This window comes from Hylobates moloch, unplaced genomic scaffold (genome assembly GCF_009828535.3).
Source record: "Hylobates moloch isolate HMO894 unplaced genomic scaffold, HMol_V3 SCAFFOLD_1, whole genome shotgun sequence".
Taxonomy (NCBI): domain Eukaryota; kingdom Metazoa; phylum Chordata; class Mammalia; order Primates; family Hylobatidae; genus Hylobates; species Hylobates moloch.
In genome coordinates this window covers 26446850-26735207 of record NW_026652276.1, presented here as the reverse complement: position 1 = coordinate 26735207, position 288358 = coordinate 26446850, and the positions used below count along the sequence as shown (strand labels likewise).

Genomic DNA, 288358 nt, shown 5'->3' with positions numbered 1-288358 from the left:
AGTAGAAAAGTATTTATTGCAGCACTATTATGTTAGGTCAAGACAGCAAAAACCTGCAAACAACAAAATAAAATGGGATATATACATTGTATATATTTATGTAATACAGTGAACAATCTACTGCAAACATCAACATGGCTGAATCTCAAAAATGGAATGATGGGCAAAAGGAATAACCCCAGAAGTATGCCTACTGTATGATTCCATTTATATATAATTCAAAAATAAGAAAAGTAAATGTGCTATTTAGAGCACGTACCTAAGTAACAAAACTATAAAGAAAACCATGAAAGTTATTAACACAATCTACTGTAGAGGTGACCTGTAGTGGGGGATGGAGCAGGAGGAGAGACAGTCAAGGCAGAACACTAGGGTCTTCTAGGGAACTTATCAAGTTCTATTTCCTAACTTGAGTGGTGAGTACACATGTGTTCATTTTATTATGACACTTTACTTTGTACATACATGCTGTGTACAACTACACATGCATGATACATGTCACAATTAAAATTTAGAGTAAAATGTTACTTCCTGCTATTTTATTTAACTGCATCTCAACAGAAGTCTAATATTATTAGAAAATTTACTACTATGGTCAATGCATAGAAGGCTTAAATGAATATATAATTTGTTTAAAAATATTTCAAAATTTAACACAGTTGGAGAAAATCAGTCATCCTAAAGCTAGCAAACCACTTTGTGACCTGTAGCAACTCAAACAGTGGTTCAAAGAACTCTGTAAGGAGAGGATAGAAGGTTTACCTCAAAATCTAATTAAAGTCAAGTCATCGGTATCCCGGCTCAGCATCACACTAAACACACTAATTTTTTTTCTCTAGAAACATACTCAGAAACTTAAAAACATTAATTGGATGAGTAATTTTACAACTGGGGAAAAACAGAGAATAACCTCAATACAGAATTATCAATATAAATGATAGCATCCAGAATACATCACACTCTGCAGTCACTAAAATTAACCGGGTAATGGGTGCTACATGAAAAGATGCCCCTGATATTATGTCAAAGTGAGTAAGTTTCAGAAAAGTTTAATGTTTTAGGCCAGGCACGGTGGCTCATGCCTGTAATCCCAGCACTTTGGGAGGCCGAGATGGGCAGATCACCTGAAGTCAGGAGTTCGAGATCAGTCTGACCAACATGGCGAAACCCCATCTCTACTAAAAATACAAAAAAAAAAAAAAAAAAAAAAAGTAGTTGGGTGTGGTGGTGCACGGCTGTGATCCCAGCTACTTGGGAGGCTGAGGCAGGATACTCCCTTAAACTTGGGGGACAGAGGATGCAGTGAGCCGAGATTGTGTCACTTCACTCCAGCCTTGGCAACAGAGCGAGACTACTCTCAGAAAAACAAACAAACAAACAAACAAACAAAAAAGTTTAATGTTTTAATACTACTTCAGGCTGGGCACAGTAGCTCACGCCTGTAATCTGAGCACTCTGGGAGGCTGAGGTGGGTGGATCACCTGAGGTCAGTAGCCTAAGACCAGCCTGACCAACATGGTGAAACCTTGTCTCTACTAAAAATACAAAAAAAAAAAAAAAAAATTAGCTGGGCGTGGTGGCGCATGCCTGTGATCCCAGCTACTCGGGCTGCTGGAGCAGGAGAATCGCTTGAACATGGGAGGCGGAGGTTGCAGCCTGGGAGACACAGTGAGACTCCATCTAACAAATAAATAAATAAAAAAATACTACTTCAGGGTTTTCTTAATATTATATATTGGGAGATACACGGGCAAATATGTGAAAAAAAGTCTAAACTATTAATACTGGTTGAAATTGAGACTTTTGTTTTCTACTTTATACATTTCTGAATTGTCTGAATATTATTTTGTAATGAGTCGTATTATTTTGTAATATATATTATATACAAATTATATTACATACAAATTATATATTTAAGATATATATATATCTTAACCATTAGATAAGGATGATATGGAATAATCAATTTCCTGCTATGAAATAAACAGAAAATGAAATGGTGGTAGAAGACTTCAGTTTAATAATAATTAGGACACTAAAATTGCAGCTATCTATCTTCTTTCTGAATATGAAAGACCTTGTTCTAGTCTGTGAAGAAATAGTTGTTTATTTTGCCATGCTTGTAAAACACTGACCCAAATATTTTTCAGAAATAGCCACAGCCACACTATTTACCATATTAGCATTCCTTATTGGTGGATAATGCATTATCCCTCCCTCTCTCCCACGCACAGAGCAAATGCTCTTTTTACATTATTGAGTTGACATTTGAATAAACTCTCATTTGACTGGTTTGCCCACAAGTGCCTCTAGGTGAGTATACAGCCCTGAGGATATAAAGTTTAAAAGTTTTATCTGCCCCCATTTTTACTTTCAATTTAGTACATGTCTGCTGTAACTTATTTGAATATAAAATACAGCAAAGTGAAGTTATTAAGACCTTTTCTTTTCCTTCTTTCTATAGTTAGCTCTAAGAATAAAAAGTTACTAATTGCCTCAATTCTATGAATATGATGCAATAAAGTTGCAGCACAAGAAAAAAATAAAGTTTCTTTAAGTAAATTTTCTGGTGGCTGACCCAATAAACCAAATATCTCACAAATTTACAGACCCATGCTTTCTACATCATCACACCCCTCATCCACCCCCTTACAACCAAGAACAGGAAGTTCAAACAGTTTCAAAGCCTGATGACTGATTTCTAAATCTAAAAAGGTTACATTAAAATGATTCCCCACCCCCCCCCTACCCCGGAAAAAAAAAAAGCCAGCCAGATGCAGTGGCTCATGCCTGTAATCCCAGCACTTTGGGAGGCTGAGGCAGGAGGATCACCTGAGGTCAGGAGTTCAAGACCAGGCTGGCCAACATGGTGAAACCCCGTCTCTGCTAAAAATCCAAAAATTTGCCAGGCATGGTGGCAGCCACCTGTAATCCCAGCTATTCAGGAGGCTGAGGAAGGGAGAATTGCTTGAACCCGGGAGGCAGAGGTTGCAGTGAGCTGAGATCGCGCCACTGCACTCCAGCCTGGGCAACAGAGCACGACTCTGTCTTAAATAAAGAAAAAAAAATATTTAAAAAACCATCGTTAAAAAAGTACATTCTCTAACTTTAGGGAAGATAAGAAAGAAAATAGGGGCATGAACTGTAGTTGACATGAAAAGCACTATTGGAGATATCTACTTCTCTAAAAGCAGTATTTTTCCTTGTTGAATTCCCTATTATCCCAATAGTGTCTGTTCTCCAGTTTGGGTACATAAACAGAGCTCAGGACATATCTGAATAATTTATCCCACCTACTGAAATCCGCTTCTTGTACTACTGGTATCTCTACCACAGCTTTGCCTCATGGGCAAGAAAGATTACATGCCAGCCGGGCGCGGTGGCTCACGCTTGTAATCCCAGCACTTTGGGAGGCCGAGGCGGGTGGATCACGAGGTCAGGAGATCAAGACCACGGTGAAACCCCGTCTCTACTAAAAATACAAAAAAATTAGCCGGGCGTGGTGGCGGGCGCCTGTAGTCCCAGCTACTCGGAGAGGCTGAGGCAGGAGAATGGCGTGAACCCGGGAGGCGGAGCTTGCAGTGAGCCGAGATCGCGCCACTGCACTCCAGTCTGGGCGGCAGAGCGAGACTCCGTCTCAAAAAAAAAAAAAAAAAGAAAGATTACATGCCACTCTCCCAGTGTCACTGTGCCAAGCCAACTCTACCTAAAATTCTCCTGCATTCTATTCACACCATGCAATCCAGTAAGTTATTTGTTGTAGATTAGGCATATCATTAGGGAAGGTAACAATTTAGTACACATAATGTTCATGGAGCTATTAGCTCACACCCTGTGGCTTTGGGACTGGGACACAATCTCAAGGAGGATAACGAAATTGAAACAGAGTATTGATGATTTATCAACACTGTAGGTAAGATAGTAACATACAGGCATCACTCTTTCATAGTCCCCTGTTCTCTAATAGCAGTTGTAGCATAGATAAAACCCAGATCTTTGTAACAGCAGCTGAAAAATGGTAATAGACACATTAAAAGCTGTGTAGATAAGATCAGCAAAGTCTCTTACTCAATCCCACATGCTAGACTAGACAAGTAGTGAAAAGACAATGTACTCTGAGAATATTAAGCAATATTTATTTCCATCTACAAGTCCAGTAATAAGATACATTTCTGATTCTAATGATGTCATGATTGAGCTGTATTTCAAACTGTCACAAGGCTACAGCAAGGAGATCTCACATTTTTCCAGTTTCCTATTCCCTGTTTATTTTGTCCACTGCATTTATTTTTATCTGCATTTTTCTGATAATAAAAAGAGCAGGAGGGCTGGCTTGATTGACAGGCATCCTCGGTGCAGGATCTCCTCCTGACTGTTAAATATGCACCTCACTGCTTACAACACAGTGTTTCCAAGCTCTCCAGAACACAGCAGTCAGAAAGCCAGAAGACAACTTTCATCATTAGTAAACTTGCTGGAAGCTTTGGCAGAATGTTACAGTTAAAGAGCCATTAATGTTGAACTTAACTTTTTGACTGGAAAAGTTTGAAATGTAACATAGTTTACTACACAGCTTATTTGTACTCATACTTGGCAGAAAGTAACAAGAATACAATATAAAATGGATACATATTCAATATCTATAAGTTTGTTTAAACTATGCATAAATTAAGTGCTTTGAAACTTATTACTAATGAAAATAAAGCGTAAAAAGCTTTTTTGTTGTTTTGCTACAAATCTGCATTACTATCACGCATTAAAATTCCTTTTTAATTAAATGAGTTCATTGAATTGTCTAGCAGAATGAACTTTACTGTTGTATTGAGTTGAAAGTCTGAGTTTAAAATATATCCACTGGAAACAATGATCAATAGTTCAAAACAGGCTGTGATGCCTGTAATCCTGGCACTTTGAGAGGCCAAGGTGGGCGGATCACTTGAGGCCAAGAGTTCAAGACCAGCCTGGCCAACATAGTGAAATCCTCTCTCTACTAAAAATACAAAAATTAGCTGGGTGTGGTGGTGCATGCCTTCAATCTCAGCTACTCGGGACACTGAGGCAGGAGAATCGCTTGAACCTGGGAGGCAGAGGTGGCAGTGAGCCAAGATCTCGCCACTGCATTCCAGCCTGGGTGACAGAGTGAGATGCCATTTCAAAAATACTGGTTCAGTATTTCTCTCAATCAATTATAAGCATCAGTTAAAATTTTTAAAAAAAATATATATGTGTGTATGTGTACATGTGTTTTATGTATACAGATATATACTTTTTCACACTTCTTTTCTTAAATAAGCAACTTTCATCACATTTTCTTAAGTGCTTTTGAAGTTAGGTGTAAGCTTTCAAGACTTTAAGACACTGCTTAGGCCAGGCACAGTGGCTCGTGCCTGTAATCCCAGCACTTTGGGAGGCAGAGGCAGGCAGATCACCTGCAGTCAGGAGTTCAAGACCAGCCTAGCTAAAATGGTGAAACCCCATCTCTACTAATAATTCAAAAATTAGCCGGGTGTGGTGGTGCATGCCTGTAATCCGAGCTACTCAGGAGGCTGAGGCAGGAGAATTGCTAGAACCTGGGAGGCAGAGGTTGCAGTGAGTCAAGATTGCGCCACTGCACTCCAGCCTGGATGACAGAGCAAGACTCTGTCTTAAAAAAAAAAAAAGATACTGACTTAATTCAGTAATTTACTAAATTTACCCCACTCATGCATTTGTAACTTACTGAATGCCAATGATGTGCTGTAGAAAATCATACAGGTCATTTTCCTAGATTTGGATTTCCCAAATGTGAATTTTCCAAAGCTTATTTCTATTACTTGCAACAAGCATATCTGCTTAAGGACTCAGATGAGTCTTATTTCCTCTTTCTATATATGTATTTTAAAGTTTTGACTTGCTCAGAGCTCTTTAAGTTCTTTGGTTGACACCATTCATTAAGCTTTCATTGGTCTTTCTTTTCTCGATACAGTAAAATTAATTTCATGTTTAAGAATTTTACTTTGATATTGGCCCTCATAGTCTTTTGGTATGAAAGTGTCCTTTCTCTATAAAATGACAGTGAGAATGGATAGTGGTGATTGTTTCCTCACATTTTTCTTGTATGTAAATTACCCAAACATTTTTGTCAGTGGTGAAATTTTACCACTCAGGTCAGTCCAGAGTCTGGGAAACATAGCTCTGTAGCTTTTCTCGTTCTCTGATGTTCTTTTATTGTTTTGTAGACAATTTCCGTGATTGTGTGATTTTGTCAGAGCCTGACAGTCACATATCCTGGATGGCCATACTCAATTCCACATCCCCTACAATGTCTAGCAACCAGCACCACACTTACAACTATCTCTGTGTATGTTACTTGAATGTAGTTAAGTTCTCATGTAAGATTACTGTGATGAGTTTTGACAGAAAAAGTCGTCTTGGCAATTTTAGCAAAATGTCCTGTGAAGGAAAGGTCACGAAAGGTACCTTTCCTGGTTCCTCTGTTAACCACTGAGATTAGACTTCAGATTATATTGACGGCCATAGACAAATGCTGTTGCTAATATTCAGAATCTCCAAAATCATTTTACCTAATCTGTATGTGATACATTTTGTGAATAATAAAGATTAGTAGATGATGTAGAGCTGAGTTTCAGAATCTTTTATATGAAAAAAATTTAATTTGCAGAAAAGTTGTAATTGCTAAAATTTTACAATGCTAACCTAAAAAAGTCACTAATTCCTAACATTTTACCACATTTGTTTTGTCTCTGTATGTGTTTGTATATTATATGTATATATACATATGACTTTTGGCCAGGTGCAGTGGCTCGCGCCTGTAATCCTAGCACTTTGGGAGGCTGAGGCAGGTGGATCACCAGAGGTCAGGAGTTCGAGACCAGCCTGGCCAACATGGTGAAACCCCGTCTCTACCAAAAATACAAAAATTAGCCAGGCATATTGGCGCATGCATGTAATCTCGGTTACTCAAGAGGCTGAGGCAAGAGAATTGCTTGAACCTAGGAGACAGAGGTTGCAGTGAACCAAGATTGCGCCACTGCACTCCAGCCTAGGCAACAGAGAGTCCGTCTCAAAAAAAAAAAAAAAAAAGTGTATATCCATATTACTTTAGCTAAATCATTTAAAAGTAAGTTGCAACTTTATGACTCTTTACCCCTAAGTACTTCGACATGTATCTCCTAAGGACAGGTGTTCTCTTACAGAACCAGAGTGGAAATACCAAATTTAGGGAATTTTAACATTATAACAAGACTATTATCTAATACCCAATCCACATTCAAATTTCATCAATTTTCCCAAGAGTATGTTTTATAGCATTTTCCCCCTTTTGGATTCAGAATCCAATTCGATATAGGGCATTGCATTTAATCACGTGTCTGTTTAGTAGGCTTTAATTGGAAGGAGTTCCTCAGCCTTCCTTTTCCTTTCACGACATGGATTTTTTTTTTTTTTTTAAGAGTACAGGATTTGGGTTTGTCTGGTTGTTTACTCATGACTTAATTCAGATTACACATTGTTGGCAGAAATTCTACATAAATTACGCTGGATCCTATCAGTTAATCACATTAGGAGGCACAGGGTGTCCGTTGATCCTATTACTGAATGTGCTAACTGGAATCACTTCGTTACAGTGCTGCCTGCCAGTTCCTGGTACTGTTTCATTCACATTTTGGAATCTGTACGTAGAATTTCAGAATAAGCCTCCTCCGTTCCTAAACAGAGATTAGTCTGCTTGATCAAATCTGCTAATTTCCAGAACATACCCTTCAATCCACTTCAGTCTGCTATAGTACCCCCATCACTACCCCACAATTGCTCTGTCCAACATCAGCACTGATTGTCCCATTGCTCTTTATTTTTTAGTCCTCTTTTGCTAGTCCTCAGCAGCATTCAATACGTTGACCATTCCTTTCTTCTAGAAAGACCTCTTCCCTTGATAGCCTCCTGCTTTTCTGCTACTTACTCTCTTCAGGTTCTGCTCCCTTTACTTGGTTATTACGTGTGAAAATTTCTGAGGACTCATTATAAAGTCTGCATTTCTGTAGCCTTCTTATTCTATAATCTCTATACAAATGCATCCATGCGTATGGCTTTCATTACCATCTATATACATTAATAGTTCACCCTCATATTTACATCTGTAACCCCAAACCCCTCCCCTGAGCTCAAATCCCAAGTAGCAATCATCTCTTCACAGCTCTACTCAAAAATGACAAAGTGACCTCAAACTGGAAATACCTAAACAAAATTCCAATCTCCTCCACAAAACCTGCCCCTTCTCCCACTCTTCCTTGTATCCGTGAAGGACATATTCAGTGAAAATCCATGAATTATTCTTGACATTGCTTTGTTCATCACCCTTCCCACAAATGCAATCCTGTAACAAATTCTATTGATTTAACCAGGAAAATCTATCTACTTCTCCCTAAACCCACAGTCATCTCCTTAGTTCCTTAGTCCAAGCCAGCATTATTTCTTTTCCAGATGAATGCAATAGCTGCCTAACTATCTCCTATCTCCCTGCATTCACTCTTGCTCCCTGCACCCCATTCTCCAAATTGTGGCTGGACTTGGGGACTTTTTTTTATCTTTTCAATCTCTCCCTCTCTCTACACACACACACACACACACACACACACACACACACACACACACACCCATACATTCACTGTACTTAAAACTTCTGTTGTCCTTCAACTGATTTTAAAACGAAGACCCACATCCTTATCTTAGCATGATTTACAAAGACTTGCATAAAGTGGCACCCACCTACCTTCTGCAACCTCACTGTAAGCCCCTCTAACCAGCATTCTTTTTCCATCAGCCAAATAAATCTGCTTGCATTTTCAGAAAGATGTCATTTTTATTCCTTACTCAGAGAATGAACACAGGCTCTTTCCTTAGCCTAACTGATTCCCACTCATAACTCAGAACTTAGTTTAAATGTCAGCTCCTCTAGCAAGCCTCACTAGACTATATCACTACTCTCACTGAACAATACGTGTTCACTGCATCATGCATCTTTTCTTCCTCACTTAAAATTAATTGCACCTTGTTTATGTGAATATTTGAGTATCTAATATTTTCATTAGACCCTAAGTTCCATGAAGGCAGAGACCTTCTACCCCCAGGACTTTACTTATTGTCTGTTATGTAGCAGGTATTCAATAATAAACTAATGTGTGTGGGGTTTTTTGTTGTTGTTGTCATTTCTTTTGGAGACAGCGTCTTGTTCTGTTGCCCAGGCTGGAGTGCAGTGGCATAATCTTAGCTCACTGCAGCCTCAAACTCCTGGAGTCAAGTGATCCAACTAAGGCTCTTGAGTAGCTGAGATTATAGGTGTTCACCACCATGCCTGGCTAATTTTTATTTATTTTTTTGTAGAGATGGGGTCTTGCTATATTATCCAGGCTGGTCTCAAACTCCTGGCATCAAGTGATCCTTTCACTTTGGCCTAATAAATATATACATTTTATTGAATTTGTTTTCTCATCACATGCATGTATAGTGTTTACTCTGCGCCAGGTACCATTCTAAGTATTTTTTAAATACTAAGTTATATAGTCCATATTCTATTAGCCCTTTACAAGCACTGGCTTCTATCTGCCTATCTTGGACTTCATGTTAATCAACACTACTTTAAGTTTGTGATAGTAGTACACACTCTAATTGGACAGGGTATTTTTCTGACCCTTTATAAAGGTGAACTTTTAGAAGATTTTCTTGTGAACTCTACATACCATCCTAAATTACCTAATACCCAAATTTTAAGTGTGGAGAGAGATGCTAGAACTCTGCAATGTTAATGACAAAGCATTTGCTTCAATATGATCCCATTTGTGAAATGTTTCTCTTTAAATAATATTAACAATGCTGGAAGAAGTATGCCTTAAATTATCTCACAAATTCATTAGATGAATAATTTAGTTATAGAGTAAATAAAAAAATCTTCCATAGTTTTTTTTTTTTTTTTTTTTTTTGAGACGGCGTCTCGCTCTGTTGCCCAGGCTGGAGTGCAGTAGCGTGATCTCGGCTCACCGCAAGCTCTGCTTCCCGGGTTCACACCATTCTCCTGCTTAGCCTCCTGAGTAGCTGGGATTAAAGGCACCTGCCACCACACCTGGCTAATTTTTTGTATCTTTAGTAGAGACGGGCTTTCACTGTGTTAGCCAGGAAGGACTCGATCTCCTGACCTCATGATCCACCCGCCTTGGCCTCCCAAAGTGCTGGGGGTTACAGGCGTGAGCCACCACACCGGCCCTGTAGTTCTTATGAACCCAGAGATTCAAGTGGTAAATCCTACAGCAGTATTGAGTTCAACAAAACATGGTTCAGGACAGGCGCAGTGGCTCACACCTGTAATCCCAACACTTTGGAAAGTCCTGAGGCAGGAAGAACACATGAGGCCGGGAGTTCCAGACCAGTATGAGAAAGATAGTGTGTCCAGAATTGGTGGGTTCTTGGTCTCACTGACTTCAAGAATGAAGCTGCGGACCCTCGCAGTGAGTGTTACAGCTCTTAAGGTGGCACGTCTGGAGTTTGTTCCTTCTGATGTTCGGATGTGTTCGGAGTTTCTTCCTTCTAGTGGGTTCGTGGTTTCGCTGGCTCAAGAGTGAAGCTGCAGACCTTCGCGGTGAGTGTTACAGCTCATAAATGCAGTGTGGACCCAAAGAGTGAGCAGCAGCAGGATTTATTGCAAAGAGCAAAAGAACAAAGCTTCCACAGTGTGGAATGGGACCTGAGCGGGTTGCCACTGCTGGCGTGGGCAGCCTGCTTTTATTCTCTTATCTGGCCCCACCCACATCCTACTGATTGGTCCATTTTACAGAGAGCTGAGTGGTCTGTTTTGACAGGGTGCTGATTGGTGCGTTTACAATCCCTGAGCTAGACACAAAGGTTCTCCGCGTCCCCACTAGATTAGCTAGATACAGAGTGTAACACAAAGGTTCTGCAAGTCCCCACCAGAGTAGCTAGATACAGAGTGTCAATTGGTGCATTCACAAACCCTGAGCTAGACACAGGGTGCTGACTGGTCTGTTTACAAACCTTGAGCTAGATACAGAGTGCCGATTAGTGTATTTACAATCCCTTCGCTAGACATAATGGTTCTCCAAGTCCCCACCAGAGTCAGGAGCCCAGCTGGCTTCACCCAGTGGATCCCGCATCGGGGCAGCAGGTGGAGCTGCCTGCCAGTCCTGCGCCACGTGCCCACACTCCTCGGCCCTTGGGTAGTTGATGGGACTGGGCACCCTGGAACAGGGGGTGGTGCTTGTCAGGGAGACTCAGGCCGCACAGGAGCCCACGGAGGGGGAGAAGCTCAGGCATGGTGGGCTGCAGGTCCCAAGCCCTGCCCTGCGGGGAGACAGCTAAGGCCCTGCGAGAAATCGAGCTCAGCGCTGGTGGGCTGGCACTGCTGGGGGACCCAGCACACCCTCCGCAGCTGCTGGCCCAGGTGCTAAGCCACTCATTGCCTGGGGCCGGCAGGGCCGGCCCGCTGCTCCAAGTATGGGGCCCACCAAGCCCATGCCCACCCGGAACTCCTGCTGGCCCGTAAGCATCCCACATAGCCCCGGTTGCCACTCACACCTTTCCCTCCACACCTCCCTGCAAGGTGAGGGAGCCGGCTCCGGCCTTGGCCAGCCCAGAAAGGGCTCCCACAGTGCAGCCACAGGCTGAAGGGCTCCTCAAGTGCCACCAAAGTGGGAGCCCAGGCAGAGGAGGCGCTGAGAGTGAGCAAGGGCTGTGAGGGCTGCCAGCACGCTGTCACCTCTCAATAGCAAGACCCTATCTCTACAAAAAAAAATAAAAATTAAAAATAATAAAAATAATTAAATTTGGGAGGCAGGAGGATCGCTGGAGTCCAGGAGAGCTATGATCCTGCTTCTGCACTACAGCATGGACGAAAGAGCAGAACAAGATCCTGTCTCTAACAAGCAAAAGAACAACAAAAAGATGAAAGCCACAGTTCCTCCACCAAAAGAAATTTGGGAAATATTCTAAAATCATTAACTTGAGTTTCTTTAAGAAGACTAAAATTAATCCACTATATTCCCAACCCTTTCAAAAAAAAAAAAAACAAAAAAACTCAAGACTCAGACAACTTCATGAAGACTTTTATCCTCCAAACACAATGACATACTTATCCTTTCCTACTCTCAACTCTCTATGTCATGCCCTCTGGATTTCTGGGATATGTACCATGTTGGATGCTACAGTTTGTCTCAACTCTTGTCATTTCACTATTTTCTCAAAAGAATCACAATTATTTTGGGTGGAAGGAGGCAAGATTAGAACACTCACATGTTAATATGTTTTTATACTTATTCTGGTACATCTCAAACTTTAGCATGCAAAAGAATCACCTGGGAAACCTGTTAACACAAAATCCTGAGTTTCACCAAGCAGTGGTTATGACTAGGTAGGTGTGGAATCAGGCTTGTGAATTTGCATTTCTTTTTTTTTTTTTTTTTTTTGAGACAAAGTCTCATTCTGTCACCCAAGCTGGTGTGCAGTGGCACGATCTCGGCTCAATGCAACCTCCATCTCCCAGGTTCAAGTGATTCTCTTGCCTCAGCCTCCCAAGTAGCTGGGACTACAGGTGTGTGCCACCGTGCCCAGCTAATTTTTGTATTTTTAGTAGAGACAGGGTTTCACTGTGTTGGCCAGGCTGATCTTGAACTCCTGACCTCGTGATCTTCCCACCTCACCCTCCCAAAGTGCTGGGATTACAGGCATGAGCCACCGTACCCAGCCAAACTTGCATTTCTTTTATGGTTTGTGTTTTCTGTCCTTCTGAAAAATCTTTGCCTAACCCAATGAATATTAGAATTATTTATCTTATATTTATTTTTCCCTGTTTTCTTCTACAAATTTTATAGTTTAGCTCTTACTTTTAGGTCTATTTCAAGTTTGTTTTTGGTATGATATCAAGTAAGAGTTGAGGTTCATTTTTTTCCATACATTTATCAAATTGTTTTACCACCATTGAAGTGCTCTAGAATCTCTGTTGAAAATCAGTTGGACCACATATATCCAATGATTTCTGAATTCCTCTATCTGTTCCAAACTGGGTTGAGATTAGCTTTACAATAAGGCTTGAAATCAGGTACTATAAGACCTCCAGTTTCAAAATTGTTTTGACTATTCTGAGCTCCTTACATTTTCATATAGTTTTTTAGAATAAATTTTATCAATTTCTTTTTAAAATACCCTGCCAGGATTTTTATTGGTATTGCATTAAATCAACATGGAGAGAATTGCCATCTTAATAATATTGAGACTTCCAAATTATTATGGCAAATATTTTCTTTGTTTAAATTTTTTAAAATTTCTTTAGCAAAGTTTCATAGCTTTAGTATAGAGTTTTACATATCAGTTGTCTATAATTATAGGGCTATTTACATTTTCTGTTTCTTCTTATGTTCGTTTTGGAAATTTCTATCTTTTTAAGGTATTTGCCTATTTTAAAGAACATTTGACTTATTAAAAGCTCCAATTTCTATTAAGTACATTCTGTTTTATTTGCTGTAATATACAGAGAAAACCTCAGTATATATATATCTCAGGAAACAGAGTGAACAGCAAATTCCTAAATATCCCAAATAGACATTTTAAGTCACAATTTGTTCAAGTTTTAGAGTGGAAGTCATATTCAACTGTCAGTAATAACCAGGAGTGACTTTTTATATCTATTCTTATCCAGCTTTTTAAAAATATTTAAATAAGATTGTATTATTCTCCTCAGAAGGTGTTGTCTCAGGATGAACGTAAAACGACAGGCCAAAACTGGAACTATTTTTATATATTTGAGTAAATGTGCCATTTTTACCTATTCCAGAAGACTGGAGCAGCAAATTGATTTTTTTTTAAAAAATACCAAATTACAACAGACTGACACACATAAAACTAAGGAACTTGAGGAATTAAGTCAATGGTAAATGAGTGATTAGTGGCTAAATACGAGTTTGCATTGACTCATTTATCATATTCAGGGCAAGATATCTTCTGCATCCTTATTAGTTAATATTTTACATGAGTCTGATTCTACCACTATTTTAGCAATTTCCTGAGAAAACATTAGTGGATTTCTATTATCATAGCATAAAGGTATCAGGTTTGTGTTTGGACCAAGTAGTTTGATTGCTAACACTTTTAAAAACAATGTCTGGCTCCATGCAAACCTGAAATTTTAAGGAAACTTTAAAAAACATAAATCAAGGGTGGGGCATGGTGGCTCACGCCTCTGTAAGCCCAGCACTTTAGAAGGCCAAGGCCGGTGGATCACTTGAGGCCAGCAGTTCAAGACCAGCCTGGCCAATATGGTGAAACCCTGTCTCTACTAAAAATACAAAAATTAGCCAGGCGAGGTGGCTCACGTCTGTAATCCCAGCTACTCAGGAAACCGAGGCAGGAGAATTGCTTGAACCCTGGAGGCAGAGATTGCAGTGAGCCCAGATTGCACCACTGAACTCCAGCCTTCCAGCCTGGGTGACAGAGCAAGACTCTGCCTTAAAAAAAAAAAAAAAAAAATCAGTGACCATTAGTAAGTATAGGGACTTGGGTCTAGTTGTCATGTAACAGACTCCTCTCATATCGCTCTATCTTCCTCCTTCTCCAGACTCTTTCTGACTCTACATCTAAAAGAAGAACTAAAGAAAACAATGCATTGTGGTGTGGAAGCCATAATTTCACTGCAGGAAGTACAGAGCAATTATTGAGAGACAGAATATTGGCCTTCTAAATTTTTTTTTTTTTCTAGGTGGAGTTTCGCTTTTTGCCCAGGCCGGAGTGCAGTGGCGTGATCTCGGCTCACTGCAACCTCTGCCTCCCGGGTTCAAGCGATTCACCTGCCTCAGCCTCCCAAGTACCTGGGAATACAGGCTCCCGCCACCATGCCTGGCTACTTTTTTGTGTTTTTAGTAGAGACGGGGTTTCATCATGTTGGCCAGGCTGGTCTCGAACTCCTGACCTCAGGTGATTCACCCGCCTCAGCCTTCCCAAAGTGCTGGGATTATAGGCCTGAGCCACTGCCCAGCAGGCCTTCTAGATTTTTTACAAAGATAAGAAACTCCTATAGAGAAAATAAGTTGGTAATTAGGCAGTATGTCAGGTCCTGAGCATCATGACAAGCCACAAGCTGTTGTGTAATGACTGAAAAAAAGTTTCAGAGGTCTATCCACTTTACTATGGTCAATCAGGAACCTGAGGCAATTCAATTAAATGGCAATAGCCAATGAATAATAAAAAGTAGGTATCGGTTGCTGAACGAGCAGACTTCTAAATTATCTCTGAAGGAATAAAGTGTATGTGACCAACCATACTAAGAAACTACAAAGGATAAAACACTACAGATACAAGTTAAGTTGAATGACCAGAAAGCATTTTGTGCATATCTTTCTCAGGGCACTGATCACTTTGTTTCAGACACTTGTTTACAGGTTGGTTTCCCAAGGTGGCAATAAACTTCTTGAAGTCAGGAAACTTATTCTTTGCTTCTCTAGCAATTAGTTCAAGGTCTGGGGCTTTAACAGGTACACAATGAATGATTTAAAATTAGGTGAATAACCAAAGATGATACACAAATAGCCAACAAGCATATGAAAAGATGTTCAACATCACTAATTATTAGGAAAATGCAAATCAAAACTACAATGAGGTATTACCTCATACCCATTAGGATGGTTACTATCAAAAAAAAAAAAAAAACTAGAAAGTGTTGATGATGATGTGGAAAAATTAGAAATCTTGTACAAATGTAAAATGTTACAGCTGCTATGGAAAACAGTATAGCAGGTCCCCCTAAATTAAAAATAGAATTACCATATGATCCAGCAATTTCACTTCTAGGTATATATACAAAAGAATTGAAAGTAAGGCTTTGAAAAGATATTTGTACACCCATATGTATAGCAGCACTATTCGCAATAGCCAAGAGGTGAAAACAACTCACGTGTCCATCAACAGATGAATGGCTAAGCAAAATACAGTATATACATACAATGGAATATTATTTAGCCATAAAATAGAAGGCTGTTCTGACACGTTACTACATGGATGAGCCTTAAGAACATTATGCAAAATGAAATGTCAGTCACAAAAGGCCAAATACTGTATGATTCTACCTATCTAAGGAATCTAGAGTAGTCAGATTCATAGAAACAGAAAGGAGAATGGTGGTTTCCAGAGATTGGTTGATGAGAAAATGGGTAGTTATTTTTCAATGCATACAGAATTTCAGTTTTATAAGATGAAAAAGGTCAGGAGACTGTACAACAATGTGAACATGCTTAACATTACTGAACTATACACTTATAAATGGTTAAGATGGTAAATTTTACGTTATATACTTTTTGCAATAAATGTTTTAAATAAATGAATAAATGGTTACATGAATGCAGGGCTACATAAATGAATTAATAATGAGAAACATAAGGAAAATAGAAAACCTGGCAATTTCTGGCCAGGTGCGGTGGCTCACGCCTGTAATCCCGGCACTTTGGGAGGCCGAGGCAGGTGGATCACAAGGTCAGGAGATCGAGACCATCCTGGTTAACATGGTGAAACCTCATCTCTACTAAAAATACAAAAATTAGCCTGGCATGGTGGTGGGTGATGTAGTCCCAGCTACTCAGAAGGCTGAGGCAGGAGAATGGCGTGAACCTGGGAGGCGGAGCTTGCAGTGAGCCAAGACTGCATCTCTGCACTCCAGCCTGGGTGACAGAGCAAGACTCTGTCTCAATAAAAAGAAAAAAAGAAAAGAAAAAAAGACAGAAAACCTAGCAATTTCTAATGTATCATGTTTTATCAGTTTAAAAAGGGTAAGTGTAGAGTGCTATTCCATGAAACATTTGCAGAGATGGGTATTTTGAAATTGCATAGATGCCACATGCCCTTGGCATTTGTTATACTTATCAGAAGTATCATATCTGGGACTCTGCAGTTTTAAGGGCTGTGGAAAAAACATTCAAAGGTAAGGAGAGAGAAGATACCAGAAAATATGTAAAGAATTAATTATTTCAAATAAGAGGAGGCCAAGTCCACTAAATAACAGACTTCACATTCAGGAAGGATTATTACAGTAGACAAATTCTAATTTCACAAGTGAGATGAGTTTACATTGCAATAAGACAGATTTTGGAGGAAGCACAAAAGACACCAGTGAAGTTTTAGATTTTCTCTTAAAATTGAAGAATAGAATTCAAAAAGTCTGCATGTTAAGAGAAATATAACTTTGCAGTAATAAAAAAAATTATCCAAAACGTGGAAGTAAGGCAAAGGATACTGTATATCCTGGCAATGTAATATGGAGCACTGTGTAACAGACCCACTCAAGAATTATTTAAATCTCTAGGAGAATGTAACTTTGTTTTACTGTTTTACAATGGACAATGCCTAGAATCATGTGAAATGACAGCATTCGATTCACAGATAATACAAACGGTAATAGATTTATTGCTATGTAGCACATTAACCAGTTTTATATCTAACTGTGCAATCTTATTTTGGCAGTCTGTCTTTTATTATCCATAAATATTCAGACTCTAAAATTCTCCTTTTAATCAAATTGACCATTCTAATAGTTTCATCATTAATTAAATAATTACTTAACATACACTCACCACGGTTCTAGATGAGTCATGTTTAACTTTTTGGAAATTACACTTTTATATAACACTACTGCCTTATGAGTCTACTAAGATAGCACCTTGGTGATTCAGGTAGTAAATTAATATAAACAAAGGAAACTTATTTATCTATGCATAATTAAAAGAAAAAAATGAGGATACCAAAACAAAGTCAGAGAGGAGCTCCCACTAGTCAAATCTAACACAATTTGAGCATCAATTTAAATAATGAAAGTAATAGCATACGACTCAAATAATTAAAATAAGAATCTTGCTAAGTAAATGAGTGAATGAATAAATGGAGAAGAGAAAGCTCTTCCTCACATTATAATGTAGAAGGAATAAAGGATACAGAGAGTCACCTTTTAAACAATCATTGTAGTAACAGTTGATTCAGGCGAGTCATCAATGGATGTTAAAACTAGTGGATGAAGAATCTTTCATGAGAAACAGGATATTTACATAGTCTCAGAGGATCTCCCCATATATCAGTTATAAACCACAATGTTATATAAATTACAAAGGGACATTCTGATACGATGCACTGAGGACAAAACTTCTGTGGTATTCTCCCCAAAATGCATAACCTATATCTACACACAAGGAAATTTCAAACTAATCCAAACTGAGGGATAACCTGCAAAATCACTAGCCAGTATTCTTCAAAACCATTAATGTCATTTAGACAGGGAAAGGTGAAGATGCTGTTCCACACTGAAGGAGAATAAAGAGCTACAGCAACTAAACATAACATGTGTTCCTGGATCAGATCCTCCACAGGGAGAAAACTCTATAAAGACCATTATTGATACAATTAGTGAAACTGCAACATTTGAAAATATTTGTGGATAATATTGTTAAATTTCTTGATTTTGGTCATTGTGCTGTGATTATGTAAGACAAAGTGCTTATTTCTAGAAAATGCACACTAAGGTATTAAAAGGCAAAAGAGCATGTTGTCTGTGACCTACTCTCGAATGGCTCAGGAAAAAAATGTATACCTCTATGAAAATATCCATATAAATACACTTATGTGTATGAATACACAGAGAGGAAACAAAGAAAAAGAAAAAAGAAAAAAGGAAAGGAAGAAAAAAGAAAGAAAGGAAGGAAGGAAGGGGCATACATTAGGAAATAAAGTGAATGTTGCAAATGTTAAAGAGTGAATCTAGGTAAAAAGTATGGAGTTCGTTGTACTATTCTCAAAAATTTTCAGTAAAATTGAAGTTATTTCAAAACAAAAATTCAAAAAAAACAAAGTTGGATATTAGTGACTAAGACATCTAAAGAAATTGAAAGTAAATAAGAATTTCTCATGATGTATAATAAAAAGAAAAAATATTTTTTAAATCTAGTGATAAATGTTCAGTAATATTGAGCATTTATATTCATAGGTATAAAAGGAGGTTTAAACATTCAAATGATTACTATTTCATTTGTGTCCTGAAAGCACAAGCATGTGATGGTTGACAAGCAAACTTTTGTAAGAAATTTAACTTCTGGAAAAATCAATAGCAAAAAGATCACCTCAATGATACTTTTGAGTATCAATTATTTTCACAGAGAATTACCACTAAAAACTGATGTCAATTCAGTAAGTTTTAGGGAAATAAATGAGCTTTTCAGGTATTACATTTCCTTTAAAATATTACATACTTATTAATATATGAAAATTCTGAGGCAATTATAGTCTCAGATGGCTGAGAAAAAAAACAAACTCTCATTTTAAAGAAAACAAGCATGGATCCTTTCAAAGTAAATGAAGAATATTAAAGAATAGGAGTTCATTGTTTGTTTTTGTCTTACAAGCAGGTTAGAGGAAATGCTTATTTGAATATGCTCTGTACACATTGGCAGGTCTGACAAGAATCCTAAATTATAAAGGGAATTTGTTAATGAATTCACCACAGCCTGAATTATCTTTTGTAAGGTCTTCAAGAACTGAGAAGTTGCTAGGAGACTGAAAGAAAACAAAAGTAATTGTATCTTTCAAAGAGGTGATTGAGGTAATTAACATCAAATAAATCATAAAAATAGCTTTCAAAACAGCAAAAACAATGGAAGAAAACTGTGTACAAATGAAAAATAGGTAACATGTCTCTACCAAGGAAAGTTCAGACGTCATCAAATGATTATATTTTCAGCTCCCCCACTGAACTGTGAGCTCCTTGGGAACAAAGGGATGTTGTACTCAACTTTGAATAAAACACCATAGATATTAAACAAATATACGGGAGTGAAGAAGAAAAGGATAAAAGAGAATGGATTAGTGGGGGAAATGGAATATATTAACTGAACATTAATGCACTACTTTTTTTGTTGCTGTTTTTTGAGACTGAGTCTCGCTATATTGCCCAGGCTGGAGTGCAGTGCTGCAATCTCTGCCTCCCAGGTTCAAGCGATTCTCCTGCCTCAGCCTCCCCAGTAGCTGGGATTACAGGAGCGCACCACCACACCTGGCTAATTTTTGTATTTTTAGGAGAGACAGGGTTTCACCATGTTGGCCAGGGTGGTCTTGAACTCCTGACCACAAGTGATCTGACCACCTCAGCCTCCCAAAGTGCTGGGATTACAGGTGTGAGCCACTGTGCCCGGCCTAATGCACTACATTTTGACTTATATGAAACAATAAATTCGATGCCCATTGAATTTCTACAAATTTTACTTAAACTGAAAATATAAAGCATAATGTTGACCAACAATAACTAGCATTTGATATTGAATAAAGTCACTGTTATTCAATGTTAATTAACAACCAGAAAAAAAAAAGAAAAAAATTGTTATTGTTTTATTGTTCTGTTTCAAACAGAAACTTGAAACTCCTAGAAAATATAATTTGCAGAAATCCAATGGTTTAAAGCTAATGACAGAATGGGTGGTTTACCCTCTCTGTCAATACAAGACATATATATTTTTATTCAATATATGAATTGACCTGTAATCAAAAACTATAAACAAGCTGTAGCTAATAATCTCAGTGATCTTTCGATGAATGAGTGATGTAAACAGATGCCTTCAGTACAAAAAATTCAAGTTACAAAATTAATATTCAAAACTGACTTCCTGAAACAAGTAAGTTGTCTATGAAAAGGAAGGTGAGGATGCAAATAATTTGCCTTTACCTATCCTGAGTGCTTAAGGAAATACATCAAGTCTAAAAGGATAAATTACAACATTCTGAATTTAAGAGCTTACTTCTGGAATCATCTTCAAATATTTATAAAATCTCCACACTACAAGATGTACTATATTCTGAGCCCCTCTCTGGTAGGGATTTATCTAAGATGCTGATAGCATATTTTACACTTGCTATATGAATAACTGGAAAAAAAATTTTGTCTTTCAAGTTATCTGTAGAACACCAGGTACACTCTGGGGAAAAAAAATAATATAGCATAAAGTGATCCTTAAATCCCAAGGATAAATAATGAAGATGTCAGGACTATGCCACATGCTGCTAGTAAAATATCCTACAAATATATTAATGGCCCGAGTGAAGAGAATCAAAATAATCAGACCAACTTATTTCACAGTCCATGTGAGATTATTTTGGATATATGGACATAAATTAACTATTATGAAAACTGACCAAAACACTTCTGTTGCCCCGCTTTCATACCAGAACATTTTTAAAAATTCATCTGTTTTTAACATGTTTTAGTTGCTACTTAAAAAGAATTTTAATAGGAGCTCTCCTTCCAACTAGAGAAGACCCCCAAAATATCCTTGCAATTGAAAATGGACAATCTATGATAACTCTTCCTTACTCTATATTCCTTCGCCTTCAATGTCTTAAGTGTATGGTTTCAGTAATCAGAAACTCTGACCAGTGAATAGAGGAGGCAGAGACGAAATAACGAGAATAGGAAATCAGAGAGAAGAAGTGAGCATTTGTATAATTTTATTTAACCCATCACAATAAAAGATCTCTCCCTAGCTCTGAAATATCATTCCCTCATTGACAGATGACTGGCCCAGTTTGAAATTTAGGTGTGGTTTGAAATTACTGAAGAATTCAGCAATGGCCTTTTAGAAGGCTTGAAACTTTGCTCTTTAAACCTGAACTGACAAAGTAATGACTTTCAATCTATGGACAGTCAATCCTTGTAAAAGGAGAGAGAGACTAATTGAAATCAAAAGAAAAATTTTGCTGAGTGACCAAAAAACAATTCTCCTTGTCAGTTCACTAATCAAACATGAAGGTACTCTCTCTAACCTAGGATGTTGTATCTTTTAGCACAGGAATTTTCTCCTAGTTTGAAAAATACAGCATTTGTTTTTAAGGCATAATCACTATTTACATTAATTCTAAGATGGAAATTGGCTGCCTAATTATTATATTGATGTTTTCTTCGTCTAATTGGGTAGGTCAAGGCACTAATTTGATTCACAGCTGCAGTATGTTTTTATAGACTTTGGTGAACTTTAATTGCTTATAAATATTGGATAAGACCATGAGCCTTCACTAGAATCCTGTTTATCTCCATATGCTTTCAAACTTGACTATATGTTGTCCATTTCCTAAGAATCTTTCATTCGAAATGGCCCCGAGGGTAAGAAAGCAAAGAATAACACATGTGGTTCACATAGCTAAAGTCCATTAAGAATTTTGCTGTTGACAGACCTAATGAGTTACAGTCAGGAAAAAATATCGTCAGTTATTCCTTCCTTAATAACAAAATTGAAATACAAAGACAGCACAGCTCAATACCCTGTAGTCTTACTGTGAATGTTCCATTTTAATAATGCACATTATTCCATACCCTGCCCTACAGTAAATGCAAATGGAAACGTAGACAGGGCAGCAGCTTGGAGCGGTAAAGACTGACGCGGATGAAAATCTCCTGAGCCGGGCGCAGTGGCTCACGCTTGTAATCCCAGCACTTTGGGAGGCCGAGGCGGGCGGATCATGAGGTCAGGAGATCGAGACCACTCGGGTGTGGTGGCGGGCGCCTGTAGTCCCAGCTACTCGGAGAGGCTGAGGCAGGAGAATGGCGTGAACCCGGGAGGTGGAGCTTGCAGTGAGCGGAGATCGCGCCACTGCACTCCAGCCTGGGTGCCTGGGTGACAGAGCGAGACTCCGTCTCAAAAAAAAAAAAAAAAAAAAAAAAGAAAGAAAAAGAAAATCTCCTGAACGATGTGGTCAAAGACCTAACCAGTCTCAGGCAGAAGCTGGTCACAGCCCTGTAGCCAGGCAAAACCTCCCAAGGTTGTCCTATCAATGGGGGTTTGTCACTGTCCTCTCAACTTCTCCAGTGCCATCCCCAGGTGGATAATGTCAGCCCTTAATGGGCTAGTTGAAACAGTGAAGGGTAATTGGAGGTAGGAAGGAGAACCACATTTCTGCTGCTGAGTTACAGCACGGGTTTCTGGAAGCCACTTACCACACCCCACCCCTAACAGGCACTCAGATGGCCCCAAAGACAGCCATGGTTGTCCTGAAAGTGTGATTCATCCCACTTCTTGTACTTCATCCCACCAAAGCCATCCTGGACTCTTTGATGACTAGGTCAGGTCAATGAGATTACAATTCCTTCTTGTTGCTTGGGCCACTACTCTAACTCAGAGTCCTGACAGTCAAGAGCATAGATTCTTCGCTCACAAAGATGTAAGTTCAAACCCCACCTCTGCCTCTTAACACTGGTAATTGCATACAAAATACAATTTCTATTAAACCAAGGCACACATATTCGTGTAAAAATTTTAACATGAGCTATTTTGATACACATTTCATAACTAAATATTGACAGTTGAACGACTTGATATGAAGAGATTTTTGCCTTGGTTCAAATAATTTCTCCTTTTTGGTGCTTGGCACATTAGACATTATACTTCAATTTTTTAAATATGATTCTGGTTGCTGTGTGGGAATGAGCAGGAGTGGATGCAGAAAGTCAGTTAGGAGACCACTGTAACCACCCAGAAAAGAGATGACAGTGACTTGAGGGAGGCTTATAGATGGAGATGGATAGAACAGTGTTACCCATGGTTTAGAAACTATTTTCAAAGTGGAGTTGTGTTGATGGCATAGAAGTGAGAGTGAGGAAAAGTCAGTTAGCCACAAGAGCCCCTGTAAGGCAGGAGTAGGAGCTGAGGCCCACAGAGCAGTGGACAGCAGCCATGGGGGATTGTTAAGAGCTGGTAAACCCCCAAAAGGCAGGCAGCAGCATAGACCTGCCAGGAGAATGGAAGAACTCAGGACTTCCTAGAAAGATTGAGGGAGGAGAGGGTTGATGGTGGATGAGTAGGGCCTAGAGTTTTTATAGCAGGTGGAGTGAGGGCTCAACTCATTTTAACTAGACCCAATGGTGAGCTGGAGCTGCCTCATGTTGGCTCACAAGAGGAGATGGATAAATGTTCAGAAATTTTGCGAGTCCCATTGGCAGCTTGAAGTCACCCAGGGTTGAGAATATTTACACCACAGAAATTGGCAAACGCTACAAATCTGAGTTTTCCCTCCTCACCATCCCCCACCAGTGCTGGCTGTTAAACATTTACCAGTACACTACTGACAAGGCTGGAAGGCCTAAGAGCTCCAGAAGATATTTGAGTTACACAATTAATTCACCTGTTCTCTCTTCTGGTGAGGCAAAGAACGCTGCACACACTTCAAAATCTAGAAGTCTTTGGAAAATTATTTGAAACGCAAGCTCTATTTGTCCTACCAAACTTCCTAATTTCTATTTTTCTGAAGCTAATATTAAAATAATCATATTTTTCAGCACATATTGCATAGAAAATAAAACATCATAACTAGACTATAAAAGAATATGCTCAGCACCCAAGGAATCAAGAGTTGCCTTTAATATCTTGTTCTGATAAAAATTTTATAACATTTATGTGACCTAATCCTATTCTGATTGAATTACTAACAATAGTCTATCTTAATAATACAAAAAAAATTAAATGCTTTATTATAATTTCATCAAATCTTGTACTTTTATAAGAAATTTAAAAATGATCTATGACCTTGTGGAAAAGCAAAAACAACAAAGCATATTAAATCTAGAATTATAGCTCCCAGAGATAATCAATGTTTACAATGATAGAGCTGGGGTCTACAAACTACTATGTACCCCAGGGGCTGAATTCAGCTATGCCTATACTGTGGGCTATTATTTTTGCACTACGACTGAGTAGTTGTAATAGGAACCATATAAAGCCTAAAATATTTACTATCTGGCTCTTCACAGAAAAAGCTTGTGGACCTCCAGTTATTCCTCAATTTATAGATATAATTTATACTAAAAATGGGGTGACATCATACATACTGCTTATCAACCTGCTTTCCTCTCCCACTTAGCTATGCAGTGGCTATCCTTCCATGTCATTAAATGTTGCGTTGCATCATTTTTCAGTTGTGCAGCATTTCTTTTTTTTTTTTTTTTTGAGACAGAGTTTCACTCTTGTTGCCCAGGCTGGAGTACAATGGTGCGATCTCAGGTCACTGCAACCTCTGCCTCCCAGGTTCAAGCCATTTTGCTGCCTCAGCCTCCCCAGCAGCTGGGATTACAGGCGCCTGCCACTGTGCCTGGCTAATTTTTTGTATTTATAGTAGAGACAGGGTTTCGCCATGTTGGCCAGGCTGGTCTTGAACTCCTGACCTCAAGTGATTCACCCACCTCGGCCTCCTGAAGTGCTGGAATTACAGGCATGAGCCACTGTGCCTGGACCATTTTCTTGATATAACAACATTTATTTAGGTTGTTTCCAATTTTTTTAGGTAACAAATATACTTCAGTCTAACTCTTTTCTAATTTTTTTTTAGGGTAAATTTCTAGTTGTAGAATTGTTGGATCAAAGTTGGACATACAAAAGTTAAGATTTTGGTAAGTTTTGCAAAGCTGCCCTACAAAGAGGATTTTCCTATATATATTACAACTGTCTTCCTATGAATTTTAAATGTAAAAGGATTGTATTTTCTGGGTGAAAATTCCCCAAGTTTCTTCCAAAATGTCAAGAATATTTTTAAATGTCTTTATAAAGTACCCTGTGTGAGAAAAAGTCAGAAAAAATTGTCAGTCTTCACATAGCTATGGTATGCTTCAAATTTTAGTCCCAAATGCACATTATGAAAGTATATGCTTTGCGGAAATCTGTAATACTTACTATGCCAAAAAAGTAGTTTCAGCAAATAATTTCTCTAAGCTTCAGTTTTTGCACCTATAAAATGGGATCATACAAGCTCTTCCAATCTGAGAGACTATTGAAATAATCGAATGACACATGCATAAGAAGGAAGTATCAAATTTGGTAAAGTGCAGAAGGTCTGGTGGTTTACATCATTTCAACATTTCTCTTTACTGCATTTTATTGTTAGATAGTAAAATTTAATTGATACTAAGATTTTTTTTAAATAAAGCAAATCTGTGATTGATGTGGGGGAGGAAGTAGGAATGAGATAAATGTCCCCACCTGTTTTCTTTAAGAGGAAAATTTCCACAGTGCAAGGCCACTTTATCATGCTTCTGGGTGGAAGTTGCCTGAGGGTTGCAGAGTCTAGGCATGGAGCTTCACAGGCAGCTGCTGGCTCTTCTATCCATTCTCCTTTCTTTCTTCCTGAACACTAGACCCTCTTGGTTGTCCTGCTGCCTCCCTGCTGATCCTTTCCTGTCTCCTTCACTGGCTGCCCCTCTTCACCTTGTCCTCTTAACATTAAGTGCTTGGGAATAAGTATTCTCATGACGTCCAGTCGCATACCTAGAACACTGATGACTCCTACACCTCATCCAGCCCAGTCTTCTCTCCTGAGCCCCAAACTCTCAAATCTCACTGCCTAATCAATTTCTTCACTTGGATGTCTAATAGTATCTTAAAGTTCATAGATTAACCCATACTCGCCAGGTACGGTGGCTCACACCTGTAATCCCAGCACTTTAGGAGGCCAACGCGGACGGATTGCCTGAGGTCGGGAGTTCAAGACCAGCCTGGCCAGGATGGTGAAACCCCATCTCTACTAAAAATACAAAAATTAGCCGGGCATGGTGGCAGGTACCTGTAATCCCAGCTACTTGGGAAGATGAGGCAGGAAAATCTCTTGATTGAGGAAGCGGATGTTGCAGTGAGCAGAGATTGCACCATTGCACTCCAGCCTGGGCAACAGAGCAAGACTCCATCTCAAAAAAAAAAAAAAAAATCCAAACTCCTGGTCTGCGCCCCACTGCCCCCAGCCGCTCTACTCACAGCCTTCTTCTCAGTTTCTGGCAACTCCATCGTTCCAGTTGCTCAGGCCCAAAGCCTGGAAGCCATACTTACCTCTTCTCTTTCTCTCACACCACATGTTCACTCCATCAGGCAATTGAGTTGGCTCCACCTGGCAAGCGTATCTAGAAGCAGCCTGCTTCCCACCTCTCCAGCACCCTGGTCTGAGTGCCATCCCTCTTCCTCTGGATTGCTTTAATTATCAACTGCTTATCTTCCTTGATGCTTACCTCTCCCCCTACTCACATACACAGTCTATTCTCTGCAAGGCAACCTGAGTGATCCTGATAAAATATTTGCTCTAATAGTGTGCTTCCACTCTGGCCGTCCATTTAGCTCAGTAAAAACCAAAGTCCTCACGGAGGCCCACGAGTTCGCTTCATGGGCTGCCCTCACATGGCACCTCCCTGCCTGCCTGGCCTGGTATTTTCCCCTCCGTGGACTCCACCTCAGCCATCCTGGCCTCCTTCTCCATGGTCGTCTCCACACCAGCTTCCCTCTGACCTGAGGCTCAGTGTTCTAGCTGCTCTCCCTGCCTCCTCCCCGTAGAAGGCCAACCTAGTTAAAGCTGCAACCCCCACCCCTGACTCTGTATTCCTTATCCTGCTCTGTTTTTCTCTCTTTTTTTCTTTTTGTTTTTTCTTTTCTTTTTCTTTCTCTTTTTTCTTTTTCTCTTTCTTTTCTATATTTCCTTTTTTTCATTTCTTCTTTCTCTTTCTGCCTTCCTTTCTTTCTGCCTTTTTCCTCTTTCTTTCTTTCTTTCTGCTGGTACTTACTTTCTACCACATAGTATAATTTCCTTCTTTATTGTTTATTATGTGTCCTCCCTTCTCTAGAATATAAGCTCCATGTAGATGGGGAATCCTTATTTTGTTCAATAGATTAAATAAATTAACAAATAGCTACATACTCACTTGGCAATCCTGAGACTGTATCAAAATCATGGTTAAGACAGAACTAGGCCAGGTGTGGTGGCTCATGCCTGTAACCCCAGTACTTTGGGAGGCCAAGGCCAGTGGATCACCTGAGGGTCAGGAGTTCGAGACCAGCCTGACCAATATGGTGAAACCCCATCTCTATTAACTGTACAAAAATTAGCCAGGTATATTGGTGCATGCCTGTAATCCCAGCTACTTGGGAGGCTGAGGCAGGATAATTGCTTGAGCCCAGGTGGCAGAGGTTATCACAGCACTGCACTCCAGCCTGACAGAGCGAGACTCCATCAAAACAAACCAACAAACAAAAAAAAAAAACAAAAAAAACCACTAAAATTTAGGGGAATATAAAACAAAATAAGGAACATGAATTAAATAATATTTTAAAGGACCCCACACGATAGATTAAGCCCCCAAAAGAAATTTATTCAAGTGAGTAAAGAAGAAAATGGAAAAAGGGGTAGAAAAGACTCATAGTAAACTAGAAATCAGAAAACCATCAGAGAAGTCTCTACTCTGCCCTTCTTAAAAACATAACCTAGTGGCAGCCAAAGTCATAAGTAGTCCACATCATGAAATACTTTAGAAGCATCGGTTTTTCAATCCATAAATTGGAAATAACCATTTACTAACTTTCTTATCTAAAGGAATTATTGTCAGGCTTGTAGGTAAACACTCCTTGTAAATTGTAAAGTGCTTTATAAATATGAGTTATTTTAATGTGCTGGTATTAAAACACTGGCTTAGGTTGGCTTTTTTTTTTTTTTTTTTTGACTCTTAATTGGCAATTGGCAGTTAGCACATAAAAAGCCCTTGAGTAGTTTTCATTTAGGAGAAGGAAAATTGATCCCTTTCTACTTTAGCTCTCTCAGTAGACACAGAAAAGCAAGTCGGGGGTGGGAGGGGTCTCCCGTGAAATAACTGCTTTCTGCCAGAGTCCCAGCAGCACAGCAAAATGCCTACAGCCATTTTCTTAATTGGGAAAAGAAAAACGTGAAACAGTCCCAAAGAGTGAATACGTACAACAGTTGCATAAACGATGACAAAGCATTTTTTAGTAAAGTCTTAAAAGCCTTTTTCTATGTTAACTCTTAAATCATGCTATCTATTTTTATTAATAAAGATATCAATTGACCAGCAGTTGATGTCTTAAACATTTAACAATGACTAGGTAAGGAGCAAGGATCCGCTGTAGTGTACTTCGTTTATTTCAGGCTTGCTTTAAATTTGTTTTATGAGTCTGATAACATTAAAATAACTTGAACACGAACGTTTTAAAACATATTAAAAGCTCGATGAAGAAATCTGTAAACAGAGATAAATAAACATGTGAAGATCTTGTAAGCGGCTCCTCTGGCATTTATAGCTCTATACTCAAAAAAAAAAAAAAAAAAAGACTCTTTGCAGTTGTGCCAGTGCCCTCTACCGGTCAGTGTGGTGTCTACAGTTTTATTAAGTCATTCCCGGCCTTCAAAATGTGCTGACCACCTCCCATTCTACCAGCCAGCCAAGAGGAAAAAAAAAAAAAAATCAGCAAACCAATAGAATAATCAATTTTTTATAACGCTAGAGACTTAGAAAAAAAACACGTAGAATAAAATAAAGAAAAATCATAATCATGGTTAGCAATACAGCTTTGTACATTAATGGAATCTCAACATTTTGAAGAAAGATTCCATCTCGTGGTTCTTTCCTTTTAGGGTCAAAGATGGAGTTGAGAATTTATAAAAGCTGTGGACTTTCTTCTCAGAAAAAAAAAAAAAAAAGTGCCACCTGTAATCTCAGCACTTTGGGAGGCCGAGGCAGGCAAATCATGAGGTCAGGAGTTCGAGACCAGCCTGACCAACATGGTGAAACCCCGTCTCTACTAAAAAATACAAAACTTAGCCGGGCATAGTGGTGCATGCCTGTAATCCCACCTACTCAGGAGGCTGAGGCAGGAGAATCGCTTGAACCCAGGAGGCAGAGGTTGCAGTGAGCTGAGATCGCACCACTGCACTCCAGCCTGGGCAACAGAGTGAGACTCCATCTCAAAAAAAAAAAAAAAAAAAAAGTGCATGTACCTATAATTTCAGGGGCTCATGTAACACCTGAAGGCCTTGCATCCCAAATTAAAGGCTTGGGGTTTTATATACCTCTACACATCCCAGGTTCCATAGGTTAAAAATCCTGTCTGAAATGGTGAGTTTAAAAATCCTGTCTGAAATGGTGAGTTTAAAAATCAAGTTGGAGAAGGACATGTATAGAATGACTGTATGCAGAAGAATACTGTATAGTTTCTATGTATATATAGTAAAAATATGCAAACTATGGAATAATGAACATTGAATTCATGAGAGTTGTTACCCCTCAGAGCAAGAAACGCTAATGAGATGGGGAAATATGAAGTTGGCCCCAGTTATGCTTATACTGCATCACGTATTCAGAAACTATTCAAGTATATATGGCATATTATTTTAATAAACCTTGGTGGCAGATGTATAATGAATTTTCATTATTTTATTTTCCATTCTTATCTATAAAGTTGGTATATACCCCAATTTTGAAAGGTTTCATTCAAAAAACTGAAATTATTAGATGATCTAATTCCATTGTCATGTAAAAAAGGTTATTTTTCCAAAACATCCAAACGTAAGTTCATGTTCTGAGAAACATATTTAATTCTCTCCTGTATAAAATCACCCAAGCTTATTTTCAAATACAAGCTAAAATATTAATATTAAAAATCAAACCATTGTTCTCTTCACAGAGTCCTCAAGTAGAAAAGCCTTTATTTTTATGGCCATAATTCGATTTCTTGATAGGGAAAGAAGAAAAGGAGAAAATTCTCTGAAACTAATGTTATATTGGAACAAAATTTATTATTGATCCATATTCATTCTACTATCAGATATGATGAAAGTCTGGATAAGGTATTATTCTTTCGGGGGATTTTATGTATAGCAAAGTCAGTGTGAAGCCGACTATGTCATTGCTTGAGAGTCTGAACCTAATCGCCACTTAATTGATTCATGCTTGTAGCTGCACTGCTGCATAGCATCCCAGAGTGCGCAGATGCTACCTGTCAGGTGCGTCCCATCACAATGCAAAGCAGCAGGTCTTGTGCCTGCCTTGATTTAAATGGAATGCTGGAGGAATGAGGCAGCCCAGGCAATCTGGAAGGCTGGTAGGGAAGAGGATCAGCTTCTGTTTCACCTCCCCATTGATAAAACTGACAGATCCCAGACAGGCCTGAGGAGGTAAATTATGACCATAACATTAGCTAACTGTGGGGTAATATACACTGCTGGCCTATGGGGTCAGATCAAAGCTCCAGTCCTCCCTGTCCTCGACACCTAAGGAGAAGCAACATTATTTTCTGAGGATCTTTATTGGGCCACAGTGTTGGGGCAGAGCACGGAACTTTTAATGTCATGGTAAGAAAAGGAGGCAAAAGCTTATTCTCTGGCTATGCTCTCCAGTTGGATCAGGGATTTTAGAGACTGTCGTTTTGGACTTGTCTTATTAAAATGATGTCTCCACCAGCTGCCGCTCTAGCAATTAAGACAGGCCTGCTTTCCACCTAGTAATGAACTCCTCCAACGGCCTTTTCTCACCAACCACCCACACCCCACTTCCTATTGCCACAGGAAGGCCTGACCTGGGGTAGAGTGTCTAGGTTTTGGGGGTGGGGAACCATCCCACCCATATTCTTTTTTTCTTTGGATTGCTCTCTCTTTTTTTTTTTTTTTTTTTTTGCCACTAGAGTGAGATCTGGAGGAACTTCATTTAGGCCTTTGACAAAAGACACGTAGGAATGTTTTCAGCCCTATGTAGTCCAGCACAATTCTCCATGTCTAGGAATTCCAAAAAGGATTTTGGCACCAAACCCAAATAGTAATAAACAGTGTGCACAGGCCAGGCCTCACCATCAAGGCATGTATTGTGGCTCTTACAGGGAATCTAGCGGACATAGTTGTGACTATAAGTGGTTTTTTAGGGTTTTGGTGATCTTGAGTCCTGGCCTAATATCAATTCAGAAATGACTGGCATATACCCTTGGAAGAATGTAGAACTGGGGGAAGGATAATAGGCAAAATGAAGATGGAGACATCTTGTATGAATCACCATCTCACGGCGTAGAACTATCAACTTGGCTTTTCCAAATACATGATGTTTCTGAAACCTCTGAATTACATCCCTGAATATTTGGATATTTAAGCTATTTTTATGCCTTGCTTACATTTAAGCTACCTTCCAAAGCAAATTCTATCCATCCTAATTGCTTTCAAACCAATCTTGCCTTAAAAATATTCCTACAAATCAACTGGTGTTGAATATTGATATAAGTAAATACTCTCCTTTAGACTAGAAAACCAGCATGTTTCATCACCAAATTTTTAAAAAGCAAATAATCTTCTCTTACCCATATTGAATAAGAATTCACTTTAGAATTTCCTTCTCATGAGGCAGAGCTTGACATTTAACAATTCTCACGTTTCATTTTCAGAAGTAAATGAGTATGCCGCAGCTAACCTGAGAGTTGATTCGTAGTTAGGAATACAGGGAGTAACGCGGGGGAAATACCTCCTTTCTTTAGCTCAGGGGAACACACTGAGTGGCTATAAAGTTACCCACATTGCTATCCATATCGACTAGATATTTTGTAGTCAAGTAAGGGCATACGATCAAGCTGCCATCAGGACCTAAGCCATATTCATGATCTCTGACAATATGGATCATGCACTGAACTTCTAGAATTGTCCTCAGAGAAAATCAAAAGTTTATAGCACCACTTTTACCATAGAACATTTTTTCTTTCGGAATGGGAAAAAAAAAGATTTGTGAAAAGGATTTGGTCTCTGAATGCAGGTGAACCTGAATTTGAATCCTAGTGTTTGTAAGCCCTGACTATGTAATTTTGCTCATGGCCTGGTGCCTAGCAGGTGCCCAACAAGTCTTCGTTTTCTCTGAAACAGATCTGTATTCGTATCCTTTTTTTTTTTTTTTTTTTTTTTTTGAGACGGAGTCTCACTCTGTTGCCCAGGCTAGAGTGCAATGGCATGGTCTTGGCTCATTGCAACCTCCGCCTCCCTGGTTCAAGGCATTCTCCTGCCTCAGCCTCCCAAGTAGCTGGGATTACAGGTGTCCGCCACCACGCCTGGCTTTTTTTAAATTTTATTTTTATTAGAAACAGGGTTTTACCATGTTGGCCAGGCTGGTCTCAAACTCCTGACCTCAGGTGATCTGTCTGCCTTGGCCTCCCAAAGTGCTGGGATTACAGGTGTGAGCCACTGCGCCTGGCCTGTATTCAGATCCTATTGTGGCTGTAACAAATTACCAAAAGCTTCAAGGCTTAAAACAACACAGATTTATTACATTTCTGAAGGTCAGAAGTCCTTCAGCATCTTGGGCAAGGCTGTGTTTCCTCTGGGCACTCCAGAGGAGAATGTTTCTTTGCCCCGGCATGGCCCCACTACTATAACATTTTGGACGCTATAAAAATAAAAATCTCCTAGGCCAAATTGCCTCTACCTTTCATTGTAAACACAATTAACTACATTTATTCTTCTACAGCAGTGATTTTCAAACTTTTTGGTCTCGAAACCCATTTATACTCTTAGAAAGTATTTAAAGACAGAACAGCCGTAGTTTATGCAGGCTATATCTGTCAATATTTATCATATTTGAAATTAAGATTGGTATTACAAGAATACACGAAGAGCACAGAAGTACACATTCCATTAAGCATCGGAACAATGGTATCATTACATGTTATGCAGCCACTGAAAACCCCACTCATGAAAGAATGGGAGTGAAAAAAGCAAATAACATTAGTACTACTATAAAAAGATTTTTTACCTTGCAGACCTCCTGAAATGGTTGTAGGAGTCTCTGGGCCACATTTTAAGAACTGCTGTTCAGCTGGTGTGAGAGAAGGCGCAACAGCTACAGAAATGCCAATTCTCCATCTCTCAAAGCAATCATCATGCTGACTATGCCCAGAACAGCACAGTAGCCAGTGTTGCCTTCTGCTGATAGGAAAGACCGAGCAGTCGGACTCTATCCTTTCCCTAAAGACTCTGGCTGTGGGCAGCCTCCATTCCCTGTGGTATTGGAATCAACCAATGAGGAGGGGAGAAAACGCTTAGAAATAGAGTTCGAACAAAACTCAGTGTCAGCAGTTATAGTTGGTTCTAACATATTTTTAAAACTCCATTGTTATGATTCTGATGATCATGCACAGTGCGGGAAGTACTAGCTATTTCACCTATATATGAGTAAAACATTTGGGGAAATTTCCCTCTGGTTCAGCTGGGTATGCTGTTCACGGGGGTCCTTGACATTTGCCCAGTGGAGTCATCACCCGAAACCGCGGGCAGCTGAACCCTGGGAACTCACCTCGGTGTTTATAAATACCACAGTTGCATCAGGACCCTACAGGTGAAAGATCTCGATACCACACAGGTATAATTACAATCTGCAGACCTACTCAAGGGGAGTTGCAGGTGAAGATAATGAAGTCAGCCTCATTCCATTCCCTAATCAGATTCTCAGCCAAAGACAAACAGCAACATATGGGACTTTAAGGTGAGTAGGGAGCCCACAGCAGCGCTACTCAAAATGTGGTCCGTGATCTGCATGGGTCTGAGAATTGTTTGTTACTGGTTCATGGCAAGGAAAGCCAGAAAATGAGAGTAAGGATTTAAAACATTTGGAAAAGTTTGACAATAGTTGTATATCTGTTGAAACTAATCATTTATAAATGTGTTTCTATTTTCCATGACTTTTTCATTTTCCATTGTTCTGCTTCCTCAGTTTTATCAAAGTATTGGTCTGCAACAAATTGTGTGTGTTTTGTCGGGGACTGATCCATCAGTAATTTGTCTAGCACTGATCTAGAGGTTAAGGCCCTTTGGTCTGTTGGTTGAAATGTAATAACTATTTTTTTTAGACAAAAGAACTGATTTTACCTGGATATGATCTTTCTTAAAGTTTATTTCAAGTTTAATCTCAATGAAACTCTGAAGTCTAAATTTAATGTCAAGATTTAGATTTGGGCCAGGAGTGGTGGCTCACATCTGTAATCCCAGCACTTTGGGAGGCTGAGGCAGGTGGATCATTTGAGGTCAGGAGTTCGAGACCAGCCTGGCCAACATAGTGAAATCCCGTCATCTACCAAAAATACAAAAAATTAACCAAGCATGGTGGCACACACCTGTAATCCCAGCTACTCAGGAGGCTGAGGCAGGAGAATTGCTCGAACCTGGGAGATGGCAGTTCCAGTGAACCGAGATCGCACCAATGCATTCCAGCTTGGGAGACAGAGACTCTGTCCCCTGTCAAAAAAAAAAAAAATATATATATATATAACACACACACACACACACACACACACACACACACATACATATATATACATATTTAACTGGGCATGGTGGTATACACTCGTAGTCCCAGCTACTCAGAAGGTTGAAGTGGGAGGATTGCTTAATACTGGAAGTTCGAAGCCGCAGTAAGCTATGATTGAGCTACTGCACCCCAGCATGGGTGACAGAGCAAGACCCTGTCTCAAAAAAAAAAAAGCAGATTTAGGTTTGACAATTTCAGGGCTAAATAACAAATTAATTAGCAGTGATTATGTTCATCAGACATAAGGCTATTTAATATCATTTCTTTTGCCTGATTCAAGGTTTCCAGGCTTTCAGGAAGCAGTACTATTTAATCAAATACCAATGGCATACTTGTTTCATGCAATGCTACATTCCATAGGCAATAATAAAAATGCTATCAAGGCAAAAGTCAAGAGAAGTGGCTGTGGTCTAGATAAATGAAACACAATGTAATTAAGAATATGGATCAGAAAACTTAATTTTAAAAAAGCAATTTTTTCCTTTAGGTTTGTCCTATCTTTATAGTTCATTGTGAATTTTTAACATCCAATACAGATCTCATAGTGTTATTATCGAAGCTCGCAGTTGAAAATGCTTGTTTACAAGTGTTTATCTTGCCAAACAGATAAACATTAAGGTGCCCTGTAATGGGTTTTTGTTTTGAGTTCATCCATTGATTTGTAAAATTCTGAGTGAGTAGATCCCCTGTGTAAAAGGCTTTTAAATTTGCAAGCAAAGGAGTTCAATCAATTCCAATTGTTGGAGTGGGACCAACATCCTTAGGTGAAAGAAAACATTACTTGATAACTCCTTTTATCTTTTTTAAGCTGAGAAAAGCGGCAGTCTCATTCAAATGCCAACTTCCCAATAAGAAACACACACTTTCTACTTTATCTCCAACATAAGGCAGAAAGAATAAGAGAATTCAGCAAGCAAGAGAATATTACTTTGTATCTGAGTATCTGATAGCCATCATGTCAGAAACAGATCGCAAATTGAAGGTTTTGCACCTTCTTCATGGATACAGCAGTTATTAAATGGACTTATTCCTCTAATCATAAAAACCAAGTCTTTATATTTCCTCCCTCATATTATAAGTATTAAAGATTTCTGTTATCTTTTCCCTGTTTATAAAATACATGTTCATTACAGAAATATGTAATAAGAAAGCAAAATCATTCATAGTCATACCACATTTAAATATAAGCAATCCTAATATTTGTATATACTATTTCCCATTTTTTCTATGGATATTCATATATGTTTATATATATATATATATATAGAGAGAGAGAGAGAGAGAGAGAGAGATGGAGTCTCGCTGTGTTGCCCAGGCTGGAGTGCAGTGGCGTAATCTCAGCTCACTGCAAGCTCTGCCTCCTGGGTTCACACCATTCTCCTGCCTCAGCCTCCCGAGTAGCTGGGACTACAGGTGCCTGCCACCACGCCTGGCTAATTTTTTGTATTTTCAGTAGAGACGGAGTTTCACCATGTTAGCCAGGATGGTCTCGATCTCCTGACCTCGTGATCCGCCTGCCTTGGCCTCCCAAAGTGCTGGGATTACAGGCGTGAGCCACTGCACCTGGCTCATAAATGTTTATATTTCTACATAGCTGACATAATAATATATGCATTAGTGTGAATCTTATTTTTTTGTTTGTTTGCTTTTGAGACAGGGTCTCGCTCTGTCACCCAGGCCGGAGTTCACTGGCATGATCATGGCTCACTGCAGCCTCCATCTCCCGGACTCAGGTGATCCTCCCACCTCACCCTCTGGAATAGCTGGGACTTCAGGCATGCACCACTACGCCCAGCTAATTCTTTTTATTTTTTGTAGAGATGGAGCTTCACCATGTTGCCCAGCCTGGTCTTGAACATCTGGACTCAAGTTATCTGTCACCTTGGCCTCCCAAAGTGCTAGGATTACAGGCATGAGCCACAGCACCTTGCTTATTCTTTTGTTTACTATTAAAATATAAGCATTTTCTAGTCAATAAAAATTAACCAAGAACACAATTTGCAATGGCTGCATAATATTCTGTTATATTGAAGTTATAATAGATGTGAGGAGTTTCCTATTGTTGAATATTTACTTTTTCTAGAGATTAAGAAGAGCTTTTAGAGTCAGAAAGACTTAACTTGTTGACTCTAATGTCCTGGCTGGGGGTGGGTGCAGTGACTCACGCCTGTAATCCCAACACTTTGGGAGGCCGAGTTGGGTGGATCACTTGAGGTCAGGAGTTTGAGAAAAGCCTGGCCAACATGGCGAAACCCTGTCTCTGCTAAAAATATAAAAATTCTGGGTGTGGTAGTGCATGCCTGTAGTCCTAGCTACTTGGGAGGCTGAGGTATGAGAATTGCTTGAACCCAGGAGGCGGAGGTTGCAGTGAGGCAAGATTGCACCACTGCACTATTCTTTGTCTTAAAAAAAAAAAAAATATATATATATATATATATATAAATATAAAGTCCTGGGCCAGGCGCGGTGGCTCATGCCTGTAATCCCAGTACTTCGGGAGGCCGAGGCAGGTGGATCACTTGAGGTCAGGGGTTTGAAACCAGCCTGACCAACACGGTGAAATCCTGTCTCTACTAAAAATACAAAAAAAAAAAAAAAACCAGAAAAACAAAAACAACAACAAAAAAAACATTAGCTGGGCGTGGTGGCATGTGTCTGTAATCCCAGCTACTCCGGAGGCTGAGGCAGGAGAATCGCTTGAACCTAGGAGGCAGAGGTTGCAGTGAGCAGAGATTGTGCCACTGCACTCCAGTCTGGGCCACAGAGCAAGACCCTGTCTCAAACAAACAAACAAAAGAAAAAAAGTCCTGGCTGGCTCTGCCACGTATTAGCTATGTGACTTTAGTCAAGTTACGTACTCTCTCCAAAGTGCAATTTTCTCATCTGTAAAAATTGGGATTATGATACAAGCTACTTCATAGGGTTGTTGTGATAGTAAATAAAGATTATGCATATGAAACAGTGCATCACAGTGTCTGACTTTTCTCAGTAAATGTTAATTATTTTGATACTGTGATAAATATCTTAGCTCATACAGCTTTGGTCTATTTTATGAAATTATTTAATTTAGACAAATGCCAAGAAGACTTGAAATAAACATAGAGATCTATATTTTAAAGATTATTTTTCAGCTTTCAGTTTGACCAAGAGAAAAACGACTGTTAGATTCCTGTAAGCAAACTATTAGGTTGGTGCAAAACTAATTGCGGTTTTTGACATTGAAAGTTATGGCAAAAGGCGCAATTACTTTTGCACCAACATAATAAGACAACATGGAAGTTTGGATTTAAATGATGGAAGAACAAGAACATTTTATGAATGTCTACTTCACTTGGAATTATTCATATTCCTCAGATGTGTTAAAAATTGAAAGATGAGGCCAGCACGGGAGGCTCACGCCTGTAATCCCAGCACTTTGGGAGGCCGAGGCGGGCGGATCACGAGGTCAGGAGATCGAGACCATCCTGGCTAACACGGTGAAAACCCGTCTCTACCAAAAATACAAAAAAATTAGCCGGGCGTGGTGGCGGGCGCCTGTAGTCCCAGCTACTCGGAGAGGCTGAAGCAGGAGAATGGCGTGAACCCGGGGGGTGGAACTTGCAGTGAGCCGAGATGGCACCACTGCACTCCAGCCTGAAGGAAGGAGGGGAAGGAGGGAAGGAGGGAAGGAAAAAGGGAAAAAGGGAGGAAGGGAGGGAAGGAAGGAAAGAGGGAAGGAGGGAAGGAAGGAAAGGTAAGGGAGGGAGGGAGGGAGGGAAGGAAAGAAGGAAGGAGGGAAGGAAGGAAAAAAGAAAGGAAAGGAAAAGAAAGGAAGAAACAAAGGGAAGGAAAGAAGGAAACACTTTGCACATGTCTTCCAAGAAATTAAACCTTTAGTATGCATTGCTCTGACCTGCCCAGGTTCACCATCCATTTTGACCTTTTCCCCTTTGTTCATCTGTTACTCCACGACTAACCTAGAAAAGTACCTGCTGATGGCCAGTCTTCTGTAGAGGTGATGACTATACTGAAAAATATTTTCATATTCCCAAATCTGTTTGTTCCTTATATCATCAAAGATGAGAGAGAGGAAAAGAGAGGAGAGGAGAACCTGAGACATGCTTATGCGTGCTATGGACTGAATCATGTCCCCTCAAAATCTCTATGCCGAAGCCCTAACCCCCAACATGACTATATTTAGAGACAGGGTTTTTAGAAGGTAATTAAGGCTAAGTGAGGTCATACGGGCTCCTAATGCCATAGAACTTATAGATTTATGAGAAGAGAAAGAGAGAGGTGAGAGTACTTACTCTCTCTCTTCATATATGTGCACCAAGGAAAGGCCAATGTGGGGCATAGCAAGAAGCTGGCTGGCTGCAAGCCAGGAAGAGAGCCCTCACCAAAACTCAATCATGCTGGCATCCTGTTCTCAGACGTCCAGCTTTCAGAACTGTGAGAAAATAAATTTATGTTGTTTTAGGCACCTAGTCTGTGGTATTTTGTTATGGCAGCCCAAGCAGACTAAAACAACATATGCAACCACTTTTACAATCTTAAATACATGACTTCTGAAGTTCTAATCAATATACTTGTAAGTATATTTAAGAAGGCACTCCTTATATACAGCAGGGGTAAAACAAACTATGATAATTATCCAAAACCATTTACTTTCAAAAACATCTGAAACGCTGGTAAGCAATACAAGTTGCTGATCCTAAAAGCAATTAATTATATTTGCCATTATTCCTAGTAATAAACTACTAAGAATCTATATGAATAAACTAGGAATAAACTAATAAATATTCCTAGGAGTAAACTAGGAATTTATTATTCCTAGTAATAAACCTAACACAAATGTATACATATGTGCACCCCAAAAAATGCACAAAAATATCGATAACCAAAAACAGAGAATGTATTCCATTAGAATACACATGTATTAAATGAACAATCTTTCTTCAAGCTCATTCTTGATGGTAAAGAATTTTTAAGCTGGGCGCAGTGGCTCACGCCTATATTCTCAGCACTTCGGGAGGCTGAGGCGGGCAGATCACTTGAGGTTAGGAGTTTGAAACCAGCCTGGCCAACATGGTGAAACCTTGTCTCTACTAAAAATACAAAAATTAGCCAGGTGTGGTTGTATGCGTCTGTAATCCCAGCTACTTGGGAGGCTGAGGCAGGTGAATCGCTTGAACCCGGGAGGTGGAGGTTTCAGTGAGCCGGGATTATGCCACTGTACTCTAGCCTGGCCAACAGACTGATTGAGACTGTCTCAAAAAACATAATTTTTAAAAAGCGTAATTTTCCCTCTATTTACATTTTTAAAAGAGCTTGGGCAATGAAGTTTATAATGACAATTGTGGCAGCTAATCCCCAAGATGGCTCTTGTGTAGTTTCCTTCCCCTATTCAGTAAGGCTAACCTGTGTAGCCAATGGGATATTGGGAAAATGATATAGTATGGCCTCTAAGGCTAGGTCATAAAATGCATTGCTGCTGCTACCTTGCTCTCTTGGGTCACTCACTCTAGTGGATGCCAACCACCATGTCATGAGGATACTCAAGCAGCTCTGTGGAGAGGGCCATGTGGTAAGAAGCTGAGGCCTCCTGCCAACAGCCAGCATCAACTTACCAGCCATGTGAGTCGGCCATCTTGAAGCAAGTCCTCCAGCCCCTCTCAAATGTCCCAGCTGGCATCTTGACTGTTAACCTCATGAGAGATCCTGAGCCAGAATGACCTAACTAATGTGCCCCCAAATTCTTCACCTTCAGGACATTTATGCTATCATAAATGTTTATTATTGTTTGAAGCCAGTAAGTTTTGGAGTAATTTGTTCTGTGTGCAGTGATAAATAGATAACTAAAACAACTGATGCTGGTACAGTTACAGCATAGTTCATCTCTCCCAAGTAAAGCTTTATTTATTTCATGATGTATACGAAGAATTTAGAATAATAAATTTAAAAAATCAACTTTGGGGTCAGGTAAGGATTTTTAAAATCTAGCACTTCACAAGCACATCCCAAAAGAGGATATTCAAGTAGTATGTTAAGTATATAAAAGGATACTCAACCTCATTAGCCCTAGGGTAATTCAAATTAAAACAACAATGAGGCTGGGCATGGTGGCTCACGCCTGTAATCCCAGCACTTTGGGAGGCTGAGGCAGGTGGATCACCTGAGGTCAGGAGTTCAAGACCAGCCTGGCCAATGTGGTGAAACCCTGTCTCTACTAAAATACAAAAATTAGCTGGGCAGGATGGTGGGTGCCTGTAATCCCAGCTACTCGGGAGGCTGAGATGGGGGAATCACTTGAACACGGGAGATGGTGGTTGTGGTGAGTCAAGATTGTGCCACTGCACTCCAGCCTGGGCAGCTGAATGAGACTCTTGTCTCAAAAAAGAAAAGAAAAGAAATGAAAAGAAAAAAGAAAAGAAAAGAAAAGAAAAGAACAATGAGAAAAACTGTTCACCCACAAGAGGGCTAGAATAAAAAATAACGATAACATTTAGTGCTGGTAAGGATATGAGGCAAATGAAACTCTCATACACTGCCAAAGATCGTGTACAATCACTTTGGGAAATTATTTGGCAGTACAGGAGGTACTAAAGCTAAACTTACATATAACTTGTCACATAACCATTCCAATTCTAGTAATAAACCCAACAGAAATGTATACACATGTGCATCAAAAAAGTACAAAAATATTGATAGCCAAAAACAGAGAATGATTCATATGTCCAATAGCAGTAGAAAGGATAAATTGGGATGTGTTCACACAAGAAATACTATATAGCAATGAGAAATAAACAAATTACAGATATTTCCAGCAATAATGATAGATCTCACATATGTAATATTGAGTGGAAAAAACCTGTTTTTTAAAACAAAAAGTGGGGGCAGGACGCAGTGGCTCATGCCTGCAATCCCAGCACTTTGGGAGGCTGAGGCGGGCGGATCACCTGAGGTTGGGAGTTCGAGACCAGCCTGACCAACATGGAGAAACCCCATCTCTTCTAAAAATACAAAATTAGCCAGGCGTGGTGGCGCATGCCTGTAATCCCAGCTACTCGGGAGGCTGAGGCAGGAGAATGGCTTGAACCTGGGAGGCAAGTTTGCGGTGAGCCGAGATGGTGCCATTGCACTGCAGCCTGGGCAACAAGAGCGAAATGCCATCTAAAAGAAAAGGGGGGGAGGGGGTGTACATAGTACGTAATTCCATTCATATAAAGTTCAAAAGCAGGCAACACTAATTTATGGTGATGGAAATCAGGATAATGGTTACCTTTGAAGAGGAGGAGGAAGCAACTAAGATGGGACATAGGGTGGGGAGCTTTTGGGTGTTGATAATAATCTATTTCTTCATTTGTCTGCTGGTTATGCAAGTGTGTTCACTTGCTGGATATTCCTTCAGATGTGTACATATGATTTGTGCACTTGTCTGTATGTATGTTATTCTCAGATAAAAAGTTTATTAAAAAAACCCAACATGTTAAGGTATAAACCCCAATTTTCTCATTTTCATGGTTGAACTCTCATTAGGTGGGAGAGTGCTCTTGTTGTTAGAAGCTACATACTGAATTATCAAAAGGTAATAGGGCACATGTTTGTAATTCTCAAATGGCTTAGGGGTAAAAATATAAAATATGTGTTATATATGAATATATAGTATATATGATACATCTATGGAATGAATATATATGTATATGTGTGTGTGTGTGTGTGTGTGTGTGTGTATATATATATAGAGAGAGAGAGAGAGAGCGCCAATGATAAAGCAAATATGTTTTTTTTTTTTTTAAATATTGCCAGATGCAGTGGCATGCACCTGTAATCTCAGCTACTTGGGAGACTAAGGCAGGAGGATCACTTGAGTCCAGGAGTTTGAGACCAGCCTAGGCAACACAGTGAGACGCTGTCACACACACACAAACAAAACCCAAACAGGTTGGGTGCAGTGGCTCACGCCTGTAACGCCTGTAATCCCAGCAATTTGGGATGCCGAGGCGGCGGGGGGGATCACCTGAGGTCAGGAGTTCAAGACCAGCCTGGCCAACGTAGGGAAATGCTGTCTCTACTAAAAATACAAAAATTAGCCAGGTGTGGTGGTGCACGCCTGTAATCCAGCTACTTGGGAGGCTGAGGCATGAGAATTGCTTGAATCCAGGAGGCAGAGGTTGCAGTGAGCCAAGATCATGCCAATTTGATCATGCCAAAACAATTGGGGAGTTTGAGTGAAGGGTATGGGAGAGTTTATTGTGTTTTTCTTGTATTTTTTCTGAAAATTTGAAGCTCTTTCAAAATAATTAAAACATATTTTTAAAACACCTGTTAGCTGGGTGTGGTGGCACACAACTGTAGTCTTAGCTACTCAGGAGGCTGAGGCAGGAGGATTACTTGAGTCCGGAAGTTGGAGGGTTTAAAAAAAAAATCCAACTGTTCCACTTACTAATTGTATTTCCATGGGCAAATGGTGAACTTCTCTATGTCTCAGAAGACTCTTAAGTGGGGATATTAGGCCAGGAATGCTGGCTCACACCTATAATCTGAGCACTTTGGGAGGCCAAGGTGGGAGGATCACTTGAGCCCAGGAGTTTGAGGTTACAATGAGCTATGGTTGCACCACTGCACTCCAACCTCAGTGACACAGCAAGACCTCGTCCCCCCCCACCCAAAAAAAGAGTGGAGATATTAATATCTACCTTTCAGGACTATTCTAATGATTTGACAAGATAATAGAAATAATAGGTAACAGTTATATAACTTGCCCTAGGTCACACACCTAGTTTTTTTTGTTTGTTCGTTAGTTAGATTTTGTTTTTGTTTTTGTTTTGAGACAGAGTCTCGCTGTGTCGCCCAGGCTAGAGTGCAGTAGTGCCATCTCGGCTCACTGCAACCTCCCCCTTACCAGTCAAGCAACTCTCCTGTCTCACCCTCTTGAGTTGCTGGGACTACAGGCGTATACCACCACGCCCAGCTAATTTTTGTATTTTTAGTAGAGATGGGGTTTCGTCATGTTGGCCAGGCTGGTCTCGAACTCTGACCTCAGGTGATTCACCCGCCTTGGCCTCCTAACTTGCTGGGATTAAAGGCGTGAGTCACCGTGCCTGGCCCAGAGACCTAGCTTTTATGAGCCAGGATTTAAACCCAGGAATTCTGACTCCAAAACCTACACTCTCATCTAATGCACAAATCAATCAAGTGAATGTCACGTAGCAGGCCATTAGTGGTACCTAGAATGATGACAATGCTTGTATTCGTTTCCCAGGGTTGCTGTGACAAAGTATCACAAACTGGCTGGCTTAAAACAACAGTATTTTATTCCTTCATAGTCTGCAGGGCAGAAGTACAAAATCAAGGTGCTGCCCACAGTATCCAGCCTTTGATGCATCTCGAGAAGGATCTTTCCTTGCCTCTTACACCTTATTGTAGTCTCAGGTGTGCCTTGGCTTGATGGCAACATAATTCCATTCTATGCCTCTGCCTTCATGTGGCTTTCTTCTGTGTGTGTGTGTGTGTGTGTGTGTGCGTGTGTGTCTCCGTGTCTCTTCTCCCCTTCTTATAAGGACAGCAGTCATATTGGATTCCGGCCCTCTGTAATTCAGTATGACCTTGTCTTAATTTGGTTACATCTGCAAACATCTTATTTTTAAAAAAAGTCACATTCACGGGTACTGGGGATTAGGACCTCAACATATCTTCTGGGGGAACACAATTCAACCAGTAACAATGCTTATGAATGTTTTGCCCTTTTCTTACCAAATAGAATAAGTTTAACTGGAAGGACTCCCCCTGGGAAGAGAGGAGACAAAGCTTGGACATGAAAAAAAAAAAAGGAAAAAAGAAAAAAGAAATCACTTCATGGCTTGTCCCTCTGCTTAAAGATGGGGAAATGAAGATGCTGCATTTTGTTCTCAGAAACATGGTCATTTCAAAGTTCATCCAGATCCTTCAGTGTTAAAGGGTACTGACCAAGGGCAGATGGCTCAACAGTGCTTGAAAAATGCCCAGGTTAGAGGAATAATGAAGGGTTATCAATGACCACTCAGGGTAATAAATGTAAAGTGTCACATACACCTGAGCAGGGGACCCTGGAAAATTATGTTATATCTAGGTAAAAGTTTCTCTTCCTTTCTGAAAAGTACTTTTGCTTGGGGGGGAATATAAGTATCTATGTAAGTATTGGATTTGAGAGTTGGAAGTTTTTAATGAAAGAATATATCGCCATTTAACACTGGAGCAGCGGTGGGAAAGACAGCATCAAGGAGATTTGACTTGGAGTCTAGTGTTCATCATACACCATCATGTGGAAGCCCTCAGGGATGATATTCTACCTTCAATAACTTAGATTTTCAGAAATGTCATGCTGTGAATTATTATGTCTAGAGGAAGATCAGACATATCCCTGTGAATAGGGAAGTGGTTTTCCCAAAAGGGAATTCGAGGCTCAGTGTGGATATGAATAAGAAAGCAATTACTGAGAAATGCAGGATTGAGGGCGGGAGATCAAGGAAAGAAACTGAGTTTTATCCACAAAGGGAATTCTTCTCAAAGGTTCTAACTTTTGGGAGCTTTCCCTTTGGGCAATGGGAATAATGACATGTAGCATGCAGTTTATTATTTTTTGCATGTCATAATTCTATTTACTCTCAGCATGGTCAGTGAATCAGATACATCTGTACAGTCTAGTGTGGGAAGGGCATGGAATTAAAGGATGGAGTAACAAAGGGAAATGTCGTTGGATGTTGCTTCCTCTGCATCCGATCATGGGAAGCCTCTTTTCCAGGATAGGTAAGTATTGTTAGCATCAAATAAAGCAGTGATCAGTCCCAAAGTAGAACAACACGAGATAGGGAAGAGCACAAGGCCAAGAAAGGCAACGTTCACGGGGATCACCCAGGAGTTGGTGTAAAATAAACCCATTTCCTTAATATTCTATGAAAAAATGATCTTAGGAGATCCATGTGTAGGGAAAGGGAGTTTGATAACATAAACAAGTATAAAAGCTTAGCCAAGAAAACCCCACCACTTCACCATTTACCACTTCATAGCATATATTCACATTTTTATAACTTGTATTAAGAAAAATTACCAGGCCGGGCACAGTGGCTCATGCCTGTAATCCCAGCACTTTGGGAGGCTGGGCCAGGTGGATCACCTGAGGTCAGGAGTTTCAGATCAGCCTGACCAACATGGAGAAACCTCATCTCTACTAAAAATACAAAATCAGCTGGGCATGGTGGCAGGTGCCTGTAATCCCAGCTACTTGGGAGGCTGAGACAGGAGAATTGCTTGAACCTAGGAGGCGGAGGTTGCAGTGAGCTGAGATCACGCCATTGCACTCCAGCCTGGGCAACAGAGTGAGACTCCATCTCAAAAAAAAAGAAAGAAAAATTACCAGAAATTTTGAGAAAAGGCAAAACAATGATTCTGTTATTTTTAAATATTATGAAAATAAATTCACCTCGGGGCTATCTGACTTACTATTCATTACCAATTAGGATCTGAAGTCTGTGAAGCTGGATGTTTAACTTGGGGAAACTGGTAACTGCAAATGATTTGAAAGAAAGAAGAGTCCACCTTTCTTTCCTTTCTTTATTCTTCAACTTTTCACTTCTCAAAGAAGGAGAGACAGACATATACTTATAATGTCCATCCAAAAGAGAAACTAACTGAAGGTTATGGTTTATTGCCATGTAGAAACATTAATTAGATTTGCAAATAATTTAACAATCTAATTTCTATTTTTGTTTATTGTTTTACTTACCGTATATATCAGTCTGATATTCTTACTTGCACTGGTTTTGTTAACCTCCTGGTTAAATAAAAGTTTAATTCATTCTAACCTCTTGTATACAAATTACACTTATATTTTGAAATTATACGTTAATGCCTGCATAACTTGTAGAAAATCATATCAAAGGACATATGCTTTCCATTTTTAGCCTGGTTTGTTTCAGATTGAGTGGGAAAAAGGAGAAGGGCAGGAAGAAAATATTTCAGGAAGTATATTTGTAGTTTGAAGAAGCAAACTTAATATTATAATATTTTAAATTTGACTGCCATGAATAAGCTTCATAGATTTACTTTAGCTGCTGGGAATATGTAGGTGATAGCAATGATTTTCAGTAGGAGCAGGAGAATTTTATGTTTATTAGAAAAGCAGTTATGGATTCAAAAAATTTGCAAAACATTCCTTTAGGAAATTGTTCAGTATTGTAAACCTGAAAGCATGATGCAATGTTCTGTTTATATTTGCTTTATTTTTAAAATGTAAATAAAACAAAATGTGCTTGCCACAAATATACTTCAAGACTTTATCTTCTGGTGTACCATAAATGGGAATTTTGTAGTTACTGTGATGTGTGACCAATTAACTCAGCTTGTTATTTACTGTTCTAATGAGGCCAAAGCCTTGGATCTGATCCCCAAATGATCAAGCTAGGCTTGCAAATTCATGCTGTGTCATTAGTCATAAGAGGGACCTGATAAGTGAGAATCTCGATGAAATAGCACAAATCCATTAGCCCCAAAGTAACTGCAGTTGTATACCCCAAAGTTCACAGGTTGATCACATTCTTTATCATGGTACGGCAGCTACGGAAACATGTTAAACCTGGAGCTGATGATAACCAATGATTTCTTTCTTGTGCTTTTTATTCTTTTTTAAAAAAAAAGAAGAATGTTCATCGTCAAATTTCACAAAATGCTTTAGTTTTAATAATCCATTCACCAGGATACAAGGAATCAGAGGTGTGGGAAAATTTAAAATAGGATGATCAGGCCCGGCGCGGTGGCTCAAACCAGTAATCCCAGCACTTTGGGAGGCCAAGCGGGGGTGGATCACCTGAGGTCAGGAGTTCCAGCCCAGCCTGGCCAACATGGCAAAACCCTGTCTCTACTAAAAACACAAAATTAGCAGGGCATGGTGGCGAATGCCTGTAGTTCCAGCTATTTGGGAGGCTGAGGCAAGAGAATTGCTTGAACCTGGGAAGTGGAGGTTGCAGTGAGCCGAGATCACGCTACTGCACTCCAGCCTGGAAGACAGAGCGAGACTCCATCTCAAAAAAACAAAACAAAAACAACAACAACAACAAACAGAAATAGGATGGTCAGAGTAGACATCGCCAAGAAAGTACCATTTAAAGAAAGCAAGTGAATTAGCCATACAAGTGTCTGGAGAAAGCACTGTTTGACCAGAAGGGGCAGTCACTGTGTAGTTTTTAGGTGGGTGTGAGCACAGTCTTTCTTTTTCTTTCTTTCTTCTTTCTTTCTTTCTTTCTTTCTTTTTTTCTCTTTCTTTCTTTCTCTTTCTCTCTTTTTCTTTCTTTCTTTGTTTCTTTCTTTTTCTTCCTTTCCTTTCTTTCTTTCCTTTCTTTTCCTTCCTTCCTTTCTCTCTCTCTTTCTCTTTCTTTTGAGACGGAGTCTCGCTCTGTTGCCCAGGCTGGAGTGCAGTGGCGCGATCTCGGCTCACTGCAAGCTCCGCCTCCCAGATTTGCGCCATTCTTCTGCCTCAGCCTGCCTGCCTTCCTGCCTTCGTTCCTTTCTTCCTTTCTTCTTCCTTTCTCTCTCTCTCTCCTTTCTTTCTTTCCTTCCTTCCTTCCTTCTTTCTTCCTTCTTTCCTTTTCTTTCCGACGGAGTCTTGCTCTGTTGCCCACACTAGAATGCATTGACATGATCTCGGCTCACTTACCTCACTCCTAACCTCAGGTTGTCCGCCCACCTCAGCCTCTCAAAGTGCTGGGATTACAGGTGTGAGCCACTGTGCCTGGCCTATAAATCTTAAATTGTGCTTTTTGTCCTTTTTTACTCATCTTTAGGAAGGTATAATTGACAAACATTGTATATACTTGTGGTATAAAATAAGTAAATAAAATTTGAAAAACAATCAATTCACCAAAATATTAAGTATTATTATCAGGTAAGCTAGATCTTCTCTTGCATAGAAAAATTGTGCTGTAACTGTCACTTGTTATAAATTGTAGCTTTATTTGACACTGACCTACCCTCAGGCTTCTTTTTAACTCACTCTGACTTATTTGTCTTATCCAGAGATTGTGGATTCCCGGTCATCAAAGCAGTCTAAAGGGTGTTAAAACAACTGCAGCCCTTATTTCTTTGCCATAGGCTTTAGGTGACTTAAAAAAAAAAAGTACTGTCCTCTCACTATCTAAGGACTACCTTCCTTAGTATCTTTACATAAGGAAGAAATTGGCTTTTCTGTTTTATCTGACAAAAGAGAGAGATATGAGGGAGAGACTGAATTCTTTCTTGAAACAGAAATATTGCTATCTCTTATCAAGTATTTTGATTGTTTAATTTCCTACACTAAGTCCAATAGGATTTTATACCAAAAGCAGTAGCTTCCCTAAAGTCTACTTGGTACTTGTTTTTTGCCAGTCTATTCTCTCTTAAAGAGATAATATTTTTTCAAGCAACATTTTATACACATTCAAATGAGAGAAGCTTTTCTTGGAGGCTTTGCACATGTATCCGGCAATTTTCTCACTCATTATATGTGCTTCTGTGTGACACATGAAGCAAAATACTAATGTTATTCTTTTATTCTATTTTTTTGCAGTGCTTCCAGGATTTTTATTTTTTTGTTTCTTCTTTCTATAACTAGACTCAGATTCCAGAATGTCTATTTTTAAATTCATGCTTTCTACATGCTTTCATGGTAGATTATCTGCATATCCCCAAGAAGATTTTGTCAAGGGATCATTTCAGTAATTTGTTTTAGAAAGCAATAGGAATACTGCATTTAAAAAATTGTGTTGCCAAACTTCACCATCAGTACACCCACAGGATAAACATACTCTGCGTGAACTGGACATGCCTCTTGAAAATCTACACTCCAAATGAGTATATTACAACTATGGTGCAATGAGTGATTTTCCCCAAGGTACCATGCTTATTTCCACAGGACAGGCAACCTAGCAGGGCATTCCCTCCATGAGGTTATGAAAACACGCTGTGCTCCTGTAGACCCACACACAGCACCCTCCCCCATTGTACTTATTGCCAAACACTGGGCTTCCTGATTGCTTTGTGTTCAGTCAGAGATCCAGGAAATCCCAGCCCAGCCAGAAAAATGCACAACAGCTCAGCAGAAGCAGCTTTAATAGGAACTTAGGGAACCTTCCATTGCTGCCATCCTGGAAAAGCATGTGTTGTAGCAGAAAGAGCACAAGCTCTAGCAATGGACAGGCCTCAGGTCATATCCTGGATCTGGCTGGGTTGTGGGTTACGTGCTGGGTTGTCTCAGATAAGGTCAAGTCTGAGCTTCATTTCCACATTTTCTCCTCTTCGTAAAATGGAAATTATCATCATACTATCTACAGTGGAACCCACTGGTCAAAAGCCATTGCCAGGTCTGCCAGTGTTAATTTCAAGTGGAAAGTCTGAAAGATTACTGCAGACAGTTTATGTACTGGAATCTTTTTGGCTTAAGCCACTTCCCCAGTGGTTATTAACATTACGCCCTTTTTTCCTCTCTAGCTACAATCTAGAACCCAGGAACCTAGTTCTGCATCCTCTCCACCAAAGCATGTTGAGAATCCTTTTGTATTTAGCTGCTTGGATACTAGAAGAGGATCAAAATTCTAGCCCAGTAATTCCTTTCCTAGTTCTTCCTTCAGTATCATCAAAGCGGATTCAACATGTAACAGAATGTTCAACTCTGTTATTTTATTAAAGAAGGTATAATAAGTTAAAATCACCTCACATATGAAGTTGATAGTATGTTAGATGGTGATAAGGCTTTATATAGAGGAAATTGTGCAAGGAAGGGAAACAAAATGCAGGAGAATGTAAAGCGGTTTTGCAAATACTTTAATAACTAACTCTCTTCTTCAAGTCTTTCTTTAAATATCATCTTAATGAGGTCACCCTGATAACCAGATTTTTTTTTTTTTTTTTTTTTTTTTTTTGAGATGGAAACCTGCTCTTTTGACCAGGCTGGAGTGCAGTGGTGCGATCTCGGCTCACTGCACCCTCTGCCTCCCGGGTTCAGACCATCCTCCTGCCTCAGCCTCCCGAGTAGCTGGGATGACAGGCGCCCGCCACCACGTCCAACTAATTTTTTGTATTTTTAGTAGAGACAGGGTTTCACCATGTTAGCCAGGATGGTCTCGATCTCCTGACCTCATGATCCAGCCGCCTTGGCCTCCCTAAGTGCTGGGATTACAGGTGTGAGCCACCACGCCCGGCCAACCAGATTTATATCAAAAACCATTACTTGTGCAGTGGCTCACGCCTGTAATACCAGCACTCTGGGAGGCCGAGGTGAGTGAATCATTTGAGGTCAGGGGTTCGAGACCAGCCTGGCCAACATGGTGAAACACCGCCACTACTAAAAATACAAAAATTAGCCAGGCATAGTGGCAAGTGCCTGTAATCCCAGCAACTTGGGAGGCTGAGGTGGAAGAATCGCTTGAACCTGGGATGCAGCGGTTGCAGTGAGCCAAGATCATGCCACTGCACTCCAGCCTGGGCAATTAAAAGAGACTCCGTCTGTCTTAATAATAATAATAAAAGCATTACTTCTGGTCCTCCATAATGTGCTCTACTTTTTCTTTTCTCCTTATTACTTAGGGCCAAATTTATGTCTTTATGATGTTTATTGCCTATTCTCTGTCTCCACTTGCTCCATGAGGACAGGAATATTTGTCTGTTTATTCCTAAGTTTCTAGAATATTGCATGGCACAGAGTACTCAATAAATATATATGGAATGAGTGAAAAGTGTAGTCAAGGACAGCCTCTCTGAAAAGCTGACAGTGAGGAAAGATGTGAAGTTGGTGAGGGAGTCAGCCCTGAAGGAGGAAGTATGGCCAGGCTGTGCAGGCAGCAGAGAGTCTACTATGGTCGCAGTGGGACCAAAAAGATGGTGAATCACAGAAGAGGGCAGTGTTCTGTAGGTTATTATCAACACAAGTACTTTGGCTTTATTGAGAATGAGAGGGGAAGTCACTGGAAGTTTTAGAGCAGAGGTGTATTATGATGGAATATGTTTTTAAAAGGATCACACTGGCTTCTCTGTTTAAAATAGACTGTAGTGAGTAAGGATAGAAATAGAAAAGCCAGGCCAGGCACAGTGGCTCACGCCTGTAATCCCGGCACTTTGGGAGGCCGAGGCAGGCAGACCACCTGAGGTCGGGAGTTAGAGACCAGCCTGACCAACATGGAGAAATCCCATCTATACTAAGAATAGAAAATTAGCCAGGCATGGTGTTGCATGCCTGTAATCCCAGCTACTCGGGAGGCTGAGGCAAGAGAATCGCCTGAACCCAGGAGGCGGAGGTTGTGGTGAGCCTAGACAGCACCATTGCACTCCAGCCTGGGTAACAAGAGCAAAACTCCATCTTGAAAAAAGAAAAGAAAAGAAATAGGAAAGCCATTTAAGAGGCCTTGCAATAACCCAGGAGGAAGATGCCAATTACTTGGCCAGGTTGATGGCAGTACATAGTGGCCAGAGTCTGTACACATGCTAAAGGTAGAGTTGATGAGATTTGCTGACAGATTAGACGTGGAGTATGACAGAAAGATGTTTAGGGTGACTTCAAGATATTTCACAGAAGCAGTGGTTGAATATAGGTCCCATCAACTAGATGTAATGGCTGTGGGAGGCATTCTTGAGGGAATAGGACTAAATGTTGGGAATGAACACATTTCTTCCAAATTCCCCCAACACACACACACACACACACACACACACACACACACACACACACACAACACACACACACACACACACACACACACACACACACACACACACACATATGCACATCCCACATCACCTCTGTTGATGAGTGAAGCTGCAAAGGTAAGGATTAAATTCTAGACCCCAATATTTAACAATCCTTTGAACTCAGGCTGCTTGGCAATAGCATTTCTCCACTTTTTTCTATGTGCTTGTTTCCCTAGACTGATAACATTGAGGACCTACAGCAGTAATAGATATTTAGAGCTAAATGACCCTTTATAAATCATTCTAGCATGATACTTGCCACACAAAATTGAATTTCCACATCCAATCAAAGATGCCATTGATTGTAATATGCACCATTATTTTTTGCATTGCTAAGAAAGAAAAAGCAGCCATTTGATATATCATTGATATTTTCTTATTTATCTATGACTTACTGGACATAGATTTTTAAAAATTCATATACTCTTATGCATATGTAAAAAGGAAAATATAACAAAGTAAATTAAAGTATTTCTAAAAATTTTTCCTTTATTAGGTCATTAATTACATTTTATTCAATGTTATAAAGTCCTCAGGCAACCAGAGTTAGAACATTATGCCCCTAATTAGTATTAGTTCATCAATTTCATCAATAAATTATAGGAAACACGGATTAGACAAACTAGTTCAACCATTGTGGAAGTCAGTGTGGAGATTCCTCAGGGATCTAGAATTAGAAATACCATTTGACCCAGCCATCCCATTACTGGGTATATACCCAAAGGATTATAAATCATGCTGCTATAAAGACACATGCACACGTATGTTTATTGTGGCACTATTCACAATAGCAAAGACTTGGAACCAACCCAAATGTCCAACAATGATAGACTGGATTAAGAAAATGTGGCACATATACACCATGGAATACTATGCACCCATAAAAAATGATGAGTTCATGTCCTTTGTAGGGACATGGATGAAGCTGGAAACCATCATTCTCAGCAAACTATTGCAAGGACAAAAAATCAAACATGGCATGTTCTCACTCATAGGTGGGAATTTAACAATGAGAACACTTGGACACAGGAAGGGGAACATCACACACCAGGGCCTGTCGTGGGGTGGGGGGAGGGGGGAGGGATAGCATTAGGAGATATACCCAATGTAAATGACGAGTTAATGGGTGCAGCACACCAACGTGGCACATGTATAGATATGTAACAAACCTGCACATTGTGCACATGTACCCTAAAACTTAAAGTATAATAAAAAAAAGAAAAGAAAAGAGAAAGTAGAAAATAAGCAAGAAATTAAGGAGAGAAAATAGAAAATAGGTTTTGCCTCTCCTGCTACCAAATTATGTTTAAGTCTAACACCTATTTTAGATCCACCATTAAAACTAGATAGACTAGCTTTAGTCAGTTTGGGTTGTAAATAAAGCATGCATAATGGTATGAATGCCTTTGGGCCCTGCAACTTCCTTGTATTCAGAGTCCGACTCCTCTGAAAGACATTTCGTTTCAAACCTATATTAGCTGTATAACAAAGTACTCTCAAGTTCAGAAGCTTAAAACCACAAAACTTGATTACCTATTTCTGTGGGTTCCAAGTCCAGGAGTGGTTTACCTGGCTGGTTCTGGCTAGGGGCCTCTCATGAGGCTGTGTCTCACGGTTAGCTGAGGGTGCAGTCTTCTGCAGGATTGACCAGGGCTGGAGAATCGCCTTCCCAGCTCACCCACATGGCTGTTGGTTGGCCTCAGGTCCTTGCTGGCTGTTGGCCGGAAACCAGTTCCTGGCTACTCTGGCTTCTTCAGAGGGCTGTTCACAAAATGACAGCTGGCTTCTCCTGAGCCAGTGATCCAAGAGAGAGGGAAAGCAAGTGAGAGCCTGAGATGGAAGCTGCCCCATCATTTTCACAGTATGTTACAGGGCCCACCAACCAACCCTGCTACAACATGAGATAGAACCACCCAAAGGTGAGAAGATGGAAGATGAGCATTATTGGGGACTATTTTGGAGGCTGGCTCCACAGATTTAGTTTTTTCAATTTCCATGTTTCTCTGCACAATAACTTCCAGTGTACCATCAAGAGAACTGACAATATAGCGGGGCACGGTGGCTCACACCTGTAATCCCAGCACTTCGGGAGGCCGAGGCAGGTGGATCATGAGGTCAGGAACTCAAGACCAGCCTGGCCAAAATGGTGAAACCCCATCTCTACTAAAAAAAAAAAAAAATACAAAAATTAGCTGGGCATGGTGGCATGCACCTCTAATACCAGCTACTCAGGAGGCTGAGACAGGAGAATTGCTTGAACCTGGGAGACAGAGGCTGCAGTGAGCAGAGATCATTTCACTGCACTTTAGCCTGGGCGACAGAGCAAGTCTCCATGTTGGGAAAAAAAAAAAAAAAAGAAAGAGAGAATTGACAATGCAATATTTGCCAAAAGGGTGTTTCACTAATACTTCCTTCTGTAAGGAAGCTGGGAGAAAGGATTTCTGCTAAGCTACTGACAGCCATTTTGCATTTAATGTTGGCACTGTCTTGATCTTGGCAGATATCATTGGAAAGTTTTTTTTTTTTGTCTGAAAACTATTTATTTACCTTAATGTTCCCAGAGCCAATCTATGTGCAAGACACAAGGTAGGTACTGTATAAATATTTGTTGAATGAATGAACTTTTCAGATGATCTAATCTAATTTCTTCATTACAATATTAGCCCACGGTTTCTCAACCCTTCAAAAACCCTGGCTATCAAAGCAATCATAATTCCTACTTACTAGAATTGCCTGGTCATCATCAGCGGGGAAAAATATGTAAGGCAAGAAAGAGGTAGGCGTAAGAATGCAACCTAATAAGGGTGGAGAATATATCCACCCCCATAGCATTATTGAAAGGTGTTGCAAAGTCCACCTCCACCTTAATATCTTCTCTTTTGATACCAACTACCACTACGACCTGATCTAAAAATGGACTGCCTTTTTAAAAGGAATAAGTACTTTTGAGAAGGGAAGGAAATGAAAGGATTCTACCCTAGCTTTGCTAATGAATCAGGACTGATCTGACAAGCATCACTTTGAAATTTCAAATGAGTATTGGCCTTAGGGCAATGAGATTAAAATGAACACATTTCAGTAAGAACCAAAAAGAGGGAGCATTAGGAAGACACGAGGCCAAGGATGACAGGAGCATAGACTCATGGTCTCACTGTGCTGCTTTCTCTAAAGGATTGTCAACACACGCTAAAAAAGGATATTTGAATGGTTTATAGATACTATATTCTGAAGTTTATAGCATGTTTTTTATTTTTTATATTTCAATTTTCTAAAATTAGAATGCACCTTAGTGTGGAATGCTATACTTCTCAAAAATAAGAACGGAATACCTATCCTCAGCATCAACGAAGATAGAAAAGCAATGGCACACATTAGAATTCCAAAATTCAGTGGTTTCTCCTTTCCAGGCTGAAATTTATGCTCCAGGAGGGTGTCATTTATTTATTTATTTAGTGACACAGTGTTGCTCTGTTGCCCAGGCTGGAGTGCAGTGGTGCGATCTGGGCTCACTGCAACCTCCATCCTCCGGGTTCAAGTGATTCTCATGCCTCAGCCTCCCAAATAGCTGAGATTACAGGCACGCACCACCATGTCCAGCTAATTTTTGTATTTTTAGTAGAGGTGGGGTTTTGCCACACTGGCCAGGCTGGTCTTGATCGCCTGAACTGAAGTGATCCTCCTGCCTTGGTCTCCCAAAGTGCTGAGATTATAGGCATGAGCCACTGCACCCAGCCCAGGAGGGTGTCTTTTAATCATTAGTTCTCTATACCTAATTAGCCCAAGCATCAGACTTCAGAGTAAGAAAAAGCAGTTTCAACTCCACCATTTCCTGGCACTGTGACCTTAGAGCTTCTTCAGGTCTTCATTTTCTGCATCTCAAAAATAGGAGTAGGAATAGAATGTCCGTCTTTGGGTTATAATGAAAATGATTGATAAGAGCACTTCATTAACTGGAAGTCATTGTGCAAATGTAGTTGGTTGTCCCTGAAATTCTGAGTTGCTACTGATGCCCCAGAGAACAACCTTTGCCCCTCCCTAGTGGTGGTGTGTTCTCCTGGGAGCACAGCTCCTAGAAAATCAACCTCCTTCATTACCCATGAGAGGATGCTTCTCTGTGGATTCGCTTAATATTTCGTGTGGAACAACTGCATGAACGCATTGCATAAAGAATACGTGGAGGCCAGGCACGGTGGCTCATGCCTGTAATCCCAGTACTTTGGGAGGCCGAGGTGGGCGGATCACGAGGTCAGGAGATCGAGACCATCCTGGCTAACACGATGAAACCCCGTCTCTACTAAAAATACAAAAAATTAGGTGGGCATGGTGGCGGGCGCCTGTAGTCCCAGCTACTCGGGAGGCTGAGGCAGGAGAATGGTGTGAACCCGGGAGGCGGAGCTTGCAGTGAGCGGAAATCGCGCCACTGCACTCCAGCCTGGGCGACAGAGGGAGACTCTGTCTCAAAGAAAATAAATAAATAAATAAATACGTGGAGAATAATCTAAGCAAGGAAAGGTTGGAGTGTTCTTCTGTGCTTGCACCTTCTTAACCTTCTCCGTTTCTCCACCCTTGTTAAGCCTAAATGTCCTCAGTGCCCTCCTTGCCTCCATTTCCATTGCCTTGTCTTTAACATCTTTGAAAACATTAAATTTTGGTGAGAAGGAGCAAGTCTATAAATGAATTTGTGCTATGGACACTTTGATAACTCACATTTATGTTCTGTTAACTGTAGATCCTCTCTCATTTCTAGCTTGCACAACCCTTAAAAATGAAAGTATTGTTTAAATACAAAATGTTTATTTAAATGTAGCTCTTTCTAGATTCCTTTCCCTTTAGTCAACACAAAAGTTTTTCCTGAGGGCAAGAATCATGTTTATTCTCTCTCTCTCTCTTTTTTTTATAGATAGGGTCTTGCTCTGTAGTCCAGGCTGAAGTATAGTGGCTTACTGCAGCCTCAACCTGGGCTCAAGCAATGCCCCCACCTCAGCCACCAGAGTAACTGGGATTACATGTGTGCACCCACCAAGCTCAGCTAATTTTTTTTTTCCTTAGGGACAGGTCTCACTGTGTTGCCCAGGGTGGTCTTGAACTCTTGGGCTCAAGGGATCCTCCCACCTCAGCCTCTCAAAGTACTAGGATTATAGGCCTGAGCCATGGCACCCTGCCTGTTTATTTTTTATTATGTTGATTTAAGAACCCAGTCCTTGCCCCTGTACTCTCCTGCTATTCATGTCCATCTACTATTCATATCCATGCTGAATCAACTCCAAAAGCAAATAAAGGAAACACATTCTTAAAGGCTGATTGAAAACCTAGCATTGGCCGGGTGCAGTGGTTCACCCCTGTAATCCCAGCACTTTGGGAGGCTGAGGCGGGTGGATCAACTGAGGTTGGGAGTTCGCGACCAGCCTGACCAACGTGGAGAAACTACATCTCTACTAAAATACAAAATTAGCCCGGTGTGGTGGTGCATGCCTATAATCCCAGCTACTCAGGAGGCTGAGGCAGGAGAATCGCTTGAACCCAGGAGGCGGAGGTTGTGGTGAGCCGAGATTGTGCCATTGCAATTCAACCTGGACAAGAGCAAAACGCCATCTCAAAAAAAAAAAGAAGAAGAAAAGAAAATCTAGCATTAAAGAGCTGAAGTAAATTATGTTTTATTCCTTCAGAGTAGATGAGGGGAAATAAAAGAAAAAAAAGTGTGTATATATATATATATATATATATACACACTTTTTTTTTTTTTTTTGAGACCGAGTCTCGCTCTGTTGCCCAGGCTGGAGTGCAGTGGCGTGATCTCGGCTCACTGCAAGCTCCGCCTCCTGAGTTCACGCCATTCTCCTGCCTCAGCCTCCCGAGTAGCTGGGACTACAGGCGCCCGCCACCTCACCCGGCTAATTTTTTGTATTTTTAGTAGAGACGGGGTTTCACCGTGTTAGCCAGGATGATCTCGATCTCCTGACCTCGTGATCCGCCCGCCTCGGCCTCCCAAAGTGCTGGGATTACAGGCGTGAGCCACTGCGCCTGGCCAAAAAAGTATATTTTTTAAAAGTATAAAATTATGTTAGGGGTTTCACAATACTTGAACTTAAAATTTGTATTTATTTATGGTTGACATCCTTTAACATTTAATGATAAAAAATGCGATAATAAATTATACTGATGCTATTCCCAAGTTTTGCTTCTGCTTGAAAGGTCTTCTGACATGCAGGTTTGATAACAAATAGATGCAATGTGTGGTCTCTTGGGTCTGATATTTAATCTTAATCCTAAACTAAATTGTTGAAAAGAAAGAAGACATATGACAGATGACAACTGTGTTTCATCTTATAATTGAGCATATGGAGTCTTTCTTCTTACTCCTGAAGGGTGACACATTTTCTGCCCCAAGAAAAACATCCAAGTATTTTATTATGCTCTTATTGTTCCAAGTGATCCAAAATATTTTTCTTTTGCTATTGATTTTTATATGGAGCTTTTCCAGATACTAGATTGAAGATTTTAGTTTAACCTTGTAGACTGAACTTTTCTTTTGAAATGCGTAGGATAGTGGTTCCAAGTTCTGAAAATATGATGTATTATTAAAGGTTTCATTTTTTATAAATAAATTCTAAGAAAGTACATCTGATTAAATGAATTCATCTATGTAAAGTGTAGAGAACAGTGTGTGGCATGTAGTAGTGATATATAACTGTTAGCTATGTATTTATAACGAACATTGTCATAGCTATATATTTGTAATGGGCATATATACATTGCTAGACATTAGTATATTTTATTGAATAAAGTTGTATAAATAAATCCATACAAATTATTTTCCTTAAAACTTAATGCAAATGAGGTTTTTTGAAAATCCTTAAAATGTGGAAATTTACTTTCCCAGGTATTCAGCCATGATATATACTTTTAAATCTATGTATATATTCAATTATTTTACTTTGAAAATTATAAAATCGACATATTGGCAGGCAACCCTAAGATGAAACAACATTTTCACGTGCTGATCACTTTTCAGCCCTCAAGCATGTGGGAAGGGACACAGTCTGCCCACCTCCTCAGAGTCCTTTATGGAAATACAAGGATAGTCTGTATCAGGGTGGAGGTTACTAAGGCTTTACTGCGGCTGCCATAGTTTACCAGGGCTGCCATAACGTAATACTATATACTGACTGGCTTAAACCAGAGAAATAATTTTCTCACAGTTCTGGAGGCTAGAATTTCAAAACGAAGGTAATGGAAAGTTTGGTTTCTTCTGGCTTCTCTCTCCTTGGCTGGCAGATGGCTGCCTTCCTGCTGTGTCCTCATATAACCTTTCCTCCGTGGGGGCGCATCTCCAGTGGCTCTCCCTTTTCTCATAAGGACACCAGTCACTTTGAATTAGGGCCCACCCTCATGACCTCATTTAAACTTAAGTATCTCTTTAAAGTCCCCATCTCTAAATATAGTCACATTATCTCTCCACATAGTACTGGGGGTTAATATTCAACATGTGAATTTGGAGGGACACAATTTAGCTCATAACACAGGCCCTGTTCTACTTTTTTCTAATGTTATTTACATTTTTATTCTTTTGGGGCTTTTTAAATTACATCTTTTTTTTTTTTTTTTTTTTTTCGAGATGGAGTCTCCCTCTGTTGCCCAGGCTGGAGTGCAGTGGCACAATCGCGGCTCACTGCAACCTCCACCTCCCAGGTTCAAGCGATTCTCCTGCCTCAGCCTCCCGAGTAGTTGGGATTACAGGCACCTGCCACCATGCCCGGCTAATTTTTATTTTTAGTAGGGACGGGGTTTCACTATGTTGGACAGGCTGGTCTCGAACTCCTCACCTTAGGTGATCCGCCCACCTCAGTCTCCCAAAGTGCTGGCATTACAGGTGTGAGCCACTGTGCCTGGCCAAATTACACTTTTAAAATAAAGTTTTAATTTGGTTTTTCTTGTTATTAGAAACATTGCCAATCATAGAACTCAAAATCTAGGGTTTTTAGAATCAAAGGAACTTACATTTCTGATCTAAAGATCCCTGTATATTATTACTTAGTAACATTTTTCCCTGTATATTACTTAGTAACTTGGACACAGGAGTAAGATATGAAGAACATATCTATAAGGGTCTGGTACCAAAATCCTGAATTTATGCAAACTAGGTTCTATATAATCAGTTCTAAGTCTCTGGATTTTTTTTTTATGAATTCTGGCAAAACCAAGTATATATTGGTTACCACTTTTTTAATTTCAGAAAATTACCAAAATTTGTAAGTTATAGTTGAAACATGCTATATAAATAATATTTAAAAAGTGTTAATGTAAACCTTTTCAAGAAATTCTATGCCTTATTTCAGCTAGCAACTGACAGACAATTCTTAGATTCCATCTAGATCAGTGGTGTCCACTAGAAATATAATGGGGATGACATATGTAATTTCATTTTATTATTTATCTGAGACAGAGTCTATTCTATCACCCAGGCTGGAGTGCAGTGGCACCAGCTCGGCTCACTGCAACCTCCGCCTCCTGGGTTCAAGCGATTCTCCTGCCTCAGCCTCCCGAGTAACTGGGATTACAGGCATGCGCCACCATGCCCAGCTAATTTTTGTATTTTTAGTAGAGACGGGGTTTTACCACATTGGCCAGGCTGGTCTTGAACTCCTGACCTCAGGTGATCTGCCCGCCTCAGCTTCCCAAAGTGCTGGGATTGCAGGCATGAGCCACCGTGCCTGGCCGACATATGTAATTTTAAATGTTCTAGTGGCCACATTTAAAAACTAAGGAGAAAACAATAAATTAATTTTATTAATATATTGCATTTAACCCAATATATCTCAAATATTGTCATTTTAATATGTAATCAATTAAAATTATTAGAAATATTTTATATTATTACTGTTCTTGCCTAAGTCTTCAGAATGTGGTGTTTGTTTTATACTTACAGAACTTCTCAATTCAGGTTAGCCATGTTTCAAAGTGCTCAATAATCACATGTGGCTCACGGCTATTATAATACAGTGACGGTCTAGATAGTTAGTTCAATGGTCAGCAACACTTTATATTAGGTGCAGGTCCATGCTATCCTTTGCTAGTGTGTTTCTGAAACAAGTATATTCATTTATTTTTAAAAATCTTTTAGGGTGTTTTAGGTTACTTCTATAGATTTCAAATCAACTGCCTTCCACAAAAATGACATTGCTTACTCAAATAACAATGTTTGAAAGTAGGATGGCCCAAGATTTGGTTAATTCAAAGCCTTCATAATGGCATAAAAAACTCCGGGCTCCTCTCATCTTTCTTAAACCTCAAGATTCTCTCTCTTGAGGTCTCCATTAAAAATACAAAAATAGTCAAAGGATGGCTGTGACGATTACTATAACCATTTCCATAGAGGAAAAGGCATTGCATCTTCCTTAAGCTTCTTTCTAACAGATAGGAAAAATTTTCCCAAAATATCCACCTAATGCAAAAAGAGACACTAAAGAAGAAACAGAGGAATAAAAAAAGTTAGACATATAGAAAACAAATAGCAAAATAGCATAATTAAATATATCAATAATAATATTAAATGTGGGCCAGGTACAGTGGCTCACGCCTGTAATTCCAGCCCTTTGGAAGGCTGAGGTGGGAAGACTGCTTGATCCCAGGAGTTTGAGAATTAGCCTGGTCAACATACCAAGACCTTCTCTCTACAAAGAATAAAAAATTTAAAAATTAGCTAGGTTGAGGTGGGAGGATTGCTTAAGCCTAGGAATTCAAGTGTGTAGTAAGTTATGACTGTGCCACTGCACTCTAGCCTGAGTGACAGAGCGAGATCCTGTCTCAAAACACCACCAGCAACAACAAAAAACATTAAATGTAAATGGAGTAAACAATCAAACTAAGAGGCAGAGGTTGTAAAATTTGTTCTGGTTTGGACAATAAATTATGGTTCACCTAAAAATAATATATTTTTATTTGGTTTTAATGTCATTAATAGGTAAAAACTCATATTGAAATTCTAATTATAATAACATAATTATAGGATTTTCTCAAGGATAGTTCTAAGGAATTAACACCCACACATTGGTATTGATGTATTTAGGGTATCTTTCTCATTCTTGGAATCAGAGAATCGAAATGCAAGGATATTCAATGAGCCATTGATGGGGATATTGACCTTACCAAAATAATGTAGGAGTTGAGGTAGAACACAAAGACTGTGAACCAGGTCCCCAAATCTCTGTGAATGAATGTCTGTGTCCATGAATTGGGGGTGATGGAGACTAAGAGTAGAGAGTAGTAGAGATAGATCTTTTAAGTGTCTACAGTTAGTGTGTTATCTACTAGTTATTTTATTAGGCACTCAGATAAGCACAGAGAAAAAAAAAGTAGTCCCTGCCCATAAAGAGGGGTTCAGTGTGAGGGGGCAGGCAGCTTAAAAAGAAATGAGTGTGATCCTTTTGCAGTTCATAAGCATGAAGTTTGGGTTTTCACATGCATCTGTGAGAAGTACCTTCCTCAAACCCTGTTACAATGGTGGCTCACATCTGTAATCCCAGCACTTTGGGAGGCCAAGATGGGTGGATTTCTTGAGGCCAGCAGTTCGAGACCAGCCTGGCCAACATAGCGAAACCCATCTCCACTACAAATACAAAAATTAGCCAGCCATGGTGGCCTGCACCCGCAATCCCAGCTACTTGGGAGGCTGAGGCACAAGAATCACTTGAACCCAGGAGACTGAGGTTGCAGTGAGCCGAGATTGTGTCACTGCACTCCAGTCTGGGCAACAGAACAAGTCTCTGTCTCAAAAACAACAACAAATAAACAAAAAACAACCTTGTTACAACATCAGGACATCGGCACATTATCTGTCTAACGTTAAAAAAAGAAATGGGGCGGGCGCAGTGGCTCACGCCTGTAATCCCAGCACTTTGGGAGGCCGAGTTGGGCGGATCACGAGGTCAGGAGATCGAGACCATCCTGGCTAACATGGTGAAACCCCGTCTCTCCTGAAAATACAAAAAATTAGCCTGGCATGGTCGTGGGCGCCTGTAGTCCCAGCTACTCGGAGTCTGAGGCAGGAGAATGACATGAACCCGGGAGGCGGAACTTGCAGTGAGCCGAGATCGTGCTACTGCACTCCAGCCTGGGTGACAGAGCAAGACTCCATCTCACAAAAAAAAAAAAAAAAAAAAGGGAAGGAAGAAAGGAAACAGACAAATGAGTGAAATTCAGTGCTACAGGTGTTACAATTAAATAAGCTCCTGGATCAAAAAAGTGGAAACAGTCAATCCACCACATGGAGGATACAGCAATCAAGAAAGCCTTTAGAGACAGAGGTAACATAAGATCTATTTGTTCTTGGATTCATTCTGACATTTTATTTGTAGAAACATTGGTAGTAGGAGTCCAGGTGCTGAGAAAGCTGTAACAACTATTAATGCTGATGGTGGCTATTCAGCCAAGTGTGAGATATGATCGAAACTGGAGTTAAGTGGTTGACATAAGTAATCTAAAATAAGAGGCAGAGGCTGGGTGCTGTGGCTCACGCCTGTAATCTCAGCACTTTGGGAGGCCGAGTTGGGTGGATCACTTGAGGCCAGGAGTTCGAGACCAGCCTGGCCAACATGGATAAACTCTGTCTCTACTAAAAATACAAAAATTAGCTGGGTGGGATGGTGCACGTCTGTACTCCCCACTACTTGGGAGGCTGAGGTGGGACAATCGCTTGAACCCGGTAGGCGAAGGTTGCAGTGAGCCGAGATCGCGCCACTGCATCCAGCCTGGGCAACCGAGTGAAACTTTGTCTAAAAAAAGAAAAAATTATTTCCTTGAAGAAGCTTTTCCCTCCCCACCCACAGTCCCTAGGCAGATCCCTCTCCAATAAGACTTGCTTCGGTCTTGCATTATCAGATTTCCCTCTTCACTACTGAATCGATCAGTGTTATGGACGTACAAATGTGATTATTCTTTCAGATTAAGAAAAAACAAGGCTGAGTGTGGTGGCTCACACCTGTTATCCAAACATTTTGGGAGGCCGAAATCAGGAGGCTCACTTAAGCCCAGAGTAACATAGTGAGACCTAGTCTTTACAAAAAATTAGCCAGATCTGATGGCGTGCATCTGTAGTTCCAACTACTTGCTAGGCTGAGGCAGGAGGATCTTGAGTACGGGAGGTCGAGGCTGCAGTGAGCTGTGATGGCACCACTGCACTCCAGCCTGGGCAACCGAGTGAGACCCTATATCAAAAAACAAAAATAAAAACAAAATATCAATAAGCTCCCCGGACCCACTTGTACCACCAGCTACCACCCTATTCCTCTACTCTCCTTTTAGAGTAGTGGTTCTCATCTGGGGGCAATTTTTCCCACAGGAGACATTTGGCAATGTCTGGAGACACTTCTGGTTGTCACAACTGGAGTAGGGGTGCCACTGGTATCTAGTGGTAGAAGCCTCGAATACTACTAAACATCCTCAAATGAGCACGACACACCCCCCATTCCCCCCCCCCCACACACAATAAAGCATTATCTGCTCCAAAATATCTATAGTGCTGAGGTTGACAAACCCTGTTTAAGAGCAAAACTCCTTAAAAGTGTCATCTTTATTCCACATCTCCAATTCCTTCCCTCTTTCTGTCTCATTTTTTTTTTGATATAGAGTCTTGCTCTGTTGCCCAGGCTGGAGTGCGATGGCTCACTGCAACCTCAGTCTCCCAGATGCAAGTGATTCTCCTGTCTCAGTCTCCCAAGTAGCTGGGATTACAGGCGTGCCCCACCACACCCAGGTAATTTTTGTATTTTTAGTAGAGATGGGTTTCAGCATGTTGCCTAGGCTGGTCTCAAACTCCTGACCTCAATGATCTGCCCACCACAGCCTCTCAAAGTGCTGGGATTACAGGCGTGAGCCACCATGCCCAGCCCCCTCATTCTCTCTTGAACCTACTCCAGCCAGACCCTCATCTCTACCACTTCCCCAAATGTGTCCTTGTCAGGATAATCCAACATCAAATGGTCACTCTCAGTCCTCATCAGACTTGACCTGCTGGCAGTATTTGACACACAGTATCATAGGTATCCAGTGTCCTACACTTAACTCTGTTCTTCCCCCCAGGGCTACTACATTTGTATCCTTCCCAATTTCAGCTGATGTCAACTTTATTCTTCCAGTTGTACAAGCGATCGTCAATGCTCCTTCTCTTCCTTTCACACTTGGCATCCAATTTGTCAACAAATCTTATTGGCTCTTCCTTCAAAATATATCTGGGATTTAATTACTTCCTCCAACGTCCACTGCTGCCACTCTGGGCCGTGCCAGCCTCATCTTTCACCTAGTGTCAAGGTCCTGGATCACTGCGAGAGCTTTCGTAGGGATCCCCCTGCTTCCACCTTTGCACTCATACAACCAGAGTGAGTGTGTGAAAGAGGTAAATTAGATGTCACTCCTTCCCAAAACTCTCCAATGGCTTCCTTTCTCATTCGGAATAAACGCCGAAGTCTTTACGATGTGCCCACACGGCCTCATCCAACCTGATTGCTGACATTGTGTCCTCCTTCTCCTAGTGAAGTTGCCTCTGTTGCTACCATACCGCCCTTCCTGACATTCCTTAGACACTGCAGCCACACTCCCTATGCACGGCCTTTGCACTTGCTCCCACTGCCTGGAATTTTCTCCTTCAAATACCCTGTGGCTTGTTATCCCCCACCCAGCCCTCCAGTCCTCACTCAAATGTACCTTGTCAGTAAGAAATTCTCTGCCAAGCCTTCTTAAAGGTGCAGCTACCTCTGCCCTGCCCCTCTTCTCTGCTTTATTTTATCCAAAAGGATAAAGTGTCTCTTCACCTGTCAGCTGCAGTGGTCATGCCTGTAATACCAGTACTTTGGGAGGCCGAGATGGGTAGATCGCTTGAGGTCAGGAGTTCAAGACCAGCCTGGCCAACATGGTGAAACCCTGTCTCTACTAAAAATACAAAAATTAGCTGGGCGTGGTGGCATGCACCTGTAACCCCAGATACTCGGCAGGAGAATTGCTTGAACGCGGGAGGCAGAGGTTGCAGTGCGCCCAGATCGCGTCACTGCACTCCAGCCTAGTTGACAGAGCAAGACTCAGTCTCAAAAAATCAAAAAACATTAAATTCTTTCCTGAATGAATTTTCTTTCTTTTGCTTTTTTTGTCGCTCAGGTTATCTACTAGACCTAATTAAGCAAGCTTATCTTCTTCCAGGCTTCAACTACTACTTGAATTTCATTAACTTTCCACGTTTATTTATCTTTAACCTCATTTTTATTCCTGAATTTCATTTGTATTTCCAGCAATTTGCTGTATGATTTTAACTGTGTCCACCAATTATCTAGACTTTAAAATCAATATTTAGAAACTCAAACATATTTACCCAACCACTCACACTGAACTTAAATTAAAATAAACACATGCCACAACTGTTCTTTCTCTTACATACATTTTTATATTTTGGGTATTGCCTCACCAGTTACTCATATGACGAAGCTAGAAATGATGGAGTCGTCCCTAGTTTTTTGTGTCTAATATTTCCTATATTTCATTGATCCCTGCATGCTGCTAATTTTACCTATTTTGAATCGTCTCACATAGATCACCTCTTTTCCACCTTCTTATGTGTGAGTGGATGCAAAACCTTCCTAACCAGTTTCTCTACTTCCTACTATTCCAATTCATTCTTTGTATTATTGTCAGCTTTATATTTCCAAACATCTCCAGGACTTTCAAGAAAAATGTTTGGGCCGGGCACAGTGGCTCACGCTTGTAATCCCAGCACTTTGGGAGGCCGAGGCGGGCGGATCACGAGGTCAGGAGATCGAGACCACAGTGAAACCCCGTCTCTACTAAAAATACAAAAAATTAGCCGGGCATGGTGGCGGGCGCCTGTAGTCCCAGCTACTCGGAGAGGCTGAGGCAGGAGAATGGCGTGAACCCAGGAGGCGGAGCTTGCAGTGAGCCGAGATTGCGCCATTGCACTCCAGCCTGGGCGATAGAGCGAGACTCCGTCTCAAAAAAAAAAAAAAAAGAAAAGAAAAATGTTTGAATTTCATAATAGGTCATAAATTAGTTTAATGTTCTGAACTACAGTAGAGAGGAATTTTATACCAAGCTCCTGGGGATCCCTTTGTGTGACAAACTACATCCACTTGAGTGGACAAACCCTCGGAGCAAGTCAGCCCAAGATGATGCAGCTTTATTAATCGTTAGAGTCCAATAGGAGATCCAAGATTTGGAAGGGAGATGGGGGTTTTTCAAAGAAAGTGATGAGTTTGGCCGGGCGCAGTGACTCACGCCTGTAATCTCAGCACTTTGGGAGGCCAAGGCGGGCGGATCACGAGGTCAAGAGATCAAGACCATCCTGGCTAACACAGTGAAACCCTGTCTCTACCAAAAATACAAAAAAATTATCCGGGCGTGGTGGCGGGCACTTGTAGTCCCAGCTACTTGGGAGGCTGAGGCAGGAGAATGGCGTGAACCCAGGAGGCAGAGCTTGCAGTGAGCCGAGATTGCGTCACTGCACTCCAGCCTGGGCGACAGAGCGAGAGCGAGACTCCGTCTCAAAAAAAAAAAAAAAAAAAAAGTGATGAGTTTACACAAGAAACAAACAACATAGGGGCAAAACCAGATTATAACACCTTCAAAGAACGGAAACAATTCATGTACATTAAATATTTTAAGGTATATTACTATGATTTTAGGGTCTTCAAGCTTCTCTTTGGAGGTATGTGAAGTAAGAAGAAAAGAAATGAAAATGTAATCATTATAGTGTACACACACCCTTTCTGTCTTTCTGAAACAATAATCCTGCGGTAAACCATTGGTAAAAGATGCATTCTCATCTTTATGAGAACATCTCCCTTTTCTAAGGCACTAGCTTGCTGGTGACTAGATCTTTGAAGACATACCTTGGTGCCCAGAAAGATACCTGATTAGCCAGACCAAGGGAACCAAGGAGATCACACCTCTATTTTACTCTTATTAGTCTCTTTGCAGTTTGTACTTTCAGTAGACTACCTGTACTTAATTTGCTTCTTAAAATATGATGAGGACTGCAGAAAAAATATTATGTCCATATTACCAGTAAAGCAACAAAGGTCCCCAAAAGATGGAGTGACTTGGCCAGGATCACAAAGCTAGTAAAAAACTCATTTACTCTTTTTGTCATTAATATAATAAGTCTTATCAAGTCAGGATGCTAAAACTATGGGAGAATTAATCAGAGTAAATATCTTTATTTTTATTTTTTGAGACAGTCTCGCTCTATAGTGCAGGCTTGAGTGCAGCGGCACTATCTTGGCTCACTGCAACCTCTACCTCCTGGTTCAAGCGATTCTCCCACCTCAGCCTTTCGAGTAGCTGGGATTACAGGCACTGCCACCATGCCTAGCTAATTTTTTGTATTTTTTTAGTAGAGACGGTGTTTCACTATGTTGTCTAGGCTGGTCTTGAACTCCTGAGCTCAGGCAATCCACCCGCCTTGGCCTCCCAAAGTATTAGGATTATAGATGTCCACTGTACCCAACTTACTTTTTGTATTTTTAGTAGAGACGGGGTTTCACCTGTTGGCCAGGCTGGTCTCAAACTCCTAACCTCAAGTGATCCACCTGCTTCAGCTTGCCCAAGTGCTGGGATTACAGACATGAGCCACTCCCAGCCTGTTATTTTTTTTTTAATTTTATTTAAGAGACAGGGTCTTGCTCTGTAGCCCAGGCTGAAATGCAGCCATGCAACTTTAGCTCACAGTAACCTCGAACTCCTTCCACCTCATCTTCTCAAGTAGTTAGGACTGCAGGCATGCACTATGTTGCCCAGGCTGGTCTCAAACTCCTGGCCTCAAGTGATTCTCCTACCTCTGCCTCCCAAAGCACTGGGATTACAGGCATGAGACACCACACCAGGCCCCAGAGTAAACATCTTTAAATGGAAGAGTCTGTAATGAAAGAGGCTCTACAAAATCAGTTTAATGCCGTGTTTTCTCTCTTATTATTATTATTATTTATTAAATTTTTTGAGACAGAGTCTCGCTCTGTCACCCAGGTTGGAGTGCAGTGGCACAATCTCAGTCACGGCAAGCTCCGCCTCCCAGGTTCACGCCATTCTCCTGCCTCAGCCTCCCGAGTAGCTGGGACCACAGGCGCCCACCACCACGCCTGGCTAATTTTTTGTATTTTTAGTAGAGACAGGGTTTCACCATGTTAGCCAGGGTGGTCTTGATCTCCTGACCTCGTGATCCGCCCGCCTCCACCTCCCAAAGTGCTGGGATTACAAGTGTGAGCCACGCACTCGGCCTCTATTAATATTTTTTAGTTATACTTCATGTGTCTACATTTTCATTCCATCATGAGCTCCTTGAGGACAGTGCTTAGATGATATTTATCTGTCTTCTGACACTGTGTTTCTGCCATCCAGGCAGAAAAGGCTCAATAAAAATGTATTGAATCGAATAAATATTTGTAATTCACATGACAGACAAATGCATAATGCCTAAGCAACTGTTTATTTCCCAGTATCAATAAATGTCAGCATTGTTTTCTCCTTTCCTTGCTTTCAATTTCCTGTAAAAACCTAATGGTGACTGGCCAAGGAAATTTCCTTTTTAAATTCAAATTTGGCAAACACACTGAAGACACTGCGATAATATATTCCTCGTAGGAATGTGAGAAGTGTTCAGAGCAAAGGGTTCACATATTTAGAGGTCAAAAAATTGATTCTAGGCCGGACGCGGTGGCTCACGCCTGCGATCCCAGCCCTTTGGAAGGCCAAGGCAGGTGGATCACCTGAGGTCAGGAGTTCGAGACCAGCGTGGCCAACATGGCAAAACCCCATCTCTACTAAAAATACAAAAATTAGCTAGGCATGGTGGCATGTGCCTGTACTGCCAGATACTCGGGAGGCTGAGGCAGGAGAATTGCTTGAACCTGGGAGGCAGAGGTTGCAGTGAGCCGAGATTGCACTACTGCACTCCAGTCTGGGCGACAGAGTGAGACTCTGTCTCAAAAAAAAAAATTGATTCTAATCAATAGGTATTTATTTTGCGGAGTAAAGAGATGGGAAGAATTAGAGAAAGGAAGAGGAAAAACAAAAATAAATTGCATGCAGATAATGAGAAAATAGACTCATTTTTACAGCTGTGAGCTCAGACTAAAAGATAAACAATGCTATTACTTTGGAATATAATTCTAATAAAGAACATTAAAAAAGACTCGTAGACCACAATATGTATTTATTTTGTGTTAAAGGTGTCATTTTTAGAAAGAAACAAATGTGTTTAATTTTGCTTTCCCTGTTTTTAATGAATTAAGAAAGGTCTTCTCTTACCCTCTTTTAACTGTCATCATTCCTCTCATCCAAACTTGGGGCAAAGTAATATTTACAGGTTTGTAAGAAGACACCATCTTTAAGCAGCTTTTAGGCACTTTTACAATACTGACTAAATTTTATAAAATAATATTATAAATTAACATTTAAATTATAATTTTATAAAGTGAAAATCAACAACGAATGTCAATTTCACTTTGTTTTGACTGTCATCTGTGGCCTCTGGAGTCCCTCACTTAAATCATTGGGCCTTGGTTTTATTTTTTAAGCCTATTAAAAAGGAGGATGGGGCCGGGCACAGTGGCTCACACCTGTAATCCCAGCACTTCGGGAGGCGGAGGTGGACGGATCACTTGAGGTCAGGAGTTTAAGACCAGCCTGGCCAACACGGTGAAACCCCGTCTCTACTAAAAATACAAAAAAAAAAAAAAATACAACAACAAAAAATTAGATGGGTGTGGCGGCACAAGCTTGTAGTTCCAGCTACTCGGGAGGCTGAGGCAGGAGAATTTCTTGAACCTGGGAGGCAGAGGTTGCAGTGAGCCGAGATGGTGCCACTGCACTCCAGTCTGGGAGACAGAGCGAGACCCTGTCTCAAAACAAACAAGCAAGCAAACAAACAAAAAACAAGTTGGGCGTGGTGGCTCACCCCCGTAATCCCAGCACTTTGGGAAGCCAAGGCAGGCCGATCACCTGAGGTCAGGAGTTTGAGACCAGCTTGGCCAACATGGCGAAACCCCATGTCTGCTAAAAATACAAAAATTAGCCGGGCATCATGGCGCCTGCCTATAATTCCAGCTACTCGGGAGGCTGAGGCAGGAGAAGCTCTTAAACCCAGGATGCGGAGGTTGCAGGTTGCACGTGACATAGCCAAGATCGCGCCATTGCACTCCAGCCAGGGCAACAAAAGCGAAACTCCATCTCAAAAAAAACAAAAACAAACAAAAAAACCGGAAAAACAAAAAAACAACAAACAAAAAGGGAGGATGGTATATAACTGTCCAGATACTTTCCAGCTTTGCCGCTATATGAACTATTCCTTTTGTTTAGTTTTCAGCATGGGTGCTTCTGGCACTTTTACGTACATTCCAGCTTCTGGGGACCGGCTGCCTAGAAAAACAGGCATTTGCCCCAGAAGCCATGGGGTGGCCTCACTTTGGGGGCGTGGGCAGATCGCTGGCTGCCACGCCTGGACTTTGGGACCGCAGGCAGGATCCCCTCCAGCCCAAGCACTCCGCCCAGGCGCGCCAGGCAGAGCGCCGCCCCATCCCGCCATTCCCTTCCGCCCCGGGGCGCGGATCTTGCATCTGAAACTGAGCAGAGCAAGGCGCCGGGCAGGGCCGGCGGGCCGCGTGACAAGCCCGGAGACAGCTCCGCCCACCCGCTTCCTGAGCCGCCACATCCCGGCAAGCCCTCCTACCTGCGCACGTGGTTCCGCCGCTGCTGCCTCCCGCTCGCCCCGAACCCAGTACCTGCAGCCATGGCTCCCAGCCAGCTCGGTGAGGCCCCAGCGGAGCGGCGCGGTCTGCGTCCTCGCCTGCGGCCCCCCACGCTTCTGCCTTGGCTGCGGCCGGCGGGACCCAGCACGGCAGGGGCGGCGCTGCGGGACTGAAAAGTCAGCGTCCCCGCTCCCCCGCCGGGCCGCAGCCTGCGTGGGGCCCGCCTTAGAGCAGCTCGCGGGTTTAGGACCTGGGGAGGCCCGGACCAGGCCTGCGAACGCAGGGTCCAGGTGCTGGCCTTGCGATTCGAGACTCTCCTCCCCCAGACCCTCCCAAGGCCTTGCGGTGCAGTGTGCTGCGAGTCATGAGAAAAAATGTCTTCTCTTTCAGCCTTATTTAGTGTCTCTGACAAAACCGGCCTTGTGGAATTTGCAAGAAGCCTGACCGCTCTTGGTTTGAATCTGGTCGCTTCCGGAGGGACTGCAAAAGCTCTCAGGGATGCTGGTCTGGCAGTCAGGTAAGGCATAGCTAGTTCCATCAGGAAGGAGTGTGAACACATTAACCAGGAAGTATTGTATTCCAGGCACCAGGAGCAAAATGCCTTATTTACTCCTCCCAGTAGTGCTGTGAGGTTGGTGCAATACTTTCCCGCTTTATGGGGAAAAAAAGTGAGGCTGAGAGAGATTTAGTAACTTTTAAGACCCTTGACGGCCGGGCTAGGTGGCTCACGCCTGTAATCCCAACAGTTTGGGAGGCCGAGGTGGGCTGATCACTTACGGTCAGGAGTTCGAGACCAGCCTGGCCAACATGGTGAAACCCGTCTCTACTAAAAATACAAAAATTAGACGGTGTGGTGGCACACGCCTGTAATCCCAGCTACTGAGAAGGCTGAGGCAGGAGAATCGCTTGAACCTGGGAGGCGGAGGTTGTGGTGAGCCGAGATGGCGCCACTGCACTCCATCCTGGGCGATAGAGAAAGACCCTGGACAACACACTGGACAGATTTAGCAACTTCTGCACAAGTTTAAAGAGTTGAGTAAGGGAGAAGTAGGATTGGAACCCGTGCTGTTCCTGATTTTAGGACCCTAGTCTTAGCCCCTTCCTTAAACAGATTAACTTAGGTGGGCCACTTGTTATGCAAGGAAAACTTCAGTTACTTTGACTGGTGATTTAGTGAAACTTGACATCATGAAGATTCCAATTTATCTGCCTTCCCTTAGAATCTCTGGTAACCATATGAAGGTGCAAATCATTCATTCCCACGTTCACAAGCCCTTCATTAGCTGACTGGACCATGGAAAGAAGGGACTTAGAAATGATTAACCAGGGTGCCATTGCTGATGTCAAGGAGTGGCATTTTGGGAGGAGAGGGAGGAAGTCTACTGAAAGGTAGAAAATGAAAAAAACTATAGGATAGCTATTTAATAAACGGCAGTGAGAGTTGGGTGGAACGAGATGCCCACCCTGAAACATATTTTAGAATGAAAGAGATGAAGGATATCTGTCTGCTTTCTGTTGCCATGTGGAAAATTTGCTTCTTGGTTTCTAGATCCATGTAGAGGTAGGTTATTACCTTTTCTTTGTGCACTTCTCAGCTATGTGAGCAGTACACAGCTTCCCTAAATTTAACAAGTTCAGATGGTAAGAATGCCTTACTTTTATTAACAAATACATAACTGTATATTTTCGGATGTCTTTTTGCGTCTTGTCTCTGTGGTTTTCATGGGAAACCTGTGAGAATCGTGGCTGGCAAGTTGGCTCTTTGCTCATCAGCAACCGAATGAGAATTCAAAGTCCAGACCTGCGTGCTTTCCAGTGGGCCAAGTTGGGTCCTTCTATGGTAGTGGAACCTTCTTAAAGCAAAATCCTCATCTGTAGTCTCTTTTTTTTCCCACCAAACTTTGTATTATGGAAACATTTCAGACACAATCAAAAGTAGAAAAGTGTAGTGATCCCTTGAGTCCTATGTCTGTCACCCACTTTAGGTACTTATCAACTGATTAGTCTTGTTTCTGTACCTCTACCCACTCCTCACTTATCTTCATTATGGTCATATCTTCTTTAAAAACTGGAAACGTAAATGTGTTTCTCTTCTGTGAAAGGATAAGAAGTTCACCATGAGTGATTTATTTAGAGCTCAGCACAGTAAAGTTCACTGAATGAAGTGTAAACAACTTGGAGCATTTGTTTTTTCTGCAACAAAGGCCACATTCAGTTGCAGTGGTATTTTATTCAGTTGCAGTGGTATTTTACATATGTAAACTTTTATAGTCCTTATAACAACTTTTTAGTGTAGGTAGTGTTATCTTCATTTTATAGGTAAGGAGAAACTAAGCACAACATACTTAAGTAACTTGCTTGAGATTACACAGCTAGTAAGAGGCCAAGATTTTTTTTTTTTTTTTTTCTGAGACGGAGTTTCACTCTTGTTGCTCAGGCTGGAGTGCAGTTGCACTGTCTCAGCTCATGGCAACCTCTGCCTCCCAGGTTCAAACGATTCTCCTGCCTCAGCCTCCCAAGTAGCTGGGATTACAGGTGCCTGCCACCACGCCTGGCTAATTTGTATTTTTGATAGAGACAGGGTTTCATCATGTTGGCCAGGCTGATCTCGAACTCCTGACCTCAAGTGATTCCCCCGCCTTAGCCTGCTGGGATTACAGGTGTGAGCCACCGCACCCGAGGCCAAGATTTTGTAGGAGTGGAAAGGTGTGATCCTTTGCTCTCCATCGTAAACATCACGGCCAATATTTTTATAAGAGAAGACAGGTTATAATAAGAGAAGAGCATAACAAATTTATTTAACAAAGTTTTACATGACATGAGAGCCTTCAGAATGAAGACCCAAAGATAGAGGAAAAACCATCCATTTTTATGTTTGGGTTCAACAAAGAATGGACAGAAAGCTGGAAGTATGATTGGACAGCAAGGATATGGTGTATGCTAGTAGACAGGTGGAGAAAGCCAGGAAAGCCTGTCTGTCCAGATTGTTCTTGGCTTCTCTAAAATTCTTTCTCCACCCCACGAGGATCTCCTGACCTACTATTGGGCAAGGAGATGAGAGGATTTCTTTATGGCCAGCTCCTAGACAGAAAGCCAGTGGAAAGTTAGAATCATAAGTTTAATTCTTATGACTGGCTTTGGGGAAAAAGTTCTAGTTTCTGTAAACTGCCCTGGGGAAGAGAAATTCTCATTTCTGTGACTTCAGGGAAGAATGAAGGGTGAGAGGCAAGAGGGCAGGAGAAAGCTATATGTATATATTTTTTTTTGAGAGGGTTTTGCTCTGTCACCCAGGCTGGAGTGCAGTGGCACAATCATGGCTAATTGCAGCCTTGATCTCCCAGGCTCAGGCAATCCTTCCACCTCAGCCTCCTGAGTATCTGGGACTACAGGTGCACACGCATGCCCGACTAATTTTTGTATTTTTGATAGAGATGGTTTCACTATGTTGTCCGTCTGGTCTTGAACTCCAGGGCTTAAGCAATTTTGCCTGCCTTGGCCTCCCAAAGTGCTGGGATTACAGGTGTGATCCACCATGCCTGGACAAGGTCTTGGTTCTGGCTGGGCGCAGTGGCTCACGCCTGTAATACCAGCACTTTGGGAGGCCGAGGCTGGCGGATCATCTGAGGTCAGGAGTTTGAGCCCAGCCTGGCCGACATGGTGAAACTCCATCTCTGCTAAAAATACAAAAAAGAATCAGCCGGATGTGGTGGCGTGCGCCTGTAATCCCAGCTACTCAGGAGGCTGAGGCAGGAGAATTGCTTGAACCCGGGAGGTGGAGGTTACAGTGAGCCGAGATTCCATCACTACACTCCAGCCTGGGTGACAGAGAGAAACACTGTCTCAAAAAAAAAAAAAAGAGATCTTGGTTCAGAGGCTGCTTTTGAGCATATTTTTGGGTGTTGTTATCTGCAATAATTTTATCCCAGGAAGTTAACCATTACCTTGTCATGAGGTAAACTGATGGATTTTAATTAGTGAGTATACAGCAGTGAGCATACATAGAATTATTTCCCAAGACTACAGCCATTATGTATAAATTCTTCAGTTCCAAGGAGGAGCAAGCTTTTTAATTACCCCAAATGTTTAATTCTAGAAATAAATCCGCCTTCTCTAAGTTTTAAGTGAAGGTCTTCATTTGGAGGAAATGGATTTTATTTCCTGAACCCCAGGAAAAGAAATTTTGAATTTGAAAACATTTATGTCACCAGTTTGTGGATGTTGGAACCGTGTGTGTCGTTGGTCAAACACCAGTCATTTGCAAATGGCTCCCCTTAATAGGAGAATCTACCCAGGAAATTCCGTATCTTACTGGCAGAACTTGCTGCTTTAAAGTGTTTATTATAGTCTCAGCTACTTGGAGGATTACTTAATAAGCCCAGGAGTTCTAGGCTGCCATGCACTGTAGTCTTGCCTGTGAATAATCACGTACTCCAGGCTGGGCAACATAGTGAGATCCCATCTCAAAAACTATATATGTTGATTGCAGAAAATTCGAAAACATGGACAACTCTAAAGAAGGTAGTAAAAATGAATTGTAATTCTTAACATGTTAGTATATTTTTCTTCTAGCATTTTTATAAGCATGTACTTTATTTCATAGCTTACACAGAAGATAGATGCGGTTTTGCTTCCTGCTTTATTTATTTATTTCTTTTTATTTATTTATTTTTTGAGACAGAGTTTCGCTGTTGTTGCCCAGGTTGAAATGCAGTGGCACGATCTTTGCTCACTGCAACCTCTGCCTCCCGGGTTCAAGAGATTCTCCTGCCTCAGTCTCCTGAGTAGCTGGGATTACAGGCATGCCCCACTATGCCCGGCTAATTTTGTATTTTTAGTAGAGGTGGGGTTTCACCGTGTTGGCCAGGCTGGTCTCGAACTCCCTTACCTCAGGTGATCCATTCGCCTTGGTCTCCCAAAGTGCTGGGATTACAGGTGTGAGCCACCCCACCCGGCCCCTGCTTTATTTTTTCTTATATATTGTGGGCAGTTTTACACACCATTACAACTTATAAAGTCTGCCAGAGTGTTCATGGTTACAACTTTCTAGGGGTCTGCTTTGTGATATGGATTAATATTTATCATCCTTCACTTGACCCTTTGTCACATTGTGTGATTATTTTTTCTAGTTTACTTCTTTTTTTTCCCATGTAAAACTTTTTATTTAACATTTCTGTAATCAGACCGCTCAATCTTTTGTTTAAAATTTGGAAAGCATTCGTCACATATTTAATTTTGCTACATGCATGATTTTTTAAATGCTAAACCTTTGATTCATAAGGAATGTGTTTTTGTGTGGGTTTAACCAGTTATTCCAATAGCAACACCACTTTATTAAACAGTCTTTTATGTCTTCACTCACTTGATATGCCATCTTCATGTGTTGTTGTTGTTATTTTTTGAGATGGAGTCTTGCACTGTTGCCCAGGCTGGAGTGCAGTGGCATGATCTCGGCTCACTGCGACCTCCATCTCCTGGGTTCAAGTGATTATCCTGCCTCAGCCTCCCGAGTAGCTGGGATTACAGGTGCCCACCATCACGCTCGGCTAATTTTTTCTATTTTTTTAGTAGAGATGGGGTTTCATCATGTTGGCCAGGCTGGTCTCAAACTCCCCTCCTCAGGTGATCCACCTGCCTCGGCCTTCCAAAGTGCTGGATTTACAGCCATGAGCCACCGTGCCCGGCCAAGGATATTTTTAATGCTTTTTGTTACATACTGCCACATTCTCAGTTGTATGTCTTAGTGATATTATTTAATGAGTATGGCTTATGATTCAGTTTCTAAATTCTCTGAAAATTATAAAACCAATGCTGTAATAGTTACCAGTTATACCTGAACATACACAACAGTTAGGAAACATATTAAATAAACTTTTTTTCGAAAGTAAATAGAATTTTACTTAAGAAATCAAGTATAGTGAAATACTTTAAAAAATCAGAATTTTCTCGTTGTTGAATTTAGGCTCAAAATCTCTTGAAATGAAAACAGTGGATGCTTTGAATAGTGAAAATTACAATTCAGCCACACCAGTAGTACCATTCTGTTTATCTGTTTTTCAGAGATGTCTCTGAGTTGACGGGATTTCCCGAAATGTTGAGGGGTCGTGTGAAAACTTTGCATCCTGCAGTCCATGCTGGTAAGTGGTTACTATCTTTACTGTAAAACAGTCAGTGGTTTCCAGGAATATTTTAGTTGATAGCGTCCTAAAATAAAGGAAGAAAAAGGCTTAAGAGAAATTTACATATAAAGTTAATGTTATGAAGTTGCTGCCAGATTTCATAATACGTTAGAACTGGTTTAAAATCCAGCTTGTCTTACTACTTGATGAATTCAGATTGTTTTCCTGTGCTTGCTATTAGTCCTGACCTGATACCTAATTTAGAGTCTGGTGTTTCCTGCTCGAGTTGCTGAAGATATTTAGATTTCACAGTATGAAAATACTTTTAAAATAGTTCAAACTTAGAATGAAGCATCACAGTGTAACTGACTTGCAAAAGAATTTTTTTTTCAAAGTGCTTTACATTTGTTCGTTCACCTGAGAATGAATTGTATATAAACCAAAACGGCAAGAAACTGGTATCCTCCTAGTTTGTCAGTTGTGGTACAATTTGGTGAATAAAGCTGAATGGCTACAGATCATCAGACAAGCCACTGACTTACAGGAACGCATAGATTGTTCTGGAACTAGCAACAGTTTTGTAAAATTCCTTTTACCTTTTTTATATTTTATTGCTCAAGAAACAGGGATCAAGAACTGAAGAAAAAGATTTTTAAATGTATCTTTTTTTTTTTTTTTTTTTTGAGACAGGGTCATACTCTTGCCCAGGCTGGAGTGCAGTGGTGCGATCATGGCTCGCTGCAGCCTCTGTCTGCCTCCCGGGCTCAAGCAGTTCTCCCACCTCAGCCTCCCAAGTAGCTGAGACTATAGGCATGTGCCACCATGCCCAGCTAACTTTTGTATAGCTTTTATAGAGACGGGGTCTCACCTTGTTGCCCAGGCTGGTCTTGAACACCTGGGCTCAAGCGATCCCCCACCTTAGCCTCCCAAAGTGCTGGTATTACAGGCATGAGCCACTGTGGCCAGCCAAATATATCTGTTAATCCTAATTTTTTTGTTTGATAACTCCCCAACTACATGTTTGATATTCTTTAGTTAAGAATATTATGCTGGGCATGGTGGCTCTTGCCTGTAGTCCCAGCACTTTGAGAGCTGAGACAGGAGAATTGCTTGAGCGCAGGAGTTTAAGATCACCCTGGGCAACATGGCAACACCCCCCTTCTCTTTAAAAAATTGAAAAGACCAGCTGGGTGTGGTGATGCATTCCTGTAGTCCCAGCTACTTGGGAGGCTGAGGTAGGAGGATCACTTGAGCCCTGGAGGTCGGGGCTATAGTGAGTTGTATTACGCCGCTGCAGTCCAGCCTGGGCGATAGAGCGAGACCATCTCAAAAAAAAAAAAAACATTTTTTTTTAATCAAGAGGATTTAATTTGATTGAAGGTACTATGTTGAAAGAAATTCCTTAATCTGACTTGTTGTTTGAACCTAATGACTTTGTTTAACTTTGTTAAATTAGGAATCTTGGCTCGTAATATTCCAGAAGATAATGCTGACATGGCCAGACTTGATTTCAGTCTTATAAGGTAAAAACCTGAAATTGAACTTTTAACACATTACGGACCAACAACAAAGACTGTGCCAAACCTGATATCCCTGGTTTTTCTTACTCACTATAAACCTTTACTGCGTACCTTCTGTGTGACTTTGTATGTGTGTAAGCATTTTGGTTTGGCCAGATTTATATACCAAAATACATACTTAAGTTTTTTAGGAAGTTACAGTCTAAATCTTAGTATGTATAGGTTGAGTATCCCTTATCTGAAATGCTTGGGACCCAGAAGTGTCTTGGATTTCAGATTTCTTCAGATTTTGGAATATTTGCAGGTAACATACCAGTTGAGCATCCCTCAGAAATCCGAAATGCCCCGTGAGCATTTCCTCCAAGTGTCATGTTGACGCTCAAAAATTTTCAGATTTTGGAGCATTTCAGATTTCAGGTTTTCATATTAGTAATTATCAACTTGCACAACTAACTGAGTTATTTGCATAAAGATACTGGCTGTTTCTCTTAAATGTACGTAACAGCTTTATTGAGATCTAATCCACATACCATACCACTCACCAATTGAAAATGTACAAATCAGTGGTTCACAGAAGTTGTGCAACCATTACTGTGTTAGCCTATCCTGCATTGCTATAAAGGAATACTAGAAGCTGGGTAATTTATGAAAATAGGTTTATTTTGGCTCATGATTCTACGGACAGTACAAGAAGCATGGTGCCAGCATCAGCTTCTGGTGAGGGCTTCAGGAAGTTTATAATCACAATGGAATCACAATGGAAAGCAGAGGGGGAGCTGGCATATCCCATGAGAGAAGAAGCAAGAGAGGGAGAGGAGGAGTTGCCCAGCTCTTTTACTTTTTAAATTTTATTCTTAATTTAATTTAATTTTATTTTGAGACAGGGTCTCGCTCTGTTGCTCAGGTTGGAGTTCAGTGGCATGACCTTGGCTCACTGCAACCTCTGCCTCCCGCGTTCAAGTGATTCTCCTGCCTCAGCCTCCTGAGTAGCTGAGATTACAGGCGTTTGTCACCACGCCCAGCTCATTTTTACTATTTTTAGTAGAGATGGGGTTTCACCATGTTAGTCAGGCTGGTCTCGGAACTCCTGACCTCAAATGATCCACCCACCTCGGCCTCCCAAAGTGCTGGGATTAGGTGTGAGCCACCACGCCCGGCCAGCCCGGCTCTTTTAAACGACCAGCTCTGCCTGAACTCAGAGTGAGGACTCATTATGGGGAGGGCACCAAGCCATTCATAAGGGATCTGCCCCCGTGACCCAGTTATCTCCCGCCAGGCCCCACCTCCAACATTGGAGATCACATTTCAAAATGACATTTGGAGAGGACACACATCCAAACCATATTAATTGCCACATCCAATATTAAAACGTATTCATCACCCCCACCCCAAACCCTATGCCCATACGCATTTATTCTCCATTTCCCCAACATCCTCCAGCCTCGGCAACCACCAGTTGCTATGTCTCTGATTTGCCTGTAGTGGACGTTTTTGTATAAATGGAGTCTAACAATATATGGTTTTTTGTTCCTGGCTTCTTTCACTTAGCATGTTTTCAAGGTTTATCCATGTTATAGCATAGTATCAATAGTTCATTTCCTTTTTAGTGCTGAAAAATGATCCATTGTGTGGTCATACCCTGTTTTGTTTATTAGTTCATTTGTTGATGGACATTTGGGTTGTTTCTACTTTTTGAATATTATGGATAATGCAGCTATAAATATTTGTGTATAAGTTTTTGTGTGGACATACACATTCATTTCATTGGGGTATATACCTAGGAGTGGAATTCCTTGATCATATGGTAACTATGTTTAGCTTTTGAGGAACCGCGACCCTGTATTTCAGAGTGCTGCACCATTTTACAGTTCCAGCAGCAGTGTGCTGGGTGGGGTTCCAGTTTCTCCACATCCTCATCAACGTTACTATCTGTCTTTTTGATTCTAGTCATTCTAGGGGTTTTGAAGTGGCATCTCATTGTGGTTATAATTTGTTTTCCAAATAATGTGGAACACCGTTGCATGTGCTTCCTAGCCAGTTGTGTACCTTCTTTGGAGAAATGTCTGTTGAGACCTTTTGTCCATTTTTAGTTGAGTTATTTATCTGTTTATTATTGAGTTGTAAGTTTGTTTCCTCTCATTCTATGGATTGTGTTAGCCTTTCTTGATGGTGTCCTTTGAGCATCACAAGTTTTTTCTTTTTTTTGAGACGGAGTCTTAATCTTGCCCAGGCTGGAGTACAGTGGTGTGATCTTGGCTCACTGCAACCTCCACCTCCTGGGTTCAAGCGATTCTGCCTCAGTCTCCTGAGTAGCTGGGGTTACAGGTGCCTGCCACCACACTTGGCTAATTTTTTTGGATTTTTAGTAGAGATAGGGTTTCACCATGTTGGCCAGGCTAGTCTTGAATTCCTGACCTCAGGTTATCCGCCCGCCTTGGCCTCCCAAACTGCTGGGATTATAGGCGTGAGCCACCGTGCCTGGCCCACCAATGTTTTTCATTTTGATGATGTCGAATTTATTTTTTCTTTTGTTGCTTGTGTTAATGGTGTCATATCTAAGAAACCATTGCCTAATCCTCAGTAATGAAGATTTTTGTGTATATTTTCTTTCTTTTTTTTTTGAGATGGAGTTTCGCTCTTGTTGCCCAGGCTGGAGTGTAGTGGCATGATCTCGGCTCACTGCAACCTTCGCCTCCTGGGTTCAAGCGATTCTCATGCCTCAGCCTCGCAAGTAGCTGGGATTACAGGCGCCCGCCACCATGCCCAGCTAATTTTTTTGTGTTTTTAGTAGAGACGGGGTTTCTCCATGTTGGCCAGGCTGGTCTTGAACTCCTGACCTCAGGTGATCCACCCGCCTTGGCCTCCCAAAGTGCTGGGGTTACAAGCGTGAGCCACCGCACCCGGCCTGTGTGCATTTCTTTTAAGAGTTATTTTAATGTTAGCTCTTATACTTCAGTCTTTGGTTCATTTTAAGTTAATTTTTATATACAGACATGAAATAGAAGTCTTATTTTGTATGTGGCTGTCTAGTTGTCTCAGCATCATTTGTTGAAAAGACTGTTCTTTGCCCAATTGAATGGTCTTGGTACCCTTGGTCTGTGTGCCTGCTGTTATGCCAGTACTACACTATTACTATAGGCTGGTAACAAATTTTGAAATCAGCAAGTGTGAGTCCTCCAACTTCGTTTTTCTGTTTTATTATTTTTTATTTATTTATTTATTTATTTTGAGATGGAGTCTGGCTCTGTTGCCCAGGCTGGAGTGCAGTGGCGCGATCTTGGCTCACTGCAAGCTCCGCCTCCCGGGTTCACGCCCTTCTCCTGCCTCAGCCTCCCGAGTAGCTGGGACTACAGGTGCCCGCTACCATGCCCAGCTAATTTTTTTGTATTTTTAGTAGAGACAGGGTTTCACCATGTTCGCCAGGATGGTCTCGATCTCCTGACCTCGTGATTCGCCCGCCTCGGCCTCCCAAGTGCTAGGATTACAGGTGTGAGCCACTGCGCCCGGCCCCAACTTCGTTTTTCTTATTCAAGATGGCTTTGACTCTTCAGGGTCCCTTGCATTTCCACATGATTTTTAGAATCAGCTTGTCCATTTCTGCAAAACAACACAGTTGGAATTTTCATAGGGATTGTGTTGAATCTGTAGATCAATTTGGGAAATGTTGCCACCCTAAGAATAGTAAATCTTCCAGTCCGTGAACATGGGGTGTCTTTAATTTCTTTTAACATTGTCTTGTGAAGTAGAATTGTTTTTTTAATTTTTTCTCATTCATTGCTAATGTATATTTTAATACAGTTGATTTTTATATATTGATCATATATCCTGCGGCTTTGCTGAACTCATTTATTAGCGCTAAAAGGTTATTTTTGTGAATTTGGGATTTTCTGTATACTAGATGGTATCATCTGCAAATAGATATAACTTCACTGCTTTCTTTCCAGTCCTGATGCCTTTTATTTTCTTTTCTTTGCTAATTGCTCTGGCTAGAACTTTTAGTACAGTGTTCAGTAGAAGTGGTAAGAATGGACATTATGTTTTGTTTCTTTTTTTTAAGATGGAGTTTTGCTCTTGTTGCCCAAGCCGGCGTGCAGTTGCGTGATCTTGGCTCACTGTGACCTCTGCCTCCCGGGTTCAAGTGATTTTCCTGCTTCAGCCTCCCAAGTAACTGGGATTACAGGCATGTGCCACCTTGCCCGGCTAATTTTGTATTTTTAGTAGAGATGGGGTTTCTCCATGTTGGTCAGGCTGGTCTTGAACTCCCAACCTCAGGTGATCCGTCCTCCTCAGCCTCCCAAAGTGCTGGGATTACAGGCATGTGCCACCTTGCCTGGCTAATTTTTGTATTTTTAGTCGAGATGGGGTTTTACCATATTGGCCAGGCTGGTCTCGAACTTCTGACCTCAGGTGATCTGCCTGGCTCAGCCTCCCAACGTGCTGGGATTATAGGCGTGAGCTACTGCGCCCGGCCTCTTGTCTTGTTTCTGAGTTTAGTAGACAAGTATTTTAGTCTTTCACCATCAAGTATGATGTTAGCTGTGGGTTTTTCTTACACTTTGTCATGTTCAGTAAATTCCCTTCTATTTTAATTTGTTGAGTGTTTTTATATGAATAGCTGTTGAATTGTGTCAGATCCTTTTTGTACATCTATTGAGATGATCAGGTGGTTTTTGCATTTTTCTGGATTCAGTTTGTTAGTGTTTTGTTGAGAGTTTTTGTGTGAAGATACCTAAGAAGTACTGGTCTTTAGTTTTCTTGTGACATTTGTCTGGTTTTAGTAGGAGGGCAGTAGACTTAATAAAGATGAGCTGGGAAGTGTTTCCCCTCCTATTCTGTTCTTCTGTTGTTTTTATTTTTTTTTTTTAATTAGTTTTCAGCAGTTAGGCTTGTTTGGAGCCTGCCTCTAGAGCTCCTCGCACTACAGGCCTAGGAGTGGAACTGTACTTCACTGATTGTTAATTTTAGATTACTTCTGTATTTTAAATTATTCTTTTGGCATTCCTATTACCATCATTTTTATGACCTCTCTGAAGGCAAAACAAATGTTTCACCCTTAGAATGCTCTGATATTTTTCATCATTGTGCGAATCCATTGGAAAAATAATCTAAATTCTAATGTTCTGGATAATAGTGATCACATTCCAAAATGAGAATGTTACCTGTAATCTTGTACTTTATACTTCTATTAAAATGTTCTATAAGTTTTTGATGGCTTGGTGGTTCTGGGTAGCTAAGGTTGTACAAGCAGCAGCGTTGCAGTGTGACGTGGAGGGAGTACTGTGTATTCAGATCCTGGGAATACCTGCTGACTAAATTACCTCAGCTCGACCCCAGCAGGACACCCTGACTTTTTAACACACTCGTTAGAATTCTAAAATGTCAGGCTCACAGTTTATATATTAGTTCTGTATGGCTTTTCGTTATGTTAATAGTACTGACTTGTTTTTTTCCTAGATAGCTATAAACCACATGAGTGGACTTTTTAATGACAGCCAGATTCGTCTTTGTTTTTATAGAGTTGTTGCCTGCAATCTCTATCCCTTTGTGAAGACAGTGGCTTCTCCAGGTGTAACTGTTGAAGAGGCTGTGGAGCAAATTGACATTGGTAAGTCAGAAAAACCATTTTAGAAGACTGAGAGAGGAGAGGATTATTTAAATTTTAGTGAGATGTCATTTTGAATTTTATTACTGAGGAAATAGAAAATAGCTACTTCTGGATTGTGTTTTGGGATTACTATAATTCATTTATATTTTCTAAGCTTTTTTGTGTGCAGAGATTCATCTGGGTTATTTTCCTGATTTATTTATTTATTTATTTTATTTTTATTTTTTTGAGACAAAGTCTTGCTGTGTCACCCAGGCTGGAGTGCAGTGGCGCAATTTTGGCTGACTGCAACCTCTGCCTCCTGGGCTCAAGTGATTCTCTTGCCTCAGCCTCCTGAGTAGCTGGGATTACAGGTGCACACCACCACGCCCGGCTAATTTTTTTTTTGTGTATTTTTTTGTAGAGATGGAATTTCGCAATGTTGGCCAGAGTGGTCTCGAACACCTGACCTCAGGTGATCCACCTGCCTCAGCCTCCCAAAGTGCTGGGATTCCAGGCATGAGCCACTGCGCCCAGCTTATTTTCCTGATTTTTAAGTCAGGAATTAAAATGGAAGTACATGCACAATGACTTTATTTGAAGGCGGTTCATAAGCTGATAGGGACATACAAAAATCAATATGTCTTTTGTTCTTCAAAGGTGGAGTAACCTTACTGAGAGCTGCAGCCAAAAACCACGCTCGAGTGACAGTCGTGTGTGAACCAGAGGACTATGTGGTGGTGTCCACAGAGATGCAGAGCTCCGAGAGTAAGGACACCTCCTTGGAGACTAGACGCCAGTTAGCCTTGAAGGTGGGATGCACTTTCATGATATTGTAAGTTACATCCATGGAGTGCAGTGTTTGCCAGACCAAGCAGTATTCAATTCTTGGTAGATTGCATCACCTACCAAAGGTCTGCTTGGAGCTGCTATCCTTTTGTTAAAAATGGAGAGACCAGCTATTACAGAGGTATTCTGTCAAAAAGATTGACAGAGGGCCAGGTGCGGTGGCTCATGCCTGTAATCCCAGCACTTTGGGAGGCCGAGGCAGGTGGATCACCTGAGGTCAGGAGTTTGAGTTTGAGACCTGCCTGGCCAATGTGGTGAAACCCCGTCTCTACTGAAAATACAAAAATTAGCCGAGTGTGGTGTGGTACGCCTGTAATCCCAGCTACTCGGGAGACTGAGGCAGGAGAATCTCTAGAACCCAGCAGGCGGAAGTTGCATTGAGCCGAGATCACACCACTGCACTCTAGCCTGTGTGGCAGAGTGAGACTTTGTCTCAAAAAAAAGATTGAAAGAGAATTGGAACGGGGTAATTTGTTGGGCCATTCAGTGCTTTGGTGTTATTCATGATGTCATCATGTTGTGCAGCCACCACATAGCACTGAATGGTGAGATCTCGTTTGCTGTGGATGTAGAAAACCATCTTGTCCCCAATTTGGAAAGTGCTGCTAGTGTCTCACAAAACTTATGCTTTTTGTAGGCATTCACTCATACGGCACAATATGATGAAGCAATTTCAGATTATTTCAGGAAACAGTACAGCAAAGGCATATCTCAGATGCCCTTGCGGTATGGAATGAACCCTCATCAGACCCCTGCCCAGCTGTACACACTGCAGCCCAAGCTTCCCATCACAGGTAAAGCCCGAGCATTCTGTGGCATGGTTTGCTGTGTCTGGAGACTGTGTGTTTCTCTGTATTGCATCTGATGTGGTTCACATTCAGAAGATGATACATTCCATAATGCCTCTCGTAGCCATCTGATAACCATCTGGTTTGAGACACCATTTGGGCTGAAGAGCACAGAAGTTGAGTAGTCTGGAGTTCTGAAAAGATGTCATGGGGAAGATGGAGATTGGAATGTCTCTGCCATGTAGATCTTTTTGAAGACATGAGACAGGATGGGATGGCCTGGATGTTATAGAGAAGAGGGTCAAGAAAGCCTTGGGGTAAAGGCTTGGTAGGTATACTGTGGAGGAACCAGCAGAAGAAAAGTTATAATTCCAACCTTTTTGAATGCATTTAAGAACAGAAAAGGGACTGTTTGTTTTGCAAATGTTGTAAGAAGCCATTGCCTTGGAATGTTGGATCTAGAAGCCCAATTGAAGTAGGCCAAAATAGAAATGTGATGTTAAGAACTAACGTTGATAAAGAGGTTTCTTTGAACAGAGAAAGTAGGACTTCCCCTGGGTTTGTAGAGTTTAGAGAGGGTTTTTAAATGTGTGTCCTGTTCTGTTCCAAAGGTAGGCTGTTAGAGTCTGTCCTGCTCTGGTACAAGGGAGAGTAGGGGCAGGGACAGGCGAGAGTCCCAGGCATGGAGGCCTTGGAATCCCAAGCACTGCCAGGGCAGCTGGCCTTGGCTGAGAGCAAGGGCAGCCTCCTTCCTGCCTGGGGCGGTCAGCATTTGGTGGGGGGATGCAGCCTGGGCTTCCTTTCCCTGTCACCAGCTGAGAGAGCGATGGGGAGGGGAGCATGCCAGGTGGGAGGAGAATCTGAAAGCGTCTTCATGTTTGCCGCATTCTATTGTTCTGCCTCAGATAGATTTTTTTTTTTAATTAAGACGACGGAGTCTCGCTCTATCACCCAGGCTGGAGTGCAGTGGCGCAGTCTCTGGTTCAAGCGATTCTCCCGCCTCAGCCTCCTGAGTAGCTGGGATTACAGTTGCGCACCATCATGCCTGGCTAGTTTTTCTGTTTTTAGTAGAGATGGGGTTTCACCATGTTGGCCAGGCTGGTCTGAAACTCCTGACCTCAAGTTATCTGCCCGTGTTAGCCTCCCAGAGTGCTGGGATTACAGGTGTGAGCCACCACACCTGGCCTGAGATCTCAGATACATTTTGACACTAACACTTCCCAAGTCCCCACAGACTGTGAAGTCCTCTAGGCTGAAGTAATCTAAGTAATTTGTTTTCTCTCAGCCTTTCTGGGCTTCACAGCACAGTAATCTTTTAAAAATGGAAATCGGATGATGTCAGAGCCTACTTAAAACCATTCCTTGGCTTTTCTTAAGCACCTTGCCCTGCCCCACAAACCCTGTGCTGCCTGCCTGCCTCCTATCTGCTCCCTCTGCAGCTCTCCCTGCTCCTAGCCCCTCCGCCCTGTGCCTCCAGTGGGCCCAGCTGCTTCCACTCCAGCGCCTCTGGCTCCTTGTCCCCTTCACCCAGAATTCTTCCCTCTGCCCTTCACGATCCTGGTTTCTTGTTATTCAGGCCTCACCTCCTCAGAGAAGCCTTCCCTGACCACTTAGACCAAAGTAGCTGCCCATCGTGCTTTCATCCCATCACCCTGTTTTGCTGCACGTGTTTCTGTTCACTATGTTGAAGTTGTCTTCCCCCATTAGGATGGCAGCTTCTTTTTTTTTTTTTTTTTTGAGATGGAGTTTCGCTCTTTTTGCCCAGGCTGGAGTGCAGTGGTGTGATCTTGGCTCACCGCAACCTCCGCCTCCCAGGTTCAAGTGATTCTCCTGCCTCGGCCTCTCAAGTAGCTGGGAATACAGGCACATGCCACCACACCTGGCTAATTTTGTATTTTTAGTAGAGATAGGGGTCACTATGTTGGCCAGGCTGGTCTTGAACTCCTGACCTCAGGTGATCTGCCTGCCTCGGCCTCCCAAAGTGCTGGATTACAGGCGTGAGCCACAGCGCCCGGCCAGGATATCAGCTTTTGAGAGCAGAAGCTGCGTCTGTTTTTGTTTGTTGCTGAATCCGCAGGGCTTAGAAGACTGCTTGGCACATTCCCTAAATGTTTACTGAATGAATAATTAGCAACCTGACATTTTGCACAAATTTTTCCTTGTAGGACTTCTTGAAACTGATTTGTCTGCTGTTATATCTGACCTATTTCCTGCTTATAGTTTATATTCTCCATTAAGATTCTGAGGCAAAAAAAATCCCCATGTACTGTCAGTTCTTACACTTTTCATTTTCCAAAGCATTTTCATTGGACTATATAAAAGCCTTCATTGTTCCTTAGACTGTGTGTGCGTTTCTTTTGAAGTTTAAAGTATTATTTGTGGTAAACATGGCAGAGGTGGCCCTGGACACGTAAATAAGTGTTTCTTGTGCGAGATTCCCAGGGTTTTTCCCCAACATGGGCTTATTTCCACAACAGAAAAGGCACTTTGCCTTTTCATGTGGTTTGAGTATTTGGCAGTGATGTTATTACACAGTGTACGGTTGCATTTGTATCTAAAACAAAATTGAAGCAAGAACAAAGATGGGGTTGTGTGAGTGTGTATATGTGTCTGAGATTTTAATGACTGGTTTGCTTATGATTGGAAACAAGATTCCCATGTATTTCAGCTATTTACTAGATTAAGCAGCTTTCAGCATTTCTCTGTGGCACTTTCTATTTCAGTTATTAATGTCTTTGAAAATTTGATATTTGAAGGGGAACCGGATACTCTTTTTTTTTGAGGCAGAGTCTTGCTCTGTTGCCCAGGCTGGAGTGCAGTGGAGTGATCTCGGCTCACCACAACCTCCGCCTCCCAGGTTCAAGTGATTCTCCTGCTTCAGCATCCTGAGTAGTTGGGATTACAGGCATGTACCACCACGCCCAGCTAATTTTTGTATTTTTAGTAGAGACAGCGTTTCACCATATTGGCCAGGCCAGTCTCAAACTCCCAACCTCAGGCGATCCACCTACCTTGGCCTCCCAAAGTGTTGGGATTACAGGCATGAGCCACCGCACCCATCCAGATACTCTTAACTATGAGATGTTTCAGAAACCAAAAGTTTTCTCCCACTTATCAACCTTAACCTAAACTATCTATGAGGAGTGGGAGGGAAGTGGGGGAGTTGTACATATGGTGTTTTGTTTTATTACGCCTGTTGTATGCCTTAGGGGATATTTTACTTTTATTGTTTACTATTTATTGCCTAGTTTGTTTCTTCTGTGCCTCTCCCATAAATTTCATGAGGACAGTGATTTTATTTGACTTGATTTTTGGTTGGGGGAATTATTTTTTCAAGTTTTTTTTAAAATGGGGTTTTTTTTTTAGAGTAGTTACAGGTTTACAGAAAAAATACACAGTGATTATAGGGAATTTCCATATACCCCCTTCCCCACAATTTCTCCTATTAACATCATGCATTAGTGTGGTATATTTGTTACAACTGATGAACTGATTTTGGTTCATTATTAACCAAGGTTCATAGTTTAAAATTCATTCTTTGTGTTGTACATTCTGTGTATTTGGAAAAATGCATAGTGGTATGTATCCCCCATTACAGTATCACGCAGAATAGTTTCGATGCCCTATAACTCCCTTGTGCTCCTCCACCTCATCCCTCCTTTCCCTTCTCCCCAACCCTTTGCAACCACTGTTATCTTTTTCTCTTTTCTTTTTTTTTTGGAATGGAGTCTTGCTGTGTTGTCTGAGCTGGTTTTGATATCCTGGGACTCAAGCAATCCTCCCGCCTCTGCCTCTCAAGTAGCTACGATTACAGGCATGCACCACCATGCCCAGCTATTTTTACTGACTCTGTACCCATTTCCAGAATGTCAGATAGTTGGGATCATACAGTATGGAGCCCTTTTAGGCAGTTTCAGTTAATAACATGCGTTAAGTTTCTTGCACATCTTTTTGTGGGTTGGTAGCTTATTTCTTAATGCTGAATAATATTTCATTGTGTATGAATGTACCACAGTTTATCCATGGGCATATTGAAGGGCATCAAAACTTCAAGGACAGTTTTTGGTAGTTTATGAACAAAATTGCTATAATCATTTGTGTGCAAGTTTTCAACTCATTTTGATAAATACCTAATGTTTTCTTTTATTGTATGCTATTTATTGCCTGTTTTTTATTTGCCTCCCCAGTAAGCTCCATAAGGACAGTGACTTTTTTTTAAGAGGGTGACAGGGACGGTTTTTTTCACTGATGTATCCTGAATACCTAGAACAGTGCTTTTAACATCATAGTAGGCACTCAGTAAACATTTGGCAAGGTCTTTAAAACTATCTTAACCCATGAAGGACATGAAATTATACATTTTTGTTTTGTTTTGTTTTGTTTTTTGAGACGGAGTCTCACTCTTGTCGCCCAGGCTGGAGTGCAATGGCGCGATTTCGGCTCACTACAACCTCCACCTTCCAGGTTCAAGCGATTCTCCTGCCTCAGCCTCTCGAGTAGCTGGGATTGCAGGCACCCACCACCACACCCGGCTGATTTTTGCATTTTTAGTAGAGATGGGGTTTCACCATATTGGCCAGGCTGGTCTCGAACTCCTGACCTCGTGATCCACCCACCTCAGCCTCCCAAAGTGCTGGGGTTATAGGCGTGAGCCATTGTACCTGGCTCATTTTTGTTACTAATGGCCCACCATTTCTTTCTGTGTGCTGAGCTTCTTATGTTTATTCACAAGAGATACGAGCTCATAAAAAAATCTACCAATGTTAAGAAACTAGGTAATGGAAAACTCTGAAGTTGCAGTCTCCTTTTAACTACAGTTCTGCTTTAGGCAGAGTCTGATGAGTTTGCCATCAAAGAAGAAAAAAGCCCACATTATTTCTTCTCCTCTTCTTCCACCCACAGCTGTTGCTTTAGTTTGTAATATAATTTCTTAAATCGATGGGGTTTGTAACTTAAATTTTGTACTGTCTCTGTAATTACCTCAATTGTTTAATCTTAGTTCTGTATTTGCATGAATTCCTGACTGATCACTAGTCTTGTCATAGTTTCTCCCATCCCTAAATCTCTATTGTGGATTTATTTCTAGACTGGCTGGTTCTGGTCCTCCAGTCGTGTGTGTGTGTGTGTGTGTGTGTGTGTGTGTGTGTGTGTTCATGTACATGTGCATTTTTTTTTTAAAGATGGGCTCAGGCTCAGTTGCTTTGTTCTTTATCATCAAGATTTTATGTTTGTGTGTATCTGTTTGGCTCTTAATTATACTTAAAACATTTGTTTAGTCATGTTATTTTTTTGAGAAGTGTGCATACATCTGACCTTACTGATCCTGCTTAGTAATGTGCATGTATATTTTTACATTTAGTTCTAAATGGAGCCCCTGGATTTATAAACTTGTGCGATGCTTTGAACGCCTGGCAGCTGGTGAAGGAACTCAAGGAGGCTTTAGGTATTCCAGCCGCTGCCTCTTTCAAACATGTCAGCCCAGCAGGTAAAGCTCTGTGCTCTGGAAAGCTCCAGAATTGTTCGAAAGGCATTTCTTCTTAATTTTTTTTTGAATATTAACAAGTTCTAATGTGAATATAGACATGCTATGAAATCTGAAAGTCATCTGTTGATAACATATCAATGTAATAATATAAAATCTGATACACACACACAGAATTATATAATATTGTCAGCTAGGAAAATGAGGCAGGAATTTATTTGTGGAGTGGAACCATAAAAGTTTAGAAAATAAAAGTGAAATGTCCTAATGCAGTAGACTAAGTCTTTTCTCACATCTTTGAAAATGTAACGGAGTAAACATAAAGAAGAAGTTCTTAGGACTCTTTATCTGAAACTTCTTATAGTCATTGTATGAGATACTTTGCTTCTGTATTTAAATCATTAATTCCGCAGTTGAGTTGTCTGTACACCACATCTTGCTGACAGTCCTCCAGCACATGATTTGTTCTCAGATGTTTATTGGATGTTAAAGTGATGTGAGTGGGGAAGAAATAAATAATGTGTGATATCAAAGTGATATCAAGCAGAATAGAGAGAAAGAGTCAGTAATGAAGTAAACCAGCTTCACCTACACGCTGGGTACCGTCAGGCTTCAGTGGCTCTGTGGTTTCAGAGGGCAGAGAGATTTCCCTCACACTGCTCCCACAGCCATATTTTTAGTGTTTAATTATCTGGCTACATAGATTTCTGTTTAATTTAGCACAGGCACTAGAACATGTGCTGTATAGACTGGATGTTAAGAAAACTGTCTTGATTTAGGAGTTGATAGGTAGTAACTTCAGCTTTCTTGGTTTATGATTTTACTATTTTCTAACCAGGTGCCGCTGTTGGAATTCCACTCAGTGAAGATGAGGCCAAGGTCTGCATGGTCTATGATCTCTATAAAACCCTCACACCCATCTCAACAGCATATGCAAGAGCAAGAGGTCAGACTCATAGGGCTTTTTGATTTGGGGGGAAAGGAAAAGCAATATTTTATCCTAAATAGAATAAAAAGGATAGAATAAAGAAAAAAATAGATATTCTGTATAATAAATAGATGAAATTAAGGACTTCTTTCTCTATATAAATATATAGTTATTCTATATAATGTAGTTTGATTAATGTAAAATACCCTTTGTTTCATTATAGGATTTCCTATTTAATTTGTTAATATTTGAGAATGATTCTATGAGTACCTCAAAATACATTTCTTTATAAAAGTATATGTTAGTATTTTAGGCTGGGCACAGTGGCTCATGCCTCTAGTACCAGGACTTTGGGAGGCCGAGGCAGGCGGATCACGAGGTCAGGAGATCGAGACTATCCTGGCTAACACGGTGAAACCCTGTCTCTACTAAAAATACAAAAAATTAGACGGGCATGGTGGCGGGTGCCTGTAGTCCCAGCTACTCGGGAGGCTGAGGCAGGAGAATGGTGTGAACCCAGGAGGCGGAACTTCCGGTGAGCCGAGATGGTGCCACTGCACTCTAGCCTGGGTGACAGAGCGATACTCTGTCTCAAAAAAAAAAAGTATTTGTTAATATTTTAATGTAATAAATGGAAACACAATTGGAATTTGGTAAATGTAATTTTGCTAATTTTGGCTATTGAATGCGTTTGTTATTGTTTAATATGTAACCAAAATTGAAATTACAAAAAGCTTTTTTTTTTTTTTGAGACAGATTCTTGCTCTGTTGCCCAGGCTGGAGTGCAGTGGTGCCTTCTCAGCCCACTGCAACCTCCACCTCCTGGGTTCAAGCGATTCTCCTGCCTCAGCGTCCTGAGTAGCTGGGATTACAGGTGCGTGCCACCACGCCTGGCTAATTTTTTTGTATTTTTAGTAGAGACATGGTTTCACCATGTTGGCCAGGCTGGTCTCGGGCTCCTGACTTCAAGTGATTCACCTGCCTCTGCCTCCCACAGTGCTGGGATTACAGGCGTGATTTATGGCTCTTCTAACTTTACTAAATTTGGTTAGAGTCATGTTTTATCAGAGACATTTACTTGTTGAATTTAATAACCCGTGAATATTCCTATAATATTTCTGAAAGTTCTTGAGAAACTATTATCATAGTTTATCATCTACAGCAGTGGTCAGCAATTTCAGCTGAATCCAGCCTGCCACCTGTTTTTGTGAATATAGTATATATAAATTGGTCCTTCACAGAAAAAGTTTTCTGAGTGTCACTCTAGAGGGTAAAATTAAAGAGTACTTTCTTACTGGTTACTTCAGTTAAATGACTTATTGATCTGTTAAAATCTTGTGTAAACAGTAAGATTAGCTTTAGAGAAATGAATTTTATATGACAGTGGAGAATTTTATTACTTTTTCTATATCAGGATAGTTTGTGATAAATACTTCATTTTAATTTTATTTACAGGGGCTGATAGGATGTCTTCATTTGGTGATTTTGTTGCATTGTCCGATGTTTGTGATGTACCAACTGCAAAAATTATTTCCAGAGAAGTTAGTGGACACTCATGTATCTTAATCTGTGTGTTGAATAAAGCTTTATTTGTTCATAATGTTCATTGAAACCATAACCTATAATATTTATGTTTATAATATCTTTAAATTAGCTAAGTTTATCATTTAATGTTCATATTTTAAATAGAACCTGAATCTTAAATTGTTAATTTTGAAATATAGTGAATTATTGTTTCAGATGGACATTTGGCTGTTAAGATGTTTTTTACTTATATATTTATTTTAAATTCTTTGTTGTCTTCATGCCAAAGTTATTGTTTCTGAAGAACAGAAGTTGTAATTTTAGGTGGTGATGCGATAATGAATCTTACTGTATAATGGGAAAAAAATAGAAACTACATTAATAAACTTACCCCATCAGTTGAATACCAAACAGGTATTCCAGACAGGTGGGGGTACTGTTGGTAGCAGGAAGACAGGAAGAAAAGAAAAAAAGGTTAAATAGCTCAGAAAAGGAAAAAAATAGGCAGAGGTGAAGGTTGAAGGAGTATGTGGCTTGGCACTATTTTGTTGCTTTAGGATTCTTTCCATGGCCACTGCCATCCCTGGGTTACAGGTTACAGGAGGGCTATGGCATTTGTATCTTTTGTCATGTTAAATCTCTGATTTAATCTGGTCTTGCTGTTAAGGAAAACGCCTTGCCAGAAGAGGTCGTTTAACCACGTACTAGGAGAGTCAGGACTAGAATGTGCTCTTGCTCATTCAAAACACTCCCTGAAGAAATATTTCCTCCTGAGGTATACGTGTTAGAGCAAATCACTCATATTTTCTTAGTTTAAACTGAAATGAACAAAAACTTGGAAAGGACAGAAAGTTAGGATCTGCCATACAGAAAGCTGTATTCTAATAGATTTCTCTTTAAGTATAGCGTTAGCATTGTCTGTTGGAGGCAGAAACCAGAATATGCTGCAACATTATTTAAGACTGATAATTGCTGCTAGATTTTTTTAAGAGATGTTCTCTGATTTTTAAAAATAGAAATTAAAATTTAATATTTTTGCAGGTATCTGATGGTATAATTGCTCCAGGATATGAAGAAGAAGCCTTGACAATACTTTCCAAAAAGAAAAATGGAAACTACTGTGTCCTTCAGGTGAGTGCAATTCATGTTTGAAGCGGTAATTTGCTCTTTTATTCTGTGTCTCTTTCCCCCTTGTTTAATCTTTCCTTTGTACTCATACCTTTCTAGTTTGTCCTTATTATAGTTTCTTTTCCCCTAATCCTGCGTTTAAAAAAATACTTTTAACGTGGGGTTTTGAGATGAGAGTAGCTTTCATCATGTTTTTACCCTCAGTTTTAACTTTTTGCTGGTTGTGATGGCTCATGCCTATAGTTTCAGCCGCTTGAGAGGCTGATATGGGAGGATGGCTTGAGGCCAAGAATTGGAGGCTGTATTGTGGTACTATGATGCCTGTGAATAACGACTGCACTCCAGCCTTGGCAGTGTAGTAAGACCATGTCTCTAAAATACTAATAATAACAATATTTAATGGAAAGTCTCTCCATCCTTTTGTTACCTTTTGAAAAAATAACTAATATTTTAAATTTCTTGCTTATCTTTCCTGAAATAGTCTATATATTTAGCAAATATTTGCATGTGCATTTCTTTTTCTATTTTCCTGTTGACAAAAGTGTACCCTGCTTCACCTTCTTGGAAGTTTGTCCTGTATCTGTGTATTTTAACTTACCTAGACAGTCACCAGTCTTTAGCTACCACAAATACCCCTGCAGTGAATAACCTAGAAAAGTCCTAAGAGTGAAATTAAGGCTTAATAACAAGCTATATGTGTACTGGTAATCTTAATTGATACTGCCCCTTTTAGATGTTGTAGGCAAATTCATTGTCCTAACTGAAATATGTAAGTGTAGGGACCAGCCCCACAGGGTCGGCGGGTCTCTCCCCGTGTGCGGAGACGAGAGAGTGTAGAAATAAAGACACAAGACAGAGATAAAAGGCAGCTGGGCCCAGGGGACCACTACCACCAAGTCGCGGAGACTGGTAGTGGCCTCGAATGCCAGGCTGCACTGATATTTATTGGATACAAGACAAAGGGGCAGGATAAGGAGAGTGAGCCGTCTCCAATCATAGGTAAGGCCACGTGGGTCACGTGTCCACTGGATAGGGTGCCCTTCCCTGCCTGGCAGCCGAGGCAGAGAGAGAGAGGAGACCGAGAGAAAGACAGCTTATGCCATTATTTCTGCTTATTAGAGACTTTTAGTACTTTCACTAATTTGCTACTGCTATCTAGAAGGCAGAGCCAGGTATACAGGATGGAACATGAAGGCGGACTAGGAGCGTGACCACTGAAGCACAGCATCACAGGGAGACGGTTAGGCCTCCGGATAACTGCGGGCGAGCCTGACTAATGTCGGGCCCTCCACAAGAGGTGGAGGAGTAGAGTCTTCTCCAAACTCCCCCCGGGAAAGGGAGACTCCCTTTCCTGGTCTGCTAAGTAGCCGGTGTTTTTCCTTGACACTGAGGCTACCACTAGACCAGGGTCCGCTTGGCAGCGGGCGTCTTCCCAGACGCTGGCGTTACCGCTAGACCAAGGAGCCCTCTGGTGGCCCTGTCTCAGCATAACAGAAGGCTCGCACTCTTCTTGTCTTCTGGTCACTCCTCACTATGTCCCCTCAGCTCCTATCTCTGTATGGCCTGGTTTTTCCTAGGTTATGATTATAGAGCTAGGATTATTATAATATTGGAATAAAGAATAATTGCTACCAACTGATGATTAATGATATTCATATATATAATCATATCTAAGATCTATATCTGGTATAACTATTCTTATTTTATATTTTGTTATACTGGAACAGCTCATGTCCTCGGTCTCTTGCCTTGGCACCTGGGTGGCTTGCCGCCCACATATAAGGTTGCCTGTTTCCCAACACTTTTGTCAGCATTGTGGTTTTATACTTTTAAAAAGTCTCTGCAATTAGAAAATGGCATCTCTATGTAGTTTTAACATTGTGTGTGGTATGAGCATTTTTTCATGTTTGAATGTTTTATTCCTTTTTATGAACCGTCTTACCATATTCTTTGACGATTTTTCTACTAAGTTGTTGAGGTTTTTTTTTTTTTTTTAGACTGATTTTTATGAGCTCTTCTGTATTGGGAAAACTAGCTCATGGTCTAAGATTATGCATTGATAAAGCAAAGAGTTATTTCAGTTTAAAGTAAAAATTCCTAATGCTACTTTTCACATAGTATTGATATCAGAGCTCTGTGGAATACTAATTCCGTATAAGGAAAGTTATTAAGTATATTCCTTTGATGGTAAGATACCAATAATTTTATCGTTCATCATAGATTCCATGTCAGCTATTCAAGGAAAGAAGAAAATACCACATTAAATACACATACTTACTTTTTTTTAGCCACTTGACAGGCTAGAGTGCAGTGGCACAGTCTTGGTTCAGTGCAACCTCTGCCTCCTGAGTTCAAGCGATTCTTCTGCCTCAGCCTCCCGAGTACCTGGGACTACAGGCATGCACTACCAGGCCTGGCTGATTTTTGTATTTTTAGTAGAGACTGGGTTTCACCTGTTGGCCGGGCTGGTCTCAAACTCCTGACCTCAAGGGATCTGCCCGCCTCGGCCTCCCAAAGTGTTGGGATTACAGGTGTGAGCCACCACGCCTGGCCCCCAGTTTCTTAATCAAGTTTTTTGTTGTTGTTGTTGTTGTTGTTAAGAGTATTATGTACTGAACAACCATTAGCATTTTCTTGCAGCATCATGGAAAATATTTTCCAAGACCTGAGTCATTGCCTTGATCTCTTTAACACCTGATAGTACCATGTTGGAGAGTGTCAAAGGAATGTCAGGACTTCATTGGTATTTTACTTATTTGAGAATTTGGCTTAGTTTGCACATTGCACACATGATTATAAGCATGAGACAACTTATCCCTCTACCTGACTAATGATAAGTTTCTCCTAGCATCAGTTAATAGGAGAACATATCAATTTTAGAAATTTTATAATGCATAATACAAAGGAACATTTTAGAACTCAAGAAAATGTAGATTAAACAGAACTAATATTTATGGGGTCTTGCTTATAAATTATATGTCAGTGCTTTCTAAATCAAAGATCATCCAAAGCATAAAGAAGAAATATTGTCGAGTTTTTAAAAAAAATCCAGGGAGAGAGTAGTGTTACACGTATTGTTCCACACACCTTAATGTTCTTTCGGTTCAAAATTTGGGAGAGGAAGATGGCAGTAAATGATACAAATTCCTTCCAAATAGCAAAGACACAGATCACAAATCCTGTTTTCTCACTTTTAGCTTCTAATTCATGGGTTAGCTGGGTTATTTTGTAACAGATTTTTAGAAAGGAAAATTAGAATTCAATTTTTGTGCCCTGGCTTATTTAATTAGCACATCTGTTTTATCTGCTGACCTTCCAAAAGAACCATATAGATAGTAACTTAACCAAAAATACACTCACTGGAATCATTGGTTGTTAACATGTTGTATATAGGTTGTAAAATCTGTAAAATGCTGTTGGGTAGTAAAACCTATAAAAGACTTTGGAGAAAAATATTAGCGCCTGGCTATTGTATTGTATCATACTAGAATGTTGAATTGTATCATACCAGAATGATTTAACACATCATTTGGTGTGTGAGAAAAATTAGAAAATTAGAAAAATGTGTAAAAAATTAGAAACATCCATATAACTTTACTTACAATGAAATCTTTTGTACATAAATTAAATGAAAAATTTGAGGGAAGTGGAGAGATTAACTTTAACTTTTAAAATTTGTATTTTAGATGGACCAGTCTTACAAACCAGGTGAAAATGAAGTTCGAACTCTCTTTGGTCTTCATTTAAGCCAGAAGAGAAATAATGGTGTCGTCGACAAGTCATTATTTAGCAATGTTGTTACCAAGAATAAAGATGTAAGTTGGGAAGTATCTGAACTGACTGCTAGTAACTTCCATTGGTCTGTTTTCAATACTTAATGAGCTTTACATTTATTAAGGTCTGGATTTAGAACTGGTCTATATGCACACAGCTAGCTAGCTTATCTCTGAGTCGTCAAATAAGCTTTGGAGTTTTAAGAAATGAATCAAAGGCCATGTTAGAAGCTTCTGTGTGTATGTACATACTAGAGATATGTAGCTTTAATCGTACATAAATGGGATCATGTCTTCCATAATCTGGCTCCTGTAACTTGCCTTTTTTCCATGTACTAGGCTACAAATGTGTTTTTATATCAATAAATACAGATGCTGGGTGCAGTAGCTGACATCTGTAATCCAAACACTTTGGTAGGCCAAGGGGCAGATCTCTTGAGCTCAGGAGTTTAAGACCAGCCTGGCCAATGTAGTGAAACCTTGTCTCTAGAAAAAGTACAAAAATTAGCCTGGTGTGGTAGCTGCGCCTGTAGGTCCAGCTGCTTGAGAGGCTGAGGTGAGAGGGTTGCATGAGCCTGGGAGATCGAGGCTGCAGTGAACCGTGTTTGTGCCACTGCACTCCAGTCTGGGTGACAGAACAAGAGCCTATCTCAAAAGTAAATGCATATTCATATCTTTATCTGAAAGTCCATGTGGCGATCAGTCCATGTGTACATGTGTAGATGTACTACAATGGATATTTATTTTTCTTATTTTTACTTTGATTTATTTATCTTTTTATTTTATTTTTTTTTGAGACAGAGTCTCGCTCTGTCACCCAGGCTGGAGTACAGTGGTGCGATCTCAGGTCACTGCAAACTCTGCCTCCCAGGTTCACACCATTCTCCTGCTTCAGCCTCCCGAGTAGCTGGGACTACAGGCGCCCACCACAACGCCTGGCTAATTTTTTTTGTATTTTTAGTAGAGACGGGGTTTCACTGTGTTAGCCAGGATGGTCTCGATCTCCTGACCTCGTGATCTGCCCACCTCGGCATCCCAAAGTGCTGGGATTACAGGCGTGAGCCACCATGCCCGGCCTTTATTATTTTTTTTAAGAGGCTTTTGAATGTTTTTATCCCTTTGAAGCTCGCTGTGTTTGAATGTTTTTATTCCTTTGAAGCTCGCTCTGTTGCCCAGGCTGGAGTGCGGTGGTGCGGTTATAGCTCACTGCAACGTGGATCTTCTGATGGATATTTAGATTGCTTACATTTTCAGTGCTGTGAGCAATGTTTTTATATAGACAAGTTTTTGGACTTGTGCTCTTTGTTATCTTGTAGTAGGGACACGTTCCTAGGATAATAACGGTGATTTTTGTGTTTTGGATATATTATCTCATTTAACACTTAGGTCACTCTACAGGGGTGACTACCATTGTGTCGATTGTGAAGATCACAAAATTGTACCATAGAGGACAGTTAAGAAATTTGACCGGAGTTACACAATAAAGAATGGACAAGCTGACATTTATTTTCTGGAGTATCTTAATTGGGCCTTCAGTTTGAAGGATGCTTTTCCTAGGTCTAAAGTAGGCTGTGCTTGTTTTTCAGTACTTTGCAGGAATCATTCCATTGCTTTCTGGTCTGTCTGGCTGATAGCCTGGAATTTTTTATTGAGTGCTAGGCATTGGGTATGAAAAAACTGTAGCGATATTTTGAGGGCTGGATGGTGTTATTTTTCTCTCCAGAGTTGACTTGTCCTTCTTTTGGGCAGGTAAGGTGTAGGAGATATCTTCATTCTGTCAGGAATTGTTGAGCTTCCTGAAGGCTAAATAGGAATTTAGCCCTCAGTCTTTGTGAGGACTGGTCTGTTTATGGTTCATTCCTGCCCCTGAATCCCTAAGTATCTGCTGCTGTACACTGAACTCGGCTTTTGTCCCTTAGTCCTCTAAGACTGCCAAAAGTTGTGCTCAGCCAATTTACCTTTAGTTTATTGCGTGCAACTTGGAAAATGCCTTGAGGAGAAAAGCATAGACTGTCAGGCCCATTTCTTCCTGCTTCCATTTTCTCTGGGATGTTCGTCTGTTAGTACTTGCCGTCTGTCCGCTCTGCTCAGCTTTTCTGTTTGTTACTAAAGGAGGATTGGTCTCTGAACAAGCTATTTGCTATAACAGAAGAAGATGAGGGGCTGCAGCTTGCTCCCAGGTCTGAATCCTGAGGCCTTTGCAGTAGAATTCTTGGAAATAAGCCTTAAAATCTTTATCCAGAGAGCTCTGTCTGTTGATAAGCATACGATGATTAACATATCTTTTTTGTTTGTTGATTTAATGGATATTCTTTGATTTCTATCTTTGACAATTAATGGTGTCCTGAAGTAAAGAAACATGTAGGCATTATACATAGAAATATCTTTCAGCCCTTTGGAATCCACTCTGGTTGGTTCATGTACTTTGAAAAATACTGAACGGATATTGACCTAGATTCCATGGTACCATGTTGAGAATTGTGCCCAGCTACTGAGAGTCTTTTTTCTAAGGTTTGTAGATATTGGATTCATTAATAATTTAGTGATCTTGAATAGGTTTTGTGCCTCCGGATATTTTTTATGAGTGGTAGGTATGATCTTAATCGTTTATCTAAACTCTCTCCTTGCTTCATGTGAATTCTTAGTAGAAATCTGGAAACTTAAGGATGAGGGAATGATAGGTTTATTCTCCTTTCTGTTTCACCCCTGTCTTTTTAAGTGGATTTTTGTTAACATTCCGGCCTCAGAATTATTAGGTCTGGAACCATTTCAGTCCTGAGAGAGCCAGACAGGTGGACAAAATGTTTATTAATACTGAACATGTTTGAATTATTTCCTCTTCTCCCATTTTTCTTGAATAGTGCTTTAATTGTGTTAACTATTTGTAGCATGTTTCTAAGACTGGATTCCCTTACTCCCAGTCCACTGGCATTTCTCGTATTCCTTGATCCCAACCCAGGATGCCAAGTGATTAGTTTCTGATCACGCTGCTATGAAGAAATTCCTGAGACTGGGCAATTTATAAAGAAAAGAGGTTTAATTGACTCACAGTTCCACACGGTTGGGGAGGCCTCAGGAATCTTATAATCGTGGCAGAAGGCACCTCTTCACAGGGCGGCAGGAGAGGGAATGAGTGCAAGCAAGAGAAATGCCAGGCGCTTACTGTCAGATCTCATGAGACTCACTCATCATCATGAGAACTACATGGGGGAAACTGCCTCCATGATCCAGTTACCGCCACCTAGTCCCAGCCGTTGACACATGGGGATTATTATAATTCAGGGTGAGATTTAGGTGGGGACACAGCCAAACCATATCACCAAGATTATCTTTGAAGGTCTAGACATCTATGAAACTGGCTTTTGCTACTAAGTTTTCTGGGAACCAAAGGAATCAGATTTATAGTTGGTGACTCAAATAGCAGATAAAAGATACATAACATTAATAATACCTTACAGTAATAAATTCTTAGGAAATCCTAATAGCTTTTTTAAATTAAACTTTTAATTTTGAGATAAAAGTTGTAGATTCACATACAGTTGTAAGAGTTCCCATGTAACCGTTACCCTATTTCTCCTAATGCTAGCATTTGTCACACTACAGTACAATTCCACAACCATGCCATTGACATTGATAACAGTTAAAGACACAGGGCATTTCCAACACCGCAGTGATCCCTCATGTTCTTCTGTAGCCAGGCTCACTTGATACTGCTTCCACCCTCTCCTTACGCTTGGGCAACCACAAATCTGTTTTTCCTTTCTGTAATTTTCACTCATCATGCATTCATGTACAGTTTGTGTGTGTGTGTGTGTGTGTGAGAACATAAGGTTTTTGTTTTTTGGGGAAACAGGGTCTAACTCTGTTGTCCAGGCTAGAGTGCAGTGGTGCGATCTTGGCTCACTGCAATCTCCGCCTCCTGGGTTCAATGATTCTCCTGCCTCAGCCTCCCAAGGAGTGGGATTACAGGCATGCGCCACCACACCTGCCTAATCTTTGTATTTTCAGTAGAGATGGGGTTTCACCATGTTGGTCAGGCTGGCCTGGAACTCCTGACCTCAGGTGGTCCACCTGCCTTGGCCTCACAAAGTGCTAGGATTACAGGCATGAGCCACTGTGCCCAGCCTAAACATAAGTTTTTATTTCTCTTTGATAAATGCCCAGGGTTGTTAACTGCTTTGTGGTGTGGTAGTTGCATGTTTAGTTTACTAAGAAACTGCTGAATTGTTTTCCAGAGTGGCTTGTACCATTTTGTATTCCCACCAGCAGTGGGTGAGTGATCCAGTGTCTCTGCATCCTTACTAGCTTTTGGTATTGCCACTTTTTTTTTTTTTTAAGACATTCTGATAGGTATGTAGCAATATCTCACTGATTTTAATTTGCATAAATGCTCATTATGTTGAACATTTTTTTGTGTACTTATTTGCTACCTGTGTATCCTTTTTGGTGAAATGTCTCTATGTCTTTTGTCCATTTTCTAATTAAATTTTTGATTATTACTGAGTTTTTTTGTTTTGTTTTGTTCTGAGATGAAGTCTCGCTCTGTCACCTAGACTGGAGTGCAGTGGCACGATCTTGTCTCACTGCAGCCTCCACCTCCAGGGTTCAAGTGATTCTCCTGTGTTAGCTTCCCGAGTAGCTGGGATTACAGGAATGCGCCACCACACCTGGCTAATTTTTATATTTTAATAGAGATGGGGTTTCACCATGTTGGCCAGGCTGGCCTGGAACTCCTGACCTCAGGTGGTCCACCCGCCTTGGCCTCCCAAAGTGCTGGGATTACAGGCGTGAGCCACTGCGCCTGGCCTGTTACTGAATTTTTAAAGTTTTTTTATGTTTTATGTGCTAGTTTGTTGTTGGAGATTAGTTTTGTTAATTTTCTCCTAGTCTGTAGCTTGTCTTTTCATCCTCTTTAACGAGGAATCTTTTACAGAGTAAAAGTTCTTAATTTTACTTAAGTCAAATTTATCAACTTATCCTTTGGCTGTAGCGAATGTCCTCTGTCCACTTAGCATACAGATGTGGACTATCATCCTTCTTTTCCATTTGTATTCGTGCCTTATACTAAAGATAGTGATATTTTTGGGTGTTATTCTTGTTCTGTTTGGACCGGTAATTCCTAATGGTTTTTGAACAGTTTCTACTTAAATTATTCTAAACAAAGGAGAAAATGATCCTAATTTGATTTTTCCAAACAGTCTTGGCTATCTGTGTGCATCATAATGATTTGTGATGTCTGTGAAACAATTCTCCGCATTGGTTCTGAACATAAATTTTACTATGTCTCCAGATATTTAAAAGTACTCTGCTCAAGAAAATACTGTTTGTCAGTTTTGGAATGGATATGTTAGTTCTTACCTCGTGTGATATAAAAAGGCTTAATCCACGATTGCTGCAAAATAACATTAGTTTGTGTCTATGGATGCATTGTGCTAAGTTCCACCACAAATGTGTTAAATATTTAAGTAAATCATGGTAGTGTGTAGGAGAACAGTTAATTTCCCTCTGTCATTTGAGTGGTATAACTATGTTGTAGGTCTTTCACATTAAATAGAACTAAGAAGCTTAAAGTTGGCCAGGTGTGGTGGCTTACACCTGTTGTAATTGTGGCACTCTGGGAGGCCGAGGCACGTAGATGACTTGAGCTCAGGAGTTCAAGACTGGCCTGGCCAACACGGTGAAACCCCATCTCTACTAAAAATACAAAAATTAGTCAGGCATGGTGGTGTGCGCCTCTAATTGAAGCTTGAGAATCTCTTGCACCCGGGAGGTGGAGGTTACAGTGAGCCGAGATTGTGCCGTTGGAGATTGTCCCATTGTGCCTGGGAGACAGAGTGAGACTCTGACTCAAAAAAACCGCAAAAAATAATATTTAAAAAAAGACGCTTAAAGTTAAATGAGTTTAAAAGGCCCCATGCGATTTACCATTGTGTATGTGTTTCAGTTGCCAGAGTCTGCCCTCCGAGACCTCATCGTAGCCACCATTGCTGTCAAGTACACTCAGTCTAACTCTGTGTGCTACGCCAAGAACGGGCAGGTAAGTGGGCTGTTGGACTTGCCTTCGGGGGACTGTTGTTTTACGAAATGATATGTAAACATCCGTCTGCCTTAGATATTGGACAGCTTGAAAGGGAATATTTGCCAAATGTTTCTCTTTTGTGTTTGTCAGTGTTTCCTCAGTATCCTGGTGGGCTGTTAAAACTAATGATGATCAGAAAATATCTTTGGAACCAGGCACTCAGATTAGTTGTGCCACTTCTTGCCTTGAGTAGGTTGACACATTTTGGATTAGTGAGACTCTAACAGCTGTTACAAAACTGGATTATTTACTCTCCTTTTCCCCCATTGGTATTATTTCCAGGGAAGAGGAGGTAAGTTACAGTACTGCCACCCGCCAGCCTATATTTTCGAGCCTGCAGGGTGTTTTCACATTATTTCTTACGTTGTCTTATCAAGAATCTGCTGAGTAGAAAGACTGTTAGACTAGGAGTTAACCTCATCTTTAAAAAATCAGGTTTATTGAGGCATAATTTGTATACAGTAGAATTCATCTTTTTAAATGTACAGTTTGACCAGTTTTCACAAATTTCACAGTATGTGACCGCTGCCACAATTAAATACTGAACATTTCTTACTGTGTGATGTTAAGCAAGATATTGAACTTCTTTCCTAGTGTCCCGAGCCTCAAAATACAAGATTGAGCTGGTTCATCTCTGAGGTCTCTGCTAGCCTTTTCTTCACACGGTGTCCTGAGCTTATCTCTTGGCATTTGTTAAATTATTTAGCCCACAAGTGACAGGGAGGCGGGTGGATATGAATTAGCTTATGGCCTGGAAGACCCCAGATTGCCAGTCTCTGTAGTAACAAACTCCTGGGAGATTGTGTCTACTGGCGTCATGTTCTAAAAAGTTCTGTAAGTCCGTGTAGAATGAGTGCTTCATTCCTGATGTTGAGGAGGAGGCGGCTGCACAGATATTTGTGGTCTCTTTTATTCTCTTGTAGCTGTGTGCGGAGTTGCCAGCAGCTGTGCTCAGAAAGAGATGGACTGTTGGACAGACAGCTTAGGGGCTGTTCATTATAAGAACTAAAACCAGAAAACACACCTGTGCATTTAAGTCCTTGGTGCTTAGAATTCAACCCATAGAAATAGAGGAAGGAAGGAAGAACATTTGTACCTGGTGGAATTGTTTCTACTTTTAGCTACCCATGTCAGATCCTTACCTCAATTTCTGAGAGTTGATATTTTAACTGTAATTTGTACACTGGGGCAAACAAAGACTTTCAAGTAACCATAGTTATTTTTGTGGTCATTAGTTTTATTTATTTATTTTTTATAGAGACAGGGTCTTGCTCTGTTGCCCAGGCCAGAGAACAGTGACATGATTATAGCTCACTGTAGCCTTCGACTCCTGGCCTCAAGCGGTCCTACCGCTTCAGCCTCCTGAGTAGCTGGGACTACAGGTGTGCGCCACTACCCTTAGCTATTTTTTTATTCTTATTTTTTGTAGAGATGAGATGTTGCCATCTTGCCCAGGCTGGTCTCCTGACCTCAAGCAATCCTTCTGTCCTGGCCTCCCAAAGTGCTGAGATGACAGGCATGAGCCAGTGCACCCAGCATTGGTCATTTATTTTAACTTTTTTTTTTTTTTTTGCCCTCAAACCATCAATTTTATTGAATTCTAGAATATTAATAGTCATACGTCACATATCACTGAAGAGGTGTGAATAGTAGTTATAAACCTCTTACCCCACCCTTTTTAATGACTTAAAAATTATTTATATTTCTCTTATTTTGGCCTGATATGTTCTTCCACAAAACTAATAAATAGGTTTTGGAGAATGTGCACAAAAGGTCCTTTTGAGAAGAAAGTGTCGTTGGAAGAGGTGTTCACTTTGATGTCTGTGTTCCTCAGGTTATCGGCATTGGAGCAGGACAGCAGTCTCGTATACACTGCACTCGCCTTGCAGGAGATAAGGCAAACTATTGGTGGCTTAGACACCATCCACAAGTGCTTTCGATGAAGTTTAAAACAGGAGTGAAGAGAGCAGAAATCTCCAATGCCATCGATCAATATGTGACTGGAACCATTGGCGAGGTGAAAGACTTGGCATTGGGTTCTGGGCTGTGTTAATATTCATTTCATCCCTGTTATTATGTGTAACAGATTTTGGCTTCATCACCACACAGAGGAAAAGATGCTTTCCTTGAAATTCTATGTTATCTAAAATTGATCATTGAAACTTCTTACACATTTCTCATGTTCTTCTGTCTCATGTAACTTTCTTCATTGTTTTTGACCCCTTTCTGAAACCACAGACTTCTGTTTTTTTAAGTTGCAGCCTTGGTGTAGGTTTGTATATTTGTACTTCCCCTGTAGATTATAAGCTTTTGATGACAAGGACTGCTTTTCACCTACGTTGAGGTGCCTGCCACCATGTCAGGCACGGTGCTTGCTGTCCGACGGGTCTATATTCAACATTAAATACAAATTGCCTGACGGCAGGTAACCCTGGGGTCTTCTCCCACCACATTTTCTACATGTGCCATTAATAACTTGATATATTTTGTTACATTTCATGTTCTTCTGTTTGAAGAAGGTATGTAGGAACATTACAGTCGCAAACGTTAGGTAGGTAGCCTGCCAGAAGAAAAGATCTAGCCCGGTTTCTGGATATATTGCGTGCCTAACAAAATGCTGGATGGAAAACAGAAGCCTGCTAATCAAATACTAGATGGTCTTCTGAAGAGCCAATTGACTACCCTCAGTTTTTTATTCAGGAGCAGGAATCAACATAAGTGTCATTGAAGAGTGAGGCTGCAGAATGTAACTGAAGTCCTTAAGATATCTTTTTTTTTTTTACTTTGATACTTGGATTTTTCTTTTTGATACTACCAGTCAACCCCTGCTACTAGTCCTGAAAGAGTCCCGGAAGTGAACAAGAGTAAAAGTATGTCAAAGCTAAAACATCACCCAAGATAGAAGCACCTTGTAAAATATGATTAACTGTCTGTTTGTGCCACTATGACACAATACTGCAGGCTGGGTAACTTATAAACCATAGACATTTATTTTTCATAGTTCTAGAGGCTGTGAAGTCCCAGATCAAGGTACTGGTGGGCTGAGAGTCTGGGGAGGCCTACCCTCTGCTTCCAAGATGGCACAGCCCTCTCTGGAAAGGACAAACACTGTGTCCTTACTTCACAGAAGGGCCATACTTCCCCTGAAGCCCTTTTATAAGTCTGTAATCCATTCATGAGGGCCCCACCCTCATCACCTAATAACCTTCTAAAGACCTTACTTCTTAATACTGTTGCATTCGGGATTAAGTTTCAACATGAATTTTGGAGTGGATACACACACTCAAAACATAGCAAATATTATGAATTGTGTTTTGTCTACAGCTGCTTTTATGTTTAGAATAATTTTTGTATAAATGTAGTTATAGAACATTCATCCTCATCTCTTTCCTAGATTGGATATAGAGGGTTTTTTTGAAAACCCTTGGAACACAATTTTTTATTTGCTTTCTTTGCTACAGTAGTACCAAAGCAGTAGATTTAAATTAGACAGTAGTCTAATAGACATAAAGTAGTAGATACGAAGTAGATTTAAATTAGAGATTTTAAAACAGTGTATTTTTATGTAAGTAGCTTAGCCAAAAATAAAAAAAATTACATATGTACTTGGAATAAACTGATTTAGAAAGCAAAATGGTATTATCTTTATTTGGTAAACTTAGAATCACTTTTTTTCCTTAATGAAAATATTTCTAAAAGCATCAAAGAGATTCTAGATATTTGAACTTCCATGTAAATAATGGTAATTATTTACAATCAAGAAATCCTGGCCGGGCGCGGTGGCTCATGCCTGTAATCCCAGCACTTTGGGAGGCCAAGGTGAGTGGATCACGAGGTCAAGAGATTGAGACCCTCCTGGCCAACATGGTGAAACTCTGTCTCCAAAAATACAAAAATTAGCTGGGTGTGGTGGTGTGCACTTGTAGTCCCAGGTACTTGGGAGTCTGAGGCAGGAGAATTGCTTGAACCCGGGAGGTGGAGGTTGCAGTGAGCCGAGATCACACCACTGCACTCCAGCCTGTTGACAGTGCAAAACTCCGTCTAAAAATAATAATAATAAAAATAAGTCCTAAGAAAAATGCCCAGGTGCTTTCTGGCATGGTGATTTGCACCACATAGAACTAAAGATGATGTCAGACCAAGCTTCTTCCTTTCTCTCTCCCCGCATAGGATGAAGATTTGATAAAGTGGAAGGCACTGTTTGAGGAAGTCCCTGAGTTACTCACTGAGGCAGAGAAGAAAGAATGGGTTGAGAAACTGACTGAAGTTTCTATCAGCTCTGATGCCTTCTTCCCTTTCCGAGATAATGTAGACAGAGCTAAAAGGGTAAGTATGGAATTGGGTGCATTTGCCTAGAGTTGAGCATTATGTAGAAACTGTTTCAGAAATCCTGCTTTTGATCTTTAAAAGGTGTGGCAAAGTGATACAGATCAGTAATATTCAGAGAACCATTTGACTTCTCCATTGGGTGGATGGAGAACCCAAATCCTGTTATTTTGCCTTTTTGACTGAGTGTATCTTTGTTAGCGTATGCTTTTTAGAGGGGATTTTGAGTTTTGCAGGTTTTTACATAAAATCGCGTTTTGAAAATCAATATACTTCCCCCAGAGTGGTGTGGCGTACATTGCGGCTCCCTCCGGTTCTGCTGCTGACAAAGTTGTGATTGAGGCCTGCGACGAACTGGGAATCATCCTTGCTCATACGAACCTTCGGCTCTTCCACCACTGATTTTATCACACACTGTTTTTTGGCTTGCTTATGTGTAGGTAAACAGTCACGCCTGAAACTTTGAGAATAACTTTAAAAAAAAATAAAACAGTGTCTCTTAATCACTGGATCCATAGTTTTTGGTAGTTGTGTTTTATGTTAAAGATGCAGGCTCTTTGAACTGACACATGACACATAAATGAGGAATTCCAGAGCACCCCTGCCTGCCAGAGCTCAGCCCATCCCACAGCACTGCCCGTGTGAAACATAAACATTACCAGGAACCAAACGAGCTGAGCAGCCAGAGGACATGGCACAAGTCACTGTGTATAGGCCACGCTTAAGGACTGGGAGTTACACCCATCTTAAAGGTGTGGAGTATTGATGTAAATTACCTAGAATTCTTCTGCATGGGAGTTGTATATTAAAGCTCCATGTTTCCTCCCAGGGGAGTCTTCTCATGCCATTTTTTTGTTTGTTTTTCATTTTTTTAATTTATTTTTTTGAGATGGAGTCTCAAAAAAATAGTTCTGTCACTCAGGCTAGAGTCAGTGGCACGATCTCGGCTCACTGCAATCTCTGCCTCCTGGGTTCAAGCGATTCTCCTGCCTCAGCCTCCCGAGTAGCTGGGACTATAGGCGTGCGCCACCATGCCTGGCTAATTTTTGTATTTAGTAGAGACGGGGTTTCACCATGTTGGTCAGGCTGGTCTCGAACTCCTGACCTCATGATCCACCCGCCTTGGCCCCCCAAAGTGCTGGGATTACAGGCGTGAGCCACCGTGCCCGGCCCTCATGCCATTTATTTATTTATTTTTTATTTATTTATTTTTTTTTTGAGATAGAGTCTCGCTCTGTGGCCCAGGCTGGAGTGCAGTGGCGCAATCTCAGCTCACTGCAAGCTCCGCCTCCCGGGTTCAAGCAATTCTCCTGCCTCAGCCTCTCCGAGTAGCTGGGACTACAGGCGCCCGCCACCACGCCCGGCTAATTTTTTTGTATTTTTAGTAGAGACGGGGTTTCACCGTGGTCTCGATCTCCTGACCTGGTGATCCGCCCGCCTCGGCCTCCCAAAGTGCTGGGATTACAAGCGTGAGCCACTGCGCCCGGCCTCATGCCATTTATTTTTAATCACACTTCTGAGAAGCTTGGTTGTCTACTTTCCAAACAAACAGCAGATTGGCACCTGTGAACTGGAACCTTAGAGGGGATTGGTAAGTCTTGTTGACCCCCTCTATGGATAATCTGATGTATATTTTCTCAGTGCTAAGTGAAATGTTTCCCAGAATTTCAGCAGCCCTAGATTCACCCTCTGGAGCTGCATAAAAATGTAGTCAATATTTGGTGCTAAGAAATTGTACCCAATATTCCAGTTACAGGCTTATCACTGCAGTGGGCACAGTGGGAGGGCAGTGCCTTCCTTCGTCAGGACAGACCTGTGCATCTGTGTGTCCTGCCTGTGTGCTCCTGACCATTCCCGTGCATTGCACCTGTGTTCAACTAAAACCCTTTGCCATTGTTCACGTTTACTGATGAGTCCTACCCTCTTCCCAAGTCTTTAACCTATCCCCTTGCTAAATAAAAATTTCTGAAGTTTTTTCTTAATGGTCATCTTTCTAAGTTATTTCTGGTTCAGCTAATCTTCCAGCCCCAGCATAGGATCTGCCCACATTGAAACAAGGCTGACTTGTGTGATCAGTAAAATACTGCAGGAAAAATAAGACTTTTGAGGCTAGGTCCTAATGCATTGCAATTTCAGCCTTAGTTTCTTGGATTACTTCTGGGATAAGCCAAGACCACGTTGTAAGATTTAAGCAGCCCTCCACAAGGAGAGAAGCCATCTTGCTTAACACTAGTTGCCAGTCACATGAGTGAGCCACCTCAGAGGTGGATCCTCCAGCTTCAGTCCCAGGCAACATCTGGCTTCAACCTCTTCAGAGTCCTGAGCCAGAACTGCCCAAAAGAGCTCTTGAATTCCTGACCCACAGATACAGAGAGATGCATACTGTTGTAAGCCACAAAGTTGGGGTAATTATGTAGCAGTAAATAGCAAATATAGATTTTGGCTTATAAGTTAAGTGTGCATTGTCTTTTTGATGGTTCTTTGGCTTGACCAAAGGTTAACATTAAGGGTATGATAATGGGAACAGGCTGGGCACTGTGTCTCCTGTCTATAATCCCAGCACTTTGGGAGGATTGCTTGAGGCCAGGAGTTCAAGACCAGCCTGGGCAACATAGCGACATCCTCATCTCTTAAAAAAAGAGAAAATTTTAATTAGCTGGGCATGGTGGCTCCCGTTTGTAGTATTTTTCACATAAATGAAGAATAAATAGTGGAGAATTTACAACTCCCATGCAGAAGAATTCTAGGTAATTTATATCAATACTCCACCGATGGGTATAACTCCCAGTCCTTAAGTGTGGCCTGTACACAGTGACTTGCTTTCAAAGAGGAGAGTATGGAAATGGGAATAAAATAGTAACTACAGTGGAGAAAACTGACACTTTCTCAGCCAGATGATCAAGGTCAACATCGATAATGTCATGTTGCTAGGAAATACCTCAAAATGGGAGAATGGCACTTTACCTTTTTGGTCTTCTTTCCAAAACCCTATACTCAGCTTAATCATGAGAAAAACATCAGATATAACCTAGTTGAAAGACTTTACAAAATACCTTCCAACTGTCAAGATCATCAAAAAGAAGAGAAGCATGAGAAACTGTCATGCTTAGAAGGGCCTAAGGAGATGTGATGACTAAATGCAGTGTGGTGTCCTGGATAGCATCCTGGAACAGAAAAAGGACATTAGGTAAAAACTAAGAAAATCTAAACTGTTTAGTCAATATGTATCAGTATTGGTTCACTAATTGTAATAAATGTACCATGCTAATGTAAAATAATAATAAAAGGGGAAATCAGGTGTGATGTATCCTCACAATTTTTTCTATAAATCTAAAACTTAGAAAATAGGCCGGGCGTGGTGGCTCATGCCTGTAATCCCAGCACTTTGGGAGGCCGAGGTGGGTGGATCACCTGAGGTCAGGAGTTTGAGACCAGTCTGGCCAGCATAGTGAAACCCCGTCTCTATTAAAAATACAAAAATTAGCCAGGTGTGGTGGCAGGCGCCTGTAGTCCTGGCTACTTGGGAGGCTGAGGCAGGAGAATCTCTTGAACCTGGGAGGCGAAACTTGCAGTGAGCTGAGATCGCTCCACTGCACTTCAGCCTGGGCGACAGAGCAAGACTCCGTCTCAAGAAAAAAAAAATTATTAGAAAATAAAAAGCCTATTTTAAATAGTGTATAACCACATTCGAGTATCATACTAAAAGGATAAGTCATTTTGAATATCAAATACCCAGTCACCTTTAGATCTCCCCCAATGGCTAATTTTTTTTTCTTTTTTCAGTTTTTTGATTGTGCAACCCAAGCCTGGTACATCCATTGCATTTGATTGGCATGTCTCAAGTGTCTTCAACACCTGGTTTCTCCTTTTTAGATTTTTTTCTTGCAATCGATTGACTGAAGATTTTTGGTCTCATAGTTTCCCAAATGCTGGGCTGTGCCATTGCATTCCTGTGATGTTGTTTAGTTTGTGCCTCTGCTCCTTTCTTACACATTGATAACCGTAGTTATGTAAATTTTTTTAGTTTGATTTATTGAAAATTTAGGAAAAGGTTTTGAGACTTCCCTCCATGAGGATGACTTTTCCAATTTCTTCCTGCAGGTTTATAAATGTTTACTTCATATATATTTGAGGCTAAAAACATGGACACATGTTTAAAGTTATTATTGCTTTTGGTTTTGAGTTTTCTTTAATGCATTTTGTTAACCTTTCCCTTTGCAGTCAGCCCATTTGTATTCAATTATTGATGTATTTGAGGCCTATTTTTACTATCTTGTAAAGTTTGACCCACTTTTAATTCCTTAACATTTTTTTGAATGTACGGTTGTATTTCCCCCCTAATAAGCTAAAAGCTTTAACTCCCAGTTTCTCCCGCATCACCCCTACCCCACCCCATTCCAAACTCCTGTTGATTCCTCGACTTGGGGTTACATTTTCACTTAGCCTTTTTTTTAAGACCAAACTTTCTAAGGTTTCTGTTACTTTCACTTCATCTATCTATTGCAGTGCTTCCAGTTTCTCTTCTTGTGTTAACCGTGTGCAGCGTCTGTGTGATGAAGCTTCTGAGACCTTATATGTCTAAGGTTTTTTTGTTTGTTTGTTTGTTTGTTTTCTTTTTTTGAGACAGATTTTCACTCATGTGGTCCAGGCTGGAGTGCAATGGCTTGCTCTCGGCTCACTGCAACCTCCACCTCCCAGGTTCAATCGATTCTCCTGCCTCAACCTTTCGAGTAGCTGGGATTATAGGTGCACGCCACCACACCCAGCTACTTTTTGTACTTTTAGTAGAGATGGAGTTTCACAATGTTAGCCGGGCTGGTCTTGAACTTATGACCTCAGGTGATCTGCCCACCTTGGCCTTCCAAAGTGCTGGGATTACAGGCATGAGCCACTGCACCTGGCCAGCTAAGGATATTTTTTATCATGCTTGTATATTTGAATTCATTTTGGCTGTGCTTAAACAATTCTGGGTTTTAAATTCTTTAATGCTTTGAAAATACTGTTCAGTTTTTTCTTGCATCCATTGTTGTATTTAAAATCTGATGTCAATCTGGTTCTTGCTCCTTCTCTGGAAACTTTTTTTTTTGAGACAGTCGTTCCCTGTTGCCCAGGCTGGAGTGCAGTGGTGTGATCTCTGCTCACCACAGCCTCTGCCTCTGCCTCTGTGGTTCAAGCGATTCTCATGTCTCAGCCTCCCGAGTAGCTGGGACCACAGGTGTGCACCACCACACCTGGCCAATTTTTGTATTTTTAGTAGAGATGGGGGTTTCACCATGTTGCCCAGGCTGGTATTGAACTTCTGGCCTCAGGTGATTTACCCGCCTCAGCCTCCCAAAGTGCTGGGATTACAGGTGTGAGCCACCATGCCCAGTCCCCTTCTCGGGAAACTTTGATTTTTTCCTGGGTATTTTCAAGCTTCTGTAGTGTGTCTAGGTGTGGGTGTTATTCCTGTTTCCCTTTGTTGGCATCTGGGTTTTCCATTCTAGGAAATTTATTCCTGTTATTTCTGCTAATCTTTCCTCTCTCCCATTTCTTCTCTCTGTGGTATTTTATCCAAATGTTAGCGTTTCTAAGCAATTCCTCTATTTCTTAGCCTTTCTTGTATATTTTATATTTCATTTTTTTTATTCATCTCTCCAGGAGATTTCTTTAGTCTGGTCTTCTAATTTTCTCATGAATTCCTACAATGTATCCATTCTGCTGTGTGTCCTGTCTATTGAGCCCTTTATTTCAGGAGTTTTATTTTTCCCTTCAAATATTTCTGGTATTCTTTTCCAGTTGTTGGTATCATCTTTCTAGCTTTGTTTTACTATTTCTACTTCTGTGAGAATCTGTAATCTAGTATGTTACTGTTCTTTTAAAATCTCTTTACTCAAGTGTTGTGGTATGTTGGCCTGTGAGCTCATTTTCCCTGACTAACGTTGGCTACCCAGCAGCATGTGCTTGAGACAGACCAACTGATGCACTCCTCGCCAGCCCCAAGGAGTTCAGGAAGGACAGGACTGAATGAACTCTGGGGAAGAGCACCCTAGCAATAAAAGCAACCATTCTTCACTCTGGAAAACGACTCAGTTTAGGGCTGTCAACAGCTCCTTTCTCATTTTACTGTCTCATTTCCCTGTGTTATGCCAAAAAAAAGTGGTGTCTTGCCTTAAGCCAAAGTGCCACCCCTCACATGCGAGCTCACTCCTGGGTTCCTCATATTTTGCTCTGTGAAGTGGTGTTTTCCTTTGTATGTACTCAAGTTAATCTTGGTGGAGGTAGCCAGTAACCAAGGAAGTTGAGCACTTTGGGAGGGTCTGGAACTGGAACCCCATTAACATATAACATATCGTATAATTCAATCATTTGAAACGTCAAGAGTGGAGTTTCACTGGTGTTTAAGTGAAATGCATAATGATCTTAATGTCTGTTGTTTCCAACAGAAGGACAGAAGATCCATAATGTAACAACGCCCTGACCAATACTGAGTGTATTTCTATTGGGGGATCCCCTGGGCACAGGGAGAAAACAGTCCATGAAAGGGATCCTCCGCTCTTCCTCCCGTTGCCTTGCCCTTTGACACCTGCTTCTCTCCAGGCCACCTTTCTAAAGCCCAGCCTATGTCCCTTCCTCAGAGCACAGAACCCTGTAGGTCTTTAAGCTCACAGTGCCTTCCATTCTTGGACATTTTTATACCTTATTTTTGCCAAACACTGTGCCAGGCACAAATTTATCTTTAAAAGAAATTGTAATGAAGTATGCATATAGAAAAGTGCATGAAACTTTTACCATTTAAAGTATAATTTTTAAGCAAACACCTGTGTCACCACAAATCCAGGTCAAGAAGGAGATTTTGCTAGAAGGCCCCCACATTCCTGTGCTTGATCATGACTCCATCTTTCCCTCGAGGAAATTGTCTTTGTGTCTCTTAGGATAATCACTACCTTGTTTGCCAGTCAGTAGGTGGGCAATCTTGGGCACATAGCTTAACCCTCTTGGAGTTTGATCCTTCTGTAAAATGGGGATGGATTCACTCCTCCAAAAGGCTGAATAGCTTCTGGCTGAAAGCATATATTCTGGTGCTAGTCTCTCAGGTTCGAGTCCCAGTTCTGCTGCTTACAAGGTATGTAATATTTAGTGATTCACTTTGCCTTTCCCTCACTTTCTATTTGTAGAATGAGATGAGAACAATACTGACATCTTAGAGTTGCTCTGAAGAGCAAATGAGACAAAATATTGCGGGCACTTAAAATACCACCTGAGTCATGATAAATACTGTTTCAAAAAGATGCTAATTATTCTTTTCATAATGCTTTTGTGTATATGGAAGCATAGAAACTAGTGGAAGATAACCTATGGAAATTACTATAAAAAATAAGTGTATATTTATGGATAATTTTGCTTCAGTTTCCAAATTGGTAGCCACAAAGTTTCTGAGTTCCTTCAGCCTTCATCTACTCTTACCCCACATCTCTTCCTCATGAAGGAGCAAAAATTATATTTTCTATAACTAAAGTGGCATTTTTTAAGATAAAATTTGCATAATGTAAAATTCACCATCTTAACCACTTTAAAGTGTATTGTTCAGTGGTTTTCAGTATACTCACAAAATTGTGCAGCCATCACCATTATCTAGTTCCATAAAGTTTTCATCACTCCAAAAGGTAACTCTTAGCCATCACTGTCCATTTCCCCTTCGCCCCCGCCCCTGACAACCATAGATCTACCTTTTGTTTCTGTAGATTTGCCTATTCTGGGCATTTTGCATAAATGGGATCACACAATATGTGCTCTTTTGTGTCTGGCTTCAACTTAGCATAATATATTAAAGGTTTATGTTGCGGCATGTACATTCCTTTTATGATCAAACATTATTTCATTATATGGATATACCACATTTTGTTGATCCATTCGTCAGTCGATGGACATTTTGGTTGTTTCCAAGTTTTAGCTATTATGAATGATGCTGCTAGGAACATCCGTGTGCAAGTCTTTGTATGAACATATGTTTTCTGTTCGCTTGAGTATATATCTAGGAATGGAACTGTGAAGTCATATGGTGACTGTTTAACATTTTGAAGAGCTGCCAGGCTGTTTCCCACAGCAGCCGCACCGTTTTACATTTCCACCAGCAATGAATGAGGGTTCCAGTTCCTCCACCATCGCCATACATTTTTGAGTCAAAAATAGCTTTCCAGCACTTGGCTCAGCATCTTACATCAGAAGCTGAATTACAGAGATGGGCAGGTTTCATTGTAAAGTCCTGTTCAGCAGTCTCCTGGCAAAGGCAGTGCTTCATTCTAGAATGAAATGGCCATTTACAAAGTACCAAGTTGCAAAGGGCTCAGTGGGAGACTCCTTGACCTTTGATGTATTTTGCCTAAGGGAGCCTGCTCTGGTGGGTAGCTTCAGGGCAGTTGACGCCAGCCCCAGTCCATCACCCTGGGCTGGCTGCCTTGTACAGCTTCAACCAGTGCTAGTTTCAGTCCTTTGGGGGCTCCACACGAGCTGTTTTAGAGATAAATTTGGCTCCTGAGATTGTTAAAACTTGTATGTCTCTAAAGAGTAAGTAAAAAGGAATTCAAGGAAATGTAAAACATGCCTTAATATCTCATACCTGACTCTACTGAGGAATGTTATAAAAGGAATTTCCCATTTGGGACTTTCAGCTGAAGCCCTGTTTCTCTTGCTCTTTTATTACATATTCTCTTCATTTGTAATTTATATAGGTTTCTGTTTGCAATTCAAATTGAATCTTTTATTTTAATGAGGATATGGAGTGAGACGATGTGATAATGAAAACAACGTGCATTTCAAGTTTAAGTGTCATATATTCTTGAAAAAAACTTTCTTAGTTTCTGCAAGGTCATCTTTGTGTTTCTTCTGCTTTATCAGCCTTAATGGTAATCTTTAATATTTCCAAACATAGGAAGTCCCAACAGCGGTCTTTTTTTTTTTTTTTTTTTTTTCTTAAGAGTTGAATTGTCTCCCTTGAAAATGGGATTTTTTAATTGTAACCTGCCACATTCCCTACCACAGTAATGGGAACTTACTAAATAGGAAGCAATTTCAGCACTTAAATGTGCTGATGTGATGTTTCTTAATCACTTTAATGAGTTTCATACCACTAGAAATGGAATAGAAGTTTCAATAGAAATATAACTAAATAGAAAAATCATTTCCTGTACTTGTAATTTCCCCCTGATCATTTCTTTATTCACCTCCATAGAAAGGGTGCCCTACAGGTGTATAGCGATGTTATTATACAGACTTATTTGCATATTTCACTTAGATTATTATAGCTGAAAACAATATAAAATGTAACAATACATTTTATTACAAATCAAGTGTAGCAAGGCAATGTAAAACTTTAAAACGATGATACTTCTTTTTACAGTCTGATTAATATTTACTAATTTTACCTAATTTTTCTTGAATTGTTGATATCTTGCCTAAATACAGATTTTTCTTTTAGTAATGCCTTTTCAATCTTGCCTGCTTAAAACAATTCTCGGGGGAAGCAGTAACCTGAATCAATAAAAATGGCAAAAGATCTTTGGAAATAGTTGGTTCTCCTGTTTGAGATCAAGAGTAAACAAACTGTTGAGCTGGGAGCTTATCAAGCCATGCTAAAAGTGTCAGCTGACACAAAGTAAGACGCGTTAGATTGGGGTTATCATACTATGGGGTTTCCCCAAGACAAAATTATACTATACTATTTGCTGAGAAATAGTCAGTACAAAAGAAAGTTTTATCATTCTTGCATTGTGATGCTAAAAGAAAAGGCCATGTAAATGTGTTGAATTTGCTATTCGTTTACTTCATAAATTTAATGTATTACTTTGGAGACTCCAACAGACATTTTGGAAAAGGTGGCATTTTTCCTGACCTTATAAGTGGGGAACTTGAGGTTTTTTACATTTCAACATAAAAGTAAAGGGGCTTGCTATCCATTAGTTAATACAGTCCAACTGGATTTGCCTAAACTGCATTTTTTTTAATGTTTATTTTTGAGACGAAGTCTCACTATGTCGCCCAGGCTGGAGTGCAATAGCACAATGTTGGCTCGCTGCAACCTCCGCCTTCTGGGTTCAAATGATTCTCCTGTCTCAGCCTCCCGAGTTAGGGGGACCACAGGCATGTGCCACCATGCCTGGCTAATTGTTTTATTTTTTGTAGAGACAGTATGTTACCCAGACTGGCCTTGAACTCCTGAGCTCAAGCAACCCTCCCACCTCGGCCTCTCAAAGTACTGGGATTACAGGTGTGAACCACCCTTCCCGGCCCTTACACTGCATTTTAGGGTAAATATTTTTAGGTTTGTAGTTAGGCAAGTGGTTTGAAGCATCATCAGTCTCAACCCAAAGCTGCTCTTATGTTTTTAGATATCAAGGCTTTAAGCAAGATTCAGATGAAGGGCCTGCTTTACCAGCTCACCTATGAATATGGAGGCATCAGCTTACTTTTTGCAGCACATGTGTCTCAGGGGGTTGTCCCTTCCCACAGTGTGTAGATTGGCATCGAGATGACGTTCTCTCTCCAGGGTGCAGTGATGACCGACATGTGAGACAGTCATTTAATATCACCTTTATTTTGTACTTTGTGATTTTTAAAAAACATACAGAGCAGCTCTCTTGGTGACTATTGGGCTGATAAAGCTTAAAGATCAGTAATAAATAGAAGTCCAGGGGCTGGGTCTGTATTTCACGAAGGAAACCTCATTCCCTGTAAAATTAAGCTCTAAAACCTCCCCTAAATGTGATAGCTAAATGTCAGAGCATTTTATAAACTGTAAATCAATTCAAATGGGAGTTAGTGTTTTTTTTTTTTTTTTTTTTCAAATGAACATGAAGTATCTTTCTGTATTTAGTTTTAATATTCTTTGCCAGGTATTTATTGAAATACCTTCTTTCATTGTACAATAGTATATTTAAAAAGTGCTTTGCATGTCTTGTTTATTATGAACTAATTTTTTACTAATAATTATTTGCATTTCCACTATTCACTATTCTGAATGTCACATTTATTTATTTATGTTTTTTGAAATGGAGTCTTGCTTTGTCCCCCATGCTGGAGTTCAGTGGCACAATCTCAGCTCACTGCAACCTCCGCCTTCTGGGTTCAAGCCATTCTTCTACCTCAGCTTCCTGAGTAGCTGGGACCAAAGGCACCCACCGCCACGCCTGGTAATACTTGTATTTTTAATAGAGACAGGGTTTCGCCATGTTGGCCAGGCTGGTCTCAAACTCCTGACCTCAGGTGATCCACCTGCCTCAGCCTCCCAAAGTGCTGGGATTAGAGGTGTGAGCCACTGCACCTGGCCTGAATGTCAAATTCAATCCCAAAGTTTGTTTCCTCAATGTTAAATTGAAAAAGAAATGACCTTTACAGATCAGGAGTAAACAAACTGTTTAGCTGGGAGTTTATCAAGCCATGCTAGAAGTGTCAGTTGACCCAAAGTAAGACATGTTAGATGGGGGTTATCATACCATGGGGTTTCCCTAAGATAAAACTCCTCCATATTATACTATTCAAATACTTTTAATATCTTAGTCATTTTTATTTTCCTTGCAGGCAATCTCTTTGAACAGAGGTTTATTCAATAAAGGAAGGAATGGTGGAGGGAGGAAGGGAAGAATTACAATGGTTAGAAAAGAGCAACTAAAGATTATTTCTGTTATACTTCTGAAGGGTAAACTAGCAATTTTAATAAATATTTGGGTCCACTTACTTAAATCTATTAAAGCAGAAAATGTAAAGCTATCTCCATTAGTGAAGAGATGAAGTGACAAAAACGAATCAGTTTTTGTAGCAACTGACTTAGAAAATCTTGGACTGAAATAAATAAACAACTAGAGACTTGCACATCATAGATTTTCAAATATTTGCTGAATTGAAAAAGAACATTCACAAGAATTATTTCCCCCGAAGGTGTCTTATTATCAAATAGATGAACTTCAAGTTGTGGAATGTAAATCTTTTATTAAAACAGTTGTCTTTCCACAGTAGTAAAGCTTTGGCACATACAGTATAAAAAATAATCACCCACCATAATTATACCAAATTCCTCTTATCAACTGCATACTAAGTGTTTTCAATACAATTTTTTCCGTATAAAAATACTGGGAAAAATTGATAAATAATAGGTAAGAGAAAGATATTTCTAGGCAATTACTAGGATCATTTGGAAAAAGCGAGTACTGTGGATATTTAAAATATCACAGTAACAAGATCACGCTTGTTCCTACAGTATTGTGGGCCAGACACTTAAGTGAAAGCAGAAGTGTTTGGGTGACTTTCCTACTTAAAATTTTGGTCATATCATTTCAAAACATTTGCATCTTGGTTGGCTGCATATGCTTTCCTATTGATCCCAAACCAAATCACAAGTTAGAATCACTTCATTTAAAATACTGAGCTGTACTGAATACTTGGAAGCAGAACAGGCAATGTGCAGCCCTCATTTATGAGAAAGCTCTCAGGACAGTCCCAGGGTGATGCTTGGAGAAGCTGTGAGTTGAGCTGAAGCTGGAGAACTTCCTCCAGAGCAAAGGGCTTAAGAAAGAAACAAGAACTCTAAGATGGGTCTGCTAACATCACTCCAGTTTAGATGGATCTTGGCAGAGAGACATGCTTGTTCCTCTGGATTGGAAAGATTTACTCTCGGGAATCTTCTCTGTCAGCCTGTATATCTAAAGGCATGAAGCACTCAATTGGGCAATTAACATTCTGTTAAAAAAGAAGAAGGAAAAAAAATTAGTGGCAAATACTGTAAAGTGTACAGAAAAAGCGGGGAGGTGGGGACTCATGACAGCTGCTTATAGATAGGATAATATTTCTCCCTAGTTTCAAGAACCTAGCAGCATACTGGGCAATAGGAGATGTTCAAGAGTTAAGTAAATTACAACAAACTATATTATGGAATACAGTGTTTCACTTAAGTCATTTATGAATTTTTTAAAGAAATTAAAATATTTCGTTCATTCTGAAGAAAGATACCTGTAGAAAGAGACTGTCTAGTATGAGGGAACACACTCATGGTGCTAATGCACTTACAGTGTTTGTTCTCTGATGGTATCTCTGAGTATACTGGTTGTAGGACTGGCCAGTAGTGCCTTCGGGACTGGGTTCGCCCCCAGGTCTGCGGCAGTTGTCACAGCGCCAGCCCTGAGAGAGTAGAGACATGAAGTCAAATGGGATTTATGATAACCGGAGGACATCGTAATTTAGTGTTTAAGAAAAATTTCACATCTTATGCACTGGCAAAATATAAGCAGTTAATCACTAAGGAAGCTTTGATGATGATTTCATGCATTTATAACTCACTCTCAGAATACATTTTGGCTTATTACCATATCTTATACCTACATCTGTCTCTCTATGTTGTTTCTTTCTCCTGAAATGTGTCTTCTCTTCCTATTCAAACCTTACCCATCTGCTGAGGCTCGTTTCAATCCCAACTTCCTCAACAAGTTCTCTGCACTAGATGATAGAAAAGGTTTTCAAAGAATCCTAGCGATTTTAAAAGGGACTTGAGATCACATGAAGAAGCATTCTCATTTTATAGGTGAGGAAACAGACCCAGAGGAGAGGAGTGACTTGCTTAGAGGGAGCAGGGAAGTCACACAGTGGACCACTGGTGGAGTGTGCCTGCCGCCCAGGAGGTGGGGTGACCCCAGCCATGTTCTTTCTAATGCACCACTTTGCCACTCTTCCTAAACTTCCCTAGGCAGTGACATGGTAGCCTGTCACTTGGCCAGAGATGGCATGGGAGATGGAAACGGGACCAAGCTGAGCCAGTGAGGCTCCTGCCTGAAGTTTTTGCTGGAAATGGGAGGAGACACGTTCTCTTTCACTACTGTTCTTAAGCTGGGAGGGGGTAAAGCAAGCTCATGGAGGTCAGTCATCAATGGCACCATCAGCGGAGACCCCACTGAAGCATGAAGCCAGTGCGTGGGAAGGCACGCGGAGCAAGAGGGACTCCGGGCGCCATTGCTGGAGCAGCCCTTGAAGCCGGTGGGTCTTCGGACTGTTCCATTAGGTGGGCCATTTTTGCTTAACTTGAGTTGGACTTTTTTCTTACAACTAAAATGCAGCCCTAAATAATACAATCGCTTTCTTTTTAAATTAGAATTTAAGTATTTTAGACATATTTCTCTGTTTAAGCACATATGCCCCTTAATACCTAACACAATACCCGTGACTACCTCCTTACAGAATCATTGAATCTTGCTTTCATATGAGAAAGTGAAGTTTCCACTCCTGTCTTAAATGTTTCATTTAGCACTCTACTTGAGAATAGAGTGTCACACATGAAAGGTTTCATGTGCATAAATAATGAGAAGATGCTGAAGTGAGACCAAAATCAACTTCCCAGCAAATTCATTCTCCATCACACAGTTTTATACCAGAATGACTGAGTTCTAAGGTCATATGATCACAGTCGTTGTAAGTGTGTTAACGGGGGAGAGAGAGAGAGAGAGATACTGAATTCAATCTAAATTCCAATCTCTAATTCTCCTCCATCAGAATTGGGAGCACCTCCCTCCCCATGTAATCACTGGGGGTGAAACAAGATCATAGTAGTTTCCATGGGCTGCCCCTGGTGGGGCCAAGACAGGCCCCTGAACACCCCTGCTGCCAGATTAATTTTCCTAAAGATTAATTTTGCCAAAGACTATTTTCCATCGTGTTTCTTTGCATCTTGGATACCTGTAATTGGTTAATGCATTTGGCATTAACCAATGAGTCTCACCCTTGAGTGTGAAGCACACCCCTCACCCACCAGGATTTGGGGAGTTGCTGGGAGGGCATGTCTTCATTGAAAACAAAGGGCTGTCACGTTCCATTGCTTTTGAGTTACACATAATTTCATTTTGAAACTTCAAATCGCATTAGAGAAAGGCTTATTTTTTGTTATACTGGGCATATTTTAGAAATGGTTGAGAAGTACTGGCTTAAATAATGGGTTGCCAAGGCCCTCCATAAGACATTTCTTTCCATCTAATTTCTTACCAGAAGATAGCAGGCAGAGGGTTGGCTCAGCAAAGCCCACCTGGGCCAGCTCCTTTCTATCCCAGGGGGTGTGCTTTCTGTCTCTCTGCTTTCTCCCCTCCCAACTAAACCTTAGCCATTGTAAACCTCAGCCAGTTGATGCTTTTCTTTCTTGCTAATTCCAGCCTACCCAGAACTGTATTTGTCAGACCCTCTTAGAATTTAATTAGCTTGACTTCGAAATGTATGCTAATTTAACATCTTCAACTATATCATTAAGAGCCAAGCCATTTCTCATTTCCTCTGTTTTTCCTATACTACTTAGCACAGTGCTAGACCTACAACAAGGATCTGTTCTGAATCAAGAGAGAGGGTAAAAGAAGTGGCATTTTCTTACATCTGAGATATTATTCAAAATATTTAACAACGTTGCCATGGGGATACCTGTCCATCAGAATGGAGCTGGAGGCCTAGAGCTACACTGCACTTAACACTTCGCTGAAAAATAGAAGCAGCCTGAGAATAGTAGGGGAGGGGAGGGTCTCAGGCTGCCCAGGATGGGGAGAACCGGCTGAAATGAAACACATTCTATTTACCACTAATTAATTTGAATAGTATCTCTGCTTCACTTTTTCTCAGTATAAATAGTATCTCTCTCTGACATGCCAGGGAGCTTAGGAAAATGATTCTAACATCGTATAAATGACAGGTATTGCTATTAAGAATGACTCAATTCTTGTGTCTTTGGTACTTTACATGCCATTCATTCTTTCTACTAAGAGTAATAGAAAGAATGAATGGCTGAATGGCATGTAAGGTAGACAGAGCTACTCTAGAGCTCTATGTCAGCAGCTGTATGCCAACAGGAAATGTGGTATTTTAATACTTCCGAAGGGTCTCTGCCACTCCTGTGTGTACGACACATCCTCGCAGGAGCCCACACTTTATCTTATCTAACTTGCAGGGAGCCTGGCACATCCGGTCTTACCCGCTGGCCTCCAAAGCATGTGCAGGAGCAAATGGCACCGAGATATTCCTTCTGCCACTGTTCTCCTACATGGTACGTCTTCCCATCATCATAACACGTTGCCTCATCTGCATATAGACACAAGACAGATGCACGCGTAAGCTGAGAACAATACTGCAAACTTGATCTAGGGGTGGGTTCTATTTCTGTCCTAAATTTGTATCATCACAGCACAAATTCCACATATTTATGTGAATCATCCATAAGAGAAGTACTACTATACAGATCTTAGGGTGGCATTTCCAAAAATTAGACGTAATACACTGGAAAGGGTCCAATGGGAAGATGGAAATCATATTTTAAAAGTTGAATCTACAGACCAGTAAAGCTTCTTTGTAGCATTTTACTGCAGATAATGGTCAAAATACTCAGGTTGGAAAAGTGCTAAAATGTCCTGTAATAACATTAAATCATGACTCATTTTTGAAGCTTGTCTCCAGTTTCCCAAATCAAAAGATTAAGAAACCCACTGTTCACTCCTCAAGGAGACCTAAAGTCTCCAATCATTTCTGTGAATGAGAGTTACAGCTTGATAATGAAAGTGAGAATGCTTAATAAGGCACTAAAAATGATCTGTGATGACTTACGAGGGTCACACTTGAATTCTCCTTTTCCATTCCCAAGACAGGTGCAGCTCATCATCTGGCCATTTTCTCCCTGACGGTCCCACTTCTCTCCAATCTTGTAGTTCACACCATTGTCATGGCACCATTCTGTAGGGGTGGGGAAAGTCAGGACCAAAAGGTTATTTGTATATTCTGACTCACAAGACAGTAGGTGAACTGGGACGTGTCACAGGGTCTTCAGAACCACGATCTGGAAGAAATAGCAAGTTAAAGATACAAACCCCTATAATGGGCCATTTATTTTATTCTATTTATTTATTTACTTTTTATTTATTTATTTTTTTTGAGACAGAGTCTTGCTCTGTCACCCAGGCTGGAGTGAAGTGGTGCAGTCTCGGCTCACTGCAACCTCCATCTCCTGGGTTCATGCAGTTATCCTGCCTCAGCCTCCTCAGTAGCTGGGATTACAGGCACTCCCCACAATGCTAATTTTTTTTTTTTGTATTTTTTGTAGAGATGGGGTGTTACCATGTTGGGTAGGCTGGTCTCAAACTCCTGAGCTCAGGTGATCCGCCCGCCTCGGCCTCCCAAAGTGCTGGCATTACAGGTGTGAGCCACCACGCCTGGCCAATGGGCCATTTCTTTGGTTGAATATTAAAATATTATTTTTTATCATTTACCATTTTCTAGGGCATTTTAAGACCCAATTTATTCTGCCACAATCATGTCATCAGAATAGTCAAATGAAATGACTTTCATTTGAATTCTCACTATTAAGATTTAAAATTGTGGAAAACTAAAGTGGGATTGGAGTAGACCGTTAGGAATAGATCCTAGATGAAAAATCACTTTTGGATTTGCAGAAACCCTGGATACAAAGTAGTTCAATTAACCAAAAACAAGGATCAGCTGATCTCTACATGCCACCACCTGTTTCGTGTACATGGGAAGAGTAAAAAAATGAACCTGGATAAAACAAAACAAAAGCAAACAAAATGCTAAATCATTGGTTATTATCCACATCAAATAAGTCTGGTTCTGTGGAATATCTAAAAGTCACAGTTATATGCCTTTAACTACTATACATAAGAGATGACTTTTTAACCTCTAGGGCTTATACAACAAAACGCCTCAGAAGCTTATATAACAATATACTACTTTTTCCATTTTATCAACAATTCAGCCTGCCTTAAGCTACAAAGTAAAATAATTAGACAACTATGATATCAAAACAAAGATTATGTAAGTTGAGCCAAAGAGTCACATAAATGAACTTGACATCCCCTGCTCCCACAATTGCACCTAAGTGCTCAAACAGGTAATAAACATACAAACTTAAATGTAGTTCGATTTCAGGAGTTAAAAACCACCTACTTGAAGTCAAATATTAAAATTTCCAGCTCCTAAACAGCATATGATGTTTTTAGTGTTTTTCATTTCCAGATGGTCAAACATGGAAGTCTATATTGAAAACATTGGCTGGCTTTTACAACTTCAGTCTGGATTAAATGATTTCAAGTATACAAGTTAAGTAAAATACTTTGAAAATCTTTTTTACCAAGTCTTATATTCTAATTCCACAGGATATGATTCCTGTATGTCTATAAGAGGCTTATTTATAGGCATAACGGTCAACACCTATAAAAATGAACCAATTGTCAATAATCATCACATCTCCTAAACACAAAGAATAAATGAAAGGTTTATAAATTCTAATCCTAAATCTCAAAGCATAATAGATATTTCCTAGGCACATTTTAAGTTAAAAAATTTGAAAATTAAAACCTATTAGAATTTGAAAATCAAACATTTATCAATTCAAGTTGATTTTTAATTATCTAAAAGCAGATTATCTGTTTTTTCTTTTATATTTCTGCAACATTCAAGCTACTTGGGCTATGTGTGTGATGCAAAAGTGTGTGCATGGGTACTATGATACGTGCATGTTTGGTTTATGTTGAAGGAGACAGTGTTTTTGAGTCTAAATGTTCACCTCTGATCTCACTCAACACTGAAGATTAAAAGAGATTTGAGGTTTCTCTGTGTCTCTAATACTCTTAATTAGACCTGGTTCCAAAAGTCTTTATTAATTTGTTTTCACAGAAAATTTCAAAAATCAAATTAGCACCATAATCTTATGTTTAATTAATAGTTGTATTGGCATACAACCCTTGAAATGAAGCCATGTCCAACAAGTAAAATTTCCCATCATTTTTCTATGATGCAAAATATTACTTCGAGTCAAACAGTATTCCCTTGTTTGCTTCATGTTTGGAAGAACCTGTGTTTTCCAAACATGCTTCCTTGGCACATGAGTGCATGCATGGAACTTGAGGAGACGAACACGCAAGTGGATGGACAAAGCAACTACTCACTAGATGAATCACATCTGAAATGACCACTTCCAAAGCCTAAGCACTGGCACAACAGTTTAAAGCCTGATTCAGACATTCGTTCCCACTCATCTCCAACGGCATAATGGGAAACTGTGTAGGGGTCAAAGCACGAGTCATCTGTAGGTTGGTTCAAGCCTTCGTTGACTGAAGAAAAGGAAGAAAAAGCAAAGAGAGACATCTTATTAATCGATTTGGACCGTAAGAAGAAAACAGAATGGTTGTATACAATGACTTAATCTAAACAAAAATTCCAGGAGGATTAAGAGGCATTCATCTGTCCTATCAAGGCATTAACTGCTCTAAAAAACCATGGTTAGATGTAAAAACCATGGTTAGATGCCTGTCACAGGCATCCAACAGGAAGCCCATATTTTATTTTTCCCTTGTTTCTAAAATAATTGCCATTTATGTTGAAACTACTTTATAGAACATGGAACAGATCTTGAGGCAATTTAAGCTAGTTGAGAACTTTAGTGGGATGCAAAGCCTAGTGATGCCTCTCCATTGGTACCTGAGTGACCTTGGGCTAGCTATTTAACATCGCTCTGCCTTGCTTCCCTCATCTGCAATACTAGGGTAATAATAAAAATATCTATACCTCCTGGGGAATCTTGTGAAGATTATATAAGGTCGTGAATTCAAAACATTGACCCTTTTCCAAGACTTAGAAAGTGTTCACTAAATAAAGAATAATTATTAAAGGCTGTCTTTTGCTTATAATGCAAAAGTCTTAGCATTTTAATATACCATTATAATGTAATTTTCACTTTTATTATTGTAATTTTTGCATAACAGTGCAGAAAGCCCATATTTTGGACCTTGTTATTATAGTAGTGAGACCGCTTTATCAATGAGGTCAACTGTTCCAAATAAGAAAATGCCCTTGGAATACAGACGATTTAGGAATAAGTAAGGGAGTCTTTTCATGTTACCTAAGATCTTATCTGTTTATGATTTGGAAAAGCTTATTTTAAAAAAATCTATGCAAACAAAGCATGCTTCAAATTATTCCCTAAAAATTAAATAAACTAATTTACTTTGACTTAAAATCCCACTGTGTATTTTTCTTTTTACAGTGCAAAACTCAAAAGCTCAAAAGCAGTAGATATTTGAGGTGCCTAATTTTTCAAAGGCATCACCCTTGAAGATAATAGCGTTTTGGAGAGCTGGTAAGTCTGAGACGTCTCAAAGCTGGGAGAACCTGGTTAGAATGTAGAATACTGCTGCTGGGAATAAGGAATTTAAAAGAAAAATGGAAGGAACTTAAATTGTTACTAGGGGTTTCTATACTCAAAAGAGCCAGGAGTTAAAATTCCATCCTAACTAAAGTTAAAGAGATGGACTCTTTAAAAAAAAAAAAAAAAAAAAAAAAATGACTTAGAAAAGCACAAAGACCTTTTTGCTCTTGAAAATTCTGTTCACATGGCATTCTACTAGTAAAACCACAAAAGGCAAAGATAAGCGTTACTGTGGTTATGTAATACAACAAACACAAAATAATCTCCTCCCAACCTCTCTCCAGCCAAATGCTCAACTGCTTAATTCACAGGAATTTATACATGTAAAGTAGCACAGTCTTCTATCAGATGAGGGAAGAGGCTAAAATTAAGCAACTGGCCTTAGGAATAAAATCTGTCACTTGGCAAAGACAGGACTTAGCACTCCCTGTTGGTGTGGAGTAGAGAACTCTCCTCTTGGAAGATTTGGGATTCACGGTTTTGATTATCCCCTATCTCATGTGCCTTGGTGAATCTTCAGCTGCTGCAAATTGAGCAGCCAGGTGGCACACTACTGATTTGAAAGGATTTCCCAGGTGCTACAAAGAAGAGTCAATGATCTTTTAACCTCTATAGAAGCTTTTGACCTATATTGTCAGAAAAAAAATGGAAATAACATCGGAAAAAAATGGAAATAACATTGGAAAAATGGATTAACATTGGAATAACATTCTCTGCAGACAGAAATGCACAGTGTTGGTAGCATTTTGTATCAGGAGCAAAAGCCAACTGTCCCCATGTCTGCAGAAGGGGTATTTTCTTTATAGGTAATCGTTTCAGTATCTAATCACTCAAGAGGACAGCAGCATGGTGAGATGGAGAGGGTCTGGGAAAAGACATCAGGAAATCTGTGCCCTATATCAACTCAGATACTCACAAGTAAGGACTCAGTGTTGTACTAAATAATATTTGAAGTCCCTTCTAGATCTGTAATCATATCACCATTTGAGAGTCTTGTCAATTACGTATGCATTTTATGAAGACAACAGGATATGGCAGGAGGTGGGGGAGAGATTAATTTAATATAAAGTTGCTCATGTATTTCATGTTGGTGTGTTGCATTAAATCCCAAAGATAAAAGGACAGTGGGAACAAAGGTACAGTCAACAGAAAAGCCCATCTCTGGTGTAGAGCAGAGGGGAGCCTGTGTCTAAATAATACGTGTTTACATACCAGAGTTGCCCACGGTAACAACCTCTTCCCGAACCTTATGCCTCTGCTGGTCTTTCAGTGCCTCCACTATGATGTTGTAGGTGGCACCTCTGGTGAGGCCTGTCAGAGTGGCACTGGTAGAAGTTCCAGGAACCCTGAACTGCAATTATCGGTACATCCAAAGCAGAGAGAAAGCATTATAGTGAGGAATGACATGGGCTCTCCTCTTACCAATAACCCTCACTGTTTAAACAAAGCAAAGGAAGACAAAAAACAAAAAACAAAAAAAACAGGGAGGGTATAGTGGTCCTAACCAGCTGACGAGAGAAATGGAACAAGGATACGGGCTATCATTCCTGCCAGATTTTCCTGCCAACAATCTACCTATGTGCTCCGTAGTTACCAGGAGCCCTTGACAATACTAGAGACGGCCTGCCCTTGATCTTGCTTCAGTCGCAGGTCTGCATAAGCCCTCTGGAAGCCCTGGCCATGTTTGCTTCACATAAAACCTGGACACTGCACTATATGGGAGACACAGTCATCCTCCTCCAGGTGACATCTGACCCCAGTGTGGCGTCCTTAAAACAGTTGGGCAAATCTTCAAACTCATGTTTCTAAGCTCATAAATTTCCTACAGTATTGTCAGTTTTTAAATTCTGCCACTTTCTAAAAGTAACAACACAAAAAAATTGATACTGTCAGTGGGCCGGGTGTAGTGGGTGGCTCATGCTTGTAGTCCCAGCACTTTGGGATGCCAAGGCGGGCGGATCATGAGGTCAGGAGATCGAGACCATCCTGGCCAACATTGTGAAACCCCGTCTCTACTAAAATTACAAAAATTAGCTCGGTGTGGTGGCACATGCTTGTAATCCCAGCTATTTGGGAGGCTGAGGCAGGAGAATCGCTTGAACCTGGGAGGCAGAGGTTGCAGTGAGCCGAGATCATGCCACTGCACTCCAGCCTGGGCCACAGAGCAAGACTCTGTCTCGGGGAAAAAAAAAATTTGATACTGTCAACACAAATTAAAGAATATAAGTTTTAGAGAATCAATCACTTATCAGCTGCTAGGCACAGCTTCACCTGTTTTTTTTTTTTTCTTTAGACATATTGTAGATAGTGGGGTTCTTCAAGGACAAATCGTAAAGGTAGTGTTTTAGACTTCTGCACACAAATGGAAGTTCAGGTAGAATATTTTTCTTCTCTAGAATCATCTCTTTGTCTATCTTACTCAAAAAGAACCTCAAATGTGTGAGAATAATAGAAATAGCTTCATTTTCTCTATGAAATAAAAGCTAGTGACTCTCTGGTATGTCCTCCAAAGTAGAGCCATATTGGGATTTAAAAAAAAAAAAAAGCAGGGCTTAAATGTGCCATCTTCTAAGTGGTTCTAGAAGCGAAGCCACTTTTTTTTTTTTTTTCAAGAGACGAGGTTTCACCATGTTGGCCAGGCTGGTCTTGAACTCCTGACCTCAAATGATCCACCTGCCTCGGCCTCCCAAAGTGCTGGGATTACAGGGGTGAGCCATCACACCTGACCATGAAGCCACTTTTTATCCAAGGGCTGGTCACTTCAGTTACCTAACTTACTCCTTTCTGTGCTGCCCCATGAGAAGTGAAGAGAAAAATTAATTACCTGTAAGGGTTCTTCATCAGTGCCAACAGGATGACATGAAATGATGTACTCAGAAGTGTCCTGGAATGGGGCCCATGAGATGGTTGTCTGAGAGAGAGCTTCTTGTCCTGTAGAGGCATTTGGATTGAGTCCCGGACCATGTGGGTAGAGGTGATAGTCTACATCTTCCCTGGGGATGTGACCAATTTGGATCTCCTCACCTACATTCGGCGGGTATGGTCTTGGCCTATGCCTTATGGGGGTGGCCGTTGTGGGCGGTGTGGTCCGCCTAAAACCATGTTCCTCAAAGATCATTTGTTGCCCAACACTGGGTTGCTGACCAGAAGTGCCAGGAAGCTGAATACCATTTCCAGTGTCATACCCAGGGTGGGTGATGACAGGGGTCTTTTGAACTGTGGAAGGAACATCCAAGATCTCTGGTCCATGAAGATTGGGGTGTGGAAGGGTTACCAGTTGGGGAAGCTCGTCTAGCCAAGAGAGGTTAGAGCCAAAAAAGCAAAGTGCATTAAGCTCCAGGAAGTAGCAGCAATGATAATAATCGATTCAGGCAACAATGACTTCATCAATTTGATAAAAGTCACCAGAAAATGAGCAGTTCTGAGATCACAAAACACTTTTTCCAGAAAGAAATCTTTAGGATTTTTCTCAAAGGTTTCTTTATAGTTTAGAAAGAAAAAAGTGTTAGTATGAATTTATCATACACACAGCTTTAAACCGCTGAGCTGTTTAAAGAACAGAGCTGAGCTGTTTAAAGAATAGAAGCTGCCTCTGCTCAAATTAAACCTAATGGAACTGAAATGTGCAGTCTTTCTCTTTCTTTCTTTTTTAAATTTGAGAAGCAAGTTGTAGGAAGTAGAATCCAGACTAATCATATCAGTGTCATAAGTATGAGAATTACAGAGGTTTGGCTCAACAGTTTTTCATGGTTTGAAATGGTAAAAATAGATAAAACACACATGCTCATTTTTAAAATTTTCCTATCACAAATACAGCATTTTCTTGAAATTAACTGAAACTGGATGCAAAAGACATTATTTAGCTCTAAGTTGTAGAAACCAAATAGAGATAAATGTGAGAGGTTTCTCTCCCTCCTTTAAAAAAGGAAACATTTTAAAATTCAACAGAAGGTATAAGAGAAGAGCAATGATAGCAACTTGGTTTTACATTTTAACATCTTGTTTGAATTTTTAAAAGGCGAATAACAAGGCTTTATATTGAGTGGCTGTAGTAAAGAAAAAAAATAAAACCAAACTCTGCAGTATGTTAAATTATTCCTCCTATTAAAGAATGCAATATATACCCTATGCTGTTAGAAAAAAAATCACAAGAAATGCATCAAAACATGGAGAACCTTTTCATATTGCAAGATTGCTCATTTGTTATTAGTTTTGTCCTAACTTTCTCCTTGTTACCTGCAAGATACTCTTACCTGTCTTTTTCCTTCCAATTAGGGGCTCGCTCTTCTGATTATTCTTCAGGGCAATGACATAAATTGTATATTCGGTTCCCGGTTCCAGGCCTGAAGGGAGAATAGAACCATCACATTATGTCAATGGGCTCAGCTAGTCAAGTGGAAGTTGGTCTCACCAGCAGACGCTACTGGGAGCAGGCACTTCCTCTCCAGCTGGCTGTTGGCCTCTTGAAGGTAAAATCGACTTCACTTTTCCTCCATAAACACCCAAATATCCTGCATATAAAGTCCACTTCGCAAGTTAATTATCTTACTGTCATATCTGACACCTGAATAGACACTCTTTGGCTAACTTTTCCAGGGTATTCTTTTTTTTTTTTTTTTTTTTAAGACGGAGTCTCACTCTGTTGCCCAGGCTGGAGTGCAGTGGTGCGATCTCGGCTCACTGCAAGCTCCACTTCCTGAGTTCAGCCATTCTCCTGCCTCAGCCACCTGAGTAGCTGGGACTACAGACGCCCATCACCACGCCTGGCTAATTCTTTTTTTGTATTTTTAGTAGAGACGGGGTTTCACTGTGTTAGCCAGGATGGTCTCGATCTCCTGACCTTGTGATCTGCCTGCCTCGGCCTGCCAAAGTGCTGGGATTACAGGCATGAGCCACCGCGCCCGGCCTTTCCAGGGTATTCTTTTTACATGTGGTCTTATTTGCCTTTTTGAATTTAAGAAAATCTATCAGCATCATGTACTACCACTGGAATATAAATTTGAAAGACAGTCCTGCAGATTATATGCATGAATCTACTTAGGCCTAATAACCAAGCAGTCCTCAGTGGCAGATCAATGAAAAGTGAAACTAAAGGCAAGTGAAGGGTAGGAGAGATTGGCCAGTGTTTGTGCAGCCTCTGGGAAGTGTCTAGTTCAATTCCTCTCATGTCTGCTTCTATTTTCCTGTTCCCCCCAATTCTAAAAAGCCAGTGTCTCCTTCTAAGGTCTGTATGTTCTGTGGGAATTTTAAAGTCCAGGTGATACTCTATACAGACTGATATGGTTTGGCTCTGTGTCTGCATCCAACATCTGGAATTGTAATCCCCATGTATTGAGGAAAGGAGGTGATTGGATCATGGCGTGATTCCCCCAGGCTGTTCTCATGATAGTTCTCACAAGATCTGATAGTTTGGTAAGTATCTGCAGGTTCCTCCTTTGTGCTTCTCTCTCCTGCTGCCATGTAAGACATGCCTGCTTTCCCTTCCACCATGATTGTACATTTTCTGAGGCCTCCCCAGCCATGAGGAACTGTGAGTCAATTAAACCTCTTTATAGCAGTATGAAAACAGACTAATACACATAGTTTAAATATTTCATCTCTTAGGCAAAAATAATACTAGAGGCTTATAGTCTTTCCCACCGAGGTAGCCAACCTCTTATTCCCCATTCCAGGCATTCTTCCAATGTGGGTGGTTGGGATTGCTCTGCCTCAAGACCTATCCTGTGATAGTGGTCCACAAGGTCAATGGCAGGTGGTGCTCTGGCAAGTCCTGCAAGATTGCCATATCTATGGAGAGCTGAGAGTAATGACAGAATCACAATCAGCTAGTATGCTTTGAAAAATATCTTTCTCCAGGACTGAATTGACAGGTATCTGGCAAACTTGCAGCAAAAGGAAAACATGAGTCTCGTCATGCCATTAGGACAGTCTTGAAATTGCATTTTCCTTCACTCATGCCTTTTGGGATGTATTAAGCTTTACCACTCCTACACAGAGAATGTTTTTTGAGGTTATCAGGAACAGAGTTTCGCATTCTCATGACACAGTATCAAAGACGGCGTGGGAGTTTGCTAAGGACTTCATGTGTCCTAGGTAGTAAGAAGGAAAATGACAGCATGGAAGCAGCAATACCAGTAATAGAAGCCTCTGTGACACCAGGGCGGGGCCGAGGGACCACTTCTCTGGGAGGAGACCCAGGCTTCTCATACTTGATGATGTAGCCGGTAATCCTGGCACGTGGCGGCTGCCATGATACCAGCAAGGAATTGGGTGTGGTGGCCAGGAAACGCAGGTTGGATGGTGCATCAATGGCTGAAAGAAAACAAAATTAAGTCTCTAAGAAGGCAAATAACCAAGAAAATTACTCCCACACTTTTCTTCCGAGTCCTTCTAAACACACTTAAAGGAATCTGAGAATACTGTAAACTGGAAAAAGGATTCTCTGGAATCTATAATACAAAAATATCCGCCTCACATTTATTTTTTGAGTTCATGATACTGACTGCATACAAGTCAGAGGCATTTCTCTAGTAGAAAGTATAGTTACCAGTGGAGGCGTCGATGACCACAGGGGAGCTCCGGGCATTGTCGTTCAAGGTGTACAGGTAGATCTTGTAGTCAGTGCCTGGTTGTAAACCTGGGATTTGAGAAGAGATGATTTTTACCAGTTCTTGCTTTTTACTAGGAGAATTCTCAGGCTAGCCTCAATTTTTCTGGGTTCTTCTGTCATCCCATGTTTATATAGACTACCAAAGTGGTCCACATTTGAAAAGTAGAGCATGGTATGGATGTTAACTGTTAACAAGAAACGTATCTCGAAAGTGAATCACTGATGCAGACAAGGACACTGGCTAAAGTAAATTCTGGAAAGCAAAAATGCTATGTTGGAAGAGGCCCTCTTGCAGAATGGGGAGCAGCCACTTATTGAGGTTTTCTCTTTACCGTAATCAGATGGTCAATAATTGAGCCTTGGAATCACAATTTTAAAAAGCTAAAAAAGACCTCAGATATTGAATATTCTTTGGTTACAATTTTGATCTTTATTAAGTAGTATTGTTTACTTTTATATTAACTATGCCTTTTAATCTATACTAATGCTAAGATCTATACATCACTATTTTTTATTTCTTTTAGTTTTAAACCTTATGTTATAATTTTTTAAATAAGAAAGGGCACAATGATGAAAGATCAAACTTGTTGATTGAAACTTATACCACTTCCATGACAAATATTACACGAAATCAGGCATTCAAAGGACAAAACTATTTCTGATCATAGCATGAAAATAACGTTCTAAAACTGGGTGATTATGATAACACTGAAAATAAATTTTATCATTGTGGGTCGTAGAACAATTAATAAGCCTGTTTACATTGTGGATATTTGTTAACAAATGTGGTTAGTGCAGTGAGTTCCCTGACCTGTGATGGTATAGCTTCTGACATCTGGCTTGATGGTTCTCTGGATTGGAGTCTGGCCATTGGCTGGAACAGCATCAACTTGGAAGCCAGTGATCGTCTCGGTCTTGGTTCTCCAGCTAATGGTGATGGTGGTCTCAGTAGCATCTGTCACACGAGCCCTTCTTGGTGGGCTGACATCTGCACAGGAGCATAGCTAGAGATTAGTGCCTGCTTGGGTCATCCATGTAAAGTTTTGTTATTTTAAAACATTTCCTTGGTATATATCAAATTCATCCATTTCAAGAAATATATAACTAGTAATGTGTAGATTATCTCCTTTGGCATTCAGAGAGAAAGGTCAACTGTAATTACAAAATATGAAAATGTCTACCTCTCAGACATTTTATTTTGAAGAACTGAAAAGCTTTATAGATACTACCAGTGGTTCCCAGGGCTGGCTTTATAGTATCTACAAATACTTCAATAAATATTAAAATTATTAATGTATTATAATGTAAAAATATGATTGGTAGGAGTTATAATAACATGGCCAGCTAACAACTATGTGTATGTGTGTGTGTGTGTGTGTGTATGTGTGTGTGTGTGTGTGTGAGAGTGTGTGTGTGTCTAATATTACGGCAAGTATTTTGTATTTTCTCTCAACAGGTACAATGCCATCCCTCTTTTATAAACAATAAAACTTTGACACTTCACCTGACTTTTGAAAAGGCATACATCAAGGTGTTGATAAAACAGAAGGCTAGAATCTAAGCCTGATTTTGTCCAATGGTTACTGTGCTGTGATATAATTTGAATATTTGTCCCTGTCCAAATATCTGTTGAGTTGCATTCTCCAATGCTGGAGGTGGGGCCTGGTGAGAGGTGTTTGGATCATGGGGGCAGATTCCTTGTGGCTTAGTGCCCTCTTTATGACAGTGAGTTCTCAAGAGACTGGGTCATTTAAATGTGTGAGGTCCTCCCCCACAACTCTCTCTCTCTCTCTCTCTCGGTCGTGCTTTTGCCATAGCCATGTGATGTGCCTGCTCCCCCTTGGCCTTCCACCATGAGTAAGCTTCCCAAGGCCTCCCTAGAAGCCAAGAAGATACCAGCACCATGCTTCCTGTAAAGCCTGCAGGCCTGTGGGCCAATTAAGACTCTTTTCTTTAGAAATTACCCGGTCTCAGGTATTTCTTTCTAATAAAGCAAGAATGGCCTAATATGCATTGTTAAGATATAGCAGAAACCAGTGGGGTCTCCCCAAGCTTAGCTCTATGAAAACAAATTCTAACAAGTAGAGTATAAACTAGATGTCAGTCCTAGTCCATAACATCAACATTATAAGCTTATGAAGTGATTCCATTTTATGGGTCAGTAGGCCCCTTTCTGAAGGAGTATAAAAGATGACAGTCATGCATCAAAAAGGCAATCAAATCGATTTTCAAATTAGAACTCATTCCACTGTTAACATATAAATCTAAAAAATCATTTATTTTATTTATTTTTTTAAGAAACAGGGCCTTGCTATGTTGCCCGGGTAGGTCTCAAACTCCTGGCCTCAAGTGACGCTCCCGCCTCAGCTTCCCAAAGTGCTTGGATTTTAGACATGAGCCACTGAACCCCGCTGCTTTACCATTCTTTAATTTTTGTCTATACAGAAGGTTTGTCCATATGAAGACATTTTGTTACTTACTCTCCAGAGTGGTGACAACTCCCTGAGCTGGTCTGCTTGTCAAAGTGTCCTTAAGAGCATAGACACTCACTTCATATTTGGTGGCCACCTAGAGAAATAAGGGCATGGTGAGCTTTAGCAATGTCCTCAACTGAAACCCAGGGAGTTTCACTACAGCATTAGATAAATGCAATGGTTAGAAAATAAAAAATAAACAAACCAGCAAAACTCACAACCTTGAAAATTCCTAGATTAATTTCATTCCTACAGTGCAGGTGATCAGTATATTTAGTTATCAATTTTAAAATGCTCTTAGCGGTTAAGCTTAAGTAAGCCATAGATTATATACTTAAACTAAGCTGGTAAAAAAATGAGGAAAGTGGGTATTAGCATATTTTTCTTTTTTATGATCTGACAGGTGCAAATCATAATTTTTTCCTTATCATAGAGAGGCAAAGAGAATGTTCCATTTTGTCTCTGAACCCTCTTTCTGTAGTTTCCCCTGAAACTGGCCTTGTGTTAAGAGGTACATTAGTCCCCTAGGTTCCTAGCAGTTTTCTGCATGTATGTCTAGAAGGATTTTAAAATGTTCTAATGAGGGTAGGGTCAAGGTAGACTGGTACAAACTGTGAAATATTCTTTACCAAGGTAACAGAGCTCAGAAAATGCATAACTAAGTCGATTTATGCATTCAACCAATGGTTATGTAAATTGCCCCCTACAACCTTTTAAAATAAGCACAATACACTTAAAAGAGCTGCACAAAATCCCAAGCTATTTATAAAATTCTGTCCCAATAGTCATCTGGAAAACTTAGGTCAACATAAAGGAATTCTGTTGATATAAAAATTACAATAAGATTATTTGATGCAGAGGAAAAGAACAGTTAGATTTATTATATTATATTTTTACCACCTTAGAAACTGTGTTAGAGGTGATCTCCATCTTTATTCCAATGAACAATGGTCATGTCTTACCATAAGTCCTGATACAACCACGGATGAGCTGTCAGGAGCAAGGTTGATTTCTTTCATTGGTCCGGTCTTCTCCTTAGGGGTCACCCGCACTCGATATCCAGTGAGCTGAACATTGGGTGGTGTCCACTGGGCGCTCAGGCTCGTGGGTGTGACCTGAGTGAACTTCAGGTCCGTTGGTGCAGGAATAGCTGTCGGGATTGTCATTGGTTAGAGGTTATCTTATAGGAAATGGGGAAAAAAGAAAATAAAGTGAGTTCCAAGAAGTAGAATGGATTGTTCTTGTTGGGTTAGGTGGGTTCCCTGGTCAAGCAAAGATTCAGTACAAGAAAGTACAATAAGGGATGCAAAATGAAGAAAGTGTTTGCTGAGAAATGTGTTTATATCCACCAATTCTCAGAATCACTGAAAACATTTGGGTAAATGACAAAACTCTAAGAGATTTTAGGTTTTAGAAGTTTTTTTTGCTTTCCCTTAAAAAAAAAGTTATATTGGCTTATTGGCCATTATGATTTATTTTACTTTTGTATGGAAAAATAAGCAATAGCCCTTTTTCTTTCTTAAAATTTTTAATTAATTAATTTAGAAATGGTCTCACTCTGTCATCCAGGCTGCAGTGCAGTGGAGCTATCATAGCTCACTGCAGCCTTGAACTCGTAGGCTCAAGCAATCCTCTATCTCAGTCTCTTGAGTAGCTGGGACTACAGGCATTTGTCACCACACCTGGCTAATTTTTTCATATTTTTTGTAGAGACAGGGTCTCACTTCATTGCCCAGGCTGATCGTGAACTCCTGGCCTCAGTCAATGCTCCCATCTTCACCTCCCAAAGCACTAAGATTACATGTGTGAGCCACTGCACCTGGCCTTCTTTTTCTTTTTCTACATAAAGTATCTTTGTATGGATAACCATTTCACACAGTATTCCATCCAAAAAAGAGAGAATAATGTTTTTATTGTCTCTTTATTTGGACCCTACAGCAGATATGGCTGCTAAATTTGACATTCTCTCTGTAATGCGGCATAAGAAGAAAACTGGCTCCCAACAGAAGCAGAAAAGAGAAGCGAAAAGCAATAATACAGACTGTCACCTCTAGGGTTTATGCTGTCCCTAGGATACATCTTCAGCATTCTACTCTGCTTCAGAAATAAAGCACAAGAAGATAAAGTATTATGGAAAGCAATTGCCCTATTGATTGTTTCCTATGTGTCTGAATCACAATCACTTAAGCTAATTATACACCAGCACATGGTATCTAACCAGAGAAGAAAGGTCTTACCCATGTGTGCTCAGAATCATGCTGCTATGAAATGCCCGAGTTTGGGTTCCTTTTTATAAGTAAGCTCTATGATGCCAAACTTCTTTCCTTTATACATAGTGAGGGTAATCACAGGGAGTCAGAGCTTAGAAAATAATCCACAATTTTAGTATCCTCTTCAACTGTCTTGCTTTATGGTCTTGTGTATAAGCCAAGATACTCCAAAATTTCTTTTTATCAGACTTGTTTACTTAAATATCACCTAAGTTTTATTGTTTCTTACCATTCCTCTTTAAAGAGGATCTTTCCTAATAATTTTTTTCACCCTTACATGGGAATCAATAGCCCAGTGAAGTATAATTCATTCAGTAGGGCATAAAGCCGCTGCTCCCATGGGCACCTGGTGGTGCAATTAACCATATACCTGTGGACTGGGTTCCAATCAGGGGCTGGCTCTCCATATCATCGTGCAAGGCAACCACACTGACTGTGTACTCAGAACCCGGTCTGAGGCCTTGCAGCTCTGCAGTGTCTTCTTCACCATCAGGTGCAGGGAATAGCTCATGGATTCCATCCTCAGGGCTCGAGTAGGTCACCCTGTACCTGGAAACTTGCCCCTGTGGGCTTTCCCAAGCAATTTTGATGGAATCGACATCCACATCAGTGAATGCCAGTCCTTTAGGGCGATCAATGTCTGTTAGGCAAATTAATGGTAAGAGGTTATGTGAAAAGCAAGTTGTGAAATAAGCATTTTTATAACATGCAAAGCAGTTTTGCAGATACCATTTTCTTTGATGAAGTCCAATTAACCCACTATCAAAAGGAAAAATCACTTAAACACTTGCTTAATTTTTCTCGGTTTAGAAAATATGCAATGTTGCATCACTTATTAAAACATAGGTGTATGTGAGATAAGCAGATACCCTGCAAAATGTCCCCACAATGGGGATGTATTTATATTAATTTAAAGATATTCTACCACGATTTGATTTTACAATGTGATGTTAGTCTCATAGACCTGGATTTTCTATACCTTGGAAGTGGTAAAGCTGATTTACAATGTCAGATTCAAATTGTTATAATTGTTTTTTTTTTTTTTGAGATGGAGTCTCACTCTATCACCCAGGCTGGGGTGCAGTGGCGTGATCTCAGCTCACTGCAACTTCTGCCTCCCAGGTCCAAGTGATTCCTCTGCCTCAGCCTCCTGAGTAGCTGGGATTACAGGTGCATGCCACCGTGACTGGCTAATTTTTGTATTTTTAGTAGAGATGGGGTTTCACCGTGTTGGTCAGGCTGGTCTCGAACTGCTGACCTCGTGATCCACCTGCCTTGGCCTCCCAAAATGCTGGGATTTCAGGCATGAGCCCAGCCCTATAATTGTTATTACTCTCTTCTTCTCCCCTCTCTATTAAGCATTTATATTACACTCTGGTCCAGCCATAGCCCTTCAAATGCCCCAAACGTAACAGCTACATGAGGTATACTTCAATCAACTTTACCATCCAGTTGTAGAAAAGACGGTCTAGGAAAATTTTTTGTAGATTTGCTATAGGCAAATAAGATTTCGCTGAGGCCATTTGAGCAAAAGAAATTCAAAGCACAGCAACTAACTATGGTAGTTTCACAACTTCTTTCTCTGTAAATTCCTTGCTTGGCACCGAGAAGGAAAAAAGATGTTCGTAAAGGGCTCAGCTCAAGACATAAACTAACCAACAAGTTCACTTTCCCTACGTGTAATTGCAAAAGACATGTGGCGGGCATTCAGACACCCAAGAACAAAATTCGACTTTGAAAATGGAAACCAAGCAGTGGTTACGTACTGGTTACTGCAGTCTGAACCAGAGGCTGACTCTCTCCGCTTGGATTCTGAGCATAGACACTAACCACATACTCCACTGTGGGCTGCAAGCCTTCAATAGTCATTTCTGTTTGATCTGCAAAGGGAGTGACAAGCAAATGCAACATCCACGTCATCCACTATAAAGTCCTCCAAGTGGCATCTAGAGTTTGGTAGTAAACATATGGTGGCCTAGAATTTTTATTTGCAGAATTGTAACAAAAATATGGAGAGTCAGACTTTGATTTCCTCTTGGACAAACCTGTTCATTGCTAATACAAATTACCACATGGGAGTGAAGTCACACTCAAGGATAAGTTCTAAAACTTAATATGATGCCCCCAACAATTAGTGATGCTGCTCAGAAAAAGTGAAAATTAACTTGACTTTAATAAATTGCCTTAAGATCCTAATTTCACAAGTATTCTATTTAAAAACAAAGACAATATAGCTAAAAAGATCTGAAAAAGTCAGTTAGGCCATTTATCTCTTCTTAGTGTGAATGATAAACAAAACCAGAAGAGTGAATCTAATAATTTAAGATGTCCGTATCACTAAATAGAACTATCCACGTAAAAACAGAAATGCACTTAAGACTTCTACTGTGAAAAGGGTTGATAATGATCTTCAGACTTGAACTCATGAATGGGGACAATGATGACATAGGACAAAAAAACACATAGTACTCACAAAAGGGTAGCCGTTTATATAAAAAAGAATATTAGGTGGTCCTACCCCATATCTATTCTGTTGTATATGAGATGCAGATTATTCCTTTTTTTTTTTTTTTTTTTTTCCCCTGAGATGGAGTCTGTCACTCTGTCACCCAGGCTGGAGTGCAGTGGTGCTATCTCGGCTCACTGCAACCTCTGCCTCCAGGGTTCAAGCCATTCTCCTGCCTCAGCCTCCTGAGTAGCTGGGATTACAGGCACAAGCTACCATGCCCAGCTCATTTTTTTGTATTTTTTAGTAGAGACGGGTTTTGCCACGTTGGCCAGGCTGGTCTCGAGCCTCTGACCTCAAGTGATCTGCCCACATCAGCCTCCCAAAGTGCTGGGATTATAGGAGTGAGCCACTGCGCCTGGCCGAGATGCAGATGATCCTTACCTGGACCTGCAGTTTTAGTTTTTGTTGGTCCTGGTCCATTTTTGGGAGTGGTGGTTACTCTGTAACCAGTAACAGGGGAACTTGAAGGCAGCCACTTGACACTAATGCTGTTGTCCTGAACATCGGTCACTTGCATCTGGGATGGTTTGTCAATTTCTACAAATAAAAGCAGGGAGAAACCAGTGAAGCCCCAGTCCTTGGAGACAAGATTGGACAAGTCCTCCTCTCTAGGTCTGGTACATATTCGAATGATCTCTTACATGAGAAAAGTATTTCTTCTTGAAAGAATACAGAGAGAGCTTTCAGAGGGATGGGGCAGGCATCTCAATACCATTTCCTATTTTTGAGATGGCTGCTTCATTCACAAAGAAGCTACATTCCACAAGCAGGTGTCTGTCTTCCTACTTTATCAACTCATCCATTCTTTTCCAACAAGTATTTATTGAACACTCTCCATGCCTGTCTTATTGCAGACATGTGGAATATTATCAACAAAACTGACTGAACCTCCTGCCCTTGGGGTGCTTCCTTCTTTATCTGGCTCAAAACTCTGTTCGCTACAGGTGTTAGCTGCAGGTTGTTGTCTCATTAAAAAGGAAAATCGATTGTACAATGAGAAAAATACCTTGGGAGAACATTGTAAAAAACTATCTGAATAAATAAGCTGGTGTCACCCCAGAGTAGAAGTTTGTACCTGTTCGGTAATTAATGGAAATTGGCTTGCTGCTCGCGGGGCTGTCTCCACGGCCAGTGACAGCATACACAGTGATGGTATAATCAACTCCAGGTTTAAGGCCACTGATGGTAGCTGTAGACTTGCTCCCAGGCACAGTGAACTCCTGGACAGGGCTATTTCCTCCTGTATGAAAAGGGGTTAGTTCAGAGTGTGAGGGGCTTAGAGTTACTTGGTATTACTGATTAATTGAATTACGACATTTATAGCAGCATGTAAATCACATCTTCTTGCTTATTCCCTTTTAAAGAGCGCTATCTTGAACAGAAAGGGGGTATTTATGCACGTAGCAAACCTTGGTAAGTGTATAAACATTGAGAGAAAATTACAGTTAGCGCTATTTTAACATTTCAGCTTTAAAATGTCACTGAGTAGTAGAGTAGCATTAAAAGTGGGAGAAGGTAAGCCCTCAACCCAGGATTGCACGCACTGTGTCCTTTTTAAAAATTTTAACGGAATACATTCCTGTTAAACAAAATTTGGAAAACACAGAAAAGTAAAGAGAAGAAAAAATAAAAATCACTTATTTCCACCACCGATAATATGTTAGTGAATTTACAATCCTTTTTTTCCCTGAGCTCTGCCGTTCCCCCTCTAGTTGTAGTATATAAATAACTTTTTATTTGGGTTTTAAAACAAATTATATCACCTATATCTTCCATATTTTCTCGGAAAAAACAAGGGCTCCATTGAATGGACTTGCCAAAGTTTCTTTAATTCTTTGTTCACTGTTGGGCTTTCAGGTTATCCACAACAGAATCTGATTTAATCAGAGTATAAAATAGCATTTTACTGCTGTACCTGTTTCTCCATAAGTGATCCTGTAATATCTCACTGTGACAGCAGGAGCATCCCAGCTGATCAGTAGGCTGGTGGGGGTCGCAGCAACAACTTCCAGGTCCCTTGGAACGTCAGAAACTAGAAAAAAAAGGAAACTTTTCACATCCGTTATTTTCAAACAATACTCAGATTTACTCTTTGTTCATTTTCCAGATAATTGTCATAATGATTCGTTCATACAATAATGCAAATACTATGTGTAATTAGCAGAATTTAATATTATGACGAATTCAAGATAAGGGGTTACAGAGCCCATTCAAATTGTGATAGAGTGATTATTTCAAATTTAGGGAAGAATTTTTTTCCTTCAATATTTTATTTGGAAAAATTTCAAAACTACAGAAAAGTTAAAAAAAAAAAAAGTAATACAAGGCTGGGCATGGTGGGTCACGCCTGTAATTCCAGCACTTTGGGAGGCTGAGGCGGGCAGATCATTTGAGGTCAGGGGTTCAAAACCAGCCTGGCCAACATGGTGAAATTCCATCTCTACTAAAAATACAAAAATTAGCCGGTTGTGGTGGTGGGCGCCTGTAATCCCAGCTACTTGGGAGGCTGAGGCAGGAGAATTGCTTGAGCCCAGGAGGCAGAGGTTGCAGTGAGCCAAGATCTCGCCATTGCACTCCAGCCTGAGCGGCAGAGCAAGACTCCATCTCAGGAAAAAAAAAAAAAAGTAATACAGTGAACACCTATATACCCTTCCCTTAGGTATTTGTCTCTGGCTTGACAACTTGAGACTAAAATACAGATAACATGATACTACTGCTCCCCTAAGTACTTCAGCCTCTATCTGCTAAGAACAATGACACTTACCCTAAAATTATAATTTTAAAGGTACTTTGAAACAGTGTTCAGTTTTCCACTTTTTTTTTTTTTTTTTTGAGACAGAGTCTCACTCTGTCACCTGGCTGCAGTGTAGTGGCGCAATCTCGGCTTACTGCAACCTCCGCCTCCTGAGTTCAAGCGATTCTCCTGCCTCAGCCTCCCGAGTAGCTGGGACCACAGGCATATGCCACCATGCCCAGCTAATTTTTGTATTTTTAGTAGAGACAAGATTTCATCACGTTGGCCAGGATGGTCTTGATCTCTTGACCTCGTGATCCACCCACCTTGGCTTCCCAAAGTGCTGGGATTACAAGCATGAGCCATTGCGCCTGGCCTTTTTTTTTTTTTTTTTTTTTTTTTTTTTTTTGAGACAGGGTCTTGCTCTGTCACCCAGGCTGGAGTGCAATGGCCCGATCTCAGCTCACTGCAACCTTCGCCTCCTAGGTTCAAAGATTCTCCTGCCTCAGCCTCCTGAGTAGCTGGGATTACAGGTGCATGCCAGCACACCTTGCTAATTTTTGTATATTTAGTAGAGATGGGGTTTCACTATATTGGCCAGGCTGGTCTTGAACTTCTGACCTCAAGTGATCTGCCCACTTTGGCCTCCCAAAGTGCTGAGATTACAGGCATGAGCCACTCCGTCCAGCCAATTTTCTACGTTTTCAATAAAACTTGTGTTATTAGAAATGTATAAATACCCAAATTAGGTGAGAAATTTCTTGAGGAAAAAAATTATCTTCTTTACTGCCACCACGCCCGGGCTTCTTTACCATATTCTAAGGAAGATGTTTCTCCACACATTTTCTCACTTCCCTCTCCATGTCCCATGACAACAATCTATTTTTTTTTTTTTTTTTTCTGAGAGCTGACGACAGACAACAGCAAGCTACTTTATAGAATCTACCAACTGGGTAGGAAAGTCTTCCGAGTTTCTTTGCAGACCAGAAAACAAGTTACCTGTTGATTGTTGGCCAATCAATAAGGGACTTTCCTCTCTGCCATTAAGAGCAACGATGCTGACCACATACTCTGTGCCCGGAGTGAGGTTGGTGAGGGTGATGGAATTCCGAGAGGGGGGCACCCGATCTTCTCGAGGTCTTCCACTAATGTGCTCAGGATGATGGCGTATCCTGTAGCCAGTGATGGTGGCTCGTGGAGCAATCCAGTGCACAGTAAAAGAGTTGGCAGTAATATCAGAAAAGTCAATGCCAGTTGGGGAATCAAGACCTGTTTTTCCCACCCAGGGGAGGAAGAGAAAAAAAAAGAAAAGACACCACCAGTTTAGGAAGTGAGGAAGGTGTAGGGGAAATTAACGTACATCTAACATGCTGTTCCTGTCTCATCAATGCCATGATTTGCCATAAACCTCGGAGTAAGATGTACTGATTCTAAGCTACATATGAATTTAAAAATCTTAAATTGACTCAATTCAAAATAGCCAGCTCAAGCATTCATTTTTTTCTTTTGCTAAGTAATTCAAGCAAATTTTAGGGGTTATTACAGTAGGTTTCTGTGTCACATTTGAAGATAAGTGTTCAAGATCTTCTGAGAATTGACATTTTCAAATTCTTCAGTATTCAAGTATTCTGTTTCTATCCTGTAAGTGTATTCTTCCAAGTAAAGCAAGATCTGCCCACTTTCAAGGTAAATGTTTGACTCTCAGAGAAGCCTCCTAAGCTCAAGAGGAAATTTATATGTCAACAGAGTGGTAATGATGCCAAACACAAAACTTCTGAAACTAAAGACATTATCCCAGACAAATTACAATGCTGATAATTCCTCATGAATTGACAGTTTTGAAAAATGCATTTTTGAAAAATGCACAAAAATTCAGAGTTTGTTGCAAATTCACATCACTTAGTCTCTGGGACTTCCAGAAAATTTCTGTTTCAGTTACAGTATTTACTTTTCTTTTCAATAAGAAACCAAACTAAAATATCATAAGTCCTTTTTGGAAGCAAGTGGACTATAAATAAATTAATGAATATACTACAGTGTACCTTTTTAAAGAAAAAAATTAAAAGCATTCATATTTAAGTACATAATATTTATGAGATTCAATTCAACTTCCTTCTAGTAAATTCAAATTTTATCAAGTAAAAAAAAATGTAAACTTGCTGGCTTAGTAAAGGAAGAAAAATAGATGACAATGAGTGTTGGGTCAGCCATTAGACAGAGCTGCCTAATGAAAAGGAATGTCCACTAAATCTAAATAACAAAGATCTTAGAAAATGTTTTTTAAAAGGACAGACAACAAATTTCTTAATTTGTTAGTGACTGAAAGTCTAGGTGATTGTTGAGTAAGGTATCTTTTAGTTTTTGAGACCAGCGATAAAATCATACTGTGATGACAAAGGTACACACACCACGACAACAACAAAAAATGGAGATGTATTTTTAGAAGTAGCATTTCATTTGTTATACAGAATTGGTAGGCAAAAGCTACTGGATAGTCATACTGCCAACACCACTCACCTGTTTTCTGTCTTCCTCTAAGAGGTGTGCTCTCGTGTTGTTCGTAGACACTGGAGACACTCACTACATATTCTGTACCAGGAAGGAGATCTGTAGGGGCAAATGGGGCTTATTTTAAAACTCTGCTCAAAAGCATGAGAAACTAAAGCATGCCCAGGACTATTTGAACTGATGAAATATCCAAATGTCCAGTTCTATAGCCTGCTTACACCTAAGTGAACACTAAGGCGAAGTGTTCAGTGAACAGACCTGGAGAAGGTCTGTAATTAGATGATAAGGAGGAGTCACCTTGCCCCATGGCCTCTCGAAGTCCTCCATTCCACCTGTGAGTGTGACTCAGCTGGATTTCGAGTGGGATGAAGTTGCTGCAACAGCTGGATATTTCTCGTATCCACCTGAGAGTATGTCTCTGGAGGGCACATGATAATCCTTGCTGTGGTGCTGTGGATTGCCATTTATGCCTCACAACAACCCTGAGAGGTAGTTTGCTACTTTTAAAAGCAATTTCTTGCCATACAATGTACTGCATATATTTAAAGTGATTTGATGGGTTTTTACATATGTGTGACTTGGAAGACCATCACCGCATTCAAGAAATGAACAAACCTATCACCTCTAAAAATTTGATTTACTACAGTTATCTCCATTTTGTAAATGAAGAAACAAAAAACAAAACAAAAAGAACTGAGGCACAGAGAAGTTATCTTCTTTAATTTACTTGCCCAGGATCATACAGGGATTGACCCAGGCCAGGACTAGTGTCTTAGCAATTAACCTTTACTGGAAAAAAGCCACACATAAAAGAGAAAGCAGTTGGTTCTGCCATATTAAAATGAGAGTGGAATATTTTTTTAAAAATTAAATATACATCCCTGAGTATCTTCTTCCATTTTTTTTTTTTTTAGACGGGGTTTTACTGTTGCCCAGCCAGAGTGCAGTGGTGTGATCTTGGCTCACTGAAACCTCTGCCTCCTGGGTTCAAGTGATTCTCCTGCCTCAGACTCCTGAGTAGCTGGGATTACAGGTGCCTGCCACCATGCCTGGCTAATTTTTGTATTTTTAATAGAGATGGGGCTTCACCGTGTTGGCCAGGCTTGGACTGGAAATCCTGACCTTGTGATCCACCCGCCTTGGCCTCTCAAAGTGCTGGGATTACAGGCGTGAGCCACTGTGCCCAGCTTCTTCTTCCATTTTGATACACAGTCATGCATAGCTTAATGGTGGAGATACAATTTGGTAAGTGTGTGATTTGGTGATTTTATTGTGTAAGCATCATAGAGTGTACCTACACAAACCTAGATGGGCTTGTAATCCCAACACTTTGGGAGGCCGAGGAGGGTGGATCACTTGAGGTCAGGAGTTTGAAACCAGCCTGGCCAACATGGTGAAACCCCCGCTCTACTAAAAATACAAAAAAATTAGCCAGGCGTGGTGGCTCATGCCTGTAATCCCAGCTACTCGGGAGGCTGAGGCAGGAGAATCACTTGAGCCTTGGAGGTGGAGGTTGCAGTGAGCCCAGATCGTGCCACTGCACTCCATCTGGGGCAACAGAGGGAGACTCCGTCTCAAAAACAAAACAAAACAAAAAACCTAGATGGTAGAGCCTATGACACACCTAAGCTATAAGCTATATGGTCTAGCCTATTGCTGCTAGGCTACGAGCCTGTGCAGCATGTTACTGTACTGAACACTGGAGGCAACTGTAATATATGGTAAATATTTGTACATCTAAAAGATACAGAGAGTGAGGTTTCTAAATTCAGAACTCCTACTCACTAAACCCTCATTCCCCTGCATACCATTTGCCCTTCCGCGTTTCTCTAAAGCCGTCTGCAAAGTTTGGAAAAGTGCCAGACTGGAGGACCAGATGCTTGGATTCCATTTCCACCATACTAGCTGGCCAGTGGCAATTTACTTAACCGCTGGGGACCTCAACGGCTTCATGTTTATTTTTTTGAGACAGGGTCTCACTCTGTCACTCAGGTTGGAGTGCAGTGGCATGATCATGGCTTGCTGCAGCCTCAACCTCCCCAGGCTCAGGTGATCCTCCTACCTCAACTTCCTACACAGCTGAGACCACAGGTGTGCACCACCATGCCCGGTTTTTGTATTTTTTGTCGAGACTTGGTCTCACTGTGTTGCCCAGGCTGGTCTCGAACTCCTGGGCTCAAGCAATTGGCCCACCTCAGCCTCCCAAAGTGCTGGGATTAAACAGGCGAGAGCCACTGCACTGGCTTGCTTCATCTTTAAAAGAGGATAATAATGACTTTGCTAGGAGGGAGAGAGGCTACCTTGAGGTCATTTGTAGCATTAGGATTATAATAAGGTCTTAGAACACATGATTAACATGTGACAGGTCTATGGCTAAGGGGCAGATATTGTGATGCAGGGGCTTGTATACTGAGTGATGCTATAATTAGTGATTCCAGGGTGCTCTAGAACAGAAACAACAGCCCTGGGGTGGTGGATATGCCAATATAAAGATATTCTTGCCCTCAGCCACAAAGTAAGAAACGAAGTTATAGTCATGCTGAGCTGCTCTTGTGTTTCATTATCTAAATTATGTTTGAAAGGTAGATGTTTTCAGACTAATACTTGGTAATGTACCTAAATGTAAGTTATTTTTCCCTTATGTAGAATCTTTTGCTGTTGTTATATATTTGACTATTATAAAAAGCACTGTTTATGTGAAACACAGCACCATCTTGCAGCCTACTGTTTTATTCTTTAACAAAAGATATCTATTCTATAACAGTTGGGACTAGAAAGAGACAATTTCCATAAATTGTTGTTGTTTATTTAATGTCAGTTTTTTTTCTAAGCTCTCAGCCTTCTGAGAAATCCTTCTAACAGATTCTTTTTGAAGTACAAATTAAACTTCTGACCCTCTTCACAACAACATTCTAATCTAGACCAAACAGTCACTTTTCTAAGTATTCAAATCCTAAATCGATCAACTGCTGACACTTTTTTTATAAAAATGAGAATAAAGCACATATTTTCAGTTCTCATTTTTTTCCTCTAAAGATTTAGATTTAGTCATGTAATTTCTCTTGATATTCACTTATTTTTACGTGCTTATTTGGAAGCAGAATTTGTTTGAAGTCATGGAACTTTCCTGCAGGTGTTTTTCCACTATGGTTTTTTAAAAGCTGTAGATATCAAAAGTATATTAAGATAGCAACAAACATTACATCTTTCAAAATTAATGGAGCTGTGCGTTGAATTTGGAGTTTAGTTTGTAGCTTGGTTGCAGCTCTCTTGCTCTTAGCTCCTCCTACTTGAGAACTTAGAATTCATTTGCTATGCTCTAGGTTAATATTTATGGAACAGATACATTCAACTGCTTACTTGTTAAGACCACTGCATTGTCTGAAGGAGAAATTGACAACTCTGCAACATCTTCCTCATTTTTCACAGGTGAGTAACGCACCAGGAAGTTGGTCAAATCAATGGATGGGGGTGGAGCCCAGGTGACACGCATGGTGTCTGGACCAATGTTGGTGAATCGCAGGTCAGTGGGAGGAGGAACGGCTGGTTTCGAACAAGAAGGAAGACTCAGTTAATGTAATTTTAAAATTAAAGCTAACGAAGTAGCTGGAAAGGTAAAAACAATATTTCATGCATAAAAGAAACAGAATCATAATCATGCAAACAGTCTAATCTAAATCTATTTTAAGTTATAGTGTACTACTGTTAAAAATAAAACACTACACACAGTACTGTTAGGCCCCCTTTAACCTTTTTGCCATCAACAATATATTTAAAAAAATTTTAATCTACTTTCAAATATGTTGACTTTATGTACATTATTAATACCACTGCAGGTTATTTTATCCCAGGCTGAAGAGGCTTAAGTTGCCACACAGCAAAGAGAAACATAGCAGTACTTTACAAAGAAATACATGCACACAGACAAAAAGACAAGAGGGTCCTAAACTTCCCCCCATGTGAGATATCTAGAGCTACAATTCCATTCAGTGAATTCTACTTACAAGTGAAACTTCATGCAAATTGGTTCTCAGCATGTTTCTTTTCCCATGCACAGCAGAGAACCTTTAAAATGTTGCATGCTTGTCCCCAGACTGTGGTTAAAGAGGTGTTTCTTTACCTAGTGACAGCAACAAAACCTAGAATGCTCCCAAGTTTACTTTTCTCCTACCTCAAAACAATGCCCATCCACTCTACCCTATATTTTGATGGGTTTTTAGCTACAAAGAAGGAGTATGGTAGAGTTTATCAAAGGGTAGAAGGAAGAGCATGATGGTACATTTTGGAGATATATTTCTTATAGTTAATTGGTACTTATACAATTTGGTATTCGTGTTTGGTATTTAAGAAGAAAAATTCTAGGTCTTCAAATTGAATGAACATTTGCTATTTTATATTTAACAGAGCAGACATCTGTATTTCTCTAGCTTTATATCTACTTGTGGTTTAAATGAGAGTGTACTGAAGAATACTTGCATATGTTTTTCTCCAATCAGTTTAGCAGATGCATTTGATTCCTTACCCCCCCAATCCACCCTGTCTTAATCTTTGGCCAATTGCTGACTTCCCCCTTGAAACATCCATATTTAACCAGAGTAACTGGTGGCAGCATGCAACACCATCTATGTCTCAAACACAGAAGTTTTCAAAATTCACCCGTTTGTTGTGTCAGTGTAGTAGGGGCACTCTCGCCGCCATTAATGAGAGTGATAACGCTGATATCATAGTCAATGCCCGGCTCCAGCCCTGTGACTGTGTAGTATCCTACTGAGGAGTCCACAAAATCTTCAAAAATAGGGATACCTTCTCCTGCCGCAACTACTGTGATGCGGTACCCAATAATGGTGGAAGAGTTTAGCGGGGTCCACCTCAGGCCGATGCTTGAATCGGTTATATCAACAAAGCTTAGGTCAGTGAGTTGGGGCACCTCTATTGAGTTACAAAGCAAAGGGGTGGGGGGCAAAAGGAAAATAGAGGCAAAAAAAGAGGAAAAAATAAAGCAGTGTATATCAGGTTACCAGTAGTAAAATTGATGGAATGTTAAAGCAATGATGGTAATATGCAATCTGTTTTAAATTCTCTGAAAAGACTTCCCAAGCATCATGAACAGTTTGCTTCCCTAGAAGAATAAACAGGAATATTCTTTTAGGGATTTTTTTTTTTTCATTTTGAAAACATCCTTAAAGGGTACAATTTGAACTGTTCAGATTCCTGAAAATCATATGCCTGTTTAGGATGTCAAAACCATTCTTAGAGCCTAGACATAATATCTGAAGTAAGTATCAGCAATGCTTTTAATAATTCCAAAACTGTTTTAGTAGAAAATAAGCTTGCATGAAGAAGGTTAAAAAATAATAATAAATGGGTGATAAATTGATTTTTTTTCTTCCATACAAAACTCCATGACAACACCATGGCCATAACGCTAATGCATTATGAATGTATGGTGTGAAATGTGCCATTCAAAAGCACATTCAGGCTGATGAAAGACAGGCCTAAGGTCAAGGCCGCTGCCACTATTTTAGTTCATTCATAATCAAAATATGTAATAAGCGTTAGTAAAAGCATTCTACTGAAGAGTCCAAAGGGGGACACGATCTGTCCAATGCTTTCATTCTGTTATAACCCAATGGACAAACAAGCCTATCCTTAGACAGGCCTTTGCAATGTTGTCTTTCAAGCCACAAGAAAGAACACCCTGAAGGTGTGGCTTTTACTTCTTTTTTTTATAATCCAATTTTTAAAAAGAAGGATTTGAAACTGCAAGATGAAAAACTGGATGTGTCAACCAAATGCTGTTTCAGTGCTCACATACAGGGACAAAACTATTTTATAGGCAGCTGTTGGAAATTGATATGGACTGTAAAATCAGGCAGAAATGTACTGATGGGATGCATTTACCACATTACTTTGAGCCTATCAGTACTGAGTACAGACACGTGACAGTGTTTTAGTCATACTTCCATGTGAGCGGACAATACAGAGTTAAAGCCATGGCTGCCACTCCATTACATACTCGCTGCAACACACAGCATCCCAGTGAAGCACAGACAGTAAAGCGGTGTTAACAGCAAGCATTTGTCCAAATCGCTGCTTTGACTTCTTGGTTTTGGAGAGTGCAGCCGGGAGATCGGAATTAAATCCCAAATCTAGTTGACACCCTTAACCATCTGGGGATTAAGATGTTAATCCCCACTCTTACTGGAAGTGCCACTCTCAGGATAGCAGCTTATTTTTCTATTACCTGGGATGATGGTATCAGAGATAGGGACACTTTCCTTGTCATCCTTGACAGTGTAAACACTGACATTGTACTCCAGGCCGGGACTCAGGTTATCAAAAGTGCAGGAGCTCTGATCAGCATGGACCACTTCTTCCAAAGAATATCCCTGCTGGCCGTTTGTAGGGGTTGTGGTAATTCTATAACCAGTAATGTCTGGAGAAAAAAGAAAAGAGGAAGTTACTGCACAGAGCATCTGTGAGCCAGAGCATATTTAACTAGACTACAGTGATGGACTCACACGGCGGAATGCAGAAGGACTTGGCATTTGCTGAGGACTCCACTGTCAATGCTTGCAACAATCCTTTCAGGCAGTACTAAGATCCTCACTTTATTTTTTTATTTTTATTTTTTGAGACAGAGTCTCCCTCTATCACCCAGGCTGGAGTGCAGCAGCATGATCTTGGCTCACTTCAACCTCCGCCAAGATCCTCACTTTAAAGGAAATCTTGAACCAGGGGAGTGATTCCCCAAAGCTTGCTTTGTTTCCAAATCCCATGGTCCTACCACTGTACCCTGCTTTTCCTTAATGAATCATTTGAAGACAGCTGAGGAATATTCCTTTCTACCTGCCTAGTATGGAATCGCTCTCAACCTTAAGCACATTCCCCAGAGAGCTCTCCTAATTTAAAAGGTCTGAAACTGTGGGATTTATAGGAAGAGAACCAAGAAAGGAGAAAAGGTGAGAAACAAAAGTGGTGATACTTATTCTAGAAAGAGTATTGATTGGGAGGTTGAGGCAGGCAGATCATCTGAGGTTGGGAGTTTGAGACCAGCCTGACCAACATGGTAAAACCCCGTCTCTACTAAAAATAACAAAAATTAGCTGGGCATGGTTGCACATGTCTGTAGTCCCAGTTACTTGGGAGGCTGAGGCACGAGAATTGCTTGAGCCCAGGAGGTGGAGGTTGCAGTGAATTGAGATGGCGCCACTGCACTCCAAGCCTGGGTGACAGAGCGAGACTCCATCTCAGAAAAAAACAAAACAAACAAAAAAAGAGAGTATTGATTGTTGAAGTCCTCAGGAATCATAGAAATTGGACAGTAAAAGAGAGGGATGGCCGGGCGTGGTGGCTCACGCTTGTAATCTCAGCACTTTGGGAGGCCGAGGCGGGTGGATCACGAGGTCAGGAGATCGAGACCACAGTGAAACCCCGTCTCTACTAAAAATACAAAAAAATTAGCCGGGCGTGGTGGCGGGCGCCTGTAGTCTCAGCTACTCGGAGAGGCTGAGGCAGGAGAATGGCGTGAACCCGGGAGGCGGAGCTTGCAGTGAGCCGAGATTGCGCCACTGCACTCCCGCCTGGGCGACAGAGCAAGACTCCGTCTCAAAAAAAAAAAAAAGAGAGGGATGAGAGACATTCAAATAAAAACAGTGATGACTAGAGATCTGCAGGGCCAGAATAAAAGTAAAATGAGAAAGTATATTAAATTTTATAAAAGGCAAGGAGCAAATACAAGGAAACCCAATTGAATGAGAAATAAATATTGAGATCATTACACTGCTAGTGATCATCCAAATGTGTGGGCTGGGCCATTGAGACCAGGTATTAATGATCCTGCTGCTAACAAGCATGAAGCTTGTCAATTTAAAGTTTCAAATTCAGAGCAACTCAGCTGGAAATTGTATAGCTTTGGCTTAAACGATGTTTCTGCAGATAATGAAAACTTTACCAAAATCACTCTACTTCAGAGGGAGATTAAAAGAGATATTCTGAGCTAGTTTCATTCTGTGTGGTTGCATACATTAATCAGATTTAGAGATGATAGCCTTAGCTCTGTGCCCCGGCAAAGATAAGAACTATATAATACTTTTTTTTTTTATCAAAAATTTCACAGTAATTTAGTAGTAGAATTAGAAATAGCTAAATAATAAACTAAACATATCCCTTAAATTAACAAGTATATGAGGTAAGAATGCAATAAACATTAATTGGAACTTTTATTTTTGTTTAAGATTTTTCTCCGTAAGTTTTGTTGAGACTTCCATGTGGTTTTGGCAAAAGTAATGAATATCTAAAATTTCCTGTTATTGCTATAGTACATCATGCTATTTGAATATTGTTACAACTATCTTTATACATTTTAGCATTTTATAAATAATTTTCAAATATATGTGAACAAGGAATTTAGACAAATCCTTCATTTAAAGCTCTAAAAATGGTCAGGAAACCCCTTAATCAAAATTTTCAGTTTGCAATAGAATATAATTTTAAAAAATTACATTCCAAATATGTGATGTTGGGTGTGAGAAGGAGTCTACAAACTTAAGTTACAATCCCAGGATGTAACTTTTGTAACATTTAAAATGTGTGACTATGAGTAGGCCAATTTTTTCTAAGTCTCAGTTTTCTTATTCTGTAAAATGAAGGTATTTCTGCCTTTCATCACCCCTAAATATTTGTGGTGCAACTCATGACAAAACATTCATAAAACTTCAGGGAATAATAAACTTAGGCTCTGTAACAACTCACAAAAGGGAAATTACGTAATAGGACTTCAGCCATTTGTTTGGTAATTTTTAATGCACTCAGCAAAAGGCACCTTTCATGGTGCTTTTCTTCAGCCCTACAGCTGTGTGAGGATCTGTCTTGTCCCCCTAGACTAGTGTAAGATTGTTCTGTTTCCTGTCATTGAAGTCAACATGCATTAAAGCATCCTGCAGGCTGCTCCATGATGTACGTCATGTACTGCTATAGTTTTTATGGAGAGCTGAACACTTGTAATTTGAATCCCTTCTTTCTCTGAGAGAAACACAGTTTCTAAAATCTTTGTCTTGGGAAGGTATGGTGTATACTTGCCCTCTGATCCATCCCAAACTTACCTGGGGTGGTGCTCCTCTCCCAGGAGACTGTGAGCACTCCAGTGTCAGGGTTTGCCTCCAGATGCAAGTTTGTTGGTGGAGACAATGCTATGCACAAAGAACATTTTAAAAGTTAAAGCTGACACAAAGCTCTTGACCTGTGTAATCTTTCCTCCTTCCCTACCTCCCTCTCTTCCATGCTGCTTCCCTCTCCCGCTCCCTCCCATAAAAATATAGGTTACATTATGAAAATATGATGGACAGCAGTAATTCTCTGACAAAGACTTTTTTATGATTAATGATTTTGCAATACTATTGAAATTTTCATCTTGCCCGTTCATAAATATTCTTGACATGAAAAGAACATTTCTGATGCCATAAAATATAAAGCATGAATTGAACCTGCTACTCCAAATTGAGGAACAGCATTAATAATGTAAGTAAGGATAAGATCTCTCCCCTGTGCCATTCTCATAAGTAAAAAGTGATATTGACACTAGCTTTTTTCAAAAAGTAGAACAGTTTTAAAAACTAATAGAAAAGGGATAAAGAATTCTTCTTACGTGTTACCACTTTGTTTACGATTGGCGCATCTCTTTCCTGTCCATCTCTCAGGACTTGGATGGTGTAGACATATTCCACTCCTGGAGTCAAGCCAGACACAACGATGCTTCCTGAGTCTGAAGTCACTTCTCGTGGTGCCTCTCCTCCCTGGCTTGGTCGTACACCCAGCTAGAGGAAGGAATGCAAAATAAACACCAAAGACAAATATTTCCAGAGGCCTGTTACTGCTGTGAGGTTGTGATTATGCTTTAAATAGTGTAAACTCTTCAGAAACTGCACAATGTACTTTTATTAGGAAATGATTTGGGGACTCTTTTATATACTTTAGCTGGAAATTCCCCAAGGTGGGGGAGGTATCTTCCAAACTGCATTAAGATGGCTTGTAATGGAAGGTTCCAGAGAAATGTCTTTACATACTGTTTTGCTTGATAAAGAATCTCTTGTTACAAACCAGACGTACACAGGGACTGTGGGTCACATGGTAGTTCATTTCTATTTTTCTGTGTGTGTGCTAGAAGGAATGTCTGAGCTCTCCCTTAATGAGTTATTCACATTCAATTCACCTTTTAGTTGCCATTTAAAGGCACCAGCCCCTGTAGCAACTGTATTGCAAAAACACACCTTTTGAAGAGATATGTTCATAGCTTCAACTGCAGGATGATACAAGAGAAGAATTAGAATAACTATGCCCATAATTTAAAATCCTTTTAAGATTCTATTTCAAAAACTTAGGTAACAACTGTGTTATCAAATAGTGTTCAACTCTAGAGAGATCTTTCACACATCATAAGGCTTCTGAAAGTCAGCATGACATTATTAAGGGAATTTAAAAGGTGTACTGGCAATCTTCAGAAAGTTCTTCTATAGTTGAGTAGCATAATCATAAATATGGCCATTTATAAACTTTATCTTTGGTGTATTTTTTTAAACAATCAAGGGGATTGAGTCATGATTTCCAGCAATAACAAATATTTCTCTCTTCACACTAAATACCAAAGAATGGAATTCTTTTAAACATATTCATTTGTATTCATCACTTCCCTAATATCATTACTTTAAAGAAGATGAATCCAGATATCCACAGGGAAACCTTAATCTTAACTTCTATTAAGAGATTCACCCACAGCGCTTTGAACAGTTGGAGATGAAACTGATTGGATGAAAATGCGATTTTTAAGTGACTCTGAGTTTAATTGGTCTCCCTAAATTGGCTTTTGTGAACTTGTTCACACCCATTTAGAACAACACATCAAATAAAGTTTTCCTATGTTTTTTTGAAATGTAATTCCCTGCGGGAAAGGATAGAGAAAATAAGATAACAACAAGCAGTAGCTTCGTGCTAATGTTTTATCCTTTGCAAAGCACTTTCGCAGCTTCCATCCATCCTTCCAACAATTCAGTGAGGTAGGCAGGGAAGGATTGTTAGGCCCTGACAATGTAGTCAAAGATGTATGGACAGAAGCAGGTGACAAAACCCAGGTCTCCTGACTCCTGAGTACCCTGTTTCCACTACATGGGAAACACAAGGACACCTCAGGGCTGTATCACAGAGATTAGGAACATCTGCAGTTTACCTTAAAACCAATTCTTGGAGCAGGCGTCCATGTGATCACAATGGTGGTCTCAGTCACCTCGGTGTTGTAAGGTGGAATAGAGCTCCCAGGCTGCACTGTGAGAGAGAATCAATGCACATATTCAAAACTCAAACTCTCAGATGATTGCATAGCATATAGATAACAAGTATTTTTATGGAGAACCTCAGTTTAATCAAGCAGTGGATAGAGAATGTAACATATTTTTTCATTGGGTGAGAACTGGGAGAGGATCAGGCTTCTCAATCTTTAATGCGCCACACACATCATCTGGGGTCTGGCTAAAATGCAGATTCTGTTTCTGGAGGTCCAACAAAGAACTAGGGAGTTTGCATTTCTGACAAACACAGATAATACCGATTCTGCTGGCCCATGAATTATACCTGAGTAACAAGGGGTTAGATATTCGTTAAGGTGGTCTTTTCAATGAAATTATATCATCTAATTCATGTCTTTTCATCATTTTTGGGATTTGAGTTTGATGACAATAAATTTCCCTATATCAGTCTGGATTCTAAGGAGCCATTTTTTATTTTTATTTTAAAAATATTGTGTGAGAAAAAGCCAAATATATGTGTGGGCCACTTCGTAATGATAGCTCTAATGGCTGAATTGAGGTACTACTGGTTTAGTGGGCTGTTTAATCTATGTATGTTATTATTTTGATGGTGTTTGGTGGGGGTTGGGGGGACATGACTGGGATGGGTGACCCCTGATCCCTTTTAGTACCTCTGAAATTATACACCACTTGGCTGCTGGTGACTCTGCCAAAATGCCATGGCCAGTCCTGTGTGACCATTTTTAATGGCCCACAAAAAACAATTCAGAGAACAGTCAGTTTCTTTCACTGAACATCTGTGAAAACCACAACTTTTTTTACAAATTATATTCACCTCAACTGTCCTGGGCTTTAAGACTAGGTATTTTCTGTTGCTTGAGCCAGCCAGCTAGAGTCTTCCCAAGTTTAAGATGATGCTCTCTGCCTGGGAAGGCCATTATGGGAAAATCACCAAACCACAAACCCACAAACGATGTCAAACAAAGGATGTGATTCTAAGTGTGAGCTATGGGTTCTGGCAGGTCTTGTTAGGGAAGAACAGCCCAGCTGTTAAAGAAATAAAATTTGCCCTATCAATATAGGAGTAAGCTGAATTTTCCCCAGAAACAGCTTTTTCCCCTAACTTTTCTCACATTTGCTCTTAAGAATTTAGCACAAGTTATAAAACTCAGAAAAGTTACTCCCAGAATTCAGCTTGGTATGATAGTAAAAAACTACAGAAACTTAGTAATTTCAAAAATATGCAAGCCTTGTGGATGTTTACAGCCTTAGGGAGTACTTAAAGTTCAAATAGAGTTGTAGAATACCCTGCTTACATTAGTTTATTTAAATATAAGCTTCATTTAGCTGTTTTTGTTATTATTCCTTTCTCAATTATCTATTCACCAAATAGTTTTTGAAAGCATACAATGTTCCAGACACTATGTTAACCTTTATCTAATAAAATTAGTTTTGGCTATCAGTACTTCAATTAAAATCATTATATTTTATATGAACGTATTATGCAAAGCATAAAAATAATATATCCAATATATCAAAGTCTTCAGAAGTACTTGAAATATCTTGACTCACCACCTTCCCTTAATTATTGTTAGCATCATTAAAAATACTTTTTCTTTTATAAGCACTGTGTTCAACAAAAGAAACTACATAAAATATGTCTTATGTTAAGTAATGAACAAGACAACTATAGAATTCTACATTTTAGTAAAAGACAACATCTACTGAAAGGGCACATTCACCGAAATCTCCATTCTAATTCACTGAAGGACATTTATAAGAAATAAATATTTACAAGAAATATAAAGACATTAATTTCATGAGAGTAGATCTTAGACTGTCTTAGAACCGTGTAAAATTTTAGCCAAATTTTCAAGTAAGCTTATTTGCAAATTAAAAGTGAATTTTACTTGCTTACGATTAACTATTGTTTAGGAAAAAGCCTTCGCGGGTCAAACTTCACACAGTAAATTTAAATGGAAGTAAGTTTTTCTTAAATATGAATTCTTATAGGGAAAAGTTTATATTTTCTTTGGGAAATCAATTCCACAGTTATTTACAAACTAGGCTTGTATTGACTTTTTGAATGCTTTTTAACATCCATACTTTTAAATTAGTCGAAGAGTAACATTTGTTGAAAGCTCTTAGAAAATTGCAAACTAGTCCATGGTTATATGCTGAAAAAGTGCTTATGTTAGGTGCTTCTATAATTCAAAATGTCAAGGTGAGAATAACAATGTTCAGCTAGAAATAAGGAGTCTCATAATTCTCTGTAATGTAAATGGAAATGTATTTAATAGCAATCAGTTTGTGAATAGAGGTCGTTATTGTGATGTAGATGTGTGGGAGATTTAAGACCACTTCCTTTAAAATGTTGAGCAAAAGGATAGACATGACCAAAAATTATTGTTAGTATTTTTCTCCTCTGAGGAATTTCAAGAGTAATTTAAGAAAAGAGGGATTCTGTCTGCAAAAGTACTTTAATCTTCTGCAGCCAACACTCATAAAGAAATCATTTCCTTGGCTTCATGTTCAATTAGGTGGTTCCCATTCAATCCACAGATATTTTTATTCTGCATTTATAGTTACTATTCAGTGCCCAAAGTAATAGAATGTAGACATAGGTGCTAATTTCTTCTTGCCTTAACTAGTGTTTGGTAAATTCATTTAATGTAATAGAATTTAATTTTTCTAACAACAGAGTGCTTTAAACCCATGTTACTCAAAGTGCTGGCCCTAGAGGAAAGAGCGAGCTTGGCACTGTGTGCAAATTAACACACTGCCTCCTTCATCAAGAAAATCTGGCTTCAGAAAAATTCTCAGCTGTACTAAGCAGTGTGCTTTGTGATTTACATTCTGGCACAACCCTATTTCTTGTTGCAGACTAGCAGCAAACAATTAACGGGCCAGCAGCCAGTCTGTGGAGCACATTTTTAGTATCACTGATTTAAATTATGTATTAATTTTTTAATGTTTTTTTTTTGGTTTTGTTTTGTTTTTTTAAAGCATGAAGAATAGAGAATGTAAGTATAGTTAAGAAAAGGCATTTAATTTTCGGCTTACATGTGGTAAAGACTCCAGTGGCTTTGGGGCTCTCTTGGTTGCCCTTTATGGCCACGAGGGATACTGTGTACTCAGATCCAGGCTGCAGATTCCTCAATGGGTACTTGGAGACAGAGGGACCCACATTGTACTGCCTGGGCTGGCCTCTTCGGGTCAGGCCTATGGTCAGTCGGTATCCTGTTATCTGGGCCCGAGGTGGAGTCCATCTCACCAGGACCGTAGTATCAGTTTCATTGACAAACTGGAGGTTAGTGGGAGCATCCAGTTCTAGGAGAAAAGATGAAACATGCCAAGAAATATTTAGATCAGTAATGATCATAACTCAAGTCCTGAAGCTTGATTGAATGTCTAAGTTTTCTCTCCTCAAGGCTGCAACTATGTGAAAGTCAAAACCCTGGAAAAACTGAGCCAGTAAGAGATTGAGTGCTACACAAAACTTTGCCAAAACTCTGCCAGTCATGAGAAATTGTGGAACCATTTTGCTTGACTGTGATCCTTTGGGAAGTCTAATTTTCCAGCACAACTTTCCCATCAGTCTCAGAAATTATAGTTACATTAAAGCAATGGTATTTTTAAAAAGGCAAAACAAACACTTCTGAACTTCACAGTTAGCTCTGAGCCAAACAGATTAAGGAAAAAGGGATATGCCTCCTAAAATGACAGCAAGAAGAAGCTCTCTATGGATCAAAAGCAATATTCTGTGAATAGCCCTTTGCTAGAGAAATAGAAGTTATTTTCACATGGTTCAGATTAGACAGTGATTACAGTAATGATAACATATCCTCAGATTCGTGGTAGGATACTGGTGAGTTTGCACCATAGAATCACATAAGTTGTGGAGTTTATTCTCGAGAATAATAACCAGCAGTTTTCCCACCAAAATTTAAATTACCTTTCAAATAGAGGACATCTTTAAGAGGCAGTCCAGTATAATAATTGAGAGCACGGGCTTCGGACATAGGTTTTAGAGCCAGCTCTATCCCTTCCTATCTCTGTGACCCTACAAGTTGCAGAAGTTTTTTAAAGCCTCAGTTTCTTTAAGTATTCAATACGGATACTAGTAAGACCTTCCGGCTGGGCATGATGGCTCACGCCTGTAATCCCAGCACTTTGGGAGGCCAAGGTGGGTGGATCACTTGAGGTCAGGAGTTTCAGACCAGCCTGGCCAACACAGCGAAACCCATTTCTACTAAAAGCACAAAAATTAGCAGGGCATGGTGGCGCACGCCTGTAGTCCCAGCTACTCGGGAGGCTGAGGCAGGAGTATTGCTTGAACTCAGGTGGTGGAGGTTGCAGTGAGCTGAGATGGTGCCACTGCACTCCAGCCCTGGCGACAGAGCAAGACTCTGTCTCAAAAAAATAAATAAATAAAATAATAATAGTAAGACCTTCCTTCCTAAGGTCAAAACAAAGAGTAAATATGAGAATAATGCTTGTAAAAACTGAGCAGATAAGCTGGTGGCTAGTAATACTAGACACTTGACAATTGCTATTCTTAAATGAATTCTACTGTGTTATGATCCTGCATTTTAACTTTGATCTAGATATATTTAGTTACATGAAAAATGCACTCAAATTAGATTCTCTTCAGTTCTTCCCTCTTAGTACCCTTCAGCTGGTACATGTATTTTAGAAATGGGTTACCACTTAGCATCTATGGAGCTTGTCTGAGTTTTGTTTTCAAGTTTAATGGGCTTTGTGTTCACTATGCATTCCTTTGCTGGCTGGGTATTTCCCTCTCTCTAAGCCATACACCTCTGAGTGAATGGTTCTCACTGCACTTTCTCACAGGCTGGAAGTGATGGTGGAGAATTTGGAGGGGAGGTAAAGATAGGAGAAGACATACTGGTTGTCTGTTGAGCAGTCAGAGGCTTGCTCTCCCTTCCGTGGTTCACTGCAAAGACTTTGAAGTAATAGGTGACCCCAGGGGACAGCCCGGTGACTTCTGCAAAGGTGTTCCTGCTGATGGGCAGCCTCTGCCCGTGCTCGCCAGGCAGGTTGACGGGGATCACATCCACGCGGTAGCCGGTCACTGCACTCTGAGGCGGTGTCCACATGATGGTGACCTTCACGTCTGTCACTTCCACAAACTGCAAGTCCCTGGGAGAGGGCACTGTATCTGACAGACAAGAGTCAACTGGTCATTCACATTTTCTCCTGAAGATTATTTTTAAGAAGCCAGTTTCTTGGATATGTTAGGCAGTTCATTGAGCCTTTCATTCGAGAGTTTTGCTAAGTTTTGTCTCTTAATCAGATCACATTTTCATGGTCCAGTCATAGTGCTTAAATTATGACATTAGAACCTTTTATCTAAAATAGGTAATAAGTGAGTTACAAGCATATGAAGTGTCATATGGTGGTGGGGGAAGGGGGTTATAAGAAAAGATACTAAAAAAAAAAAAGCCTTTGAAATAACTGCAGAAAATAATGTAATGGTTTTTGTTTTACTGAATCATTTTATAATACTTAAGAATCAAAGATGAAATGACCCTTAAGCTTCTGGGGGAAAATTTGTAGACAGACGTTATGGTGTCGGTTTTTAATCCGAAAGGCCAGTAGCCAGCTTTGATAAGTTACTTATGACATTTCAGCTAAATATCAGAAGTTTAGGGAAAAACTAATATATAAGATTACTTGAATGTAGGAACTGTTGACAGAGACAAAACAATCCTCCTTCAGGAACAATTCTGATAAGATAACATAGGAAGTGTCTTCTTAAAAAAGTTACCTGAACGTGGGGTGCCAGTGGTTTCTTGTTGAATGACAACAGGTGTACTTTCTTGATTTTCTTCCACGGCATAGATAGTGATGTTATACTGAACACCAGGTTGCAAGTCACTGAGGGTGACGGAGTTTGCAGTTTCAGGAAGGTTGAGTTCTGTGCTGCTACCTTCTACTGATGGTGAATAGACTATTCTGTACCCTGTGGATTCATGAGCAAAAGTAAGATGCACTGTTTTCTTTGAGACAGAGGCTTAGAAACACCATAAATCCTCCCTTTTCTAATATCCCTTAGCATCTTACTTGATTATTGAAGAGCCAGTGATTCTTTTTGACTCTTTTAATATTGCCACTTCTTATAATAATGACTATTCAGCACGAAGATAAATTAAGAACAGTCATGCAAACCTTTTTAATAATAAATGTCATCCTTGAAGACCTGAGATCCTTAATAAATGTCAACTAGAGATGCCATTAGGTGAAAATATTCATGTTAAGCTGATTTTTCCTCTTTGAGCTCCAGACGAGGGAAGCAATTAATGAACCAGCCTGAGCAGAGTTGTCTAGCACTGTGTGTGTCTTTTTGGAACCTCAGTGATGAGGCAGTTGAATCACCTAATGAGCTAAGAAGGCAGTTCAGCTTTCTCCTTAAGGATAAATCTTAGAGCAAGGTTTTCAGGAAAATTACACCTCTTCAACCCCGGGAACAGTTGCTTTAATAAGCCAATGAGCTGGCTTTACAGGTTGTGTGTATGGTGTGGTGTGTGTGTGTATAAGGGAGTTGGTAAAATGGTTTCAAGGGGAAATGTGCCATAGAAAATAACCCCCCCCCGCGCCACACACACACACACACACACACACACACACACACACACCTCCCATAAATTATATTGGAGATTTAAAGTGATATGCAGGTCCGCAGTCAGAATCTGCGCCCTCCCTACTGACATTAAGATTAACATAGCAGCCAAAGAGGGGAGGCTTAGCTGACCTGTGATGGGAGCCTGGGGTCTGCTCCAGCGAACAACAATTGAGGTGTCATCAACTTGGTCCACAGTCGGGTCAGGAGGGGCATCGGGCGCTAAGAAAGAAAGAAAGAAAGTGGGTCAAACAGGAAGTGCTACTACAGGCCCATGTTTTACAGAAAAAGATTCTTTTAACACTACGTAGCACACATGTACCTGTTGTTTGTGAAGTAGACAGGATCAAACTCTGCTCCCCATCCTCAGATATCTGATAGACGTTTACAATGTATTTTCGGCCAGGAAGCAGGTCAGGGATGTTCACGGAAGTGGCTGTGCTTGGAAGATCTTTGAAATGAAAAGAAAAGGTAACTAATCAGAGCAAACTAGTCCCTCAAATGACTCTACAGCTTATAAGAAGGATATTTTAAGAACTATATATTCATAGGGAAAAATGACTAGAAGGTAATGTGCTAATAGCTAATCAGTGATTATTATTATTTTTACACACAGTCTTGCTGTGTTGCCCAGGCTGGAGTGCAGTGGCAGAATCTCGGCTCACTGCATCCTCCACCTTTTGGGTTCAAGCAATTCTTCTGCCTCGGCCTCCCGAGTAGCTGGGATTACAGGTGCACACCACCACACCCGGCTATTTTTTTTGCATTTTTATTAGAGATGGAGTTTCACCATGTTGGCCAGGCTGATCTCAAGCTCCTGGCCTCAAGTGATCCACCAGCCTCGGCTTCCCAAAGTGCTGAGATTATAGGAGTGAGCCACTGCGCCCCACCTAATCTGTGATTATTAATGTACTATGGGAAAACCCCACTCCTTGTCTTTCTCCTTTCTCCTCCTCCTCTTTCTTCCTTTCATTTTTCCAACTTTTTCTCTAAAGATGTATAATTTTTGTAATCGGATGCCAAATTTTTAAAAATAGCTCCCTGCAGTAAGAGTCAGGGTAGTGATTATTGGCGGAAGATGATGGGGTGAGGGCAGAGAGATATTCTTTTTCTTTATCTGGGTGCTAGTCTTGTGGTGTATTCACTTTATAAGAATTCAAATTCACTGAACTCAGTGCCTATGATTGGCACACACTTCAGTGCGCCAATAAAGTTTTTTAAAGGCCCCTTACCATAACAATTGGAAAAGTATGAGTGGCGATACTGTACTAACATTGTCAGCTGCAGCCCTGGTAATTGCTTCCACCAAGAGCACAGCTTTTGCTGTAGGAACTTGTGCACAGGTAGGCACATGACGCAGCTGGCATCAGGGACCAGGAACATGTGAGGGTGGCTTGGGAAAAACCCGGCCACTTCCTAGAGTCAGTCCTTCCCTTCCTCATGCCAGAGGGTGGTTTGTTCAGTCTGAGCTGTCAACCAGTTCCAAACCACAGATACCACCCGCCTAGAGGCCACCCACCCGCACAGGGAGAGTTTTCCAGCAGCTGCCCTGAACCTGTCTTGAGCGACATATTGAGCTTACCCAGGTACTGTGGCTCATCTCCCTCCTCACTCAGCTCATATTCCACCCGGAATCCCGACACGGTGTCGGAAGCTGAGACCCAGGAGACCACAAAGCTGCTGGCTGTGATTTCGGTCACAGATTCAGAAGTGGCCACAAAGGGAGAAAAGGGAGTTGTCTCTCCTGTCACGGTGTTGCCTAGAGAGTCACAGAAAGGGGGAAGTCAGCCTTCAGTCATCTAGAAAATTTACCGTCCTCATTGCCAACATCATTTTAAAACATGTTGGTGCCCCTCATGGAAGAATATGAATTGAAAAGGAAAGCACTGCCTCAGGAGAGCCTAGCTCTAGGAACCTCGGGCGTAGGAGACATGAGGGTGGTTGTGTACGTACTGGTCACAGGTGTGCTGGTGCTGGTGGTGGTGAAGTCAAAGCGAGTCACTTCTCGGTGGCCGTACTGCTGGATGCTGATGAGCTGGCCCTCGTATACCACACCAGGCTTCAGGCCTTTGATGGTGTAGGAGTTTAAGTGGCCTGGTATGGTAGCTTCCTTCCAACGGCCTACAGGATTTTTCTGAAAATTTAAATTAACACACACACACACGTGTTTACAAGGATGAATATTTGAAGATGATGTTCAGTAATCTTCAAAGAAGAATGACTTAGGCAGCTCCATTCTAGAGGAAAATCATGGAAAACTGGATTCCCAATGGTTATATCGTTAGATATAGTTAGATACGATGCTAACTATTGTTAACATCAACAAACTGCTACAGTTTACTTACTGATACCCATGCTCTGTGCTGTTTACCTACATTCTTGCATTTAGTCTCCATATCCTTCTGATGATAAGGCAATGGCATTGTTGCTCCCGTTTTACAGACGGAGAAACAGGGTGATATGTGATATGCCTGGGGTGACATAGTTGCAGACACTGGTCACCTTCACTTTTTTTTTTTTTTTTTTTTGAGACAGAGTTTCGCTCTTGTTGTCCAGGCTAGAGTGCAATGGCTCAATGTCAGCTCACTGCAACCTCCACCTCCCAGGTTTAAGCGTTTCTCCTGCCTCAGCCTCCTGAGTAGCTGCAATTAGAGGCGTGTGCCACCACGCCCGGCTAATTTTATATTTTTAGTAGAGATGGTGTTTCTCCATGTTGGTCAGGCTGGTCTCGAACTCCCGACCTCAGGTGATCCACCCGCCTCAGACTCCCAAAGTGCTGGGATTACAGGCGTGAGCCACCACGCCCGCCCGCACCTTCACTTTTACCAAGTTAATTGTGTTATATCAGTAACATAATATGATTAACCTAAGCTTTGCCTCTCCCATTTATTTTTTATTCCTACAACAAACAGATATATTCCTCTCTGAAGTACAGAAATGCCAATGCCATATATTTTATCTTTTAATTCAGTGGGATACCATTCAAGTTTCTTGTCCTGAAAAAACAAAGGCAGAATGTTGCTTTGTGACTCAGTTCCTGGGGCCATCACATACCAGGTTCAACGAGTCTGGTTTTGTGACTCATTCTTGGATATGAGCTACCCCATCAGAAGTGGTTACCCAATTTTGGACAAGACTGCAGAAAAAATGCAATTTTGGTTTATTTAATCTTTTGCTTCCAGTTTATATTTCACATCCTGTTCAGCTTCATTAATATGCCATGGGTCACAAAACTCAGTGCAATAAAATGTGTACAAAAGAAACGCCCTTAATTCAGAAAAGATGAGACACTTTCAAGTGTAAATATTCTAAACTAAGTCAAAATATATTTTTTATGCCCAGTGATTTTTAAAAATTACCCAGTCAACCAGTTCCTCAATAATTCAAATACTCAAGTGTCCATTTATATTTTTGGAATAAGCAAGAGTGATCGTAGTACTCTTCTTCAACAGTGAAATTTTAACTCAAATACACTGTGGAAAAATTTTGAAACCAGTCATTGCAATTAGCTCAAATTTAGTAATAAATCATTTTTCAACATGAGCTTGTTTGGTTAGTCATTAGAAGAAAATAACAGAAAATAAAGTCTCAGGTGGCATACATTTAAAAAAACCCTAATTTTTGTAATTGTTAAAAATCTCAAAAAATTCATCACTGCTGCTCTTTGAAGACTTTCCAATTCAATGTGTATATATATATATATATATATATATTTTTTTTTTTTTTTTTGTTTGAGGTGGAGTTTCGCTCTTGTTGCCCAGGCTGGAGTGCAGTGGCATGATCTTGGCTCACTGCAACCTCTGCCTTCTGGTTTCAAGCGATTCTCCTGCCTCAGCTTCCCGAGTAGCTGGGATTACAGGCATGCGCCACCACGCCCAGCTAATTTTTTGTATTTTTAATAGAGATGGGGTTTCACCATGTTAGCCAGGATGGTCTCCATCTCTTGACCTCGTGATCCACCCACCTTGGCCTCCCTAAATGCTGGGATTACAGGCGTGAGCCACTGCACCCAGCCCAAAGTACATTTTATACCTACTTTTAAGTCTTCCATTGCAATGGTCTCACATAATACTTCAGATATCCTTAAAGTAAATAAAATTAATGATGTAATAAGAAGATGAGAGACTAGAAGGTGTTGGATGCACTGATGCTGTTGACTTAGATCACTGCATATCAAGTTCTGCAAATGGCCAGATTATGGACATAGGGTGAAAGAAGAAAAAGAATGACTTTTCTTTTTTTTCATTCACCATTTGTTAAGCAATGTGCCAGGTGCTGAACCATTCTAGACTCTAGGGAGACTACACTGAGCCAGTGAGAAAGACACGATTCCCCTCTCTAAGAGAATCTGTTTCCATTTTCTATTCTTCCGGTCTTGCCTCCATGTAGACAACATGCTTACACCTCTGTTTTTTTCATTTGTCAACAATAAGTCATATTTACAGACTCTTTAATATGAGACTTGATGATTTACTTATATATTTATTTATGTTGACACAGGGTCTTGCTCTGTCTCCCAGGCTGGAGTGCAGTAGTGCCATCTTGGCTCACTGCAACTTCCACCTCTCAAGCTCAAGTAATCCTCCCGCCTCAGCCTCCCAAGTAGCTGGGACTACAGGTGCATGCCACCATGCCCGGCTAATTTTTATATTTTTTTGTAGAGCCAGGGTATGGGCATGTTGCTCAGGCTAGTCTCGAGCTCCTGGGCTCAAGTAATCCACTGGCTTCAGCCTCCTAAAGTGCTGGGATTATAGGTGTGAGCCACTATGCCCAGACAAAGTTGAGGATTTAGCTCAATACCACCATTTCCTTCCAGAATCTTGGACATTCCCAGTGTCTGACATTTATATCATTACATTTGTTCTTCTTGTGTTTATATTTGTAATTTAAAGTATTGTATTAAGTATCTTTTTTTTTTTTTTTACTTCATCAGCTTTTGGTACCGTCTCTCTTGATTCTCTACTTTGAAAGATAAAGCTATTACCTCCTCTCTTCTTCACCTTCCATATCCACCATTTTTCATGTAAATGTTTACTTTTTATCTTGTCTTGAAGTTGCAACCACGTTTCCGTGACACATATATAGACCGATCGCATCATGCATTAGAAATATATTCTTTTCAATGAGTCTAACATCATGACTGCTGGGTGGATCAAAGTTTCCAGAATCAAATTTCAATGGAATTTTTCCTCTCTTTGTTTTTATACCTTAATATTGCTGCATTTAATTTGCTTCGTATAGGAATTATTGCCTTATAATACATTTGGGGGTTTTTTGAAACAGAATCTTGCTCTGTCACCCAGGCTAGGGTGCAATGGCGCGATCTCGGCTCAACTCCCTGCAACCTTTGCCTCAGGGGTTCAAGCGATTCTCCTACCTCAGCTCCTGAGGAGCTGGGACTACAGGCGTGCACCCCAACGCCTGGCTAATTTTTGTATTTTTAGTAGAGACGGGGTTTCGCCATGTTGGCCAAGCTGGTCTCGAACTCCCGACCTCAGGTAATCTGCCCGCCTTGGCCTCCCAAAGTGCTGGGATTACAGGTGTGAGCCATTGCACCCGGCCACATTTGGTTTTATTTTATTATATATTCCTCTACCTGATTGTCATGTTGTTATTTTAACTGCATTATTTGCCCTTGTGATTAATTATCCCGAAGCCTACTTTTTCTATGAAGTCTCTCTTTATTCTTGGAGACCTCAATCCCTGATCCCTCAATCCCATCCCCATCTTTCTGTTCCATCTGTATTGGTTGTCCTCTAAGCCAGCTATGCAGTTGTTGCATTGCAAAGATTTCCACCACTATCAGGGGTCTGATTTGGAAGCACTGTTTGCTGGACCCCACAACTTCTGTCTTATTTCACTCTTGTTTTTCTGGAGTGTATCTACAAATACCCTTAAAGAAAAGGATATATGGAAAATAAACTGCCCAAAGTCTGTCTGAAAATATTATTTTACCCTCATATTTGATTGATAACCTAGCTGAGTATAGAAGACTTTAAAACTTTCTTTTTATGCTTGGAACTCTGACACATCAAAGATGTGTCTACACGTGGTTCCTTCCGCTAATTTTTCTGGGCACCTAGGAGGCCCTCTTAAATCTGAAAAATTCTGTCCCTCCGCTTTAGAAATTTAGAAAAAGAATAATTTTAACAGCTTAAATTTTTCCTAAAGAGTTTAAATTTAACTGCCTGGGTTGGTCAAATTTTGTTTGTTTTTAATTGTAGAATTCAATAGCTGTGATTTAAAATGGACATTTTTTTCTCCTGTGTTTAAAACAGTGTTTTTCAAATTATGAGCCATGAACTTTGGAGTTAAACAGGGCAGGCTTGAGAGAGTAAGAGAAACTAAAGCTAAATAGACCAATATCCTCCTTATTTGATTTCTTCAATTTCTAGTCACTTCTCATTAGGAAATCACAGGGCTATTGTTTAAATAAACCAACTGTCATCCTTCATCTAAACTGCCCTCCCATCATCTCTTTTCCTTCTACCTAAATAAATTCAGCGGGTCAAAAGTAAAGTTTTAAAAACGATCACTTAAAAAGTGAATCAAAAAAGAAATATATTAATTTGGCTATTTTTTTCAAATTATGAAAATGATGGCAGTAATTTTCCTTTGATGAGGGTGCAAGACATATAAAAACCTTAGATTCTCTTCCCACATTGGGCAAGAACAATCTTAAGCATTATCACTTCTAATTCCTTGCAAAAAAGATTTCTCTAACATAAAGAGCTAAATTCTTCCAAATACCAGCACCCCCCGCCACAAAAAAAAACAAAACCCAGAACCAAAACCAAAATCCCTTCAGTCTACGAGTCAATTTAATTGACCACATATTGTTTGTTCACTAAACAAATATAGTAAATGCTATAGGAATAGTTAATCAGACTTGTTGGCTCAAAAGCTGGGAAAAAAAAGAAACCATTGGGATTTGATAAGGTCAGGAGACTCAGTATCCAAGGTTTCTGGGTGGGATACTCACAGGTCTCCACCTGAGAATGTACTTGGAAATGTGAGATGGCTGTGGTGCATTCCACTGGATGGGGTGGGAATTGGGCTGACTCGGAGTCTCAGTGATAAATACTTCGACAGGACCACTTGAGCCTGAAAATGAAAATGTAACACTTAATTATCTTGGATATTCACTCACTTCAACTTAAAACTGTGTACATGGACAGTCATCATTATAAACAGCTTTGCTTGTCGTTAAATGTGAGTATAATAAAATGATCTGGGATTAGTTAATCTTTTAAATATTTATGTTGAAAATCAATGCAGCAAATCCATTTTTAGCTGATAATTATTGTTCTTCACATGAGAAATGCAAATCGTTTATCGCAAATAAAATACATATTTTTTAAAATGTCTCTTGGCTTGCTTTTATTTTCTCTATTATCAAAGTAAGAATTGTGAGAAAATTGTGAAATGATCCTACAAAAATAATGTAATACAGAACACAAACTTCATTTACTTATTGTATTGAGCCTCTTTTAAAACAAATTCTAATTTTGGAAGGTTTTCATCAAGAATGAATCTACTACCTAAGAAGGAAACATTCCAAAGGACATATGAGATGATGTAAAACAAACACATTTCTAAATGGGGATAGAATCTTAGACAAATAGGCAAAGGTAATAATTAAAGACCTAGTATTATTTCTCATCAGTCTAAGCAATCTATCTGTTTGGAAAAAACATCGAGTTTTATTTTTATTCAAGAAGTGTACTCCCAAATCACACCATTGATCCATCAAATTATTAAGTGATTAAATTTATTTTTTTTCCAAAATCAGTTGTCAACAGAAATGACTTTATGAAGTGTATGCTAAATTCAGTATTTCTACATCTTGATGTATATCACTGTTATCAACAAAATTTAAAGTATGGTTTTGGTTCTTTTGTTTAAAAAAAAGGAAAATAAGGGAAGTAGCATCAATTTCTAAATAGTGTTAACTCCATTTAAGATAATAATGAAATAGCTAGAAAATTTACTCTTGCAGAACAGAAAACTGTCTTTTCTTAAAACACTATCTTTATGATGTCAGTCAATGTTTAAATTACTAGAAATAAAAATCGTGTCTTGTAACCTTTTCAAGAATTTCTAACTGACACTGTCACACAGCAAAATTTTGCATGTGTAATAAAGCACTTCACCAGATTATTAACGGATTTAAGTTTTCTGAAAGCTTTTAGGAAAAAAATACATTGATTTTCAAACTTTATTACCTAAGCTGTTAAATTCTCTTTGAAAACAAAGCTTTCTGTAGCAGAAAAAATATATAACTTGGATATCCATATAGATTCAGAAATTCTAGAACAATATGCTCACTTCCACACCAGTAACAATTCAAAGTTGGTTGAAGATTAACAAATACTTTGAATCTTAATTCCATTTAATGCACATATTTCGAAGCCACATGAATACCAAAATTCATGCAGAAAATTATCAGTTTTTCATTTTAAAGTTGTATGTATTTCACAGAACACATAGGATGTTTGTTTTAATCAGTTGGTGTAAGTCAATTCCATGCCCCTCTTTGAATTACCCCTTCTGTTTATGAAGATCCTTACAAATGTAAACACATTTTTAAAGACAACTATTCAAGAAAAATTTTGGAGATGTGACTATTTAACATACTTCCATGTAATTCAGGAAAGCTAGGAATATCATGTCCTTAATAATTTATGGTAGTTGGCATAGGGTTATTTAAATATTGATCCTTTAAAGAAATCCTACAATTTCCTCCATAAAGAGACACCTGATATACATTTTATTTAGTCTTGTCAATCATGATTTTGAGAGGGGACAAGCTTATGATGGTTAAATGTCTGTTAAGTTTTGAAAAGACAACATAAATGACCTTTACTGTTCACCTCTAAGCCTAATCATATTTCTACGTCCACAAGGACACAAGGAGGAGGATAAAAACGGGCAGAGAAAGGAAAGAAAAAGGGTACTGCAATGGTTTTTACCCCAGCCAAAGTGGAGCACAACTACAGAGGTCCCTTTTGCTTTGATAAGATTTCGAGCACTGGTCTGAAATTCTACGTTTTAAAATCTAGACTTGTGGCGTAGCCTACCTTTAAAGGAAATGGACTGAACAGCAATGGAATTTAGCATGTTTTTGTTCAGGAAGTAAAGAGACTTTGTGTCAGTTATTTCTTAGATCAATTAAATTCCTATATTCTAGCTTATACTACGTATAATTACTCTAGCTTATACTATGTATCCTTTGAAGACAGAAAAGTTAAAAATTATGACATTTTTTACATTATTTAGATTTAAACTTTTGACAGTCTTTTTGCTACTGGTAGTTGGTATAACTTTTTAAAATAACTTAATTGGCATATACTAGCTATTGCCATTGTGAAATCTTTACTCCCTCTCTTATTCAATATGAATAAACTAACAATAAAATAGTTGAGATGATACCAAAAAAAGGAAATAGTACAATGTCTACACTTTTAAGATTAGTTAAAAATAAAGTCTAAATGAGTCATTTCCAATAGTAGTGTCCTTGGAGAAGTTAAACATTTATGATTTTTTGACTCAGTCCTTTTTTTCTCTATTTATTTTGCTGAGATCTGTGCTTTTCTAGTTGCTTATCGACAAACCAAATGCCTCTTATCTTTTGCTAGTTTGAACAACTCTACCAAGTTCTCTGTAGGAGGAACAAACAGGGCAGGACTCAGAGACAATCTGTTGTTCCCTTATTCTCACCACACTCTTAAAGCCCTACGTGCTAGGCCACTGAGCAAACCAGACATACAGGTAAGCACAAATGAGCGTATCTGAGATCAAATTCCAATCTCTTCCCTCCAAAATCACCTCTAGGCTCAGTGGGGTCTTGCTGTTCTCCTTTTTAAAGAGTAGGAGTAAGGTCAACATGTAAAACTCCAATACCCAAGGATTGCTTCCTTTCCAGATTTTATCTCTAACATGTCCACCTAAATGCTTCCAGCAAGCAGCTATGTGGACAGTCTTATGTTAAGAGAGACAAAGATCTCTCTCAATCATTCAGGAGGAAATCATTTTCAGCAAATTGTGACACCAATAAATCATAAATCATAAATATAGAAACCACAGAGCATTTTTTTAGAAGTTTCTACCATTTAAGGATCACATGCATCATGTAAACAAACAAACCAATCATATACTTACAGTACTTCCACAATCAGATTTAAATATATATTAAGTTACAAAAAATTAAGTGATTCCTACACCCAAATCCTCGAAGAAATACAATTTAGGAGGTTGGTCAATCTGTGCTATAAGCCTCCAAAAGCAAAGTCACCTTCCCCAGCACTGACAGTGTCTGAGGGTTGGGAAAAGCAGAATCTTCCAAGTTCCTAGAAAAGGTGCATCTGGCTGTTTAGTATTTAGGATGGAACTTTAAAGGTAATCAGCTACAGTCTTCCCATATTACAGATGAGGAAATGGAGGAATGAGGCTTGGCTAACACTACCTTTGGCCAAGTTGTTCCCATAGCTTGTTCTCTGTCACAGTGAATCTTTTATCACAGAGTTAATTTAATCTTAATTTCTGTCACATGCAGATTCTGACACCCTGAAACTCTTTTGTTTCTGAATGTAGGCCATATTTTAAGTCAAACGTTAGTGCAGACTTTGGAGACTGCACCTCAGCAGTTGCTCAAATAACTGATGCCTTTTAATTAGCCTTTCATGTTTTATTAACGTGTTTTATTACAATCACTCAGTGAATATTTAAATGCAATTTTTCCCCCAAATGAACTAATTACACCTACAGCTAGGCATGATGTCTTTGTGACTGGGAAAAACCCAGCAATAAACATTTGAGAGTGTTTGAACTGTGTGGGCAGAGAGTTGACCAAGTTACTCAACCCCTTGGCCCAACATACTGTGTTTCTGGTGGCAAGTGATCAAACAAATGAAAAGTTTGATACAAAGGTAGCTTAGATGACATGTTGAATGAACACGTACCCTATGCTGCATTTCATGCCATCTCTCTATGCAGCTTCTCTGTTAAGAATCATAATATAAAGCCCCAAACCTTTACTCCCAGCATAACTTACTTGGTGGTTTTTATTTCCATGTATGGATATAAGATGAAATTAGCCAGAGTGTCTTAACCTAACGGAATATTTTACAGTGTTAAGAAGTAAAATTATAAACAGGCACATTTTCATAGCCTTCTCTACCTTTTACTTGACAGAGGAAGAGAGAAAAATTATTTTAATCAAAAATTCAATTGATTATTAGATAGTAATAAGAGAAAAGGGTGGGAAAGAGGGGAGACCCCCAACTTAGCCATGAGAGCATTAATAATCACTGCCCTGTTGTTATAACCCAATTGGCAGTTCTCAACTTGCAGTAATAGAGCTACTTACTTGGATAGGTCTGTAAAGGTTGGCAATGCCACTCCCCAATGCCACGGCCATAGCAGTAGCACTGGTATCTGACACCATGCACATACTTCTCCCATGAATCTCCAATTTGATAAAACGTCCCAGTCTCTGAATCCTGGCATTGGTCTAAAATACACGCAAGGAAAAGATAAACAGTCTTGAAGACTTACAACTATGAATTTAATTTCAGGGCGCTAGAGCATACATTTAGTTTAAATAGAAATTTGCAATTGTCCTTACAAATATATGCCATTAAAAAAAATTTTGTTCACATTCTTTACCTTACAGGACAATTTGTAGAAAAAAAAAAAAACCAAAGTAGCTATTAGGAGGAATATTTCGTTTTCTAAAGGGTAGTATTTCTAAATAAAAATGTAAAGATTTAGATTTCAGTGTATATTGATAATCTACATATTAATTTTAAATATTAGATATTATTTTTACACATAGTAATGTAACTGGCTTAACATTTGAATAGCAAGAAAAAAATCTGCAATAATTTCGTTTTCCTTCTTCAAAATTTAAAGAAACTAATTTGACATTTAAATGAATGAACTAGACTTTATGAGTATACCTGCTGAGCAGCTTCTAAGAAAACCTCTCAGGCTTCTCAGTTCTGGCAATCTCACATCAAACAAACGGATGTTATCAGTTTGTTTTCTCAGTGAGCAACCTGTCTCTTTTGGTAAAGAAATAGTAATGGATCACCTTAAACTTTGTAGTGCTGGTAACACAGCTCTTTTAAGGCTCAACCTTCACTATTTGCTTAGTTCTATTTTGAAGGGCAGCCAAAAAAACCTAGAGTATTTTGGTGGGCGATATCTACTGGTACAACCCTTTGCTCATGCTGTTACACAGCTGATAAGGAAGAGAGTTTGAGATCAGCCTGACCAACATGGAGAAACCCCATCTCTACTAAAAATACAAAATTAGCTGGGCCTCGTGGCGCATGCCTGTAATCCCAGCTACTAGGGAGGCTGAGGCAGGAGAATTGCTCGAACCCAGGAAGCAGAAGTTGCAGTGAGCCGAGATTGCCCCATTGCACTCTGGCCTGGGCAACAAGAGCGAAACTCTCTCTCTCAAAAAAAAAAAAAAAACAAAAAACGAAACAATACTTTTAATAGCATGGATTATCTTTATGATTCTAAACCAAAGAATAAATTCCATTCAAATAAAATAAGCCTAAATTTGTCACCAAATTCAGCAAAAACCAGATGACTAGCAATATCAAGATATTTTGGTCCAGTATTAGAAAGAAGACTTTGCAAAGCTCTTTGCAAGCAACTGATCAAAGTCTGGAGCCAACTTCAGTCACGTGATTTCACATAGCTTTTCTTTTGTGAAACTTGCTAACCATTCCCCCTGTGCAAACTCATTTAGAGAAATGGGGCTACTCACCGACAGGATCACACTTCCATCTGCCCCGACCCTGACCGAAGCACGTACAGTTCAGCATGTGCCCCTCTTCATGACGCTTGTGGAATGTGTCATTCACATTGTAAGTGATGTCATCAACAATGCACTGATCTGTTTAGGAAACAGGTGGGTGAGTGAGAAACTTTTTAAAGTTCCATTGATGAAAGAAAAAAGCATACAGCTCAAAGCATACAGCTACTTCTACCTAATTATCAACACCTTCTACTAAAATAACTTTTCTACAAGCATAGAGTAACATTTTTTTCAAAGCTTGGTCAGTAATACAATTTTTGCCAAAAAAATTTTTTTCTCCCCAAAATGTGTAACTTTTGCAGAGGTTACAGTATGCTCAAGTAAAGAATGTGGTAAAATACACTTTCCTGTGAAAAGCCAGTATTTCAACAAATACACGTCTTACTTTCTGAAAATTTCTTGCTTAGTTGATAATTTCCTTTAAATATCTGCTTGTTAGGATAAATAAGAAGAAGATTAAACATATTTATCTAACACCCAGCATGATGTGGTGGTCTGGTCTCTGGAATAGGGGGAAGGGGAAGAGATATTTAGACTTGGGAAATAAAATGTCAATGGTATTCATAACACTAAAATAAATTAGGCCAACTCTGTTGCTCACTCTTTGAGAGATCCTGAGAAAATTACTTTTTCCCTTTTGGGTCTCAGCTCCTTGATCTACAGAGTGAGGTCTGTATGTGTTATTAAGGTCTCTTTCAGTTCTGCAACACCATATGTAATTATTACTTCTGGATGGTGTTACCCACTGGACACCACAAAAGGAGAACAAATTCAGGCCAATATCTACGCACTAACCACATAGATTACTAACAGCTCAGAGTTCTCCCTAAATATCACTTTCCATATCAAAGAAATGGAAAACTAAAACACTTTAGATAAGTCAATACCTCCTCATATTATATAACTGGGTACAAAGGAGAAAAACTAATCTGAACAAGCAAAGTTAGTCCCCTATGTATTTGTTTCCTGAAATTTGGATCTGAAAGGATCTGATTTCAGAATAGCAAGGTCTTCATTTCTTTACAGAAATTATCCTATCTTTTCTAGACATGAATCCAGTGGCATAGCCTAGAGCTGAATGAATCAAATGTTTCATTCTTACTTTTGAAGCCATCTTTTTGGCTCAGCCTAAGTACTTACTTCCTAGGAGTGTTTCAGAACATTATTAGCATTGCTATGCCACTTGTCTTAGCAGCTGCCTGAAAGGCTTATCTTACCAAGCACAATAGACTAATGAATGAAGTGGCATTGCATATTTCTTCCCCGGCTTTTGGCATAGTGCAAGTTTTCATTAAAAAAGTGTCCCTTTCTGTACGTTTTGCCATCTCAAATGTTTTCATTAACCAGCCAGCGTACCTCGAAGCTGTGAGTAGGCAATGCATGTCCATTCCCCACGACCATTCCCAACACACGTGCACCTCATCATGTGACCCATGTCATGCTGCTTATCCCACTGATCTCCAATGCGGTACATGACCCCTTCATTGGTTGTGCAGATTTCCTCATGGGCTGTTTGGAAATGGATGAGAAATACACTTGATAAATGATCACCAGGTCTAAACAGGTATGTGTGCAATACGATCAGTTCAGTTTGGTCATCCTAAGAATTCTCACTTGAGAAGAAGCTTTGTGTGCGTCAAAGAAATCTAAGTGCTGTCAGGTGAAGGGGTAGAATTTTTGAGCCCTGGAGGCAGAAAACGTAGTCCAAACGTGAAGTATGTCATAGAAAATAGAGGAAGGGTTAGGGGATGTTAAACTAAGATAATACCTACACATCCACACAAAGGGTTCATGCTGTTCTAGAAGCCTGGATTTAACTACTGCTTCATAACTTTTCCCAGTTCCAGTTTACTCTGGATCAAATAAAAAGTATGTGTTTGGATACAGAATTACAAGCAAAAGTGGGTTTCTTCTTCGAAACTCAGCATTTTCTTTTGTTGAAGGAAATAAAAGTATAAGCAGTTTCTTTGTCTCATAGTCACACTTGATAGTGCCTACTGCACAGGCTCTGGTTTTTACAACTGGAAAATTAAAGGGAATCCATGGGGTTCTGGAAATCTGAAAACAAGTAAAGGGTATTGGTTTCCATTTGTTCGCCATCTATACAAACTGGAGACCTTTAAAAAAAGAGTGAGATTCCCTACCTGTTAGAAAACATTGAGTTTTAGTCACTTTGGCACTTATTAATAAGTGACAGAGCTTATGCCCATCAAACCACAACCACGTGACAATATTGTAGCTCTGTGACTAAAGCCGTCATATATATATTAAATGTTGTAAGCTACTCAGTTGTGTGCTCTTTACAAAGACAAACCTGTGCAAATTCATATTTCCAGACTTACAAATAAGTAATTATATTTTTGACATTAAATCATGTCAATGAGGTTTAAAAATTATATAAATAATTATCTAATTATTCTTCCCAATCCTTATGTATATGATGTAACATCACACACACACACACACACTTCACATGAAGTTTTCTGTTGTCTTAAAATTGTCTTAATGAATGAAATAAGAGCAAACTGGACACTAGTCTTTAGTCTCTACTCCCTAAATAGTTGTCAAACAAGACAACCCACAAGGGCTTCATCTTACCAGCCATGGGGCAGAACCCAAACTTCTGGTCGGCATCATAGTTCTGTGTGGTCCCACACCACTTCATGTTGTCTCTTCTGCCCTCAGAAGTGCAATCAGTGTAATTGTGGTTGTTGTATAGGAAGGGGAAGTGACACAAGGCACCATTGGAATTTCCTCCTCGAGTCTGAACCAAAACTGCCAGGAACAATACACAACAAGGAAGGAAAAGATTACCACTGAGCTTTCCAATGTACATAGAATTACTGGACTGAGAGAGCCAGGTTTCTGCAGCTAATTCACAGACAGTCTATCTCAGAATAAAAAATGTCTGATAATATAGTTCTAAGCTTCTTAGCATATTTACCTTCACCTTCAAAACAGGTTTAAATCCCATTTTCACTGTCATTTCCCCAGCACCCCCCGCAAAAGATTAAATGATAGCTTTGAATAAAACATTGTTTTAACTGGAAAATAAGCTAAGGCACTAAAACATTCATCCTGTGTATTCCTCAGCCCTGTGGGATCATCTACTGATTCCAAAATACAAGTATCTTTAATCACATCATAATCCCAATGTGTTAAATCAAATGAACTGGAAGGCTATTTATTCCCTTGGTGTCATTTCCCAACAGTACTGGGGAAGATGGAAGAATCTGCAGCTGTTACATGAGCTCCATTATCTCTTGAGTTCAAACTGAACAAAAGTGATGCTTCTTGGGCAGGTTCAAAATAAATGGCTAGAATGCTGGCAAATAAAAATAGGGCAGGAAGTGAGTTTTTCTCACTTCTGTGGCTCCCCCTTGGGACACTCACCAGTGTGGTCTGTGCAGAAAGAATATTTCTGGTCCTGCTCATAATTCGAAGTTGTGCTGCACCAAAGATGTCCGTCCTGTCGCCCTTCTGTGGTGCAGGAGTAGAATGTCCTGCCATTGTAGGTGAATGGTAAGACACATGGCTCTCCATTTGAGTTGCCACCGTAAGTCTGGGTTACAGCTACAATCATAATCAAAAGAGTGTCAGTAAACAGAGATGCTTTATCTTCCACCAGCAGCTGCTTATTTATGGCTTCAATGAGATACTGAGCTTGTGCCCTCAAAGGAAGAAGCTATGAGTATAGATGATCATCTCATTAATTTCAGTCAAAATGCATTACTCAGGAATCCACGTCTACTGTGGATAGAACAACACCTGAGTTCTTCTGCTGATGTCCTTCATGACCACTTCTGCTGCCATGCCTCAGTTTCTCTATTTGTAAAGCTGTATTTATACAGGTCAATTAAGGATGCTGCTTAAGGATGTTGGGATAATATTTATGACTATATTTATGCCATAAAATATATGAGACTATTCTGGGGGAGGATTGTGTACCAATTGTTATTGCCATAGTTACTACCATGTTTGTAGTCCAGAATACATATATTAGGTGATTGGAAGATGTTTACATCACAAAGCTGCTGAAATTTGAGATTTAGAATATAAAACATTGATGATTATTCAGAAAGTAGCTCTCTTGTAACAACACTTTAGACAAATAAATACAATTTTTATCCATGATATCCATGACCAGAAAGAAAATACATAAATTAAAAAGATTGGAAGAAAATATTTCAAATGCCAACCCTGATTGTTATCACAGGGTGGTAAGATTACAGGCTTCTCGTTTTATTGTTTCACATTGAAAATGTATTGTCCTTCAAAAACTAAATAATAAAGTCATTAGTCCTATTCTTCAAAAAGATAATGCATACCTGTCTCTTGGCAGCTGACTCCGTTGCCCAGGCACGTGCAAAGCATTTGCTTATTTCCTTGTGTCTTCAGCCACTGCATCCCCACAGAGTAGACCACACCACTGTCTGTGACACAGTGGCCATAGGGAGGAGGCTGGGGGTGAGGCTGCGGTTGGTAAACAGCTGCATGAACATCGGTGAAGGGGCCAGATCCTAATGGCATGAGAAGGGAATGTCACAAAACTGGGCGAGAGAAGACAATTCACTACTTTCTGCAGTCAGGATCTTCAGGATCTCACAGAGATCACTCTGAAATCCATGTCATTACTGGCCTGGGACTGGAAAAAAATGTCCCTTATTCAGCAGTAGCTCTTGCATTTAGCCTAGGAAATAATCCACAAGTGTCTACCAAGTGGTCTCCATCCTCCAGCTCAGCTGGAGCTACTGGGATTATATTCCTTTTTGTTTTTTGTTTTTTTTTTTGAGATGGGGTCTCACTCTGTTGCCCAGGCTGGAGTGCAGTGGCATGGTCTTGGCTCACTGCAACCTCTGCCTCCTGGGTTCAAGCTATTCTCCTGCCTCAGCCTCCCAAGTAACTGGAATTACAGGCATGCACCACCATGCCCAGCTGATTTTTTTTGTATTTTTTAGTAGAGACGGGGTTTTGCCATGTTGGCCAGGCTGTCTCGAACTCCTGACCTCAGGTGATCCACCCGCTTTGGCCTCCCAAAGTGCTGGGATTACAGGCTTAAGCCACCTCACCTGGGCGGGATTATATTTCTAAATCACAGACATCATCCTGCCACTCCATACAGCAGATACCTTCAACACATCCTCGCTCTTCTGTGTAACCGAACTTATTAGAGGGTGACTTAGGCAGCTGTCGTGGATTCTCTGGAGGTCACCTCCACCTTCCACATTTTATTTCTCCTCAGGATTATTTGTGATTCTATTGTGTTTTTTCTAAAACCAATTGATCCTCTTAAGACAGCTTTCCTTTCAGAATAACACAACAGGATGTGTTGATTTTTTTTTTTTTTTTTTTTTTTTTTTTGAGATGGAGTCTTGCTCTGTTGCCCAGGCTGGAGTGCAGTGGCGCAATCTCGGCTCACTGCAAGCTCTGCCTCCCGGGTTCACGCCATTCTCCTGCCTCAGCCTCCCGAGTAGCTGGGACTACAGGCGCCCGCCACCACGCTCGGCTAATTTTTTGTATTTTTAGTAGATACGGGGTTTCACCGTGTTCGCCAGGATGGTCTCAATCTCCTGACCTCATGATCCACCCGCCTCAGCCTCCCAAAGTGCTGGGATTACAGGCATGAGCCACCACACCCGGCCGATCTTTTCTTTCAACTTTTAGATATCTGTTCTCTTGAAGGCCAGGGCCCACTGCAGAACAGAATCAGGGCTGATGCTAGACCAAAGGTACACTGAATTCAGTGCCTCCCTAAGTGCTGCTGAACACTAGAACCCAAAGATGTTCACAGACAAAGAATCCCAAGGTCAAACGTACTAGGGAGACATGGCGCCCATCCCCTACACTCCACCATGGAGAGTATGATGTAAAGGAACACACAGATTCTGCAGAGCAGGTTCCATTTTGTTTAACCCAGTGCTTCTCAAACTTTTTTGAACAATGGAATCTTTTCAGTATTGGCAATATTCATAAAAATAGCTAACATTTATTGAGTGTTTATCCCCATTTAATTCCCACCTACACTTTTAGTCTATTTTGGTAGATTGACATTTATAATTTATGTTTTTATTTTTTATTTTATTTTTTTGAGATGGGGTCTCACTCTGTCGCCCAGGCTGGAGTGCAGTGGTGCGAACTCGGGTCACTCCAAACTCCACCTCCTGGGTTCATGCCATTCTCCTGCCTCAGCCTCCTGAGTAGCTGGGACTACAGGCGCCCACCACAACACCTGGCTAATTTTTTGTATTTTTAGTAGAGACGGGGTTTCACCGTGTTAGCCAGGATGGTCTTGATCTCCTGACCTCGTGATCTGCCCACCTCGGCCTCCCAAAGTGCTGGGATTACAGGTGTGGGCCACCACGCCCGGCCGACGTTTATAATTTTTTTTTGGCCAGTAGCAATTTTATTACTGACAATAAAATAACTCAAAGATATTATCAAATCTAATCTTGTTCACCTTCATAAGTGCTCAAAGCAAGACAAAAACTCATCAAAAGAAGAAAAATTAGAACAATTAATATTTTTAACTGAAGGATGGCTGAGACACTATATAACGATGTTGGCACATCGTATAGTAAAAAGTTGATCAAAACATATTAAAAATAGTAAGAGAGGAGTGCCCATCCTTGTTGGCCATATTTCTCTCTTCAGATTTTTATGAAACATTTATGATTTAAAAATCTTTTTCTTATGCCAAAAATGATTAAAACTTATTTTTTAAAAAGAATGCTTAGATATCATGTCTTTCATGGCCATCTCTAAGTCCTCTCTGGATTTCTAAAATTTCGAATGCCAATACATGAAGAAAATAATTGTGCATTACTTTATAGAATGTAACAGAGTTTGCCAGAGCATAGAAACCACATATAAAGGATGGTTTCCACTACAAAAAGAGCCCAATGTCGGGACAGGGAAGTATATTTCATTCAAAAACAAACAAACAAAAAACCCAAATGCACTTTTTTTTGTCCTTTCCTAGCAGAATAACCAAGTAGTCATATAATCAATTATAACTCTCATTTCCTTTCAGATGAACTTTGGATATTCAAAATACATGTGTGTATGTGATCTATTCACGGTAAGTTTTATGATGCTAGCATTCTTTAAAACTCAGTTTTATCTTTTGGAGATAAATCTGGCTTTTTCCCCCCGAAGGTTTATTTGCATGTCATTTTCCTTTTTTTCTGAAAAATTTAAAACTTGACATTAGAAAAAGTTTTACTAATAATGTGCAAATTATCTTAGGTTATTAGCTGAAACACTGCAAATTATCCTCAGATGGCATGTCAAAGGAAAGATGGATTTGCAGAACTATTTCTTGACCTGCTTCCCCATTTCCCGCCCCTGCCCATCCTGCGCCTCACCGCTCGATGTGGTCTGCACAGAGGTGTGCCTCTCACACTTCCACTCTCCTCGGCCATTGCCTGTGCAGATGCACTGGAGCAGGTTTCCTCGATTATCCTTCTTGCTCCAGGTGTCTCCAATTCTATAGGACGTCCTTGTGTCCTGATCGTTACATCTATCTGTGTCACAAAGGAAGCACATACATACATACATACATCAGGTCGAGAGTGGCAAGTGGTCAATTCAAACTTAAAAAAGGAATGCTATCTATGCCTGGTAATCTATTTTTGGTAATATGTTCATATCCAGCTCTGGTGCTGCAAGGTATTACACTTGTGAAAGATGAAATTACATTTGTTACGGTGGAAAGGGAGCTGAATGGTTTAGTCTAGTTTCATCTCCCTGTCAAATAACATTTTCATTTATTTATTTGTTTACTGTTTTCACACTGTTCCTTTGACTAACGTCATTCTCTGGCATTATATTTCATCTTTTTCCTTCTCAGGCTCTTCCAGGATTTTTCATAGTCGTCACTGTTTATGGCCTGCTTTTCAATAGGGAACTTGCTTTAGAAAACTAAAAACAGGCTGAGCGTGGTGGCTCATGCCTGTAATCCTAGTACTTTAGGAGGGTGGATCACCTGCAGTCAGGAGTTCGAGACCAGCCTGGGCAACATGGTGAAACCCCCCCCGTCTCTACTAAAAATACCAAAAAAAATTAGCCGAGTGTGGTGGCGGGTGCCTGTAATCCAAGCTACTCGGGAAGCTGAGGCAAGAGAATCGCTTGAACCCGGGAGGTGGAGGTTGAAATGAGCTGAGATCATGCCACTGCACTCCAGCCTGGGCGACAGGGTGAGACTGTCTCAAAAACAAAACAAAACAAAAAACAAGCAAATAAAAACTTGCAAGAATGGGGAGGCAAGCAGGTATCAAAGGGTCTTCACCAATGGCTACAAAGAAGCTATAAAAAGATGATAGTATCTCTTTCTTCATTTGTTATGTAAAAAATTTAGAGGATACAAAATTTCTTTGACTAAAATATTATTTTCCCTTCCCCTATACCCAAACACCTACAGTATTTAAAAATCACTAGCAAAATAGCCCCAGATTATTCAGTGTTAGCCCTCCAATGGAAGAGTGGGGTCAACATAAAATGATAATTTGTAACTAAATGACCATTAGTCTATGTGTTCATTTATCTGGTAAATAGATTATCTAAATTATAATCCAAATTTTTTCTGTGCCATGAAGTGAGTATAGAGGATCTGATGTCTTTGTGAATCGGATATTGTTGCAACTACTGGGTTAGAGAAAAAAAATTAACAGTTGAGGTAGGTTCAAACAAATACACACCCACATCCATCTACCACAAGAACAGAAGTTTGCATGGAGGTATAATTACTGATTAGAGCTTTTTCCCAAATCCCCAGTTAAAAGTATTATCATCCCCTGAACCTCCATAGCACTACTTTCAGTATTTCTGTTGAAACCTTTACTATTGTGTTTTGCAGATGATAAATATGTATAAGACTTTCTCATCTCCCTGACCCCCTAAGTACTCTTTGAAGGCTAGGCTAATGTTCAATTCATATCTGCATTCCTATAATACCTTGAACAAAGTAAGTGCTTATAAAATTTTCTGGAATAAATGACTTCTCTTTGAGAAGCTTTTCCCAACTTGCTATTTAAAGAGTTCTAAATAATAGATAAGGTTTGAATCAGACATCTAATTTGTCTTAAGCTAAAATATTGCAATAAAGATCTTGGAAGTCTGATGATCACAGTAACATTTTAAATGCAAAATATCTAATAAACCAGCAAGTTTCTGGGAAAGTTTTGGTCAAAATGGTTACCACTTTTCATGAGGGACCTATTTTTTGTTAGCAAAGAATTCAAATTTGGATGATGGCTATGTTAAGGTAGTTAAATATTTTCAGCTAGACAAATAAAATAGGTTCAAATTATTTGGATTTGATTTTAAACTTATTTACAACACCAGTAGTTAATGGCTGTTTTACTTCAACAAACTCTCTAGTTGTTATTAGTTTAAAATATCAAAAAAGGAGCCTTGAAACCCAAAGGCAACAATTAAGACCCCAAGACAATCTTAGAAGGAGCAGTAAAGACGTCAGAGGCCGGCATCTTTACAGCACTAATAAAATGCGTTAGGTCAGAGACACTATCCTTAACTCCAGAGTGGATAAATCATTTTAATTTATGGGATAACTTCTTTTTAATTTTATCAATTTAGCCTATGAATGTACCTTATTTAAATTTCAAACATAGAAGGAAACCTAAAACTTTTGTTCAACTCTATGTCAGTGGCAGTGAGCTGAGATTGAACCTTATTGAAGTGGTATGTTTTTCTATTTATGTAGTCTTCTCTGAAGATGCCGAATAAGTTGGTTATGAAAGTTTTCTTGACACCCATAAGTTACCAAAGCATGCTGGTATACTGGATGTGTTCTAAGTGACATAGTATTACCATTCTCTCTAGGAATCCAGAAAACAATACCTGGCTTAATCTTTAACATAAAGATGTAAAACATACTTCTAGAGGTGCAAGTGATGCGTCCGCTGCCTTCTCCCAGGCAAGTACAATCCACCATCATCCAGCCTTGGTAGGGCTTCTCCCAGGTTTCTCCGACCACATAGGAAGTCCCAGCAGCATGATCAAAACACTTCTCAGCTGTAGGGAAATTTGGAAGAAAAACAGGAAAAAAAGGTTATTTTGAATTGTGCACGCTCCCTGTAATTTAAAGTGTAGTGTGTAAGCAAAAATTCAGCCACTTTTTTTTTTAAGTGGCACTCTGTTCAGAAAGAATGACACACCCAGCATCTAAGCACACAGTAAGTAGCCAAGGCAAAAGAAAACTCAAGCTGAGCTGGCAGGCAAAAATTCCATTCTCCTAATAAGTACATGGACTACATATTTTCAGCCAGCTCCAAACTTCCCACCAGCATTTCCAGTAGCAAGGATCTATCTATGTATCTAGTTTGTGGGAGACTACATATGCAAAATTCCAATCTTAATTATAAATGACCAATTATGAATTTTGAGTGGCCTAAATATAATGACAAAAAAAGCTGTTTTTAAATATTGGAAAGCAAAACAAGACAAAAACCTCTAAATTAGAAGATAAATAAACAGAGTAAAATTTATAGCTAGAAACTTTCAGGCTTGTACTTACAGAATTCAACTGAGGATTGAGACCCAAAGAAGCTCAACAATTTTTAATTTGAAAAGAAATGACCAGAGTGTGACAAGCACACACTATTTCATGTTTCAGTCCAGGACATTCCATATAGAAATGTGCCCAAAGTGTCATTTTTTTTCTTTTAAATAAATTATATCTTGACCAAGGAGGAATCTGAGATCAGCTATTAGGTAAAAGAAATGACTTCATTCTAAATCTTTCAATTCTACCCTATGCTTTTGAAGCAAAGTTAAGACTTCTATGTGTAGTCAGTACTTTTTGATCTGATTCCTGTAAGAAGACTATGGATTATATAATAATTCATTATTTCAAATAAAATTCCCATTTCTTTATTGGTTTTCACTGGAATTCAGGTCTGTGACCTATGTAGATGTGATTCTGGTCCAATCCCACATTAGAACTAAGCATCCCAACTCTTGCTCAGCCCTAAGACTCACACACCTATGGGCTTGCAGGTCCATTCTCCTTTTCCATTACCAAGACACACACACTCTAACATGTAACCACCAGTCTCATGTGGTCTCCTCCAGGTGTCACCAATCTTGTAGGACTGACCCCCTTCATGGCAGCGGTCTGTTGAAGATACAATGAAAATGTTAGGAGAGGGCAGATTTTTTTTTTTTTTTTGGTCTCATGTTCCACCCATGGTAGGTACTTAGGCTGGCTAAAGTAGAGACACAGACAACAGCTTTGCCATCAGAGAGAGGGGAAACATTAACAGGTCTGGTCACTTGGAGTCAATTCAATTAAGCGTCTTGCTTAGAGCACAATGGAAAACCACAGAGAAAACTGGATGGCAAGGAAGAGGTCATAAATCCTGCTTTCCCAGAGAGATCACAGGAAATTGGGTCCTAAGCAGAAAAGAAAGGCTGGGAGGCTTGGTCTTCACTCATACACAGCAGGCTAAGACTGAGACTAATTCAGTGAAAAGGCCACATCAGGCATAGCACTCCAGCTTTTGGGAGCATGGAGAGCCTGTATTTTACCCTAGGATAGAAATGTCATTTTGGTGGAAAGCAAACAGACATACGCATATAAAGTGTGGAAATCCTGGTAGTTTTCTAAGTTGTTAAGCCCAATGGCACATTCAAATGCTGAACCAGATTGTAAACACTATGGACCCTTGCCTCTTGCGATTTGCCTGTGAACTTGGATAAACCCTAACATGAAGTATGGGGAAAGTTGATTGGGCCTATTCACACGGGACTTGTTCTTTTGAATAGAAGTCTTTAAGATGACTTATATTTAAAGAATGGATTAAAAACTTAAATACTATGTTAATAGAATCTATTGGTAACCCAGTGAATCATACTGGAAAGAGTGCCTTAGCTAAACTAGAGTTGATGAGAATCAGCCCCATTCCCAAAGTTCCTTAGCAAACACTATTGGGTTAATAATTTTGTGTTATCCCTAGGAATAGTGACATCTGCTTCCTGGGCATAACTGGTCACCAAGAAACCAGACTGTTTCTGTGAAGTGCAAGAGGTCTCTGCATTGCAAACAAGAAGACCAGACAACACATGGCTGGTTCACTCTTCATGAACACCTTCCCAGTCACCGCAGAAAAGTCTCGTGATTTATCTCGCTTGAGGATATCCAGGTGATTTAAAATGGGCAACTCCCCTAAGCATGTCTTACTGAAATGGAACCCAAGAGGTCTCTTGGTTCTGCTGTGTACACAAACACACACTCATAAATGCACACACCAAACACTGATTCCATCTGTGCTCATACCCATCTTTAAGAAACACAGGAACCAGTTGGGTGACCACTTAAGAGTACGTTGTCACCAGGGGCAAATCCCAAAGTTAGGAATATCCAGTCATGGATAACAGAAAATGACAGTGATGGTAACAGAGAAATTCATATTTGATATTTTGGCGTCATTTTACACAATGTCTTCCTTACTTGCGATGGTACAGCTTATTCTCCCTCGCCCAGCCCCGATGCAGGTACAGTCCCAGATCATGGAGTCTTTAGGACGCTCATAAGTGTCACCCACTCGGTAAGTGTTTCCAGTGTACTTGTCAAAGCAAGTCTCTTCAGCTGAGGGGCAAATGAAAGTCCATGTGAGCCTCATTTAGGTACAAGCTTTTCTAATTCACTAATCCCCTCTAAAGGAAAACCCACTTTTCTATTCCACAAATAACATGGTACAACTCAAAGAATAAAATGAAGTGAGAGATACAGATTTTTATTCTAAGCTCTAATAAGGCCATGGTTTTTTGGACATATTGTCAAATTTTCTGTAAATTATTCACATTGTAAAAAAATCTCAGGCTGTTAGGAAAAGGCTATATAAAGAACTAACTTATGACAGAGCTAGATTTGTGAAGGGTTTCAGATTCCAATCTCTGACTCAGGAAGTCAAAGCAAGGTTCACATAAAAAGCAAACAATTGGCTGGACACAGTGGCTCACGCCTGTAATCCCAGCACTTTGGGAGGCTGAGGCGGGTGGATCACCTGAGGTCAGGAAGTCGAGACCAGCCTGACCAATATGGTGAAACCCCGTCTCTACTAAAAACATGAAAATTAGCTGGGCATGGTGGCATGTGCCTGTAGTCCCAGCTACTCAGGAGGCTGAGGCAGGAGATTTGCTTGAACCCAGGAGGCAGAGGTTGCAGTGAGCTGAGATAGCGCTATTGCACTCCAGCCTGGTGACAGAGCAAGACTCTGTCTCAAAAACAAAACAAAATAAAAACAAACAAACAATTCGAAGATCCCCACCTCCCACCAGGCCTTGACATTTGTTGATCCTATGATTTCCATTTTCCCCTCATCAGTGGTTCTCTGACAGAGTTGCTGTAATTTATAAGAAAAATATCATTGGCCCTAAAGGAATGAGAACTTTGAAGTGGCTAGTGGTTTTGTGTTAACTGCCGCTGACAAATCATTTTACAATATAAGTCCCCAAAGTGTTTTCTGGCTCATAAACTAACAGTTTAAGATTTGAGACTGCTTTCTAATAAATTAAAATTTTATAAGCAATTTTTTTTTTTTTTGTCGGAGGACACACAAAATCTTTCATTTTCTCATCAAAAACTTTGGGAGAGTAAAGCAAAAAGAAGACTCTAGGAACTAATTTGGGAAAGATTCTTTTCTTTGTTTTAAAGGTAAAAGCATGTGAAAAGCAAACATAAGCAGTTTTTAAACGTTTATTAAGAGGAAATGACAGATAATTCTATTAGAAAAATGGTGTATGTATTTTTACTTACTAATGCAAAGTTTAACAATTACCACTTCATGTATTAAATGATACTAAGTATGGGGCTTGTTGTCACTTACCTTCAGGTTTACTCTCGCAGTTAAAACCTCGGCTTCCTCCGTAACAAGTACAAATCAAGGCATTGCCCAGGTAGGTCCGCTCCCACTGTTGATTTATCTGATAATGTTTTCCATTGTCATAACAACCGGCTGCAAATAATTGAAGGAAAACATTACTACATTTGCATTTCTCCTTTTCCCAAAATTATGGAATTTTCTTCATGTGAATATTTAGGTATATATTTTTTTTCTTTTAACTTTGCTAAAAGTTATATACAATGATGTCATTTCCATCTGGCCAGGGGTCTACATAAAAAAAGTTGGAAACATTTTGGAAGGCAGACAATTGAAATCACATTTTAAAAACATTTTTAAAAGCAAGGAACTTAAATATTCTTTTGGAGTAATAGTCAAAAAGGACAACTTTAAGCAGGTTTCTCAAAGCAAAAGGAGGGTGTGTCTTTGAAAAACGGAAAGAATTCCAACCTCTGTTCTTGGTGAAGTATCCTAAGCGGCCCTAAAGAGGTCGGAACCAATTACATCTCTTCCAAGTTAGTTAAAAACAAGACAGCTATTTCAATACCCCCTTTCCACCCCCATGTTGAAAATATTTGACCAATTATTTAGCAGAAGGAAATTAGCAGTAAGGACCACACTAATCCCGAACGGAAAATTTATAGACATGCATCATTTTTCTCTTTAAAGGCAAGTTTTGGTTAATTCCTAGAAGGACCATCTGAACGTGCAGAATTTATTAGAACACGGGAAAGTCGCAGAGTCCTCGTCCTCCAATGCATGATCTTATCATCCTAGGCCCTCAGAACCAGCCTGCTCAAAACTCGATCCTTTTGTGTGCACAGTTGGTTTCTCTCAGTAAAGCGCGCACACACTCGCACACACGCGCGCGCACAAAACTTCAGCCCCAACTTTGGTCGGCTTTAGGGTCCCATCCCTGAGGCAGCCTGTTTCAGCCCGCGGTCAGTACTCACGCTTGCTTTGACTGACAGCCACCGGGGCCTGGGGCTGAACCATTTGCTGAGCCTGCCTCTTGCTCTTCGAGGCTCCCGTGGAGGGCACCGCTGTCCCCAGGTACAGGACGGCCAGCAGCAGCAGCCCGGGCCCCGGACCCCTGAGCATGTTGAGACGGTGGGGGAGAGACGCCCGCACCGGGAGGCAAGTTGCCACCAAGTTTGCTTCCCTTCGCAACCTGCGGGAAAAATCCCTTCTAATGCCTCCCGGGGGTTGTCGCCTCCAAGAAGGTAGGGGCCAGAAGGTGGGGAAGGAGACGGGTGGAGGGACAGAGGGGATGCAGAGGACCAGAGAAGTTGTGGCTGCAGGTCCCCTCTTCCCGCTCGCGCCTGGGGTTCCCTCTCCTCCCCCTGTGCAGCACAGCCGGCGCGGGCGTCCGAGCCCCGGGAGCCGGGGCTTATATGGGACGGTCCCCTCCCGCCCCGCTGGAGGCCCGGGGCGCGGGGGAGGAGAGACCCGCCGGGCTGTCCCCGCCCCGCCCGCCGCCGCAGCCGCAGCCGACCGCGCGCCGATTGGCCCGGGCTCCGGGTGACGTCACGGGGGACTGTGGGTTCGCAGTGAACAAAAGAGATGCTGATGGCCCGCCAGGACTGGGGCAAGACAACTTTTTTTTCGGTTTCCTTTGCGGTCATCAAACTTTTTAGGGGATGGGGGAAGGGATGGAAAGCGGCTGGGAGGAAAGGGAGTGGCTGGACTTGTGTGAAGCGAAGGGGTTGCAAGACGCTCCCCCTTCCCTTTTCTTTTTTATTGGGGGTGGTGGTAGTGTTTGAGGACATTGCGTCACCTCTCGTCCGGGTGGAGAGGGGGGAATCTCTGCTTATAGGAGTGTATTTTGTGGGGAAGAAAACCCATAAAATATCCACCACCTTGCAGCTGTAAGAATCCAGACTTTTCAGTCCCAGGGCGGGGCTGCCTTTCCCCCCACCCCGCTCCCTTTCTTTGAACTAAAGGGTACTGGCTCGGGACTCCCTTATTTTGTCTTCACAGCTCCCTGTTCGGACTTCTCCCCTTCTCAGAGCTGTGCCTGTCTGGTTCTGAGAAAGGGCCAGCGGGCGAACGGGGAGCAAAGGGGAACAGAGACCTTTAATGAGCTTCTACTAAGTACCGGGACTTCCGCGGGGCGCTTTGCAGATCCCGGGGAAGTTCAGAGAATGAAGTTTTCTTTTGCAAGGACAAAGTACCTGTTTACTTTTTTACATACGCAGGAAAGCCTTCCTTTCCTGGGGATGGGACGCCCGTTTCCACTGAAAGTGAAATCACTGTGAACAACCTGAAAACTGGAAAGTTGGATCAGCTGTGGGGAGAGAAAGGTCTTCGTGTCCTTTCCCACGTTCACCGTGCCAGTTACACACAAAGCAGAGATTTTTTTGCTTGAATCATTAAAAGCCGGGTGGGTGGGGGGCACCCTATGTACTGTCTTGCCCTCCTTCGGCCCCTTTCTCACATTTATTTGCCATTTTCTTTTAGCTTACAAGTTCCATTACAGAATGCCCCCTCCATCCCCCGCCGCCAGATTTTTTATATTTCAATTGTTATTTACTCCAAGAGTGTGGAAAGTTCTCCTTTCAGATTCCCCCTCCTTGAACTCTAAACTCAGAGTGGAAAGGGAATCTGAAAAGTCTCTCATTTAGCAACTCATCACATCAGTCCTTTTTGTCAGACAAACACAAGCACAATTGATTTTAAAGATCTTCAGAAGGAGGAGTCCACCACTTCCACAGTAGATCCAGAGAGACCCAAACTGAATGCTTTGCCTTCTCCTTGTGTTAGGAGTTCAGAGTTTCCATTTGCTTTAAAACACAAGAAGCTACTAATAAAATATATTTATTCCGGCGAGGTACCTATTTTCTCCAAAAGTTTCACCTTCAGTAATTGCCACAGGAGTAATTAGAACTCTGTGTTCTATAAAATGCCTGACACATTAAAGACACAAAATTAGCATTTGTTTTTATTCATGCAAGGATTTAAAACCAAACCAAAACAAAGCAAAACACCCAGCAAATATCAGTTTCCTACAAATAGTGTAAAAAAACCTCTTGGGGAATCTTTGTGACCCACACTCCAAGTTGAAAGAGTGCCATGGATTTCCCCAAATTTAGAATCCTGTCTGGGTTAGAGGATTTTTTGGGAATTTCTCATCACTTGACAAAACAGTTTTCTCTTTCAAATATAAAAGAGCTCCTTGTAAAATGTTTGGTAAATTTCTGGGAAGCCGAGTGTTTCTTCCAGAGGAAGGATACCTGGAAATCCGGATGTAAGCAAGATAAACCTGTAGCTAAAGCTTGCTTAAAATCCATTGATTCTGGGGGAAGGAAATAAGTGATTAGAAAAGTATTTGCTCAACCAAAACCATGATAGTTTGATATATTTACTGTACTGAAAATACACTAGAATAATATGCATGGTGGAGCTTGAAGTGGAAAGCCCACCTTACATTTTGGAAGAAACTTTTTTGTTTCAATCCCTTAGATATCTAATTTATTTAAGGAAACAGGATATCTCTGTCTCATAAGAAAAAAATAATAACATCTGACTGATTTTCATAGGAATGCTTGGGAGTTTACTCTTTTACTTGAAAGTTGTTTTTTTTTTTTTTTTTTTTTTTTTTGCCTTTTTTAAAACTTTAGAGACAGAAGCTTTTCTTAGTTAAGATAACAGGGCTTACTACAGTATTCTTTAATTATCAAGATCCCTTGTAACTCTAAGTCTGTTATCTCTAACTGGAGAGATAATTAAATCTTAAAGACCACTCTGACTCTAATTCAACCAACGTGTGTGGTGTCCAGGATCGTTGGACTTCCTTAAGAATTCTATTTTATCAAGGTGGATTCTTCTTCAGTAAATTGTATTCTTCTATTGGTAGGAAATACTCTTGGATTTCTTTCTTTCTTTCTTTCTTTCTTTCTTTCTTTCTTTCTTTCTTTCTTTCTTTCTTTCTTTCTTTCTTTCTTCTTTCTTTCTTTCTTTCTTTCTTTCTTTCTTTCTTTCTTTCTTTCTCTCTCTCTCTTTCTTTCTTTCTAAAACTGTATTCAGAGAGGGAAATGTGACCAAAAAAAAAAAAAAGGGAAATCAGTAGAGACAGAAAGTAAATTCATGGGTACCCAAGTTCATGGGCTGGGAACAGGAATTAACTGTAAAAGGGCACAGGGAATCTTATTGAGGTGATGGAAATCTGTATTCTAAAACTACATTGCAGTGATGACTGTACAATTTGGTAAAAGTTTCAAAATTCTGGGGATTATACACAAAATGAGTGAATTTTACGGTATGTAAATTATGTTTCAATGAAGTTGTTTTTTTCAAAAGTTGATTTTAAAAATTAGTATTTGTTCTTTTTTACTCTTAACCATCTCCTGATTTTGGTTTCAAAGATTTGCTCTCAATTAGCAGCAACATACACAAGGCGTCCTCATTTCTTCATTTTTCTAAGAGGAAGTTTGCCTTGAATATAGTAGTGGATTTCTTCTTCTACACCAGTAACTCCTTCTGAAACCTACTATTTGTGTGAAGGCATATATGTGGTAGAGACAGAACAAATCTTCATTTAGGACTGTGCCTTGTTTCTTCTTGGAATTGCCATAGTGATAGAATTTTCCCAGAGCCTCAGGCAACTTAAACTTTTTGTAACAAAAAGAAGCACGTATATTTTCGAGAAGTAGGGGGGTGCGGGTGGCAGGTGACAATGGTATTGGGAAATTTTATTATTCCAGAAGGTTAAGGAGGAGCATGAGCAATTACGGAAATCTGAATTAAATTTATTTCATTTCTTTTGAAGATTAGCAATGGAGACATTTGATTAAGCACAAAAAAAATTGATCAGATCCAGTCATTTAGAAGGACTGAAATAAAAACAGGCTAGGTGTGGTGATTCATGCCTGTAATCCCAGCACTTTGGGAGGCCAATGTGGGAGGGTCACTTAAGCCCAGGAGTTCAAGTCCAGCCTGGGCAATATAGTGAGATACTCTTAATAATAATAATAACCAGATATGGTGACAGGCACCTCTTGTCCCACCTACTCAGGAGTCTGACTTGAGTCCTGGGGGATGACTTGAGCCCAGAAGATCGAGCAATCAAAGCTGCAGTGAGCCATGATCACACCACTGCACTCCAGACCCAGCCTGGATGACAGAGCAAGATCCTGTCTCAAAAATTTAACATTTAACATTGAAATGTTAAATGTTAAAGGTTACATTTAAATATGTCACATTTAGATGTTACATTTAAAATATTACATTTAGATGTTACATTTAAAATGTTACATTTAGGTGTAACATTTAATTGATGGGCTGTTTTTTCTGAAACCCTTTGGCTTTTATCCTGTTATTAATTTCTTTCAGTTCTGCTAGAGAGGAGGCCATTGACTCTGGAGAGCTCCAACTTTCATTTCATCTTCTTCTATAGGTAGATTAGAGGGAGATAAATTAGGGTAGTTTTTTTTTTTTTTCTTAGTTTGAATTTTTTTTTTTTTTTTTTGGCATAAAATGCTTCCCTTCTTCCTTGAAAATGGCCAAGTTTACAAAAATCTTACTCATTAACCACAGGTGTGAGAAGTTAAAAATAAACTTCCCTGCGGGCAGCCCTCATAAGTAGAATGTCTGAAAAGTTTGTCAAGAATTGACAGGGTGCCTGCAACCAGGGAGAAAATACTGGATAAGGGCTTTAAATTCTGCCATGAAAGCTAACCAGTTTTTGCTTAATAGGCATTTTGTTTATATTTTAAGTGACTTTATTTTTTAATCAGCACTTTTTAAAAGCCTTAATTTATGCTTTTTGCTTCTTAACAGGAATATTCTTTTCTCATTGGAGTAATGTAACTCCCAACAGGCATGGCAAAGGCGTTTAACTTATCCAGTAAAATGGGAACTAACTACTGTGTAGCTGGAACATGTAACCAAAACTGTCTTGGAGAACATGTCATCTTTCCAAGCAAGGTAGCAACTTCTTGTAAAAATTTTAATTTTGTATGTTATTTCATGTTGCTGGCATTAAAGAGTTGTTTTTGTTGTTGAAAGGCTGAATTTTAAAAAAATTAGAAGGTTTGCCATATTTAAATTATTTTCTATCCTTTTTGCATTAACATACTTTAAACATCTCATATGCAGGTAATCACAAAAGTTAGTTGAGCCAAATGCTTAAAAATAACCACAAACATTATCTAGTAAATAACAATTTATACCAACAATAGACTATTGTGATATAAGCAGTCAATATTTATGCCTACCTGTCTAATTAGTGAATTAATTAGTTAAAATAAATTAAGAATATATTCAATCAAATTGTAAAAATGCTATATACATGTAATTGTAAATTTATATTGAACCATTTTCTAGATAAATTTGATATATTCTTTCATTAATTATGACCATTTTACTGAGATAAAATGGACATTTAAAATCATTACTATTTTAAACATTAAAAACTAAGGCACTGCTGGCCAGGCGTGGTGGCTCACGCCTGTAATCCCAGCACTTTGGGAGGCCGAGGTGGGCGGATCACGAGGTCAGGAGATTGAGACCATCCTGATTAACATGGTGAAACGTTGTCTCTACTAAAAAAATACAAGAAAAAAAAAAATTAGCTGGGCGTGGTGGCGGGTGCCTGTAGTCCCAGCTACTCAGGAGGCTGAGGCAGGTGAACGGCGTGAACCCAGGAGGCGGAGCTTGCAGTGATCCGAGATGGCCCTACTGCACTCCAGCCTGGGCGACAGAGCGAGACTCCATCTCAAAAAAAAAAACAAACTAAGAAAACTAAGACACTGCTTACATGCATGCACATTTAAGTAGTCACGACATCACAAAGATTTCAGCACCTAAATAGAAATAATTAAATAGCTAGATTTTATTAAATACTCTAAACCAGGTCCAGTATGAAGTGTTTCATATGCATTTTTTCATCTAACCATCAACAAACTGTTAAGGTAGGCACTATCATCCTCTCATTCTTACAGATGAGGATATAAAGCTTAGAAAAACAATGTGCAAAAATGCTACTCATTAAGCACAGATGTGAAAAGGAAAAATAAAGTGCCCTGCAGGCAGCTTTCATGAGTATAACGTCTGAGAAGTTTGTTGATAATTGACAAAGAATGAAGTTTTCTGAATCACAAGCCTTGTAGAAATTATGGCATCAAGTTGTGTCACTGTCAATACCGGGTGATTAGTCAAGTGATTACATAATGGTCTCTCTCAGAAACAAAGGTATGGGCAAGACAACTGGCTAAACAATTTTGTGGGTGACTTCTTTTACATGAGATTAATTTATCAAGAGATGTCACACAGGACTCTGCTAACTGACATGCTACCAGTTTCCATCTGTTGTAGCCAAGGCCATTCTTCTGGGAACCAATATCCTTCAAACAGCCTGGCTGTGTCTTAGCATTTTGAATCAAGTGTAGAAGATTGTTACCACTGACTCTCCACTGGGCTGGAAGTTTGCTGGGGGCAGAGGCTCTGTCTTGTTTCCTCTGTATGCCCAGCACTAGGTACAAGGCACCCTTGGATAAGTACTTGGCAAATGTCAAATGAATGAATGGAAGGAAAGAAGGGCAGATGACAAACACTCTGAGATTCACATTCAGTGACTATCCAGCCAGGCACAGTGCTAAGTGCTCTGCATATGCTATTTTATTTTATCTTCAAAGCAACTGCCAGAAGTAGATATTAATAGTGCCATTTTACTCTCTGAAGCTCAGAGCTGAAAGATGGTGCTAGAGCTTATGCTGTAAGACAGGGACAGAGCTGAAATTGAAATCACGGTCCTCCTCACACAAAATTCTTGCTCTGACCCAAGACATACATGGCTTTCCCCAAAGAGACTTTGCCCTATATGTTAAAAGAATGTTGGAAACATTCTCTGGCAGTTAGTTTTTATCTTCCTCTAGATTGTTTTGCCTTGCTTCTGGGCCCTAGGCCTGACCCTGTGGGCTGCAGGGCTGGTTCCTCTGCTTGCTGGAGGACAGAGGGCAAGAGATGAGAGTTGTTCCTCCCCTCCCTCCTTGCTTCTGGCTTCAGTGCCAGAGTTCTGGTGGCAGCTGCCTTTCCCTAGGACCTGCATTATCAATGGGGCAACATTGCCCCAAGAGTGTAAAAGTGGGTTCTTGGGGTAGAAGGGGAGTGGTTAAAAAATTTCAACCTACCTAATAAAAATTTTATTCCTTAGTTATGAATTTATCATTTTTTTTTTTTTTTGACAGAGTCTTGCTCTGTCACCCAGGCTGGAGTGCAGGGACAAGATTTTGGCTCACTGCAACCTCTGCCTCCCAGGTTTAAGCGATTCTCCTGCCTCAGCTTCCCAAGTAGCTGGAACTACAGACATGAGCCACCATGCTGGGCTAATTTTTGTATTTTTAGTAGAGACGGGGTTACATTATGTGAGCCAGGCTGGTCTTGAACTCCTGACCTCAGGTGATCCGCCCACCTCGGCCTCCCAAAGAGCTGGGATTACAGGCATGAGTCACCATGCCTAGCCATGAATTTCTTATATTAGATAGACTTTAAATTTCATTTCTTTCCTGGATGGTTGTATAAGGTAGGGCATTAATACATAAAAGAAAAAGGGAGAAACATTGCTCTAGGACAGCAGTCCTCCCCAGGCTTTGGTGCTCCGAGGCTCCAGCTGTCGCCGGCTCCTTCCCCATGATGGCAGCCCTAGGAGTGACAAACTGCCTACATTGCTAGTCCCTGGGAACCTCAGCATCCCTTTTTTTCCCCTTGGTCATGCCCACACTGGGGTAACAGTGCTTTCACCAAATTCTCCCAGTGGAAATCATTTTAATTTCATTTTCTGCTAAAACCCTGGCAATCCAGATTCTTTTTTTTTTTTATTTTCAAGATGGAGTTTCCCTCTTGTTGCCCAGGCTGGAGTGCAATGTCGTGACTTGGCTCACCGCAATTTCCACCTTCTGGGTTCAAGCGATTCTCCTGCCTCAGGCTTACAGGTATATGCACCACCATGCCCAACTAATTTTTGTATTTTTAGTAGAGACGAGGTTTCACCATGTTGACTAGGCTGGTCTTGAACATCTGACCTCAGGTGATTCACCCGCCTTGGCCTCCCAAGGTGCTAGGATTACAGGCGTGAGCCACCGGGCCCAGCGGCGATCCAGATTCTAACCGTCCGGTGATGACATGAGCAGTCCACCCCATAGTTTTTTAAGTCTTAAATTACAGCAGAATAGACTTAGGACACATGAATTATTTTCCAAACTTAGCAACTAGTATTAATCATGCTGTAATTTCTTTGTATTTCCCATGACTTACATGGTCTTATTTTTTTCTATCTACTGAATGCATGCACTTTTAACACTGTATCTTTCCCAAAGTAAAATGCTCACATGATAGAAGCAAATGACATAGTGATCATACAATGATGGAGAAAAGAAACCAGAATTTTATATTTAAATTTATGATATTTTAGACAGGGTCTCACTTTGTCACCCTGATTGTAGTGCAGTGGCAAGATCTTGGCTCACTGCAAACTCTACCTCTCAGGCTCAGGCAATCGTCCTACCTCAGCCTCCTGAGTAGGTGGGATTATAGGAGGTGTACACCACCATGCCCGGCAAAGTTTTGGTATTTTTTGTAGAGATGGGGTTTCGCCATGTTGCACAGGCTGGTCTCAAACTCCTGGGCTTGAGTGATCCTCCTCCCTTGGCCTCCCAAATTGTTTGGATTACAGGTGTGAGCCACCACGCATGGTCATGTCGACGTCTTGACTGTCTCGGAAATAATTTGATTTTGTCCAAGTAATTTGGTTCACGCAAAGAAGTTGAGATCAGGGGCACATCAGAAACAGATTCATCTTTTAAAGTGCTTCTTAAATCTACAAATGCAATATATGTAAAAGCTAAAGGTTTTTATGTATTTTTCACACATGTAAAAATGCAAGTTTTGCCTTTAAATTCATTTTAGATATGAAATAATCTAGCTGAGAGCATGTAAAGTCAAGGAAAGCTTATTCAGATCTGCTCTACTTCAGCATGTGGTAAATTCCTAGGTGTTCACAATATTAGTGTAGACAAATTCCTTCTCGAGAAACAAAACCTTGGACAGACCTGGTAGACTAGTATTACTTATGCCTTATAGAGACTTTCTGTCAAAACCAAACAAAAATCTGTCATATCTTTATTCATAGAATAAAATGTGATATTAGGGAACACAACTGTTTCTGAAATGCATTGAAACTAATAGTATTCTATAGATTTTTCTACTTACATTACTTATTATTATTATTATTATTGTTGAGACTGAGTCTCACTCTATCACCCAGGCTGGAGTGCAGTGGCATGATCTCAGCTCACTGCAGCCTGCACCTCCCGGGCTCAAGCAATTCTCCTACCTCAGCCTCCCCGGTTGCTGGGATTACAGGTGCCCACCCCCAACGCCCAGCTAATTTTTGTATTTTTAGTAGAGATGGGTTTCACCATGTTGGCCAGGCTGGTCTCGAACTCTTGACCTAAGTGATCTGCCCGCCTTGGCCTCCAAAAGTGCTGGGATTACACGTGTGAGCCACTGCACCTGGCCTTAACTTACATTACTTATTTTTCAAAAGCTAGAGAATCCATTAATTTTGGCTTGTTTGAATTTAAAAGTGATTATAATGTTTTTGTTAGTTATATATGAGCAGTATTTCACTACAGCTCATCTTAAAGATATTTGATAATTTATCTTCTATTTTTACAGCAAAATGGTCACATTTTTGTCAGTTGACAATAATTTTTTTTTTTTTTGTTTGTTTTTTTTTTGTAGTGTTGGGGTTTCGCTATGTTTGGCCAGGCTGATCTTGAACTCCTGGCCTCAAGTGACTCGCCCAGCTCAGCCTCTCAAAGTGCTGGGATTACAGATGTGAGCCACCACATGTGGCAGACAATAAATTCTTGAAAGATTCTTGATACTTTACCAACTTACACATTAAGTTAATCTTCCCATTTTCTTTGTCCAATTAAGTTTTAAAGCAAAATAATATAAATATTTATAGACCCAAATTGTAAACACATTTCAGTTTTGAAGAACAATGTAAAGTAAATATACTATGGAATTACAATTAGAAAACCAAGTTTGCACTGAAATTTTTAAAACTTCTCTGGGGAACTGAGTTTTTCAACTTAAGGACACAAAGTATTAAATTAGAAGGTATTTTCCTTCACTAATGAAAATTTTTGTTTTTTAATTATTCTTGTCTTTCAAATTTGAGTTTTAATGGTGGACCAATTAATGTTGCTTAAAGTTACAACTTAGACAAACAGTTAAAATATCTTAGCAAATTGTGGTTCTGCTTGTTCTCCTATAGGTAATTAAGAGGGCGATGACTCAGGATTTAAAAAATTAAATAACATGTCCACACAATTTTCTCTGAAATGTTCCCTTCAGATTTTTAAAACAGGTTTATTGAGATATAATTGCCATATCATAAGCCCCACATACCTGTATACAATTTGATAAGTATTGACATACTTTTGACAATTTTCTATTACGTACATTTTATCTTTTCTTTTTTCTTTTTTTTATACCACTCCTCTCCACTTATTAGATACATTTTGACTGTTGTTTTAATATTTCCTTTTAGCTTATATAGCATTAAATCCTTTTCTATCAGTCTGAGCTTTGGAAACAAATTTTATTTTTTTGGAACAAGATATCAAAGAGTAAAATTGAAGAAAAGTGTAATCTCAAACTCATGGGGGAAAAGACATCACAGGAAATAAATGCTAAAACCATGGCTTTTTTATGTGTTGAATTAAATAGTTATTAAGTTAATTGGTAGATAATTATGAGATCTATTATCATTTAATATAATTAGTATGTAAATAAGGTGATATAAATTATGTTCTGTGAGAAGTTGTCACTGATGGTGACTGTTATCTCTGTGTAAAAGTGAGAAAACCAACAGAAAGATGATGATTATTAGTGGCAACATTAATGATCATGGGCCTTTTCTAATTATTATGGCCCAATCTGATATTTTTCTTCTCCTCATTTTGACTTTACCTATACTTTTTTTTTTCCACACAGGCCAGCATATTGTTATAGCTCTTTCAAAAATTTTATATTGATTCTTTTTTCCCCAACAGTACTGTAAACTCTTTGATTGTAGGCACTAAATTAATTCCTTTTAGAAAGACTCTTTTTTTCTTTCTACCATTTGAAGTTTTTTAAGTTGTGTGGTGGAGACTGCTAGTTGTCCACACAGATCCATTCTCTTCTTTCACAGTTAGTCCCATTGTACACAATTAGGCTAAATTTTACAGTCTCCCTTGTAGTTAGGCATGGCAACAGAAATATTTCCTCATCAGTGGAATGTGGGAAGAAGCAATCTATCCCAACTCTGGTTCTGGGCCTTAATTTATTAACATCACTCCTCCAGATTCCCTTGTTCATTCCCACTAGCTGAAATACACAACACAGAAGACACCCAGCTTCTAACCATGTAGATGATCAAAATGTCTTGGGAAAGTTTGGGACCTGAATTACCATGAAGAGCAGACCTTGACTATTGACACGAGCCATTCACTTTGAGACTGTTGCATGAGAAATAGACACCCTCCTTTATTGTAGAAGGCCCTGTGTTACTAAGAAGCTTTGTTACAGCAGCCCAGCTTTCATAGTAACCAGTATGATGCACTACCTTCCTTACATGCCTAGTTGCTCAGCTGCTCTGTTCCTGCCGACTGCGTGTGATTTGTTTACTAGCTTTGTCCTGGTATTTGCAATTCTACTTTCAAGTTTCCTCTCTTTTCCTAGCTTTCCATAAACTCCATGCAGAATTTTAGTTTCTATGCTAAACTCCCATAATATTTTACCATTTGTTTTAAATAATAAATTCAAGTCTTCCATTGAATATTCTTGAGCACCTGCTAAGAGAACTGTTATGGTTTGAATGATGTCCCTCCCAAATTCAGTCTGGACCCCCAGTCTTCCAGAATGTAACCTGATTTGGAAATAAGATCTTTAAAGAGGTCATCAAGTTAAAACACGTACATCAGGGTGGATCCCAATCCAATATGACTGCTGTCCTGTAAGAGGGGGAAACAGACACACGGGCAGGGAGAATGCCAGGAAAGATGAAGACAAAGATCAGGGTGAGGCATCTATAGGCCAAGGGGAAACAAAGATTTCCCACAAACCACCAGAAGCTAGAGGAGAGGCATGGAATAGATTCTTTCTCACAGCCTTCAGAAGGAACCCACCCTGCTGACATCTTGATTTTGGACTTATAGTTTCGAGAAGTATAAGACAATGCATTTCTGTGGTTTAAGGCCTCCATTCTATGGTACTTTGTATTACAACCCTAGCAAATAAATCCAAGCACCTGGAGTATTAATGATAACAAGAGAATGAGTGATAAATTTAGGTTCATAGATAGAACTCCAGAGGCATGACATAATATGCCCAAAGGCAAATGCCTGGTTAACTGAAGAGCTGAATTTGTTGATGCTTGCTCTTTCTTACAGATATTTTTGTGTCAATCATTTTGTGTAGGAGACGTTGATAGATAAGATGTAGGCTCTAGTTTTAAGGAATGTAAAATGTACTAGTCGGTTGACAGAGATAAAAAGGTTGATTTTTGTACACTATTGGCAAGTGTGTCAGTTGGAAAAAGGTATACACGTGCAAAGATTTTTAGGAGTGAAAATTGAGGTAATCTTTTAAAAGGACATTTTGGCAATATTTAAATGGCATGAACCTAAGACACAGTAGACTAAATACGTGCATTTCCTCTACACCCTCCTGAAATCACACCTATAGTTCAGAGATGAAAACAATTTAAACCCACAAGAATAAAGAGAATAAGAAAGGAGACAGTAGATGAGAGACAACAACATTTTGGAAAAAGGAACACAGGTGGAGAAGTGATACCTAAGGTCACAGAATTAATGTCTGCAAGCCAAAAAAAAAAAAAAGGGAAGCTGATTGATATTCAAGAAACCCGGAAAGCCTCAATCATGGGAGGCATCAGGTACCTCTGAAGGGAGGGAAGGAACGTGGGACTGAGAGGTGTTTGAAATTGGGACTGAGAGGTGTTTGAAAGTCTCTGCATAAGGAATAACTGGAGACCCTCTTTACTCCTGCTCCTATTCTACCCAGCCCCGACTGATCCACTCCTCTTGCCCAAGTAGGACCCAGGAAATTTGCTGTGTGGTTAGACTGAACCAGAAAAACCCCAAACTCAGTGGCAGGGAGGGTGATAGCGGTGAAGCACAGGGCTAAAAAAATGGAGAGTTAAGTGAAGGTATACATGCTTACTCTCCATGTGGCGGATTGAAAATGTTCTCTCTGGACTTAGTCTCTTTGGAGACAATAATCTGTACATCTGACACTGGGGAGTCCTGCAGTGAAATAGCCAGATTCTAACCCCATCACCTATGGTGTTGACAATCAGTCACTAAGCTCCACTCCTCTGCGCAGTTTCCAATCAGATCTTTAGTGTCCCGATTCTAAACATGAATGGATGTCAAAGGATCAGTCACCAAACCTTTGAGGAAAGCCTCTGACACTAAAGGTTAAAGTGAATTTATAGAATACAAAACAAAAGAATAAAAGGGAATGCAAAAAATAGAAGAAAGTGAAAAATAAAAACAAACTAAAACCTAAAATTGTGACTGTAGAAAAAGAAGATATTGTGAGAAGGAAACAAGAATAGTGATCTATACATGTATGAATATTCAGAGACCAAGACCCCGATCCTATAAGATTAGCATCCTTATTAGAAGAGACACCAGAGACATCTCCCCCACCCTGTATGCCTTCCTGACCCCAGGCAAGCACAGAGGAAAAGGAATGTAACAGGAGAAGAGCCTGCACCAAAAATGAACCCTGCCAGACCTTGATCTTGGACTTTCAGCCTCCAGAACTGTGAGAAAATAAATTTCCATTATTTAAGCCCCCTAATTTGTGGTATCTGTTACGGCAGCCCAAGGAGACTAGCAAAATGTATCACGTTTAATAAAATTAAATGAACACTAAAAACAGAATGCATTTGCCTTTTGAGGCAGCAATTCCAAATTTCTCTCTGTTCTTTAAGATACGTAACTTAACCTAGGAGTCAGCAAACCCAGGGGCCAAATCCAGCCTACCCTTCGTTTTTGTGCAGCCTGTGAGCTAAGAATGATTTTTAGAATTTATGCAGTTGAAAAATTTAAAAATAATATTTTATGACATAAGAATGTTATATGAGACTCAAATTTCAGTGTTCATAAATGAAGTTTAAAAATATATAGCCACATCTATTTTTAAAAATGTATTGTCCCTGGCTACTTTTCTGCTGCAGTGGCACAGTTAAGCAGTTGTGACAGGGACCATATTGGCTACAAAACTGAAAATATTTACTATGTGTTCATTCAGGAAAAAGTTTGCTGACTGCTGCTGTAGACCTTCTGAGTGAAATTTCCTTCCAGATTTTTATAATATTTTCTCCAATCTTTTATAGTTGTCTTGCCCAAACTTAATTAATAGCAGTATTTTAAATATCTCAATTTTATTGAGTCTTTCCAAAGTAATTCAAATTGGTTTTCTTAGGAATTGCTCTCTTTTAACATTTTGATTTTAAAGATAATATGGTTTGGATATTTACCCCCTCCAAGTCTCATGTTAAAATGTGATCCCCAATTGTATTAGTCCATTATCACGCTGCTATGAACAAATACCTGAGACTGCGTAGTTTATACAGAAAAAGAGATTTAATGGCTGGGAAGGCCTCACAGTCATGAAGGAAGGCGAAGGAGGAGCAAAGGCACATTTTACATGGCAGCAGGCAAGACAGCATGTACAGGGGAACTGCTGTTTATAAAACCATCAGATCTTGTGAGACTCACTCACTATCACAAGAACAGCACAGGAAAGCCCACCTCCATGATTCAATTACCTCGAACTTGGTCCCTCTCATGACACATGTGGATAATGGGAGCTACAATTCAAGATGAGATTTGGGTGGGGACACAGCCAAACCATGTCACCAATGTTAGAGGTGTGGTCTAGTGGAGGTGTTTGGGTAGTAGGGCAGATCCCTCATCAGTAGCCTGGTGCCATCCTCATGGTAATCAGTGAGTTCTCACTCTATTAGTTCTTGGGAGAGTTGGTTGTTAAAAGGAGTCTGGCACTTCCTCCCTTTTCTCTCTTTCCCCCTTTCTCTCTCCCCGTGACATACCTGCTCCCCCTTCACCTTCTGCCATCAGTAAAAGCTTCCTGAGGCCTCCCCAGAAGCCAAGCACGTGCTGTATATTGCCATGCTTGTACAGCCTGCAGAACTGTGAGCCAAATAAACCTCTTTTCTTAACCAATTGCCCAGCCTCCAGTATTTCTTTATAGCAATGCAAAACAGATGAATACAAAAGGCAAAAACAGCTTAACTTAATGACATAATTATCAAGTCCGTTACAATGGCAATAAACAGTTTGGTACCCAACAACTGACTTCTGTTTAACATATAATTCAAATTATAAGAGCACAAGAGCAGTGACCTGCTAGGGTGGAATCATGAGCTTTGAGTATACCTTGGATGTCACCAGTACATTTTATGGAGGGAAAGCAGAGCACAGTTGGGAAGTGGGTTGAGTGGAAGTTGCTTAAGAGATTTTATGTTGTAATTAGCCTAGTTATTTCAGGTATCTGATTTTCTCATCCCAATTAAAGAATAAATCTCCTAAGAGCAGGGATAATATTTTGATTTCTTTTGTATTCTTCTTTCTAGCATGGAGCACCAAGTTGGGCACATGACAAATGTTCAATAAATCCCTCTTGAAAGGTTAGATGATGAAGCTTCAACATGTCAGAGATGACACTTCTTGGGGTAAGTCAGCTCTCAGCCACCTAGAAAGGTTTTCTCAACCGCTGATTTTAGACTCTCAATCTGTTTTGATTTGCGATGCTGTATTCTTCTTTGCCATTCTCCCAAATGACACGTCAGCTTTCATGATTAATTTTTATGTTTTCTTGTCTATCGCCTCAATATTGGATTTCTGCCTAAGCAGCAAAATTCAAAGAAATCTCTTCTGTTGGAATTGCTGATGTGAAAGAAGCCCGTGAGGTTCAAATGACCTCATAGTGCATAAAACAATGTGAGTGAATATGGGGAGTACTATTTATTGTTCAAGACAAAAATGAGTATGTTGTGAAAAGCTTGCTCAGTTTTTGATAAGATGAAATTGCTGGCTGAAGACTGCCTAAAACTCAAGTTCTGAAATGTCATTAATATTGACAACAAAAAGGAGCTGTCTTAGAAAGTTAATTGTTACACATAATGTATATAATTATTGCATTAACTATTTTGATTTTTAGCTACCCAGAAGTATGATCAAGAATCTGTAGTAGTACAGCCTAGTCTAAGTTGCCTTGTTAGTTCTAAGAGAAAAATTCTTTGGGGTTGAAAATTAGCCCATTTTGTAACACATCTCTGTGTACAATTACTGTTAAAAGTTGAATATGTGAAATCTGGTGGCATAGTAAGCACTGATAGAAATTAGGTTATTTATTAATTTATTATTGACTTGCCTTGTGATTGTAGAAAAGGTACATATTTGTATAATTCAGTGACTTAATTACTCTCATTGTAAAAGCTGGATAAAATTATATCTGGTCTATTCATATCATTAGTATATTGCAAAGATGTTTGACAGTTGTCTATAGAGTGGCATTGATGGCTTTGGGTGGTATGACATTTATCAGTTACAATTTTTATATAATTGACATTCCACTTCCTGTTCTGTCAGTATATATCTGTGTGAACTTGATTATACTTAAATCTTTGTGCCTCAGTTTCCCTATTTATAAAACAAATATGTTGAATTAGATTAATTCTTATTCCTTGGGTTCAAAAATTACATAACTGTAAAAAGCTTTTGTCCATTATAATTTTTTAACTTCACCTAAAAATGCCCAAATATAAAATAATGATATATGTGCACTTCCTAAACATTCGTGTGCACATTTTGCATATACCCAGAATATTGGAGCACACATCTTAGCAAGGAATATAGATTTATATCCTAAATTTGCTTTTGTTTCTAAGAGAAAAGATGAAGAGCTCATACCTTGCCACTAGTAAGAATAAAAGCTTTGTTTCTCTCCTCTGCTTAAATAATTAAAATATCTTTGCTCCTGTACTTTATGATTTCCCATTTTGAGGGTCCCTAGGGGTGAGAGGAGCGCTCATTAAACAGCTCATCTCTTTCCTGCCTGAATTCCACATACAGAACTGATGGGAGCTAAGGTGAGGGAAGTGGCTTGGGAAGAGAGTGAAGGAGGCCTGCCTAGTGTACCCAGAGTTAGGGAGTCTCATCTATCCTCTGCAGTCCCTGCTGGCCAGGAGTGGCCCACACAGGGCACATTGCCGTTCCAGTAAAGCCAACTGCATGGACAAACAGAGGAGCAGCAAAGATCGCAGTGAGCAGCCTCCCTACCCAGGAGAGAAAAGGAGAGCAGAGTTGATCAGGCTGGTCTGGATATTTTCCCCAAATTTACAAAGCCAGTGCGTCACTTCACTTCTCCAGAGGAGAAACAAAATGGGAAAATTGGCCCAGAGGAGCACCAAGACTGTGCTTACGGGAAATCACCAGGAAATGGGAAAAGGTGTTCCCTCTAAAGCTAGAATCATCATCACTAATAGCTATGTTCTCTATAAATAAACTTTTGAAAATTAAAAAACTATAAAATGCCAAGATATGTCGTGTAAAACAATTTAATGTAACTTTTCAAGTAGACTTGTCTGTAATGAAACCACTCTTGGTTTTAAATTTGCAGATGCTCTTTGCAAAGAAAGTAGCATGCGTTTAACATTTACCTTCAGTATTAACTGTGTTAATACTACCATTGCTTACTTTGACATTTGAGTTTTTAACATTTGTATTTGGAGGAATTAAAAAACGACTTGACGTCAAAGGAGGTATAACTCATTTTCACAATCTGAGTTCATGTGAATGTTTTAGAAGAAATTTCAGAAATGGCTTTGAAGTTATCTGGGAAAATGTTTACAATTATGCCATTTGGGAATTACAATTCTATGTGTGGGAATTACAATTCTATGTGTAGGAATTGTTTCTATGGAGATACAAATTGCTGTACAATGTAGAACGTAGTCTGATAGAGTGAGAATGTTAGAATTTTCACAGTGCTTAAAGACTGGTAATTAAATTATAACTAGCAAGATAAGAACAAAATAGCCACATCTTAAGTACAGTTTGACTTTCATGACCAAAGATAAAAATTACAGGGAGGTAGGATTTTATTTCACCATAAAGATGAACTTCCTAACGGGAAGAGCTATCTAAGATTGAAATGGGCTGCCATAGTTAAACAAAAAAACATAAAATTACTTGGGGATAGTATTTGAAGGGGAGTCACTCATGCTTGTATTGTACTGCATGCCTTCCAAGATCTCTCCCAGTTCTAGTACTTGTATTCTATAAGAGCAACAGAATCATGCAATGATGAAAACCTTTTCACAATTGTTTTCTTTTGTATTATTTAGTAGACTATACTAAGAGTACACAGCATGCCTCTGCTTACAATAATAGAAAAGAACCAAGAACATTTAAAATGGACTATGGAAGGAGACCATTTGAAATAAATTTTTACAAATTAAGGTGTTAAACCATATCTATTTTCTAAGCAGATTTTTAAAAAGATCCTTGGAGGATCTTTTTTTACCGCTAGTATTCCTTTGTTAGTTCTGAAAATAGATTCTGTGCATTACTCTGTAAATAGTACTGTATATTACTCAAATTTTATTGGTAAAATTATTTGGCTGATTCTAAAGTTTAGAAGAAAAGCACTGAACAAAAGTTTCCCAAAGAATGGACCATATTAATTTGAAAGCACAGTCCTGAGTAGTTCCCAAGTGGATGGGTTCTAGTGGCCTGGCAATTATTCATCAATTAACCACAGCCACTTATTATCTGTATGAATGGAGCAAAGTTGATACACAGACCTTGAGGCAACAATGATCAGGATACATGACGAGTTTTCTTATTCCATCTCCGAGTTACACTTCAGAAACAAATTTCCTGAATATTTGATAATAAGTGTCATGCCCTCGATGACAACTAGGAGGAGCTGTTTGGTCTCAACTCTGTCTCAGAACTCTTTCCATGGGATCAAACATTGCACCTTGTACTGAATTAACCTTTTGTGTCTTTTGACCACATACGTAAAAGGTAAATAAAAATATATGTATTTTAAGTTCTGTTAAAAAACACACACACAATTGTTGGCCTCTTGGATAATTAAGAGTTTATAACAATGAAGATTGCTTTGTGCTTTGTTCTCAAGATGCCCTCATGGGCTGTTTTAGAAGGATGACCTGTTCAATTTTCACCTCGGTCATCATCTCTGAGTCCTGTTTTTGCACACGGGAACTTTCAGTGCTCCTTACCTCTTCTTTTAGTTTGAAAATAAAGGGTTTTAAAGTCTCAATCTAGGGTCTGCACTGAAAAACGTCTTTTCTCTCTAGTGGTTATGCTAATGCAAATTCTCCGATGTTACTCTGCATAACTGAATCACTAACTCTGCATTTCAAAGTGCCAACATTGGTAAACCTGAAAATTTATTAATGTAACAAACATTGTGCTGGAAACAAAAAAATACGGTTTCTAATCTCAAACATTTTAAGATCACATTGGAGAAAAGACACAAACTGTAATATCTTCACAACTGGTAATAGTGTGTCCGGAATTGGTGGGTTCTTGGTCTCACTGACTTCAAGAATGAAGCCGCGGACCTTCGCGGTGAGTGTTACAGCTCTTAAGGCGGCATGTCCGGAGTTTGTTCCTTCTGATGTTCGGATGTGTTCCGAGTTTCTTCCTTCTGGTGGGTTCGTGGTCTCGCTGGCTCAGGAGTGAAGCTGCAGACCTTCTCGGTGAGTGTTATAGCTCTTAAGGCAGCGCATCCAGAGTTGTTCATTCCTCCCGGTGGGCTCGTGGTCTCGCTGGCTTCAGAAGTGAAGCTGCAGACCTTCGCGGTGAGTGTTACAGCTCATAAAAGCAGTATGGACCCAAAGAGTGAGCAGTAGCAAGATTTATTGCAAAGGGCGAAAGAACAAAGCTTCCACAGTGTGCAAGGGTACCCAAGCGGGTTGCCGCTGCTGGCTCAGGCAGCCTGCTTTTATTCTCTTATCTGGCCCCACCCACGTCCTGCTGATTGGTAGAGCCAAGTGGCCTGTTCTGACAGGGCGCTGATTGGTGTGTTTACAATCCCAAAGCTAGACATAAAAGTTCTCCACGTCCCCATCAGATCAGTTAGATACAGAGTATCGACACAAAGGTTCTCCAAGGCCCCACTCGAGCAGCTAGATACAGAGTGTCGATTGGTGCATTCACAGACCCTGAGCTAGACACAGGGTGCTGATTGGTGTGTTTACAATCCTTGAGCTAGACATAAAGGTTCTCCAAAGCCCCACCAGAGCAGCTAGATACAGAATGTCGATTGGTGCACTCACAAACCCTGAGCTAGACACAGGGTGCTGATTGGTGTATTTACAATCCTTGAGCTAGACATAAAGGTTCTCCAAGGCCCCACCAGAGCTGCTAGATACAGAGTGTTGATTGGTGCATTCACAGACCCTGAGCTAGACACAGGGTGCTGATTGGTGTATTTATAATCCCTGAGCTAGACATAAAGGCTCTCCACATCTCCACCAGACTCAGGAGCCCAGCTGGCTTCACCCAGTGGATCCTGCACCGGGGCTGCAGGTGGAGCTGCCTGCTAGTCCCGCGCCATGTGCTCGCACTCCTCAGCCCTTGGGTGGTCGATGGGACTGGGCGCCGTAGAGCAGGGGGCGGCACTCGTCAGGGAGGCTCGGGCTGCACAGGAGCCCATGGAGCGGGTGGGAGGCTCAGGCATGGCGGGCTGCAGGTCCCAAGCCCTGCCCTGCGGGAAGGCAGCTAAGGTCCGGTGAGAAATTGAGCGCAGTGCCGGTGGGTTGGCACTGCTGGGCGACCCAGTACACCCTCCGCAGCCACTGGCCCGGGTGCTAAGTCCCTCATTGCCAGGGGCCAGCAGGGCCAGCTGGCTGCTCTGAGGGGGGGGGCCCGCCAAGCCTATGCCCACCCGGAACTCCAGCCGGCCCGCAAGCGCTGCACCCAGCCCCAGTTCCGGCTTGCACCTCTCCCTCCACACCTCCCTGCAAGCTGAGGGAGCTGGCTCCCGCCTTGGCCAGCCCAGAAAGGGGCTCCCACAGTGCAGCAGTGGGCTGAAGGGCTCCTCAAGTGCTGCCAAAGTGGGAGCCCAGGCAGAGGAGGCGCTGAGAGCAAGCGAGGGCTGTGAGGACTGCCAGCACTCTGTCACCTCTCAATAGCAGCAGTTAGAAACAACAGGATAGGCAGTAGAGGACATTTTCTCTGTCATAGAACTGAGAAATTGTCAACATATGTACTTTTTTTGGTGTGTGCATTTTGGGGAGTAAAGAACATGGGGATGTGTAAAATTTATAAACCTTTTTTTGTGTGTGTCTTCCTAAAATATCAAGTCTTTAAGAACCCATCAGCAAATAATATTAGCTTGATCATCCTCAAATAATGTTAGATTGAGTCAAATGATGTAATTATTTCTGTAGGTCACAACACTCAATATTGGCAATTTCATATGGTTCACCTAATTTTAAAAAAGTGTGCATATTCTTTTGAGACAGAGTCTCACTCTGTCACTCAGGCTGGAGTGCAATGGCACAATCTCGTCTCACTGCAACCTCTGCTTCCCGGGTTCAAGTGATTCTCCTGTTTCAGCCTCCTGAGTAGCTGGGGTAACAGGCGCACACCACCATGCTCAGCTAATTCTTGTATGTTTAGTAGAGATGGGGTTTTGCCATGTTGGCCAGGCCTCTGCCACCATGTCTGGTTAATTTTTGTATTTTTGGTAGAGATGAGGGTTCACCATGTTGGCCAGGCTGGTTTCAAACTCCTAACCTCAGATGATCTGCCCTCCTAGCCCTCCCAAAGTGCTGGGATTATAGGTGTGAGCCACTGCGTCTGGCCTTGCATTAGTTTTCTACTGCTGTAGAACAAATGACCACAAATCTAGCCCGTTAAAACAACACTCATTTATTATCTCACAGTTCAGTAGGTCAGAAGTCTGGGTGGGCTTGACTGGGTTTTCTGCTTAGGGTCTCATGAGGCTGAAATCAAGGCTGGGCTCTTATCTGAAGACTCTGGAGAAGAGTCTGCCTCCAAACTCAGATGGATTGTTGGCAGAATTCAGTTCCTGGTGGTTGTTGCCAGCGGTTGTTCTCAGAAACTAGAAGCAGCTCTCCGGTCCTTGCACGTGTTCCCCTCCATCTTCAGGTAGCAGTGGCCTTGTGCTTTGAATCTCTCTAACATTTCCTCTGTCACCAGTCTGAGAAAGCTCTTTGCTTTTAGAAGGTTCATGTGATTAGATTAGGCCCACCAGATAATCTGCTTTTAATTAACACAAAGTCAAATAATTAATAACCTTAATTACATCTGCAAAATCCCTTTTGCCACATAACATAACACAATCAAAAGTGCAGTGAGAGGTTGTGTAGCGAAGTGGCTAAGGGCATGGGCTGGAAAATCAGGCTGTCTGGGTTCAAAGTCATGCTCCATCACTAAATTAGGTGACACTGGACAAAGCTTTTTAGCTTCTCCGTGCTTCTGCAAAACAAGCATCATCTTTAATAACCTACCTTGTTGGTTGGATTTTAAAGAGATCCTTCTTAACAAATATTTAGCAGAGTGCCTGGCACATAATAATTCCTCAGTGAGTAACATTTAGTAGTATTATTGCAGAAAAAGAAAATGAGAGAAGAAAAGGTGAGAGAAAAAAAAGAAGTGAGAGAAAATTGTTGTAGGCAGAGTGATCAAGGAAGGATTTATAAAGGAGGCGAGGCTTGAGTTGGATTGAGGTTAACTGAATTTTTGTAAGCATGAAGAGGGGCAATATATTCATTCTAAATTATAGCAAATTTACCAATAAAAGGTTTGTATTTTGTAGAAATGAGAAACTGATTACATCAGCTTATTTGGACAGTGAATGGAACCACATATTCTGCCTGTTGGCAAACACCAAATCTGTATAGTTTATTTTCTTCAAAGGTAAGCAATGAGAAAATTAACTGACAAGGCACACTGGATCAACAGGTTACTATGCTATATTTTATAAATAGGCTTATTCCTGATACCCGAGACTTACTCCAGGATTTTTTTTTTTTTTAATGGAGTCTTGCTCTGTCGTCCAGGCTGGAGTGCAGTGGCATGATCTGGGCTCACTGCAACCTCTGCCTTCCAGGTTTAAGTGATTCTACTACTTCAGCCTACTGAGTAGCTGGGATTACAGGTGCCTGCTATCTCACCTGGCTAATTTTTGTATTTTTAGTAGAGACAGCGTTTTGCCATGTTGGCCAGGCTGGTCTTGAACTCCTGAACTCAAGTGATCTTTCTGCCTCGGCTTCCCAAAGTGCTGAAATTACAGTCATGAAACACCGCGCCTGGCCAGGAATTTGGTAAGCCATGTTTACATATACAGCAGACCAGGTAGGAACCCCAAATATGCTTTTCCTTCATCATTTGATTGGTCCAAATGCCTTGGTCATTCTCTCCCAGCGTAATCCAAGCAAAGATAAACAATGACCAATGAATAAGGCTCAATAGTCAATCAGTTGAATGGGAAAGCACCACAGCCACTTAGATCATAAAAAGCCCAAGTCTGTAGTCAGTCAGTCAGTCCATTCTGCTAGCAACTTTCTGTTTATATATCTTCTCTCCAAGAAGGGGCTGTTCCAAAGCTGGCCCTAGATAGTCCCTCAGCCAATCTGTGAATTAATAGTCAATTAACTAAGTATTAGGTTGATGTGAAAGTAATCACAGTTTTGCCATTGAATATATTACATTGAATATAATGGCAAAAATTGCGATCACTTTCACACCAACCTAATATTATCAGCTCTTTTTCTAATATGTGACCCTGTGATAAGAGAAAACACCCCAATTTTCCCTCTAAAGACCCATTTGTTCTCCACTTTCAGTGCATGCTTTTCAGGTCCAGCTGATCTCAGGGTGGGATTTTGATTCAGGTTCCAGTAATCAGAGCATTGCAGTACCTGATTACCGACAGCCTTTACTATTGGTTCGTGGCTGGGCTTGCAGTCCAAACTAGGCCAATGGAGACCCATTATTAAGAATTAATTAATAATCACACTTCCATTTGGAATTGCTAAAATGGTAGAATGTAGGTGTGATGCTACTGGTGATTACTCTGCCTCTGTGTGGGAAGAGTCTTCTTGAGAATGAAGGCACCCCAAAGAAAAGTGAGCTCTGAGATGGAAGGGCTCAGCTCTGAAGATGTCATTTGAGCCTCTATACCGTGCTGCATTGTACATATCACACTTCTGGACTTCTAAGTTATTGAGCCAATAAGTTATTATATTTTGTTTAAGCACAATTTGAGTTTGCATTTCTGTCATTGTCAACCAAGAGTTCTAACAGTCAGCTCACAGAGCCTCTGATTTAACATTCCCACTTTGAACATTCAGATTGATTAATTAATTTGAATCCCAGCTATAGAACCCTGATAGAGAGAATCTCTACCCTCTGATCCAATCAGACAGGCTCACAGAGCACAAACATACCTGTTGTACTCTGGTGGGTGGGTGAGGGGGGATAGTGATCATGGAAGAGGAACAGAGATACATAACCAAAGCCATTTGGTTCAAATGTGTGTGACTTTTATAATCAGACAATAAGAATATTTATTTATTTTGAATAATCACTTAAAACAATTTAAGTAGATTTAAATAATCTATTAACAAATTTTTGCTCTTTTGTTACATTCACTGGCTGTCAAGAGTTTTTAATCACTCAAGTGATTTTAATTAACAATAATGAAAATCTAAGCAACAAAAATGCTCACTCTAAGTCATTTGAAATAAGAGAACTAGTGCTCAGATGGTACATGGAGAACCCATTTTTCATTTCCACGCTTCACAATCTCACACTCTTTCACCAAATTCCTACAACCAGTCCTTAATGACCTAGTCTCAGTCTCAAAGTACCTCTCTCCCTAAGGCATCCCGTCTCCACAGAAACAGGAATGTATGGCTAAGTGGACCTTACAGATTATTTAGGCCAGCTTTCATTTGAGATGAAAAGTTTCAAAGAAGTCAATAATAGTGAAATATTTTTTTAAAAGGTGGGGGAGAGGAATCTAATTTTATTGAAATCCCCCAAAGAACTTGATATTACAGATGACATCAGTTCCAGCTCAGACTGTAGCTAGTTGAGTCCTCTGTTCCACAGATTTCATTCCTAAGTAGATCTTTGCCTTTAGAAGTGAGTGTCAAGCCTCATTCAGTAATTTCAAGCTGGAAGAGACCTTGGGAATTTTCTAGTCCATACCTGTCATTTTATTTTTATTTTTATTTTTGAGACTGAGTCTTGCTCTGTCACCCAGGCGGGAGTGCAGTGGTGCTATCTTGGCTCACTGCAACTTCTGCGTCCTGGGTTCAAGGGTTTCTTCTGCCTCAGCCTCCCAAGTAGCTGGGATTACAGGCATGTGCCACCCTGCCTGACTAATTTTTGTATTTTTAGTAGAGATGGGTTTTCACTGTGTTGGTCAGGCTGGTCTCAACTCCTGACCTCTGGCGATCCACCCACCTTGGCTTCCCAAAGTGCTGGGATTACAGGCATGAGCCACTGCACCCAGCCTGTACCCATCATTTTAAAGAGGAGAAAACTCAGGCTCAGAAAATATGGACCAGTAATCAAAGCAGGGAGACACGTACATTCCAGGAAGGAAAAATGGCTGGAACAAAGGCGCTGAGTCAAGAAAAGATATGCTCAGGGACAAAATTTTGACAATGAATTTGGATGTGACTTTAGGTGCTTGAGGGGTTGACTGTAAACTTGAAAGGTAAATTACTAGGTCCAAATTATAGAAGGTTTTGAATGTTAAGGTGAAGGGTTGTTGTTTTGTTTTTAACTTTATAAACACATAAAAGTAGGGAAAGTTGAATAATGAATGCCATGTGGTTACCACCCATTTTCTACAATGATCAACTCATGACCACTTATATTCCATCTATGACTCTACTTCCTCCCTCCTCTTCTGTCTCCCAGATTATTTTGAAGCAAATCTTTATCATAATATAACTTTATAAATATTTCAACATATTTCAAGCCCAAAACTAAAGACTTAGAGGGTTTTTAAGTATTCTGTAGATAAGAAGAAGTCTTTGAATGTTTTCAACCCAGGGAGCAACATGTTCAGAATTGCAGAAGGCTCTTCTGGCAGTTCCATATGGGATGGATTGAAGCAGGAAGTGGCAGGGTAGTGTAAGCACTTGATATGCCACATTGTCCTTGTCACAGAAGCGTTGTTTCCTATTTTCCAAGTTTAACGTATGCTCTGTAGTTTCCCATGCTGGTATTTAAGGGTAGAAATAATTTATAGATTCTTGGCCAATGGAGATATTTCCGTTTTAGAGGTTTTGTCATTTTGACATTTCAGTTTCACGCTTTGTAGTTCTTTTATGCATTGAGGTGTACGGCAATAATGTAAGTGTGAATTTTTCTATTTCTCCTTATGTATTAAATATTCATCTTTTATTTCATTATATTGCTTATGAGGACATTCTGGGTACTAGCTTGATGTTTATGGAAGAAAAAAAAGCTTCCCTAGCTCTAAAAAATTGCCTTTTAAGTTCCTCATCTCTATAAGTAGCAAAACGTAACACATAAATTATTCAGGCAATACAAAACGAAAATAAATACATTTCAAGTGGCTATCTAAGAGATTATTGCTCTGTGCATTGAGTCTTCTTTTATATAGTCACTGCAAAAACCATGAAAGATTGAAATATTTTCTGAATGAGAAAACTTTCAACATGAAGCAGCACACACAGCACTGTGAACAGAAACTAAAATAAACCCTGTCTGGCCTCAAGGTTCGTGTTGCATATTTAGAGTTGGAAATACTCATTTCAGGGTACATTTTTCTTTAACCCAGTCATCCCAGGGTGGAACGACAACACTAGAGAATAGATAAGAGTGTCTGTCTGGCTAGCTGAACACACTGTCCTTCACACTGCTGAGAAATTTACGGAGTATGGTAGAGGTTTTTAGATCTTGAAACTGTACAAGGCACTCTTCTGCTTTTAATTTATGCTTTGAGATTTATACAAAGCAGACCAAATAACTCACTTTCCATTTAAAGTGCTCACATTTTCCATCTGGTACATTGTTATGAATAACATGTCTGCATTACATAATAGTAAATTTTTCATACCAGTGCAGGTCTGACATCAATTTATAATCAGAAATGTCACATGATGTATTGAAAAGAAATCAGAATTACACATGGTTGCTGCATTTGCCTTCTTATATTTCTTACCAGAAGCCCTTTTCCTTCTTTTCAGCTGCCTGTGTGAATTGTGTGGAATCATTAGAGAAAAACCCAAGTAGAGAGCTAGCAATTTTATAAAATTGTAAAAAATTTCTTTGAATAACCATAACAATGGTATATTTTCAGTGTTTTTCCGGTTATCTTTTTGGTTGCATTTTTAAATCAAAACACAAAATTGATAGAGGACAGATAATAAAAAATTTTTATAACCAGATCTCTCCTAATGCTTGAAATTTCAGGTGAATCAGCAGAAAGCAATATGAGCATGATTATGCTGCTATAATGGGTCAGACCAGTACCTTATGCTAACTAAAAGTCTGTCTATGACTGTGGCAGTCATGTGTATTTTCTGAAAAAGAATTCTAGTTTCTCTACAGGATTTCAGCCTTAGAAAGTCAGAGACCTGCCCAAAGCTTTCCCAGACTTCTAATTAACAGAGAGGCAAGGCAGAGAACCTGAGTTCTCATTACTGATCTCCCAATAGTGGGATGTGCCACCTTAGGTGTTTTGTTAATTTCTGTTTACAGTGTTTCACTTTCTTTATTTCCAGATAAGAAAGGATTCTAATTGCAAAAATAATTTTAAAAGAGTCTACACATAGAAGATAATAATTGCTATTATTTTTATTTATCTAAATCTAGGGAATCGTGATTGCCAACAATCACTCAGCACCAACAATTTATTGAATGTTTATCTGCCTGCATTCTTCTTGTGGCTGGAAATGTAGCAGTGAACCAGACCAAGACCCTGATCCACTGGGTATATAGTTGGGGGAGTCAGACATTCATGAAAATGACTTCTAGTGCCACAGATATTTCAAAAGATGGAGTGAAGAGTTCTGTGGGTCTGAATGATAGGGCGTGCTAACCAAATATGGGAAGTTGGCGAAGGTCTCCTAGAAGAATTGGTGCAAAACTTGAGTCTCAAAGGATAAGCTGGGTGAGGAGTTGGGCACAGTATTCTGGGCAGTGGGAACATCATGGATAGAAGCCTGGAAGCAGAGGAGAGGCTGATGCACCTGTGGACATGAAGGAGATCAGTATGACTGGACTGGGGCTCACTTCTTGGTATTTTTCACCTCATTGCATATAAGCATCAATGGACCTACCCCTGCTTCTGGCCATATCAAACAGTTCAGTAGTTTGGCATCTTTATGATCAGCTTACAGAAGTGCTGTGGGCTTTGTCAAACCAGTTAGGAAGCTCTAGCTTACTGGTCGAGAGAACTTGGCATGAGAGGATGCTGACGAGTTAGACAGAGGTCTGATTGGAAGGGGTTGGGTGCTGAGCGGGAGTTGGGAAAGAAGTTAGTGCAGGCAACACATTCAAGATCATTGAAGGTTAGTGATATGGTTTGGCTGTGTTCCTATGCAAGTCTCATCTCAAATTATAATCCCCATAAACCCCATGTATCGAGGGAGAAACTTGGTGGGAGGTGACTGGATCATGGGCCGGTTTCCCTCACGCAGTTCTCATGAAAGTGAATAAGTTCGGATGAGATCTGATGCTTTTATAAATGTGTGACAGTTCCTCCTTCATGTGGTCTCTCTCTCTCACCTGCTGCGATATAAGTCGTGCCTGCTTCTCCTTCTGCCATGATTGTCGTTTCCTGAGACCTCCCAGCCATGTGGAATTGAGTCAATTAAACCTCTTTTCTTTATAAATTACCCAGTCTTGGGAAGTTCTTTAAAGAAGTGTGAGAACAGATTAATACAGTCAGAGAGGCCTTTCTGAGCATAAGTTCTTGACTGTACTAAGGACAATGGAGAGCCATGGAAAATGTTTAAGCAGGAGAGAAGTTTGTCTGAGAAGGGGAGGAAGAGATCCTGAGGTGCCTTTAAGAAATCCACTTGTAGGGGCCAGGCGCGGTGGCTCACGCCTGTAATCCCAGCACTTTGGGAGGCTGAGGCAGCAGATCACTAGGTCAGGAGATCGAGACCATCCTGGCTAAAACGGTGAAACCCGGTCTCTACTAAAAATACAAAAAATTAGCCAGGCATGGTGGCTGGTGCCTGTAGTCCCAGCTACTCGGGAGGCTGAGGCAGGAGAATGGCGTGAATACGGGATGCGGAGGTTGCAGTGAGCTGAGATTGCACCACTGCACTCCAGTCTGGGCCACAGAGAGAGACTACATCTCAAAAAAAATAAAGAAAGAAAGAAAAGAAAAAAGAAATCCACTTGTAGCCACTAAGGTCTGGAGCTCAGAGAAAAGTCTGACCCCCAGCCCAGTTCTCCAGAGTCATTTTGATTCTAGGAAACCCTGATATTCTTTCAATACATTCCTTTTTTTTGGTCCATGATAGCCCTGGTTGGTTTCTGTTGCTTGCAATGAAAGAACCCTAACAAATGCAATAATGCAGAAGTAACAATGAAGATGACACTGATTCACACAATATTTAATTTGTTACATGAGTAAATAAACAAAGCAAAATGAACAGAATTTACCATACTGCATCCCTGCTGGGAGTGTGCTGAGCTATCTGGCCTGGAAGGCCTTTGTGACCTGTTGAAAGAATATACATGGATTTACTTCAGGAGGAAAATAAATATAAAGTGTTATTTTAAAAATGGATCATATTCATTGTAATTAAGAATAAAGGTTGTAAAAATTATGGATTGTGGCCGGGCGTAGTGGCTCACGCCTGTAATCCCAGCACTTTGGGAGGCCGAGGCAGGTGGATCACCTGAGGTCAGGAGTTCAAGACCAGCCTGACCAACATGGTGAAACCACGTCTTTACTAAAAATACAAAAATTAGCTGGGCATGGTGGTGGGCACCTGTAATCCCAGCTGCTTGGGAGGTTGAGGCAGGAGAATTGCTTGAACCTGGGAGGCAGAGGTTGCAGTGAGCCGAGATCATACCACTGCACTCCAGCCTGGGTGACAGAGGGAGACTTGGTCTCAAAGAATAATAATAATAAAAATTATGGATTGTATAGAAAAACATTACAGTAGAAGCATTATATGTGAACTTCATTGGAGAAATATTTATTATGACATATAGAGTTATATATATGAGACATAAGGTTAAAAACGTACCTTACTTTTTGTCATATTTGTATAGTCAGTGAAAGGCTTTTTTCTGTATACGTTGGAAACTTAACTTTTAAATTTAATATTTAAAGCAGATAGCAGTTGATATATATGAATTGGGCACAAATTAGTTAGACTATCTTTCTAGGGCAAATGATCTCATTTTATTTGACTCCTTTTCTGTTTTAGCTGAGTTTTTTCCAGCTACTTTAATAAAGAATTAAGAATAAATTTTTCTCAACTTGTATTACTTCAGCAGATTAATTTTCCATTTTGTCCACATTGAGATTAAGATGGTAGCATCCCTATACAAAATCTTACTACCCATATTCACTTGGAAAAATATCATGAAAAGGTTTTACTAAAATGAATGAGGTGAAGCCATTCAGTTTTGCCAGTAAGTTTCAGAGGTCGTTTCATCAATGCGTAAGTAGCCTAAAGACTTCACTGGACTTTTATAAGAATGCAAAAGAGAAAAGCAAACCTACGAAGACGCATAAAAATTATGAACTCTGGGAGTTATCTAATTTACACATGGTTTCTTTTCATAAATTCAGGCAGAAGCATAACCTATTTCTCACCCCTAGTTTTTGGAGCTTCTTCCTGTTCCTATGCTTGGTTTATGTGTGGATTCGTTCTAAACATACCATCCATTAAGCAACCAATTTCACAGTTAAGTGAGTTGTCTGTGTTTAGATTTCCTGTTGCCCTCTTAAACCCTATTGTGTTCATCCCTTGTGATCATCAAATTATATACATCATGGGTATCCTATTTCAGAGATATGACCCAGTGGCTCTCAGCTCTCATCTTAGTGGCATCTCATCTTCATTCCTGGTAGAATTCCCACCCTTTGCTGTTCCACATGATTTTCTTTTGCCCTAGAGCAATTGTCTCAATGTACAATTGAGCCTTGATAAGGAAGTCTTCAGGAAATTCTTTGATGGTGACAGGCATGTTTGTATTCCTACCCGTGTTAATGAGACAAACATGAAATCAGTTTGAAAACCTTAATGCTGTTAAATTTTAATTAATGTACCTTTTCTTCTGATGCCTCCTTCAAGGAAGCATAATTAATTCTTCTCTCACATTTCTTTCAGTTCTCATTAACCTCCTCCCCAAAAGAAGTGCCACTTTTTCTAAAATTTCAAATATGAGCTACTGAAGTTATTGTCTTAAGAGATTTTTAAATCAAATATATATTCAAGTGTGAAGAAAATTAACTCACTATCAAAAGCTCAGAAACAAGAGATAACATGATGTAGTTATCTACTAAGCAGCACGTCCCTTATTTGGGAAAGTAACATTCTATTCCTCAGTCACACCCATCCATCTGCCCCCTCCAGGTGTCTGACAAGAGCATCTCTAAAGGTAGTGGGGCTGGGAGGAGCTACTAACTTTTTCTGAACCAGGCAACTAAAGTTATAAGCTCATGCCAGTGGTTTACAACTCTTTTAACTTACATTTTATCTAATTGAGAAACAAAAAGCCAGATGTTTCTGTGACTGAGGTTCAAAAAATTAGCCCATCCCTAAACAATACTGGTCAAGTCTCTTTCAATTGCAAGCATCCAAAATCTCACTCTAACTGGCCTGAGCAAATGAGTTAACATGTTGGCTCCTATAATTGAAAAGTTCACAGGCATCAGACACAGCTGGATGCAGATGTTTAGTGTGTGTCATCAGAACTTGGACTCTTTTCAATACTCCTGGCCCTGGCTTCTCCACATTGGCTTGTTTTCAGGCAGGACTCCTCCCATCCACGAATATACAGTGATAAGATGTCTAGCAGCAGTTCCAGGCTTTTATTCTACTAATTTAGCAGAGGGAAGAATGCCTCTTTCTCCATTGATGCACTCTTTCAGAGACTCAGTAAACAGCATCTGTCTTTGTTGCCTAGATTTGGAACCATTGAGAAATAAGAAAAATAATAAGGAGCCCAAATACCACCCTTATTACTGATAAAGTTGGCATTAGATGTCAGTTGGCCTCAGATGGACTTCCTAATATGAACCATATAACCAGGCAGACTGTCTACTCAGTCCTGGACTGGGCCTCCCAAAGGGGCCTCTGTGAGCAAGCTGGCCTAGTGAACATGCCCTATTTATTCTTTTCAAATTTACCAATAAGATAAGTCATTCTTCCTTGAAGACTGGGAGGAGGGGTTGAGAAAGGCCAGAGCTGTTGCCTCTAGCGAAGCTGAGGATGTCATGAATGTGGAGAAAGTTCTGACCTAGTATCTCCTGGCTCTTTTTTTTCTTAACCCACTGAATTAACTATTAAACCTATCAGCAGCCAGAAATGTGGCTGCCTCCCTCCAAGGACAGTTCTATTCCCTCCTTCATAGGGCCACCCCCAATACTGAAAACCACTTCATCGAGGATCCCTCTGGATCTTCAGTGGTCACCCAGAGCTCTGAAGTGGGTTAGAGCAAAACAGGCATAACTCAGAGATATTGTGGGTTTAATTCTAGACGACCCTAATAAAGCCAAGATTGCAATACAGCAAGTCGCACAAACTTTTTGGTTTCTCAGTGCATACAAAAATGATATTTCTGCTACACTGTAGTCTATTAAGTGTGCAATAGCATTCTGTCTAAAGAAACAATGTAATACCTTAATGAAAAATGCCTTATTGCGGCCAGGCATGGTGGCTCACGCCTGTGATCCCAGCACTTTGGGAGACCAAGGTGGGCGGATCATGAGGTGAGGCGTTCAAGACCAGCCTGACCAACACGGTGAAACCCCGCCTCTACTAAAAATACAAAAATTAGCCAGTCATGGTGGTGTGCGCCTGTAATCCCAGCTACTCAGGAGGCTGACACAGGAGAATTGCTTGAACCCGGGAGGTGGAGGTTGCAGTGAGCCGAGATCGTGCCACTGCCCTCCAGCCTGGGTGACAGAGGGAGACTCCATCTCAAAAAACAAACAAACAAAAAAGACAAAAAACCCCAATCTTATTGTTAATAAATGCCAACGATGATCATCTGAGCCTTCAACAAGTTGTAATATTTTTGCTGGTGGAAGGTCTTCCCTTCATGTTAATGACTGCTGACTGATCAGGGTGGTGGTTGCTGAAGTTTCTTAGAATAAGACATCAATGAAGTTTGCCATATCAATTGACTTTTCCTTTCACAAAAGTTTTCTCTGTAGCCTGTGATGCTGTTTGAAAGCATTTTACCCACAGTAGAACTTCTTTCAAAATTGGAATAAATCCTCTGAAACTCTACCACTGTTTTATCTGCTATGTTTATGGAATAGTCTAATGAAGTTGTCATTTCAACATGTTCACAGCATCTTCACAAGGTGTAGATTCCATCTCAAGAAACCACTTTCTTTGTTCTTCCATAAGAAGCAACTCCTCATCTGTTAAAGTTTCATTAAGAGATTGCAGCAATACAGTTACATCTTTAGGACCCACTTCTAATTCTAGTTGCCTAGCTATTTCTACCATATCTGCAGTGACTTCCTTCACTGAAGCTTTGGACCCCTCAAAGTCATCCATGAAAATTAGAATAAATTTCTTCCAAACTTCTGTTAATGTTGAAAATTTGATCTCCTCCCATGAATCATGAATGTTCTTAATGGCATCTGGAATGGTAAAACCTTTCCAGGTTTTCAATGTACTTTGCCCAGATCCATCAGAGGAATCACTACCTATGGCAGCTATAGCCTTACCAAATGTATTTCTTAAACCATAAGACTTGAGACTGGGCACTGTGGCTCACGCCTGTAATCCCAGCACTTTGGGAAGCCGAGGCGGGCAGATCACAAGGTCAGGAAATCAAGACCATCCTGGCTAACATTGTGAAACACGTCTCTACTAAAAATACAAAAAATTAGCGACGCATGCTGGCTTGCACCTGTAGTCCCAGCTACTTGGGAGGCTGAGGCAAGAGAATCGCTTGAACCCGGGAGGCGGAGGTTGTAGTGAGCCGAGATCGTGACACTGCACTCTAGCCTGGTGACAGGGCAAGACTCCGTCTCCAAAAAAACAACAACAACAACAACAACAACAAAAAAACAAACTGGAAAGTCACCCTTAGTCCTTGATCCATTTGCTGCAGAATGAATGCTGTGTTAGCAAGCACAACAATAACATTCATCTCCTTGTACATCACTAGAGCTCTTGGATGATGAGGTGCATTGTTAATGAGCAGTAGTATTTTGAAAAAAACAAACAAAAAAAACTTTTGCTTTGAGCAGTAGTTTTCAACGTGCACTTAAAATAATCAGTAAACCATGCCATGCTATAAATAGATGTGCTATCACCCAGGCCTTGTTGTCCTACAAGCAGAGTAGATTTAGCATAATTCTTAAAGGCCCTAGGATTTTCAGAGTATAAATGAGCATTGTCTTCAACTTAAGTAATCAATTGCATTAGCACCTAACAAGAGAGTCAGCCTGCCCTTTGAAGCTTTGAAGCCAGGCATTGACTTCTCCTTTCTAGCTATGAAAGTCTTCAGTGGTATCTTCTTCCGATAGAAGACTGCTTCATCCACATGGAAAATCTGTGGTTTACTACAGCAACTTTTTTTGTGTGTGTGAGACAGAGTCTCACTTTGTCACCCAGGCTAGAGTGCAGTGGCGCCATCTCGGCTCACTGCAACCTCTGCCTCCTGGGTTCAAGCGATTCTCTTTCCTCAGCCTCCTGAGTAGCTGGGACTACAGGCGCATGCAGCCACGCCCGGCTAATTTTTGTATTTTTAGTAGAGATGGGGTTTCGCTATGTTGGCCAGGCTGGTCTCGAATTCCTGATCTCAGGTGATCCGCCCACCTCGGCTTCCCAAAGTGCTGGGATTACAGGTGTGGGCCACCATGCCCGGTCTACTGCAGCAACTTTTATCGATTATCTTAGGTATAGATTTTTTCTGGATAATTTTCTACATCAGCACTTGCTGCTTCATCTTGCACTTTTATGTAATGAAGATGGCTTCTTTCCTCAAACCTCATGAACCAACCCCTGTTAGCTTCCAAGTTTTCTTCCACAGCTGCTTCACCCCTCTCAGCTTTCATAGAATTGAAGAGAGTTAGGACCTACTCTGGATTAGGCTTTGGCTTATGGGAATGTTGTAGCCAATTTGATCTATCTAGATGGCTAAAACTTTATGTCAGCAAGAAAGCAGTTTTACCTTCTTGTCATTTGTGTGTTCACTGGAGTAGCATTTTTCTTTCCCTTCGAGAACTTTTCCATTGCTTTGACAACCCGGATAACTGGCATAGGAGGCCTAGCATTCAGCTTATCTTGGCTTTTTTCATGCCTTCCTCACCAAGCTTAATCATTTATAGCTTTCGATTTGAAGTGGGAGATGTGTAACTCTTTCTTCACTTGAATGCTTAGAGGCCATTGTAGGGTTATAAATTGGCTTGATTTCAATATTGTTGTGTCCCAGGGAATGGGAAGATCCAAGAAGAGAGAGAGAGAGAGAGAGAGAGAGAGAGAAACAACTAGTCAGTGGAGCAGTCAGAACACACAACATTTGTCAGGTTCTCCTCCATCTTGTATGGGCACAGTTTGTGTTGCTCCCAAACAGAATAGTAACATCAAAGATCACTGATCACAGATCACCATAAGAGATAAAATAATAATAAAGTTTAAAATATGAGAATTGCCAAAATGTGACACAAAGACAAAAAGTAAGCACATACTGTTGAAAAATAGTGCCAATAGATTTGTTCAATGCAGAGTTGCCACAAACCTGCAATTTGTAAAAAATGCAGTATCTGTGAAGTGCAATAAAACAAACCACAATAAAACAAGCTATGGGCCGGGCACGGTGGCTCACGCCTGTAATCCCAGCACTTTGGGAGGCCAACGCCACCAGATCACCTGAGGTTGGGAGTTCGAGACCAGCCTGACCAACATGGAGAAACTCCATCTCTACTAAAAAAACAAAATTAGCTGGGCCTGGTGGCACATGCCTATAATTCCAGCTACTTGGGAGGCTGAGGCAGGAGAACCACTTGAACCCAGGAGGCAGAGGTTGTGGTGAGCCAAGATCATGCCATCGCACTCCATCCTGGGCAATAAGAGCAAAACTCCGTCTCAAAAACAAACCAAAACAAAAACAAACAAACACCCCCCCCCCAAAAGAAAACAAGTTATGCCTGGACATTAATTCAACCAACTTCAAAGCCAGTTTGTATCAAAGACTGAATATTCATTTCTTATTCTCTTTCCCATCCCACCTGATGTCCTGGGTCATCCATTATAGTCTTTCAGCGGTCAAATGAAATCATAAAAACACTCCACTAATGAAGTGCATAGAAATTTCAGTCACACATTCCAACAATTTAGAGATCCCCCAAATGTAACCATAACAGTTTTTTAATGATCAAAGTCCTGGGAAGAAATTATAAAGCCCATAAAAAAGCTCCCTTTTAAATTATAAGCCACAGATATTAAAGTCTAGAGAATATTATATTCTATAATTAAATGTCACCATTTTTGTGCACGGAAAGGTCAATGTCCAAACGTCTGATGTTAAAATTAAAGTTCAAAAGCCATTCTCCAAAATGTACTATTCAGTAGCTCAGTCTTAGTGCGTGAGGCTGTGGGTGTGTTGGAAGAGGGAAGGGGGTGGTTCTTTCTGGACCTCAGAAATTATACTAGTTCCACACCAAATCTCTCACTTTCTAAAGAACCCAGAGAGTAAAGGACACACAGATTTCTGTAGCACTGGCGTCACACTCCTCATTTATAGAAAACAAGTTAATACCCAACATTCTAAAGCAGCCATCCTTAGCAAAATTAGGTACCAAGAACTGAGTATTTTATGCTGCCAAAAAGCATTACAGACATATGGAAGTGTTTGAAGAAAGGATAGTAGATGAAAATCTTTTTTTTTTAAATCTACCAATTTTTTTTTTTTTTTTTTTTTTTTTTACAAATGGGGTCTCACAGCCTGGTGTGGTGGCTCACACCTGTAATCCCAGCACTTTGGGATGCTGAGGTGGGTGGATCACCTGAGGTCAGGGGTTCAAGACCAGCTTGGCCAACATGGTAAAACCCTGTCTCTACTAAAAATACAAAAATTAGCTGGGTGTGGTGGGACACACCTGTAATGCCAGTGACTTGGGAGGCTGGGGCAGAAGAATCGCTTGAACCCGGGAGGCAGAGATTGCAGTGAGCTGAGATCGTGCCATTGCACTCCAGCCTGGGTGACGAGAGCAAAATTCCTTCTCAAAAAAAAAAAATAATAATAATAATAAAATGGGGTCTTGCTATGTTGTCCAAGCTTGTTGTGAACTCCTGGGCTCAAGCAATCCTCCTGCTTCAGCCTCCCAAAATGCTGGGACTACAGGCATGGGCCACTGTGCCTGGCCACCCCCAATGCTAGTTGCCTGGACTCCATGGCCTATAAACTGATATTCAAATAGAAGAAGATTCTCAGAAAGAAAGAAGTTCATTTTGGCACTTTGTATTTACCGTAATTTGGGAGAAACATCCATTTCTGCCCACTCTTTCCATTCCTGGAGAGTGGCATTTGAGACATTGCTGTCTTCTTGCACAGTTTGCAAAGTGGCAACAACAGCTGCAGTCACCAAGTCTTGTTTAAGATTCCTGTTTTTCTTCTCATACTGGAAAACTCTTAATTACTGTTTCCTCTTGATCCCTGTTTTTCTGGCACTCTGGGGCTGCCTTCAGGGTAGGTTCAGCCTAATGAGATAGAATCTACCCTTTCTGGGAACAGATATATAGATTCCTGAGGAACAAGAAATCTGCCTTCTTAGAGAAATACTATTTCCAATTCAGAGCCAAATTTTGACTAGATTTTCAGGCGTGGGGTTGGGGACCATTGGGGGAAGGAATTATGAATAATTCTTGAGCCTGTGGATAAGCCCTGCAAATTTTTCTCCCATCACTGCTCTCTCCCTGAAAAAGCAGAGTGGAATTTGCATTTGTGCACACCTAGCACACCAGACCTAGGCCCAAAGGAAACACATTAAATCTAAAACTCCCCAGGGTTCTGTCGTGCCTGAGACTGAGTTGCCTGGTGATTTAAAAGAAGACAAATGTTATTTTGTCTATCAATGCTCAACGGTCCTTAAAGACACCTTTTCCCTGTCATCAATTCCTGCGATGAGTTGTTCCTACTTAGGAAAAGGTGCTTCCGCTTGCGGAATTGGTTCTGGATTTCCCATCAGCCTAGCAAGATTGGAACGTAGACCTGGTATACATTAAATTATTCAGAAATTATGTCCTTACCTAATACAACAATAAAAAAAGCAATCTTTAAGTTTCTGGCCAAATACCAATTTCCTGAAGTCACACAACTCCAAATCTAAGGATCTCAAGCCTTCTGGTGAGAATTCCAAAATATGTTTCTCGTAGATTAGAGAAAGTAAATCATCTTAGAATAACTGCCTCCCTTCCTCCCTCTCTCCCTGGTACCACATAGTCTTTTCTCCATTGCAATTAGAGGAAATGACAAAATGTGCTATGTTCTAATTTTTATGAAATCTGCCATGATGTATTTTATTATTATGACCCTGAGTCCCAGGTTGGGTTTATAGTATTCTACTTTCTGCCTATGTAATTGACGAGTATTATGTTTCCTCTCTCTTTTGGAAATTGATATGTTTTGGCTGTGTCCCCACCCAAATCTCATCTTGAATTGTAGTTCCCACAATCCCCACATGTTGTGGAAGGGACCTGGTGGGAGGTAATTGAATCATGGGGGCAGGTTTTTCCCATACTGTTCTTGTGGTAGTGAATAAGTCTCAAAAGATCTGATGGTTTTATAAATGGGAGTTCCTCTCAACAAGTTCTCTTTGCCTGATGGCATGTAAGATGTGACTTTACTCCCCCCCTCATCTTCCACCACGATTGTGAGGCCTCCCCAGCCATGTGGAACTGTGAGTCAATTAAATCTCTTTCCTTTATAAATTACTCAGTCTCGGGTATATTTTTATTAGCAGCATGAGAATGAACTAATACATAAAGTTTGTAAGTAGCACTACGTGCTATGTGGTCATTCTGCTTCAAGGCTCGTGGGTTTGTCATGAACCCTGCATGTTACACAATGCTAAAGAAGCCATTGTCTGTGTAGGTATCTCTTAAATTAACTTAAGAATATTTATCAAGCACCTATTTTGTGCAAGGTGGTAGGGATACAAAGACCACAGTCTCTAATTATCTTGAGCTTTTAATCTAGTGAATATCTTCCCTCTTACTTTTAAGGTGCCAAGTGTCAGAGCTTGTTGCTGTTTGATGAATTCCAAGAGGCAGGAGAAAATGTAGGAATAAACTACATTTTCTTCTACATTTAAGATGTAAAGAAAACGTTTTATTAGTAGAAAATCCTTACTTTTCAGAAAATAACTTCTTAGGTAAAGCATATCATTTTAGCCCTTTTTACAGAAAAAAAAAATTACAATGCTTCTGGTTCAAGGTGACAATTTGAGCACACATGTTTGAATCCTCCTGTTTCCCAAATAACCATGAAAATGCAGGAGACACTTTTTAGCATTGCTGAAACCACAACAGGGTGACATCCACATGTTCAAATTGAGTGGAATTCATGGAGGATATATGCAGATAAAAGAAGTTGAGGGATGGGCAAGACGACCAATAGTTTTCTGCACAAGAAGAAGCCAGTCAGAGAAGTAGGTAGAAGCACCTTCTACCCCAGAGAGTGAGCTGGAGGAAAGGGTGAGCTGGAGGAAAGGCTGCAAATTTCTGTGACATTGGTCATGGCTCACATAGAGCACGATTACTGCCATGGCTCTTAAATTATTTGAGCTCACACTTTACATAGTTGGTGATTTCTAGGCAAAAAGCCAGGACTTTCTTTGCTGAATCCTAATGAGGCAGTTATTCCATGTAGGAAAGGGAAGTGCTGCCCCAGCTAGCTAGATGCCACAACAGAGGAGGCAAGGGATTCCTCCAAAGAGAGAGGCACACTTGGATGTGATGGCTTTTGGTTTGATTGAAGTTGGAGTTCCTTCTTACTCCCCAAGTTCATGGGCCACCAGCCTGAGAAAGCAGTGAAAATGCTTTCCTTTGTCTGTTTTCTTGTTTTTGTTTTTATCAAAGATTTGAACAGGTACCCTTGCGATTTCTGATGAAAGCATTTTAACCAACATAGATACACCTCTATCTGCTTTTGCAAGGGTGGGTAAATAGCGGTGAATGGCAGGACAGATAAGTGAGAATCCCCAGCTGTCAAAAGGAGAAGACCATTATGAGAAAATGTGTTCTTGTGAGACAGTGATTATAAAAGAGGATTAAAAGGTCTAAAAGCTCATCTTCCACAATTGATTAAATAAAGTGCCTCATCGCCATAAAATGGCAGCCATTAGAACGATATGATTAGAAATATTTATTACATGAAAGGATTTTCACAATATATTGCAAAGCTTAAAAAAAGAGAGCAAGAAAACAAACGAAATAATAGCAAAATGAATGCATTGTGTGTATGGATGGGAGGAAGGCGGGAGTGAGGGTTGGCACTCCCTCACAATAGGAAGATCAATACTAAAAAGTTATAGACCAAAATAGTTAATAAGGCAAACAGTTAATATACAGTCTGGACTTTGATTTCAATGATTTTATAATCTTTTTGATGATGTATTTTTAATTTTTTCACACAAAATGAACATAAAGGGATATGTTTTTCTTAAAGTAAATATTGTTTCTCAGAAAGCTTACTTCCCAAAAAGACACTAGACTGAAACGATGTTATGGATGCATTCCTAACACTTAACAAAGAGAGGGGTAATTTCGATTCTATTTAAAATATTCTTCAATGCAGGAAGAAATGGAAAGTATACCAATTCATTTTATGAAACTATCATATCTCTGGATATCAAAGCCTAACAAAGGGAGTTGGAAAAAAATCAAGCAGGAGCCAATTTCAGTTGTGAATATGATGCAAATTTTTGAAAATGTTAATAGAATTGTTTTTAGTATTTTGCTAAGTAATAATGCTATGGCCAAGTAGCGTTTCATCTCAAAGTGTGAACATATTTTATTACTAGCAAGTTTATTAATAAAATTGTTAAGCACATCAAAAAGGTAAGCTAAGTCTCTAGAGATGCCTATATTTGTGACACACAAAGCAAGAGAAAATGGCTTTTATTTCAATCTGGCACTTGCTGCGACGGTACATGCAACGGAGAAAGAGGGCCCTGTCACAGCTGACCCCCAACAAGGATAGCTTTGCCAGTTACAGGTGGCAGGCTGGGAGGTTGCCACAACCTACCGAGGAGAAGACTGGTGGCTCAGAATGTCGTACTCAATCTCTATTGAAGAAGTTTGGTTCTCTAAAACGGCTAAACAAAGCAACAACAGCAACTACAACAAGCTAAGTTTTACCCCACTCACCCCTTCGGACCCTGAAAGACTTGCGCAGGGATTTAAACCATCTCTGACAAAATCCCCTATCAAACAGACAATGAAGAAAACTTTAAAAAATAGGTCATTCATTTTATTCTTCAGTAATAAAATGAATTACCTATTTATATAATTCAATAATAAATTACCTATTCAAAGAAACAGAAGCAAACTTAAAAAATAGGTAGTTCATTATATCACTGAAAATTGTGAGGACGTTTGATTTAGATCAAGGTGTGAGGTCAGGAAACGCTTCCTAGAGGTGAAAACATGTTATTTAAAAAATGTGATGGAAGCAGTAAATTGCAGATTTAAGAGGCAGAAATAAAATCAGTGAATTGGAAGACAACTTGGAATTCTCCCAGCATTAAGAGAAAAATAAAGGAATCAATATGATGAGAAGAAACAACAGACATGAATGAGAGATCCTGATAGTGCAGTTTATGCATGAAGACTTTTAGAAGACGACAGAAACAGATCTGAGTCAGTGAAGATGTGATCTTCATAGCAAAAGGGCTAAGAAAATGCCAGGCGCATTAACAAACACATTCCATACATAGTCATAAACATAAAATTTCTGAATTTCAGAGACAAAGGAGATTCTTTAAATGGAAAGTTAAAGGTATCCTGACATACAGCTGCAGAGACAGACGCTGTATTGCCTCGGGGAGAACTCCAGCCCCAAAGGTGGGCAGGTGAGGGAGAAGAAGCAGAGTTTGACATGTACAAAGCTGAAGTGAGTCTCTAAATATTTCAAATATTCCAAATATTCCACTCTCTGTGAAAGAAACTAGATAGTGCTTTTCCAAAATATGACGAGGATCCAAAAGAATTATGTTTCATTACCAATAACAAGGGGTGAAATGTAGTTTTTGGTACTGTCAATAATAAAAAACACATTTTGATCACTAGGCTATAGAAATTCTCCTACACGTCTCTGAATAGATAAAGGCATTACAAAATTTTGTCATTTGGAGAGGTGATTAAAGAATATGCAACAAAAAACGTAGAAAAATATGTATAATATTGCAGAAGTATACCAGACAATTAGTTAATATAAATACTATATGATTTTTCTGGACTTTCTGAGTTTTGTCATATTTTCTGATATTTGAAGATTGTGTTGGCCAGGTGTGGTGGCTCGTGCATGTAATCCCAGGACTTTGGGAGGCCAAGGCAAGTGGATCCCTCGAGCTCAGGAGTTTGAGACCAGACTGGGCAACATGATGAAACCTCATCTCTTTGAAAATAAAATAAAAATAAAATCCAAAGCTCATACTCCTTCTGCACACTCCATTGACACATAATATCTTGTATTTGAGAGGGGTACTCTTGAGATTTTCAGGTTCAAGGTCTCAATTGAATATCCCTCCCAAGGGCCTAGTGCTCTTAGAACTTGGAAGTTTCAAAAACAAAAAATAAAAAAAGAAAGAAAATATTTTAAAAATTAGAAAAAAAAAGAAATTAAATATTTAACAAGATTGTATTTGTTGTTCTTTCTCCTTTTAAATGCAAATTGATATTCATACCTAATATTAAAATCAAAGTATGGTTTATATACAGTAAAATAAGTCATTATAATTGTTTATTTTTTTCTTAAATGTAATCCCTAAAATTGTCTAAGTTTCAGGCATCCAAAACCAGGATCCCTCTCTTGTACAAAACCCAGGTACCCTTTCTACATTTCTTTATCCAACCAAGAAATAAATCAACATAAGAAAGTAAAAACTTGAAAAGGGGAAGATTAAGAACTAAAAGGATTCTGGGTGATATCAGAATTGGAAAATATTTTTAATGTCTAAGTAATTTTTTTTTTTTTTTTTTTTTTCTGAGACAGAGTCTCGCTCTGTCTCCCAGGCTGGAGTCCAGTGGCAAATCTTGGCTCACTGCAAGCTCCGCCTCTCGGGTTCACACCATTCTCCTGCCTCAGCCTCCAGAGTAGCTGGGACCACAGGCGCCCACCACCATGCACAGCTAATTTTTTGTAGTTTTAGTAGAGATGGGGTTGCACAGTGTTAGCCAGGATGATCTCGATCTCTTGACCTCGTGATCCGCCCGCCTCGGCCTCCAAAAGTGCTGGGATTACAGGCGTGAGCCACCACGCCCAGCCTACATAATTGTTAATATAGTTATAAAACCTAGTGTAAATGTAAAAAGTAATTTTTGAAAGATAAAAATAATATGAAAATTAATTATTATATATCAGAAATATTGGATCATTTTATAAGATGTGGTATGGAGTTGGGGGAGATAGGAAGAGGACTATATTTCCTATAGTCCATAAGCTTTGTATTTAGAGTCTGTTGAGGATGGTATGTGGTTTTGTCGTTTAACCTAATGTTGGTGTAATATCTACATGTGATAACTTGTCTATCATGGGTACTCACAATCAGAATGGACACTGGTTGGAACAACCCACATAGCCATCCTAGAGCATACTGAAACAAAACATTATCTTAGATGTAAATAATCACTGGTAGAAAATTGCAATTCTAAATCATTAGATTTTTTTTAAAAAGTAAATTCTAAAATCTTCAATTAATATCCAGTTATTCTTCAGTGAGAATGTTGGATTGGGGAAAACAATAACTATTCAGTGGATCAGAATATTCCTATCTTATCCTTGACATCATTAAGCCAAGGCAAATAGAGATACAGGGACACATTAGCTCCTATACTAGATCGTTAGAATACCAGTGGTCAAAACATAACAGCTACAAAGCTTTTGGTGCCTTCAATGTTGGTTTCAAAGAGAGCAATTGCAGTAAATGTCTGTGAACTTTTGAAGGGCTGATCTCACTTTCTTTTCTCCACTCCAGGAATGAAAGCAAAGCCCTTTTGAAAAAATCGTATTCATCATCTATCAGTGCCTTGACTTTGTTCTTTCTATTACAGGTTCATTGGTTTAAAAAGTATTTGCTAAAATAGGCAAAGGCCCTCTTTCCCCCTCAAAAGCAAATAAAAACCCCCAAACCCAAAACAACAATAAAATTTTCTGTGAAGTGTTAACTAATTTCTGCATTTGTTATATAGAAAATGTTGAAATTATAATTGGAAAAGTAGTGAAACTCAGACTTGGAACTTTGAAACAGTGATTCTTTCCTGTACAAGGTGGATATTTTTAATCTTTGGGACTTTTAAGTTCTATATAATATTTTTTTGTTAGTTGTTATAGAAAACACAACTCTAGAAATACATCCTACCTTCCACTTATCCTGAAATTTCAGCTCAATACTTGATCACTTGTGGGTTATGGCATAGAGATGGCATTCCAATTATTCATCCGCCTGAACATGGCAGGAGTATTGTTCCCACCCCCCCCCTTTTTTTTTTTACATAATTATAAACTGTTGCTATTATGTTTCAATTCATTTGCTGGCTATAAATGTGTATGTGTGTGTGTATGTGTGTCCTATCTGTTCCTGTATAAAAAATTTTCTAGTAACTCAAGATTGTGATACCAAGGCAAATGTTTCCAGCATCAAAAATGAATATTTCATGAGCCTGTCATTTTTAATTTTTATTCTTTTGGCTTTTGTTTAGGAATAGTTTAGTTCGGTTGCTTGGGTACAGTTGATTGAATACAGTTGCAGCAACTAATTAAAATCTGTTATAAGTTAGGAGCACTTTAAATTTGTACTCTTTTGTCTCCACTGTGATGCATTAATTTAAGCCCAGAGTTTAGAACCTGTACAAATTCCCTCTCAGTCTGAAGCTTTGATGACTGATGAAGAGGATGTGGTATTACTCACTTTGAACAGAAAAAAAGTTTATTAAAATACAATATTCTATAAAAAGGTGGCAGAAACAGATTCTTTCTCTTTTCTTGTTGAAAATAGGTAAGGCTCCCTTGCCATTGGGTTTCCTGTTTAATGGTTGGGTTTTTCCAGTAAAGGTTTCTCCCGGTAGGAAGTCGGAGCCTCGGAGGAGTGCCAGGTCAGGGTGTTTGTTATCCCACCTGCCTGTCTGTCAGGTCGCTGAGGATTGGCTTTGTTCCTCTACCAAAGGCCACAGCCCCTGCCAGGGAACCTCTCGTCCAGCCTGCCATCTGGGTCTATTCTTTCCTCCCTGTATGTTTCCAGACCTAGGGCTGGCAGCAGCTGCTTTCTATTGGTACCCTCGAGGTACTGTACCATGCCTTCTTTCTTCTTCTAAACCCTGCACATTCCTTTGTAAAAAGTAGTTTTAATTAAACTCACCTCAAATTTTCCAGTGTAAGTGTGCCTTCTGTTTTGTTTTCAGGTCCTTGGGTAAGGCAGTCATTTAAATAAATTAGGCATTTTCGGCAATGTTTATGATAAGGGAGAGAGAATAGGGAGCCACAGAGTCCTGCATGAAATTCCTGGGCAATTCCTTCCCTTTCAACTCCATTGATCATCCTAATTGGCTCTTCCTCCTTCTGGCCCCCAGTTTCCTCCTGTCTGACTGAAGCTTTTCATTTCTCTTCTCCATGGAATCATCTCTACTTCAGATTAAGTCCAGTACTCTAGATATAATGCTCTCTCTCGTCTCCTGAACTTCTCATAAACTTTTTCTCTCCTATGCCTCATTCTCTCGAACACCAATGTCAATTAATTGTGAAGTAGGAAAGTAATTTGACACACTAACCTATGTTAAGGCACAAAGGTCTACTAATGCCTTAATCATGTGTAGCACACCATGGAGTACTGACTTCTGAAGATAAAAGTGACTTATCCCAGATTACATAGCATAAACAAAAGAGTGACTCTCTAAGGATGAAAATATCACCCGTAAAAGCAGGGAGTTTTATTAGAAAGGTATTATGAAACAACAAATGCAACCTAAAGTCACACAATAGGAAGGGGTCTGTCAGCTCTACTTAAAAGTAAGGTTTGTATTGAGACCTCAGTGGTAAGTTTAATGTTCAAGACTATGCTAAAATGAGATCATTTCTCTTCCTAGTAATAAGAACAAAAGTTGAATGGATATTGGAAAACTTGATACAAGAAATGAGCACCTACTATAATAATTATGTCTAGATGTGAGCAATCTCCATTTAGATACGGGGTGGCTACGACTTAATGTGTTAAAACTTAAGTAGAAATCTGAAGAGTAAGGAATTGGACATACTTTGGATAAAGTTAAGAACTTCTGAAGGATAAGGACCATTTCCAGAGCCATGTTGCTTTTTATTCCTCTGATATAAAAAGTTCGGGGTGTCATTAATACCTATAGTCTAATTTCTGATGGTTTGCATTATTATGTATTTGATGCCATTAATTTCAGCACTCAGATATGCTTTACATACCATGTCTTAAGAGCTTCTGTTGGTAGTGCCATCCAATGTAGCCCAGAAATGAATGAACAAATCTCACTTTGTCATATGCACTTTATGCAGTTTGATTAGGGCATGCATGTATGTTGCATAGCAGGATTTTATTAAAATACTGCATATCAATTCATTTGCATGGGGGAGGCCAGTAATATCCCTCCAGCATCTACATATGATTTCTAGCACCCCAAACCCTATCAGTTGGCTGAGAAATAGAACTTGGAGAACAGCTAGGTTTCAACATCAGGGACAGAGGCCTGGGGATAGGAGAGTGTGAACCAGAGGGAGGTTCGCAGGAGAGAATCTTTTAGAAAGTTCAATCCTTTGAAAACTCTCCCTAAACTTTCCCTAAGGGCCTCATATACTGACCATTGAGGTTTCCCATTGAATATTTTACACTGTTTCTTTAACCATTCACCATTCATCCAGAAGATGCCTACCAAGTACCAGATGCCACTCTGGGTGCTGTGGATGCATTGGTGAGAAAAAAATAGATAAACTATTTCTACCTTATAGGGAGTGAAGGGCAGGGAAATAGACCATAAGCAATAAATAATAATAAATCATTAGGCCATATAGTGTGTTAGAAGATGATAAGTGTTGGCTAGAAAGAAATAGAGCTGGGTAAGGGGGTCAGGAATTTGGGAAGTTATAATTTATCAAGTGCGGCCGAGCGCGGTGGCTCACGCCTGTAATCCCAGCACTTTGGGAGGCCGAGGCGGGCGGATCACGAGGTCAGGAGATCGAGACCATCCTGGCTAACACGGTGAAACCCTGTCTCTATTAAAAATACAAAAAATTGGCCGGGCGAGGTGGCGGGCGCCTGTAGTCCCAGCTACGCGGGAGGCTGAGGCAGGAGAATGGCGTGAACCCCGGGGGGCGGAGCCTGCAGTGAGCCGAGATCGCGCCACTGCACTCCAGCCTGGGTGAAAGAGCGAGACTCCTTCTCAAAAAAAAAAAAAAATAATAATAATAATAATAATAATAATAATAATTTATCAAGTGACCTTATTGAGCAGGTGACATTTGAGCCAAGACTTGAAGGAGGTAAGAAAATGAGCCACACAGCTACCTCTTTAACACTGACCATTTAATCAGCCTGGTAAAGCAGCTCTGGGCCTGGCGCGGTGGCTCATGCCTGTAATCCCAGCACTTTGGGAGGCCGAGGCGGGTGGATTGCCTGAGCTCAGGAATTCGTGACCAGCCTGGGCAACACGGTGAAACCCCGTCTCTACTAAAATACAAAAAATTAGCCAGGTGTGGCGGTGTACTCCTGTAGTCTCAGCTACTCGGGCGGCTGAGGCAGGAGAATCGCTTGAACCCAGGAGGCAGAGGTTGCAGTGAGCCGAGATCACGCCATTGCACTCCAGCCTGGGTGACAGAGTGAGACTCCATTAAAAAAAAAGCACTTCTGTCTGGTTGAAATAGAATGCAAATAGCATAGGTCATTTAAGATTTTACAGTAGTCACATTTTAAAAAGTAAAAAGAAATAAGTAAATTTGTTTTAACAAAATGTTTTATCTAACCTATTATATTCAAAATATTTCAGCATGAAATCAAAATTCTAGAAAAAAATTAGATTTTTGCATTTTGTTTTTCATACTAAGTCGTAGACACGTGATGTGTATTTTCTGATTACAGCACATCTCAATTTGGACTAGCCACATATCACATGCTCGGTAGCCACATATGGTCAGTGGCTACCATATTGGGTGGCATAGCCTTAAAGAGGGTTGAAAAAGTGTCGCTTTTGAAGAACATACTCAAAAGGAGTGAGTGGTCCCTTTGCTCTCCCATCCCTCCAGGCTAGGCAGGGGGTGCTTGTGGGCAGCGGAGAGGAGGCAAGCTTAATTTGGGGAGGGATGAATTTACTGCAAACAAAGTATTAGGGAGTTTTCTTTCTATTTTAGATCAATAAGGGTAACTATCCCATATCATCCCCTTTGAATCAGCAGTGTGATATGAAGGGTCATGTTCAATTCTCAGGCCTTTGTCTACATCTTCCACCAAAGCCTTCCTCTCCTTTAGGAATTGTCTCACTGAGAGACTGGTTTGGCCGAATTATCCATTCAAGATCAGGCCTTTATTTGTGGTATTTTGTATGTTTATTGGAGATGGAGACGATAGCCTTAAACTATAGGTTAAGAATATAAAATAATGGCTTTGAAGGATGCAATTGTTCTGTGGATGCCAGGGTTCTAATAATACAACCATTTATAAGGTATCAAGTTCAGCAAGAAAGAGGAAGAAACAAACCATATATTATTGCCATTTTTGTTGTTCCTAGCAATCAACTATGAAGAACAGCTGTTATTAGTTTTTCCTTTCCCAACTAGATTATAAATCCACAAAAATAGGAGCCATGTATTCATGACTTTCTCTTTTGTTTTGTATCCTCCATTGAGGGTAGTGCTGAGTTGCTATTTAATAAATATTTATAGATCACTCCAGCTGTTGGCAAACCTTTTCTGTAAGGACCAGATAATAAATATTTCAGTCTTTGAGAACTATAGTGTTTCTGTCACAACTACCCTACTTTGCTGTTGTAGCACAAAATCAAGCGTAGATAATATGTAACCGATGGGCATAGGTGCATGCCAATAAAACTTTATTTATATACACAAGTTTAAACGTCATGCAATTTTTACATGTTACAAGGTATTGTTCTGCTTTTGTTTTTTTCAATTGTTTAAAAATGTAAAAAAAACACTGTTAGCTCAGCTGTGCGAAAACAGGCAATGAGCTGGATTTGGTCTAGGAGTTATCGTGTACCAATGCCTGGTTTCCATTATTCTCATTTTTTGCTCAGTCATTTTCATTTCTTTTCTTCCTGTGCCTCTTTATTACCTACTTCTCTCTCCCTCCTTTCTTTTTGACCTTCCTTCATCTCACTGCTGATTCTCCTGTATCTTCCTTCTTCCTCATTCTTCCTTATCTTTCTTTTCTTCTTTCTTCAAACCCCATAGCCATTTTCTTCTATTTGCCTAAGCACTGTCATCTTAGGTGGAGGGACTTCCAGAAACACAGCTTCACTTTCAGGAAGAAATAGATGGGATTAAAATAATATTTAAAACATGGAGTCCTAAAGTTATTATATTATGCCCTCCCATTTCCCTTCTTCTCCTCCTTCTCTTCTTTCTATTTCTCCATATACTAAGTACAATGGTAAAAGAATAAAAGCAACTTACATGTGTATATGGACAGCAGTCTCATTACTAACACGTGCATGTATGTGAGTGGGTAATGGTTATGTCAGTTGTGCTATTTGTTTTGTGTTAACTTGTAGTAATTGAGCCTTTCGGCTGTTCATGCTTTCGCATTTTTCTGCAAAATCAGGCACTTATTTGAGAAAATTTTCTTGACTCACTAACATATTTAGTTTGGCTGAAAGTAATTTTTATTATTCCCAACCACTTTTAATTCATAGCTACTAATTATAAATATGACCTTATTCAAGCCTTTTTTTTACAACACTTTCACAAACAATTTGCCTCAAATCTATCAGGTTTGACAAATAGTCTTTATAATTCAGTTACCAGGGAATTTCTGAAAGTACAGACACACAAAGCAAAAAGCAAACAAAACAACCTCCACAAAAACAATAACAACAAAATCCCTTTGGTTCTTGTCAACACTGTTCAGAGCATGTCTCCTTTGAAACAAGATCGTTTCAGCAATTAAAAAAAAATACAGCAGATTTTCCCTTCTTGCTTTTTCCCCCTTTTTTAAATAAAACTGCCAACTTAAAAATATTATAACATTTTACCATTGTCAGCAGTTATACAGAATTTTGCTCATAAATCCAAGATGGTTTCGCCTTTCCTTATTTTTTTTTTTAAGGACACTTTGATTAGGTATTAGAATGAATACCCCCCTTCCTTTGACAGAATTCTTTTTTCTTTTACAAGTAATCTCTGAATTAAAGGTTAGGCAATCGATTTCTTCAGCTATTTTTACCATTGTCTTAGTCACAGAGATCTGATCTAAGACAGACCATAATTTTTCCCCTTAATTCAGAATACCTGATAGAATATGATAGTACAATTAGCATAATCTAGACCGAAGCAAATTGCTTACAAAAGGCGTGAAACTTCATAATCATTCTGTCTTCAAATGAACACAGGGTACTGGTTTGAAATATTGTTCCAGCTCCTGTCCTCTTGAGGAGTATGCTGACAATTCACTGAATATTACAAAAGCATCTCAGTTGTGTGGATTGCAGACAAATGCCGACTATGATGACATCTGTGATTTGTTATTACAAATTGAAAGATAATAAAATAATTATCTCTAGTTGCATAGTTACTGTTTTAGCATTGCTACCATATTGCACTTAATACCTTGATAATGTTTATAACATCCCACAGATATGAGTGAAAAATACAAATACCAGTATTTTAAACAAGAAAGCATAGGTATTAAGCAAGTGTTTTGTAATAAAATTTGTACAATATTATAAAGATAATCATAAATATTAAAGTTTAGTTTACGTACTGTTTACATTTCCTCATTTGTTCATTAACAAAAATTAATCTGAAGACTACAAACATAAAAAGGTTACTGTTTATGAAACACAAACCTCTGCCATTCAGATATCCTAAAGTCTTTCATATACTTTATATGTAGTTTTACCAATGTTAGAGCAAGAGAAAAAGACAACCTTCTCTTTAAATCCAGAAAAGAGCAAGAAAAATAGTTTTGTGGGTGTTCTCAAAGAAACAGAGGTGGTAATTACAGCAGCCCACTCTAAGAGTGACATTTCTATGTTTCAGCCCACTAAAAAAATGTGCAATGAAACAAGTAGGCCATTGTGGCTGTATTTTCTTTTTTCTTTCTTTTTTCTTTTCTTTTTCTTTTTTTTTTTTTTTGAGACGGAGTCTCACACTGTTGCTTAGGCTGGAGTTCAGTGGCACGTTTTTGCAATCTCCACCTCCCGGGTTCAAGTGATTCTCCTGCCTCAACCTCCTGAGTATCTGGGATTACAGGTGCAACCCATCACGCCCAGCTAATTTTTGTATTTTTAGTAGAGACAGAGTTTCACCACGTTGGCCAGGCTGGTCTCGAACTCCTGACCTCAAGTGATCCACCTGCCTTGGCATCCCAAAATGCTGAGATTACAGGTGTGAGCCACCGCGCCCAGCCTGTGGCTGTATTTTCTAAAGCTTGTTGCACCAATATATATCTCATTCCACATGCTCTTGTTACAGTGTTGCATCAACATGCCTCCATTGAGCTGTGGGGTCTGTTTTCTCCCCTTGAACCTGGGTGGAGCTTTCTAACAGCCTCAAGCAACAGAATGTGATGAATGTGACATTGCAGGACTTATGAGACTAGGACATAAAGGGACATATAATTTCTGTCTGGCTCTTTCTTTCTCACTCAGGGCACTTGCCCCTTTGGAGTCAGCCACCATGTTATGAGGAAGTCTGGGACACATGAAGAGGCAACATGCACTTATTCTGTCTAAAAGCCCCAGCTAATTGCGAGGCTGACAGCCAGCAGCAACTATCATTTTTATGAACAAATGAGTCTTCAGATGATTCCAAATCCTAGCCTTTGAGTCACCCCAGCTGATGTCAAGTAGAGCAAAGATGAGCTATCCTCACCGAACTCCATCTAAATTGCAGATTCATGAGCAAAATAAATGTCATTGTTCTAAGTCTCTAAATCTTGGAGCCATTTATTATGTAGCCATAGATAACAAGAATGGCCTTCAACAAGATAGTTCTTTAACATTGTAAAAATTACCTTGCTCATGTAATAGGAGTTCCACTGGATCTCAGAAACCAATGCTGAACCATAGCAATTCCTGGCATACTTAACTCATTTCCCCATTTGTTGAGTATAGAGTTCCCTTTTGTGATTGCCTTGGGAATGGAAACAAGAGAGATCACTTCAGAACAGAAAGAGACAAGGGAATTACTGCTCTATGGTTTTTGTGAGTCCCCAGAGCTAGAAAAATAATTAATTGGCTTGCATTAAAATGCTTAACTTAGTTCTGTTCTTGGAGGAACACCTTTACGGCTAGCGACATGATAGACATTGCCACTCATGTGTACTTATTGTGAAACAAAAATGCTCTATCTCCATAATTGTAACAAAAATAACTTTTGAGATGCGGGTAAGTAAGCAGTAGGGATGGGCAGAGCAGTAACTAAGTTGTGTTCATAGGTATTGTGCAAGTTCTTAAGTAGGCTGGAAGCACATGGTTATGGCAAGTGTGGAGTTATTTCCCCATTTTTAACTCAGCAGGATGACTCCTGTTGACCTAAGAATCACAGGATGAGCTGGAGAAACCTGCCAAGGCATGTCGGCCAACTCCTCAGAGAAATACTACAGCTAACTTAGAGGTCAGTGTCACCATTTCAGCATGGCTTTTTAAAATGTTGGCACATTTCAAAGACTCCTGTCAACAAAACTCTTAAACTTTATTAACATAAGTTGTTCACAGCATCTATATGATGCGACTAGCTGATGTGGCTGAAAAGTTTATATTTGGGGTTAATTCTAGGTGTTTTAAAGACTCCATGTCAATAACATAGTCCTTCCCTGGATGTGATCCCAAGAAATTCATATGGATTATTGGGCAAACATAATCTTTATAGAACAGCAAGAGGCTTATATGCAGCCATGTAATATACTATGGTAACATCTGAATCAATTGCAGTTCAGTAGACAAAACTTTGAGTCAAAGCTTTTATGCAAATATTCCCTAAAATTGCCATGATGAGGTGGCCAAGACAATGTAAAATCCATTTCCTAGAAGAAGAAAAAGGTAGAGAGTAGAGTATTTAATAGTATAGACTCTGGAGCCAGACTGTCTGGGTGCAAATTCTGTCTCTGACACTGGTTTCATGATCCTAGGTGGAGGTATGTGGTCTTTCTTTGCCTCAGTTCACTCATTTACAAAATGAAAATGATAGAGTCGTAGGCAGAAAGAAATGGATACATGTACAGGGCATACAACAGTGCTTGCTTTGCAGTAAGTGCTCAGTAATTGTTACCTATTATTATTATTTTGTGAGTGAACTATAGAGTATTGTGAATAACTCAAAAATGTCCCCTCTTTTGCCATTATGGAGTATTTTAGGGTTCTGGGCAGTTAATTATTCAGCTTCTTTGGCCAGGAAAAGATATGCTCCAAGCACATTCTGTAACATCGACGCTTTCTCTAGAAGTGGCTCAATCTCTCTAGGAATCTGCGGTAATAACTCTGAAAACCAACATTAGATACTATTCTTTTAATTTCACCCTTGGTAAGTAGAGAGCACATCATGACCAGTGAGTGTGTGATTTCAATGCTGCTTAGTGAGATAATGAAAAAGCCTTGCAAAAAGAGTTTCAAACAAGGCTTGTATTGTAGTTGTGAAAATTGAGAAAGGAGGTGGGAGACTCCTGATTTCAAAAGGAATTCAAGCTATAGATGATATTCTTGAAGCACTTAATGTTTCAGAGCTAGCCATCATTATTTTTCTCAATATGTATAGCTCCCTTCCCATAAGATTAGAATAAATGGTAAGAAATTGTGGTTTATTCTCCCTGAATGCCCATCAAAGATCGACTGGATAAAGAAAATGCGGTACATATACACCATGGAATACTATGCAGCCATAAAAAAGAATGAGATCGTGTCCTTTGCAGGAACATGGGTGGAGCTGGAGGCCATTACACTGAGCAAACTAATGCAGGAAGAGAAAACCAAATACCACATGTTCTCACTTATAAGTGAGAGTTAAATGGTGAGAACACGTGGACACATAGAGGGGAAGGACACACACTGGGGCCTATTGGAGGGTGGAGGCTGGAAGGAGGGAAGTGATCAGGAAAAATAACTAATGAGTACTAGACTTAATACGGGGACAAAATAATTTGTACAACAAACTCCCACGACACAGTTTTACCTATATAACAAACTTGCACATGTACACTTGAACTAAAAAGTTAAAACAAAACAAAAAATTTCACATTTTAATTGTTTGCTAATTTATAGAAATACAATTGATTTTTAAAAATAAAAACCCTACACTCAGAAAAAAAATGTGGGTAATTCTCAACATAAGAAACTCATTTTGACCGAGAAGCAAATGACCATATAACATCCCAGAAAGTAACTTTATGCTGAGATCAGCTCCATTGAATGGTTTTTCCAGTAAAATGTGAAGTAACCTGACAATGGCAGACTTTTGAGGCAGAAAAACAGTAGGAAGTGCAGAGCCCCAAGATAGTTCAGTTTTCCTTAACTTTAGATTGTATCTGGTGTTGCACATATGTATCTCAGTTGGCTAAATGCTGATAGCAGAGATAGAGAAACCCAAGAAGGTGCCAGTGGAAGTTCTCATTCCAAAACCTCCCTCATCATTTGGATGCCCACTATATTCTACTTTTATGAGACTGTCAACTTTCTTTTTCCTTCCTTGAAAAGACATTAGTATTTTACCATTATCAGCAGTTATCAGAAACTTTGTGAAGGCATGATTTTTCCTCTCTCCATAGTTCTGAGTTTTTCTGTGAATTCAGCATTTTTATGGATGCCATAATGAACATATTGTTGAAGTATGAGCACCTTTTGTCAGTCACTTCTCAGTTTTGGTGTCAGATCCAGTCTCTGCCCTTCTCGATAACGGGAGAGCAACACTTCCCTGTTTCCCCTGCACTCTGACTTTTGGATCACTCTGACCAATAGAAGGCACAAGTGAGATGCTGGACGGCAGTAGGAGGGGAGAAGACAAACTAATTCTTTCTCTCTGCTTTGGTCAATATCTCTAACAGATGTGTCTCCTCTGTGGCTCCAGCCCCCATCTGGCAGATGGAAATGGTTCCACTCTGCACTGGGCTTGGGCTTTAGAACTTCTGTAACATCTACTTAACACATTTTCTGTATTAAGGTCCTTCTATTGAAAACATAGATTTATTTCTGTTTTCTGACTGGACTCTGACTGATACACACTTGTAGAATCCTTATTAATATCTCTGAAAGAAAACATTAGAGTGCTAGAAAATTCTAGGATTGTAGGGGTAATAGAAATTCTAAATAATATAAATAACACTGTTTCTGGATCATTGATGATGCTTTGGGTATCGACAATCATGCCATTAATGATCAGATATTATTAGGCATAGACAAGCTAATCTTTGTGAAGACCTTATCCTAGATAAGGATAGCGAGAAGTTTATTGACTCTAAATACTACATATGGGGATCTCTTAAGGGCTTTCTTCAGAGTCTTTTTATAGTCTCTGGAGTTTTAACAAAAGCATCAGTCACAGTACGATTAGCTTAGTCCTTAGCATGCATAATTTATTCAATGGTACCTTAGTTGACTAGAAGCTCAAATATCTCCTATATATTTTTTCCTTAAAATAAAAAACTTATTTCTGACTTGGAGCAAATTGCCGCAATAGCTGGATGTAGACAGAATGATATAGGCATTTTTTTTTTCTGCAGTTTTAGGTTTACAGAATAATTAAGCAAAAAGTATAGATAACTTACATATACCCCCTCACTCTACCCCATTCCCCACACCTCGGTTTCCCCTAGTATTAACATCTTGCATTAGTGTGGTACATTTATTAGAATGGATGAGCCAATATTGATACATTATTATTAAGTAAAGTCTATAGTTTACATTGGGGTTCACTCTGTGTGTGCACATTCTATGAGTTTTGACAAATATATGTGATATGTATTCACTATTACAGTATTATAGAAAATAGTTCCACAGCCCCCCAAAATCCCATGCTTTACCTCCTCATCCCGCTGTATTGAACCCCTGACAACAATGGCTCTAATGTCTACAAATTTTTTCCTTTTCCAGAATGTCATATAGTTAGAATCACACAGTATGTGGCCTTTTTAGATTGGCTTCTTCCACTTAGAAATATGCATTTAAGTTTCATCCATGTATTTTCAAGTTTTGATAATTTACTTCTTTTTATCACTGAATACCATTCAGTGATTTGGAATACCATTCTATGGATGTATCACATTTGTTTGCCCATTAACCTGTTGCAAGACATGTTGTTTGCTTCCAGGTTTTGGCAATTATGAATAAAGCTGTTATAAGCATTGGTGTGCAGGTTTTTGTGTAGATGTAAATCTTTACCTCATTTGAGTATATACCAAGGACCACACTGTAAGAGAAGTTTAGTTTCTAAAAAATTGCCAAAGTGTCTTCAAAAGTGACTGTATCATCTTGCATGCCCACCAGCAATGAACGAGATTCCTGTTGTTCCACATCCTGGCCAGCCTCCGGTGTTGTCAATGTTTTGGATTTTAGCCATTCTAATAGGTGTACAGTGGTACCACATTGTTGTTTCAATCTGTGATTCCCTAATGTGACATATAATGTTGAGTGTCTTGTCATATACTTGTTTGCCATCTGTATATCTTCTCTTGTGAGGTATCTGGTCATATCTTTTACCCACTTTTTCACGGGACTGTTTGCTTTCTTACTGTTGAGTTTTAAGAGTTCTTTATATATTTTGTATATCAAACCATTATCAGATATGTGTTTTGCAAATATTTTCTCCCAGTAGTCTGTGGCTTGTCTTTTCATTCTCATAACAGAGAGACTTTTTAGTGCAATTTTTCCCAATGTCTCTGGAAATTTATTACCATCTTGTTGAAGCTAGGATATTTCTATGGTTTTGAATACCTGGGAAATTAATTCCTAATGTTTTGAGATAGTAACTCCCCTCCAAGATATTTTTATGATCAATGGAAATGTATTTTATAGCCCACAACGTAACTTCTAGTATCAGTTGTGTGCTCATTATAATCTTGAAGAATTATGATTAGTGGTCATAGCAGTGGTATGAAAGGGCTTGGAGAAAATATCACTGAATGGTCTCAATCATACTTTTAGACCATTTCTACAGTTCACTTCCCATTTACTCTGCAAGCAGTAAAGCAATCTGGCTCCCAGCCCTCTACTCCCACCTTTTAACCTCTCTATTGGAAGTGTCTTGAGAAACCAATCAGTGACCTGCAATGTTAACTCCAATCCCTTTTTCCTGCAAATCTCTTTACTATAATCTTGGCCTTTGTAATACTACTTTATCCTAGAGACAGGTAGGTAGGAATTTTACTATCTTTTTTCCTGAACTTTGTAATGGCCTCCTAAGTTGTTTCATTGCCTCTTTCTTTTCCAACATATCCTTCACATTGTCACAGCACAGGAGGCAACATGGTACAATGAGAAGATCACAGCCCCTGAAGCCAATAAGACCTAGGTTTACATCTCAGCTCTGCCACATAAGGGACTGAATGCTGACCCTCAAGTTCAACATGACATCCCTTAACTATGGTAATTTATGACTGGAGTTGTTTTTAAAATCAAACATAATAATACCTATAAAGTGGCCTGAACATAGTACAAAGTCATTTCAATTTCTGAAGAACGAACCCAGTTATGAACACATCTCTCTTCCATTAGTTATACAATAAATTCCAGACTTCTCAGCCTCGTACGTCTGGCCCTGCACAGGTGACTGCTTCTTTTCAGTCTTAGCTTCTGTGCCATCATACATGCTCTGAAAACACAGATGGGCTTGTTTTCTTCCACATGTGGCCTCTCAGCTATGCCTGTGTGTGTGTATGTAGTGCCCTCACTGTAATATATTGTGTCCTCCTGTCTGAATGGCAGGCTTCCAATTTATTCTTCAGGGCCCTATTCTAATATTACCTCCCAGTCCTTTGCCCTCATACTAATAGATTTGGAACAACTTACGCTATTGAAGTGATTTCCTATCCTTGAAGATTTGGCCCTTCATATCCTGGAATTTGCCAACACAGTGAATCTGTGGCTCCATTTCTCAAGAAGTAAATAAACTATAGGACCAGCTCACTTTCCTTAGGGGCTGTTTACCCTGCTTTCAAAGGCATGATATTTCGTTTTAAGAACATAAACTTCAGTTAAAACTTACTGTGATAATTCTTGGTACTGGTGAAGATGTGGTAAGATAAGCATTCCATAGCATTTATGATGGAAATGCAAATTTTAGTATCTTTGGGGAATGCAATCTGTCAATATATATCTGAGTTGGTACTTAAAATACTTATACCTTTTGATCCAGTGATTTTATTTTTAAAAATAAACTTAAAGAAAATATATTTATATATAAACATGTTTATCATGTATAGTAAAAAAATGAACGGAATTTAATAATCAAAACAGTTTTTTAGTTACACAAATTATATCCATACCATAGAATAATAAACAGTGATTAAAATGTACATGTATAAAGAGTTTTTAATGAGAGAAAAACCTTATAATATTAAATAAAAAATTCAAATACAAAGACATACTTTCAATACGACCATTACTGTATTCAATATGTACCTAGAAAAGAGACTGAAAAGAAATATACTGAAATGTTTGTGATTCTATTAGTCAGGGTTGACTACCTGCTTAATAAACAACCTCTGAGTCTCTATGGCTTAACACTAAAGGTTAATTTCTTGTTCATGTCACAGTACAATGCAAGGTTGGAAGGTGGCTCTTCATGTAATTATCTGAAGACCTAGACTCCTTCCTTCTTTTAAAGACTGACTTACTTTATGTATTCACTGGGCAAGTGAAGGAAGGAGGTTTCAGAGGCATGGCCTGGAACTGAGACACATCACTTCCATCCACATACCACTGGGCAGCAGAGCTCAGTCACATGAACCCAACTAATGCAAAATATTGAGAACTATATTCCCAACAGAAAGAAAAGGAACTTGAGTATTGACAGCACTAGCATTGTCTTCCTCATCTCTAAGAGGAAATCTAATAATTACTATTTCTTTTCATTTTTCTGCATTTTCCAATTTTTCCCCAGTAGTATGTATTACAAGAGAAAAATGTATATCTAGAAGCCCTCAAAGTTTTAAAAGAGGGAACTCCTTTAATTTCCACCATGTAAATTTACACTGCCTAAAGTATTTCCTTGGACATTCAAAAGGTTAAATTTGGTTCAAGTAAGAGTTGCTGTTGTAAGATTTCATCAACACTACAAAAAGAAATTCGATGCAGTATGAACAGCCTTTTGATTCAGCTAACGATATTAAAATATGTAAATACATGGAGAAGTACATCGATTATCCCCACATTCATCAAATGTTTTTAATAAAATAGGGTGTTGTAAATCTAACTTTAAATTATGTTTTTAGTAGAAAGAGATGAGAGGTGGAGATGTCTGAGATCCAGATTGGTCGACTTTAAACTCTTTCCTGTCGGCACCCTTTCTATAGTTTATAGCTCCCAAATTGTCTTTATTGTTGATCACATCAGCACTCTTCTTGGTTGTGGATAGAGAATAAGTAGAGAGAGAGGATGATGGAGACCTACATGGCCACTTTCTTCAGCCCTTTCCTTCAATGTCCTGAGGCCAGCATATGTTCTGGATGGTATTAAAAATCTTGTTGCCCAGACTGTCAGGGTGCTGGCAATATTTATTTCCTTCCTTCCTTCCTTCCTTCCTTCCTTCCTTCCTTCCTTCCTTCCTTCCTTCCTTCCTTCCTTCTTCCTTCCTTCCTTCCTTCCTTCCTTCCTTCCTTCCTTCCTTCCTTCTTTCCCTCCCTCCCTCCCTCTCTCCTTCCCTCTTTCCTTCCTTCCTTCATTCCTCACTTCCTTCCTTCCTTCCTCACTTCCTTCCTTCCTTTCTTCCTTCCTTCCTTCCACCCAATCACCTATGCAAGAGACATTGATTAAAAATCTACACTGACCCAGGAACTACACAATATAACTCTATTTTTTGTTCTCTATTTTTATTTGCTACATGACGAATTAAAGTCTTTTTCGATATGTATATCAGAGAGCCAGTATGGTGACAAAAATTCTTCCTATTTGCTCTAGAACAGCCACATTGGGGAAAGTTGCACTAAAAAGTTCACCTGTTAAAAGAATGAAAAGATGAGCCACAGACTGGGAGAAAATATTTGCAAAACATATATCTGATAATGGTTTGATATACAAAATATATAAAGAACTCTTAAAACTCAACAGTAACAAAGCAAACAGTCCCATGAAATAGTGGGTAAAAGATATGACCAGACACCTCACAAGAGAAGATATACAAATGCAAACAAGTATATGACAAGATACTCAACATTATATGTCACATTAGGGAATCACAGATTAAAACAACAATGTGGTACCACTGTACACCTATTAGGATGGCGAAAATCTAAAACATTGACAACACCAAAGGCTAACCAGGATGTGGAACAACAGGAATCTCATTCATTGCTGGTGGGGATGCAAAATGGTACAGTCACTTTTGAAGACACTTTGGCAATTTATTACAAAACTAAACATTGTTGATCCCATCAGCACTCTTCTAATCCTGCTCAGACTGCCGAGTGGAAGTAATGTTCTTTTGCTTATTATTTTATAGTATTTGAGGGTAGACCTACTCTGACAGATGGTTGCCTTCCCTTTTATGCACACATCTGCCTCAAACCTCTTATTCTCAGGGCTGAAAAGACTGTAGCATAATAGTTTTTAAAAAAATCAAGCTAAAAGTAGCAGGTCTAACACAAAGTAATTACTTCTCAAAACAATACACCTTGCAACCAGAAAGTCTCAGAAAGACTCTAAACAGCCATAGCCAGCCCATTACCCTCAACATATTTGGGGATAAAAGAGCTTCAGTGAATACAGGGCATATGAGCCATTGACTTTGCCATCCCATGCCTGTCGGGCTGGTGCAGTATTGACAGAGGAGCTGCAGCCAGTGATGTTGTTGTGCTAGCAGAAGAACTGGTCATGTCCTCATGCTGACCCAAGCATGATCTTTCTACACTTATTAGAATCTGCTTTCACAGTAGTTCACAAGTATCCTTCAGTCCCAGATTGTTGAAGGAAAATGTGTCTAGAACAAAAGTCCTAAAGAAGAAATTGAATTAACAACTCATTTTATTCTATAATATTCTAGTTAAAATTAGGAAAGTCTCATTTTTTTTTTGCCCTTCTCAGTTTATCACATTGAGAAATACAGATTGCTAGTCTATACCAACCATGGGTTATTAGCATTTCACAATCATTAACATTTCATTACCCTTTTTTCTTCTCAGTACAAAATGTCACTGGAAACGTGAAATATTTAGGAATCTTGTATAAAATATATAAAAGAACATGAAAAATACGAACATTTAAGGATAAGAGGAGAAAAGCACTTTTCAAAATGTCTTGTTAGTTTCCTACTTGAATTCTAAACTCTTGGTTGGATGCTTAAGTCAATCCTGCCTAACTGAATGCGATTTGCCACCTCTCCATCCCTGCCCAGTCTTGCATATCTGCCATCTACATTCACATATTTATGTAGTTGGCTGTGTCTGCAGAACCCGGAGATTCTGGACATAGGATTTTATTATATGTGTTTGGGATTATTGGATCACCCACTCCACATTACATTAAAGTCAAGAACATTGGATTTTCTAAATTAGTTTCGAAATAGATAAAATTTTCTAGGATTTCGACGACTCCTTTGTCTAGGAGACTCAGGGATTTGCTCACTAGTTATGCTGATGGCTTTATTGAGTGCACACAAGTTAAGTTATGCACTATATGAAAAAGTTACTTTAGATTCAGTCCCTGACCAGCAGTCTCATAGCCTTTATTTAGCACTAGCACTTAAAAGCAAACAGAATTAACTGCACTTTTACTGAAATATAATTGCTATTGTATAATGGAAAGGAAATTAAGTTTTTTTCCTTTTTTATCAGCATTGCTTGGTGGTGATAATTTTGACCATGCAGTGAGAGAAATAAAAGTTTCCTATTTTATGGAAGCATTTTTCAGTAATACAAGTATGTTCATTTTAAGTGAGAGAGAGCTTTTTGGGACTAGAATTAACCACATGATATTTGAGTTGAGTATCAATGCCCACTATTTGAGCTACTGCTTCTCAGTGAGATTCAAGGTATGTGGGAGACCAATATCCAATCATTTACTCCAAAAAAAGTCTCTGATCTGCTCATAGCATCATTTTCTAATAACAATGTGGGAGATAGATTTATAAACTGTTCAGGAAAACTAACACGAGTCCCTGTTGGAGCTGAGAGACTGGGATAGGAATAACTGGCACTTTTTTTTTTTTTTTTTAGCAATGTTTTAGGTTAAAGGGCAATATTAATCCTCCTTTAGAATCAAGTCGATCATTTGAGGTCAGGAGTTCAAGAACAGCCTGGCCAACATGATGAAACCCCATCTCTACTGAAAATACAAAAATTAGCCAGGTATGGCAGCTCACGCCTGTAGTCCTAGCTACTTAGGAAGCTGAGGCATGAGAATCACTGGAGCCTGGGAGTAAGAGGTTGCAGTAAGCCGAAATCATGCCATTGCACTCCAGTCTGGGTGACAGAGTGAGACTCTGTCTAAAAAACATTTACGCATTTTCTTATTTTCTCCGTATTCCCTTGAGAAGACAGCTCTAGTCATTAGAAAATGTAAACTCAGCTTTCCTTTTTACCTTTGGTTAAAAAAAAAAAAGTATTCACAGTTCTCTTCAGAACTAGGCTGGCTTACTTTGGCCTATGTTTTTATTTGCTCTTTTCTCCCCCATGTTGCCTTCTTTGTGCCCTGTTTTTCCCTTTCTGCTTCTTCTGAGTCACATGTTGACGTAACTCAGTGTGAAGCCTGGGGTTTGAGAAGATGCAGATGCCAAGTCCAGGTACACTGAGATTTTTGTCTGATAACACCACAAACACTCTGCCTGCAGACTTCCTACGCTCGAAACATCGTATTTTCAAACACCAATTTGCCAAGCAGGTTGGCTGTGAATGTGCCTGCCTACTGCTGCTTGTCGATATGAGGCTCACTGGCTCCATTCCTCTAACTCTTGGGCTTCATTCGTGATTTAGCCACACTGATAAATATAGCTTCTTTTTGAAGTAGAGAGTCTAGATTTTTTTCCCTCAGGCTTTCAAAAAATGGACTGCTTTATTCCAAACTTTATTTTGGATGAAATACAACTCACAACTCATCTTGGAAAAAAAAAGCTTTTCAAATTTTGAACTGTTGAAAGTTTGAGTCTGAGGTGCTATGACATCTTTTTGATCATTCAATAACTTTGTTTCCTTTCTTCTCGATTGCTTCACAAGTTGGAAGTTACATGCACCTAATACCACTGTTCCTATTTGATGTTTTCAGATGTGAACAGGGGTGACGCTTCAATCCTTAATTAAATCTCTTCTTCCCCAAGCTCACTTCTACATTTTTACTAAGTTCTTTTCTATTCTATTTATAGTTGATGTATGTCCAAATTACATAGAATATATGAGAGGGAAAGAAACATAATAGAGAAAATAAAGAGATACAAAGGAAAGAGTAAAGTGAATGAAAAGACAATTCAAACGGGGTGAGAATCCGAGCAATGGGTAGAAAATTTTAAGAAGAAATGGAATAGGGTTTCTACCTAAGAATATGAAATATTTCACAAGGTGTAGTTAGACAACTTGGCTTCTTTCATGAAACAAAACATAAAACTGGTATGTTTTCAAAAAGAAATGTTCCATATTTTAAGACTGCCAAAAGATGACACCCACACAGGCCGGTGGAATTTGGTAACATTTAACTGTGTAAAAACAAGAGGTCTCAAAGATAATGATTCAGAGTCAGCAGAGTGTTTATTTATCTTTGATTTAGAAAAGACGTTGGCTGTTATTTGGCTGTAGATATGTCTTAAGAACTCTTTTAGATGTGGTCTTGCTGAAACCAAGAGCTTAAGGCAAAAACAGACATGCTTTCCCCTTTTTGATGTTCATGCTGCACCAAAATACACCTAACATCTATGGTCTGTGCTTGGAGACCCACCATGATCACTTAACTTTAAATAGACAGATGGATAAATAGATGATACTTGCTCTTACTCAGCACTGGTCAAATTTTTACAAGAATGTGCTTTCCAGCTTGGAGCTCCACATCTTAAGAGAATTCCAACATTTGGGAAAGATTCAGAAGAGACTGTGAATGTCGATGAGAGGGTTGGAAAATGGAAGCTATAAGAAAGAGTTAAAGAAATTGGAATTGCTTTTCTTGGAAAAGAGAAGTAACCTAATAACAGTCTTCTCATTTTTGAAGGTACATAATATACATGATGATTACCAAGTGTTTTCCTTCTCCATCAAAGAACATCAGAGGTCAAGTGCTCACATTGCATATATCACATATAAGAAAAGCTTGTTGCTTGTGGTGGTGGTAGTGTTAAAAAGATAAACTGGTAACCACTGGCTTTGTAAAAACTTTTCTGGAATTACTTAAATATTGGATAGTTTTTTGGTCTCATATTTTCTGAGGATTGGAAGATAATACTTATGTCATAGTTCTTAATGTATCATGATTTATAAGTCTGTAAGAACAAAAATGTATTTTAAAGAAATAAGTGTAGATAATGGCCCAAGATTCATAGAATCTATAATTTACTTTCCGTTAAATAAGTGAAACCAAGACAGCAGATGTGGTTTCCACAGTGACCTTAGGTGTAAACATTTTAGTGTGATACTCTGATTTCTTACAAAAACACTGCTGCTAATTGACATAAGGAAAGGTAAAATCAAGTATGTGTATGTGTGTGTGTGTGTGTAAAATATACAATAGATGCTATGTATAATAATACAATATACAATAGATATATGTATACTAAATTATATGGGCACCTAAGAACCTCAGTTAGAATTTTATTTAAAAAAAAAAACACAAAAATCCCTAAAGCTCTTTCGCTTCTTTCTTTTTCTCTTTCTTGCTTTCTCTCTTTCTCTTTCTCCCTCTCTTCCTTCCTCTTCCTTCCTTCCTTTTCTCTTTCCTTTCTTTCTTTCTTTTTCTTTCTTTCTTTCTTTTTCTTTCTTTCTTTCTTTCTTCTTTCTTTCTTTTCTTTCTTTCTCTTTCTTTCTTTTCCTTCCTTCCTTTCTTCCTTCCTTCCTGTCTTTCTTTCTTTCCTTCTTTCTTTCTTCCAACTGACTGAGTTTATTCTTCTAGTGATCCCCAAGTAGATATGCTGCTATGCAAAACTCCTTGTGTGAACCAATATACTTTAAATATTCCTCATGTTCCCAGGTTGTAAAATAAGCTGATCAATTCAATAATAAAACAATTTGAATGTCTATCTACTCTGTAGTCACTGGTGATATTGGTTATTTGGTTACCTCAATGAAGAAATAAAACTCATTGAATTCTTTGGCAAATTTCTACTTTTTGTAGTGCTAGGATCATAGAAACATAGTCTCATGATTCATTTGCATTTTAAACTCTAATAGAATGCATCACATGATTTTAGGCGGAAAATCAATTTTCACCTAATGTTAGCAAAAATGAGATTAAATATTGCACTTATCAAAAATAGCATTATGTGTTTTCCATGATGCAGGGCTATATTTATGTTTTGGTTTTTAATCATACAAATGCATTGTATTCTGTTTTCAGTTCCACTCATCACTAGAAGCATTTCTTTGTGCTGAGTAGAACTACAAATATACACATAATTCTCCATGAGTAGGCACAAACAGCTTTGCTTTTCAAAGTTAGGCAGCAAACAAATCATCTGCTATGAAAACATGGTTTAATAATTTCTGGTGGAAATATATTAATACCACAGGCTTTCAGATTAAGTCATAACAAGAGAGGTTTAGATTTTTGTCTGTCACATTTTATTTTAGAAAAAAGACACACCAGGCGGGCGTGGTGGCTCACACCTGTAATCCCAGCACTTTGGGAGGCCAAGGCAGGTGGATCACATGGTCAGGAGATTGAGACTATCCTGGCCAACATGGTGAAACTCCATCTCTACTAAAAATACAATAATTAGCTGGGCATGGTGGCATGCACCTGTGGTCCTAGCTACTCGGGAGGCTGAAGCAGGAGAATGGCGTGAACCCAGGAGGCAGAGCTTGCAGTGAGCCGAGATTGCGTCACTGCACTCCAGCCTCGTGACAGAGCAAGACTCCATCTCACACACACACAAAAAAGACATACAGTGTTTATTTAATATAGTGGTTTTGCTTAGATGCTCACTTTTGAAAGTTATTTAATTGGGAGGAATGAAAAATGTTTTAAAACTTTATTGTGGACATTTTCAAACATTCAGAAAAGCAGATAGGATGGTGTAATGAACTGTCATCATCGTTCAACATTTATCAACACTCTACATTCCCACTTTACTTACCCCTACCTCTCTCCCTTAAAACAAACATACAAACAAACAAACAATAACTTTAGTGGAGCTTAAATTCACTTAAACTCCTTTGGGAATTAGTGATATTTTTGTCAATGTCTAAAATGTAAGCATTTTTATTAGTCAATTTATTCATAATTTTATACTAACATTTTGCTACAGAATATTGAGTATATTAATTTCCTGTAACTGCTGTAATAAATGACCACAAACCTAGCTGCTTACACCACCACCAACTTATTATCTTATAGTTCTGGAGGTCAGAAGTCTGAAATGAGTCTCACTGGGCTAAAATCAAGGTGTCAATAGCAATGTGTTACCTTCTGGAGGCTCTAGGGAGAATCTCTTTTCTTGCCTTTTCTGGCTTATAAAGGCTGCTTGAATTTCACAGTCTCCTCCATCTTCAAAACCAGCAATTGTCAGTTGAGTCTTTCTCACATAGCATTACTTTAACTCTTCCTTTTCTGCCTTTCTTTTTCTCTTATAAAGACCCTTCTGATTACATGGGGCCCAACTGGAAAATCTAATCTTTAGGTCAGCTAATGAGCAACATTAATTCCATCCGTAACTATCATTTACTTTTGCCAAGTAACCTAACATATTCATAGGTTCTGAGCATTAGGATATGGACATCTTTGGGGGCCATTATTTTGCCTACCACATAGGGCATATTTTGTATTGATTTGCAAATATACATTTATGTCTTTCATGTGAAACATATAATATAGATTTAACAGTCATAGAGAAATAGCAAAGAAGTATTTTACCATATTCTTTGCGTTGGGTCCACATCTAATTATGTGGCCTGATTATTCTTTAACTCACTGTTCAATCTGAACACACACAGTAGTAATTATCATCTCATATTTGGGAGAGTAAAGTAAAAAAAACAGCAACAATAACAAAAACAGGCCAGGTGTGGTGGCTCACACCTGTAATCCCAGCACTTTGGGAGGCGTGTGGATCACCTGAGGTCAGGAGTTTGAAACCAGACAAGCCAATATGGTGAAACCCTGTCTCTACTAAAAATACAAAAATTAGCCAGGTGTGGTGGTGCACACCTGTAATCCCAGCTACTGCGGAGGCTGAGGCAGGAGAATTGCTCGAACCCAGGAGGCAGAGGTTGCAATGAGCTGAGATGGCACCACTGCACTCCAGCCTGGGGGACAGAGCGAGATTGTCTCAAAAAAAAAAAGCAAAGCAAAACAAAACAAAACAAAAATGACCATGGTACAGATCAATTACAGTAGAATAGTTAACGCAGGTGGAAGGGGCTTCTGACCAGGAATCTTAACGTCACAATCTATACATTTATTTATCCTAGAGTATGTCTGTAGCTCTGTTACCTAGGATGCCTCAGCCAACTGAAATGATAGGTACTTTCTCTCTGGCTTCACAACTTTGTCTTCTACAGACTGCCCTAGGCCCCCATGCCATGCCCAGACACTCATTTTCCCTTCATTGTGTTCCCTAACATTATGGTCAGTGGGGAGGCCTCTTAGATTTGCCTTACAGTGAAGAGGGATGGTGTAATTTCACTGTTGCCACTAGCCATAAAGTTGCAGACAGAGAGACTACAGATGTGGAGCAGATGTGCATAATGATCATTTTAAAAATTCTTTGTATATCTCTCATAAAATAGTGACTGTGATAAATGTTTGTGTTTGGTGCTCACATTCGATTCTATTATTTAAACAGAATCATTAACTTATTTGTACTTTACAATCTATTTTTATTTGCACTAAAAACTATTTATTACTACATTATTTCTCTTGAGCTTGGGAGGATGACAGCTTTGCCTTCCCTCTCAATTTAGGATGAATTCGTTTACCTTTTTCTTTTTCTGTTCTGGACCGAGTTGTTCCAAAGCATGGGGAAACACCTTCCTTGAAAGGAGCATATCTCATGGAGGCAGCATCAGCATTAGAACCAGGTGAAATCTGAGCCCAGCCACTTGATCTGGTTAATTTCTCTGAGCCTTCATTTCTTATTTGCAAAATGGGACTAACAATATAATCCATAAAGTTTCTGTGAGAAAAATGCAGGGATAATTATAGAAAGCAGGTAGTGCTGTGTCTGGTGGATTAAAGGTCTGTTCCCTTCCCTTTCCTGTGGAGGAGGACATGCCACTAGAAAAACACTTTTAGCCGGGCGCGGTGGCTCACGCTTGTAATCCCAGCACTTTGGGAGGCCGAGGCAGGCGGATCACGAGGTCAGGAGATCGAGACCACGATGAAACCCCGTCTCTACTAAAAAATACAAAAAAATTAGCCGGTCGTGGTGGCGGGCGCCTGTAGTCCCAGCTACTCCGAGAGGCTGAGGCAGGAGAATGGCGTGAACCCGCGAGGCGGAGCTTGCAGTGAGCCAAGATTGCGCCACTGCACTCCAGCCTGGGCGACAGAGCGAGACTCCGTCTCAAAAAAAAAAAAAGGAAAACACTTTTAGGCCCACAAACTTTTGCTTTTAAATAAAATTAGTTTCCTATTTGTGGGTATCATGTGAAAATTCTTAGATAGACTTCCACAAAATTTGGAAGGTATTGTTTAGGAAGATCTGATTTAGAATTTGGGTTATGTGGCGTATGATAAGAATCACTTTAGGAGATCCTGGGAAGCCTCAAAGAAATAGGCAGTCATCATACAGGAGCTGAAAGTAGGGTTGAACAAGTGGTCTGAATAAAAGTCATTTAGGAGAGGCCTGTCATATTCAGTCATATGCCCACAGATGGAACAAAATGGAACATTGGTTTCCAATAGGTCATTAAATTGAAAGCCATAAGGGTAGGTGCTTTGCAAAGCAGGTATGATTTGTAACCAAATTACCTCTCACATGGGCATCTTGTGGATTTCTCTGGACAGAAGTGCAGCAGGAACCTACTTTTTAATGAATAATGGTTATTGAGTCGTTCAAACATCCCAGAATAGCCAGTGGGAGCTGAGTGTTCTCCCTTCAAGTTCTTCGCCACCTGTAAGTCACAGAGCCACAGCTGTGGTTCTTCTGCAGGGGACACAGAGCCCTTCCTCTGCACTTGGGAAAAAATGTCATGTGCTGACTCCAAGAGTGAGTCTTCTGCGGGTAGAGGAGACAGAGAAACAGAAACTTTCCAAGAAAAACACACTGACTAAACCAAATGACAGAGCAGAAAACATTTTCTGATAAGGCAAAGGGGAATAACTTGGTGAGAATTACACACGTAATTAAATAGTTGTTTCCAAGGGCTAGGAAAAGACAGGCATTGGTCTGTGTTGGACAGAAGGGGAGTTTCGGATTTATTAACATGGATATGAGAGTTTAGGGTTATTTGTGCTTGTGGTAAAGAGCTCAGACAAGAAGTCTTTGTTTACTGCCTAAAGATTTAGTAAGTCAATTTGTTTCCTGCCTTCTATCTCATCCACAGAAAATATCTTCTTAAATAGGATACTAGATTGCATGCATGATGTTAAACAAATATGAAGTAGGAAAATCACCTTATTGAAATAGCTCTTGAGGTGTCCTTAACTCACAAGAACATTGGGAAATTTTCGGACTGTCTCACCAACAGAGGACATAAATACCGAAGGCAAGATGTAAAGCTACGCAAACCTCTGTGGCTGGAATAAATATTTTGTACTTATGGAAACTCCACTGGAAGACCACTTCCCAATTCAGATCTGTATCAATTAATGAAAGAAAAAAATGGGTTGGATGAGCCAGATAGGGAATGTTACAAGACATATTAGTGTATAATCAAAATTTAGAAATAGAGGTGGTTCTGAATGGGAATTGGCTTTAGATAAAATACAAAACAGGAAAGAATGGGAGGCCTCCGTTCTAGAAGGGTAGGCTGGCTACAATTGGGTGAATAAGACAATTTTATAAGAAAACGTTTTGAAAGAATATGAGAGGAAACTGCAAGAGCAGAAGAAAGTAATAAACGCATTGCACAATAATTTCAGACGAACTAGTGTCAAAAATACAGTCACAATCTGGCAGCTTTCAGGAGGAGGTGGGGAGTAGATAAGGACAAAGAGTTGGGAAGGGAGATAGGGCCAAGTCCAAGGTGCCTTTCAGACTCTCCGAGTCAGTAAACCTTGCTTCTTTTTACTTTTACTTTTTCTGTGGGCTCTGAATGGTTCTTTTAATCTATATTCAGGCAGAGTAACAGGCATGAGGAATTTATGATGTAAAAGGTACACTTTGGGAGGCTGAGGTGGGCGGATCACTAGGTCAGGAGATCGAGACCATCCTGGCTAACATAGTGAAACCCCGCCTCTACTAAAGATACAAAAAATTAGCCAGGTGTGGTGGCGGGCGCCTGTAGTTCCAGCTACTTGGGAGGCTCAGGCAGGAGAATGGCATGAACCCAGGAGGCGGAGGTTGCAGTGAGCTGAGATCGCTCCACTGCACTCCAGCCTGGGCGACAGAGTGAGACTCTGTCTGAAAAAAAAAAAAAAAGCCAGAAACGCTCACTAGGCAAAAAAAACTTCTCATCGAGCAGCCTGGGTAGGGCTTCTAGCTGGAGAATATTCAGTTGTGTTAAGGCATCTTAGTAGACCACCAGTGGTATCTGGAAGAAGGAGCCCCCAAAAGCCTGTATCACTGATTAGTAGGTTTACACAATTCATTGAACAGATTGAATAGTTTAACAGATTACTCCGTCAACTAGATTTTGAGAAAATGGGGCAGAGTGTTGGCAGAACAAAGAGAGAAAATCAAATTCTGGAGTGTGGAGTGTTTACCCAAAAGAAATGGGAGTAGCAGGAACTAGGAGCCTGAAGGGGGTGCCTTGTGTAAAAACGTTTTTGATTTCTGATGCCTACAGCTGGATTTTTAATGTATCTCAAGTCTGAGAGAATGCAGGTAGGAAAAAGAAAGCAGCAATAAATTGTTTGCCTCCTCTTTATTTTATTTTTTATTTTTTATTTTCCTATGAGCTTCTGAAGATAAAATTTTTTTTCACTTTATTTATTTTTCTCTCTTTTTTTTTATTATTATACTTTAGGTTTTAGGGCACATGTGCACAATGTGCAGGTTTGTTACGTATGTATCCATGTGCCATGTTGGTGTGCTGCACCCATTAACTCGTCATTTAGCATTAGGTATATCTCCTAATGCTGTACCTCCCCCTCCCCCCACCCCACAACAGTCCCCAGAGTGTGATGTTCCCCTTCCTGTGTCCATGAGTTCTCATTGTTCAATTCCCACCTATGAGTGAGAACATACGGTGTTTGGTTTTTTGTCCTTGCGATAGTTTACTGAGAATGATGTTTTCCAGTTTCATCCATGTCCCTACAAAGGATATGAACTCATCATTTTTTATGGCTGCATAGTATTCCATGGTGTATATGTGCCACATTTTCTTAATCCAGTCTATCATTGTTGGACATTTGGGTTGGTTCCAATTCTTTGCTATTGTGAATAGTGCCGCAATAAACATACGTGTGCATGTGTCTTTATAGTAGCATGATTTATAGTCCTTTGGGTATAAACCCAGTAATGGGATGGCTGGGTCAAATGGTATTTCTAGTTCTACATCCCTGAGGAATCGCCACACTGACTTCCACAATGGTTGAACTAGTTTACAGTCCCACCAACAGTGTAAAAGTGTTCCTATTTCTCCATATCCTCTCCAGCACCTGTTGTTTCCTGACTTTTTAATGATGGCCATTCTAACTGGTGTGAGATGGTATCTCATTGTGGTTTTGATATGCATTTCTCTGATGGCCAGTGATGATGAGCATTTTTTCATGTGTTTTTTGGCTGCATAAATGTCTTCTTTTGAGAAGTGTCTGTTCATGTCCTTTGCCCACTTTTTGATGGGGTTGTTTGTTTTTTTCTTGTAAATTTGTTTGAGTTCATTGTAGATTCTGGATATTAGCCCTTTGTCAGATGAGTAGGTTGCAAAAATTTTCTCCCGTTCTGTAGGTTGCCTGTTCACTCTGATTGTAGTTTCTTTTGCTGTGCAGAAGCTCTTTAGTTTAATTAGATTCCATTTGTCAATTTTGGCTTTTGTTGCCATTGCTTTTGATGTTTTAGACATGAAGTCCTTGCCCACACCTGTGTCCTGAATGGTATTGCCTAGGTTTTCTTGTAGGATTTTAATGGTTTTAGGTCTAACATTTAAGTCTTTAATCCATCTTGAATTAATTTTTGTATAAGGTGTAAGGAAGGGATCCAGTTTCAGCTTTCTACATATGGCTAGCCAGTTTTCCCAGCACCATTTATTAAATATGGAATCCTTTCCCCATTTCTTGTTTTTGTCAGGTTTGTCAAAGATCAGATAGTTGTAGACATGCGGCATCATTTCTGAGGACTCTGTTCTGTTCCGTTGATCTATGTCTCTGTTGTGGTACCAGTACCATGCTGTTTTGGTTACTGTAGCCTTGTAGTATAGTTTGAAGTCAGGTAGCGTGATGCCTCCAGCTTTGTTCTTTTGGCTTAGGATTGACTTGGCGATACGGGCTCTTTTTTGGTTCCATATGAACTTTAAAGTAGTTTTTTCCAATTCTGTGAAGAAAGTCATTGGTAGTTTGATGGGGATGGCATTGAATCTATAAATTACCTTGGGCAGTATGGCCATTTTCATGATATTGATTCTTCCAACCCGTGAGCATGGAATGTTCTTCCATTTGTTTGTATCCTCTTTGATTTCATTGAGCAGTGGTTTGTAGTTCTCCTTGAAGAGGTCCTTCACATCCCTTGTAAGTTGGATTCCTAGGTATTTGATTCTCTTTGAAGCAATTGTGAATGGGAGTTCACTCATGATTTGGCTCTCTGTTTGTCTGTGATTGGTGTACAAGAATGCTTGTGATTTTTGTACATTGGTTTTGTATCCTGAGACTTTGCTGAAGTTGCTAATCAGCTTAAGGAGATTTTGGGCTGAGACAATGGGGTTTTCTAGATATACAATCATGTCATCTGCAAACAGGAACAATTTGACTTCCTCTTTTCCTAATTGAATATCCTTTATTTCCTTCTCCTGCCTGATTGCTCTGGCCAGAACTTCCAGCACTATGTTGAATAGGAGTGGTGAGAGAGGGCATCCCTGTCTTGTGCCAGTTTTCAAAGGGAATGCTTCCAGTTTTTGCCCATTCAGTATGATATTGGCTTTGGGTTTGTCGTAGATAGCTCTTATTATTTTGAGATACGTCCCATCAATACCTAATTTATTGAGAGTTTTTAGCATGAAGGGTTGTTGAATTTTGTCAAAGGCCTTTTCTGCATCTATTGAGATAATCATGTGGCTTTTGTCTTTGGTTCTGTTTATATGCTGGATTACATTTATTGATTTGTGTATGTTGAACCAGCCTTGCATCCCAGGGATGAAGCCCACTTGATCATGGTGGATAAGCTTTTTGATGTGCTGCTGGATTCGGTTTGCCAGTGTTTTATTGAGGATTTTTGCATCAATGTTCATCAAGGATATTGGTCTGAAATTCTCGTTTTGGTTATGTCTCTGACAGGCTTTGGTATCAGGACGATGCTGGTCCTCCTTGTACCTCTGGTAGAATTCGGCTGTGAATCCATCAGGTCCTGGACTCTTTTTGGTTGGTAAGCTATTGATTATTGCCACAATTTCAGAACCTGTCAACTTCTTCCTGGTTTAGTCTTGGGAGGGTGTATTTGTCGAGGAATTTATCCATTTCTTCTAGATTTTCTAGTTTATTTGCGTAGAGGTGTTTGTAGTATTCTCTGATGGTAGATTGTATTTCTGTGGGATCAGTGGTGATATCCCCTTCTTCATTTTTTATTGCATCTATTTGATTCTTCTCTCTTTTCTTCTTTATTAGTCTTGCTAGCAGTGTGTCAATTTTGTTGATCTTTTCAAAAAACCAGCTTCTGGATTCATTAATTTTTTGAAGGGTTTTTTGTGTCTCTATTTCCTTCAGTTCTGCTCTGATTTTAGTTATTTCTAGCCTTCTGCTAGCTTTTGAATGTGTTTGCTCTTGCTTTTCTAGTTCTTTTAATTGTGATGTTAGGGTGTCAATTTTGGATCTTTCCTGCTTTCTCTTGTGGGCATTTAGTGTGATAAATTTCCCTCTACACACTGCTTTGAATGTGTCCCAGAGATTCTGGTATGTTGTGTCTTTGTTCTCGTTGGTTTCAAAAAACATCTTTATTTCTGCCTTCATTTCATTATATACCCAATAGTCATTCAGGAGCAAGTTGTTCAGTTTCCATGTAGTTGAACGGTTTTGAGTGAATTTGTTAATCCTGAGTTCTAGTTTGATTGTACTGTGGTCTGACAGACAGTTTGTTATACTTTCTGTTCTTTTACATTTGCTGAGGAGAGCTTTACTTCCAACTATGTGGTCAATTTTGGAATAGGTGTGGTGTGGTGCTGAAAAAATGTATATTCTGTTGATTTGGGGTGGAGAGTTCTGTAGATGTCTATTAGGTCCACTTTGTTCAGAGCTGAGTTCAATTCCTGGATATCCTTGTTAACTTTCTGTCTCGTTGATCTGTCTAATGCTGACAGTGGGGTGTTAAAATCTCCCATTATTATTGTGTGGGAGTTTAAGTCTCTTTGGAGGTCACTCAGGACTTGCTTTATGAATCTGGGTGCTCCTGTGTTGGGTGCATATATATTTAGGATAGTTAGCTCTTCTTGTTGAATTGATCCCTTTACCATTATGTAATGGCCTTCTTTGTCTCTTTTGATCTTTGTTGGTTTAAAGTCTATTTTATCAGAGACTAGGATTGCAACCCCTGCCTTTTTTTGTTTTCCATTTGCTTGATAGATCTTCCTCCATCCCTTTATTTTGAGTCTATGTGTGTCTCTGCACGTGAGATGGGTTTCCTGAATACAGCACACTGATGGGTCCTGACTCCTTATCCAGTTTGCCAGTCTGTGTCTTTTAATTGGAGCATTTAGCCCATTTACATTTAAAGTTAATATTGTTATGTGTGAATCTGATCCTGTCATTATGATGTTAGTTGGTTATTTTGCTCGTTAGTTGATGCAGTTTCTTCCTAGCTTCGATGGTCTTTACAATTTGGCGTGTTTTTGCATGGGCTTTAGTGCTTCCTTCAGGAGCTCTTGTAGGGCAGGCCTGGTGGTGACAAAATCACTCAGTGTTTGCTTGTCTGTAAAGTATTTTATTTCTCCTTCACTGATGAAGCTTAGTTTGGCTGGATATGAAATTCTGGGTTGAAAATTCTTTTCTTTAAGAATGTTGAATATCGGCCCCCACTATCTTCTGGCTTGTAGAGTTTCTGCCGAGAGATCAGCTGTTAGTCTGATGGGCTGCCCTTTGTGGGTAACCTGACCTTTCTCTCTGGCCGCCCTTAACATTTTTTCCTTCATTTCAACTTTGGTGAATCTGACAATTATGTGTCTTGGAGTTGCTCTTCTCGAGGAGTATCTTTGTGGCGTTCTCTGTATTTCCTGAATCTGAATGTTGGCCTGCCTTGCTAGATTGGGGAAGTTCTCCTGGATAATATCTTGCAGAGTGTTTTCCAACTTGGTTCCATTCTCCCCGTCATTTTCAGGTACACCAATCAGACGTAGGTTTGGTCTTTTCACATAGTCCCAAATTTCTTGGAGGCTTTGTTCATTTCTTTTTATTCTTTTTTTCTCTAAACTTCCCTTCTCGCTTCATTTCATTCATTTCATCTTCCATCAGCGATACCCTTTCTTCTAGTTGTTCTCATCTGCTACCGAGGCTTCTGCAATCTTCACGTAGTTCTCGATACTTGGCTTTCAGCTCCATCAGCTCCTTTACGCCCTTCTCTCCATTGGTTATTCTAGTTATCCATTCGTCTAATTTTTTTTCAAAGTTTTTAACTTCTTTGCTATTGTTTTGAATTTCCTCCCATAGCTCGGAGTAGTTTGATCGTCTGAAGCCTTCTTCTCTCAACTCGTCAAAGTCATCCTCCGTCCAGCTTTGTTCCGTTGCTGGTGAGGAGCTGCATTCCTTTGGAGGAGGAGAGGTGCTCTGCTTTTTAGAGTTTCCAGTTTTTCTGCTCTGTTTTTTCCCCATCTTTGTGGTTTTATCTTTTTGTCTTTGATGATGGTGATGTACAGATGGGTTTTTGGTGTGGATGTCCTTTCTATTTGTTAGTTTTCCTTCTACCAGACAGGACCCTCAGCTGCAGGTCTGTTGGAGTTTACTAGAGGTCCACTCTAGACCCTGTTTGTCTGGGTGTCAGCAGCGGCGGCTGCAGAACAGCGGATTTTCGTGAGACCACAAATTCAGCTGTCTGATAGTTCCTCTGGAAGTTTTGTCTCAGAGGAGTACCCAGCCGAGTGAGGTGTCAGTCTGTCCCTACTGGGGAGTGCCTCCCAGTTAGGCTGCTCGGGGGTGAGGGACCCACTTTAGGAGGCAGTCTGTCCGTTCTCAGATCTCCAGCTGTGTGCTGGGAGAACCACTACTCTCTTCAAAGCTGTCAGTCAGACAAGGACATTTAAGTCTGCAGAGATTCCTGCTGAATTTTTCTTTGTCTGTGCCCTGCCCCCAGAGGTGGAGCCTACAGAGGCAGGCAGGCCTCCTTGAGCTGTGGTGGGCTCCACCCAGTTCGAGCTTCCTGGCTGGTTTGTTTACCTAAGCAAGCCTGGGCAATGGCGGGCGCCGCCCCCCCCCCCCAGCCTCGCTGCCGCCTTGCTGTTTAATCTCAGACTGCTGGGCTAGCAATCAGTGAGACTCCGTGGGCATAGGACCCTCTGAGCCAGGTGCGGGACACAATCTCCTAGTGTGCTGTTTTCCAGGCCCCTTGGAAAAGCGCAGTATTTAGGTGGGACTGACCCCATTTTCCAGGTGCCGTCTGTTACCCCTTTCTTTGACTAGGAAAGGGAACTCCCTGACCCCTTGCGCTTCCCGAGTGAGGCAATGCCTCGCCCTGCTTTGGCTAGCGCACAGTGCTCTTCACCGACTGTCCTGCACCCACTGTTTGGCACTCCCTAGTGAGATGAAACTGGTACCTCAAACAGAAATGCAGAAATCACCCGTCTTCTGTGTCGCTCAGGCTGGGAGCTGTAGACGGGAGCTGTTCCTATTCGGCCATCTTGGCTCCACCTTGCCTCTTCTTTGAACTCTCTTTCTGAAAATAAAATTTATTTGTTAGTATTTTAAACCTAAAACCCTTCACGATTATTATGTCCTTAGTTCTTATGTGTCACTGATATACTAAAATAGGTTGTGAATGTGATAGAAAGTGGGATGAAAGAGAGAGAGTGTTGTAAGGCTGTGGGTCTGTGAAACTCCAAGGCCAGATGCTGCTCACCTTATTATGGAACAGGTATGTTGATTCAAGCACAGGGTCAAAGGAATGGGCCAGGGTGACTCTTTTTGGAATAATAGTGAACATGTGTTACTCACTCATAGACTCAACCTGCTAATTAATATATGTTATCTCTTTAATTTGAGAATGAAGTAATGCAATTCCCATTTATAGTTGTGGAAGCTAAGGCTTGGAGATACATAGTAACTTGCTGTGTAGACAGTTGTGGCAAAAAAAAAAAAAAAGAATTTGTATTTAGTTCTGTCTGATGCAAAATAGGTGTTTTCCAGGTATACACCCTTCCTGCTCACATTTTGATCGGTTTTGAACTCTTGTGTATTATTGATTGTCTACTTCACCAACATCAAGTATAAAACAAAAAATGTATTGCAGCCTAATGTTTAGCTTATCTACTCTTTTATATTGCCTATATTACCAGTTCCTTAGATTTGCAAAAGTTATGAAGTTAAATATAAATTATAGCTGCAATTGCATTAGTATGTTGGTATAGTGCGCTTTCATTGAGTTTGCAGGAGGTGAGCTGTCTTTAGGAAAGTCCAGTTGTAGGAAGTTCCACTTTTTCTTTTTTTGCTACTCTCAAAAAGTCTTTGGTCTTTCCTTATAGTAAATTACTAAGCACTCTAGTTCAGCTGATTTCTAGATTGAATATTAAAGAATTCTATGATAAAGCAAACTTTAGAAAATTACAAACACTGAATATTTTTAAAGTCAAAGAATAAAATCTGCAGAGGCTGTTCTTTGGATGTGATTCAGCCACATGTGTTTTTGGCACAGATTTTTCTCCGTTTCGGTAAAAATGTCTTTGTATTTTCTTGACTTTGATCACTTTGGTGTCAGGGTGCTTTAAACTCAGTGGTCATCTGTCAGCGTTTTCATAAGTCAGTTTCTTGCGTCCATCTGGTGAATGGCAAAAGATTTTGGTTTAGGCAATTGCATGCATTACTCAAAAGACTATGGAGACTTTGAGAAGGAAAGAAGGAAAATCTCCATTACATACTTTTTACTCTTTTTTTAAATTAACTTCCCATCAGAGTGCTTAAAAAAAGTTTTGATATGGCACGTGAAATGAGAACAAGAGGAGGTAAGAGGCCTTTGATCTGTGTGCTCTCCTGAAATATGCATGACCAGCTCTAGGATAAAGAAGGTGAGAGGCTTGTGTTTTGCACCCACATCTCTCTTTCCATCAATTCCTCCCACCCAGCTGCGTGGTCTTCTTGTTGCTCAGAGCCCTACCTTTTGGTCTAGCTGCCAGAGCTGCATTTCTTTTGGGTAAACGTTCCACACCCCAGAATTTGATGTTCTCTGTTTGCTCTGCCAACACAGAACTGCCCTGTTCTCCCAAAATCTAATTAACGGAGTAATCTGTTAAAGTATTCAATCTGTTCAATGAATTGTGTGAACCTGCTAATGAGTGATACAGGCTTTTGGGGGCTCCTTCTTCCAGACACCACTGGTGGTCTACTAAGATGCCCTAACACAATTGAATATTCTCCAGCTAGAAGCCCCCACCCAGGCTGCTGGAAGAGAAGTTTTTTTTTTGCCTAGTGTGTGTTTTTGGCACCTTTTGCATCATACATTCCTCATGCCTGTTACTCTGCCTGAATATAGATTAAAACAACCATTCAGAGCCCACAGAAAAAGTAGACGAGCAACTCTGAAATTAGGGTATAGGGCTGGAATATGGAGGATACAGAAGAGTCTACATTAGCCCCAAATCTGGCCATCACATAGGAGTGGCAGCTGACACAGATATCTAGAAAGCAAAGCAGAGGCTCATAACTCCTGCAGATTTGGGGAGTGTAGTCTGGTAGCCTGACTTCCAGGACCAGTTTATTCATTTACTCATTATTTTATTCTTTCATTCTTTCACATTTCTTGTACAACTATTATGCGTCAGTCATGTGTGGTTAAATGCTCTAACAGCTCTGTCATTTTCCTGGTTGGAAAAGCAGAGTCAATTTACAAAAAAGAACAAAACTAGGGTTTCTGAAATAAGGATTTCTAATTTGCTTTTTTCATGCAGGTGCAAATTATCTTCAACTGTTATAAAAGAGAAAAAACAGAAATTTTAAAATATAAGTTTTTTATAAATGTGTACATCTAATTATCAGCTAGAAGTCTTATTCTGTGAAGAGCTAACACAGGTTCTAGTGTAATAATAATAATCAGCATAACATTTATTAAGTATTTACTATACATGCCAAACAACTGTGCTGTGTGTTTAACATGAATTTTTGCATTTAATCCTTAGGAAAAATTCTATGAGACAGGTTTGTTATTACCTTCTTTTCCCAGATAAGCAAGCAGATCAAGAAATGTTGATCGTATAGCTGGAATTTAGAGCCTGAAATTGAACCCAGGCAGTCTGACTCCAGAGCCTGCAGTCTTTTGTTGATGTTACCTGTCTCTACTCCAGCCACAGGTGGTTCACGACCTGTGACGGTTCAGCTTAATGATTTTTTGACTTTACAATGATATGAAAGCATTTGGTAGAAACTGTACTTCAAGTACTCGTACAACCATTCTGTTTTTCACTTTCAGTATAGCATTCAATAAATTACATAAGATATTCAACACCTTATTATGAAATAGGCTTTGTGTTAGATGATTTTGCCCAACTGTAGGCTAATAACATAGTTGTTCTGAGTATGTTTAAGGTAGACTAGGCTAAGCTATGGTGTTTTGGTAGGTTAGGTGTATTAAATGGATTTTTGACTTACGATTTTTTCAACTTCCGATGGATTTATCAGGATGTAACCCCATCATAAGCTGAGGAGCATCTGTTTTTTTAAACCCATAGAATTAGCTGTGCGTGGTGGTAGGCACCTGTAATCCCAGCTCCTTGGGAGGCTGAGGCAGGAGAATTGCTTGAACCCGGGAGGTGGAGGTTGCAGTGAACTGAGATCGTGCCACTGCACTCCAACCTGGGTGGCAGAGCAAGACTCCATCTCAAAAAAAAAAAAAAAAAAAAAAAAAAAAAAAAAGAACACTTACATTCTTCTACCAAGGGCCAGACATTGCATTTGATTGTCATATTGCTTTAGTTCCTGTAATCTAGAAAAGTCCTCCTATCTTTTTTTTCTGTTATTTGTGACATTGATATTTTTGAAGAAATGAGGTCAGTGTTGTTAGAATATCATACAATCTATATTTGTCTGGTTGTTTCCTTATGATCAGATTCAGTTAAACATTTTTTTGATCAAGAATACTACAAAAATGATGGGCAATTCTCATTATTTCCTATTAAAAAACAATCTCAACTTGTCTGGCTAACCACAGGATCTCTCTGTTATGAAGGTACCTTTTTCCTCTTTCTCTGATGTTCAAATTGCACCAGATTTACCCAGTGAAAACTTCCAAGCCAGCCTCTGTATTCATTTGAAACATATTCTTTAGAGTTTGAGCATTTCTTTACTTTTTTTTTCTCAATAATTTTTTTGTACTTTTCCTGCCTTTGACCTGGAATCATTCATTTCTCAAAAAGCTTCGGTGCCTTTTAATCAGGAATGATATTTAGAAACTAAAGGTCTGGGCACTAGTGTATTCACTGAAAAAGGATTTTCATTGTTTTGATTAATTTTGTTTTCCTACTTATTTATTATGGTAAAAAAACACAACATAGAATTTACTGCCTTAACCATTTTTGAGTGTACAGTTAGGGCTGTTATTGCTTTTAGGCCTTTTGAAAGGGCCTAAAATACATACGAATAGAAACAGAAATATAAGTTCGTGAGTGTTATTATTTCTATCACATTAAATTACAAGTTTATATGATATCACAGGGCTTTTTTCACCTCCTCTCATTTCATATTTGTAACTTCCTTTTCCTATAATGTAAATTTATTTATTAATTGCTTTATTACACACAAAATAGTTTGTTAAACAACACCAATATCATTACCAATGAAAACCTACTCAGGTCAATATTTCTTTCATTTGTTTTATTTTTAGACTATATCTTACTGAGAGTATATTTTCAGAGTATTGCATTACAAAGTTATTTGAATTACCTTTTCTGACTTACTATGAATTTCAGCTATTCATTTTCTTTGTTTTTAAATTTTATTTTCTGCACTGAAAAGTATTTGTTTGGTCCTTCCCACAGAACCTGTATTCTTGACCTACATTTTTTCATTCATTCATTCACTCATTCATTCATTCATTCACCATGAGAACCTGGTTCAGTTTTAGGCATTGAAATATAACAGTGAGCTGGAAAGCGAAGTCTCTCACTCCTTAGGGAAATGAACAAATAAAGATAGTAATTTCAGTGGTTCATAAATTCTGTGGAGAAAAGTAAGACAAAGACTAAAAACAGGGGCAGAAAGAGCTACTTTGGATTGGAAAATCAGAGCTGGCCTTTTAGAGATGAGGCTTGAACTGAGACCTCGGTACAGAGAAGAGAGTCGGTTGGCAGAGTGAGCCAGGCCTGAGGCACCGGCCGTGAATGAGAGGCATAGTACTGGGAGGTGAGAGCAGGGAGACCATTCTGACATCCAGAGAGGGACCCTCAGGCTGCAGTAAGGAGTTCAGATTTTATTCTAGGTTATAGGAGACCAGAGGGGTTTTACTAGCAGAGAAGTGTGAGATCTGGCTTATATTTTTCAGAGATCACTCTGGTTGCTGTGTGGAAACTGGGCCCCAGGAGGACACAGGTGAAGGTAATAGGTCCAAGTTCAATAGCAGGAGTCCACAAAACACACTGGTGAGAGGATCTGGCTGAGAGTGAAGCAGTAACAGAAGGGGTGAAAGAGAAGTGAGCAATTCAGGATATGTCAAAAGGCATCCTAAAAAATTATTTTTGAAATTTTATCAGAGTGTTCTAGTTATCACAAAATTAAATTTTCTTTTGTATGAAAATTCATGAGAGATAAATTTTTTAAAATTTTCTGACTTTAAATCAATCTTGAATTTACAGAAAAATTATAAGAACACTGCAAGGAACTCTTTTTTTTTTTTTTTAACAGCATTTTGGAATAAGTTGGTGGCAGGATTTTCTGTCCCATCCTAAACCTTATAGTGTACTTCTTCTTCTTTTTTGAAATGGAGTCTTGCTATGTCACACAGGCTGGAGTACAGTGGCCCAATATTGGCTCACTGCAACCTCCAGTTCAAGTGATTCTCCTGCCTTGGCCTACCAAGTAGCTGGGATTACAGGCACCTGCCACCACGCCCAGCTAATTTTTGTATTTTTAGTAGAGATGGGGTTTTACCGTGTTGCCCAGGCTGGTATTGAACTCCTGACCTCAAGTGATCTGCCGGACTTGGCCTCCCAAAGTGCTGGGATTGCATGCATGAGCCACTGCCACCCAGCCCTTACAGTGTATTTCTTACCAACAAAAGCATTCTCTTCTATAACCGCAGGGTAACCATCAAAATTAGGAAACTAATATTGCTTGATGACTATGCTTTGAATCTCAGATCCCACTGACGTTCTGCGAGTTGTCCCAATAGTTTTCTGTATAGAAAATTCAAGTCAGAATCACATGTTGCATTTAATTGTCATGTCTCCATAGGCCATGTCAAATCAGAACCATTTCTTGGTCTTTCCTTGACTGCACGATCTAGACACGTTTGATGATGACAGATCAATTATTTTGTAAAACGTCCCTCAAAGGTTTGTCTGGAGTTTTCTCATGATTAGGTTTTCATTTTGCATATCTTTGGCAGTAGTATCATGGAAGAGATGCTGTGTTCTTATTGCGTTGCATCAGGTGGCGCACGATTTTTATTTATTTTATATCTGATGCTGTTCACTTTAATCCTTTATTTAAGGTAGGGCCTGCCAGGCTTATATACTGTAAATTACTGCTTTTTCCTTTGAAGCGAGTATGTATTTTGCTAGGAGGTACTTTGAAACTATATAAACATCTTGATCCATATCAAACTCTCCATTTATTAATTTCTGCATTTATATGAGTCTGGATTCATGGTTTCCCATTTTATTCAGTAGATTATAACCCACTACTATCATTATTTATGTCTATATAAATAACTCCAGATTTGGTCAGTAAAAGCCCCTTCAAGCTGGTTTCTGTGTTCTTTTGACATGTTTCCATCCTTACTTTCTGGCACAAAAAGATATTTCAAGCTCATCTTGTATTTTCATTGCTCCAGCCCTAAGATCAGCCATTTCTCCAGGGAGCTTTAGTTTATTTGGATGGAGAAAGGGAGTTAGAAGTCAAGATCTAAGTGCTGGTTTGTTCATTATTATATTTATATAGTTTCAAAGTAATACCCAACAAAATGCATATTAACTGCAAAGGGGAAAGAAAGCAGTAATTTACAATAAATAAGCCCGGCAGATACCACCTTAACAATGTCATTTTTATCCACTCAATGAATGAAGCTAGAGAAGATGTGTACGTGTGCACACACACATACATACACACATTTCCATCTGTCTACCCACCTATCTGTGTACAAAACCACTGTTTTATACTGATACCTCCAATTCTATTTCAACATGACAGGATTCAGCCTAGCTTTTCTCCCTTTTTATATTTTCAACCACCTTCTCCAAAAGTGAGAAATCTGGCTCTAGTTATCTTTAATGTATTGATTTTCTCAATTGCCCTGTCTGTAACCAATCTGCTGCCTCCTACCGTATGGAGGTAACCCCCTCAACCCACTTGGATTTGGTTCAGGCATCCCCTAACCCACCTCCCGTCCCATCTCATCACCAGGCTATGTAGGTGCCCTTTGTCTCATCTGATTGGATTCCAATGCCATGTAACAGGTTATCCTGTATGGACACCAGCTCAGACTCAGGGAGTCCAGACCAAACCACTGCTGCAAGACCCTCACCACTCCCCCAGCTGTGGCCACCATGTCTACCTTGTCCAGGCTCTAACACTGAGTGCTGGTCATTCTTAGTCTCCAAACAGTGTAGATGCTCTCCTCACCTGGACCCCCATATTGGGCCAACTACTGCATGGACATCCTTTTGACTCAGCTCAAGCTTCAATACCTGACTCTAGGCCATCATTCCCCAAGAAAATGTCAGGCATGAACACCCCATGGAGGACTCTTCACGTGCACAGGTGCTCCTTATCCCATCCAGGGTTCATCACCCACAGTGAGTGGCTGTGTGTGTCCAAAATCCACTGTGAGTGGCTGTACATGTTCATCACCCACTATGAGTGTACCTGTCCATTACCCACTATGAGTGGCTGTGCGTGTCCGTTACCTGCCGTGGGTGGCTGTGTGTGTCTGTCACCCACCGTGGGTGGCTGTGAGTGTCTGTCACCTGCCGTGGGTGGCTGTGTGTGTCTGTCACCTGCTGTGGGTGGCTATGCGTGTTTTGTCCTCATCATCATCTTGGGCTTCAGCACTTTGCTCTGGGCCACGGTGGCTGACTTTTCCCCCAGAACATGTGGATCCTTTGCTCAGCTTCACCTCACAGCATTCAGTCAGAAATGTTCATGAAGGGAAGAGGAGTAGAGGGAAGGGAAGGGGAAGAAGGGGAGGAAGAGGAAGGGGAAGAGAGAAGGAACTTAATAAAAGATCTGAGGCTAAATAAAATCATATAGAGAAAGGCAGTTTGAGAGATCTTATTAGACAATAACCAGATTGAACAATACTTTCAAGGCCAACAAAATAAAATAAAACTTACAAAACTGAAGAGTACTACGATTTAACTGAGAAAAACCCTTAAAATTAAAACAAAATTTTTCAGAGAAAACATACCTACTGCTTTCAACTAAAGTTTAAAGAAATGTTTTCCCTCCTGTCTCTCTGTCTCAAAGGAATTTTATAGTTTTTAAAACACCATTTACAAATTCTTTCAAAATAGTGAATATTAAACATTGACCATCTTTATTTTCCAAGTAATGTGTTACGGTTTTAAGAAAAAGTAGGACACTTTTGGGATAGTTGCATTTTTCTGGAGGAAATCTTAAAGGAAAATAAATGTCAGCTTAATATAAAAAACTAAGTAGTTTGGGCACTGTTGTGGAGAAAAACACCAACATCTATTACTTTCATTACCAATAAAATGAAACTTCATGTTCAGCATTAGAATTTTTCTCCCTCTTTTCATCAGAGTAAGCACCACTGTTTTCCTTGCTGTGTGCTCTGTGTTTGTACAAAGCCATTTGTAATGGCAGAAGGAGTCCTCTCCATCTGTCCCAACAGTTCCAAGCACAAGCAGAACAGGATCTATTTAAGAAAAGAACTTCTCCCTGTATTCCAGAGTTTTCTCTCATTCTATGAAATGATTAAGATTTGGGATATGATGAAGGTATAAAAGTGAAGACAGAAAAAAGTCATAATTTGAAAGTTATTTATCAGCTGACATAGAAAAGTTATATTAATAGTTATTACTTGGAAAACTCTTGTTTGATAATTAAACTCATATTCTTCAGGTCTTTTAGGTTCTGAAAAAAACTCATTATACAAAAAACATTACCATAAATTTGAAAAGGTTCTTATTTCAGATCCATATAAGCAATGTGAAGTGGCAAATGTAAGAAGTGATTTAAATAATTTAAAACACGTCTGCACCAGTTCTTTGGTATTTATTTAGAATACTTTCAGGCCCCTTGATAATTAGTCTCACCATCTTCTTCACTTTGCTAGCATTAGAAATAACTCTGTTCCTGCAGATTTCTAGAACTCATAGGGCCTTCAGAACATGCAGGTATCTCAGGGCTCAAAGGTAACAGCCTCACTGGCACTAAGGGGCCAGTCCTTCCACCAGATATCTATAAGATCATACTCTCGCACTCTCAGCAAACTGGCATGAACCTCCTTACAGTGTTAGCCGAGAGGTGGAAAGTTTTAATTAATATCAGAGAAATGGATAATAATTTTTTTTTTAGACAAGGTCTTGCTCTGTCACCCAGGCTGGAGTGCAGTGGTGCAATCTCGGCTCACTGCAAACTCCGTCTCCCAGGTTCAAGTCATTCTCCTGCCTCAGCCTCCTAAGTAGCTGGGATTACAGGCATGCACCACCACACCTGGCTAATTTTTGTATTTTTAGTAGAGACAGGGTTTCACCATGTTGGCCAGGCTGGTCTTGAACTCCTGGCCTCAAGTGATCGGTCCGCCTTGGCCTCCCAAAGTGCTAGGATTACAGGTGTGAGCCACTGAACCCGGCCTAAAGGGACAATAATTTAGGGTAAAGGGTTGTCTTAGGACAACCTAGAAAAGAGCCTGAGGTGGGGATCCTTGAGCAAGGGATTTATGAAGGCCGTGCTCTCAGGAGACATCTGTAAGGGAGTGAAGGAAAGAGGACAAGGAAGGGGGAAAACTAAGCAAAGATGTTGTGATGGTTAATACTAAGTATCAACTTGATTAGATTGAAGGATACAAAGTTTTGATCCTGGATGTGCCTGTGAGGGTGTTGCCAAAGGAGATTAACATTTGAGTCAGTGGGCTGGGAAAGACAGACCCACCCTGATATGGGTGGGCACAATCAAATTGACTGCCAGCATGGCTAGAATATAAGCAGGCAGAAAAATGTGAAAAAAGAGACTGGCCTAGCCTCTCAGCCTACATCATTCTCCCGTGATGGATGCTTCCTGCCCTCGAACATCAGACTCCGAGTTCTTCAGTTTTGGAATTTGGACTGGCTCTCCTTGCTCCTCAGCCTGCAGACATGCAGACAGCCTATTGTGGGACCCTGTGATCATATGAGTTAATACTTAATAAACTCATATATATGAGATAATATATATCTTAATAAACTCATATATATAATCTGATATATATCTTGATAAACTCATATATATAATCTTATATATATCTTGATAAACTCATATATATATTCCATTAGTTTCTATCCCTCTAGAGAACACTAATACAGAAGTGGTTTCAGGTTCAGCCTCCTCCCGACCCGGAGAGGAGCTCTAGACTGCACTCCACAGTCTGTATCTCCATGCCATTCAGTCGTTGGCTCTAGGATGTCCAGGATGTGAGGATGTCACTTTCAGGTACTTCTCAGGAGGCTGTTCCCATCATCCAAGGGCAAATCTTAGGGAGGGTTACAAGTGTGACTCATCAGTGGCAGCATCACAGCAACTGGTAAAAGGGATACTGGGATCTGCGACAGTCCATTCTCTGTGTTGCTCAATTCTATTTGTTTCTCACGCCAACCTATTACAGCCGTTCAATGCTTCTGAACCTCTGGGAAAACTTGAAAGAAGGGCGTGTGTGGAATGGGCTAGCATACCCAATGCTACAAATGGTTCATGGACTCTAACGAATGTTATCATCTCCCTCCTTTACCACCCATTCTTGATTTATTTAACCCACAGTCTGCTGGTGACCTGCCTAGAGAGGAGAGGTTTTATTAGTAATATAGTATCAGGGATAGGGACAATAATTTGAGGTAGAAGATTGTCTTAGTACAACCTAGAAAAAGAGCCTGAAATGAGGATCCTTATGCAGGAGAAATCTATAGAAGACCCAGAACCTCCTTCCTGCATGTCTTGAGCTTCTACCACGCCTTTGTGTGGTCATGGTCCTGGTGGCTAGCCAAAGAAAATTAAGCCCTGAGAGTAACAAAAGATGGCCTATGTCCATCAAAATGCTGCACAAATTCCTGCTTGCCCCCATTACATGCCAGCAGTCCTATCTCCTTATAATTGTCAGGGTCAAGTTCTCCTGCCAGTGTGGGAACTCCTTTCTTTGCCTACTGATCTTCTAATGCAAGAAGTGACCAGGTGGTAGCCAAAGCTTTAGGTGAGTGTGACTTTTACTGGAGGTGATGGTGAATGGGGTCATTTCTAGTTCTAGCCCTTGGGTACTAGATCCATATAGTCTAGCTACTGGGGACATAAGACCAATAAAATAGCCATTGGTAAAAATTCGGTGCGGCATCCTAAAGAATTGCTCCTTATCTTCAAAGCTGTGTCTTTAAGAGGTCATTCTAATTATTTGTCAGGCCAGTAGCTTCTGGATGGTGTGGTATTGGTATGACCAGTAGATTGCATGGTCATTCGCCCATAGTTACACCTTTTTTGCCAAAAAGTGGGTCTCCTGATCCTAAGTAATGTTATGCGGGATACTAAGTCAGTGGTGAATCAGACAGTGGGGCTCGCTGAGGCACTATAAGAGCAGTAAAGGTGAACTCATCTCTAGAAGACACATCCGTTTTGGTCAGGATAAGTGATTGCTCCCTCCAGGATATGGGGGTCCATCTTAGAATGCATTGCTGCTGGTCTTGCCTTGGGAAGTTAGGAAATTCTTAGGCACTTCCAAGCAAAGTGACTTCAATCGCCCAAGGACTGAAGGTAATGCTCCAGAAAAAGTTGCAGTGTGAACTGTTACCAGGAACACCTACAGCATTCAGTAAAAGGGATTTCCAAGCATCTGGCCTTTTTAGTTCTTCATACCATCTCAGGAGGAACAGGGACAATATTCTCAGATGGCCAGGGAGGCCAGCCTGGTAAAGCAATTGAGTGAAGCATGCCAAGTTGGAGCTATCCCAGCTTGAGAGCTAACGCCCCGTCTAAAGGGAAGTACCAATTTATTATTGCCAGCATTGTCGGGTCTTACAATTTCTCATGAGACTCTGACAATCTAGATATATTTTCATGTAAACTTTCTCAATTTTTAAAATACTGACAATTATATTATCAGGTTTTTAAAAATAGAAAACAGATGAAATTCCCAAATTAGGATAGATGGAGGAGGAAGGATGGCAGAGAGTGGATGTGCAGGAGCAGATGGAAGATACTCAGCATAATGAGCGATTCAGAGTTTTCAAAAACACTCTGGGCCAATAGCTTCCAGGCATTATATTAGTCTTCTTGGGCTGCCATAACAAAATACCATAGACTGGGGGGCTTAAACAGCAGAGATTTATTTTCTCCCCGTTCTGGGAGCTGGAAGTCCAAGATCACGGTGCTAGCATGGTCAATTTCTGGCAAGAGCTCTTCTCCTGGTTTGCAGACAGCTGCCTTATTGCTGTATACTCACATCGCCTTGGCTCAGTGTGTGCACATGGAGAGGAGAGAGAGCTCTCTGGCATCTCTTCTTATAAGGATACTAGTCTTGTCAGATCCGGTCCCCACCATTATGACCTCATTTCATCTTAATTACTTCCTTAGAAGCCCCATCTCCAAATACAGTCACATGAAGGTAAGGGCTTCAACATATGAATTCTGGGAGGACTTAAACACCCAGGCCCCTGCAAGCATCAAATAAAAAAACCTTAGATAAAACAAAGGAGACATATCCCACAGCTAGCATTAAAACACCAGTGTTTGACCTCTGATACAAACAGCAACTACCTGCCTGCGTGTAAGTTTGACCCTATATAAATGTGCTGTATTTATGTGTCCCAAACTGTGACTCAGTTAGACAGTATTTGGGTCATAATATTTGATTTACTGTTTAATTGATTACCCTGAGTTTTCACCTGTAAAAAGGAATAATGAGAAATATGGAAAAATTATAGAACTAGAAAATATGTTGCTGAGATTTTCACTTGAGATACATTGTCTGGTTCATCAAGCATTGACCTAGTAATGTAATTGTTCTTTTTGACTTCACATGGAGCTATGTAGTTTAAAGCAGTAGGCAGAGGAACAGAAAACTAAAAACAATGTAGAACTGAAAATGGAAATCAAGCACATTGTCACTCTTAGTGTCAGAGTAAATTTAGATGTCCCAGCTGGTTATGAATTTTAATAGGACCTTCCATCAGAAACCAAAAAGGGGCCCAAGGAGCTTAAGACCATATTCCTCTGGCAACCAAAGTAATTATATCTGTATTAACACCAAAGTGTGGTCACAAACGACTTCAGAACCAACTGAGAACTTGTTAGAAATGCAAAATTGTGAGTCCCGCCCCAGATCCACTGAATCAGAAACTCTGAGAAAGAGGCCCAACAACCCATTTTACCAAGCCGTCTGGGTGATTCTGGTGCACATTATAGTTTGAGAACCATTTCTGTATATTAACAAGTTGATAGAAAGAGATAAACTCAGGAGAAGAAGGGGAAGGAACTACTTTTTACCGAGCTTCTACAATGTCCCAGGCACCCTTTTAGGAGATTCATCAGCATCAGGGTATGAACCTAAATCTATCTAACTCTGAAGACCATGTGTTCATTCCATTTAGTCAAATTTCCTCACCTTCAAATATATATGAAGTATCTCAGTTGGACCGAGTGCTTCATATATGTTATCCTATTTAATCTCTACACAGATATTAGGAAGTGGGCTACATTATTTCTATTTCACAGATTAAGAAGTTCAGATTTATAGAAGCTAAGTCACTTTCTCATGTGGCATAGACAGTAAGTAGCATAGCTGGGTGGATACAAAGCCCATGATCTCGCCTTGCCTCCCTATACCAAACCTTTTCCCTTAATTTTTAAAATCTTCTACCTCTGGTTGCCATTCCCTGCCTACTGCTAATCTGTTTTCCATATTAGAGGATTTCATCTTTCTCATCTTGCATCCTTCACCTGAACCACAGAACATAGGAAATGATTCGAATGACGATTCTCCCAGTTCTCTCATGGGTGGTTCTTAGCTAGTTCCAGGATAGCTGTGTGGTAGTGGAAGCTAATTCATTACATGCAGTGGAAGCCTTGGGCATCAGGGCTCAGCACTCTCACAGAACCCCCATCAAGAAAGCCTAGAAGAGGCGCTCCTCACTTCTTCCCGGACGGGGCGGCCGGGCAGAGGCGCTCCTCACTTCTTCCCGGACGGGGCGGCCGGGCAGAGGTGCTCCTCACTTCCCAGACGATGGGTGGCCGCCCCGTCCGGGAAGAAGTGAGGAGCGCAAAGGGAGACCCCGCCACCATCGGCCTGGAAGGAAGACCTCTGCCCGACCCCATATTTTGGAGATGAGAGGCCTCCGGCCCCTAGGAGGAGCGCCTCTGCCCAGCCACCTATCGTCTGGGAAGAAGTGAGGAGCGTCTCTGCCTGGCCACCCCGTCTGGGAAGTGAGGAGCGCCTCTGCCCGGCCGCTCCGTCTCGGAGGTCTACCACGGAGGCCAGAAGCAATGTGGGGGACGTGGTGGCTCACGCCTGTGGTCCCGGCACTCTGGGGGGCGAGGCGGGTTGATCACTTCGGGCTAGGAGTTCGAGACCAGTCTGGCCAACATGGCGAAACATGAAAAATGCAACAGACAAACTAACCAACCAACTCAGTGACAACAAAACAGGTCTACCCTGGAGTCATACTCTAATTTTTTCTATTTTCCTCCCTTTCTGATCCTTTATCCCACTTTCTTTTTCTTCCTCTTCCTTCTCCCTCTTCTTTGTCAAATAGAGGATTGAGTTATTATCACTGATCCATGTAAAGTCCCTCTCTCATTTATTTGGACTCCCACCCCCCATTTCTATTCCCCGACTTCCCATGTGCAACCTTCCTAATAT

General features: G+C 40.0%; 2 protein-coding genes, 1 long non-coding RNA gene and 1 other non-coding gene across 24 annotated transcripts; 3 read left to right on the top strand and 1 right to left on the bottom strand.

The window, feature by feature from the left end:
* The first annotated feature begins 34173 nt into the window (after positions 1–34173).
* On the top strand, positions 34174–37143 carry LOC131383055 (uncharacterized). The gene is made up of 3 exons (XR_009212776.1): positions 34174–34324; positions 36804–36879; positions 36965–37143. It is a non-coding gene; the product is annotated as an uncharacterized LOC131383055 (long non-coding RNA).
* A 26151-nt stretch (positions 37144–63294) lies between these two features.
* Positions 63295–63393, top strand: LOC116809987 (small nucleolar RNA U13). Its single transcript, XR_004370137.1, has one exon. It is a non-coding gene; the product is annotated as a small nucleolar RNA U13 (small nucleolar RNA).
* A 9158-nt stretch (positions 63394–72551) lies between these two features.
* ATIC (5-aminoimidazole-4-carboxamide ribonucleotide formyltransferase/IMP cyclohydrolase) lies at positions 72552–118463 on the top strand. Of its 2 annotated transcripts, none has more exons than XM_058438692.1 (16): positions 72552–72675; positions 73006–73132; positions 78673–78749; positions 80188–80254; positions 85768–85856; positions 86496–86647; positions 87322–87478; positions 92832–92957; positions 93793–93900; positions 95338–95423; positions 96448–96537; positions 100221–100349; positions 106252–106344; positions 108221–108403; positions 110557–110712; positions 113711–118463. In XM_058438692.1, the coding sequence occupies exons 1-16, from the start codon at positions 72657–72659 to the stop codon at positions 113840–113842; spliced, it is 1791 nt and encodes a 596-aa protein (XP_058294675.1). In that variant the 5' UTR covers positions 72552–72656; the 3' UTR covers positions 113843–118463. The 2 variants fall into 2 exon arrangements, with proteins under 2 accessions (XP_058294675.1, XP_032610514.1); XM_032754623.2 differs by lacking the exon at positions 113711–118463 and adding an exon at positions 110995–111229.
* A 4193-nt stretch (positions 118464–122656) lies between these two features.
* FN1 (fibronectin 1) lies at positions 122657–196024 on the bottom strand. Of its 20 annotated transcripts, none has more exons than XM_032754592.2 (47): positions 195611–196024; positions 194643–194771; positions 193265–193402; positions 191798–191929; positions 190690–190827; positions 188160–188318; positions 185124–185315; positions 184189–184368; positions 183394–183570; positions 182152–182304; positions 180745–180873; positions 179329–179472; positions 174943–175064; positions 169914–170094; positions 169543–169719; positions 168283–168411; positions 168093–168182; positions 167109–167303; positions 166227–166499; positions 164381–164647; positions 161242–161336; positions 159667–159835; positions 159125–159211; positions 156265–156456; positions 154677–154949; positions 153381–153563; positions 150030–150119; positions 148512–148781; positions 146694–146810; positions 145854–146018; positions 145160–145315; positions 144036–144149; positions 142640–142909; positions 140962–141149; positions 140006–140093; positions 138337–138513; positions 137463–137552; positions 137048–137227; positions 135169–135258; positions 133940–134206; positions 133740–133846; positions 132128–132266; positions 129657–129821; positions 127303–127428; positions 126677–126783; positions 123751–123861; positions 122657–123423 (listed from the first exon to the last, which is right to left on the bottom strand). In XM_032754592.2, exons 1-47 carry the CDS (start codon positions 195756–195758, stop codon positions 123352–123354), a joined length of 7341 nt encoding a protein of 2446 aa, XP_032610483.1. In that variant the 5' UTR covers positions 195759–196024; the 3' UTR covers positions 122657–123351. The 20 variants fall into 20 exon arrangements, with proteins under 20 accessions (XP_032610483.1, XP_032610485.1, XP_032610481.1 ...); XM_032754594.2 differs by having other exon boundaries at positions 133940–134131; positions 195611–195854; XM_032754590.2 differs by having other exon boundaries at positions 133740–134206.
* Between the last annotated feature and the right edge of the window lie 92334 nt (positions 196025–288358).

Excerpts from the sequence above, each read along its gene's own strand:
- ATIC (XM_058438692.1), top strand. Across the intron at positions 96,538-100,220 it reads GAAACTACTGTGTCCTTCAG|ATGGACCAGTCTTACAAACC; the intron begins GTGAGTGCAATT and ends TTTGTATTTTAG. Across the intron at positions 110,713-113,710 it reads ATGTAGACAGAGCTAAAAGG|CTTAATCATGAGAAAAACAT; the intron begins GTAAGTATGGAA and ends CCCTATACTCAG.
- FN1 (XM_032754590.2), bottom strand. The coding sequence starts at position 195,758 with ATGCTCAGGGGTCCGGGGCCCGGGCTGCTGCTGCTGGCCGTCCTGTAC. Across the intron at positions 170,095-174,942 it reads ACATTCTCAGGTGGAGACCT|AAAAATCCTGTAGGCCGTTG; the intron begins GTGAGTATCCCA and ends TTAAATTTTCAG. Across the intron at positions 156,457-159,124 it reads GGAGAGGAGCACCACCCCAG|ACATTACTGGTTATAGAATT; the intron begins GTAAGTTTGGGA and ends TTTTTTCTCCAG.